Source organism: Sciurus vulgaris, assembly GCF_902686455.1.
Source record: "Sciurus vulgaris genome assembly, chromosome: 6".
Lineage (NCBI taxonomy): Eukaryota > Metazoa > Chordata > Mammalia > Rodentia > Sciuridae > Sciurus > Sciurus vulgaris.
In genome coordinates this window covers 112157854-112446211 of record NC_136466.1, presented here as the reverse complement: position 1 = coordinate 112446211, position 288358 = coordinate 112157854, and the positions used below count along the sequence as shown (strand labels likewise).

The window sequence follows — 288358 nt, the reverse complement described above, 5'->3', positions numbered from 1 at the left end:
ACATAATATCCTAAGCCAAGCACGGTGGTGCATGCCTGTAATCCCAGAGGCTCAGGAGGCTGAGGCCGGAGGATGGCGAGTTCAAAACCAGCCTCAGCAACATAGCAAGGTCCTGTTTCTAAATAAAATATTTTTTAAAAGGTTTGGGGATGTGCCCAGTATTTAAGCACCCGTGAGTTCAATTCCTGGTACTAAAAAAATAAAAAATTAAAATTAAAAATAAATTTTTAAAAAAAACATGCTACTCTAATTCATAAGACTTTTTTTAGGGAAGAATTCTGTGCCAGGTTGTCTCTGGGCTTGCAATTTCTTTCTAGAAATTCTATGGTTCAGGGGCAACCTTTGAAGAGGTGCTAAAGGACCTATTTTGAAGATGCATTTGCATGGCAAGAAGCAGTATTGATACAGATTGAATGTTTTTTTCCAGGCAGCTGGGGAGTGGAGGGGATGATGAAGGAGGCTGTGTGAGCAGAATCCTCCAGTCCCACCTCTTTTCCCCTCCCCTGCCCTGGTACCAGGGCTTCTTTCTAAGTGTGACACAGTAAACACATGTATCTTGGGTCCATGCCAGAGTCCCAAATTGGGCGGGCTGCCAATGGGACTAGTGTCAGGGAGCCTGAGGAAGTGGTGGCAGATGCCCACAAGACACTGGCTCCTGACCACATGGCACGTCAGCCTGGGCTGATATCTTATTTCCACCTCTGTTTCCTATAAACTCCAGCAACTTCCACCCCATAAAGCCCTTGGTAATGTGTCTTCTCAGAAAAGGCAATGGAAAAGCAAAATCAATAAATTAGATTATTACTGTGTGTCCTAGAGCTCATCTCCCATCAGAAGCAAGATTGCACACTTGTGTGTGAAGGAAAGGAGAGTTCAAGGGTAAGCCCAGATAGAATGTTCTCAGTGGGAATAGATGCTATGCACTCAAGCCAATCAATGAACTGGGAGGAAGGCAGACAGGAAGACACGCTCAAATGATTCACTTCCCCTGCACCCTGGGAGGCTCTCATCTGCCTGGCAAATCAGAAATCAAAGCATATAAGGGCCCACAGTAGTGAGAGTCTTGTTCTTTGAAACAGCCACATCAGCCCTCCTGCCAAATATGCTAACCAGAGGCTGGCATCACACTTGAATCCAAGGCTCTCTCCACCTCATGCACCAATCTATGCTATGTTATAGGCATGCCTAATGAAAATTAGTGGCAAATGAATTTGTCCTTAGTGTTCCCTATCCAGTCCCCATCAGCAGGTCTTCCCTCCCCTCTCTGCTTCCTCACTCAGGACAACCCTCTTTGATTAGGATGCCATCTTGATAACTCCTTTTAGTTTGCCTTGGTTTCAATCCCTTAGCTTATTCTTTGCCATATGATAGATCTGAAAACCATTCCAACAAGTGGATAACAATTATCAACAATTATCAGGTCTTCTGCCTTATCAGCTAATTAATTATTTTTATTCCTTTTTTTTTTTTTTTTTTTTTTTTCAGTGCTGGGGATTGAACCCAGGGCAAGCACTCTACCAACTGAGCTATATCCCCAGCCCTAATTTTATTCTTTATAAATTACCCAGTCTGTGGAGGTTTTTGGTTTTTGTCTTTTGCTGTGCTGGGGATCCAGCCCAGACCATTGAGCATGCTAGGCAAGCGCTCTACCCCTGAGCTACAGGCCCAGCCCTGTGGGGTTCTTTCACAGCAACAGAAAATGGACTAAGACACATTCTCTATGACAGTGCCACTTTAGTCTCTTTAAAAAGAAGCAGAAACTTAAAGAACTTAAACACTCTAAAGACAATCTTATAGATTGTTGCAATTCTCTAAATCTATAGTTGTCATTTTCCACACCTAACTCCATAGCATCTCTTGAAAGATTTGGGCGATTCTTTTTCTTTTTTAAACATTTAACTTAGCTTTCATGGAAGCAACTCCCTTTTGTGCTCACATTTTCCCCTTTTAAGTGATATTTCTAAGGTGGCTGTCTAAATTGGGATGCTTCCATTTTCTCAGTTTGGCCCCCAAACTAAGAACAAATGGTATTGTTCTAAACCTTCTGAAGAGTGGATCCAGATTACCCTTGCAGGAGTTGCTAAGTGGTACAGCTGAGGATGTCTACCATTACTTTGCTCATCACCAACTTCTATGCCATATAAGAAAAAGGGAGAAAGACTGGAGAAGGTTGATAGAAGGATCTTTCTTGATGCTGGGGTCAGGAAGATTTTCAAGAGAACTATCAGTAAAGCATAATGTGAGTCTCTTGAGTTGAAGGTCACCAGGATTGGAAGCTGGACTCTGCCTAAAAAAGCTTGGAAACAAGAACCTAACCCTGGTTGCAGCAAGGGGAGAGAGCTATCCATAGCAAGAGCAACTACACTTGAAACATTATCATGCTCCCACAAGGTCAGGCAAGGATGTGCGTTTCCCATGGGCTACAGCACGTCTTACCATGTTTCTGTCCTGCTCAAAAAATTGCTTGGGATCCATCTCCCAAATGAAGTCAGCAGGCCCAGAGCAATACCTCTCCAAGCCAAGCCAAAGCAGCTAATGAGTGGATCATTGGAATCCTGGAAGCCCAGGAATCTGGTTCTAAATGTAATGCCCCTAAAGAGTAGACCTTAGATAAGTGACATCAGAACTAACTGGGTAGTTTTATGAAAATGCAGATTCCTGGGATGACTCAATCAGACTCTCCAGAAAATCTGAATTTTGAATAAGCAATAGGCAATTCTAAGAATCAGTTATGTTTGTTAACTTGTTCTCCGTACTAATATGTGCAGAATAGGATAACCAATAAATTGAGAAGAATCAATGGGTTCCTTGCTAAATTCGGTTACGGTGAGTTCTTATCAATGTTTTGGTTATCTGGTTCTGCATGTATTAGTAGGCTGCTTTAGACAGCAGTCATTTTGATTTGCTAGTATACATCATTTCCCAAAATAAACTGTCTGCATTGTGGCTGCAAATCCTGAGGACCACAGTGGGACACCAGTGGCTGAAGTTTCTTTATTTGAAAGGATGGTGACATGGACTGCGGCTGCTTGGTAATACTTACTGTTAATCCGTTTACACACAACAAGATGATAAAGCTATGGTTAATGTTTCTTCACCAGCTCTGTAGAAATGCTGAATCCACACCTGAATCACGAACGTGGTCACTTATGACCATTCTCCATGAATCAGAGCAAATATCCCAGAGCTTCTTCCCGCCGAGCTCCTCATGTGGCACTCATCTTGCCCTTTCTCCAATGACCAGATCCTAAAAGCAGGACAGGTTTGCAGCACACATGCCCATCCCACCCAGACATCCACAGACCATGGATTTCAGAGCCACACAACCTTCAAGCTGCAGAGGAAGCTCAAGGACTTAGGAAGGCTAAAAGAAGTAACATTTGCTCAAACTAAAGAGAGTGGGTGTAAGTGAAAAGAGACAGCCATACACTACCCCAGAGCTCTCAGACTGAGACAGATGTCCCCAGAGGTACGTGGCACACTGTGGGCTCTCAGTTCAGACTGGTAGATCCCAGATCCCAGATGACCAGCTTCTTCAGATGAACTCTATAGCTCTCCTGGGCATGGTGAAGGTTCCAGCAACTTCCTGTCTCTATCAGACCTGGAGTCCTCAACTCCTGTAAGACTAGGTTCTCCATGAAAGAAGAGTGGGGGTCCGAAAGAGGCCAGCCTGCCAACAGACAGATCAGTTAGAGCCAATTCAACAACTGACTACAGAGGGCATTTGGGACATTTGCGGTGATGGACATGTCCTGAATTTTGATGTGGTTACCCAACCATATCCATTTGTCAAAATGCAATAAACTTTCAATTGAAAAGAGAAAATTTTGTGAATATAAATTATGCTTCAATAAAACTGACTCAACACATGAACTAAAAACAATTTGAATGTTTATAAGATTTTAAAATAGAATGGATATAAAAACATATTCTTGGCTCTGACACAGGAGATGTAGTTCTTAATGAAGTTGCTCAGATTCTGTGATTGCTGCATATAGAAGAACTCAGAGAGCTACAGACAAAAATGAATGAAATCATAGTAGCTGTTCAGGCAATTATTGCTGATCCAAAGACAGACCACAGACTAGGGAAAGTTGGAAGATGAACACTTTAGGATTTTAGCTTCTTACCTACTTAGTACAATTGGGAACCATGTACACTTCCAGCATGTGTTTGGAAATCAAATGTCACATTTTTAAGGGAGGAATCCCAGAAAATTCACCATGTTCTAGAGATTTACCACCATTGCTTTTTTCTTTAATAAAGTTTGGGAAAGTGGGGGAAAAAAAAAAGATTGGATATAAAAATAAGGTGTATTGCAAGTACTAAAAACATTGCATTTTCTTTTAAACTATTGCAACTTCAAAATATTTTAGTGATTTATATATATCAGAAAAACATACTAGTGTAGAAAAGTGTAATTATTATTCTCATTTATTGCCTTGCTTTTTTGTTGTTGTCTGTCTCGCTCACTAACTTTTTAGCTCTTCTGGGACAGGGGCCATGTATATTTCATCACTGAAATATCTTCCATCGGTTTCTATACTCACACCATCTGGAGGAGGCAGAGTTCAATAGATATTAGGTGGGATCATATGAAACTACAGCTTTTGTAGATAAAAATCAGTTAAATATCAGCAATTTCCTGTGGTTCCATCTAATATTTGCCAAATCAATGAAATTTCTCAGATAAAACTTAGAGGGACGCAAGTAACAATAGTTTGGATGTAGCCCCACACTCCTCTCAATACACTTGGGTCGTGGTCCACCACCAGTACCACGAAAACTGTTTTTTACTATTTCAGACTTGTTTCACCCAGAGCTTTCACAGACTGGAAGAGATTGCCAAGAATCTTTTTTCCTATTTATCATTCTACGGCATCTCATATTACTGGAGTTTTAGAAGTTTAGCCCAATATGAATTTCACTGTTCTACTAGCAATACAAGTACATTTATTTCTCATTCTATTGCCTAAAAATTGGAAAGTCGGCCCTTCTTTCTATACTTTCTACTGAATTTAGCAAGAAAGTATTTAGCAACTACCATATGCCAGGTCTGTGGAAGAGGCTGTCAGGTACATAAAGATAAGTATGCACAGTATCTGCTCTCCAGGAGCTCACTGTCCAGCGGGAAAGGTAATATTAGGCACAAATTTATCATCCAGACAGAAAGAGGAAGAAGGTGATAAATTCCATAAATGAGGCATAAAGTATTGTTGGATATCTTTTTTTTTTTTTTTTTTGGGGGGGGGGGTACCAGAGATTGAACTCAGGGGTGCATCCCCAGCTCTATTTTGTACTTTATTTAGATAGGGGTCTCACCGAGTTGCTTAGTGCCTCACATTTTCTGAGGCTGGCTTTGAACTCACAATCCTCCTACCTTAACTTCTCAAGCCCTGGGATTACAGGTGTGCGCCACTGCACCCTGTAATTGGATATCTTTTTTGGGGGGTGGGTGGGGGGTAACCAGGGATTGAACTCAGGGGTACTCAAACATGATCTTTTTTTTTTCCGTAGACTTTTATTTATTTATTTATTTTTTTATTGTAAACAAATGGGATACATGTTGTTTCTCTGTTTGTACATGGAGTCAAGGCATACCATTTGTGTAATCATAAATTTACATAGGGTAATGTTGTTTGATTCATTCTGTTATTTTTTCCCTTCCCCCACCCCTCCCACCCCTCTTTTCCCTCTATACAGTCCTTCCTTCCTCCATTCTTGCCCCCCTCCCTAACCCTAACTCTAACCCTAACACTAACCCTTCCCTCCCCCCTTTATGTGTCCTCATCCACTTATTAGCGATATATCATTCCACCTTTGGTTTTTTGAGATTGGCTTATCTCACTTAGCATGATATTCTCCAATTTCATCCATTTGCCTGCAAATGCCATAATTTTATCATTCTTTATGGCTGAGTAATATTCCATTGTGTATATATATATATATATATATATATATATATACCACAGTTTCTTTATCCATTCATCAATTGAAGGACATCTAGGTTGGTTCCACAATCTGGCTATTGTGAATTGAGCAGCTATGAACATTGATGTGGCTGTATCTCTGTAGTATGCTGATTTTAAGTCCTTTGGGTATAGGCCGAGGAGTGGGATAGCTGGGTCAAATGGTGGTTCCATTCCAAGTTTTCTAAGGAATCTCCACACTGCTTTCCAGAGTGGCTGCACTAATTTGCAGCCCCACCAGCAATGTATGAGTGTACCTTTTTCCCCACATCCTCGCCGACACCTGTTGTTGCTTGTATTCTTGATAATCGCCATTCTAATTGGGGTGAGATGGAATCTTAGGGTGGTTTTGATTTGCATTTCTCTTATTACTAGAGATGTTGAACATTTTTCCATATGTTTGTTGATTGCTTGTAGATCTTCTTCTGTGAAGTGTCTGTTCATTTCCTTAGCCCATTTGTCGACTGGATTATTTGCATTCTTGGTGTAGAGTTTTTTGAGTTCTTTATAGATTCTGGAAATTAGTGCTCTATCTGAAGTATGATTGGCAAAGATTTTCTCCCACTCTGTAGGCTCTTTCTTCGCATTGCTGATAGTTTCCTTTGCTGAGAGAAAGCTTTTTAATTTGAATCCATCCCAGTTATTGATTCTTGCTTTTATTTCTTGTGCTATGGGAGTCCTGTTGAGGAAGTCTGGTCCTAAGCTGACATGTTGAAGATCTGGACCTACTTTTTCTTCTATAATTTGCAGGGTCTCTGGTCTCAACCATGATCTTTATGGAGAAAATAATTGGATTCTTACATCACAGGCAATATGAAATCCCTCTGTATTAAAGGTGTGTGTGTGTGTGCATGCTTTGAAAGAAAATAGTGAAGAATGGCCATATAATTCAGGGTCCAAGCATATCATCCCAAGGAAGCCACTACAAAATTGAAAAGCATTAAATAGGAAAAAGTTAACATGAAAATGTAAACCTTCTTTATATTGAAAGACATCATAATGAAGTTAAAAACATAAGCAACAATTTTTTGACTCAGCAATTCAACTTCTAAGAAATCAATCCTACAAATATGCTTCCCAGATACAAAATGATAATATGTAATAATTTATTCATTCCACTTTTGGTTATAATTATACAATAAATTGGGAACAACCCAAATGCCAAGCATAAACTATAGTACGTCCTCACAATACAGAGTCCTGCAGATGAAAACAGAATTAGGTAGATTCATATACAGTTATGGAGTGATCACTAGGATATCAATAGTGTACATTCTTTATGCTACATTTCACTTTAAAAAAGGAAGAAAAGCTTAGGTATATTTGCTTTTATATATATATATATACAGAATGAAGCACAGACACAATGGTGTCATATAAATAATATGGAGAAACAAGGTGGAAGGACAAAGGGAGAAATAAAACATCTCTGTACTTAACTTTTAGTACAGTTTTAACTTTTGAATCTTATAAAATGTATTATAAATTTAAACTGCATTTTTAATTTTTAACTAAAAAGATAACACTCAGTCTAGGGCTGTAACTCAGTGGCAGAGTGCTTGCCTAGCACTTGTGAGGCACTGGGTTTGATCCTTAGCACTGCATAAAAAATAAACAAATAAAATAAAGGAATTCTGTCCATCTACAACTACAAACAATTTTTTAAAAAAGAGAATACCCTAAATAAACTACATAAACTATTAATAGCCATAATAAATAAATAGTAGCCATAATAAATAAAAAGTCCACACAAATCAATAAGAAAATTCAGTCTAATAGAAAAATGAGCAAAGAACACAAATCAGCAATTTAGAGGAAAAAATTAATGTGCAATAAACATAAATAAGTATCCAATTTTCATTGGGAACCAAATAAATTCAAACAATGAGAAGATATTTTTCATGTACCTGATTATCTTGGATTTTAGAAATTAAAAATATTAGTAATATATTAGATAAGGAAATAGGAACTTTTTATACAACTATTGGTATATGCATAAATTGATAGAGCCTTATGGGAATATCTTCAAAATTTTCAGTCTATGAATTTATACCATATACATACTTATGACAAGAAGAAACATACAGTGATGACATTTATGGCAGTAGTGGTTGTAATTGCAAAAAAAAAAAAAAAATAGAAACAAATGTCTATTATATTATTATATAGCCATACAATGAAGCACTAAGCAGTTATAAGAATGAGGTGGCTCTACACATACTGATACAGAAAGATCTGAGTGTATTAACAAGATGTATTATCAAATATTCAAAGCAATACATGCCTGTAATCCCAGCAGCTCAGGAGGCTGCGGCAGGAGACTTGCAGTTTCGAAGCCAGCCTCAGCAACTTAGTGAAGCTGTAAGCAATCTAGTGAGACCCTGTCTCAAAATTTAAAAAAATAATAAAAAGGGCTGGGGATGTGGCTCAGTGGTTAAGTACCCTAGGGTTCAATCCTGATATATATATATATATATATATATATATATACACACACACACACACACACATATGTATATATCATATATACATGTATACATATATATTTAAAGCAAATAACAGTAAGTTATTATTATATTTTAATACACCAAAGGATTATCAATTTTACCATGTATATTAATGGAGGTATGAATATATATGTATTTGCTAAAATCTGAAATAATATACATCAAACATTAATAATGGTTATTTCTAGGAGTGTACAGCCTGTATTTCTATACCATTTAATTTTTTTTTACAAGTTTGCATTCCTTTTAAAACTATAAAAAGGAGTTTTTAAAACTTCATGTGGAAGGATAGAATTGATTTTGAAAGAGCTGCATTTCATACTATTGAAAACCCTCTTAGTCGAAGGAAACTTCAAAAGTCATCCAGTTTGGTAGTTTCCAAATGTTTTCCCGTACTCTAATTTCCTCAGGAGCACCAGGGAAACTGTTTTTTTAAGTACAGATTCCTGGCCCCCATTTTCCCAGAGATTTGAGATTCTGGTTCAGAATTTCTGGGGTAAAACCTAGAAACATATACTTTTTTGAACAATCTCCAAGGGATTCAGATACCAAGTCAGGCATAAAAACCATGCAGTTCTACCCCGCCCAAGGAACCTTAATGCAAATCCCTTCTAGAGAAAAGATGCCGTTTTTGTTGTTGTTGTTTGTTTGTTTGTTTGGGAGGGAAGGATGCTGGGGATGGAACTCAGAGCCTCAAGCATGTGACGAAATGCAATCTACTGCTGAGCTACATCCCCAGCCCGGAACCATGTTTGATTGGTCAGCTATTTGTAGGTGGGGCCCTTTGCCCCCACAAAAGAAAAAGAATTTCTACAAAAAGAAAGAATTTCTTTCTTTCTTTCTTTCTTTCTTTCTTTCTTTCTTTCTTTCTTTCTTTCTTTCTTTCTTTCTTTCTTTCTTTCTTTCTTTCTGTGTGTGCACGCAAGGAATTGAACCCTGGGCCACTTGACCACTGAGCTACATCCCCAGCCCATTTTATTTTTTATTTTTGAGATAGGTCTTCACTAAATCACTGAGGCTGACCTCAAACTTATAATAATCCTGCCTCAGCCTCCTGAGTTGCTGAGATTATAGGCATGTGCCACCACGCCCAGTTCAAATCCTAACCATTTTGAAAGCATGTTCAAGTCTTACTCCAGTCACATAGACATCATGTTCTTTTCTCCAAAATGTTTTCCCCATAGATACGTCCAAGTCCCAATTGTCACCTCACTCAGTTTCCTGGTCAAATGTCATTGTCTCAGAAAGACCTTCTCTCACCAATCTATCACTCAATTGCTTTCCTCAGCTGTTTTTCCACATGAAGGTTCCTGTGAGATACATATTGTATACATGCTTGTGTGTTAATCTTTTGCCTATCTCTCCACTGCAATGTGTGCCCCAAGAGGACAGACACACTTCATCTACATCACCCAATGGCTATCACAGCACCTAGCACTGAGGTCTGAGCACTCAAACATACATATTGGTGAATGAATGCATGACTAGGTTCTCCCAAACCCTGTTCTGTTCTCCCAAACCCTGTTTATTCAGGATCTGCCATGACCTTTCTCTTAACTTCCCACTTCTTATTGATTTCCCTCCCACCCCTCCCTTTTCTGTTCACTCTTCCCATTCACGAACACAATGTATTGCTCTCCTTGCCTCTTAGTAGGTGTTTCCTTCACCATCTCTAACCCTAAAATGCCTGGGAATTTTCCTGTTTCAGGGCTCTCTCCAACAATAGCCTATCAGGGCATTTCCCCATCATAAACAATGTTCTCCATGAGAGAAATCCCCTGACACAATTTTTTTTTTAAAGCAATGTTTATATTCATCCAAAATCCTTCTCTCCATAATTTCCACGTGTTGTCCTTAGCCTGGCCCTCAGGAGCAGGAGGGAATGTATCTGTAGTATGTTCCACATGGCCGGAAGACCCTTGCAGCTAAATTTCAGGGTTTCTAGTTCCTGATTCTCTGTATTTGGGTCTCCTGAACATTTGTTCATTCTTCCCGTGCTGTTTGCTTGGAGTCCCTTCAGCTTTCAATGTCCTTCTTAGAATGTAGTACACACACCTGAACACACTCCACAGAACCATGGGATTCATATTTTCAAAGATGTGGCCGTGATATTTGTATGAATTCACTGTTGACTTAGAGACAAATATGATTTTCCTGACCTGAGTTCCAGGTGGTTGGGATTTTATTACCACACATTTTTTTTTTTTTTTTGGGGGGGGGGCAGAGATTATCTGAGATGGGTCAAAAAAGGTGTGGATTCTTTTCCACACCTTTTGGGAAAATTTGGGCTTTATTTTCCAGATTTTGCAGCTATCTATTTCTCTAGAGATAATATTTTTAAAAGAAACTAAAACTCCCAAAGGATCCTCTATATGATTAAGGTTTCCAAATGAAACCTCTACCAATCACACACAAATGTGCTAGTAGTTGCCTTCAGTGGTTTAATCTGGTAAATATACTGTTCTCCCCTAAAAATAACCCCTTTCTGAGGCAGGCTCCTTTTCCATTTCTTCCATGAGGCAAGTTTGAGATGGCTGACATTACATTAACTTTTTGTAGGATCCATTGTAGTCAAGGTCTGTGGTTCAATTGAATGGACATCAGTGTAGGCTGTGTGGAGCAACAAAATCTGGACTCCACTGTCTTTCTAGAACATGGTCTTTTAAAAAATTTTTTAAATTTTATTTGTTCTTATTCGTTGTACTTGATAGCAGAATGCATTTATACATTTTGCTAGATCATACATAAATAGAGAGTAATCTCTCATTTTTCTGATTGTACATATTGCAGATCACATCTGTCATGCAGTCATCCATGTACATGAGGTAATAGTGTCTGTTTCACTCCACTATCATTCCTTCCCCCATACCCCTTCCCCTCCCTTCACTCCCTTCTACCTAATCTAAACTACTCTATTCTTCCCTACCTAACCCTCCTCTTATTGTGAATTAGCTTCCACATGTTGGAGAAAACATTCGGCCTTTGGTTTTTTGGGTTTGGCTTATTTCACTTAGCATGATCTTCTCTAACTCCATTCATTTACCAGCAAATGCCAGAATTTCATCCTTCTGGAACATGATCTTTATAGTGAACCTAGACCCAGGTGGTTCCTGACTAGCATATTCCCAGCTACCCATTCAAGCCTGGTGAGGGGCCAATTGATCTATAGTGACACCGACTGGATCAATCAGAAGGCGTTTGAATGGTGTTTAAGGAGAATGCAGGTGGAGCTGAGGCCTTTAATGCCAATGCCATGGAGGGACCAGGAGCTTTGTTTTGGGTCCTGCCCTCCCCCTAGTTCCATCCTTTTCACTATTCAATGTCTTTTTAAAAATATATTTTTAATTGTAGATGGACACAATACCTTTATTTTATTGATTTATTTTTCTGCGGTGCTGAGGATCAAACCCAGTGCCTCACACGTGCTAGGCAAGTGCTCTACCACTGAGCCACAACCCCAGTCCTCAATATCCTTTTTAACTGTTTTTTTTTTTTTTTTTTAAATTATTGTTATTATCTTGGCCAGAGCTGCATGTTAATCAGTGTTGAATTGCAGAGGAGTGTCCAGAATACTGTCATAGAAATCTATCTCTAGCCCCGGGCTCCTTGTCACTTTGTCACCTTTGGTCAGAGTCTTAAACTAAACAATGATGTGCCTGTGCTTTACCTGAGCCTGAGTTCTGTACCCAGATGTCATCTCTGCTGCCAGTCTACAGACTATGCTGTGAGTAGGGAGACCTTAGGATGCACAGATTTTATGGTCATCAAATCTGCAGCTGCTCCCAAGTTTAAAGGGAAAGTTAATATGAAATAACTGAATCTGGATGTTTCTACTCCAAATTGAGGGTTGTATAGAATAGGCAGAACTACCAAAACGTGCTCACCTTTACCATAATACTACACAGCTCGGTGCTAGACTATGCACTTCAGCATTCTCAAGGAATCATCCTAACAACCCACGGAATTAGTGTTATTATTGCCCCCATTTAAAAAATTAGTCCAGTAAGGATGTGCCCACTGTCACAGAGTTGGTAGGAAATGGGGGCGAGGTGAAACCCAAGCCACCAGATCCAAGAGCCCTGTTCTTACCCACTGCACAGCAAAAGCATTCTTCAGGTGTGGAGGCTGAAGCCGGAGGACTGTGTACTCGAGTACCTCCTCACCACGTAGGCAACCCCCTACCCGAGGAGGTCGGTTAGATGGCCTCCAGGCTCCTGCCTAATCCAGAGCTTGGCCTTTCTTAGCCAATCCTCTTTACTTGTCTCCTACTCCATCTTCTGATGCTGAAGTGGAGAAAATAATGAGTCCTCACAAAGAAGTTTGTGGAATGCCAGCAGGGAGCTCTGTACCAGAAAACTATGCATAATCACGTTGTTCAGGCAAAGAATTTACAGTGAGATAAGGCAGGGCTGGGACTGTAGCTCAGTGGTAGAGCGCTTGCCTAGCATGTGTGAGGCACTGGGTTCGATCCTTAGCACCACATAAGAATAAATAAATAAAATAAAGGTATGTATCCAACTACAACTAGAAAAAGTATATACATATTTTTTGTTTGTTTTTGTTTTTGCCCCTGAGGTGCGGGGGATTCGAACTGCGGCCCTTGCACATGCTAGGCAAGCACTCTACAAAAGGAGCTATTTCTTCAGCACCTAGAAAAAATATTTTTAAAAAATGAAGCCATCAGGCAGAAAAGGAAGAGATACAATATTTCAATCTGGGTGCACCAGACGTACTCCTTATTATGGACTGACTGATTTGCAAAGAAGTATGGGTGATCTTTGCCCTTAACAAAGCCTGTAATTATCATTACCACATTGTGATCCTTGATTTTCCTGGAATTGTCATGACCAAGAGGTCAAAGGATGGGAGCAGGAAGCTGCCAGGGCCTGTTTCTCTCTCTTCCCATGTTGGCCACCGCCACAGCTAGAGTTCCAGGGATGCTGATGTCATGAAGACCCGCCTCCTTGAGCCTCCGTGAGCACAGACACAGGTGTTGCTCGTAGAGGCACTTTTAGCCTTCAGAGGCCTTGCTGCCTCACCAAGTCTGACCAAGTCTCCAGTCCCCGGACATGACACACTCCCTCCCTGTCACAGGGCCTCTTCCCATGCTGTTCTGGTGCCCCAGTACACTTTCCCTTCTCCTCTTTCTTTAGAATCTCCTCCTTGGTCATTAATTCACCAAAGCTTTCCCTCATCTCCCGAACCAGGCAATTTTCCCCTTACGTGTTCTCACAGAATCTTATTCCTCTGTTTTACAGCTCTTGTCAAAGCTGAAATTTTACATGTGTGTAAATTACTCCATTTGTGTTGATGTCCCATTTAAACTATAGGCTCCATAAGAGCAGGGACTTACCCCTGGGTTGGAGCATGACTGTGTCCCAGGACCTTGTCAGGGTGTGGCACATTGTAGGTGCTCCATTATAAATATTTGTCGAATTAATGATTAAACAAATGAATGGCAGGTGAGAGAAAATTAGTGACTAAGTCTTTTTTCAGTACTGAGGTAGGACACAATTGTCCTGAGTTCCAAACCCTTGTAGTTTTATCCCTGGCTCAGTCCCATGCATAGATGCTGATGATGAGATTGGTGGAAAGGCAGGAATGGTATAACCACTGGTTAAAGCTCAACACCAGACCAGTCACTATGGCTCAAAATGTAGTTTTGTCACTTGCTAGCCATATGACCTGGGCAATTTACTTTAACTCAGCTTCCTCAGCTTTCTTACACCTAAAATGAGGTTGATAATGGTACCTAATTCCACTTCCTGTGAGGTTACATGAAGGAAAGTGGAAACATGTTTAGCACATAGTAAGTGTTCAATAAATGTCAGCTTATCTTATTATTAAAGGAAAGACCCCCCCCCAAACCTCACAATCTTCCTCCTCCTTAATCACTATAAATTGTGTAGCTATGTGGAACTGAAGATGGAAGCAAGAATCCAAATTAGTCTATTTTAGAATAGTCTGAAAGCTTACATAGGTTTTTTTGGTGTTGGGATTTTTTTATTGGTATTGGCAGTTCTATGTGAGTTGGTGAAGAGTGAGATATAAGAAAGAATATTTGTAACAAATAGGTGTGTAAAAAGAACCTTCGAACTTGGTTCAAAAAGCAAAGAGGATATGTTTATAGCATTTCCAAGATAAACCTTCAGAAGAAAAATATAGCAGGTCTCTAGGATGTTGGAGTCATTGGGAGATGAACCCGATTTTGTTCCTTCCCTGGGCATTTCTCAGAGGTGCTTAGCCTGTGCAGAACCTGGATCCAGGCCACCTCATGCATCCTTTGCTAAGTGGGTCTTGCTTCCTATGAAGTGCCCTCCCAGAGTGATGGTCAGTTCAATGGAAGTCTAGAGCTGTGTTGATGGAGCAGTCCCTGAAACTTGATTTAATCTCTCTCTGAACCAGTTGTTAGTCTGAAGCCCTCTAGCTGTGAAGTCAGAGCTTCTGGGGGATTTCTACCCACTCCTGGCTGGTGTGTGAGCTACTGAAGAACTCCACTCGCCCTGAGTTCCCACGATTTCTTCCTTCATTGGATCTGAATGGTTTGGTTTCTACCTTCTGAGTTGGTGAGAGGAACTATCCTGAATATGGTCAAAGATAGAAACAGAAGCCTATTCTGGCAAATAGGCAAGATTTCAACCACCTTATTCGTGTAAGTATAAACAGGACTGGCATGATATCAAAGACTCTAAATGAAAAAAAATAACTAAGAGAACTGATTACTGAAATAGTTCCAAAATACCGACTTGCCTCAAAATAGGCCCCTTATTTAGTTTGTCATAAAATGCAAATTCCAATGAAGCAAAAAGTTTGATACTATCAAATCACATTATTGAGTGGTTTCCATGTGCCAGATGATAAACTCATTTATTATCACAAAAGACCCACGACTATCATCATTTTGCACATAAGGAAATAAAGGCACAAAGCAGTTAAGTCATGGGCTGAAGATCACACAGTGGTCCATGGGGGAGCAGGTGGGAGCCCAAGCAGCCTGGCTTTAAAATTATCCTTTACTACTACCCTGAACCTTCTCCCAGTTGCCCCCACAAGAAATATTCATCTTCCAAAGTTTTATGCCAAGTGAGGCAGAGAAAATTACAAATTACGGCTTTGCAGAGCCAACCATCAAGGAGAGCTGTTAGGACCCATGCGGAAATATTAATATCAAGAATTTAAATAGAACATACTATATTCTAAGCACGAGCCTCAGCACTTTATTTATGTATATTGACTCATTTAATCCTCACAACAAGCATTGTGGTGGATACTGTTGTTAGAAAGTAAACTGAGGTACAATAAAATCTTAAAGAGTTTATTTAAGCTAATAGTGATTTGTCAGGCAGGCAGCTACAAACAGGAAGTGCTTCAGGAACTCCACCATGGGATCAGAGAGAGACTTTTACAGGATAAACACTAAAAATAAATACTTGCTGGATTGCAGTTATACAATTGTCTTATTTGTTCTATCCCTCTGGAAAGTCCCTAGTTAAACAATTATAAGTTTGTTGGCTGCTTCTGATTGGTTGAACTTAAGTTCTGCTTTTCTTTAATAGAAGCATTTACAAGAACTAGCCCAAGTTAGGGTTCCCTTGTGTTTGCAAATCAAGCAAGGTTCAGGTCAGTAATGGACCTAACCGACTTTGTCTGCTCCAGGATTCTTCAGGCCTGGACTCCATTTTCATTTATCTTATCACCCCCACTTTACAAGGGATGAAACAGATAAGTGCTTGAAAAGGGCAAAGTTTACATTTGAACTTAAGCTCTTAAAGGGATAAAAATATGTCCTGCAGAGCAGAAAAAAAGGACACAAACCAGGGTGCTTGGATACAGGTGGCTCACTCAGCACCTTAACACTGAGCAGTCTTTTGAGTGGTTCAGACAATGGAAAATTCATCCAGCTCCTTTTCCATCCCTCCTAGAGTGCTTCGGTTTTGAATCAATTCATTCAACAAATGTCTACTGAGTGCCTGCAATGTGCCAGGCCCGAGAATGTTCACTGGGATAGAACAAGTTCAGGTACTCACGAAAACTTTTGAGGGAACAGAGAAGGACATTCACACGGGACTAGGGAAATCAAAACTGGCGTGATACAGGGGTGTGGAAAACTCTTCTTTCATGCAGATGAAAAGAAAGGCTTTTTAGGCACGTAGGAACACCGAGGGTTGTGAAGGAGGATAGAACAGAGAGAACTGTAGGGAGTTGAGTGTGGATGAAGCATTGGATGCAAAGCTCAATGCCTATAAATCACCGATTTATAAAAACAATTAATAGATGGGAGAAGGGCAGGGGAGTACCTCAAGGAGGGGAAACTGGTGGGAGGGAGGAGGTACGAGGGACTGAAATGAAACAAATTAATTCCATGCATGAGTGAAAATGAACCCCATTCTTCTGCGTGGCTGTAATGCACTTTAAAAAAAGAAAAAGCTGGATGTACAAAAAGGGAGGAGAAAATGAGGGAGAAGGTGAGGAAGGTGAGCGTGAGCTAGATTCTTAAGTGACCAACTAAAGAGTTTTAAGTTTTCCCAGCAGACTACAGCAAGCCATTGAAAAGTCTCAAATGGTCTGAATTGAACTCAGAACCCTGGAGGCAAGGCAACGGTGTGAACTGAGTTGGAGATAAGGGACCAGGCAGGGGGCCATTCAGAGGCTGTTGTGGGGAACAAGGATAGGAAAGAAGCAATCAGAGAGGCTGAAGGAGTGAGGAGAGATCTTGTCTAACGTTTTTGCTGAAATCAGTTTATTATGTATCTGGCGCTTCAGTTGTTTTGTTTTCTCCCACTTAATTTAAATGTCTTGCACCTCTAAATCCACAGATCTATCTTATCATCACTAATGTGCAAACCAGCCATTACTGTATCAGGGTATCAGGGTGTATCAGGGTGTGGTCCTGCCACCACCCATGAAGGACCCCTGCCTGAATCACTAGATCTAACCAGCAGCTGTCAGGAAGGGTGAGGACAGAAGAACAAGCAACCACAAGGAAGCAATTAGTCAAATCTAAGCTATAGGACATTCTACAGGACAAATGATCAGCTTCTTCAACAAATTACTGGCATTGATAGAATAAAGAATACTTAAAAGAATAACAACTCAATGTCATGTTTGAACCCTGATTCAAAGAAAGCAAACAAAAGATACTTTCCCAATTGGGGAAATTTAAATATGTGTACAGGGCTGGGGCCTTCCAAAAAACTGAGGCAGGGTGAAGATTCCCACCTCTTCAAACTCCTCTTCTTGCCACAAAGTCAGAAGAATTTCAGGCTTGTTGCTCAGAGTAATAGCCTTGAGTTTATTGAAGGGAAAAGGGAAAAGAACATTCTCAAGGGAAAGAATGGGTCCTCACAGAGAGGAAAAGGACATCATGTCTCTTCTGCACTCCAGTGTTATTGAGGATCCTGAGAAGTTTCCAGAAAGTCCCAGCCAGGACCACCTCTTGACTTTTGACTAACAGAAGGATCACATCAGACTTTCAAGTCCTCACTACCATGAGAACTCTAGGTCTGTTTGTCTCATGTTGACCAGTTCTAAGTGAATTCTTCTTCTTTTTTTTTTTTAATAATTATTTTACCCTACTTATTTATTTTTATGCCGTACTAAAGATTGAACCCAGGGCTTCACACATGCTAGGCAAGTGCTCTGCCACTGAACTACAGCTCAAGCCCCTAATTGGATTCTTAACCATAAATTCTTACAGATTTTATGGTTAGGAGAAGTTATCCTCCTCTCCCTGAGTTTCAGGATCTGGTCTGTGAAAAGGGTCACAAAAGTCCCCCTGCTCAGGGTAACTTGTGTTCCTCTTATCAACATTATATCAGGCCTGCACTTCTCCTGCAGTTCACAGGTAGTTTGCTGAGGAATGTGACATAGCTTGTCCACTTTGGCCAGGCAGGTCTGCGGGTAAATCGCTTCTTGGAAAGAAGGTACGTATGGGTCGGCACAGTTGACCCATTTTATAGAATGCTTCCCTTAACCTTGTGTTCTTGCCATTCTCATCTGTCTTTCGCCTCTCATATGGACTGGGTACCAGGTTAAATTGAGGAATTACTGATTTTGTGGTTGTTGTTGTTATTGTTGCTAGCTGTGAAAATGATGTGATAGTTACATGTATTTAAAATGCCCTAAGGGGCTGGGGTTGTGGCTATGTGGTAGAACACTTGCCTAGCATGTGTGAGGCATTGGATTCGATTCTCAGAACCACATAAAAAAATGAAGATATTGTGTCCATCTACAGCAAAAATATTTTTAAATGCTCCATGTATTGGAATATTTCACGTAAAATGACATGATCTCTGGGATAAATAAAAGAAATTTCATATAATTAAAATCAAAGATTGGGAAAATGTTGATGATTACTGGAGCTAGTTAATGAGTACAGAGTAAATTACACTGTTGTGCTGTATGTTTAAAATTTTCCATCATGTAAAGTTGTGTGTGTTTACCTAACTCTGTTCACTTTCCACTATAAGATAACATAAACATTTTAAGGCAAACACACACACACACACACACACACACACACATATGAAAGAATAGCTACATTCAGTATTTGGTGAATTTCCTTGCATTCTTTCTCTAGGTACAGTTTATTTTTACACAATTGGTGATCATTTTTGTTTTTAAAATTTTATTTAAATTTTTTTCACAAAATACAGTGAGCACTCGCCTAGCGTGTGTGAGGCACTGGGTTCCATCCTCAGCCCCACATATAAATAAATGAATAAAATAAAGGTCTATCAACATCTAAAAAAAATATTTTTAATTTAAAAAAAAGACAGTATCTTTTAAGTTGTCACTCAGGCTTCATAACCAGTGATGTGCCAGCTCTTGAGAGCCAACTGTGAGTACTTCATCCCTTCCGCATTCAGTGACTTCATGTTGGTAGTGTGAAATCAACCAGGAGGGAATATTTAAACTGTGAAGATCAGCAAACACTACAAACCAGAGCTTTTTTTCTCTGAGAGCTGGCTGTTAACCATTGACCAGCCCATCACTGTTTATAACTGTCATTTTTAAAGGTCACTGAACAATCCTTTGAGTAGATACATGATAGCAAATAGTTATATGATGTTTATTTGGAGCCAGGTGTTAAGAACCTCACTCACATGAGCTCATGCAGTCCTAACGACCGGCCCTAGGGAGTAGGTGTTATTACCATCTGCACTTTACAGGTGAAGAAGTGGAGGCAGAGGGAAATGAAGTAGATGGCCCAATGTCCCACGACTATAAATGGGTTGGGCTCACCGGAGCTGAATTAGAGTCTGGGTAGTCTTCCTGCAGCATCTTAGTTGCCACTGTCCTCCACTGCTTGGAATCTCACTCCAGTCAACAACCGGGCAGCCCCTCAGAGGCCAATGACACTGCTCCATGAACTATCCATGCCATGGGGACAGCTGCAAGGCCAGCACCCCACCTCCCCTTCCTGCAGGCTAAGCACCTGCCTTGAGGCGGTTTGCATTTTCCTTGCAGAACCCTGCTCTTCCATGGAACCAAAGCACCAGCCTACTTTGCCTGATACTTAGTATTTGCAGCCTTTCTTGGGTCACTTTCAGAGCTGAGGTGGGTTTGGGGTGCCTGGTGGCACACCTTAGCTTGCAGGAACAATTGTGATCTCAGAGGTCAGCTGAGCTTTTCTATTTTATCAGGAGAAAGGACTCTGTGGGGGTGACATCCCCCTCCTGTTCTTGGGAATTGTAGTGTTTGAAGCTCCTGCCTGGTTTCAGAAAGACTGGGCAGGATGCTATTTCTGGTGGAGCTGCTGACTTGCTGAGTGATGATGGGGCCAGTCATTTGACCTCAGCAATAATCCTTTTACAAGGTGGAGGTATCATAAGACCCGAGTATTTCCAAAGCTCTCAGGTGCTTGTGCAGGCAGGATGCTGTGTGAGCAATTCAGCTGCTGCTCTCCTGGTCTGGCTGTCACCTTGGTGAAGGCTGGGAGTACCCCAGATGGCTGGTTCTACACTCTCACATCGGAGTGATAAGTGATAGATGCAGTAATGGGGTGACTACTGAGATGTCCCTGCAGTTAGCTAGCCCACCTTTGGGTAACTGACTCATGTTAATCCAAGAATAGACTACTTCATCAAGAAGCAGGAGAGAAGAAAGATGGTCTCAGAGGGAGTGGGAATTTCATTACCACATGACTAAAATCCTCACTACACAGAGTTTATATTCCCTACATGCAAAGCTCTGCAATGCCTTAGGGACTCAATATTTATTGAATAAATGTCATTTTTACTCCAAGACCAAAGGAAAAGATCTTGTAAGTATCTAGGTTTATCCAGTTCAGGATTTCCTCTGGTCTTTCAAATTCTTTAACCCATTAGTATGCTAAATAGGGATGTTGGAATCCTGTCAACAGCAAATCTCTGGACCTTTCCTGAGGGTGTTTCTGAGCAAGGAGTACAGAATGTGACAGATGATCTCTAAAAAACTTTGAAAGGAATGACTGACAGAAGTCTCCTCTATCTATGATTTCAATTTCTGTGGTTTCCATTACCTGTAGCCAACCACAGTCTGAAAATATTAAATGGAAAATTTCAGAAATAACCCTAAGTTTGAGGCATCCTCAGAGGCCAACACTACTCTAATGCTACATCACAATCCCTTTATCGGTCACCTCACTTCATCTCATCACACAAGCACTGCTGCATCTCACATGATCACAGTAAGGATGCAGACTGCACAATAAGACATTTAGGAGGGGAGAGCAAGACCCAGGGGCACTTTACCATGGAGCCACATCCCTAACCCTTTTTATATTTTATTTTGAGACAGGGTCTTGTTAAATTGCTTAGTGCCTTGCTTAGTTGCTGAGGCTGGCATTGAACTTGCAATCCTCCTGCCTCAGCCTCCCAAGCCACTTGGATTACAGGTATGTGCCACCACACTAGGCTAGTTTTGCTAATTTTTTTTACTCTGCCTATTTAATCAATTAAACTTATTTGTATGTATATACGTACATATAGGAAAAAACATAGGTTTAGTAGTATTTGGTACAGGTTTGGTAATATCCGTGGTTTCTGGTCTTAGAATGTATCCCCTATGAATAAAGTGGGACCACTGTACATTTAGGAAACCCCCCCTAGGCTTAGATTTGCTTTTGAGTACTTATAATCCAAGAGAAAGAAAGAACTAGATGATTCTGCAATTCTAGATTACTCCCTAGAATTGAGGTGCAGTGGAGAACTGAGGGCCTGTGTCCCTCTGCAGGGATGCTAAGGAGAAACAGAAGATTTGGAGCTGGAGAGGCAGCAGCCCCAGGCTCCCCTGCAGTAAGCCATTAACCAATAGGAAGAATATAGGAAAGGACACCAGCCTTGCAAATGAGGTCTCTGTTGCACAACTTGTTTTTAGATGTGTAAATCATGTACGAGCTCTCCCAGGAGATGCATTTTCTGTTCTTTTGTATCCTTGGCAGGGCTAATAACATTCCGGCACATGCTAAGGCTCATTTTCCCTTCCTGTGCTCTTACATAAAGATGAAACACTTGCTTTTACTTTTTCAGTGAATGACTTAAAGACCAAAGCTGAGCTCACCTACAGTGCAAGACTTCCACACTACGTATGTAAACTTTACCATCTTGTTCTCTCGTGGGCCCAGGTACTCATCTTCTCAATAAATCCACAAAATGATGCTCTCGGGCAGAACCATGGGTGATACATGAACAGGGTTCAGAAGAGGACTCAAAATGGAGTCGTGGGTCATTGATTAGCAGTAAGCTGCAGAGCTGACCTTTGACCACAGCTAATGGCCTGAGGTCTCCAGGACTCAATGACTCATATTCACCCTGACCTTTGCCCTCTAGCAAGTCATTTTTCATGAGTTTAATGGCAGTATTTCTATGATTCTGAAACAGACCATTGTCCTCTTGCTCTGCGCAACAGCACACTGGATTATATTCCAAACCACTGACTGTCTTCTCCCTCCAGGGTGTTGTAGTTCTTGCTACAATTTAATAACACAGCAAGATTTAATCTTAGTTGAATTAACTGAAAACACTGACTCGAGGTCGACCTCGGAGAAGGGCCTGTCCAACTCCTTAAGCCGACAGTAGTTTCTAGACAAGGTTGCAAGGCATAGGAAACCCAGACTCAACCTGCCCACTTTTGCTGGAGGAGTGGAGTGTCAGAAGCCTCCTGAAATTGCAGTTCTCGTGGGAGGACGTGTGTTGAAGCGGTCAAGTGTTAATGATGTAGCTAGCGGGGCAGTTGGTCAAACCACTCCATTAACCAGGCAATATGAGAGGCTCTGATTCAATGCAATCATTTTTTTCTTTGTATTCCTGGGAATTAAACCCAGGGGCACTCTACTATTGAGCGACATCTCCAGCCCTTTTTCTTTTATTTTGAGATATGATCTTGCTAAGATGACCAGGCTAGGCTGGAAGTTTGGATCCTCCTGCCTCAAACTCCAAAGTTGATGGGATCACAGATGTGCACACTATCACCAGCTGCATTGATTTTTTTTTTTTTCTTATTCCCCTTAAACTGGTATTATCATCCGGAGGTGAACTCCTTTCTCCACTTGCTCTTTGATCTACTCTCTGAAGACTCAATTTATTAGGTTTCAGTCTACTCTCATGATATTCATACATTTTTTTTTTTTTTACCTTAACTCAGAATATGAAGTCCTTAGATGCATGTTATGGTTTGGGTATGAGGTGTCCCCCCTCGAACTCCTGTGTTTATGTAGGAGTAGTAAGAGGTGAAATGATTAGATTATGATCAGTTCAACCTAGTTTGAATGGACTAACTGGGTGGTAACTATAGGCAGAGAGTGTGTGGTTGAAGAAGGTGGGTCACTGGGAGGAAGGGTGTCCTGGAAGGGTGCATCTTCCCTGTAGTCCCTTCCCCTCTCTCTGCTTCCCAGTTTCCAGGAACTGAGTGGCATTCCTCTGTAGCTCCCTTCTGCTGTGATGTTCTGCCTTACCGCAAACTCAGGGCAAGGGGCTTGACTGACCATGAACTGAACCTCTGAAATTATGAGACACAGATAAACTTTTCCTCCACCAAGTATTTTGGCCACAGCAATGAAAAGCTGACTGACACAATGCACGTCAACTCAGTCCCTGCCCCTGACACACTTGAAACAAGTTTCAAAACTGTACTCAGTTCATTCTATTTCTTCCCCTTTTACTTTTAAATACTGGTCAAGACAACTAAATTAATTTTGTGACTTACAAACAGATTAGAACTCATACCTTGAAGTATATTATTCTCTGTTGATATTTTCATTGTCCTCTAGATTTTACTTTCTTTTCTTAAAATATATTTTAGTTGTCAGTGAATCTTTCATTTTATTTTTTTATTTACATGCTGTGCAAAGGATTGAACCCAGGGCCTCACAAATGCCAGGCAAATGCTTTACCACTGAGCCACAACTTCAGCCCAGATTTTACTTTCTTTTACAAAATTTTTAAATTTGTCAATTTGAAAATAATTTATAATTATCAATAATTTATAGTTACATAAAAAATTCCTTGAAAGAGTTCTCAAAACATCTCCATATTTTATTTCATCTCTGTCACTTCATTTTTTTTCCCTGCTCAAAAGCAATTACCATATAGAAAACACTCTGAAAAGATATACAGCAAAATGTTAACCGACTCTCTCTCTCTGGAAAATGAAATTACAAGTAATTTTTAAAGCCTATATTTGCTGATATCTTGGATCATTTCTTATAGAAAGGGAAACAGTAAAATACCATGTCCCTGAGTGCCCCTTTTCTATTCCCCAAAACCCAGCCAAGTTAAATAAACAATAAGAGCAAGCCTGAGCTGGAAAGTTCAGATACATATTGTCTTGAAGGACACTGGGTTTCTCTTATGCACGCTGGGAACTAGGGCAGGTTAGTGTTATCTGTAGAAAGCTACTTTCTTGCATGTATTCTAGGGCAGTTGCTCCTTGGAATTCCGGTCAGACAAGCAAATGAAGCCAGCTAATGCTGATGATGTCACTGCTTAACATATAACCCCCCCGACCCCAGGGGGACAGTCTAGAACTGAGGGCACTGTGGGAAGGATATGTGTCACTCTTCCAGCTGGCTGTAACTGGACAAAGAGTCATGAGGAGGACGAGGCACTACTTGACAGAGGTGCCATCTGTTCAACCCACTGCCATCGAGCTCTTCTTGGAGCAGTCACTGGTCTCTTGTAAAGTTTCCCCAATAAATCATATATCTCCCTGCGGACTCTGGTCACTTTCTTTGGCTTTCCTGAAACCTATCCCATTGCCATGGCACACATGGGCTGTGAATATGATGAACCTACATATTATTTGCATAAACATAATGCAAGTTTTTAAAAATGGTCTTTGCTATATTAAATTAAGAGATGTTGGGGTCAGAACATGATATCCCAAAGTATGATGGTTTGGCATGCTGAGCAATATAAATTGAAGGAGACTAGAAGGAAGGGCCTCAGAAGTGAAAGGATTAAAATATACATGTTGGCTTTTTTTTTTTTTTTTTGTACTGGGGATTGAACCCAGGAGCACTTTACCACTGAGTCACATCCTCAGGCCATTTTATTTTGAGACAGGATCTCCCTAAGTTGCTTAGGGCCTCACTAAGTTACTGAGGCTGGCCTTGAACGTGATTCCCTGCCTCGGTCTCTGAAATCACTGGGATTACAGGCGTGTGACATCACTGCACCCTCTTCTCAACTTCTCACATTTCCTTTTGGAAGCAGGTCATAAAACCTAGAATTCCTCTCCTCCAAGGTGGGTCATGGGAACCTGAAAGGTTACTCTCTGACCTCCCTTCTCTGAAGATCCTCCTGTGACTGTGTCCTGTCTCTATCCAGAGGAAGAAATGTGAATGAAGAGGAGGAAGAGAATCTGAATAAATGGACCTTGCTGTGTTCTCGGCTCCGTCGATTCCTGTAGAGCATGCCCTTTTGTCCAATGTCTGTCCATTCTTCATCAGAACTAAGCATAAAAAAGTTTTCCATGGATCGTTGTGTCTTCATTTCTATTAAGGCTCCCAGGTCACATAAAATTTTCTTAAATAAATTCAATATGCTTTTCTGTTGCTAACCCGTCTTTTGGTACAGAAGTGTTCCCATGACTTGCGAAGCGTGAGGAAAAGGCAGCCCCTGCAGGGGGTAGCCGCTAGTGCTTGTGTAAATTCTGATAGATGCTTTCTCATGGGCTATTAATTTTTCACTTTCTTTTCCTAAGTCATTCTCATTCTTTGGGAAAGATACTTTAGTCAACTTTTTCTGTAACTTGTTATTATGAGTTTATAATTAAATTTATCCTACCCTTTCTTTAAAAACTTGGGTGTGATTTAATTAATAAAGTTTTCCTTATTATAAATTGTCAAATGGAGTGAACTAGATATAGATTCACGTTTACAAATGAATTCACAAGTAAAGATGTTTGCAAATACCGTCCAATTATCAGCCATAGAAAGATATTTTTTCCCTTTACCATTTTTTTTCTTCTCTTACTGCTGTTTTTCAATTCCACTGAAGTATGTGTATATGTGTAGTGTAGTCTCTTTCTGTTAAGGCCATGATGAATAAAAACAAGATTAAATCAAACTCCGGGGAAAATTATGCAATCAAGAGACACAGTTGGGCGAGGGGTCTACAGGTCAGTGGTACAGCATGTGCACAGCAAGTGCAAAGCCCATATAATCTCCAGCATAAGAGAGAGAGGGCTGGAGAGATAGCTCAGTTGGTAGAGTGCTTGCCTTGTAAGCACAAGGTCCTAGGTTCAGTCCCCAGCACTGCAAAGGAAAAAAAAAAGATTTTATAATAACTTTCTTTCTATATGTAGAAAAATTATACTCTGAATGAATGAATGAGAAGGCCTGGGGATGTAGCTCAGTGGTGGAGCTCCTGCCTAATATACTTGAGACCCTAGGTTCTATCCCAGCACTCCAAATAATAATGATAATGATGATAAAAAGAATAGTATATTAAAAGTATGATATAGGCAGAGTGAGCTGGTGGGTGAGTCAGGCCTCCTGCATAGCAGAGCTAGCCTGCAGGCGCCCAACCTGCCTGCATTGTAGAGCTAGCCAGAGGGTGAGCCAGCCTGCCTGACCCCCACACCGAGGTCGGACACCATCGCTGAGGCTGCCTGCCTGCCCCCCTAATGCTGAGGGACACTGCAATTGCCTCTGTGCTGATTCAGCGCACCCTCCCTGGGGTTCCCCAGCTTCTTTATAGGCTGGTGCAGGCATTTTGGATTATTCCCGAGAGTGTGACCATTATCATCGGAAGGGCGGCTCCCTTCCTGAGACACCTACAGGAGACTGGAAGCCCTTTGACAAGCAGGAGCCAAGAAGAGGAGGTACTGAGAGACTCGGGACCAACTCAGAGCCACCAGGTGAGTCTCTCCCACTGGGGGTGCTCCTTGGATGGGGCAGTAGTGCTGGAACGCATGAAACTTCGTGGAGTAGAGTGGCCCAGTGAGATTCCCCTGTTGGAGCCGAGTACCCAGTCATCCAGGAGCATTGCAGAGGAGGGCCGCACAGCGAGAGGCTCTGACGCAGAGTGAGAGTCCGAGGCCCAGTAGCAGAGGAGGGCCACTCAGTCAGGGAATCCCTCGCAGGGCCAGGCTCCCCAGCCCAGGAGGTAGGTCGGGACCCCTGGAAATGTGGCAGAGGAGGGCCGCTCAGTCCAGGTGGTAGTTCTGGACCAAAGGGAACTTCTTGGAGGAGAGCTGCCAAGCGAAACTTCCTCACTGGATGAGTCTTCCCCGCTAGACAAGGCTTTCTCACCAGGACAGTAGAACCAGAGACATAGGCCAAGATCAGACATGCCCCAGTCTGCAGTCTAGTCCCCCTTTGGCTGACCATCAGTCAACAAGTGGAGGCGACTCTGCCCACTGACAGGGAATATACCCCACCTGAAGGCCACCACCCCTAGAGGGGCAGCTTCCTTGTGGAGCGCCGCATTATCAAGTTCCTCCAAGACTTCAGGCTACTGAAGGCTAAGAGGTGAGTTATTGGAAATCTACAGAGACAATATTAGTCCATAGAGGAAATCTGCAATATCTCAGGGTTTCTTGATTTCTGCAATATGAGAAATCAAGGGAAGAAAATGTCCCAAACAAACCTAGATGCTATAGCAATAAAGTCCAATGACAGCATGGCAGAAGAAACGTCAGAAAGGGAGTTCAGAATGTACATAATTAAAATGATCAGAGAAGTAAACGATGAGATGAAAGAGCAAATGCAGGCTTTGAATTATCACACCACTCAACAGTTAAAAGAGCAAATGTGGGAAGCAAAAGAGCATTTCAATAAAGAGTTAGAGACACTGAAAAAAAACAACAGACAGAAATCCTTGAAATGAAGGGAACAATAAACCAAATTAAGAACTCCATGGAAAGCATAACCAATAGGATAGAACACCTGGAAGACAGAACCTCAGACATTGAAGAAAAAATATTTAATCATAAAAACAAAGTTGACCAAACAGAGAAGATGGTAAGAAATCATGAACAGAATCTCCAAGAATTATGGGATATATTGAAAAGGCAAAATCTAAGAATTATTGGGATAGAGGAAGGCACAGAGATACAAACCAAAGGAATGAATAATCTATTCAATGAAGCAATATCAGAAAATTTTCCAAATCTGAAGAATGAAATGGGAAATCAAATACAAGAGGCTTATAGGACTCCAAATATACAAAATTACAATAGACCCACACCAAGGCACATTATAATGAAAATACCTAACATACAAAATAAAGATAGAATTCTAAAGGCTGAAAGAGAAAAAAATCAAATTACATTCAGGGGGAAACCAATATGGATATCAGCAGATTTTTCACCCCAGACCCTAAAAGCTAGAAAGGCCTGGAACAGCATTTTTCAAGCTCTGAAAGAAAATGGATGCCAACCAAGAATCTTATACCCAGCAAAACTTACCTTCAGATTTGATGACAAAATAAAATCCTTCCATGATAAACAAAAGCTAAAATAATTCACAAAAAGAAAACCGGCGCTACATTCTCAGCAAAATATTCCATGAGGAAAAGATGAAAAACAATGATGTAAATCAGCAAAGGGAGGAACTACCCTAAAAAAAAAAAAAAAAAAAAAAAAAGAGTCAAATGACTGGGAATACAAATCAATCACAATAATAACCCTGAATGTTAATGACCTGAACTCATCAATCACAAGACATAGACTGGCAGATTGGATTATAAATAAAAATCCAACAATATGCTGCCTGCAAGAGACTCATCTCATAGAAAGAGATACCCATAGACTAAAGGTGAAAGGATGGGAAAAAAACATACCATGCACATGGACAAAGCAAAAAAGCCAGAGTATCCATCCTCATTTCAGATAATGTGGACTTCAAGCCAAAACTAGTCAGAAGGGATGAAGAAGGACATTACATACTGCTTAAGGGAAGCATAAATCAGCAAGACATAACAATCATAAATATCTATGACCCGAACATTGGCTCATCCATGTACACCAAACAAATCCTTCTGAATTCCAGAAATCAAATGGACCACAATACAATAATACTAGGTGATTTTAACACACCTCTCTCACAACTAGATAGATCCTCCAAACAAAAATTGAATAAAGAAACCATAGATCTCAATAACACAATCAACAATTTAGACTTAACCAACTTATATAGAATATACCATCCAACAAAGAATGAATACACTTTCTTCTCAGCAGCACATTGATCCTTCTCTAAAATAGACCATATTTTATGCCACAAAGCTAATGTTAGCAAATACAAGAAGATAGAGATACTACCTTGTATTCTATCAGATCATAATGGATTGAAATTAGAAATAAATGAGAGAATAAAAAACAGAAACTTCTCCAATACCTGGAAATTAAATAATACGCTATTATATGAAGAATGGATAACAGAAGACATCAGGAGGGAAATAAAAAAATTCTTAGAAGTAAACGAGAACAAAGACACATCATATCAAAATCTCTGGGACACTATGAAAGCAGTACTTAGAAGAAGATTTATTTCATGGGATGCATTCAACAAAAGAAGTAGAAATCAACAAATAAACGACTTAACACTACAGCTCAAAGCCCTAGAAAAAGAAGAGCAGAGCAACACCAAAAGTAGTAGAAGATAGGAATAGTTAAAATCAGAGCCGAAATCAACAAAATTGAAACAAAAGAAACAATCGGAAAAATTAACAAAATAAATAGTTGGTTCTTTGAAAAAAATAAACAAAATTGATAAACCCTTAGCCACACTAACAAAGAGAAAGAGGGAGAAAACTCAAATTACTAAAATTCGGAATGAACGAGGAAATATCACAACAGACACGAGTGAAATACAAAACATAATTAGAAGCTATTTTGAAAATCCGTACTCCAACAAAATGGAAAACCTCGAAGACATCAACAAGTTTCTAGAGACATATAAATTACCTAATCTGAACCAGGAGGACATACACAATTTAAATGAATCAATTTCAAACAATGAAATAGAAGAGGTCATCAAAAGCCTACCAACAAAGAAAAGTCCGGGACCAGATGGGTTCTAAGCCGAGTTCTACAAAACCTTTAAAGAAGAGCTCATTCCAATACTCCTCAAAGTATTCCATGAAATAGAAGAGGAGGGAACCCTCCCAAACTCATTCTATGAAGCCAAAATCACCCTGATACCTAAACCAGACAGAAACACATCAAGGAAAGAAAATTTCAGACCAATATTCTTAATGAACATCGATGCAAAAATTCTCCACAAAATTTTAGCAAATCGCATACAAAAATGTATTAAAAAGATAGTGCACCACGATCAAGTGGGTTTTATCCCAGAGATGCAAGGTTGGCTCAACATCCGGAAATCAATAAATGTCATTTACCATATCAACAGAATAAAGTTAAGAATCACATGATTATTTCAATAGATGCAGAAAAAGCATTCGATAAAATACAGCATCCCTTCATGCTCAAAACACTAGAGAAAATTGGGGTAGTGGGAGCATTCCTTAACATGGTAAAGGCCATCTATGCTAAGCCCATGGCTAATATCATTCTAAATGGGGAAAAACTGAAAGCATTCCCCCAAAAAACTGGAACAAAGCAGGGATGCCCTCTTTCACCACTTCTATTCAACATCGTCCTTGAAACTCTAGCCAGAGCAATTAGACAAACCAAAGAAATTAAAGAGATACGAATTGGAAAAGAAGAACCCAAACTATCCCTGTTCACTGATCACATGATTATATATTTAGAGGAACCGGGAAATTTCACCAGAAAACTTTTAGAACTCATAAGCGAATTCACTAAAGTAGCAGGTTACAAGATCAATGCTCATAAATCCAATGCATTTTTTATACATAAGTGATGAATCTTCAGAAAGAGAAGTTAGGAAAACTACCCCATTCACAATAGCATCGAAAAAAATAAAATACTTGGGAATCAATCTCACAAAAGAGGTGAAAGACCTCTACAATGAGATCTACAGAACACTACAGAAAGAAATTAAAGAAAACCTTAGAAGATGGAAAGATCTCCTATGTTCTTGGATAGGCAGAATTAATATTGTCAAAATGGCCTAAAGTGCTATACAGATTCAATGCAATTCCAATTAAAATCCCAATGATGTACCTTACAGAAATAGAGCAAGCAATTATGAAATTCATCTGGAAGAATAAGAAACCCAGAATAGCTAAAGCAATCCTCAGTAGAAAGAGCGAAGCAGGGGGTATCGCAATACCAGATCTTCAACTCTATTACAAAGCAATAGTAACAAAAACGGCATGGTATTGGCATCAAAATAGACAGGTAGAGCAATGGTACAGAATAGAGGACACGGACACAAACCCAAATAAATACAATTTTCTCATACTAGACAAAGGTGCCAAAAATATGCAATAGAGAAAAGATAGCCTCTTCAACAAATGGTGCTGGGAAAACTGGAAAACCATATGCAACAGAATGAAATTAAACCCCTATCTCTCACTCTGCACAAAACTCAACTCAAAATGGATCAAGGATCTCAGAATCAGACCAGAGACCTTGCATCTTATAGAGGAAAAAGTAGGTCCAAATCTTCAACTTGTTGGTTTAGGATCAGACTTCCTTAACAGGACTCCCATAGCACAAGAAATAAAAGCAAGAATCAATAACTGGGATAGATTCAAACTAAAAGTCTTTCTCTCAGCAAAGGAAACTATCAGTAATGTGAAGAGAGAGCCTACAGAGTGGGAGAAAATCTTTGCCACTCATACTTCAGATAGAGCGCTAATTTCCAGAATATAAAAGAACTCAAAAAACTCTACACCAAGAATACAAATAATACAATCAACAAATGGGCTAAGGAAATGAACAGACACTTCACAGAAGAAGATCTACAAGCAATCAACAGATATATGAAAAAATGTTCAACATCTCAAGTAATAAGAGAAATGCAAATCAAAACTACCCTGATTCCATCTCACCCCAATTAGAATGGTGATTATCAAGAATACAAGCAACAATAGGTGTTGGAGAGGATGTGAGGAAAAAGGTACACTCATACATTGCTGGTGGGACTGCAAATTAGTGCAGCCACTCTGGAAAGCAGTATGGAGATTCCTCAGAAAGCTTGGAATGGAACCACCATTTGACCCAGCTATCCCACTCCTTGGCCTATACCCAAAGGACTTAAAATCAGCATACTACAGAGATATAGCCACATGAATGTTCATTGGTGCTCAATTCACCATAGCCAGATTGTGGAACCAACCTAGATGTCCTTCAATTAATGAATGGATAAAGAAACTGTGACATATATACAATGGAATATTACTCCACCATAAAGAATGATAAAATTATGGCATTTGCAGGCAAATGGATGAAATTGGAGGATGTCATGCTAAGTGAGATAAGTCAATCTCAAAAAACTAAAGGACGAATGATCTCGCTGATAAGCGGATGAGGACATATAATGGGGGGTAAGAGGGGTTAGCGTTAGGGTTAGGGTTAGGTTTTGGGTTAGGGTTAAGGAGGGTGGTAAGAATGGAGGAAGGAAGCACTGTATAGAGGGAAAAGATGGGTTGGAGGGGTCGGGGGGAAGGGAAAAAATAACAGAATGAATCAAACAACATTACCCTATGTAAATTTATGATTACACACACACACACACACACACACACACACACACACACACAAATATATATATATATATTAAAAAAAAAAGGAAGAGAATGATGGTCTAAATTTTGATTATTCTATAATACTTTTCTTTTTTCTGCTGTGTTGAGGATTGAACCTAGAGTCTCACATGCGCCAGTCAAGGCACCCTACCTCTTAGTCACATCCCCAGCCCAAATTTCAAGTACCTTAATGGCCAGTGGAAAACTTTTAAAATAAGGACTTGCTTAAAAAATACAGCATTGGTACTTTTGTGCTTCCATTATTGTAGTAATTAAAATAGTAATGTACAGCCAGGTGTGGTGTTGCAGACCAATAATCCCAGGTCTTGGGGGGCTGTCAGGAGGATCACAAGTTCAAGGCCAACAATCTCAGAAACTTAGTGAAATTCTGCCTCCAAATTTTTTTAAAAAGGGAACTGGGTATATAGCTGAGTGGTAGAGTATCCTTGGGTTCAATCCCTAGAACCACATTGTTTGAGTCTTTTTTTTTTTTGCTGCTATGACTAAATGATCTAACCAGCACAATTATAGAGGAGGAAAGGTTTATTTGTGGGCTCACAGTTTCAAAGGTCTTAGTTCATAGAAGGACAGCTCCATTCCTTGGGACTCCAGGTGAGGCAGAATATCATGGTGGAGGTGTGGCAGAGGGAAGCAGCTCACATCATCAGGAAGCAGAGAAAGACTTCACTTGCCAGATACAAATATATATATCCCAAAGCCACAGCCCAATTCCCAACTCCTCCAGCCACACCCTACCACTTCAGTTAATCCCATCAGAGATTAATTCACTGATTGAGTTAAGACTCTTAGAACCCAATCATTTCTCCTCTGAACCTTCTTACATTGTCTCACACATGAGCTTTTGGGGGACAGCTCACATCCAAACCATAACATATGCACACACAAATAAAAGGTAAAAAGCACTTTGCTGTTTAGTTGATGTAATTTGTAATTTAGCACATTCTTATTTTATTTATTTATATGTAGTGCTGAGGTTTGAACCCAGGGCCTCACACATGCCAGGCAAGCGCTTTACCACTCAGCCAGAACTCTAGCCCCCATGATTTAGCACATTTTTAAAAGACTCTCTTGTGTGCCTGGTACTATTTCTTACCTGTTTTGTCTCCCCTGTAGCAGTCCTAGGCAGCAAGTCTCCAATGGTCTGTTAGAGAGTTAGCAAGATGTTACGGGGGGAAAAAAAAAAATAGCTTACTAAATATATAGTTTAGCCAAACACTTAAAGTCCTTTGTTATTTTTCTACAAAAGGGGCATGATAGCCAGGCCTCCATGGTAGAGCTGTGGCTCTTTGGAGGTGCTCAGATCTCCCTTCAAGAAAGGGATGGTGGGCTGGGGAGATAGCTCAGTCGGTAGAGTGCTTACCTTGCAAGCACAAGGCCCTGGGTTCAAACCCAAGGATGGCTCTGCAGCTATGAGAAGTGCAGAAAGCTTTCAACCGTCAGTTCCGGTGTCTTTGGGACCTACCACGTTGTTGGAGAAAAGGCCAGGCTCTTCCTACAGAGCTCAGCCATGACCAAACACAGCAGGGGCCTTAGGGCCTGGTCATTTCTGCCCAACACAGGACTGTCCTGAGCCCGTCCTGGCCTCATCCTCAGCCAGCCCTGTTGGGGTGGCCTAGAAGGGGTCAGCTCTGCACGGTGGCCTGAGCCTCTCCCTCCAGTTGGTTCTTTATCTTCCACTGGAGCTATTCCCCCATAACCCTATCTGGGCATTTGCTTATTGGAAAGGTCAAAATGACACCAAGTTAGGCTGTAGATTAAATGAGATAGCTGGCAGAGTGCCTCCTTCAGAGTTAAATCTTCATTAAAATTCATCTTGCAGTCTTCCTACTTGACAAAATAATAAAAACAGTCCCGATAGTGAATACTCTAGGACACTACCTAGATTTAGGCCTAGGGTCCTGATTATGCCCATTGCCAATGGGTTGAATATCTTTCTCTAAGTGTGCCAGCACATTCAAGGAGTTCAGTATATGTTAAAAGGGCCCGCAGGCTTCTAGCCCTGGCAAAAATGGAAATGCCAAAATCTCACTGTATCTCCTGGCAATTTGTTGAATAATTTGATGTTAAATTGTGCTATCTTGGCAAATATTGGCAAATCGGTTGGACCAATTCCAGTGTTTGAGGCTGGACTGCCTTGTTTGTGATTCAGAGTCCTTGCATAAATAGTAAAGGGATGCAGCATTTGGTCAATGAAGGGGCGACCTCCTGGATTGTGCATCAAGGAGGCAGCCAGAGCACAAAAGAATCCAAGAATTTAGAAATGGCCTGGCATCCTACAGTGAAGCTACACAGAATTTCCTGTTTCCCAGCAGCTTCTGGCCCCTAGAATGTTGGTACACTGAAGCCATCCTAGAGGGATCTTTGGTTTAATCAGTTGGAACTATTTTACTCGTTCAGCTTTCCAGAGGATAAAAGGAGGGGGCAGAAATCAGTTGAACTTGTTGTGTGGTAAAAGTTTCACCTGGGAAATGGCCACCTTGGGTTCCCACCAGCTTCGGTGGGGGTTAATTAGATCCTTCGCCTGCTGGCTGGCATGTAGGTGGACATCGTTAATCAGCAAGGCAGTTCCACAAGTGTTTAGCTGAAAACAGTTACTGCTCTTTGCTCCACTCTCTAATGATGCCCACGCCAGGGTCCTTACCAGCAAAGAGCAGATGGGCTCAGCTTGGATGAGCTCGCCCTTGCTGCACACTTTGCTGCAGAGCCGGACTAGGAGTTGTTGCCTGTCTTCACTGGTTTCCTGTAGCTGAAACCCTCTGGTTGGTAATAGGCGACTCAGGAAACAGGGCAGCTTCCTGGTGGTGGCAGTCACACCGTGTTTTCCAGAAACATGGCAACAAATGAACATATGACATCCATAAATTATAATATTGCTGGTTTGCATTTATTATACTTCAGAAAAATGAACCAGCCATCCAGGGGTCTCATGGTTGTCTCCACTAACGTGACACTGGACTGTCAGTTTCTTTTCTTCTCTTAATAAGTAGCAGTATGGAGACAGACATCATTACCCTGTGTACATGAATGATTACGCGAAGGGTGTGAATCTACATTGTGCACAACCACAGAAACAAAAAGTTGTACCCCATTTGTGTACAATGAATCAAAATGCAGTCTGTAAAAATAAAAAAATTAAAAATTAAAAAATTTTAAAAATAAAAGTTTAAAGTTAAAAAAATAAGTAGTAGTATCATATAATCTCCAAAGTATTATGAGAGGAGACATTAAGAAAATGATATTTTGTGATGCTCAGGCATTATAAGAGAAATTTATTACTTTTTTTTTGGGGGGGGGTACTGGGGATTGAACCAGGAGTACTTTACCACTGAGCCATATCCCCAGTCTTTTTTATTTTTTATTTTGAGACAGGGTCTCATTGAATTGCTGAGGCTCGTCTCAAACCTGTGATCCTCCTGCCGCAGCGTCTGGAGTCACTGGGATTACAGGTATCTGCCACCACAGCTGGCACAAAAGTTTAAATATAAAGGTCATTAGTGGCCACAGAGTTTCTGACCAGGATGTGGAATGGTCAATTGTAGAAATGATAAAGCGAACAAGGGTGGAGGATATCTTCTTGTATTGTTTTCCTATTGTCACTTAACAAATCACCACAGATGTAGTGGCTTAAAGCAACACAAATTTATCATCTTACAGTTCTGAAAGTCAGAAGTCTGAAATGGGTCTCACTGGGCTAAAATTAGTATCCTCAGGGCTGTGCTGCTTCGGGCGCCTCAGGGAGCATCTCTCCCCTCAACTATTCCAGCTTCTAGAGGTTCCCCACCTTCCTTGGTTCATGGCCCTTGTTCAGTAATCCTGTCGCCCTCACCTCTGCTTCTGTCCTCACATGGACTCTCCTGCCTTCTTCTTTCCCTGTGATGACAATAGGCCCACCAAATAATCCAAATTCCTTAACTTATCCCATCTGCAAAATTCTTTTTTTTCCATATAAGGTCATCTCTTCACAGGCTCCAGGAAAAAAGAACATAGACATCTTTGGGGAATCGTGATTCTGCCTTCCACACCTCTCAAGGGAATTGCCGCTTTTCTCTCTCAATGTTAGCGTTGTTTCAAATTCCTTTTGCTATGGCAAGACAAAATAGCAAGGCAGATATGTTCCCTCGGAGACGCAGAGTCCCATCTTCCATTGTCAAACACAATTTCTATTACTCAGGCAATGGCCGTGAAAGGACCATAAAGATGACAGCGCCTCCTGCTTGAACAGATGGTCTCTTGGCACAAGACTGTGTTAGAGGCAGGAATGGTTTCACAGCTGGGAAGGGGCTGGGAAGGAGGTGGGGGTGTTGGAAGGGCAAGATGGTCTCAGAATGGAATTCTCTTCCTTAATGACTCCCAAGTTTCCAAGTTATTTGGAAACCTTATTAGGAAGAAGTCAGCTTCAAAAAATAAGAGCACCCTTTTACTCAACTGCCTTCCCCTGCCTAAGAAGCTGAGGGGGCCAGGCAGGATGGGGTTCCGGCTCCACTCTGCGTGGCTTGGACAATGTTTCTTCATCTTTCTGTGCCTTCTTATTTTCATCTATAAAATTAAAACACAAGTTGAGGATCCCTTATCTGAAATGCTTGAATCAGAAATGTTTCAGATTTCAAATATTTTCAGACTTTGAAATATTGACGTGGGCATACTGAGATATCCTGGGAATGGGACTCAAAACATGAAATTCACCTATGCTTCATACACAACTTAAATACGTGGCCTGAAGGCAATTTTATACAATATTTTTAGTGTATCTATGTTTGGACTGTGACCTGTCACATGAGACTAGATGTGGAATTTTCCATTTTATGATGTCATGTTATTGTCCAAAAAAGTTTCAGAATTTGGAACATTTTGGATTTTGGAAATTTTAATTAGGATGCTCAACTTATAGTATGTACATCTTAGGGCTGATGTAAAGATCAGAAACAAGATCATGGAAAGTGCTCAAAAATAGTAGTGCTATTATTATAGTTGAAGTTGTTATTATTATAAAAACAGGAAGTGGAAATTGGAATGAACAAGTCTGCCAGGACAATTTTAAGTGGTTGGTATTTCTCACAATGTTATCACCACTAGATATTTGACCAGGACAAGTGAGGACAAAAATGATAAAGAAAATGATTCTTCCAGGCACAGAGGTGCATGCACATTTACAATCCTAGAGACCTAGGAGGCTGAGGCAAGAGAATCACAAGTTCAAGTCCAGCCCCAGCAACTTAGCAAGGCCCTAAGCAACTTAGGGAGACCCTGTCTCAAAATAAAAAATAAAAAGAACTGAAGATGTGACTCAGTGGTTAAGAGACCCTGAGTTCAATTCCAGGTACCAAAAAAAAAAGAACTCTCTATCTCGCTCCCATTCCCTTGCCCTCCCTACCTAGATACCCCTCGGGAGGAAGTCTTAAAAGTACCTTCTTAGACTCTAAGGATATTAAAATTAGGCCTTAAAGATGTTAAAATTTAGCCAGTATGAAATAATTTAGTTCTTCAGATTGCTAGCTGAATTGCTCTAGTTTTATTCCCTTCCTGCAAATTTTGAATATTGAAGAGGCTTCATCTCCCTGTCCAGTGTTCAGAATGACTGGCTTTAGAACCATATAGCTACAGGCCAGATGCAGTGGGGCACGCCTGTAATCCCAGTGCTTGGGAGGCTGAAGCAGAAGGATCGCAAGTTCAAAGCCAGCCTCAGCAACTTAGCAAGGCCCCAAGTAACTTAGTGAGACCCTGTCTCTAGATAAAATATTAAAAAGGGCTGGATATGTGGCTCAGTGATCAAGCTTCCTTGGGTTCAATCCCCAGTACCAAAAAACAAAACAGAACAAAGAAATAGAGCCATATAGCTAGAGCTCAAAATATTGCTGGTAATGCTGATGGGAGAATGTGACTTTAGATCTACAATCACATGGGCTTCCAACAACTCACCCCAATGAAGTGAATTTACCCACCCAGTTACTGGCAGAGCTGGACCAGTCAAGGACTCCTCAAAAGAGTAGGCCCTTTATTCCGGTCTGGATAAAACCAAATTAGAACACATGCATTCTAGGGATGCACTTGCTCCAAAATGAGAACTGACCATGTTTAGCTTCTTCCACCAAAATTCACCGGCCAGAAACTTCTCCTCCCATGGACAAGAAAGGATGGAAGATGACAAAACAGGCCAGGGGAATTACTATAGCAAGAGCTCCAGTACTTGTGTCAGAACCTCATAACCAGACCACTCACTCTGGAGGACACCAGTTGTCCTGAGACTCTCAAGCGCCCTATGGAGAGGCCCTAGCAGCGAGGAACTACAGCCTCCTAATGCCAGCAAGAACCTGTCAGGCACAGTCCAGGGTCAAAAACAAAAGAGGGGCTGAGGTTGTGGCTCAGTGGTAGAGAGCTTGCTTGGCATGCGTGAGGCCCTGGCTTTGATCCTCAGCACCACATATAAATTAATTAATTAATTAATTAATAATTAAAATAAAATAAAGGTCCATTGATAACTAAAAAAAATTTAAAAATAAAAAAAAAGGAAGAAGATGCCATTTGTGTGTTGGGCTGCAAAAAATGAGGTTTCTTCTAAAAATAAAAAGAGTAGCTGCTATTCGACCCCAGAACTCTTTTCTACAGATAGTTCATTCTCAATTAGAAAACTACAGTTTGGTTCCACCATAACCCAATGACTAATTTTCTCTCTCCATTCATTTATGTGTGTTTATAAAATTAGTGTATTTGGTTTTGGTTGTTTGATTGTTTTTGCTAAATGGCCAATGAATAGTATGTTTTGATTAGCATTAAATGGAGGTGGGGTTGGCAAACTGTCTTTGTTAAAATGCCTCCTTTTCTTGATTAATGGCACACCAACGCAACTTTTATCTTTGTTTTCCTCCTCCTCCTCCTTTTCCTTCTTCTTCTGTGACCTTTTGACTCAGACTCCAAATTTGTGGGATTACAGGTGTGTACTGCCACACCCAGCTAAATTCTTTATATTTTTCAATGCACCTCACTAAATTAGTCCTTCCTCTCTTCCCTCCTTTCTTTCCCTCACCCACCCCAACACTCCCTAACCCACTCCCTCCACTGGGACCTTTACCACTAAGCTACATCTCCAGCCTTTTTATATTTTGCTTTGAGACAGGATCTCACTAAATCACCAAGGCTGGTCTTAAACTTGCAATCCTCCTGCTTCAGTTTCCCAAATTGCTGGGATTACAGGTGTGTACTGCCACAGCCAGCTAAATTCTTTATATTTTTAATGAAGAAAATGTGGAATTTAGAATACACTCTGATTCCTACAGTAATGTCAGTTTCTTGGGCAACAACCCCAACATCCCCAGGAAAACTGAAAGCCAAGGTCCACATCATGTTTTTTTTTTTTTTTTTTTCTAAGAAGTAAAAGTTTTATTTTAGTTTGAAAACTGAGTAAACATAAATCCCCTAAATAAAACTGAATCACCTAAAAGAATATATTTTCAAATCTCTATCAAAGAATTGTGTTTCTTTTTTTTTATTTTAATTAAAAATCATAAATTTACATAGGGCAATATTGTTTGATTCATTCTGTTATTTGTTGAATGCGCTCCATGAAATAAATCTTCCTCTAAGTACTGCTTTCATAGTGTCCCAGAGATTTTGATATGATGTGTCTTTGTTCTCGTTTACTTCTAAAAATTTTTTTATTTCCCTCCTGATGTCTTCTGTTATCCATTCTTCATATAATAGTGTGTTAAATAATCTCCAGGTATTGGAGAAGTTTCTGTTTTTTATTATGTCATTTATTTCTAATTTCAATCCATTATGATCTGATAGAGTACAAGGTAGTATCTCTATCTTCTTATATTTGCTAACAGTAGCCTTGTGGCATAAGACATGGTCTATTTTAGAGAAGGATCCATGTGCTGCTGAGAAGAAAGTGTATTCATTCTTTGTTGGATGGTATATTCTATATAAGTTGGTTAAGTCTAAATTGTTGATTGTGTTATTGAGATCTATGGTTTCCTTATTCAATTTTTGTTTGGATGATCTATCCAGTTGTGAGAGAGGTGTGTTAAAATTGCCTAGTATTGTTGTGTTGTGGTCTATTTGATTTCTGGAATTGAGAAGGATTTGTTTGACGTACATGGATGAGCCAATGTTCGGGTCATAGATATTTATGATTGTTATGTCTTGCTGATTTATGCTTCCCTTAAGCAGTATGTAATGTCCTTCTTTATCCCTTCTGACTAGTTTTGGCATGAAGTCCACATTATCTGAAATGAGGATGGCTACTCCAGCTTTTTTGCTGTGTCCATGTGCATGGTATGTTTTTTCCCATCCTTTCACCTTTAGTCTATGGGTATCTCTTTCTATGAGATGAGTCTCTTGCAGGTAGCAAATTGTTGGATTTTTCTTTTTAATCCATTCTGCCAGTCTATGTCTTTTGATTGATGAGTTCAGGCCATTAACATTCAGGGTTATTATTATGATATGATTTGTATTCCCAGTCATTTGACTCATTTTTGTTTTTTGACATGATTTGGTTTCCTCTTTATTTGGCTATTCCTTTAGGCTAGTTCCTCCCGTTGCTGATTTGCATCGTTGTTTTTCATCTCTTCCTCATGGAATATTTTGCTGAGAATGTTCTACAATGCCGGCTTTCTTTTTGTAAATTCCTTTAGCTTTTGTTTATCATGGAAGGATCTTATTTCATCGTCAAATCTGAAAGTAAGTTTTGCTGGGTATAAGATTCTTGGTTGGCATCCATTTTCTTTCAGGGCTTGGTAAATGTTGTTCCAGGCCCTTCTAGCTTTTAGGGTCTGGATTGAAAAATCTGCTGATATTCTTATTGGTTTCCCCCCTGAATGTAATTTGATTCTTTTCTCTTGCGGCCTTGAAAATTCTGTCTTTATTTTGTATGTTAGGTATTTTCATAATAATGTGCCTTGGTGTGGGTCTGTTGTAATTTTGTATATTTGGAGTCCTATAAGCCTCTTGTACTTGGTTTTCCATTTCATTCTTCAGATTTGGGAAATTTTCTGGTATTATTTCATTGAATAGATTGTTCATTCCTTTGGTTTGTTTCACTAAGCCTTCCTCAATCCCAATAATTCTTAAATTTGGCCTCTTCATGATATCCCATAATTCTTGTAGATTCTGTTCATGATTTCTTACCCTCTTTTCTGTTTGGTCAACTTTGTTTTCAAGATTAAATATTTTTTCTTCAGTGTCTGAGGTTCTGTCTTCCAGGTGTTCTATCCTATTGGTTATGCTTTCTATGGCGTTTTTAACTTGGTTTATTGTTTCCTTCATTTCAAGGATTTCTGTTTGGGTTTTTTTCAATATCTCTAACTTTTTATTGACATGATCGCTTGCTTCCCGTATTTGCTCCTTTAACTGTTGATTGGTGCGATCATTTAATGCCCGCATTTGCTCTTTCATCTCCTCCTTCAATGCCTGCATTTGCTCTTTCATCTCCTCGTTTGCTTCCCTGATTGTTTAATTATGTACATTCTGAACTCCCTTTCTGACATTTCTTCTGTTGTGCTGTCACTGGGTTTTATTGATATAGTATCTAGGTTTGTTTGGGACATTTTCTTCCCTTGTTTTCTCATATTGGTCAGATGTCAGTGGGACTCTGAGATATTGCAGAATTCTTCTATTGGCTTATAGTGTCCCTGTAGATTTCCAGTATATCACCTCCCAGCCTTCAGTAGCCTGAAGTCTTGATAATGCAGTGCTTCCAAGGAAAACTGCCCCTAGCCTGCTACTGGTTCCAGGACTTGGTGCTGGCTCTGTGTGGAAAGGCTCTCACTGGGGGGCCTGCTCCGAGAAGCTAGCATGGAAAGGCGCTTCCCACCAGAGCGGGCCGGGCTGCGGGCTGCTTGGGGAAGTCCCTGGCTGCCCTGTCCTGGTCCCTAAGCAAACTGCGGGCAGGAACTCGCCGCCCTGGTTCAGGGACTTGAAGCTTGGTTCTGTGCAGGAAGGCTCTCACTTGGGGGCCTGCTCCAAGATGCTGGAGAATCTGGCCCTGTGGGAGCCACATCATGTTGAACGTCTGACTGTGAAACAACGAACAACAACCACCTGGCATCAAGATGAGGCCACAGCTCCAGAGGCTTCCTCCCACCATACCTGGCCCTTTGTGAACTGGAGAAACAATCAAAGGTGAAGCAGGACAAACAGAGAGAAGAAAGTGAAAAAGGAAATAGATCCCAAGTGACTAGATGCCACATTCCAGACAATATTTCCAGCACCAACTGGGAAAAACCACTGACTGGACCAGCCACGAGGCACCAATGCCATTTAATAAGGTGTCATCCGTCAGTGCAGCAGGGAGGATGAGGAACCAAACCTCAGGTGGTGACAGATGGCGTTTACCCATCACCAACATGCCAACGATGCTGTCGAGTAAAAAAACGTATTTAAAGACAGAAAATATCAACTAATGGCATAAGATACATTTTCTTATTTTCCCATACTCACTCCAAGGAAAGAAGACAATTACTGTAAAACCAATCTTGGATGTCATAAGTCTACTTTTTTGAAACCCACAAAAGTTTTGTTACTTGAAATAGAAGCACACATTAGCAGAGCCAACACCATTTTGTCGCATTCCCCCTGGGTCTGTACACACAGTAAGGCGACACAGTTATTGTGGTTCAGGAAGATGCTATTTCCTTTGGTTTATAAAGCCTCAGGCCTCACTGTTAGGAACTGGCAATTCCCATGAGTTAGTTTCCAGTGTGCAAATCCATGTTAGCAAATGGGAATTCAGTGTTAGCCTTTCCTCCTGAAGTCATACAAATGTAAATGTGATGGTTCCCTGTGTTTCCTCTGCCTGGAATCACAACTGGTGCATATCCACTGCTTGATGAGTTCCTCCCTTCACAAAAGAAAATACACGACCCTTGTTCATTTTCCTAATGATCCTTAGATCAGGAGAGAAGATATTTCTATACTAAGGCCTGGAGTTTGGAGCTACAGCTCTGATCTCATAAGACGTGACCATTCTCACCTCTGCTTGAGCCCAGCGGTCTGAGAAGATATGGGGCCTTGCAGAACAGTCTGTTAACTAAGAGGGTGGGCTCCCTCTCCTGTCATTGCCAGAGGAAGAAAGAATGTTGGAGGAGGAGGAATGCCTTCCAGGACACAACCCCTCCTGGACACACACTCAGCCCCCTGGAGAGGGGACAGGTGGGGACTCCTGAGTCCTTTGGTATTGCAGGCCTCTTGCCTCCTGAAGGGTCCCACTTGTTACAGGACCCCATCCCACCTCTTCCTATGGAGTTTGAGAAAGGGACAACTTTCTTCCCTTCATTTTCTCCACTTCTTTTTCTTCCTTTCTCTTCTTCTCCACCTACTTCCTCCCCCTCCCTCTCTGGTAAAATGGTAGCAGCAAGCTCACCACAGTTTGGGATTCTTTTCTCGTCTTGTTTTTGCCATTGCTCTGCTAATACAGATGGCTCTATTAGCACATTGAGCAGCCCTACCTCTGCCTCCTGTCTCCTGCATCTCTTTCTGCTTCCTTGAGGTTACTGTTCTTCCAGTGGGAACTCAGTCAATGTTGACTGACCTTGAACTTTCTCTCCCAGCACATGGATGTCGCCAGTTGATCTTTTACATAGTACAAAACTTCATCTCTATCTATCCCTCTCTGGCTTTTCTCTCTCTCACCCACGAAGTAACACCAGGTTAGAAATAAATAGAGTTTGGAGACATTGGAGGGTTCAGTGACCTTCTCCGGGCTATGTGCACTTTCAGGCTCCGAAAAACCTAATAGAAATTCATCTAGATGTGGGGGTGCAGGAAGGAACTGACCTGCAAGTGATGAGCTTCAATTCATACCGCTGAACACAGGGCAATGAAGGCCCCTGCACTGTCCACATAATCTTCTTGACCATGTTGGGTCCTTATTTATGTTCATATTTGTCACCACCAATTTTGTACCAAGCTCATACTACCTTTTATCTTAAAATATACTATCAAAATCAGCCTCTTCACAATTTGTCACCTAGCATGTTCTCTTTCTTCATTTCCAAGAAAAAGTACACATTTTCCCAAATGCAACTGAATTTCAACTTCTGCCTATTTCTTTTAGAGCTTTGGGGGGTCAGAGTTAATCAAATACTAATGAGGACCAAAAGAGCTATAATTTGTTATATAAATTTTCACTTACAGAAATGTGAATAATATTTAAAATAAGGATAATTTCAGAACTAGTACCTTGTTTGTTGAAAGGATCAGTTCAAACCTCGTAGTCTGAATTATATTCAAATAAATGCAAATCTATTGGCATACATCATTATCTAATATAAACTTTTAGAAATTTTGGAAACTCAGATGCCATTTTTTTAAAGAAGTCCAGCTGGGCACAGTGGTGCACGCCTGTAATCTCAGTGACTCAGAAGGCTGAGGCAGGAGGATCTCAAGTTTGGTTCCAGCCTCAGAAACTTAGCAAGGCCCTAAGCAACTTAGTGAGACCTTGCTTCAAAATTTTAAAAAATAACATAAAATAAAAGGGTTGGGGCTGTAGCACAGTAGTAAAGGCCCCTGAGTTCAAGCCCCAGTACCACGAAAACAATTAAAAAAAAAAAAAGAAAAAAAGCAATCCAGAAAGATTTAACATTCTTGGAATTGTCTTCTGTTAGGTCTTGCAGTGCACATATATTTAATCAGTAGGAGGAGCATACACAATATTGTCTAGATTGGCCTAAGAAATGTGATCCAAATGTATTTTAAGGTCTTTAGGACCTGTTCCCAGAGTACTATTTAGACGACCTTATTTCAATTGGTTAATAATTAAAGAACAGAATTCATGTAACAGATTTTTTATCAAAATCACATCAATTTTTTCTTAATTTTTGTCTTACAGACCCAAAGGTACTATATAAATATAACTTTCCTGAGGAAATGCTTATACTGAGCATGTTTTGGTTAAGATTTCAAACTCTGCTATTTCGTCATTTTACAACATGCTCAAAATGGAAAATATGATCATTGCTTCATAGGTAGAAATGAAGTTTTATACTATGTAAAAGATCAACTGGCAACATCCGCATGCTGGGAGAAAAAGTTCAAGGTCAGTCAGCATTGACTGAGTTCCCACTGGAAGAACAGTAACCTCAAGGAAGCAGAAAGAGATGCAGGAGACAGGAGGCAGAGGTATCGCTGCTCAATATGCTAATAGAGCCATCTGTATTAGCAGAGCAATGGCAAAAACAAGATGAGAAAAGAACCCCGAACTGTGGTGAGCTTGCTGCTACCATTTTAAAAAATACCTATTCAAATATCAGCAGAAGTGGTAAAAACTTGAGTGCTACAGACAACCTACAGAGCCGCTGATATCACACCTCTATTATATGAAGAAATAGAACTTTATCACTGAGGAAGTGTTGCTTTAAACAGATGAGTATGGGAGATTACGCTCATGCATTCAGATACCCTTCACGTCAGAGAGTCAGCATTTAGACATTCATATTAGTTGTTTCTTAAAGCATTCCCCTTTTTCGCATTCCTTGGTGTCCTTTTTTTATTATGTTATTTAAGTTGACTGTCAACTTTATATATTAATAACTGCTTCAAACTCTATATCCCTAATAAGGATCATAAAAAAACAAAGCTAGGGATCCTTGCCCATTTTGTTCAGTGATGTAGTCTGAGCACCTCTGTGAGTACTTGAGATATAACAGGGTCTCAGTAATCTGATACTTTGCCAGTAAATCAGTGCATTTAAGAAAATCGTTAAACTGGGTGAGGTGGTGCATACTTATAATCCCAGCAATTCAGGAGGCTGAGGAAGGAGGATGGCAAGTTTGAGGCTAGGCTCAGCAACTTAGCAAAACCCTATCTCAAAATAAATAAATAAATAAATAAATAAATAAATAAAAAGATCTGGGGATGTAGCCCAATGGTTAAGATCCCCTCCGTGGTTAAGGTTCAATTTCTGGTACCAAAAAATAAAGAAAAAAAAAATAGTCAAGTATTTACGTTCTATTAGTCCATTTCTACTTTCAAATTATTATTTATTTAAACTGGCTTTATAGGACCACTATGTTTTCTTTTCACTCTCTAAATCCTTTTCAAGAATTACTTTGCTATTGGTGTAGCCACTCTGGAAAGCAGTATGGAGATTCCTCAGAAAACTTGGAAGGAAACCACCATTTGACCGAGTTATCCCACTCCTCAGTTTATACCCAAAGGATTTAAAATCAGCATACTACAGTAATGCAGCCACATCAGTGTTTATAGCAGCTCAATTCACAATAGCTAAACTATGGAACCAATACAGGTGCCTTTCAACAGATGAATGGATAAAGAAAATGTGGCATATATACACAATGAATTATTACTCAGTCTTAAAGAAGAGTGAAATTACGGCATTTGCTGGTAAATGGATGGAACTGGAGAATATTATGCTAAGTGAAATAAGCCAATCCCAAGAAACCAAAGGCTGAATGTTTTCTCTGATATACGAATGCTAATCACCGTGAGGGAGGGAGTCTAGGGAAGAATAGAGGTGTTTTGGATTAGACAGAGGGGAGTGATGGGAGGGAAGGGGGCCTGGGGGTAGAGAATGATAGTAGACTGAAATGGACATCATATGTGCCCTATGTGCACATATGATTACACAACCTGTGTAACTCCACATCATGTACAACCAAAAGAATGAGAAGTTATACTCTATTCATGTATGATGTGTCAAAATGCATTCTACTGTCATGTATAACGAATTAGAGCAAATAAAAATAAATAAGTAAATAAAATCATGCACAGGAAAAAAGAATTGCTTTGCTGTTTGTATTAATTTGAAGTTTGTTTTTGAAAATTTTTAAATTTGAAGACTAATTCTTAGTACAGTTTTCACACTTGATTTTATCATGTAGGATTGGCTTCAGTTCTCCACTTCTTTTTTCACACTCTGATTTTCTCCATCTGGAGTTCTTGATTTTGAGGCATCGTTTGGATAGCTGGAATATGTATTTGAGTAATATTTTCACTAAGACTTCGTGAATGGTAGTTTTTTAAAAAATTCACATATATTTGAGATTTCTTTTGCAGTGATTTCCAAATAACTTTGTATAATCTCTAAAAGAATTTTACAAGGCAACACCCCTCACAGATCTTTTTAATGGACAGATAAAAGTTTACATCATAAGTTTAAACAGTCAGTGTAATTCCGCATCATGTACAACCAAGAATGGGATCCTAATTAGAATAAGTTATACTCCATGCATGTATAATATGTCAAATACACGCTACTGTCATGAACCCCTAAAAAGAAAAAAAAAAATTTTAAAAGATGTTTTTTTCCGGTATCTGGTATGTATTGAGTTGTTGGTTTCTTGTTTTTTGGGGTTTTTTCTGTTTTTGTTTTTGTTTGTTTGGTTTTTGATTTTTTGGTTTTTTTGTTTGTTTGTTTTGTTTTGTTTTGTTTTGTACCAGGGATTGACACCAGAGGCACTTAACCCACTGAGCCACATTCCCACTTTTAATTTTTTTATTTTTTATCTTGAGACAGGGTCTCACTAAGTTGCTGAGGCTGTTTTGAACTTGCAATCCTCCTGCCTCAACCTCCAGAGCCATAGGGATTATAGATGTGTGCCACCCGCCTGGTTCATCTTACTTTTAATCAAATTTTGTCAAAATTTGTAATATTTGTTTTTGATAGTTGTAAATGAATAATTATAATAAAATCCAAAACTACTTAGAGCTTTATCATCATAGAAATTTGTATAAAATTTTTAGCTTATATACATAATTTTATTACATTGAAATATGACAAGATGACCAATAAAAAACTTTGAGAGTTTGTCTCAAAATAAAAATTAATGGGGGGAAGGGAAAAAATAACAGAATGAATCAAACATTACCCTATGTAAATTTATGATTACACAAATGGTATGCCTTTACGCCATGTACAAACAGAGAAACAACATGTATCCCATTTGTTTACAATAAAAAAAAAATTAAAAAGGAATGGGGATATGGCTCAGTGGTTAACCTCCCCCCCAAGTTAAATCCCCAGTACAAAAAAAAAAAAAAGGTAAAATGATACAGAAGGGCAACTCTTGAAGAAATAATGAAACAGCTTTTTCATTTCCCCCTAATTCATGTCTTGGAGGAATATTGCTTTTTTTTTATAATTTATTTATTTTGATTTATTGTAAACAAATGGGGTACAACTTGTTTCTCTGGTTGTACATGAAGTAGAGTCATACCATTTGATGTTTGTCTCATTCTGTTATTTTTCCTTCCCCCCACCTCTCTCGCCCTCTTTTCCTCTATACAATCCATCCTTCCTCCATTCTTGCCTCCTTCCCAGCCCCCATTATGTGTCATCATCCAATTATCAGAGAGATCATTCAGTCTTTGGTTTTTTGGACTTGGCCTATTTTACTTAGCATGGTATTCTCCAACTCCAAACATTTGCCTGCAAATGTCATAATTTTATTCTTCTTTATGGCTGAGTAATAGTCCATTGTGTATATATATATATATATATATATATATATATATACACCACAGTTTCTTTATCCATTCATCAATTGAAGGACATCTAGGTTGGTTCCACAATCTGGCTATGGTGAATTGAGCAGCTATGAACATTGATGTGGCTGTATCTCTGTAGTATGCTGATTTTAAGTCCTTTGGGTATAGGCCGAGGAGTGGGATAACTGGGTCAAATGGTGGGTCCATTCCAAGTTTTCTAAGGAATCTCCACACTGCTTTCCAGAGTGGCTGCACTAATTTGCAACCCCACCAGCAATGTATGAGTGTACCTTTTCCCCCACATCCTCGCCAACACCTATTGTTGCTTGTATTCTTGATAATCGCCATTCTAATTGGGGTGATATGGAATCTTAGGGTAGTTTTGATTTGTGTTTCTCTTATTACTAGATATGTTGAACATTTTTTCATATGTTTGTTGATTGCTTGTAGATCTTCTTCTGTGAAGTGTCTGTTCATTTCCTTAGCCCATTTGTTGATTGGGTTATTTGTATCCTTGGTGTAAAGTTTTTCGAGTTCTTTATAGATTGTGGAGATTAGTGCTCTATCTGAAGTATGTGTGCCAAAGATTTTCTCCCACTCTGTAGCTCTCTCTTCACATTGCTGATAGTTCCCTTTGCTGAGAAAAAGCTTTTTAGTTTGAATCTATACCAATAATTGATTCCTGCTTTTATTTCTTGTGCTTTGGGAGTCTGTTAAGGAAGTCTGGTCCTAAGCCGACATGTTGAAAATTTGGACCTACTTTTTCTTCTATAAGGTGCAGGGCCTCTGGTTTGATTCCAAGGTCCTTGATCCATTTTGAGTTGATTTTTGTGCAGGGTGAGAGATAGGGATTTAGTTTTATTCTGCTGCATATGGATTTCCAGTTTTCCCAGCACCATTTGTTGAAGAGGCTATCTTTTCTCAATTGTATGTTTTTGGCACCTTTGTCTATTTATTTGAGTTTGTCACTGTGTCCTCTATTCTGTACCATTGATCTACTTGTCATTGTGTTGCCAATACCATGCTGTTTTTGTTACTATTGCTTTGTAGTATAGTCGAAGTTCTGGTATTGTGATTCAGCTTCAATCTTCCTGCTAAGGATTGCTTTAGCTATTCTGGGTTTCTTATTCTTCCAGATGAATTTAATAATTGCTTGCTCTATTTCTATGAGATACATCATTGGGATTTTAATTTGAATTGCATTGAATTTGTATAGCACTTTTGGGAGTATGGCCATTTTGACAATATTAATTCTTCCTATCCAAGAACATGGGAGATCTTTCCATCTTCTAAGGTTTTCTTTAATTTCTTTCTTTAGCGTTCTGTAGTTCTCATTGTAGAGGTCTTTCACCTCTTTTGTTAGATAGATTCCCAAGTTTTTTTTTTTTTTTTTTTTTTTTGAGGCTATTGTGAAAGGGGTAGTTTTCCTAAATTCTCTTTCTGAGGATTTATCACTTATGAATAAAAATGCATTAGATTTATGAGCATTGATCTTATATCCTGCTACTTTACTGAATTCATTTATGAGTTCTAGAAGTTTTCTGGTGGAATTTTTCAGCTCCTCTAAATATAGAACCATGTCATCACAAATAGGGATACTTTGAGTTCTTTTCCTATTTGTATCCCTTTAATATCTTAGGTGTGTCTAATTGCTCTGGTAAGTGTTTCAAGGACGATGTTGAATAGAAGTGGTGAAAGAGGGCATCCCTGCCTTGTTCCAGTTTTTAGGGGGAATGCTTTTAGTATTTTTCCATTTAGAATGATGTTGGCTGTGAGCTTAGTATTGATAGCCTTTACAAAGTTGAGGAATGTTCCTACTATCCCTATTCTTTCTAGTATTTTGAGTATGAAGGAGTGCTGTATTTGATCAAATGCTTTTTCTGCATCTATTGAAATAATCATGTGATTCTTAACTTTAAGTCTGCTGATATGGTGAATTGCATTTATTGATTTCCGGATGTTGAACCAACCTTGCATCCCTGGGATACAACCCACTTGATCATGGCATACTAACTTTTTTAACATTTTTTTGTAGGCGATTTGCTAAACTTTTGTTAGGAATTTTTGCATATATGTTAATTAGGCATATTGGGCTGAAATTTTCTTTCCTTGATGTGACTCTGGTTTTGGTATCAGGGTGATATTGGCTTCATAGGATGAGTTTGGGAGGGTTCCCTCCTCTTCTATTTCATGAAATACTTTGAGGAGTATTGGAATGAGCTCTTCTTTGAAGGTCTTGTAGAACTCAGTTGAGAATCCATCTGGTCCTGGACTTTTCTTTGTTGGTAGGCTTTTGATGACTTCTTCTATTTCATTGCTTGAAATTGATCTATTTAAATTGTGTATGTCCTCCTAATTCAGTTTGGGTGGATCATATGTCTTTAGAAACCTGTTGATGTCTTTGAGATTTTCTATTTTGTTGGAGTACAGATTTTCAAAATAGCTTCTAATTATGTTTTGTATTTCAATAGTGTGTGTCATGATATTTCTTTTTTTTTTTTTTTTTTTTTTTTTTTTTTGCGGTACTGGGGATCGAACTCAGGGCCTTGTGCTTGCAAGGCAAGCACTCTACCAGCTGAGCTATCTCCCCAGCCCATGATATTTCTTTTTCTAGCCCAAATTTTAGTAATTTGATTTTTCTCTCTCCTTCTCTTTGTTAGTGTGGCTAAGCGTTTATCAATTTTGTTTATTTTTTCAAAGAACCGACTTTTTATTTTGTCAATTTTTTTGATTGTTTCTTTTGTTTCACTTTCATTGATTTCAGCTCTGATTTTAACTATTTCCTGTCTTCTACTATTTTTGGTGTTGATCTGTTCTTCTTTTTCTAGGGTTTTGGGCTGTAATGTTAGGTCATTTATTTGTTGACTTTTTCTTCTTTTATTGAATGCGCTCCATGCAATGAATTTTCCTCTTAGTACTGCTTTCATAGTGTTCCGAAGATTTTGATATGTTGTATTTTTGTTCTCATTTACCTATAAGAATTTTTTATTTCCCCCCCATGTCTTCTGTTATCCATGTATCATTCAATAGAATATAATTTAATCTCCAGGTGTTGGAGTAGTTTTTGTTTTTATTTAGTCATTGATTTCTAATTTTATTCCATTATGAGCTGATAGAATACAAGGTAGTATCTACATCTTTTTTGTAATGCTAAGAGTAGCTTTGTGGCATAACATATGGTCTTTTTTAGAGAAGGATCCATGTGCTGCTGAGAAGAAAGTGCATTCTCTCATTGATGGATGGAACATTCTATATATGTCTGTTAAGTCTCAATTATCGATTGTGTTATTGAGATCTATGGTTTCTTTGTTTGATTTTTGTTTGGAAGATCTGTCCAGTGGTGAGAGAGGTGTGTTAAAGTCACCTAGTATTATTATGTTGTGGCATATTTGGTTCCTGGAATAGAGAAGGATTTGACATACATGGATGAGTCATTGTTTGGGGCATAAATATTTGATTGTTATGTCTTGCTGATTTATGCTTCCCTTAAGCAGTGTGAAATGTCCTTCTTTATCCCATCTGACTAACTTTGGCTTGAAGTCCACTTTATCTGCTATGAGGATGGAAATCCCCACTCTTTTACTGAGTCCATGTGCATGGTATGTTCTTTCCTATCCTTTCACCTTTAGTCTGTGGGTATCTTTTTCTATGAGATGAGTCTCTTGCAGGCAGCATATTGTTGAGTCTTTCTTTTTAATCCAATCTTCCAGTCTATGTCTTTTGATTGATGAGTTCAGGTCATTAACATTCAGGGTTATTATCGAGATATGATTTATATTCCCTGTCATTTTAACTTATTTTTGGTTTTTATCTTGACTTGGTTTCTCCTTTATTTGGCTGTTGCTTTAGGGTAGTTCCTCCCTTTGCTGATTTACGTTATTGTTTTTCATCTCTTCCTCATGGAATATTTTGCTGAGAATGTTCTGTAGTGCCAGCTTTTTATTTGTAAATTATTTTAGCTTTTATTTATCATGGAAGGATTTTATTTCATCATCAAATCTGAAGATAATTTTTGCTTGGTATAAGATTCTTGGTTGGCATCCATTTTCTTTCAGAGCTTGAAAAATGCTGTTCCAGGCCCTTCTAGTTTTTAGGATCTGGGTTGAAAAATCTGCTGATATCTGTATTGGTTTCCCCCTAAGTGTAATTTGATTTTTTTCTCTCTCAGCCTTTAAAATTCTATCTTTATTATGTATGTTAGGTATTTTCGTTATAATGTGCCTTTTGTGGGTCTGTTGTAATTTTGTATATTTGGAGTCCTATAAGCCTCTTGTACTTGGTTTTCCATTTCATTCTTCAGATTTGGAAAATTTTCTGAAATTATTTCATTAAATAAATTGTTCTTTCTTTTGGTTTGTTTCTCTGTGCCTTCCTCAATTCCAATAATTCTTAAATTTGGCCTTTTCAATATATCCCATAATTCTTGTAGATTCCGTTCATAATTTCTTATCATCTTCTCTGTTTGGTCAACTTCGTTTTTAAGATTAAATATTTTGTCTTCAATGTCTGAGGTTCTGTCTTCCAGGTGTTCTATCCTATTGGTTATGCTTTCTATGGAGTTTTTCTTGGTTTATTGTTTCCTTCATTTCAAGAATTTCTGTTTGGTTTTTTTCAGAATCTCTATCTCTTTATTGAAATGATCCTTTGCTTCCTGCATTTGATCTTTTAACTATTGACTGGTGCGATCATTTAATGCCTGCATTTGCTCTCTTATCTCATCATTTGCTTCTCTGATCATTTTAATTATGTACATTCTGAACTCCCTTTCTGACATTTCTTCTGCCATGCTGTCATTGGATTTTATTGATGTAGCATCTAGGTTTGTTTGGGACACTTTCTTCTGTTGTTTTCTCATATTGCTCATGTATCTTCCCCTCTAGGAGTGCAAATCTGAGGTATTGCAGTTTCCCCCCATTGACTTATAGTGTCCCTGCAGGTTTCCAATAACTCACCTCCTAGTCTTCAGTAACCTGAAGTCTTGGAGGAATTTCATAATGCAGTGACCCAAAAAGGATGCTGCCCCTCTAGGGATGGCAGCCTCCAGGTGGGGTATATTCCCTGCTAGTGGGCAAGATGCCTCCATGTGTTGACAGATGGTCAACCACAGAGGCACTAGGCTGTGAGCTGGGCCAGCTGGTCTGGGTCTTGCTCTCTGGGTCTTGGAATATTGCTTATTAAATAATAAGATAGTGTCCAATGCCATTCCTAATTCGGTTTTCATAGACATGAGGAAACTTATTCATAAAAATATGTAAAATAACAATAGAAAAAGGCTTTCAAATAGAAATGTCATTCAATTCTATGTGACATCAAAACTTATTTTAAGTCGTATCCATCTGTTTTGTTAAAAGGAAAGCATTAGAAGCCAGCTGGCTGACAAAAGAATGTCTTTTAAACCTGGTCATTAGATTCCTTCATTTTTCAAAATTGACATAAATATTTTTAAACAGTTCTTTTTGTTTTCTGCCCCAGATGTTACCTCTGTGCCCCAGGGGATGCACCATGGAATAATCCCTTTCTTTTATAAAGTGAGAGGAGGAGAATTGTGATAGTTAGCTTTCTGCCACTGTAACAAATACCTAAGATAATCAACTTATGAAGAGAAAAGATTTGTTCTGGCTCACAGTTTTGGAAGTTACAGTCCGTGATTGGTTGGCCCTGTTGCTTTGGGTCTGTGTCAGGAATATGTGGCAAATCAAGAAAATTTACCTTAGGTCTAGGAAGGAAAGGAGAGAGCAAAGAAGGGCCAAAGGTCCCACAATCACCTTTTAACTTACACCCCCAATAACTTGAACACCTCACAGGTGCCCTGCAGGCCTCACATTTTAGAGGTTCCACCAGTTCCCAACAGTGCCACCTTTGGAAACAAATCTTGAACACATGGACCTTTGGGGGACACCACATCCAATTTCTAGCAGAGGTTTTCTTCTTCTTTTTCCTTTTTTTCAATTTTTTATTTGTTTTTTTTTAGATATACATGACAGTAGAGTGTATTTTGACATATACATACATGGAGTATAACTTCCAATTCTTGTGGTTGTACAGGATATAGAGTTACAATGGTTGTGTATTCATATATGAACACAGGAAAGTTATGTCTGATTCATTCTACTGTCTTTCCTAGTCCCATCCCCCCTTCCTTCCCTTCATTCCACTTTGTCTAATCCAGTGAACTTTTATTCTTCCCTCCACTCATCCCCATTGTATGTTAGCATCCAAATATCAGAGAGAACATTCAGCCTTTGGGTTTTTTGGATTGGCTTTTTTCACTTAACGTGATATTCTCCAATTCCAAGCATTTACCAGCAAATGCCATAATTTCACTCTTCTTTAAGACTGAGTAATGTTCCATCATGTATATATACCACAATTTCTTTATCCATTCATCTGTTGAAGGGCACCTAGGTTGGTTCCAGAGCTTAGGTATTGTGAATTGAACTGCTATAAACATTGATGTGGCCACATCACTGTAGTACGCTGATTTTAAGTCCTTTGGGTATAAACTGAGGAGTGGGATAACTGGGTCAAATGGTTCCCTTCCACATTTTCTGAGGAATCTCTATACTGCTTTCCAGAGTGGTTTCACCAGTTTGCAGTCCCACCAGCAACATATGAATGTACCCTTTCCCCATATGCTTGCCAACAATTATTGCTACTTGTATTCTTGAATAAAACTGGTAAATCCAAGATGGCAGATTAGAGGCAAGCTGCATTCCTTGTCACTCCATAACTTGAGTTTCCAGCTTGGGGTACCTGTTTCCCGGTGAGGCAGTTTTTGCTGCTTATCGATCCCCTGCTGTTTTACCCCATTTGTCTACTGTGATCACCTGCAGTCTGCCAGCATATCGACTACTTTTTGAGTGCAGATCGATCACTGACTGGCGCCTATTATGTGCCATTTTCCTGCCTCTTGCCTGTCCTTTGCCTGCCTTTCACCTACCCATCACCTACCGCCTGAGGTTCACCTGCCGATCATCCGACAGCAGCCAGCAAACCAACTGCAGACCGTCAGTGGAGTGCCAGCTGCCTGCTGTTGCCTAGAAGTCCACTGTCACAGTACCTGCAGGATTGGTTATATGTGACTGCTGCCATTTTTAGACAACAGCCAGGACCTGTAGGACCCCTGGCCGGACTGACTGAGCCCCATCTCCAGAACCAATTGACTACTCCCCACCTCCAGGACCCCTGCCTAACCACACCCACACCCTGAGCTGCAGCTCCCCATTTGCCAACACATTTGGAAGCCAGAGCAGCCATCTTGGATTATCCTGGAAGTGGTAGCTCCCATCTTTAGTGGGGCAAATCTCATCCTGAGATGCCTGCTGGAGACTGGAAGCTCATTGTCAGAGAAAATGTTTTGGAAACCTATAGAGTCACTATAAGCTATTGGGGGGAAACTGCAATATCCCAGATCTGCACTGCTAGAGGAGAAGATACATGAACAATGTGAAAAAACAAGGGAAGAAAATGATCCAAACAAACCTAGATTCTATATTAATAGAATCCAGTGATAGCATGGTAGAAGAAATGTCAGAAAAGGAGTTCAGAATATACATAATTAAAATGATTCATGAAGCAAAGGATGAGGTAAGAGAGCAAATGCAGGCAATGAATGATCACTCCAATAAGCAGTTGAAAGAGCAACTGCAGGAAGCAAAAGATCATTTCAACAAAGAGATAGAGATTCTCAAAAAAAAAAAAAGCAAATAGAAATCCTTGAAATGAAAGAAACAATAAACCAAATAAAAAAAACTCAATGGAAAGCATCACCAACAGACTAGACCACTTGGAACACAGAACTTCAGACAACGAAGACAAAATATTTAATCTTGAAAATAAAGTTACCCAAACTGAGAAGATGGTAAGAAATCATAAATGGAAACTCCAAGAACTATGGGACATCATGAAAAGACCAAATTTAAGAATTATCAAGATTGAGGAAGGCACAGAGATACAAACCAAAGGAATGAACAACCTATTCAATGAAATAATATCAGAAAATTTCCCAAATCTGAAGAATAAAATGGAAAATCAAATACAAGAGGCTTATAGAATACCGAATGCACAAAATCACAACAGATCCACACCAGGGCACATTATAATGAAAATACCTAATATACAAAATAAAGATAGGGTTTTGAAGACTTGTATTCTTGATAATTATAGCAGGGATTTTGAACAAGAGGCAAGCAAGGAGGACTTGACTCTCTCATAGGCACATTGTGAGGCAGATGCATGTTAGGAAAGAGTTGAGCATCTGAAAACTCATTTCCATCAAATTACCTATGCCTAAGTTACCCTTAGAAGTCTTCTCAAGCCAGGTTTAGAAGCTGGTGAACCCTCACAGCAGTTCTCAAATATATTAGTTGCATATTTAACGAAAATCTTGGTGGTATATGTAAAAATATCTAAATTTTATAGTCTCAGGCTTATTTGTATGGGTATCTTCTATCTATGGTCAGCACCTGGATTTTTTGTTTCCTATCAAATGTTTTCTTTCTTAAATTTCAATGTTTCTTTTAAAATAATTTAAGTAACAAAAACAATGAATCAATTAAAACTTTAGATATGGGGTATCATTCAGTTGGTGAGTGCTTAGCATGCATGAAGTCCTGGGTTCAGTCCCTAGGACCTCCTCTCAAAAAAGTTATGTATATATATGTGTGTGTGTGTATATAGTTATACATATTTGATAAAATTATATAATATATAATATTTTATATAATGACAAAAATATATTACATTAAAATATATATATATATAATGACAAAAATTGCTAAGGTGGAACCCAAATTACTGAAGCCTGAGAAATATTAACCTATAAGATCCCATTCAGCCCAAATTCTGTGATCCTATGATCTAGCAGAAACTATCTATAGACTGGTGTCCTGAAGATTCATCTACCTTGCCCCTAGGAGGGAATGAACCCTACTTCTTGGTCAGTGTGTTATTTGTATTGTAAATAAGGCGATGGAGTGTCCATCATTCAGCTCAGATATGATAAGTAAGCAGGCTGGCTGACTGTTGTTGGTCTGCCCAGTACTCACTCCCGCTTCTAAGAGCTGTATGTCCTTCCTTTTGAGTAACTGTTCTCTCCTCCTTCACCAGGGTATTTCTAGTTGGGACTATCGTTTTGTTGGATTTCTCCATAAGAAATCCTGAAACAAAGATTTCAGGACGAGTAGCATATTTGGGAGGTAATCTCAGCTAACACAGTGAAGGAGCTGAGACATGAAACAGGAAGGAGGAAAGGCCAATAAAGAGTGCATTATCAAGCTGGTCACCATGGCGTGCACCTGCACTTCCAGCGACTCAGGAGGTTGACCTGGAGGATCACAATTTCAAAGCCAGCCTTAGCAACTTAGCAAGACCCTCAGCAACTTAGTGAGACCCTATTTCAAAATAAAAAATAAAAAGGGCCAACGATGCAACTCAGTGGTTAAGCACCCCTGGGTTCAATCCCCTGTACCAATAGAAAGAAAAGAAAGCACGGAAAGAAGGAGGGAAGGAAGCAAGCAAGCAAGCATTATTGAGTGGGTTATTGCTATGGGTATCTGGGGCTCAAACCCACTAGACATCCTCCAAAGAACTCTGTAAAATGTTTCACAATTGTCCCACCAGAAGTGAGGAGCTGGGGTGTCTTTTAGCACCTGGCTGTCATTTGTTGAAAGATGCTGCAGGCGTGTCAACTCTCCACGCTTCTAATCTATACCACTGCAAGCTGAGCATGCTTCTGAACCAGAGAATGCTCTCAGGCAGAGATGGAGGAAGCCGAGAGCACAGCAATGGTCTGTCCCCAACTTGCAGGTAAGTTTGGAGGATTATTTATACTAACGGCAGTTGCTGTAAGCTGCCAATCATAATCATAGCACCCTCTCTCCCTACCAGTGAAAGTTGGTCCAGACTGAGAATGTGCTAAAATCTGGGTCAATCGTTCTTAAATCTTTTTGAATTTGTAGTAAGAGAAGCATGACAGACCTTCTCTGGTGTCAACAGGGGAGAAGTAAGCTGCAGGCAGCTGGATTTCCAGTCCTATGGAAAAAGCTGGCTTAACAGAATGAGTCTGATGCAAAGAGAGAAGCTGAGATGAGAAACAGAGAGAAAGGCTCAGCTGCCTCCAAGTCTGTTTCCAAGGGCCATGATGCTTATTTTGCCAGGTCTTCAGTTTGCATATATGAGTAAATGAATTTATTTTAGTATTAAGCAAGTTAAAATTAGTTTTCTGTCAGTTGAAGCCAGAAAAAATCTCAACCACTTTTGAATCACCCTCTTTCCAAAAATATCTATTCCTCCAGTTCGCCACACTTCCAAGTCTTCCAATAGAGAATCCACTCATGCAGCCAGGAGCAGTGGTACATACCTGTAATCCCAGTGGCTAGGGAGGCTGAGGCAGGAAGAATGGAAGTTCAAAGCCAGCCTCAGCAACTTACCAAGGCCCTACACAATTTAGCAAAAACCTGTCTCAAAATAAAAAATAAAATAAAATGAGAAAAACAGGCTGGGGATGTGGCTCAGTGGTTAAGTGCCCTTGAGAGTGAGAGAGAGAGAGAGAGAGAGAGAGAGAGAGAGAAGCCACTCACATGAATGAAAACATTGTCCCTCTGGGAATCTACAATGTACAAATTCTCTGAATGAGTTTAATTAAAAAATCAAGAAAGAAAATTCAGATAACCTAATAACTTTAGAATAGGAAAACTAAGTTCTGTTGGATAGTGTATAAATTGGCAGATGGCTCTAAGATGGTCAATTAACTCTCTAACTCAAGGCATTTTTTTTTAAACTGTTGTAAAACCTACAGACTTCTAAAGTGATAAAGGACACTCTTTTCATTTAAAAAACAAGCCCTGCCAGGTGCAGTGGTGCATGCCTGTATCCCAGCAACTTGACTCTGGAGGCTGAGGCAAGAGGATTACAGGTTTGAAGCCAGCCTCAGCAACTTAGTGAGGCCCTAACTAAGCAACTTAGTGAGACCCTGCCTCATAATAAAAAAAAATTTAAAAGGCTGGGTATGAAAATGAAAATGAAAAGCTGGACAATGTAAAACCACCGTAACATAGAAAGAAGCAGATCTGCATGTAGTGAAAAGAAAAGATCTCTAGGATACAGCATGATCATTTTTGTGTAAGAAAGAGGAATAAGGATATATATTTATTGCATGTTATGTTTGCACATAAATGAACACTGGAAGGACACAGAAGAACCAATGAAACTGTTTACCTCAGGCTAGGGTGGTGAGGGAGTAAGGCTCCTCAAGGTACCTCAATCTTTACATCTTCTTTGATTTTCATGTTCACTTCTCACCTCTGCAAACCAGTGAGTCCCAAATTTTCAATCTGCAAATATCTCAATGAAAGTGACACAGGGGGCTGGGGAGATAGCTCAGTTGGTAGAGTGCTTGCCTTGCAAGCACAAGGCCCTGGGTTTGATCCCCAGCAACACACACACACACACACACACACACACACACACACACACAAAAGTGACAGGTACATTAGAGTAGGTTGGAAATTATAATCTAGAGTTCATGTGTCTTTTAACCATATTTTCATATTCATATGGAAGGGTATATGTGTATATTCAAATGCTATTGCCATTTATCTATTACTTGTCTCAAAAGACTAGACCTCTAAAATGTAATTATTTCAAAATTACCATTAGTTTTGTTGCACATTTAAGTATTTATAGGTGTTTCACATCTGGGACAACAGGATTAAATGGGTTAAACTGAGTTTTACAATATAATAAAAGTTGACCCACTTTTCCCAAGAACTTCAGTGAGCAGCACAGAATTCCACTGGTCAACATTGACAAGCTAATGACAGGGACCCAGAAAAAATGAGCACCTCACAAAGGCTCAATAATACTGTACTCACATCAAAACCAAGGAGTTAAAAATCAAAGCTTTCTTTAAAAATGTATGTCATTCCAAAAGTGAAGAAGAAAACAACTGATGTCAGGCACACTGGAACCCTAGCCTGGCATAAACCGACAAAAGTGCAGGGAAAAGGCAGTAGAGGTGACCTTGTATTTCCCTCTCTGAATTGCGGGAGGAAAGAAATAGAAAAAGAGGAAAATGCAGGAGTTAGGTAAGGTGAAAAGGGATGAAATCTACTCAATGGAGGGCCCGTGTCTTTCTCATGAAGACATTGATCTGGATTTCTCAGAATGATTCTTCATAAATACAAAGCAAATTCTGTGAATGGGATCACAATATACTCTGAATAGTTTCCAATTATTCAGATTTATCACTTAAAAAATTCCCATTCCCCAGAAAACCAGGGGTATTAAAGTAAACTGATGTATACGAAATCCTTTTTGAAAAAGTATGGACTAGTATGAAAATATTAGTTCTTACTACTAATAGCAGTAGTCTTTTTTAAAAAATATTTTTTTAAAAAAATTGGAATGTATCTATAATTAATTAAGAACAAATTTTAAAAACTGGAATGTTTCTGGTTGGTATATGAGGCATAGTAAAATTTATTTCATTCTTATGGTACATATGGAGAAAGTTGATCAAAATGAAGATTTTGATTAATAAGAGCTCTTGCTTTTATGTTTGTAGCAAAATGTCATAAAAAATTGAGAATTGCCATCGTGTTATTATTAAGGGGTTTGGTGCAATTAAATGAAAATGAGAGTTAAAAAAAAGAAAAATATGGAACAAAGTATGAGAAGATGAATGGATATTCATTGAAAGGACTTGAAGGAACAGCGGCAGAGATCAGAATTGATGTAGGATTTTCTGGAAGGTCTAAATTCAATTCCAACGCCCAAAGTTGCTGGGGAGGTGAGAAGCAAGTCTATGGGGACAGCACCTCCCCTTTTGAGAAAGGGGACAGAATGTTCAGCCTCAGATCATTATTTGGGTTCAATAATTCCAAGCCTTATTTTTTGTTTTTTCAAGAAAAGATAGAAATCTGGGCTTTGGTGAAAACTCAACTATTTTTCATATCATGATCAAACCCAAATACACCTATATCCTGTAATAAATCCAGTCACCCAGATTTGAGACTGGATTTGTTTTTGTTTTTAATAGTTTGTTTTGAAGTCAGGTGTGGTGGTGCATGCCTGTAATTCCAGGCTGAGGCGAGAGATCACAAGTTCAAAACCAGCCTCAGCAACTCAGCAAGTCCCTTAGCAACTATCTCAAAATAAAAAGCAAAAAGGGCTGGGGACGTAGTTCAGAGGTAAAGCACCCTTAGGTTAAATCTCCAGGATAAAAAAGAAGTTTATTTTTACTGAAAATCATTAAAATAGTGACTCATAATAACAGAAGCATTTAAATCTAAACATATGCTTAGATGGTGACTGACCACATTAAATCCTGTTATTGTAAATAACAGGAATCAACAAAGTACAGCTGTAAGGGATCCAGGCCTGCAACTCTTCTGTAAATAAGACTTTACAGGAACACAGCTACATTGATTTGTGTGCATATCATCTATGCTCGCTTTTGTTCTAGAATGGAGCCTAAACCATTACCTGGCCTTTTACAAAAAAAAAAAAAAAAAAAAAAAAAAAAAAAAAGTTTAATGATAATATTTTAACTTTCAGCAAGTCTGAATCTTTTCTGATGAATTATGTCCTAAGTCGATTCTACTAAATTTTTAATGTCAAATTAAGAAAAAAATTTCCAGAATATATATTAGATCAAGAATATAATTACTTTGCATAAAAAGTTTAAATCAAGGAGCTAAGGTGTAGTTCAGCGGCAAAGTGTGTACTTAGCATGCGTGAAGCCTTGGGTTCCACCACCAGCAGTGTGCACACACACACAGACATAGACACACAAATTTCAATCTGATAAGAAATGATAGTTAAGAGCTTTCAGTAAATTTTTTCTGGCATATTTAAGACTCTTATAATCACAAATAAATGTATTGAAAAACAAAGTCACCAGGCACAGGGGGCACATGCCTATAATCCCAGTTTACTCCAGAGGCTGAGGTACGAGGATCAAAAGTTTGAAGCCAGCCTGGGCAACTCAGTGGGATGAAGCTCAGTGGTAGATCACTCCTGGGTTCAATCCCCAAGACTGCAAAACAAAAAAGGAAAAGACCCTAAGCAAATTGTGATCAATAAGGTCAGGAATGCCTTTTACATGGTTATGTAGAAAAAGTTAGCTGAATAGTATTAGAAATCATACAGCTAAACCCTGAAAAACAGAAATTCCCGTTTTGCTTGCTCCATCTACAGGTGAAAAAAATAATTTCCAAATTTTTCACTTTTTTTTTTTTTAATGCATGAGGTTGCTAACTGTCTTAGACATATCTGATTCTCTTCAAATTCTTGGGAGGTTAAAAAGGCAGTACTGTGAACCATTTTGGTCATTTGATCTCTACTTTGTAGACACCAAGCAGTGAGGCAGGGTTGTGCTCAGTGGCAACAGAGCAGTACCATCAAAACGAACACCTGGATTGCTAAACTGGTGGTTGTTATGGTCTGGATGTGAGGTGTCTCCCAAAAGCTCTCAGGTGATACAATGCAGGAAGGTTCAGAGGAGAAATGATTGGGTTGTAAGAGTCTTAACCCAATCAGTGAAATGGTGGGGTATGGCTGAAGGAGGTGGAAATTGGGGCGTGGCCGTGGAGTATATATTCTGTCTCTGGAGAGTGGAGTCTCTCTTTCTGCTTCTTGATGATGCAGCTGCTTCCCTCTGCCACGCTCTTCCACCATGATGTTCAGCCTCACCTGGAGCCCCGAGGAATGGTGCCGGCCTTCTATGGACTAAGACCTCTGAAACCATGAGCCCTCAAATAAACTCTTCCTCCTCTACAGTTATGCTGGTCAAGTCATTTAGTCAAAGCAGTGAAAAAGCTGACTAAAACAGTGGTACATATTTCTTTACAATTTTTAAATGTAAGGCCATTTATAAAAATGGACAAACCACAAGATGAACACAAAAGCAACAGAAAAACACAACTTTTCACAACCCAAAATATCAGCACAATCTTAAAAATAATTTAGAAGAGCGTTGAAAAGATATGTGGCATATCTGAATTCCATTAACTGAGATGATGTCAATTCATGATTCTAAATAAATCTTTTTAAAGTATGAGATTAAAAAGTCACTTCCAAAAAAAAAAAGTCACTTCCGGGATATATATAAATATTTCATCACACATTCATTCAATACTTAACTTTTGAAAATGGGTCATTTAAAAAGACAAAGCAATTCTTTCTCTGTAAGTTTCATTTAACTTTACTTAGGGTTGAAAACACATGAAATGTACTTTTAACGCATAAAAATTACAGTGAACAGCCGCAAAAGACTGGGGGTGGGGGCATTAAGAATCTGATAATTCACATTGTGATTATTCTGCACAACAATGAAAGATAATCACACTCTAGAACTTCAAGATGTCCACTTTTAAAGAACTAAAATAAACCCAAGACACCTTGCAGACACTTCCCCACCCCTAAATAAACTGATGACTCTTACATATAAAACTAACATAGTTATGGCAGCAAAAGATTCTGACAGCATGAAAGTTGTAAACTGTATTTCAATCCCTTTTTCTTCTGTCATTAAGCCCTGGTACAAATTGGCATAGTGTAAAGACCTACGGACTGGAACGACCACTACATAAATGAGATCAGTTCCCAGAAGAGCGTTGTTTTCTTGTCGCCTGCATTGTTCCTTTGGTTAAATGTTTTATCTGTGATTTCTTTAGTCAACATTTTCTTGGGTGAACTTGATTATACAACTAATTCTCATAGATGAACTGGATTCTTTTACAATATTAAAGTTTATATAAAAGTTTTCAATCAATTTGAATATAGAAAGAAAAGATTGTTTTAAAAAAATGAACACCCTGAAATGAACTTGTGGATGTAATAGTCCCGGCTTTTCCTCAGGAGACACATTCCAAGACTCCCAGTAGACGCCTAAAACACAGAGGGTCCCAAGCCCTCCATCTGCTGTGAATAAATGTTCACCGTTTCACTTAAAGAAAGTTCTTTGTGGCTTCTCCTTGGCATATCTGAATTGTCAGCATCACATGCTTTGGGGCCATTAAATTTAAAAAGGGTTTGAACACAAGTACTATGATAACAGGACAGTTGATCTGATAACCCAGATGCCACTAAGCGACCAACAGGCAGATGGTGTATACGGTGGGAAGTGCTGCACAAGTTCATTTCCTAGGTGGAAGGGACGGGCACACGAGACCACCGTGCTCTCAGAACAGCTGCACAATTCAAAACATGAATCGTTTATTTCTGGAAGTTTTCATTTACTATTTTTGGACTGCAATTGATCGTAGGTAACTGAAACCTCAGAAAGTGAAATTGAGGATAAGGGGGACTCCTGCAGAAGGCTGTTGATAGCAGGTCCTCGTGGTGCTGAGATTCTAATGCTTCCATTATTATTTTATTTACTACTTTTCTGGTATTGTTTGGTCTTAGAGTCTGTTTTGTCCGATAGAAGCGTGGTCACCCTGATCTCCTTGGGTTTTACGTTTGTGTGGGATGTCTTTCCACGCTTTCGCTTTTAGCCTATGTGTGTCCTTAAATGTAAAGTGAGTCTCTTGTAGACAGCATATAGATGATCTTTTAAAAATCCACTCAGCTAATCTATGTCTTTTAATTGGGGCTTGATCTGTTTACATTTAGTAATTAACTAAGTGTCCCTCAACAGATGAATGGATAAGCAACATGCAGCATGTGCACACAATGGAATACTATTGAGCCACAACAAGATTGATGGTTCTGAGAAACTACACATGGATAGACATTGAAAACATTAAGGGAACCAAGCCAACCCCAAAGGGCAAAAATTGCAAGATTCCACTTAGATGAGGTATGTCCAAGGCAAATTCAGAGGCGGAAAGTTAAATAGCAGATAATTGGCTGCGGGAGGAAGTGGGGAGTTACTGCTTAAAGGCCACAGAGTTTCTGTTTCAGGCGATAAGGTTTTGAAAATAGTGATAGTGACATAACATGACAAATGTGCTTAATGCCACTTGAAAATGGGTGAGCTGAACCTGGCGGTCCCAGCTACTTGGGAGGCTGAGGCGGGAGGATCACATGAGCCCAGGAGTTTGAGGCCAGCCTGTGCAACGCAGTGAGATCCCATCTCAAAAAGAAAAAAGAAAAAGGTTAACATTACATGCTTCCTATTATGTATAATTTGCCATGATGTTAAAAACAAACAAAAGCAGAAATTTGGGGGCACACGGGAGAAGACCACGCCCTCAGGACACCCACCAACTTCAGGCTCACTCCAGGCCCCTCTGGGCTCCTGCCCTTCTTGTATTTCCTTCACTTTTAACCTGCTCAGTCATACATTAAAAAAAAAAAAAAAAAAAAAAAAAAACAACTTTGTATTTTATTTAGCACTTTTGTTTTTATAGGAAAAATACATTTCAGGATATCTATTTATCATATTGCCAGGAATTCAAATTTTTCCAACTTAGTTTTTAAATTCTCCTAAAGTCTCATTATGTTAAAAATGAAATTAAGCCAGGCACAGTGGCACAAGCCTGTAATTCCAGTAGGTCAGGAGGCTGAGGCAGGAGGATTGCGAGTTCAAAACTGGCCTCAACAATTCAGAAAGGACTGGGGATGTGGCTCATTGGTTAAGCACCCCTGGATTCAATTCCCGGTACAAGAAAAAAAGAAAAAAAAGAAAAAATCTACTAGAAATCCTGTTAGATTTTGTTAAAATCACATGGCAGCAAAGAGTATGTATATAGTATGTTCTCACTTGGGCCTCAATTAAGGGGGACAGATGTGTCCTTGTATTCATTACTTTAATATCAGTAAACTACCAACGGAATACACCCATGCCTGCCAGTGTAGTTTCCTCTGGAGCTAGAATAGAGGACTAGAGGGTTGAGGCAGGAGGACGAGGCTCTTTCACATTGCTTGGATATTTTACAGTGTATGTATGTCTGTGGTCTTAATTTAAAAAGCTCAAGTTTTTGAAAGTGTCTCCAACTTCTAGTCTTCTACTGAAAATTCATTAAGATATATATTTTGTTATAAGTTGCAACCACACTGCTTTAGGTCAATGCAGCCTTCTCCCTTAAGGAACTCACAGAACTGCTTCCAGCCGCAGGCTTCTCAAAGGGGAGCCGAACAAGGAGCCTGAGGGTTTACCAGTCCTGATCAGAGGTGGGTGAGTATGCGCATTCTGCTCTCTGGCTCTCTCCAGTTCTTATAGCTTTTTATAAGATGAAAAATTGTCATTAAAGAGGAAATGACATACGCAAAGAGAAGGGGAAAAAAAGAGGAAATGACTCACCTCACTACACTTAATCTTCTTTGGTAGAAAAAGATATTTTCCTGAAGGGATGTATCTGAATGAACTGATAGGTAACAAGAACATTTTCTGTTTAAAATAGTAATCTCTTTCTCTAAAATTAATATGCTCATACATTGTTGGTGGAGTTGCAAATTGGTGCAGCCACTCTGGAAAACAATATGGAGATTCCTCAGAAAACTTGGAATGGACCCACCATTTGACCCTGATATCCCTCTCCTCAGTTTATACCCAAAGGACTTAAAATCAGCATACTACAGTGATGCAACCACATCAATGTTCATAGCAGCTCAATTCACAATAGCTAGATTATGGAACCAACGGAGATGCCCTTCAATTGATGAATGGATAAAGAAACTGTGGTATATATACACAATGGAATATTACTCAGCCATAAAGAAGAGTAAAAGTATGGCATTTGCTGATAAATGGATGGAGTTGGAGAATATTATGCTAAGTGAAATAGGCCAAGTCCAAAAAAACCAAAGGCTGAATGTTTTCTTCTGATAAGTGGAATATGATATATAATGGGGGTGGGGGGAGAGGGGAAGAGAAGAATAGAGAAACTTTGGGTGGAGTAGAGGAAAATGGGGCAGGAGGGGATAGGGGAAGGAAAGATAGTAGACTGGAACAGAGAGTATTACCCCATGTACTTGTATGATTACATGAATGGTGTGAATCTACATCATGCACAACCACAGAAATGAAAAGTTGTACCCCATTTGTATACAATGAATCAAAATGCAGTCTGTAAAAATAAAAATTAAGAAAAAAATTAATATACAAAAAGCCAGGTGTGGTAGTATATTTCTGTAATCCCAGCAACTTGGGAGGCTAAGGCAGGAGGATTTCAAGTTCAAATCAGCCTCAAGCAGCTTAGTGAGGCCCTAAGCAACTTAGCAAAACCCTGTCTCAAAATAAAAAATAAGAAGGACTGGGAATGTGACTTAGTGGTTGAATGTCCCTGGTTTCAATTTCCAGTACCAAAACCCAAATAATATAAAATAAAATTAATATTCATTTAAATTAGTTTGAACTATAAATGTTAGCATCAAAATATATTCAAAAGATACAATGAGAAAAGATACTTTTAGAATAATATACATAGGATGTCCTTATGTGTCTAAGTTTAAGAATGTTAGGGACTGGGACTGTAGCTCAGTGGTAGAGCACTTGCCTAGCATGTGTGAAGCACTGGGTTTGATCCTCAGCATCACTTAAAAAAATAAATAGATAAAATAAAAATATTGTTGTCTATCTACAACTAAAAAAATATTTTTTTAAAAAGAATATATCCTTATTTACTTGTTCATATTTTGGTAGAGGCTTATATTTTGGTAAATACAGAAAAGTTTAAGGAGAAAAATTGAAAATTATTCCTAACACTTTCACACAAAAATAATACCAGTTAGAATTCTGGTAGATCTCCTTCCCTACCTTTTTGTATTTCTTAAATCTTTTGCTTTCCTTCCACTGTGCAGTGTGTGTGTGTGTGTGTGTGTGTGTGTGTGTGTGTGTGTGTGTGTGTGTAGTTGCTCAGAGAGAACAAAGTCGCCACCAGAGGGCCCTAGCACACAAATTATATCCAAATCTGAAGACAGAGCTTGGGTCTCAACAAGTTAGGATCTCTATAAGTGGACAGGTTTATAATTCTGATTTTAGGGGCTTCAAACACTTGTTTTGTCTGCATAAGAACAGGGATGTTGCTGGGTGTGGTGGTGCAGCCCTGTAATCCCAGCAACTCAGGAGGCTGAGGCAGGAGGATCTGAAGTTCAAAGCCAGCCTCAGCACCTCAGCCAGGCCCTAAGTAACTTAGTGAGACCCTGCCTCAAAATAAAATATTAAAAAGGACTAAGGATGTGACTCAGTGGTTAAGCACCCCTGGGTTCAATCTCTGGTAGGAAAAAAAATAAATAAATAAGAACAGGGATGTTCATTTTAACCCTTCCAGTGAGTACCTGATATATTCTACATAATTTTGCTTTACATTTCCATTAAGATAAGTGAGGTCAGATTTGGGCTATTTGAATGTATTATTTTCTGAAATGTCTGTTCAGGTCATTTCCCATTTTCACATTAATTTGCCTTTTTCTGTTCTTTTTTTAAATTTATTCATTTATTTCGGTAACATGTAATTATATCTATTAATGAAGTACAGTGCAACATTTCCACACATTCATGCAGGATGCACGATCAAATCAGAGTAATTAGCAATTCCTCTCTGTTATTTCTTTAGTTTTGGAGGCTTCAAGTTCCTCTCTTCTGTATCTTCCTGAAATAATATTATAGGTTATCCTAACCACAGCCTCCCCACTGTGCTGCAGAACACCAGAACATATGCCTCTGGGCTGTGTTTTGGTTACCCATCATCCAACCCCGCCCCTCCTCCTCTCCCTCCATTCTTCCCAGACTCTAGTAATCCCCTTCCTATGTTCCGATTGCCCTCTGCTAGCTTCCGCCTCTGAGAGGCAACCTGCCGTCTTTGTGTTTGTCTTACTTCACTTAGCATAGTGTCCTCCAGTTCCATACCTTTTGCTGCTGGCGACAGGATTACATTCTTCTTTATGGCTGAAAATATTCAAAACAAAAGGTCAGGTCTAATATAGAAAAAAAGTCACAGAAGAGAACAAAGGACGGTAGTTCTGTCTCCAGAGAGCAGTTAGTTGCTGCCTCTGTGCTCCACCTGTGCCCGCCTTTGCTGGCCCCACTGAAAGCTCCTGTAACTTGATTCTTCCTGCTAGATATATTCACTCTCGAATAAATGAAATATATCACTTCATTCATTTGATCATTCAGTGAATGTTTATTATTCCCTTTATATTTAGCCATACAATGATATTTTTGGTTTTTTTGTTTGTTTAGTTGTTCTTTTGTTGTTGTTGTTTGTTTTTTGGTTCTAGGGATTGAACCCAGGGACACTTAACCACTGAGCCATATATCCAGCCCTATTTTGTATTTTATTTAGAGACAGGGTCTCTCTGAGTTGCTTAGATCCTTGCTTTCACCGAGCCTGGCTTTGAACTCTCAATCCTACTGCCTCAGCCTCCCAAGTGGCTGGGATTACAGGCATGTGCCACCACACCCAGGTTTATTTTCCTTTAAATGAACACATAAATATTAGTGACTATGTGCCACTGTCCCAGATACTAAGACCATACTGATGAGTAAAACCAGATGTTTTCTGTAGCCTTACAGAGCTCACACTGGTGACCCCCCATTCTAGTGCAGACTTTCAGGAAATTCACCCAACAGAGGGCTTTGCCCTGATAGGACACATCGTGTACAGCAGACCCATGGAATGTGACTGCTGCTCTGTGTCCAGAACATTATCTCTGGCCATGGCTGTATCATTCTATGTCCTGAATATCAAGCCACCTAGTTATGTATGACATATGATATTTAAATGGAATTAAAAAATAAACTTAGGTAGGCATGGTGGCACACACCTGTAATCCCAGTGGTTTAGAAGACTGAGGCAGAAGGATCGCAAGTTCAAAGCCAGCCTCAGCAACAGCAAGGCGCTAAGCAACTCAGTGAGACCCTGTCTCTAAGTAAATTACAAAGTAGGGCTGAGAATGTGGCTTCGTGGTTAAGTACCCCTGAATTCAATCCCCTGTACCCCAAAATAAATAAATAAACCTTACAGTGTAATATACATATGTTGCAAAGAGTTCAAGTCATAAGGAAATGTAACAAAAATAAAAATCATTTATAATCTCAATCTTCAGAGACAGCTATTCTTAACACATCTTAATGAACCTATAATTATAGATGATAGATATATTTGACAAATATTTCGCTGTGTAGAAAGTATATTCCAAAGTCTGTGTCTTGTTCTGCTTGGACTGCCAATAACAAAATATTATAGACGATGGATTAAACAATAAATATACGTTTTCTCACAATTCTAGAGGATAGACATCCAAAATCAAGAATCAAGGTTCTGGTTGATTTGGTTTCTGGCGTGGAGTCTTTTCCTAGTTTACACAGAGCCACCTTTTGGTGGCTTCATGCAACTGTCTATCTTTGTCAGCAGGGAAAGAGAGAGAGAGAGAGAGAGAGAGAGAGAGAGAGAGAGAGAGAGAGAGAGAGAGAGAGAGAGAGAATAGGAAGACCAAGAGGTGCAGCTCAGTCCTGAAGGTTTGTGCAGGTTTTCTCACAAGCCTGTCCCTTATTCATTCTCCTTATTTCTGTCCTTATAAAGAAAACGAACGGAAACCAACAAAGCCCTCAGCTAAGTGCCTGTCTTTCTTGCAGTTAGGGGAAGTTGTGACACTTAGGGCAAAAGTAGAAACGTCCTGGGACTTTCTGAAACAGTCTCCTTTCCTGGTCAAGGTGCGCCCGCCCTTTTCAGCCCTTCTTCCTACCCCAGTGCAGTAGTGGACCCTCGGAAACCCTTGAGCTGCCGCCCCAGCCTGTACTGCTCATTTTTAATTTTTTTTTTTAGTTGTCAATGGATCTTTTATTTTATTTATTTCCATGTGGTGCTGAGGTTCGAACCCAGGGCCTCGCACATGCCAGCAAGTGCTCCACCAGTGAGCCTCAGCCCCCGTCCTGTGCTGCTCATTTTTAGGGTATTCCCCAGGTATTGGCAATTTCATGTTCCAAGTTCAGCTATGGTCAGAAAATAACAAATGGAAAAATCCCAGAAATAAACAATTTATCAGTTTAAATTGTGCACTGTTCTGAGAAAAGTGATAAAATCCCACTGCCCTGACCCCGTCCAGCCAGGAAGTGAGTCATTCCTTTGTCCAGGTATCCAAGCTGCGTATGCCCCACACCCATTGCTCACTCCTTAGGTGTATGTGTTATCAGATCAATGAATTGATTCAGTATCGCAGGGTCTCTGTTTAAATAAAACTTTTATTTTACTCAATAATGGCTCTAAAGTGCAAGTTCTCTTATTGAAGCTGGCAATTAAATTAGAATCTTGTGATTTTTCTATTTTGTTAGTTATTTCCAATCTCTTACTGTGACTAATTTATAAATTAAACTTTATCATAGGTAGGTATGTATAGGGGGAAAAAAAGATCTATGTAGGGTTTGCAAGGATTTGCACCTATTTGTGGTTTCAGGCATCCACTGAGGGTTTTGCAACATACTTGCTGTTGTGAAGAGGTTAAGCTGCTGTATTTGGGTTTCTGTTACACAATCCTGATATGACTGTTGTAGTTCAGGTAAAGAAGTAACAAGAACATGACCACCCAGTCTGAATGGAGGCAGTGGAATGAAGCTAGAGGTGACAGGTTTGATTCACAAGCTATTAAGGAGCAGAATCAATAAGACTTGGTGATTAACTGGATGTGAAGAATTGGGAATGATCAATTATCCTCTGAGTTTCAGGACCATATATTCCACTGCCTTTCCTACCCAGGATCTTGGTTTTTTCTCCTGGCATTTTCCCCTTCCTCATATCAAGAAGCTGGCCAGAGCCAGGCTCAGTAGTGCACACCTGTAATCCCAGTGGCTCTGAAGGCTGAGGTAGGAGGATGGCATGTTCTGCATCAGCCTCAGCAAAAGAGAGGTGCTAAGCAACTCAGTGACACCCTGTCTCTAAATCAAATACAAAATAGGGCTGGGATGTGGCTCAGGGGTCCAGTGCCCCTGAGTTCAATCCCTGGTATCTGCCAACCCTCCCCCCTGCAAAAAAAGAAGAAGCAGCTGGTCCCTTTTCAGGGCTTTGAGGAGTTGGACCTGAGATTCAGTACCTCTCCTGGTTTGCATTTTGAAAAATCTGTATTCACTTTGGGATTGCTGATCGTTTTCTAGGGAAGGTAAACGGGTCACTGACGGCCTTCAAGCCAGGAACCACCCCCCATGAGAGCAGCTAGAGGGACACCTGAGACCAGAACAGGGTAGGGGATGTGTCCTCTTCTGGAGTCCCTGACCCGGTGAGGGGCCACCCAGGAGGGCGAGCCCCCACTCAGGGCTTGTCCTTGACTTGTTTCTCCACTGTGATGCCCCCCACATTTAGCCCACCCCCCAGTCCTTTTTATTCAACTCCCCAAACATCTCCCTTGTCCTTCCATTCCTTTCCAACTCTGTTGCCACAGTTCTAGTCCAAACCAACATCTTCTCACCCCTGGACCGCAGCAGTATCCAGCGTGTCACCCAACCGTATTCCATGAAAGGTCTTTTCAATCTGAAATGTCTTAGTAAGGAGAGAAATATTTTCCTAGTTTCCCTTTGCACTTGACATGCGCTCCAAAGCCTGGACTCTGTCTAGATCACCAGCTTTTTCTCTCCACTTTCCATTCTCTGCCCATACTCCAACTGTGGTGACTTTGCAGTGACTAGAATGTTCTTCTCTTCCCAAAGACCCTCCCCTAGCCGCCTTTTCCCTGCCTGGTCACGTCTACTGGACTGCCAGTCACCCTGCATGCACACGCAGACCCTGGCTAACCTCATTCACGCCTAAGATTTCAATCCAAATGACATTCCTTCAGCGAAGCCACAGTCAACGCCTTCCTGCTCCCCAGCTGGACAAGAGCCCTGGTGTTAAGTTGTGGGTATCTCTCACAGCACTTTTTCTCGCTATATCTTTTCGTATGATTATACAATTGTTGTGTCCTCTACTGTCTATCATAAATCCACATGAGAAGAGTATACTCCTCATTGTCTCTTCAGGATCTTGGAGTGTACCTGCCCTCAGTAGGCATTTGATGTAAATTTGCTGAATTAAAAAATGAAGGGAATGAAGAGGAGGAGTCTAGAAAGACTCAGGCGTATGGCACAAGTTTAATTCATTTTAATTCTTTTTTTAAAATTTATTTTTATTGTAAACAAATGTGATACATGTTGTTTCTGTTTGTACATGGATTAACGGCATACCATTTGTGTAATCATACATTTACATAGGGTAACGGTGTTTGATTCATTCTGTTATTTTTTCCTACTTCCCACCCCTCCCACCCCTCTTTTCCCTCTATACAGTCCCTCCTGCCTCCATTCTTGCCCCCCTTCCATCCCCCATTTTGTGTCATCATCCTGCTTACCAGCGAGATCATTTGTCCTTTAGTTTTTTGAGATTGGCTTATCTCACTCAGCATGATATTCTCCAATTTCATCCATTTGCCTGCAAATGCCATAATTTTATTATTTTTTATGGCTGAGTAATAGTCCATTGTATATATATACCACAGCTTCTTTATCCACTCATCAATTGAGGGGCATCTAGGTTGGTTCCACAATCTGGCTATTGTGAATTGAGCAGCTATGAACATTGATGTGGCTATATCTCTGTAGTATGCTGATTTTAAGTCCTTTGAGTATAGGCCGAGGAGTGGGATAGCTGGGTCAAATGGTGGTTCCATTCCAAGTTTTCTAAGGAATCTCCACACTGCTTTCCAGAGTGGCTGCACTAATTTGCAGCCCCACCAGCAATGTATGAGTGTACCTTTTTCCCCACATCGTCGTCAACACCTATTGTTGCTTGTGTTCTTGATAATCGCCATTCTAATTGGGGTGAGATGAAATCTTAGGGTAGTTTTGATTTGCATTTCTCTTATTACTAAAGATGTTGAACATTTTTTCATATATCTGTTTATTGCTTGTACATCTTCTTCTGTGAAGTGTCTGTTCATTTCCTTAGCCCATTTGTTGATTGGGTTATTTGTATTCTTCGTGTAGTTTTTTGAGTTCTTTATAGATTGTGGAAATTAGTGCTCTATCTGAAGTATGAGTGGCAAAGATTTTCTCCCACTCTGTAGGCTCTCTCTTCACATTGCTGAGAGAAAGCTTTTTAGTTTGAATCTACCCCAGTTATTGTTAATTCTTTTTTTTTTTTTTTTTTTTTGGTACCAGGGATTGAACTCAGGGATACTTGACCACTGAGCCACATCCCCAGCCCTATTTTGTATTTTATTTAGAGACAGGGTCTCACTGAGTTGCCCAGCACCTCACTTTTGCCGAGACTGGCTTTGAACTCCCGATCCTCCTGCCTCAGCCTCCGGAGCAGCTGTGATTACAGAATGTGCCACTGCACCCAGCTCATTTTAATTCTTTATGATATGTGTGTGTATGATGAAGAGACTTAGAAATACTTCATTCTCCTCTGATTCTCTAAGGATTCCCAATAGCTTCTCTGTGAATGGAATTTGCCATTCTGTGATAACATGTATACCATAGTTTGTATTTTAATTATCCTCCCCAAACCCATAGATTAAAGCGTTGGTCCTCAGCTTGGTTCTGTTGGAAGAACCAAGCTCACCTCACCTTTAAGAGATGAGGCCTAGTGCGAAGTCTTAGTTCATTGGAGGCATGCCCTTGAAGAGGATTGTAGGACACCAATCTCTTCCTCTTCCTCTTTGCTTTCTGTTCTGTGGTGAATAGTTTCTTCCGCCCCACATTGCCTGTGATGTGCTGCCTTGCCACAGGCCCAAAAGCAACAGAACCAACTGATCATGGACTAAAACCTCAAAAATGTGAGCTAAAATAAACCTTTTTACTTTTTAAGTTTCTGTATCTCAGGTGTTTGTTACAGTAATGGAAAGCTATCTTACAGTGTTAAACACTGTTAAGGCAAAATTCTGAAATGGTAGGTTGCATTGGTTCATTTACTAGGAGGGTTTATCTAAACTGTATCTAATAGGACAATATCTACAAATCAAGGTATTGAGACTCAATGAAGATGACAAGTTATTGATAATCAAAAATCATACATTACATGGATTTTGGATAATAATGATGTGTTAGTGTAGGTGCATTTATTTTAACAAATGTACTACTGGATATTGATCATGGACGGTTACTGTGGAAGAGAGCAGAAAGGGTATATAGGAACTTTGTACATTCTGCTCAGTTTTTCTGAGCAGAAAATCTAAAACTGTTCTAAAATAAACAAAAAACATAGTAAGATAATTTACTTAAAAAGGATGAAGTTGGAGCAGCTTGGGAGGCTGAGGCAGGAGGATCACAAGTTCAAATTCAGCCTCAACAACCTGGTAAGGCCTTTTTTCAAAATAAAAAATAAAGCGCCTAACAGAAGAACAAGTACGCCCAAATCTTCACCATGTTGGTTTAGGAACTGACCTCCTTAACAAGAATCCTACAGTACAAGAAGTAAAATCAAGAATCAATGAATGGGATGGATTCAAACTAAAAAGCTTCTTCTCAGCAAAGGAAACAATCAATAATGTGAAGAGAGAGCCTACAGAGTGGGAGAAAATCTTTACCACATGCACCTCAGATAGAGCACTAATCTCCAGGATATAAAAAGAATTCAAAACACTCAACACCAAAAAAACAAATAACCCAATTAACAAATAAGGAACTGAACAAACACTTCACAGAAGAAGAAATACAATCAATCAACAAATATATGAAAAAATGTTTAACATTTCTAGCAATTCTAGAAATGCAATCCTCCAATTTGACAAATTTTCTTAAACATCACAAATACTTTATTAATTAATTGATTTTTGTGTTACTTGTAAGGAAAGAACCAAGCAAGGGAAATAGAGGAGGTAAACTTGTGGAGGGTGGTCCCAGCAGAGGCTGGAACCCGTCTTCTGCTTATAACCTAGAGAAGTTCGGGGGAGTGAGGGAGTAGGGAGATTTTTGCAGTCAGGCTATTGTTTGGTGGTGGTCAGGGAAGGGCCCTTGTGTTTATCACCTTCATTCTTTTTGGTGGTTACTGTTCCATGTCGAATAAGGCGTATTTCAGGACTTCAGTTCCAGACAATCCCCTTTCTCTGCCTGACGATGGGGTGTTGTCTGGGGTGTGGGTCAGGCTGAGTCAGCGTCACTGTGCAGTGACTGTTCTAAGGTGCAGGGTGTGTTTTGAAATGGCCTCGCCTAGGTCAAGCTCTCCCTAAGAGCGCTAGCAATTGAAGCCAGGGACATCCTACCACCGAGCTATATCCCCAGTCCGTCTTATCTTTTATTTTGAGACACGTGTTAGCACAGAAAGACCGGGCAGGAGGCAAGCCTCGTCATCTCAGCTGTTTAGTCAGGAACAGTTTCACACCGGAACAGGGGATGCAGGGATGAAATGGCGCCTGTGGACCCAGCTTCCTGGTGGAAAATGAGCCACTGAACAAAGAAAGGGTCTGGGTTTATACAGGTCATTTTGAGGGGTGGTCTAGTGAACATATCTGCTTCCTTGGGCACTCAGGAATTTGGACTTTTGGGGTTGAGGGTCTGTGGGCAGTGTCTGGAGAGGATCTACTTTGAAGGAGATTAGCGCCCCCTAGAGACAGTTGCTTTAGAGGTGATGGAACACCTCCTCCCTGTCGGCAGCACCTGGAAAACATTTGTCCTGGGAGATGAAGGCTGTCAGTGCCTGGCCTTCTTCTTCCCTCCATTTTCCCAGGCCACATTATCTTGGGGGTTTTCTTCATTCTCCATATCTATTAATAAGGTCTCACTAAGTTGCTGAGACTTCCCTCAAATTTGCATTCCTCCAGCCTCAACCTAAAGTCATTGGGATTTCAGGTGTGTGCCCCTGCACCCAGTTTAGAACTACTGTAGCTGGGCATGGTGGCATACGCCTGTAATCCCAGCAACCCGGGAGGCAGAGACAGGAGGATTGCAAATTCAAGGCCAGCTGAAGCATCTTAGCAAGAATCTCTCTCAAAATAAAAAATAAAAAGTTGAGTGATTAAGCACCTTGGATTCAATCCCCAATGCCAAAAACAAAACAAAACAAAACAAGTAGAAATACTTTAAACACCAAATGCATACAGATTGTTTCCTGTGGCCAACAGGTCCTAAGGTGAGTCTCAGTGATCTCCCATTTCCTGGGTCCATCCTTTTGTGGACTCCCCTCCCGTTAAATGCAGACAGGACCTGTGACCTGCTTCTAACCAATGAAATATGGCAAAGGTGATTTGATGTCAACCTCTTGATTAGGTCATGTGATATGGAAAAGATGATGGAATGCCACTCCTGTGATCATACTCTATGAGACTGTTTTATTAGATTGAAGTAGCAAATATTCCTTCTGGACCTGATGAAGTAAGCACCACGTTGGAGAAGTCACGTGGCAAGGTACTGTGGCCTTCACTAGGAACTGTGGATGCTTCTAGAACTTGAGGGGACCCACCAGCTGGAGAACCAGCAAAAAACCAGGGTCCTCAGTCGCACAGCAACGAAGGAATGACTTCTGTCAACAACCTCAATGAGCTTAGAGGCAGAGCTTCCTCTGTTGAGCCTCTACGTGACAATGCAGACAGCACCTTGTTGCATCTTTATAAGAGCCTGAGAAGACCCAGCCTAGACTGATCCTTAGAAACTACAAAATAATGAATGTTTGCTGTTTCAAGCCACTATGTTTATGCTAACTCGTTATATAACAGTAGAGAACTAATAAAAAATTCTTGACACTAGAGTATTAATTTTATAGATATAAGGGATTTTATTTTATTTTTTATACTGAATTCTAACTTTCCTGTGGTCAAAAGATTGCTATAAAACAGTTATTCCATCTTAGTAAACTGGTGATCTTATCTCAGTCTAGTGAGGTTGTATATTCGTCAGAGAGATTTGTTAGCTGAGACTTCGAACTTTATTTTTAAATAAATACTAGAATATTGTCTTTAAATATGGCTCTGTGTCTTAAAACGGTGCTCTTGGGTCAACATATTCCCTAGATCCAAGTCACACATTACCTCTTCTCTTGTCTAATTTGAATCTGCTACCCCATCTCACCCTCCACATAGGTTTTACTTTGCTGTTTGTTCTTTTGTTTGTTTGTGGCACTGGAGATTTAACCCAGGGCTGCTTTAGCACTGAGCCACATCCCCAGGGTTTTGTTTTGTTTTTCATACCAGGGATTGAACTCAGGGGCACTCAACAACTGAGCCACATCTCCTGCCCTATTTTGTATTTTATTTAGAAACAGGGTCTCATTGAGTTGCTTGGTGCCTTGCTTTTGCTGAGGCTGACTTTGAACTTATGATCCTCCTGCCTCAGCCTCCGGACCGCTGGGATTACAGGCATGGGTCAGCGCACCTGTCCCATCAGCCATTTTTATTTTGTATTTTGCATTTTGCATTTTGATACAAGATCTTGTTAATTTGCTTAGGGCCTCAAACCTGTGATCCTCCTGTCTCAGCCTTCTGAGTGTCTGGGGGTGGGCCACCACACCCCAGCTGTTGTTTATTTCTTATTTAGATGTTGCATTTCTTTGGCTTTCGTAAGATATTTTAGTTATCTTTCTTCATGGCTTAAAGTTTATTTTAATAATACTGCATAGGATTTTCCCCACTGTTGGGGATCAGAAAATGGTACCCAAAATATGGCACATTGGTACGCTGAGCACTTTGAGCTGAAGGGTGCTGGAAGGGCTTCAGAAGCAGTCTCTTTCTGACCTTTTCTTGCTCTTCTTTCTTCTGCTCCTCTTCTTCCTCCAAGGCAAGTCATAGAAACTAAGAATTTCTCTTTCCCAAGTTATGCTGTAGAAACTGGAATCCCTTTCTTCTGAAGATGGCCATAAAATCTAGAAATATTACTACAACTTACCCCCACTTTTCTCTGTAAGAGCTGGACACAGAAAAATTCTCTTACCTACTTCATCTGGTAGTAGGTCATCATACTTTCATTCCAGAAGGGGTCCTATCCTGAACTGAAGGGAAAGAATGCCACACAGGGAGGCCAAGAAAAATCTGAACAGGCAGGCCCTGCTGGGCTTCCCTGCCAGGCTGCTGATTCCTGTCAGGCCCCTTTTGTTCAATCACAGCTCCACATGGCTGTTTATTCTTCATCAAAACTAACCATCACGTTTTCTCTGAGTCTCTTTTTTTTTTTTTTTTTTTGGTACTGGGAATCAAATCCAGGATTGCCCTACCACTGAGCTCCATCCCCAGCCCTTTTTACTTTTTATTTTGAGACAGTCTCACTAAGTTGCACAGTCTGTCTTCAAACTTGAAATCCTCCTGCCTCATCCTCCTAGCTGGGATTGCAGGGGGTGCCACCAGCTTTCCTGAGTCTTTGAGTCTTAGTTTCTGAAGGCTTCCTGTCAAACTTCAATGGAACCCGTTTTTTATGCTGTCCTCTTACTCAACTGTCTTTTGTTACAGGCTTGTCAGCCCTCACCCTTCTGATGAGAGAGGAAAGGGACCACATCTTTCCCACCCTATACCACACATACATTTTTCCCATTCATTGAACTTGATCATTTGGTATCTTCTCATTTTCCCCCCATTTTTCAGGTCACAATTCATGTACATATTTTAAAAGCATCTTTCTAGATTCTGTATATTGCATACTAGAAACAAAAAATAAATATTCAATAAAAAATTTCCAACATGAGGGGCTGGGTTTGTGACTCAGTGGTAGAGCACTTGCCTCGCATGTGTGAGGAACTGGGTTCAATTCTCAGCACCACATATAAATAAATGAATAAAATAAAGGTCCATCAACATCTAAAAATATATTTTTAAAAAATTTCCAACATGAAGGATAGAACAAAACAGAAGAGAGGCACTTGATGGAAGCAAACAAGAATAGAAGAAAACCAGTAAATACATTCTTGGGAAGATAATAAAAAATTTCATCCATAAAATGAAGAAAAAGTACTACGAAAAATAAAAACCGGGAAAGAGCACTTGGAAATTAAAAATATGAAAGCCAAAGTAAAACATTTCAAGAGTTGAAAAGTCAAGTTAAGGTTATCTTTCAGTCAACAGGACTAAAAGACACAGATAAATGCAAGCGAACCAACAAATAACAGAAAAGGACATGTTACATGGACACAGAATCAAGCCATGAGATCAAGAATCATAGAGAAGAGAAAGAAAATGGACTGAACAGGCACTTCACAAAAAAAATACGATCAGTCAACAAATATATGAAAATATGTTCAATATCACTAGCAATTAGAGAAATGCAAATTAAAACTACCCTGAAATTTCATCTCAATCTAGTCAGAATGGCAATTATCAAGAATACAAGCAACAATAAATGTTGGCAAAAAAAAATGTGGGAAAAAATGTACACTCATACATTGCTGGTGGGAATGCAAATTGGTGCAACCACTGTGTAAAGTACTATGGAGATTCCTCTGAAAAAATGGAAGGGAACCACCATTTGACCCACTTTCTCACTCCTCGGCATATACCCAAAGAACTTAAAATTAGCATACTACAGTGATGCAGCCACATCAATATTTACAGCAGTTCAATTCACAATAGCTAAGCTCTGGAACCAACCTAAGGGCCCTTCAACAGATGAATGGAAAAATAAATTGTGGTATATATACACAATGGAATATTATTCAGCCATAAAGAAGAATGAAATTATGGCATTTGCCAGTAAATAGATGGAACTGGAGACTATCATGCTAAGTGAAATAAACCAATCCCCAAAAACCAAAGGCTAAATGTTCTCTCTGATATGCGGGTGCTGACTCACAATAGGTGGGCTGTAGGGGTGGAGGTTCACTGGACTGGACAAGGGGAAGTAGGGGGAAGGAAGGGATGGGAATGGGAAAGACAGTAGAATGAACTTTCCTATGTTCCTATATGAATACAGGACCAGTGTAATCCCACATCATGTACAATCACAAAAATGGGAAGTCAGACTCCATGTATGTATGATGCATCAAAATACACTCTACTGTCATGTATAACTAAAAAGAACACTAAAAATAAAAATTAAAAACACAGAAAATGGAAGATGAAAATCTTCCAAGAAAAAATACTTTTCTACTTCAGGAGGTGAAAAAGCAATATGCATCCAGTAGAAATTGTTCTCGAAACTTTGATCTTTCCCCAGGCTGGTAATAATGCAGTACAACCTCTGTCTCATGGCGGTGGTGGCCATGTGCGGCAGCAGTGGGGCAAGCTCTCCATCAGCGGGGTGATCGTGTTACCACATAGGAAACAGGTTTCTGCTAGACGATTTTGCCCAGCTGTAGGTTAATGTTGGTGTTCTGAGCACGTTTGAGGTAGGCAGGGCTAAGATAGGATGTGCAGTTGGCTGGGTGCCCTTTTAGCTAGAGGTATTTTCAGCTTAGAATTTACTAGGATGCCTTCAGCTGTGGAACATCTGTATCAGATGAAAGTATGGGGAGGAATCCCAGGGCTCTGGGGAATCAGATTAGTGGGCAGGGAAGACGAAGGTGGAAGAGGTGGGACTGCGGGCGTGGCCATCGGGGATCTGCTTAAGGCTGGGTGCTGCTCTTGCCAGTCCTTACTGTGGGAGCTGAACAGGGGAACACATGTGAGTTCCAAGATTTCTGGTTCAGAGGCCCCTCCTGAAGGCCAGCTGGAGGCGTGAGGACCGACGGGGGAGGTTGAAGGAGCCGTGGCCAGCTCTGCCAGAATTCAGGCAGGCAGGACAATGCTGCCATGGCCTGGCGTCACCCTCATGGTGTGAGCGACGGAGATGCTGCTTAGGCACTATTGTCCCAGAGCGAGTTCAAACAAGGAAAGCTGGTTCTGCCTTTGAATTGCAAACCTTCCTCCTCCTTAAATGTGTCTGATCCCACTGATCCTCGGGGATCCCTCCTGAGTGAGGACAGCTCTGATGCTCCGTGCTGCCTCTTTTCAATGTCAGAATCTCACGTGTGTTCTCCAACCTTCACTTCTACTCCTCTTGACTCCTTTCAGTTATGGAGGCTCCAAGTCCAGGGTTGCTCTGGCCAGGTCCCCTCCACCATGTCACATCCGAGCAGACGGGAGGAGAGCCTGCTACAGGAAGCCATTGCCCCAGAGCATCCAGGCCTCAGGGTTTTCCAGGGATGCATTTTTGTGCCCAAACTGGAGGAATTTCAGACAAGTGAGATAAGATAACCACCCTACCAAGAAGAGACGAGGGAATTCATCTTCTAGGTGTGCCACCCAGTCTCCACACTCCGCATCCTGACTCTGGGACAGATAGTTTCATTAAGGACACTCAATATTTTGAACACCTACTCTATGCCAGGAATACACCTCCCTCCCACCAGGACCCCCATCATCAGAGCCAGCTCTCTCCCAAAGAGACGTATGGGGATCCCTTGCACGACACCTCCAGAACACTGCTCCATCCATTACTGCTTCTTTCATTTCCGTCACGTCAATCTCTCGCTCTCCACTGGCTTCTTGCCCTTGGCTTATAAGCATATCCAAGAACTTCCCACTTGGCAAACTGACCAGCCAACTCTGGCTTCGTTCCTGGATTCTGATCTCACTCCTGGCACACAGTGTGCTTGGAATGCTGCCCACTACTAATGAGCCCTCCTTGGGCATGGCTCCAGGACCTCCCACATACGGTGACTTGTCGGTACTCCATCTACCACAGCTTGGGACACATGAAGCCACCTGCATGGATGGGCACCTAGGAGTCAGAAGTACGACTGTGGAAATAAGATGAATACAGAGAGGGAGGAGAAGGAAGAGTAGTGGCTGACAGCCAAGGGTGGCAGGGCCATATGACACTGGAAACTCAGGAGTAGGGACATTTGGTAAGGAAGGTAAGGAAGATGATAAATTTGGCTTTAAACAAATTGAATTTGAAGCTTAATGGAATTAGCTAGTAAGACGAAGCAGGCAGATTAATCTCGATCTGGAAACATTGAAATATAATGGGAAAGGCTTTTATAATGTATATGAATATTTAATATATATTAGATTTGTAATCTGACTCTGCCAGTGACTAACTGAATGACTTAGCAGGTTCCATGACTTTGTTTTCCAGATCTTCAGTTTTCCCCCATCTGTAAAATGGGGGCCATATCTTGAATAAAAAGCAGGCATGACAAATTTGAGGTATCGCAGGGGAAAGGCCACCTGGATAAAAAAAAAGGACAACCTGGCTAGAGTGTGAAGACTAGATGAGAGACGTCAAGAATACAGGTCAGCCCAGGTGCGCTGGTGCCTGCCTGTCATCCCTGCAACCTGGGAGGCCAACACAGGAGGGTCACAATCCTCAGTCAGTGATTTAGTGAGGCCCTCAGCAACTTAGTGAGACTCTGTCTCAAAATAAAAAATAAAAAAGGCAGGGGACATAGCTCAGTGATAAAATACCCCTGGGTTAAGTCCCTAGTATCACAGAAAGAAAGGAAGAAAGAAAAGAAAAAAGGAAGGAAGGAAGGAAGGAAGGAAAAGTAGATGTCAGTATCCTGGTTGCAATAGTCCAGAGGATCAAGGATGATGAAGGGAGGCAGCTGGAAGATAGAGAGAAATGGAACAATTTAGGAAACGTTTGGGACATAGAGCCAGTGGGCAATGTGATTTCTTGGATTGAAGGGTTTGTGTAGAAGATGATATGGATGTTCCGCCTTTGGGCTTCCAGATCCCTTTCATGTTTTCATGCTATGTCTTCACTTCCAACAGCCAACATCTACAAGAAGAGCCAGAAATATTTGGGCTTTGTATCTCCCTGAAGAGAGCCCTAACAAATGACTCCAGCTTCCTTCTCCTTGAGTCACATTGCTCCAAGGTATGAATGTCTCCAGAATTCCTCTGTGGAACTGAGCCTACACTACCTTCTATGGGACTTTGATACTGACTACTTGCTTGGCTTCTTCCTCTTTCCTATCTCTCTTTCTCACTCGCTTATAGTTTATATAGTTTATAGTTTCCTGGCACCATTTCCTAATAAATCATTTCACATGAATCCTGGGGATTCCATCCTTCTGGGAAGTCCATCCTAAGACAGAGTGAGAGTCATTAATGCTGCTTATTCATTTTTCTTCTGGCAGAAGTACATGGTAGCATTGTGATTCCTGTCTCCCTATGCTTGTGAGGAGGGCAAAGTTAACAGCACTAGCGGAAGCTGTAACTGTCATTTCTGGGATGTACATCAAATTGCCAAGATAAAACTCTTGAGAGCTCTTTTTCTTCTCTTGTGGTGACATATAATGCTGCAAACTATGGCCATTCTCTCATCCTAGATCCTAGAATTGATTTGGCAAAGTCAAAGTAGAGCAGAGCCTCTAGCTCTAACTTAACAGAGTAAGAAATAAGCTTCTACTGTGTTAAGTCACTGAGAGTTAGGGATTGTTGGTTACCCCAGCATAACCTAGCACTCCCTGACAGATACAGATGGTAAGAAAAAGAGAAGAATCAAGGATAACTTATTTCCGATTTGGGCTGTTAGATAGATGGTATTAACATTTTGGGAGATTGGGAAAAGAGAGCTGGGTTTTGTTCATTTGTTTGCTTTTTTTAGGTGGGAAATTAAATGCAGTTTTAGGTATTCTCAGTGTGAAAATGAATATCCCAATTGAAATTTTGAGAAGGCAGTTGGTAAGTGATTCTGAATCTTTGAGGAATCTTTAAGGAATGGAGATGGACATTTGAGACATAAGTACTTAGGAAAACAAAGATCAGAAAATCAGGACCAGACAGGACCCGGATTGAGGCAACATGGCGGTCTCCTGATGGAGCTTTATCTGCTGTTTGTCAAAAATCTACATTTTCTTCTCTTCCAGATGACTATAATTGCAAAGTAGAGCTCGCTTTGACTTCTGATGGCAGAACAATAGTGTGCTACTGATACCGCTCTTTACGGGTGACGAGTCCTGCTTCCTCAGGTGTCGAAGTATAACGCCGGAGAAGCACGCGAGGCAAATGTAGAGTGGAAAATGCAGCTTTATTAAAGAAAAGTAAAAGCAGACTTCTCCCGGGTGAAGAAGGGGACCCAAAGGCGGAATCCGTGGGACGAGCAAATCCTATCCTTTTTATGGGTTTTGTTCTCCCATTCTCTCCCCTTATCTCTTTCGTTCCTGCCTACAGGTTAGGCCTGGTTTTGCAGGTGAGAAGCGGATGGGGCAGGGGAGGGCCAAAGTGACTCAGGCAGGTAAGGGCCCAGGGGGCATTAATCAGCATCTTCCTGCCTGCAGTCTCTGACAAGCGCAGGTAAATTTGGTTATCAATGGGTTCTGCAGGTCCTTGACATTCCATTCTCCCACAGCAGTCTCCAACTTCCAGAGGCAGATGGTTTTATGGCCTCCATTTCCTCGATCTGACCCGATTCCCTATTTCTACACTAACTGCCTGTCCCCAATTCTGGCTTCACTACCACCCTTCTGTGGATATCCCATATGAACACACAAAACCTATCCCTCAACCAGATCCTGTGCACAATAATGAAGAAACACATGATCAAGTGCTAAAAACCAGATTAGAAGAAAAAGAGGAACACCTTGAACAAGGACCCATGATAGAAAAACTTAGCAAAATGTTCTTTACTACTAAGCATCGTTGGTATCCTTATGGACAGTATCACAGACGTCGTAAGAAAATGAATCCTCCAAAAGACAGATGATATTGAGATTCTTGGAAGAATCAAAGAAAAATGTTATCCAGTGTCTCATTTGCAATTTGAGAAAATGCAATCTGGTGTATTTACTAATATGTGATATGTAAAATAATAATAATAAAATGTCTTTTCATAAAAAAAAAAAAAAAAAAAAAGAAAATCAGGACCAGCCAGGCGCGGTGGCACATGCCTGTAATCCCAGCCGCTCGGGAGGCTGAGGCAAGAGAAGCCTGAGTTCAAAGCCAGCCTCAGCAATGGCGAGGTGCTAAGTAACTCAGTGAAACCCTGTCTCTAAATAAAATACCAAATAGGAGTGGGGACGTGGATCAGTGGTTGAGTGCCCTGAGTTCAATCCCTGGTATACTCAGACACACAACACACACACACACACACACACACACACACACACACACAATAGAACCTATGAGTGAAATTTAAGTTGGGAGTGAGAAATAAGGTCTATATATTCTATTATATGACTTCCACTTTTGGAAAGAAATAAGAATATGCATTCCTTTATTCCATAGTGTTCCCAGTGTCCCCTTCCCTTTCTACTAGAGTAACTTTTGAATAATACCACCATAGAATAAGGATTTCATGACCAAACAATTTTTGGAAAACTACAGGTAATCTTCCCTGTAATCTTATCACTTCTTTAACCTAGATTTCTAATATAAATTGGAGGGGAAAAAAATGCTGCATATATTCTCTGAGGAGGATTATGGGTACAAACATTCTGTAAATCCCAAGAAATTTATCAGGTCTGATCATGAGAGCTGAAATGCTTAATCAGCTTTCCTGGCTGAGCAGAAAACCCCTGGAACTCCACACAGAAGGGAGTCCCAGGGCTACTAGGCCAAGCAGAATTCTTCTCCTGGAAGCAGCTTTGGAACTTGCCCAGCATTTGCTTTAGCTATCTAAGTTGTCCTGTGAAGTTCTGTGGCTTATGGCCCATCTTGATCTCCACGAGTTTGGACAGGGCTGCTCTGTCTCTGCCAGCACTTTCATTGTATAGTGACTATTTCTCCTTTTGTAACCATGAAACTTTCCCAACAAATATAACAATGTCCTCAATAGAGCAGAAGGGGCCTGGAAGTGATTTTAATCACTGAGAGTGACATTGCAAGATGACTACAGTACTTAGCTAATGTGATGTGTAAGGTTTTATTTCACAGAACAGCAAATCAGTTCAGTTCGCTGAACAGACATGGTCTTTGGTAAAACAATCATTCATGTGTTGAGGCCATTAGCTTTGTGAAAGTGAAAGAAAAATAGTTCTGGGATATATGTAAAATATTAGCATTTGTAAAAAAGAAGCTAGGGTAGGAGGTGGGGAGGAAGGGAAAAGTGCTAGGGAGTGATATTGGTCAAAGTGTATTGTTAGATTGTGAGCATGTACTAATATCGAGCAATAAATCCCATCTATAATATATCCCATTTATAATATATCATAAAAATGTGGGGGGGATAAAATATTGTAAGAATACAAGAAGAAAAGGAACAAGAAGAAGGAGGTGGAAGAGGAAGAGGAAAAAGAGGAGGAGGAGGAAATAAACATAAGAAAGAAAATGTAGGAAAAATAACAAAAATTGAAATATCATTTAAGTTTTGTGGTGCTCTCTACATGTTAGGCACTGTTGTTTTGTTTTGCTGCAGTACTGGGGATTGAACCCAGGGCCTTGTTCATGCTAGGTAAGTACTCCACTACTGAGCCACATCCCCAGTCCTTTTTTATATTTTATTTAGAGACAGGGTCTCAATGAGTTGCTAAGTGCCTTGCTGAGTTGCTATGTGCCTCGATAAGTTGCTGAGGCTGGCTTTAAATGCCAGATCCTCCTGCCTCAGCCTCCCGAGCTGCTGGAATGATAGGCGTGCACCACCGCGTGTACTACCACACCCAGCTTTATTTTGAGACAGGGTCTTGCTAAGTGGCAGAGGTTGACTTTGAACTTGGAATCCTCCTGCCTCAGTCTCCCTGGTAGCTGGAATCACAGGTATATGCCACTGTGCCTGGCTTTGCTTTTTTTTTTAAATGTGTGTGTGTGTGTGGCAATAATGGAGGTCAAACCCAGGGACTCAAGCATGCTAGGCAAGGACTCTACTACTGAGCTACACCCCCAGCACTAAGCACTATTTTGAGTTATGCGTGTGTGTGTGCACACAGGCACATACCTGTTTGATAATATATCTTCATTCTACTCATAGGGAAACTGAGAAAGTAAAAATAAGTGAGCCATGGACCAGGAAAACATTTCCTACCCCCCAAAACACAGATTTCCTGCAAAACAATACATAGTATACTGAGAACTCAATAGAAAACTGCGCAAAGTACATGACAAGAAGAGGAAACTCAAGTGGCCAATAAACATTAAAAAAGCTGTGAAATCTTACTAATCATAGCAATAAAAAGTAAAATGATAATGTGATAGCATTTCCATTGCATCGAACTCTCAAACATTTAAGTCTGACAATATCAAGTGTTGGTAAGACTCGAGATATTGGTAAGTTGGTAAGTTCCAGAACAACTGGAACTCTATTACACTGATGGTAGCTGCATTAATTGCCACAACCACTTTGAGGAGCAATTTGCCCTTATTTAGTAATGTTGAATGGACTCACACCTTATCATTCCATAATACCACTCCTAAACATATACCTAGAAAATATGAGCTTATGAGTCCAAGGACAAGAATGCCTATGGAGCCTTGCTCATGATGGCTAGCTAACGGAAACCCTCTTAATTTGTACTAATAGGAGACAAAGTATAATTGATTCATATGCTAGGATAATTCATAATAATGTATAATTTTCCAACCTGCCAACCTTTGCTACTATGTTCCCACCCCATCCTCCACCCCACTCTCTGTGGTCCTTGGGTTTCCTGGACATATTGTACATGGTCTTACTGTAAAGAAGGCCTATGTAATTAATTGTGTGTCCCTGTACTAAATTACAGTTATTTTCACCCCTGTTCCTAAGATTACCTAGCATCACTTTTTCTCTTTCTTTGTGAGAACTACTATATGCTTCAGTAACATATTTATGCATAATTGCTTGGTTTTCTTCTCCAGAGGGCTAATTCCACTAAACCATGGCCCATGGTTTGCCTGTTTTATTTTGTGGCAGTGCTACTTCTAAATCATTGGGTGACATTTCACTGAGACCTCCATATAGAAAAAAATTTTGGAACCTTGATGTGGTGGCACATGCCTATAATCCCAGTGGCTTGGTAGGCTGAGGCAGGAGGATCTTGAGTTCAAAGCCAGCCTCAGCAACTTAGCAAGACCCTAAGCAACTCAGCAAGACCATGTCTCTAAATAAAATATAAGAAAGCGCTGGTGAGGCAGGGGCTGGAGTTGTGGCTCAGTGGTGAGTACTTGACTAGCACGTGTGAAGCACTGGGTTTGCTAAACAAAATAAAGGTGTAAAGAAAAAAAAAAGGAAGGGCTGGGGATATAGCTTAGTGGTTAAGCACCCTTAGGTGAAATCCCTGGTACAGTATGGAATGGAAAGGAAAGGAGAAAACAAATTTGTATTATCTCAGTTTTGAAAGATGATTAGAGTTTGCCTAACACACCCTCGCAGGTAACCCCTTACCAGCCTGAGCAAAGAAAATATCTAAAAGCACAGCGGTATGAATCCACTGGGCTTGTACAAGGATCACTGAGCAGTTTATAAAGCTCTCAGTGATTGCAGCAGTGTCAAAGCAACAGGAGGGAGTCAGCCTGGGAGGGGTGGGCTCAGTCTCTGGGTAGTAGGGGAGGGAGCACGCCCTTTGTCTCCCTCTCTGCAGGGTCACACACTCTTTGCTTCTGCTTTGCTTCCCATATTGTCTTTTTGCTATTAATATAAGAAGAGTCAAGTTGACATATTAATCTTAAAAAATAATAATAATAATGCTAAAAGGACTCCAGTGTGCAGGAAAGTACTCCGGAGGAGCATGCTTTCTCTGGCTTCCCCCACCGCAGACCCCTTGGAAAAGTGGTCAGAGGGGCTGAAAAGGCTACTAGAGATGGAGGTAAGTAGAGGCCTGAGCACAGGGCTTTGCAGAGCAGGTGAAACACTTGCACCTAACCTGGTATGTGATGCAGAGGAAGCAAAAGGTGCTACTCAAGGGGGCACATCACTTTATGAATAAAAACAACACTTTGAGAGCAAACACACAGCCCCCCCAATAGACATATATGTGCATGTAGAGCTAAATAGACACACTGTATTTAAGAGACATGAGATAGAAAGATTTTCAAATATATGCATAAACAATTGCCTAGATCACTCCTATGAACTGAGTGTATATATACACACACACAAGTGATACCGTCATTTACCGGTGACGAGTTCTGCTTCTTCTAATGTTGAAGATTGAACACTACAGAAGCATGCCAAGGCAAGCATATTAAGCAGGTTTTATTTAAAGGTTATAATACAGACTTCTCCCAGCAGGAAGAAGGGGGCCATGGCTGATGTTCTTAAAGTCCCCAAAAGTGAGCGCACCCTACATCTTTTATAGGTTAAGGTCTTATTGTTCTTCAGTTCTCTCCCCCCTGATCTCTCCTTCCTGCCTACATGACTAGGCCTGGTTTTGCATAAAGTGAGAAGCTATGGGCAGGGGGAGGGCCAAGGTGATTCAGGCAGATAAGGGCCCAGGGGGCATTAATTAGCAGCTCCTTGCTTGCAGTCCTTGATAAAGGCAGGTAAATTTGGTAATCTAGGGCTCTGGAGATCCTTGACATTCCATTCTTCCAGGGGCAGTCTCCAACTTCCAGAGGCAGATGGCTTCATGGCTTCAGTTCCTGGATTTGATCCAATCCCCTATTTCTACACTAACTACCTGTCCTTAATTCTGGCTTCAAAAGCATATATACAATGTAATGTGTGTATATATGAACACACATGCATATATGAATATATATATGTACAGTCTGGTGTGTACGTAAATACAAAAATGTGATATACATTCATGTGTATTACATATGTATGTTTGCCTATAATATAGGCAACAGTTACAGAGAAAAATCACTGCAGAGAAACAGAGATGGATGCTTCCCCAAACTTAAATTTGATACAAGAGTATCATTAATTTTATAATATAAAAAACTCAGCCAGATGTGGTGGCCTGGGAGGCTGAGGCAGGAGAATCACAAGTTCAAAGCCAGCCTCAGCAATTTAGCAAGGCCCTAAGCAAGTCAGCAAGACCCTGTCTCAAAATAAAAATAAAAAGGAGTGGGGATGTGACTCAGTGGCAAAGTGCTCTGGCTTCAATCCCTGGTACCAACCACACCAAACCAAACCAAACAGAAACCTAAAACACATAAAAATGTAGAGACTATTACGCATATTCAGGCTAACAAATTTTGCAATCTTAATGAAATGCCCAATGTTTTATGGAAATCTGGGAGCCATAGCGGCAGTGTAGGGCTGAGGATGGCAGCGAGCAGCTGACCTGCAGGAAGGTAGAGGTGGGTACTGTAATGTATAAAGCTGCTCCCCCCGCCCATTTCGTTGCAGCCATTTTCCCCGCCTCCCAACCACTTGTCAATCTGTGGACATCCTAGCTAGCTATTGGTTCATCAGTCAGCTTGCAAGTATCCTTTTCCGATATTGGTCCCGTTAGCCCAGCGGAATTCAACCGTCATCTTTCCCTTCTTGCTTCTCTCTCCTACCCACTTGCTTTTCCTCCTCCTGGCTTTCCACTCTCTCTAGCGTGTGCCCTTTCTCTTTCCTCTCTTTTCCTCTCATTTTCTCTCTTACCCTGCAGGGAGACACTCTGTTTGCTTAATAAATTCCCTTATGTGATTTCCCATGTCCGGAGTGGTTTTGTGGGAATTCTTTACAATAGTGCCGTGGCTTGGGATGGGATCTTCCACTGTCTCTTAAGCAAGTGGAATCCCATCCGATGCCCCAGTGTCCCTGGACATGGCCCCACCTTCCATTCTGCCCAGACGCTCTGCTCTGCATTCATCACCGGACTTCAGGTTGGTGAGTCCTCTAGGCTGGTTCCCCTAGGCTGATATATCCGGGACCCTCAAGGCGGTTGACGGGTAGGGGTACCCCCAGTCACAACTTTTATAGTTACGGCAGGCCCTTATAGTCGGTCTTATCTGCCGGGTAGATTCCTGATTTTATGGTGGAGATTCTCTCAGGGTTGAGGCTCATCTCACCCTCGCACACTCATACTCGAAAACCCTGATATCAGGTCCTCAACTCTTCTCGGCTTTTGCCTGGCACACACATTGGTGCTTGTATGACAACACAATCAATGTGCTGCCCCTCATCTCCAGCCCAGTACTCTGGCCTTGGGATGCCCTGGCCACAGACTCGGCTGTATCAGTCCCCACTATGGGATCTGGGTCCTCCAATGTGGCAGATTCCACCCTGGGAACGCTTTGCCCAACCCCCAGTACTTAAAGCCATCAAAATCCATTTGTGTAATGGCACACAGCTTCCGTGAGGGAGCGGGCAGATGAAAGGGATTCCTTATCTTCAAGTCTCTTCTTTCTTGCTTCTTGGCTATTCCTGAAGGCTCAAGCGCCTCCAGACCCAGCTTCTCCATCTTCCCCTGCTTCCCCACATAGTATAAGCAGCCCCATTCCCCACAAGTAGTGGGAGATAATTGTTTGACAATTTTCTGCGTCCAAACCTAAATTAATTACTAACCAGGAACATTTTAGCCCCTTGCAGATTCAGATCTCAGTCAAGGCTTATATTGAAATGTAAATGGAGGAAGGCGCAGTGGGAGACCAGTCTCAACCCCAAAGAAAATAAAAGTGTCGGTAAAGGAGGCCGCTTGGCACAGCGCTGGGACTCGGAGCAACCACTGGGGCTCCGGCGGCTGCCCAGGGGAGGAGTGGCGAGGAGAGCTGTGTGGACTCAGGACACCGGGGCCTGCCCTGAGGAGGAGGAGGAGGAGCGTGGCCGCTTGGACTCGGAGTGACTGCACCAGAGCTACAGGCGGTTGCCAGAGGAGAAGCTGCGCGGCGAGCTGTTTGGACTCAGAACAACTGCTTCTGAACACCGGGGCCTGCCCTGAGGATGAGGAGGAGGAAGAGGAGCGCGGTCGCTTGGATTCAGAGTGACTACACCAGAGCTACAGGTGGTTGCAGAGGAGAAGCTGCGCGGCGAGCTGTTTGGACTCAGAACAACTGCTTCTGAACACCGGGGCCTGCCCTGAGGACGAGGAGGAGGAAGAGGAGCGCGGCTGCTTGGATTCAGAGTGACTACACCAGAGCTACAGGCGGTTGCAGAGGAGGGGCTGCATGGCGAGCTGTTTGGACTCAGACCACTTCTGAACACCGGGGCCTGCCCGGAGGAGCAGGAGGAGGAGGAGGAGGAGCGCGGCGGGTCGTTTGGACTTGCAGTGACTGCATGAGCGCTCCAGGCGGCTGCTCAGAGGAGAAGGCGAGTGCAAAGGAAACTATCAGCAATGTGAAGAAAGAGCCTACAGAGTGGGAGAAAATCTTTGCCAATCATACTTCAGATAGAGCACTAATCTCCAGAATCTATAAAGAACTCAAAAAACTCTACACCAAGAATACAAATAATCCAGTCGACAAATGGGCTAAGGAAATGAATAGACACTTCACAGAAGAAGATCTACAAGCAATCAACAAACATATGGAAAAATGTTCAACATCTCTAGTAATAAGAGAAATGCAAATCAAAACCACCCTAAGATTCCATCTCACCCCAATTAGAATGGCGATTATCAAGAACACGAGCAACAACAGGTGTTGGCGAGGATGTGGGGAGAAAGGTACACTCATACATTGCTGGTGGGGTTGCAAATTAGTGCAGTCACTCTGGAAAGCAGTGTGGAGATTCCTTAGAAAACTTGGAATGGACCCTCCATTTGACCCAGCTATCCCACTCCTTGGCCTATACCCAAAGGACTTAAAATCAGCATACTACAGAGATACAGCCACATCAATGTTCATAGCTGCTCAATTCACAATAGCCAGATTGTGGAACCAACCTAGATGCCCTTCAATTGATGAGTTGATGAAGAAACTGTGGTATATATATACAATGGAATATTACTCAGCCACAAAGAATGATAAAATTATGGCATTTGCAGGCAAATGGATGAAATTGGAGAATATCATGCTAAGTGAGATAAGCCAATCTCAAAAAGCCAAAGGACGAATGATATCGCTAATAAGTGGAGGATGACACATAATGGGGGGGAGGGAAGGGTTAGTGTTAGGGTTAGAGTTAGGGTTAGGGAGGGGGGCAAGTATGGAGGAAGGAAGTACTGTATAGAGGGTAAAGAGGGGTGGGAGGGGTGGGGGGGAAGGGAAAAAATAACAGAATGAATCAAACACCATTACTCTATGTAAATTTATGATTACACAAATGGTATGCCTTTACGCCATGTACAAACAGAGAAACAACATGTATCCCATTTGTTTACAATAAAAAAAAAAATGCTTCAATTTGGAAAAAAAAAAAAAAAAAAGAAAAGAAAAGTGTCCATTTTAAATTTCTCCTGGGCTACAACTCAGAATACTTTTCTCCCTTTCACCTTTTCTCTCCTTCTCATTTTCTCATGCTATAATTAATGACCATTATCATTTTTCTTCTAGGACTTTTGTTTTTCTTAAATGCTATATTTTTGAGCTCACAATTTTGATCCTACATACCCAGGTTAATAATTTTTGATCAGTTCTTTTTTATCCAACTCTAGAGTTATTTTTGAACATCTGTTACATTGCAATGGAGATAAGCACTACAAGGCCTTTGCTTTTGTGCTAAATATAAGCGCACATAAAAATTAAAATTTTAAAAATGGATCCAAATGTTTTAATTCACGTGATTTAAAAAGATTCAACTTAAATTGGGTAAACTAATAGAAGTAAAATGTCTTTAAAATTAACTCACAAGTCTCTAGGTGGTCAAATTAATAAAATGTTGATGTTTATAAAATGTCTAACTTCAATTTTTCTAGGACTTTTCTTCAATAGGAAAGAGACGGCAAATAGTGTTTACACTTGTCTGACATCTTTTTTTTACTTGTCCGATATCTTGGTTTTTTTACAATAAGATGAGTGAATTAGAGTTGACATGTATGGGATTACTCAAAAGTGTTTGTTAGAGACACTGTTGGTGATTCCATTTTGTATTTTCCTTGTAAACTCTAATTGTTGTCTGATCAGTATTTTGCAGAAGTACTGCTTCAAGAGCGAACACCGTAAATTAACTTGGAATAGTAAGCCATCCGCTATACAACAGATAATGTAAACCCCAATTAGATAAAAGGGGGTAAATAACTGTAAAGTCATAGACATTGAAGTTAAAGCCCAGTACTCTTGCTTTATGACTGGTGAGACTGACTTGCTTGATGGTTAAGATCAAACTTAGAAATTGATATTAAATACAGAGGTCAAGAAAAGTCCATATTTGTGTCTTGCCCTCAAAGTCAGCCTGAACCCAGAGAACAAGAGGACTTCTCTAAAGGAGGTTTGCAACTCTGGGTCACACAACCTCCTGATCAAGGAGATTGATGAGGCCACTAGAGGAAAAGCCACTCAGTGCACCTGCTGCAGAGGAGGGTTAAGGAAAAAGCATCCCTGGTGCTTTCAAGAGAAGCCACCTCATCGAGGAGACACTGCCTAACCAATGGCACTAATAGAGCTAAGAAGCTGCTCTTAAGTTCTCTATGAGTGACCCCTGTGGGAACTCAGCTGACTCTTTAACAGACAGGAACAGGTCACTTTGACCAGCTTGATCTTAAACACCTAGCAAAACAGTTAAAACCAAAATATAGCCATTCTTGGGCATTTAAAAGAAATAATACTTATATGTAACTTAAGATGTACACTTGTGTTAGCCCACTAGAATAAAGAGTAAAACCTACAAAAGAGAGACTCTTAGGCAAATGTGCCTGAGAACTATCAAGAGAGACTGCCAGAGTCAGAAGTTTTAGTCAGTTTAAGGCCTACAGACACAAATAGGCTTAATCTATGTTTGCTAGTAACAGAAGTATAGAGATCTCTACTAAATGTTGTGTTTACTTTCCTGATAACCTGGACAATGTTAAAGTTCCCAAACAAAGGCCTTGTCCTCTCCAGCCTTTGCTAGGCTTTGTTATGGGAACAACTTCTCAGTTCATCCGCCCCCTGGTGAGGAATTATTGACTTCTGTCATCTTTATGATATTCATTGGCATGTTCCAGATTCTGCAACATTTATATTGTATCAATCTCATTTCAGTACTTACATCTTTTTGTTCTTCTCTCATAGAAGCACCCATCCTCAGATGCCTTTACTACCTACTCTTCCCCAACCGGACTTCTACCATGGACCCCTCAATTGACCCAATTTCTAAAAAGAGAACTCGAAACTGCTTGCCCCACGCTGCCCCCTTTCAGCTTGAAGAAGCCAGAGCGGTCATCGACCCCCTTTCCCTACAGCAAAGGAGTTCCTAAAATTAGAGGGGTGAATGAAGCCAAAATTGGGGACAGGCAGTTAGGGTAGAGATGGGGGATCAGTCAAATTGAGAAAATGAAGTCCATGAAAACCATCTGCCTCTGGAAGTCTGGAAGACTGCCCCTGGGAGAATGGACTTTTTACATCTCACCTGCAAAACCAGCCCCAGTCACTTAGGCAGGAAGGAGAGAGAAGGCTTCGGAAAGAACTGCAGAGCAAAAGATTTTCTTATAAAAACAGAAACGGGGGAATGTAATGTATAAAGCTGCTCCCCCGCCCATTCCATTGCAGCCATTTTCCTCGCCTCCCAACCACTTGTCAATCTGTGGACATCCTAGCTAGCTATTGGTTCATCAGTCAGCTTGCAAGTATCCTTCTCCGATATTGGTCCCGTTAGCCCGGCGGAATTCAACCGCCATCTTTCCCTTCTTGCTTCTCTCTCCTACACACTTGCTTTTCCTCCTCCTGGCTTTCCGCTCTCTCTAGCGTGTGCCCTTTCTCTTTCCTCTCTCTTTTCCTCTCATTTTCTCTCTTACCCTGCAAGGAGACACTCTGTTTGCTTAATAAATTCCCTTATGTGATTTCCTGTGTCCGGCATGGTTTTGTGGGAATTCCTTACAGGTACAAGCTGGGGATCAGGCTGGAGTTCCTTTGCAGTAGATCCGGGGAAAATAAGGTATGGATTGTATGCACTCTTTTATTGTCGAGGCTTTGCACAAACCTGGAATCTGCTCACCGCCTCAACTTTTTTACCTACTGAAATACTGCTCATCCTTCAAGGCGAGGTCAAATCCTGGTTTCTTCATAAAGCCTCCCCATTCCTGGCCTCTGCTAAAGTTAGCTTCACAGTGTTCCCAAACCACTTTGTTTCAGAGATGGCATTTCTTTTTGCCCTGTTTTTGTCAATTATATCTCTTAACAGGACTTAATAACTTTGAGGGTACAAGTCATTTTTTAAAAATCTCACAATTCTAAGGGGTTGGGGAGGTAGCTCAGTTGGTAGAGTGCTTGCCTTGCATGTACAAGGCTCTGGTTTCAATCCCCGGCACCGCAAAAAACAAACAAACAAACAAACAAAAACAGGGCTTGGGGGATAGCTCAGTTGGTAGAGTGCTTGCCTTGCAAGCAGAAGGCCCTGGGTTGGATCCCCAGCACCGAAAAAAAAAAAAAAAAAAACCTCACAATTCTAGCACAAGACTTTTGCATGTCATGTACAGATTCCTAATAAGTGAACACTGAATGAAAATCATTCAGAAGAATCTTATTGTGGGGGCTGGAGTTATGGCTCAGTGGTAGAGCGCTTGTCTGGCATGTGTGAGGCCCTGGGTTTGATACTCAGCACCACATGTAAATGAGTAAAATAAAAGATCCATTGAAAACTAAAATAATATTTTAAAAAAAGGATCTTATTGTATAATAGCTTTTTAGAACTATAATTGCTGGGCATGGTGGGGTATGCTTGTAGTCCCAGCTACTACTCAGAAGGCTGGGGTGGAAGGATTGATTGAACCCAGTAGTTTGAGGCCAGTCTGAGCAACATAGGTAGAGTCTGTCTCAAAACAAACAAACAACAAACAAGACAAAACCCAAACAGAAATCTGTAATTCATTTTTCTCCTCTGTTGATATCACTTGTCATAAATCTACAACTTTTCCCTAATTTCATTATACTTATTATTTTTTTTTAAATACTGGTAATAATGACTGCATGACCTCCCGCAAAAAAAAAGAACCCAAAACAAAAATCCCAAACTTATTTTCCTAAATAGTCTTATTTGATGTTTTGTACATCAGCATCTACTTTGGGGGATTTTGACCTAATCTGCCTGCAAGAATTACCTAGAGAATTAAAAAACGAAACAAAACAGAAGAAAAAACAATTCCCAGAGCCACTTCCAGGGAAGTACACTCAATTGGTTTGAAGTAGAACCCAGGTCTACTTATTTTTATTTGTAAAGTTCCTCAGGTGATGTTAGCAGGCAGCTGGAGTTGAAGATTTACTCATGGTGTTCATTGACTTACACCCCAGGGGCATTTTCTTTGAACTTTCTTATGACAGGAAGATCAAAGATTTCCTAGGGATTCACTTGAGATCAATCTCTTTTGGCCATCTGGCTGCCTCTCTGGGTCCAAAATTATATCAATATATAAATGTCTCCACCCCTGACATTGAGAATTTCATGCTTCACTTTTTTTTTTAAACTTCTATTTGTAGTTGTAGATGGACAGCATGACAATTTTATTTTTATGTGGTGCTAAGGATCGAACCCAGTGCCTCAAACATGCTAGGCAAGGACTCAGCCCAGTCCTTATGCTTCAGTTTTATCACTTTTTAAAAAACTATTCTCAAAAGTTGGACAAATAATGATTTTTTACGGTTTACTATAAACATCAACATCTTTTAAACAATCCTTCAAAATTTACTGTTTAACATTAAATATATATCTATATTAGGCATATAAACACACATATTGAATATATATAGGTAACCAGGGATTGAACTCAGGGGCACTTAAGCACTGAGCCACATCCCCAACCCTTTTTGGTATTTTATTTAGAAACAGGGTCTCACTGAGTTGCTTAGGGCCTCACAGTTGTTGAGGTTGGCTGTGAATTTGAGCCTCCAGAGCCACTGGCCCACCGTGCCCAGCATCCAAACATATTCTTAATCTCATGACAATTAAGACAATACATGCTCAAACCAAAGAAAACATGCATTTTGCATTTATCAGCACGTCAGAAGTTTCAAAGTCTAACAAAAGAGCATGTAAGCAATGAGAATGTTAAAACACTGCTGATTTAAGGTTAAATAAGTACAGCCACTCTGGAGAACAAGTCGCAGCACAGAGTGTATAGTCAGCCACTGCCATATAATGCTGTGTAAAAAACACAGCAAGTGAGCAAAGATTCTTAAGTAGGACACAAGAGGGGAAAAAAGGAATGAAAGAAAGCTCTAATAAATTTGAACATCAAGTATTCATTAAACCTATTAAAGAAGTGAAAGATGCTTCAGACTAGTGAAAACACGCACAATACTACATCATACAAAGGACTTATATCCAGAACATGTAAAGATGTCTACAAATTAAGAAAAAGATAAAAAAAAAAAAAAAAAAAAAAAGAAATTTAAAAATGTGCCTTTTGTGAACAGGCACTTCACAAAAGAGGTTATTCAAATGTCCAATAAGCATATAAAAAGATATGCTATTAAAGACAAAAATAAGTTGAAAGTAAAAGGGTGGAAAAGATGCTATGCAAACAAAAGAGAACAAAAATGGCTAAAGTGTAAAAGTAGACTTTCTTATAAAAATGTTACTATCGGTAACAACCATTGGTCCGCTCCTTCAGCCCATGAACATTCTTGTCAGTCATTGGTCGGTTGTTACTAGCTGCAAAATTCCACTTAAGAATAGCTGTGGGCTGGGGATACAGCTCAGTTGGTAGAGTGTTTGCCTCACAAGCACAAGGTCCTGGGTTCAATCCACAGTACCGCAAAAAACAACAACAACCAAAAAAACCATTCTCTCTCTCTCTCTCTCACTTGCTGTTTCTTACTCACTCTCTTTCTTTCTCTTTCCTCCTCCTCCTTCTTTCTTCTCTCTCTCTCTTACTCTGCAGGCACTTTGCCTGTCCACTTAATAAAATCTCTTGCTGAGTTCCCGCGTCCAGGGTGGTTTCTGGGTGCTTTCAGTTGGGGTTGTGGCTCAGTAGTTAAGTGCCCCTGAGTTCAATCCCTGGTACAAAAAAGCACTAAGAAAAGAGTGATCAATATTCAAAAATCAGTTGTATTTTTATACGCCAGCAGCAATAAACAATCTGAAAATTAGACTGAGAAAATAATGTCACATACAATAGCCTTAAAAGGATCAAAAGACTGAAATAAATTTAAGGAATTTGCACACTGAAAACTATAAAACTTAAAAAAAAAAACACATAAAATGCAGATTCTTCATTTATATTCTAGATCTCCTGGTTTGAAATTTTTAGAGGGAGAAGACATAAGATTCTGCATTTTTATTATAATTAGTAATACATACTAATTGTACAAATTAATGGGTTTTATTGTGACATTTCTATATGTGCATGTATCATACTTTCATCACATAGGACTCTATTTTTTTTCCTGCAGTACTGGGGAATGAAACTGAAGCCAGAATTAAGGACAGGTAGTTAGTGTAGAAATAGGGGATCGGGTCAAATCCAGGAAGGCATGAAGCCATCTGCCTCTGGAAGTTGGAGACTGCCCCTGGAAGAATGGGATGTCAAGGATCTCCGGAGCCCATTGATTACCAAATTTACCTGCCTTTACCAAGGACTGGAAGCATGGAGCTGCTAATTAATGCCCCCTGGGCCCTTATCTGCCTGAATCACCTTGGCTCTCCCCCTGCCCGTGGCTTCTCACTTAATGCAAGCCAGGCCTAGTCACTGTAGGCAGGAAGGAGAGATAAGTGGGGAGAGAACTGGAGAACAAAAGAGACTTTGACCTATAAAAGATGCAGGGTGCGCTCACTTCTTGGGACTTTAGAACATCAGCCATGGCCCCCTTCTTCCTGCCGGGAGAAGTCTGTATTATTACCTTTAAATAAAACCTGCTTAATATGCTTGCCTTGGCGTGCTTCTCTAGTGTTCAAACTTCAACATTAGAGGGAGCAGAACTTGTCACCGTTAAATGGCGGTATCATACCAGAGCTATGCACATGCTAGGTAAGTGCTCTACCACTGAGCTACAGCCACAGCACTTTTTGCAATTTTGTTTTGAGACAGAGTCTCCCTAAATTGCAATGATTGGCTCCTGATTTATGATCTTCCTGCCTCAACCTCCTAAGTGGCTGGGATTTACAGAAGTGCGGCAGATTTTAATACCGAAGCTTGAGAAGCAGTGCAGTGTGTCTGGAGAGGCCCAGAAGGCAGGCCCCTCTATGAAGGCCTCTTTCCACTCCATCCCCCACCCCAGCGCTAATCGGTTCCCTGGGAGCATTTTCAGACCAAGGCCAGGCTGAAAAATTGAAAGGCATTGTGCATTGTTTCAGCCTTGGTGTGGGGGAAGCAGAAGACTGTCCTTCTCGAAGCCTTGACAGGACATGCCTTTCCCAGTGGGGTGTGTTGTTTGCCCTGAAAGTTCATTTCTGTTCTTGTCTCTTCTTTTTGCTCCTTTTCAGTATAAAAGGATTCAAGTGTGTTGCTTGATCTTTTTTTCTCCCCCCTAGTCATCCTAGTGGAGCTGGAGAATTCAGTTTCACAGGTTTTTGTATGTCTGATTTTGTGTTTGAAGTTGAAGTAAAGGAGTTTTGCTTTGTTTTTATTGATTGCAGCATCTATTGCTTCTGTAAGCAGATTTTTACTTTGAAAGCATGTTGAGTTCCAGCATTAGCTACATGACAGATCCAAATCCCTTGTTTGGGTAACTAAGTGACTTGAAGGAAGTCAACCAGTAATGTTGCTGCCTTCCGCATTGCAATATTTTTTAAATTAATAAATGAAGCTGGTGCAGGGAATGTTACCAAAAGCTCGGTCCATGTCTACGATGCCAATCCTGTTTCGAGGACACAGTTTTGAGAAAAAGGAAGACGAAGGTTTATTGCTTTGCTAGCAAAGGAGAAGCACAGGGGATTCCTGTCCCAGAGGTTAAGATTCTGCCCATCACGGGGAAAAAGGGGTTTTTTAAGAAGTGATTCAAAGGCTACATTCCACATGTTCTCTGTCCTGAGTTGTAATTCACTTGTTAAATTTGGGAGATAGTCATTTCTGAGATCTTCCTGCGCCATCCCCAAGTTTGAATTACTTCATTCCAGTGGTGGGAATGTGCTCTAGGACAGATACCTCTGCCTAGGGTGAGGAACAAAGGTAATCTTGTTTCCCCTGAGATTAGGGAGGAGGAGAGATTAGAGAGGAGGAGAGAGTAAGAGAAAGCAACATGCCCTTTTTAACAGAAGTTGCAGTGTAAAGTGGACCACGGTTACAGGGGCATTGGAGGGGTAGGGAGAAGGATGAATGAGGGAGGTGTGGTATTATGCTGTCTTTATAACAAAGTAAACACCTTACTATATATGCTTTCATTAATGGGGTGTTGGTATAAAACTTTCTATAACAATGTTATAGCACATTTTTTTTCATGTTGGTAGTTTCCATTAAGTATAATAAGTAATCATTGCATATTATGCGTTACATACCACAAGTCTCTTAAACAAACAAACAAAAAAATTACAATTTTTCTTACTATAAAAATGTAACAGTGGCCCACTTTACCTTTTGAATATTTTGCAGCTTATTTTAAAAAATAAAAGGAGCATGTTTTTCCTTTCCTCTTCTCCCTCTCCCTCTCTCTCCCTAACCTGGGGTCAGGGAACAAGATTACCTTGAGTTATCCGTTCTCCACAGGAAGGAGATGTCAGCAAAAGCACTAGGGAGTGACTATCTCCCAAATTAACAAGTGAATTTCAACACACCATCAGGGTGTACCTGGGACCCCCTGCTAGCTCAGACCTGAAATGCAACCTTTGAGGAGCTTCTTTAGAAGCCCTCTGTTTTCCTTGACGGGCAGAATCACAGCCTCTGGAACAGGAGTCCCTGTGTTTCTCCTTTGCTAGCAAAGCATAAACCTTCTTTTTCCTTTTTCTCAAAACCGTGTCCTCATTATTTAATTGGTATTGTGGACAAGGACTGAGCTTTCGGTAACAAAAGAACAATACAGAAAATGAGAAAAATCTAACAAACAAAATATCAAGCACCCACCCAGCAATCTGCTACCCTGTCTTGCTTCTTTCTAATCCATCTCCAACTTCTGGTGTTAAGATTTTTATATACATCCTTACCATCTAAATATTCTGTGAATAATATATCTGTATAATTTTTTGGGGTGCTGTATATCTGCATAATTAAGCATAACTTTTTAAAGCAAAAGTGGGATCATAATTTTTAAATGGATGCTTTTCCTATTTAACGTTTTCCCACATCATTCTTCAGAAATATGATTTAAAGACTATATAACATTCTATTATACAGATTTTCCAACATTTATTTAACAACTGTCCTATCATTTGGTTTTCCCTTCCTGTCCCTTCCACTAATGTTTTCTCATTACAGACCATACTGAAATAGTCTTGTAAGCAAATCTTTGTGTTTATCCTGAATCAGCTCCTTGGATAGATTTTAAAGGGAGCATTTACTCCCCTGAGGACTTGCTCCCTCTTCATGCAGGTCTTCATTGGGCCCTACTAGATTTTGCATGGGTCTGTTTTCTTCTCCTTTCTAAGCAAGGTCCCTCATTCCATGGCTTCAGTTACCATCCCTGTACTGATGACTCCCTTTCTATATGTAGGCTCGGGGCATGGCTAGTGGCCAAATAATATCAGACAGAAAGCAGAAGCAAGATTTATTGGAATTTGGCTCCGGGGCAAAATTCCCAGCCCCCTGGGGTACAGGTCAGGGTAGGGAGCAAGAGAAAATAGGACAGAATGGATGGGAGTTGTGCTGAGTGATAGGTGGAGGTAAGGGTCAGTGGAGTTTTCCTGCCCCTTTGATTGGTTGTGGTGTGGTGCACTATCCTCTGCCTTAGTTGCTCCGCTCTCCCTCATATAGTCACCCAAATTCTGACCTAACACTATATACTTTAGAACAGGGATCACCCCAGAGCTAGGTCCTAAAGACTTCACTATTTTGGATGTCCCACCCAGAAGTCCCATAAGTACATAAACCACAACATAAACAAAGGGGAATTCATGAATTTATGACTCCATCCTCATTCTGCAGGGATTCCTATTTCAATAAATAACACCACTATTTATCCCGTGGCTCAAGCTGGAAATGTAGCTGTCTTGTTTTTCTGGTGCACTGCACATTCTACCAAGTCCTTGATTTGACCTTTGAGTCCTAAAATCCATTGACTTCTGTCCATCCTCACTGTCACTTCTAGACCACACTGCCATCTCTTTGCCAACATACAAATGTGGTCCTGTCACTCTGACACTTGAATTCCTTAAATGGTTCCCCATTTTCTTGGACTTGGGTCCATGCTCCTTACCATGGCTGACCAGGGCTTTTTAAAAAAACATAACTGGTCTTGCCTGTTTCTCCAGCTTCCTTTCTTGACATCCCACATTCTGCTATAAGCCATCATTCCACAGGCCAAATTCTTATTGGCTCTCCCTGCCTGTTCATCACATTATCATAGCACAGGGTTCATCTAGCATAGCACCTAGCATAACAGACATTTCAAAAAAGACGTGTTAACAAATGCAGAAATATTGGGTGGCAATATTTTAATAAAAATATTTTCTAGAAGCTGGATAGTCACTGATTTAGAAACTGTATAGTTAAGTCTAGAGTAATTCAGAACAAGGGTCAAATTCTTTTCCACAGCCTTGGGTCAATTTCTTTACCTCTCCAAATCTGTTTCCTCACCTGTGAAATAAGAATAATATATTCTACCTTAAAAAGACATTTTGAAAATCAAATAAGATCCGTAAGTCCAATATTTAGACCCTTTGGTATAAAAGTGTTTGATAAATGTGACAATGACAATGTGATCATGATACCTTACCTCCACACAGGAGTTCTGCTTTACCTACTAAACTGTTACAGGTGTGTAGCTTTTTCAACAAGCCTTGCAGCTTACTGTTAGCAATTTTTAAAATGCCTCTGGTTGCATACAATAATATAGTGAAAAGTTTTATTTCTTTGATTCATAGTAGTACACCTATAATAATATATTCAAGGTATTCGCACATTTTGCCCCTTTTTAAAAAAAGTTCCAGTGACATCTTTGAGTACGTAACTTTTTTTCTTCTGACAAGATTCCTTTGGATACATTTATCAGAGTGATAATATGGGTAATATATTTCCATTTTCATCACTTTTCGTATGTATTGCCAGGTTGCTGTCTATAATGCAGACTATGTAATTTTAGGATTCCTGTCTACGTTCTGATTCTTTGTTTTGCTTTAAATTAAAAATGAAAGGTGCAGCTGGGTCCAGTGGCACACGCCTGTAATCCCAGTGGTTCAGGACACTGAGGCTGGGAGATGGCAAGTTTAAAGCCAGTCTCAGCAACTTGGCAAGACCCTAAGCAACTCAGCAAGACCCTGGCTCTAAATAAAATATGAGCTGGGGATGTGGCTCAGTGGTTAAGTGCCACTGAGTTTAATCCCCAGTACCAAAACAATAAAAAAAGGTACAATTACACTTTTCCGTCTATTCTTTATCTACTTGATATGGTGATGACTTATAGTATCTTGTTCCAGACTACTGCAGTCAACTGAAATCCTTTCCCCCGGTAGTATTGGAGACTAACTGAAGCAATGTCTGAGATGAATAATGTCAAATGTACTATGTGAATAACTATAAGATATTCTTTTCATAGTCAGGGATCCGTATGTCTTCATCAAACCCTAGGTAGGCGAGGCAGGGTGAGCACTAATTTCTGCAGAGGGCACTTATCTAATCCAAGAGCAAAATCAAAGGACACTGTGCGTGTAGGACATAGATACTATAGAAGGGTGCTTCTTTTCTAGCTATATAAAGATACAGTTTTAAACTTTGAATATTAGCTAGGATTGCAATTGTTGGCAAGCAACAGATAGAACTAGAGATAGACAGTTAATATAGCAGTTAGTATAGCAGCTCCATGACATTGTTATTGCCCCAGGTTCTCATCTCTGGACTCCAGCAAGCTTGGTAGATAAATTTCATTCTCAGGATCACAAAATGGTTGCTCTGCTCCCAGACTTATGTCCTCCTTCCAGGTAGGAAGGAGTAGAAAGCACAAAAGGCAGTTATATGCCAGTCAAATCTGTTCGTTTGTTCGTTCTTTGTTTCCAGAAAAACAAAAACTTTCTTGGAAGTCATATCTAATCACCCTCTGCTTACATCTCATTGGCTAAAATGACCATATTGCTATCACAGCTGCAAGAGTCACCTGGGAAGGAAAACAGTCTTAGTGGGGCACATTCCACCCTGAACAAAATTGGTTTTGTCTGAAAAAAGAGGAGAATGGATGGCTAGACAATTTGCAGTATTTACTGTGGTGTAAATCTGAATGTAATTTTTCATTAGTAACATGGAATGTACCATGTTCTTTCTCTTAAACACCAACTAAACTTAACAAGGACTCTGTCCCAACTGTCTTTAAGGCAAAGAAATAAATGAAATAAATGTAACTGGGCTTCTCAAAGACCTGTTATTTTTCTTGTTCTTCAGGTTCTTCTCCTCTGTGTATATATCACTCAGGAATTTGAAATCTGAAGATTATTAGTAGTGTTTTGACAGAGAAAACCCAGTCAAAAAACTGCTTTGAATTCTGAAAGTATTCCTATTTCCTCATACAGTGGGGAAGAAAAAAAAATCATTTAGGATAGGGAGTCTCTTTTCTTCTTTTAGTGCCAGGAGGAAAGCTTGTTTTCTCATTTTCTCATCAAAACCTTCTCAATGTGATTTTATGAATTTAAATATATATAAAGGATCCTACTTGTACCCTAGTAAGTATTAGTGGTGGGTCAAAGATTGTGATGAATCATTTCTGAGGAAATGTTTTCTCCACTTAATAAATATAAATGAAACTTATAACTGTGTCTAGGAACCTGAAAGAACACTTAGCAATAATCCCAAAAAGATGTGAAAAGAAAAAAAAATGTGCTTTTTGAAAGCTAACAGATTATAAAATTTTGCTTAATATATATCAGAGCAAGTCTTACTAGTTTTTTTTTTTTTTTTTTTTTTTTAATAATACTTTAATTCTCCATGCTTCTAGATAAGAAATCATTTAAACATGAAGGTACAGGGTATTTGATATGTTTTAGGGCTTCAAAAGCAAAATTCAATCCAATCCATTGGTAAAGGATTTTATGTACAAAAAGGTAGTATGGAATTCTGGCTAAGGCAGTGTATCTAGCCTAAGTGACAGGGTTACTAGCTGTATGGCCATGGGGAAATTACTTAGCTTCTCTGAATGCCTCAGTCTTCTCAGGTAAACTGGGAGTAACATTAGCAAGTACCTGGAAGACCAGGTAGGAGGATTAAATGGATTAACTTCTACAAAAAAGTTAGTAGTGAGCCTGGCAATTATTAGCAGTCAAAAACATTAGCCAGAGGACGGTGGGGTGGTGCATGCCTATAATTCCTAGTGGTTTGGGAGGCTGAGGCAGGAGGATCCTAAGTTCAAAACCAGCCTCAGCAACTTAGTGAGGCCCTAATTAATTTAGTGAGACTCTGTTTCAAAATAAAAATAAATAAATAAAAGGGCTGAGGATTTGGCTCAGTGTTTAAGTGCCCCACTTAAGTGGTTAAGTGATTAAGTGAATCTGGGTTCAATCCCCAGATTCCCCCCACCCCCAATTAACCATGATTCTAGTTATTAGGAATTCCTCATTCCCAGTGAAACTGAAGGGCTCTTTTTTGATTATCTATATTAGCACCAAAAGCCAGTGTTGGGGCAAGCTTCTCTTACTAAGATAGTTCCATTCACATTTAAACATATAATAAAAATGCAATGAAAACTCTTAACATGTTTCCTTCTGCTTACACCATAACAAGACAATTAAAGCAAGTATATGCAAAAACAAAAAACAAAGCAATAATCTTTTCACCCTTTACAAACTTTTCAAATGAAAAACCTCAAAGCATATTCCAAAATATTTAGATAGTGACTTAAGCATGTATTAATCTGGTAAAGACCCTTTTTTTTTTTTTTTTTTTTTTTAGGTTTTTGCCACTAAGATTTAAAATATCTCAAAGAGGGAAGTAAATGGTGATTTTTTTTTTTTTTTTTAAATCTCTTAAAGCAGAGTCACGTTACCAGTAGAGAAGAGGATTCAGACAGTGCCCTAATGAAAGCTGAGTCTTTGATCCACATAGGCAAGAGATAGAACTTCTTGAATAGGTCTCAACAGGATAGTTGCTCCAGGAAGCGAGTTGGGTTTAGCTACATGGAGGGTGGCTGTTGGAACCAGTCTTTTATCCAGCTGGGTGAATATAGTTCACCTTCTGGAGTCCTACTAGAGGGTCCAGACATTCGGGAGCAAGGGCTTTCGGGGAAAAATTCCCAAAGATTTCTCAAAGAATAGCTAAAGGCCAGTCACACTTAGGCATTTCAAACATTATAAACAAGGCACACTGTCTAGCTTTACACTAAGACCTGAGGCTTCAACATTCAAGGGGGACAGTCTACCTGCCAAAAGACCAGTATCTTTCCAAAATGGCAATTGTTTGGGATTACCCTGTGAATTCCTCACATACAGCTTTAGAAATATCGTCAGAAATTATATAACTTCATTCTTCCCTGATTGGCTGTGGATAGAACCCAACTATTCAAAATTCCTGCTCAATTAAGTTTAGCTCATTGTTACCTTGCACTAAAAATGGTGAATGTTTGTTGTGTAACATTCAAGACCTCTAATTAAATATTACAAATTAAACACAATAGCTATAATGTTGCTTCTTTGTGCAACTGGAGACAGAAAAGCCTGTTTGTAAAAACAACAACAAAAAAAACTTGACAAAATAAAAATATAGCTGTCAAAAAGTATTCTGAGTTATTTATTTTTAAAAACTTTATTTTGTTTATTTAGTTTTATTTATGTGGTGCTGGGGAACGAACTCATTGCCTCAAGTGTGCTAGGCAAGAGCTCTACCACTGAGCCACAACCCCGGCCCAGTCTTTATTAATCTATCGATCATTAGTAAATTTGTGAAACATTGATGTTGTGATTGTTGAATATTTCCTGGAAATGATATTTTTTTCAAACTTATATGGATGAGCTTAAAATAACTTCATGGCTCTTGGATGATTCCAGAGTTTATGTATAAGAGGTCTTAAGATTATTTAAATACTTTTTCTCAGCAAATTTATTAAATATAGTTAAACCATTCATGCATTACTTAAAGAAAATTTACCAGGTTTCATTGCTTGCCAGCGTATTTTTTAGCGTATTTTTCTTAAGTGGGAGTTGATTAGCAAAAGCCCTGGGCCTTCTGGTGAAGTGAGGTGGGAAGCCTAGGGGAGTAACGGAGGGTGGAGCCCTTTTTCCAGGGTTAGGTTAGTTTGTATTCATTAGATTCTGAAATAGGAAAGGTCAGCGTCGAATTTGATGGCTCCTTATCTCAAGATGAAGTCGGGGGTGTGGGACTTATCCAGATTGCGAATGGAACCCACGATTTCGTCTCTCCCTTGCGAGCTGCTAGGTGGCAGTGGGAGTTTTAGGAGGGAGGTGGTGGGGCGAAGGCCCGCGGTCCTCGCCGGCGCCCTCCGCATCCGTGTCCCCAGGCCGGGATCTGGCCCGGATGGCTGCTCCCACCATGGGGACATTTTCCGAGGGCCTGCTCCGGGCTGGAGGAGAACTCTGCAGGGCTGTGCAAATGGGATTCTCCGAAGGTTGACATTAAAGGAATACGCAAATTCAGCACCGTATCCCCCGCGGCTTACGCGCGTCTATTTTTATATCTAAGCCAAGGTCACTCTTTAATGCCCGGCCGTAGCCCTGAAGGCGTAGCGCTGCCCGGTGACGGCGCGCGGGGCTGGGAGGGGGTCGCCCGGAGTCCCCCCGGCCGGTCTAGCGCGCACCTGCCCGGCAGGCGCCTGACAGCGGGCCCGGAGGGAGGCAGGGCGGCGTCCCCGGCGCCGAGGAGGGGCCTCGTCGCGCGGGCTGACGGGGGGGATTCGCGGTGGGCGCGGCTGCGAGGGCTGGAGGCGCTGCGGCGCGAGTGCGTCACGCCGGCGGAGGGCACGGTGGGCTGCGGCCGACCCGCGACGAGGAACCGGGCGTCGCGGGCGAGGGGCAGGCGGCCGTACCCGCCCTGGCAGCACGGCCAGGGACCGGCCGGGGGTCGCCAGCGCGCAGCCGGCGGCTCCATTCATTCGCGCGGCTCCGCCTCCTTGCCCGGGCTCGGGCGGCTCGCGGGACGCGTCCGAGGTGAGTGCGCTGCTCGTCCCAGCCGGGGGCCGCGAGCGAGGCCAAGGCTCCCGCGTCGACCCCGCGCCCCCGCCCGCCTCGGTCCGGGCCTCGCGCCCCCCGGGCGGCGACTTAGGCCGTGAGCTGCAGGCGGTTCGCGGACTCGGCCAGGCGCAGGCCCATGCGGCCGCCGGGGCCCGGGGCGCGCGTCCAGCTGGCGGCGGCCGCCGGGGGCCCGCAGGGGCGCGTGGCGCCCCCAGGTGCGCCGGCGTCCGCGTCGGCGCCACCATTTTGTGTGAGGGAATGCCTCCCTCGCCTGCCTTCGCTCGCCGGCGATCGCATTCCGTGTCGCAGCTGCTGCTGGCGGAGCCCCCTCCCCTCCCTTCCCACGCTCCCCACCTGGAGCTCGTCGTTTTCGCCGACTGCCTCGGCCGGGTGAAATGCGGAGCTGGTGAGGTGTAGAACTTGGGCGTGTGGGCTCGGGGCCCGCCGCGCAGGTGGCCTCGCAGGATGCACTGACCACCCCGTTACCTTTAGCTACTCTGGGATCGGTACCGTATAGATTGAACCCCCTCTGGAATTCGGGTCATTGCAATCTCGTTCTAATTTTGTTGTGAGCCGCCCATTATGCAGTTTTTGCAGAGGCCCGTGCCTCTGGAAATGGAAGGATGAAACCTTGAGCCCTGGATGGTTTATGGCTCAGGGGTCTGGATTACGTTGGATTTGCCCTTGGGGAGAAATGATGAGACATTTCATCACTCCAGCTTCAGAAAATTGGTGTGGGTATCTTCCCAGGAGTAGATTCTAAGGTAACCACCTGATGCAGGTCCCCTCCCCCCTCTGGGAGATCTTTCGACGCCCAAATTTAATCGCTTGGTGAAGATTTTCGAGGGGGTTGGGAAGTCCTAAATGAGCCCCTAAAGGAAAAGTTTTGTGATGCTCTCAACTGTTACACGATTTGTCACAGTCAGATTGCTGAGAATTTGGTAATTCTTGTTTTAATTCTTTGTTTCTTTCTAAACGTATTACTTTAAGTACCTTGTGGATTATGTCTTCACCATTGGTATTTTATCACTGCATCACAGACAGGGATTAACATCTGGAATGGAGGCTGTTGCATAATACGGAGATTTGAGCCCCGGAGGGAATTCTCCAAAATGGATTTGGAGAATTGGAGTGCCATGTTTTTATTAAAAAAATTTTTTTTGCGTATCACAGGATGTACAGGTAATCTTGGTGAACTCTTATTTGTTTTTCTACTATGAAGTATTTACAAGAGGAAAGACTTCTGTTGACTAATGTAGGATGGACCAGACTCTTTTTCTTTTTCTTTCTTTTTTTTTTTTTTTTAACCTTTTCTTGTTTGGGGTTGGAGAGGGAATGAGAAGCACCTGGGAAAAGTCCATTTGTAATGAGATTTTCAGTACAAACAGAAGAGGTAACAGTCTTTCACTGGAAGCTTGTAACTGTTATAGTGTATTGTTTTTAAAATCTATGATGCCCATCAGTTTGGGAATTAGAAATCTTTATTTAAGTAGCAATATGGATTTTCCATGTGAGTGATCATAAATTAAGGTGTTTTACCTGTGAATTTTAGATTTTCAAAGGTTTCCAATTAGTCTGACCTTCGAAATAGTATTAAAATGATTACAACTGGTATTATTTCTTTAATAAATATGTATTAGAAAAGGACTTAGCTATGAATTTGGGAAAACAATATTTAATAATTGAATGCTTTTGAGTAAATTTCCACAAACTCTCCTTATTAAATTATCTTTTTTTTTTTTTTTCTGTTTAATCAGAGACTCATTAATTCTGTCTACAAACAAGTGATTGCATTTCCTGTATCATCTCTGGTATAAATATCATGCTTCCCATTAATGACGTTTGCTTTATAGGGAGGATTATGGAGTATGGAAGGGCCCTGACATTTAGAGACGTCTTGATTTAGGGAGTTTAAATAAGCAAAGACTAAGCCAGGCAGGGCCATACACACCATGTAATCCCAGTGGCTCCAAGAGGCTGTGGCAGGAGGATGGAGAGTTCAAAGCCAGTCTCAGTCAGAGAGAGGTGCTAAGCAACTCAGTGAAACCTTGTCTCTAAATAAAATACAAAATAGGGCTGGGGATGTGACTCAGTGCTCCTGAGTTCAATCCCTGGTACCCCATTCTTAAAAAAAAAAAAAAAAAAAAAAAAGGCAAAGACTACCTGCTCTAGATTGCCAGTGTCAAACACAACTCATACCTTCACCGTGGTTTTGTTAATATGGAAGTCAGAGGTTCATTGGCTTGGAACAATTGTATTTAATTGACTTGAATTTGGAAGTGATGTTAGTGTGCTTGTTATCTTTAAAATAAGTTGAGATTTAAGTTGAGATTTTGAGCATTATTTTACTACTGATTGAGAAATTGGAAGGAAAAAATCTAATATTTTTCTCCATAAGCTTCTACCTAGATAACTGTTAAGAGGTCTTATGCTTGTTATGTTTAGTCATCTGCCTAAAAATGCAAAAAGATTTACTTTTTAAAAGTAATTTGAATATTAAATAAATAAGTATTCAGGTAGAAGTTGAGAAATATCTGTCAAGAATTCTGTAGAAAGAATTGTTGGTTGGGTAGGAAGTTAAATGAATATTCATATTCCCTCCCATTTCCTTTATGATTCTAAATGGAAAAAAGGAATGGAGTGATTATCGTATTTAAAATGGTGTTCTCTTCACACGCCATTAGGCTTCAGCTTTGTGTAGCTCTGAAATTTAAGTTCTAAATTTGGTATGCCTCATTGGTAGAGGGGTATTTCACAGTTCCTTCAAAGACAACAACTTAATGTAGATTCTGTGAAGGGAAAGATGTGCTTTAAAGATAATCAGGGAAAAACTGAAAATTTACTTAAGACATCATAAAATAATTATTAGATGGAATTTTAGAACTGTTATATGATATCTTTAGGTTAATGTACTCTGTATTAATCTTTTATTCATCTAGCCTAAGGTATTTTTTGGATTAGAAAATTTGTAACTAATCTGGGTTTCAGCCCCTGTATTTTTTTTTTTTTTTTAAGACCTATTTTGGTTGGTTTTAGACTGAGCCAAAGGTTGTGTTCATTTATTCAATAAACATTTGAGTGTCATATGTTGTAGTATGCAAAAGAAACAGTCCTTTCTGTCATGTCTATTGTTTAGTGAAGTAGTGTGGATTAAAATTGAAATGTACAAAGAATTTTGGAAAACGTTGGAACAAATCAATTTAGTAAATTTCATTTTTTAAGAGTGCCAAGTTGCATGTTGTCACACTTTATTTGTAACTTCTAAAGTATGTAAATAATTTAATTTCGAAAATTCATTCAAGTAAGATTTTAATATGAACTAGGCATTCTTAGTCTGGAGACCAAACCCTGAATGTGCTAGGTAATCTAGAAATTTGATCTTATGTGGGACATGCATTCAATACTCTCTCCTGTGAATAAACTTATCAAAGTGATATGGGCCTGCAGAAACCGCGTGCATTACTTCTGTCTGAATGAGTTCAGACAGACTTTACAAAACAGTTGAACTTGGTCTTGAACAATAGATGAATGAGAATTTTCCAGAAGTTTTTGGAGGTGTGGGACGTGATGAGAAATGATCCTAGCAAACACTAAAGCACAGAGTTACAGCTGGTATCCTTCCACAACATTAAGGTCAGTTGAACTGACCCAGGTCCCATGGTGGGTTGGAGCCTGCTTGTGAATAGATGTGTGACCTTATGAGTTTTGCTCGGTGATGGTGGGAAACCACTAATGGATTTTAGAAGAAAAGAGTTGACAGGACCCCCCCCACCCCACCCCAATCATTCCAGTAGCGGTTTAAAGGCTAGATTGTAACGAAGAAACCAATTAGCAACTCTTGTGATGATCTCAGCAGGGCTCTGAAACAAGACAGTGGCAGTGATAACAGGAGGGGCACGTTCTGAGGGACTTTTGCTGGAGTAGGAAGGTAGCATATTTGATGAAAGGGGCTGTGCTTTGATTTCTGACAGATTGGGTTCAAATCAGGGCATCAGGGTCCTGCTACTTATGGTTGTGTAAATGTGGGACAGTTACTTATGCTTTTCTGAGACTTGACTTTAGCTGTAAAATGAGTGTGTGACATCCCTTGTAAGCATTTCTTTTTAAAATTGGTGCATTATGCTTGTATATAATGGTGGGATTTGTTTTAAATAGTCATATGTGCACACAATAAAAAAATATATAATTTGGCCAATATTTCTCAGTATTTCCCTTTTCTCTCCTCTCCTGCCTCCTCCTGATGTCTTTCCTCTGCTCTACTGATCTACCTTAGATTTTCATGTGCCAACCCTCCCCATCTTTCTTTTCCTTTTTCCTCTCTTTCACATGAGAGAAAATATGTGACTCTTGACTGAGTTTGGCTTATTTTGCTTAACATAATGTTCTCAAATTCCATTCATTTTCCTGCAGATGACATAATTACATTTTTCTTTATGACTGAATAAAACTCCATTGTGTATACCACATTTTCTTTATTTTGTTGATGGACACCTAGGCTGATTCCATAGTTTGGTTATTGTGAATTGTGCTGTTGTAAACACGGGTATGTATGTATCACTGTAGTATGAAGACCAGTACTTCAGGATAAATACTGAGGAGTGGTATAGCTGGGTCATATGGTGGTTCCATGTCTTTTGAGGAACCTCCATACTGATTTCCATAATGGTTGTACTAATTTACAGTCCCACCAGCAGTGAAGTGTCTGTTTTTGTCTCCACATCTTTTCCATCATTTATTATTGTTTGTATTCTTGATGGCTCCCATTCTGACTAGAGTGCATTTCCCTAATTGCTAATGACGTTGGACTTTTTTTTCATATATTCGCTGTCATTTGTATTTCTTCTTTTGAGAAGTGCCTGTTTAGTTCAGTTGCCCATTTATTTATTGTTTTTTTTTTTTAGAGTTTTTAAGTTCTTTATAAATCCTGGATATCAATCCTCTTTTAGAAAGCAAGTAAATTGAAATGATTAGAAATAACAACATCATAACTCACTGCCTGACATCTGTGATCTGTGCCTAATAACAATGTTACCAAATTTTATTTATGGTCATGACGAGTAGTTGTGGCAATAAAGAACAGGAATGATGGAGTTTAGGATGATTCCAACAGGTCTTAGTATATAGTTGGGTCAATACATGCTGTATTAACATAGATTATGAAAAAAGGAAGGAGAAGTAGGTTTAGAGAGACTCAACTTTGACCTGTATTGTTCAGCATTTCCTGAGGAAAAATCTAGGTAGAGGTATAGAGTGAATTGTTGCAAATAGAATAACCTTCTGCCTGACTTTTATCTTTCTGGGCCTCAGTTTTCTCATGTGTAAAAGAATAGTTAGAATCTATCTGAAAATGTTATTGACAGAATTAAATATGATGACATATCTAAAGGAGAGCTAATTTTATCTGTGAAATTAGGCTAGTTCTTAGTATCTAGTTCAGTGGTCCTCATCTCTTTCTCACTTTTATTATTTCCTCACTACCACCCCTTGTATAACATTTTGTTGAGGTACATTTCAAAGTAGTAATTTATTTTCTCATTTTAAAAATTAGTTGTGGTTTTAGCTACCACTTACCAGTCCAAGCTTTTGATGCACGTGAGAATAAAGTATAATCACAACTTGATAGAATTTTGGTTAAAAATTAAGAAAACCTTCAGTCATTGTTAGTGTATATGTTAATGTAGAGGAAATGTACTTTTTTTTTTTTTTTGGTGGTGCTGGGGATCGAACCCAGGGCCTTATGCTTGCAAGACAAGCACTCTACTGACTGAGCTATCTCCCCAGCCTGGAAATGTACTTTTTTTGAAAGATTGAAATAATTCATGTTAGTCTCTTAATATATATATTTCAGATTAACAGCCTATCTTCTAATTTTAGATTTGGTCTTGTTTTGTATTCACTGTTTATACTCATGGATAGAAAATAGGTGAAGTTAGCAAAAAGCGCTGAAATTTTAGGTGTCTTTATTTGACTTTGGAATATATAAAAATACTTGACATTAATTTCATGAGAGAAGAAATTAAAGTGATTCTGGAAAAATTTTGTTGGAAAATACTAACTTGTATCAGAGTAGCTTTTAAAAGTGGGGGAAAACACATTTTATTTTATAATATGGTTCATATGGTTTCACAATTTCATGTACAAGGGACTTCAGTTGAAGTCTAGGGACTCTTGGTCCTTCTTTCTGGAACTCTCTGATATTGTCTTGGATGGAGCCAATAGAAGTTCTTGCGCCTTTGAGAATACTTAACACGGGGCATGGAGAGGTTTCTCTTACCCTAGCTGGAAACAAACCAGCTATAATATAACCAACAGTATTCTTTGACCAGCTGTTGACTGGTCCATGTTTTCATGTAGTATGATTCATTTGTGGGCGATATTGGTTGTTGGAAAGTGCTAGTTCTTTTAGAGATAGGTAGAATACACTTGAAGTTTTCATTTGCATATTCATTCTTCAAATATTTGAAGGGTAGCTTTTTTGCTACCCTTTAGCAAGAATTGTTTTCCCCAATTTCTGTTCTTCATCTATGGTACCATGGTTTGGAGCTTCTTGGACCATCATAACCCTGATAATGAAGCCCTATTCTGTAATTATTTTGCCTTAACTTAAAAAAAATTGGTTATGTTTCATATTGAATCTAGTATCACTAGATATCAAGGTCTTCTTATTTGTCTGTATCCTTTAGCAGTGGATAATTAAAAAACTAAATCGCGTGCTGTGACCCTTGCCTGTAATGCCAGTGACTCAGAAGGTTGAGTCAAGGATTCCAAGTTCAAGATAAACTTCAGCAGCATGGTGAGGCCCTAAGGAGTTAGTGAGACCGACTCAAAATAAAACTTTAAAAGGGCTGGGAGTTGTAAGGAATCCCACAAAAACCACGCCGGACATGGGAAATCGCATGAGGGTTTATTAAGCAAACAGTGTCTCCCTGCAGGGTAAAAGAGAAAGGGCCTGCGGCAAGAAAGAGTGGAAAACTAGGAGGAGAGAGAAAGCAAGTCACAGGGAGAGAAAAGCAAGAGAAAAGATGGTGGTGAGGCTATCTTTAAGAATTCCGCTGGGATAACGGGACCAATAACGGAGAAGGATACTTGCAAGCTGACTGATGAACCAATAGCTAGCTAGGATGTCCACAGACTGACAGTAGTTGGGAGGCAGGAAAATGGCTGCAATGGAAAGGGTGGGGAGAGCAGCTTTGTACATTACTGGAGGCAGGTGTGGGGCAGTAACTTGGGAGTTTGAGGCAGGAGGATTGCAAGTTCAAAGCCAGCTTCAGCAGTTAAGGCCCTAAGCAACTTAATGAGACTCTTTTTAAAAATAAAAAAGAAAAATAAAGAGGGCTGGAGATGTGGCTCAGTGGTTAAGTGTCCCTGGTTTCAATTCCTGGTACCAAAAAACAAAACAAAACAAAAAACCAACTCAGATGGATCATAGTGATTAGACTATCAGTAGTAGAAACTCTGAAGACATTATTGCAAGGTTTTAAAAATCTTAACTCCTCAGGAGTTAGATTGGTTATCTTTTATAATAATTGTATTTCACTTAGATACATTATGGTTCATATTGGCTTTTTGCCTTTACTGGGAACCTGGCTACCAGGTTAAAACCTGCTAGAGATAGATCTAGCTTCAGAGCCTGACTCTGACCCTTGGTCAGTGTGCTTAAGTACTCATCATCTGAAAAATGTGCATAGGAATGCTTGCCTCATAGGATTGTAGGATGTTCAGTCTGGTGCAAGGTACACAATTAGTAAATGGTTCTCTCATCATCAGAACATGCCTTCTGGGGCTGGGGTTGTGGTGCAGTGGTAGAACACTTGCCTTGCATGTGTGAGGCACTGGGTTGGATTCTCAGCACCACGTATAAATAAATGAATAAAGGTCCATCAGCAACTTTAAAAAAAAAAAAAAAAGAACATGCCTTCTGAGTTTAAAATCTTGACCCCTTTGTAAATTAAAAGACCTTTCTTCCTAGCTTCTGTCTTTAAATAAGCTGTTAAGTGCTTTGAAAGAACATAATCAAGTGTAGAACTCTGTTATTAATTAGAAAGGAAATAAAAAATCCTTTGGCCCATTCCCACTTTTTACATGTGTGGAAAAAAATGGGTTTTGCTTTCCCGGAGTTTGAACTATGTAGGATAGACAAAAATGAATCCCAGTATTATGTGTTAAGTATTTGTTCAGGTAATTATATTAAAAGAAGTGTAGTCTGCCCTCTTTATGGGTTCTGCATCTGCCCATTCAACCAAAAGCTAGTCAGCAATATTTGGGGGAAAATTGTGTCTATTGAACATGTACAGACTTTTTTCTTGTCATTTCCTAAACAATACAGTGAAGCAACTATTTATATAACTTTTAGATTGTATTCAGTATCTTATAATTTTTTTGTGTAAGTGTTGGGAATTGAACCCAAAGCCTCACAAATGCTAGGCAAGCGCTCTGCCACTGAGCTACACTCTAGTCCTTTATTTGATATTACAAGTAATCTAGAAATGACTTGAAGTCTATCAGAGGGTGTACATAGTTTATATGCAAATACTATGCCATTTTATGTAAGGGACTTAAACATCTGAGGATATTTGGTATGGGATCGGTTCCACAAACCAATTGCCTGTGGACACTGAGAAACAAGTGTGTGCAGAAGGTACTTACCATAACTGCCATTTGACATGTGTCTCTAGTTCTTCCTGTCAATCCATGCTATACATAACTGCTGCATAAGTTGTCTTAAATCATAACCTTGAAATGTCTTATCCCTTCTCAAGTTCCCTTAATGACCTTCTGTTTGTATAGCAAATAAAGCCCAGATTTTTTTTTTTTTTTTTCTTTTTCTTTTTGGTACTGGGGATTGAACTCAGGGGCATTCAATCACTGGGTCACATCCCCATCCCTTTTTAAAAAGTATTTTATTTTTAGACAGGGGCTTGCTAACCTGCTTAGGACCTTGCTAAGTTGCTGAGGCTGACTTTGAACTCCAGGTCCTCCTGCCTCAGCCTCTTGATCTGCTGGGGTTGCAGGTGTGCTCCATTACGCCCAACAAACCTAGAGTATTTAGTCTGGTATTCTTGATCTGCTGTCTTCTGTCTTCATTTTATTTTCTTTGCATTTCTGCTACTATTTGTCTTATTGGATTTACCAAGAGAGTTAAACACATAGACTAGCCATTCTCAGTGTGCTTTCTGGGTTTTATTTAGCATTTTCCCTCCTTCCCTCATTTTAAGGGGCTTCCCCTCTGTCTCTGCCTGTTGAAAAGCCATCTGTTGCTGTTTATCTAATGGCACATCGTTGTTCATCTATGGCAGTTCTTCCTCCTAGTACCAGTGTATGGTTTATTTGTACAAATTTTTATTTGTTCATTTGTTCATTCATTCATTTTTCTTAGTAAAATGTTTGGAACTTAGGAAATCTGATGCTTTTTCCCCCTCATACCAAGGGTTGAACCTAGGGGCACTTTTCTGCTGCGCTTCAACCCCATCCTCAGCCCTTTTTATTTTTTATTTTGTGACCAGTTCTTGCTAAGTCGTTTAGGGCTTCACTAAGTTGCTGAGTCTGGTCTCAAATTTATAATTCTCCTGCCTCAGCCTACGAGTTCCTGGGATTACAGGTGTGTGCCACCACGCCCTGCTCCTACTACTCTTACCCTTTTTCCCATGGACATGTTGCCAATGAGAGATTAAAATTTTTTCTTAATCTGAGTAAGAAAGTAGCAAGAGCAGGTGTGTAGATAGGACCATGGCTCCAGGTGCAGAGTTGGAGGGGCCTGGAAAGGAAAGAGAAATGGCAAGTCTGTGCTTCAGAGATTGCTGTTTTGCCAAGTTGGTGTGGTGCTCTGCAGGTAGTGGCAGTCCTGGTTGCATTTTTTAGTTAATGTGTTAAATAGCTTTATCATTGTGACAAAATGCCTGAGATAATTGATTTAAAAAGAAGAAAGTTTTTTTTTGTTTGCAGTGTTGGAGTTTGAAACCAGGGCCTTGTGCTTGCGAGGCAAGTGTTCTACCAACTGAGCTATGTCCTCAGCCCAGAAAGATTTATTTTGACAGAGTTGCAGTAGTTTCATTCCATGGTTGCTTGGCTCCCTTGTCTTTCATGAGGTGGTATATCATGGTGAGAGCATGTGGCAGAACAAAGCTGCTCACCTCAGGGGAGGTCAGGAAGCAAAGAGAGGAAGGACCTGGTCTCTAATATCACCTTCAAGAACTGCTTCAAGTGACTTAACTTCCTCCCACTAGACCATCCTTTTCAATTCCAGCACTTCCCCATATCACCATAGTCTAATACATGTGCCTTTGGGGGATAATCATCCAAACCATAACAGTTATCCAGTGGAAACAGGGAGTGCAGTCCAATGGTGATGATTGTTTGGATTCCCTCCCCTCCCCTCTCCTCCTCTCCCCTCCCCTCCCCTCCCCTCCCCTTCCCTCCCCTCTCCTCTCCTCTCCTCTTTTTTTTTTTTTTTTTTAAGAGAAGACCTCACTACATTGCCTGGACTAGTTTTAAACTCCTGGGCTCAAGGGAGCCTCTGTCTCAGCACCCTGAATAGCTCGTAGTATAGGTAATGAATGCCACCATGCTCAGCAAAGATGCAAACATTTTAAATATATATTTAACAGTTAATTGCAGTTTACTTCTTCCTTAATCTGAAATCTTTGCTTCTATTTAAACTTTTTTTTTTGTTCTTTTTAGTTATATGTGACAATATATTTTGACATATGATACATACATGGAGTATAACTTCCTGTTTTTGTGGTTGTACATAATATGCAGTTACACTGGTCTGTATTCATGTATGAACATAGGAATGTTATGTCTGATTCATTTTACTATCTTTCCCATTCTCATCCATCTTCCCTTCCCCCCCCCCCCCCATTGTGAGTCAGCATCTGCATATCAGAGAGAACTTTGGCCTTTGGTGTTTTGGGATTGGCTTGTTTCACTTAGCATGATAGTCTCCAGTTCTCTCCATTTACTGGCAAATACCATAATTTCATTCTTTCTGACTGAGGAATATTCCATTGTATATATGTACCACATTTTCTTTATCCATTCATATGTTGAAGGCCACCTCGGTTGGTTCCGTAGCTTAGCTATTGCCTCCACTTGTTCTTGTATCGTCCAGTAATTTGCCCACAATCACACAACTAGTAATCCTGTCAGTTTGGCTCAAGAGCACACACCCTTTTATTTTTTTATTTTTTTGACCTTGAAAATAACATAATTTATAAGTTATTTTGAAAATTGCATTTGGTTACATATTTCAGAATGTTAATTATGACAAGTTGCAAAGACTTTAAAAAATCGGAATTAAAACTGAATAAGCATTTTCTTAACAATTGCTATATGGGGGCACTAATTATTTTAGAAGGCTCTTTTTGAGGGCTTATAGTTCATCATGAAGAGCACACATACCCTTAATGAGCATTTTATAGTACCTTCACACCTGCAAAATCCTGTCATGTTTCTGGATTTTACTTTTGAAGTTCTATAACATATCAGATGCCCAGTATATATATATATTTAAATGATTTCTTATCTAGAGGTGTTTATCTGGACTTGCAAAGAGATGTAAAATTTTAGTTAGAAAAAACACCTGCAAAATGCCCTTTGAGAAATATTAAGCAATCGTTAGCCATCTTAGGGCTCCTAAAAAGCTATGCTTTTAAATGTACCGTTGTATTGACAGAGTAGGTATTGGAGTCATATATTAGCTCCACTGCTTACTAGTTGTATATAGTTATTCAACCACTTTGTGTCTTAGTTTCCTTGTCTGACAAGTGAAAATAATTGAATTACCCACCTCATGGAATTGCATTAAAAATTATATCAGGGAATTCAGGACAAATGTTTAGAATAGAGTCTGACACATAGTCCACTATTGGATTGTGATTATTATTTCAAAAGATGGTTTTGCTTCCTACTTGAAATAAAAAGAGGCAATAGATATGAACCTTGTGTAACTTCCCATCTGTTACCTACAAACTTATAGACAGTACTCAGCCCACATGTAATTCAATATTTTTCCTTTCACAGAGAGCAGAAAGGGACTACTGAACACGTTGAGACCCTTCCGAGATCTGGATAGTTGTAGCAGTCTATTCAATTACTTCATTTTGGTCATACTCAAAATCAGCTCTCAGAGTGAAGGTGAGTGGTTGGATGAATCTAGGATTTAGGGCTTTTGTTGGGCAAGAGAGCTAGGAGAATAAGTAAGATGAAGACTTAAGTTGAATTGATATAGTGCAGGACCTACATTAGGGAAGAAAATGTTAGGGAGGAAAGAGAAAGGAAGAAATTTCTAGTAAGGCTCAGAAACAGGCTTTCTGTGTACCGCTTGAGAGCATTGCTGATTGTATTGCCTGGATACCTAACTTGTATGCTGGAGAAACAGTCCTGAGAGATAGGATCATGACTTGAATCGGTCAAGCTCATTATGTTTCTCCGATAATTCTTTCAGCGGTACAATATTCATACATTTGTTGTTCTGTTCCTCCCCTCAAACATTTCTAAACAGTAACCTAGGGAATCGTGTAGTAATTTAAGAACTGAACATACAAATAGGTTCCTCTCATTTTATTTTATTTTATTTTTTGGTACTGGGAATTGTACCCAGGGCTTTGTGCACGCAAGGTAAGCACTCTACCAACTGACCTATCCTCTCATTTTAAATAAGGGAAAAAAAGAAAAATAGCAATTTATTTTCCACCTCATTTTCATGTTTTTCTTAGAGCAGTCATTCTTTCAAATAGTTATAATTCTTTGGGGGAAAAGGGTGAAATTATAAAAGATGTATACAATCAGCTGGTGCTAGTGGGCATTGTCTAGCTCTTATGTAAGAGGTCTGCTTATGTTTTTCACAGGTTAGCTAGGATTAATGAGCATACCATTTGCTTAATTTATAAATTAATTTGGACACTTTTTCACACTTCGCTGTCCATTCTGTGTCAAGTTTTTGACGAGTTAGTTGGCCTAAGGCTATATTAAGCTTTCTCAGTGATGTAGAATATAGTTAGGCCTTTTGGTTTATCTCATGGGCAGAGCATAAAGTCTTTGACAAAATTTGATCTGACAGCTTTATAGTTACGTAACAGAGAACAGAAGCTTAAAAACAACAAAAAGAGGAAGAATTGGGCATTTATCTTGGCCCTTTTCTCTCTAGACTTTACACCCTTCCCTTGCCTCTCTAAACAGGGGCAGAACCATCATAAGTCTAATAATTTACATAGTCTTAAATTCACCAAGATTTAAAAAACCAATTATCCTAAAGAGGTGAAAAGGTCTTTAGGATAATCCTGTCTAGTTGCATCAACTTACCAATGAGGATACAGAAAGCTAACGAGTAAAGAGGGTAAGTAATTTGACTACAGTAATAAAGCTGGTTAGTGGCAGAGCTGACCCAGGAAACAGGGTCACAGGATTCCAGTTCCAGTGCTTTTTCTGATATAATGTGATAATTATTATAATATTTTATAAAAATAAATTTTATGTAACCATAACAAAATTCAATAATGTTTTATTTTGCATATTGAATAAAAATACTTACTGGAAGGTGTATCTGACTGGGTTCATATTCTTGCTTCACTAGTGGTATGATATTGGTCAAGTTTCTTAAACTCTAAAGCTGTTTCTTCATCAATATAATGGAGCTAATCAAAATACTTTGTTATATGTTAAATGTAAAAATCTCCTTAAAGCTTGGCATATGGACACTTCTCAGTAAATGTTTCCTGCTGTTGCTACTGATACATAATCATTTCTAGTTCTTTCATCATTCTTGACATTTAATACTATTTATCATTGAGAATGACTGGTAAGGAAAATAATGGATTTAAGGACAGAATTATAAACAAAAAATATTTTAGAAGGTGTGCGTGTACGTGTATGTGGGGGTGTAGCTAGACCTTTGAAGTTAGGGAAATGTTTTCTTTATTAAAAACTTAGGAAGGATCCTTTTTTTTTTAAACTGGGGATTGAACCCAGGGCACTTGGCCACTGAGCTACATACCTAGCCTTTTTTTTTTTTTTTTTTTTTTGGTTAAATATTTTTGAATCAGAGTCTCACTGAGTTGCTTAGGATCTTGCTAAACTACTGAGGCTGGCTTTGAGCTTGTGATCCTGTCTCAGCCTCCCAGGTAGCTTGATTACTGGTGTGAACCACTGTGGCCGGTGACATGGTTGTTTTTAAGCTGTATTCAGAAATCGTAACTTCTGTTTTTTTTTCCCCCAGTGCTCTTCTCTTTGTGAGTCTGAGGGTATCTAAATTCCAGAGTCAAGAAATAGGATTGTTTTGTATTTAAATAAAATTTTGTATATAAATAATCATTTTTGACTAAAAATGATATTTTTCTATCTAAAAACAAGTTATATTTTTCTACTTTAAAACCATAATGTTGAGACCCTGTCTCTATAAATACAAAATAGGGCTGGGGATGTGGTTCAGTGTTGAGTGCCCCTAACTTCAAACCTGATACCAGACAAATAAACAAGCAAAACCCATCAATCTAGGACTGGGGTTGTAACTCAGTGGTAGCGTGCCTGCCTCGCATGTGTGTGACCCTGGGTTTGATCCTCAGGGTCAAACTCCTTAATCTAAAAAGATTTAAGAATGAAGGATAACGAGTTGTGTTTTCACACTTTAGTTATGTTCCACTTACTTTCAATCCATGGAAGAGTCATTTTGTGGTGAGCAGCCCCATAGGGACAGGGCAGTGGTTTCTAATGTGTTGCTGATGCTCATGTGGTAGAGTGGTTTAGGAGGTGTTTGTAAATGGTATTCAGGTGACCATTTAAATTATTCTATGAAATTCTATAGGAATTCTAATGTCAGTTAGGAAAATTTACAATATATCAAATTGGTCATGGTAGGTCTTAATAGTTGAAGGTGCATAAAAGGTTAAAAAGAAAGCAAGTTGAAATTCTTATATACAGTATTACATGGATGGACCTTGAAACTTTCATCCCAAGTGAAATAAGCAGACACAAAAGGATACTTTTTGTATAGTTCCACTTGAAAGGTTCTTAGAATAGTCAAAATTCATAGAAACAGGTTATCAGAGGCAAGGAGAGGGAGGAATGGAAAGTTACTATTTAGTGGGCACAAATTTTCTGTTTGAGGTAATAAAAAATTCTGGAAATGGATTGTGTTGATGGTTGCACAACATCGTGAATGCACTTCCTGCTTCTGAATTGAACACTTAAAAAATGGTTAAAATCATACATTTTGTGAGGTATATTTTACCACAAGGGAGACATCATTGGGATGAGATGTATATGTGTGTGGATTATTAAAAAATGGTTGAAAAAAATATTAAATAGTGACATAGACACTTGGTACACAGAAAAAGGTTGAGGAAGCATGCAAATTATTGAAGTTTGGGCAGTACTGGGATAGAGAAAGGATGGATCAGTGGATTAGGGAGACCTGGCTTATGTCTCCAGTCTTCCCCCTGCCGTGAACTAGGAGGGTGGGCCTGTACATGACTTTTCTATAGCATTTTAGTGGGAAACCAACACTTCTGAGGCTGCTTGGTATCCCCAAGTTCTCTGATTTTTGTGTTATGTCATTGGGTTCTTTATTAGAATTCCTGTTACTTATTTAATAGAATTTTTTCCATTTTAATAAAATTTTTAAAAAAACACACATTTAGAACTTTTTTTTTTTTTTTTTGCGGTGCTGGGAATCGTATCCAGGGCCTTGTGCTTGCAAGGCAAATGCTCTACTGACTGAGCTATATCCCCAGCTCCACATTTAGAACTTTAAATGCCATGTTAGCATTTAGCCTTTTAAGAATCATAGTATTAAAGTAACAGATGAAAAAGAAAAAAATCTTATGTAAACTTGTTTTGATGCATTCTTGTTATAGTGTGTTCTTCTTGTATTCTTTGCCTGGTCTGCCATATTTTCACGTGGTGAAAATCAGCCTTGCTTATAGAATATTTTACAGACCATTAACATTTGAAGACCAACTGCAGTCTTCAAATATTAATTTACAGTTCACCCTTTAGATTACAATTACTCTTTGGCAAATGAAAATTTTAAATGTGTTTACAATTAAAGATTTTTTTTTTCAATTTTAAATTTCTAAGTAAAATTTTTAATTTTAAATACGTACCTTCTTTTGGCAGGTGTTAGGTGAATCTTGTGAATTGTTTTAAGGGGAACACTGATATTAATCCTCTTGTGCTTTATCTGGTCAATGATATGGCATATTAAATTCCTCAGTATTTTACTAGGATATTTGGATCTTTGTTACAAATATTTAGGTGCTTGGATATTTGATATTTAGAATCCTATCTATAAGAGGGAAGAAACACTAATACATTCTCTTAACTAGTGTCCTAAGTAGTGCTTTTTTTTCTTTTTTCTTTTTTTGGTCTACTATTGGCCATTTGTTCTATATTTATGGTTTCATATAAAGTTTTAGTCATCAGATTGCTGGATCTGACTGTGGAACATAATGTGTTTCCTTAGTTTGCTTTCACATTTTGATTTTTAACCTTTTAAGTTGTAGATGAACACAATACTTTTATTTTATTTATTTTTATGTGGTGTTGAGGATCGAACCCAGTGCCTAGGGAAGTCCTCTACCACTGAGCTACAACCCCAGACCCGCATGTTGAGTTAAGATATCAAAGATTTGCCCAGGCTAACAAATAGGTTTCTTTTACCACTGACCTACCATTTTATTTTGGGTCCTTTTCGAACTATTAACATTTTACCTTACCCAAGTTCCTGGTTACTCTCTTGTGAAATTTATCGGTGTTTTCCTTTTCTTAAAATTTGGTCAGAAATCCTGTTTCACAAGGATTTTCACAATAGTTCCACAGATTTTCTCCTAAAAGGGAAAATGTAGACATTTATACTTAATAACAGCTGAACTGAATTTGGGTATTTTGTTTCTAGGTTTTTTTTTATCAAGGTAATTCAGCAAGTGGTTTCCAATTTGGTGTATTTGCAAATAGTAATGATAATTCCTTCTGCCCTACAACCCCACCCTATCCCATTCCATCCATTAGTACTAATTGCTTTCCCTTGTTTGGTTGCATTGGCCTATACCTACATAATGTTACATAGTTGTGGAGTCCATGTTTTTCTTGATGGTAATACAAAAGCTGGTAGTGTTTCCCCACACAACAATAAAACTATAAAATATTCTAGAAAGAAATGAAGTGAATAGCAGGTTGGTTTTTTGTGTATGTTTTCAAATATATTTATGAGATACTATTTACATATAATATTCATCCATTGCACTGTACAATGTAATGTTTTTTAGTACATTTATAGGGTTATTTTTTTTTTTTTTTAAAGTACATTTATACGTTGTAACTGTCACCACAGTCTAGTTGTGGAGCATTTGCATCATTCCAAAAAGTTGCCATGTGTCCTTTTACATTGACTTATGTTGAGGGGTATATAAGGGTATATTTACATGGATATTTTTGTGTGTATGTGCATATGTATGTTCTATACCTGTATAAGTCATTTGTTTTTATCATTTAAGGTAGTAGTCATTAATTTCTCTTTCATTGCCCACTTTTAGTAAAAATGAATAATATTAGAAAGTTTTCTTTTTGGCATACATGGTTAAATGATCAGGTTCAAGTTGTCTTTTGTTGTAGTGAAATAGAAAAGTTTTGTTACAATAAAATGTGACAGTATTACAGTAGAATTTGTAAAGGAAAGTGGCATTTTATGTTCTGAAATCTCTTGTTCTTTGTTGTTTGTTAAAGAAGATGGCATTCCCTGTGGACTTGCTGAATAATTGCAGTCATGAGGAATTGGAAAATGCTGCTGAAGATTATATGTCAGATTTAAGGTGTGGGGACCCTGAAAATCCAGAGTATTTTTCTTTTCTCAATATTACGGTAAGGCATTCTGCAGTAATTTTTTTTCATTAATCTTTTCAGTCCAGTTTTTCCATGAACTCAATATCCATTTTCAAAAAGATCATTTAAGAGTGTTAACCTTCAGTTTTGAACAGATGCCTGTCCAGTAAAATATATTAATATTGGTTGATTAATAGGTCATCATGATCAATTTTGGCTTTTATTTTTGAAACCTTACTAAGTTCCTGAGGCTTGCCTTGAACTTTCTCCTGCCTCAGTCTCCTGAGTCATGGGATTATAGGTGTGTACCACCATGTCCAGCTATGATCAATTTTTTTTGGGGGGGGGCGGGTACTGGGGATTGAATCCAGGGATGCTTAACCACTGAGCCTCATTGCCAGCTCATTTTTTATGTTTTATGTAGAGGCAGGGTCTCACTGAATTGCTAAGTGCCTCACTATATGCTCAGACTGTCTTTGAACTCATGATCCTCCTGCCTCTGCTTCCGGAACCACTGGGATTACAGGTGTGTGCCACCATGCCAGGCTATGATCAATTAAAAAAAAAAAAAATTATTCTAGTTGTAGTGACAGCATGCCTTTATTTTATTTTTTATTTTTGTGTGGTGCTAAGGATTGAACCCAGTGCCTCACATATGCTAGGCAAGAGCTCTGTCACTGAACTACAAGCCCCAGCCCCTATGATCAACATTTAAAAGAAAAAATTTACAGATTATCATAGGTTATTTCTTAATGTTTGGCTTTTGACCTTTAAAATCACATGTAAGAAGTTTACCAGTTTTGCTAAGACTGGTTATATTGGAGCTGATTTAATTAAGTTTACTTCAGATTTGGGATTTGTGAGTTTAGAAGTTTGTTTTTAATTAAAAGAATCAGCAAAGTCAGCAGTGGTGATACATACCTGTAATCCTTGTGACTAGAGAGACTGAGGCAAGAGATGACAAGTCCAAAGCCAGCCTTAGAATAGTGAGAGACACTGTCTCAAAGTTGTGGGTAAAATCCCCAGTACAAAAAAAAACAAAAGAAGGCTTTAAAAAAATTAGTAAAACACTACATTACATTATATTGTAATGAATGTTTTCTTCCTCTTTTGAAAATAGTAAAATCAGATTTTCTAGTCAGTAAGCTGTGATACATTGTGACAGAAAGATTATTAGACTTGGAATGATTTGAATTCCACTGTGAACTGAGGTGAGCAAATTCCTTTAACCTCTAGGCTCTAGATTTTCCTTCTGAAAATAATTTTGATTTAAAGGATTTGTAAATCTTCCCTAGCACCATTATTTTATAATCCTCAACATTGAGATACTGACTTTAAGTGGAGATTAATGGAGATTTAAGTGTTAGATTAACGTAGACAGAAAAATGTAAAAGCATTGTATGTATCTTGTTGAAAAAGAAATTCACTGAACTGGTTTCTTTTACTAGAAAATGAAATCTCCCACATGTAGTCTAAATGAAGATAATTATAGTTAATTTTCAGTGACTTTTGGGGGCCTCTTGTATATGGCTTTTGCTTTTATTCAGTGGTATGACTAGAGCCTAGTAATATTTATTGGAATAAATTTTTGTTTTTAATCCCCCAAGATAATACAGTTCCTTCAAAAGGGAAATCTGTCTGATCTTTACTCTTTTTTAGTAAGAGACTAGGAATGTTGTCTTCTGTCAAATGAAGTTATATAATTAAAATTAATATAAGAAAAGTTTGATACTTTGATAAACATTTTGATGTTTTTGTCATTTTTTTAACAGACTCTTTTTATTCTTTTTAGATATACATGACAGTAAAATATATTTTGACAAATTATGCATACATGTGATACAACTTTACATGACATGGAATTACATTGGTTAACAGACTAGTCACTAATCTTTTCTCAATTGTCATTTCAGATTCCTATTAGCCTGTCAAATGTAGGCTTTGTACCTCTCTATGGTGGAGATCAGACCCAGAAAGTTCTTGCACTTTTTGCACCTGAGGATTCACTCACAGGTCTCTCTTTTGCTTCATTTTTATAAATCAAGGAGTTTTTCTCCAAACTATTAGAAATTTATAAACAAGATAGTGACTTGAAGGAATTTGTTTTGAAAACTGGTTTCAAATTTTAATTTTAGAAAAGTGTAACTCTTAATTGCTTACAATTAAATAAGTGTTTAATGGATGAAATAAAATAAATGGCATAAATTGGGCCATATTATGTTATAAAGTAGAACGTAGGGGTGTATTTCAGAGTATGTGTATAAACCTTGCCAGATAGTAATATTGTATACTTTAACACTTAAAACTTAAATGTTAATGATTGTTTGTTGTGTTTTAGCTGTGGCACTTTACCTTGCTGATCAGTGGTGGGCTATTGATGATATTGTGAAAACATCTGTCCCTTCTAGAGAGGGGCTTAAGCAGGTAATGTTCCTGTAGTTCAATATTTTTTGTAAACAGTGATTGTTTTTGAAGTTATAGAACTTTTCCCCATTTTAATATAATCAGGTTATATTAAGCCCTTGAGTTTTATTTTATGATCAAACCAGCACTCAGGTTGGGTTTCTTCTATTTTATGTGATTCCGAAAGTTTCTGTGAATTGGGTTAGGAAGATTGAATACCTACCTGTGGGTTAGTTGAGCTGTGGCATCTTTTATCCACTTCTGATTTTCTCATTTGGTAGAGGAAAGCCTAGTGTGGTTGCTGAGCTTCTCTGCCTCTAGGAGACACTGATCAGGAAACTTGCTTCTTAGTTGACCTTCTTCTGGTGACCTTTTTCGTGTTCTGAACAGTGGACTATCCAGGTTCTGGGGAGAACAAGCTTCAAAAACAAGCATCTCTGTGGGATGCACAAGCCAGCCACTGCAGTGTTGTTACAGGAGGAACACTGGCTTGCATGCTGGGGATGAAAAGGTTTAGAAGACATTTCAGGTACTCTGGTTTTTAGAGGATAACTAAGACAGGAGGGGAAAGTCCACAGACACCAGATGAAAAATATTTGAGGAGTCTGGGCAAAGTAAAAGATGGCAGACATGTTTGGTGGCTGGAAGAGTGTGATTTACAATGAAAGTGAGGGAATAGGTCCCTTGACTGTTTGAGGTACATTCGACCTTTCTTACTTAAGGAGAATATTGACTTTATAGACAAACACTACTATTCATTAATAGGTACAGAGATTCTTGTTAATTATTCCTAAGAGGAAGAGACTCTTGCTGAGAGGAATGAAATTAACAGATATAAATATGTATCCTGATAATTCTTCTTTTATAAGGTTTCTAGGATAGGCCAAGTCTCTAAAAACTCGTCAAATCTGGAAGGTGTTAACTGCCTCTGTTCACTTTTGTGGGGCCATTGGACTATTCAGAAGAAACAAGGAAAGCATGTGAAGAAACTTCAAAATCTGGGAAAAGCGAGTGAGAGTCTTGCAGGTTACTGAGGTGTTCTCCTTTCTTCCTTTTGAGTTTAGAACCTTCTCCCCCGACCCCCCAGTACTGGAGATTGAAACTAGGGGCACTGTAACCACTTAGCTACATTCCCATCCCTTTTTATTTTTTTTATTTTAAATTTTTGAGATGAGGTCTTACAAAGTTGCCTTGAACTTGTGACCCTCCTGCCTTGGTTCCTGCATGCACCCCTGCATCTGTATTGAGTTCAGAGCTTTGAAAGCCATCAAATTCTTAGGGAAGAAATTGTAGGAGGAGCATAATACACTCAGCACTCCTCCTTTTGGATATGTTAATTCTTGACTTTGCCTTGAAATTTCAGAGCAATGGGCACATCTCACAAAGGCTGGGAGAATGTGTATACATGGGTATCTGCCAGTCTGAGAAAGAGTTTTGAACCCAAAATGAAGGGAAGGAGAGAATTAAAAACCTGCATAAAGCCATCAAATGAAGGAATAGATAGTAATAGAGAATAACTTGTTTTCAGGAGTGACTCCAAGAGATAGAGGAAATGTACATGTCAAGAAAGCAAATATCCTCAGGTGTATAAAAACTTGACTGAGGCTTGGCACATTATACAAGAAGGTTAAAGGCTGGAGAAGGGGAAATCTTACTTAACACAAGTGGAGAAATTATGAAACCTCTAGGTATGGATTGGGAAAGCAGAAGGAGTCAAGACCAAAAGTATTACTGTTTGGATTCCTACAGTAGGTCTCCTCTAATCTAAGTACTTTTGACATCGTCTGTTGAGAAAGTAGGAAAATGAGTGAAGTATCCCTGCTACTCTAGTCCAGTCCTGATCACTATGGAAAAAATGGGTTGATAAAGTCACAGGAGGGTGTAATCATTGTTCTTAATGAACACATGACCTCAAGCAAGTGACTTTATTGTTAGAAACCTCATTTCCCTCCATCTCCTATATTGTGGTAAAATTAAAAGGGATAATAAAGAGCATAAATCAGTTCCTGAAACCTAGTGCTCCTTTTTATGGAAAGGAAGTCCTTAATTGCATACTGCAAAAATTTGTCCCTTTTTCTGTCCTAGTCACCATTTTATCAGTTACTGGGAGGAAGACATAGATGGCATGCTTATCAGTTCTGCCTGTCATAGCACCGAATAGGGGATCTAACCTGTGAAAGGTAGACTTAAGAAACACAGGGAAGGAGCCAACATGATGAAATTAATGTAAAGATGATATATGTAAAGAAATACCTTAGATTAAAAAAAAAGAAGTTTTTTATATATATATATATACGCCACAAGACTGAAACAGCAGCACATATGAAAAAGACTTGGCTTTAGTTAGTAAAATGAAGCTAGCAAAAACTTAAGTTCAAATAGAAATGTCCTGTTGCCTCATTAGTATCTTCGGTGTTTGTTTCTACAGGTCCTGTGTACCAAACATAAAGGGAGATGTTAGGGATATGGAGCACTTCCAAGGGAGAGGACTGGAATGGCACATTGTGTTAGATTAGCTTTTTCCTTTAGTTGTTCCATTGTTTATAGCTTTGGTGTGAAACTTAGGGGAACATCGTGGCCATCTTTAAATACTGGTAGTTTGTATGGCTGCAGAATATCAAAAGTGTAGTCTTTGGGAACTAGATTTCAGCTCAGTGTGGTAAAGAATTTTATGTTGGTCAGAGCTGTGCAAGGAAGAAACAGGTTGCTCTCTATATTAGTGTTAGTCTGTCATTTCTTGTGTTGTTTGTATGGAAGATCCCCTGCCAGGGATATTTTTGAGAGTAGTGTGTGCATATGGTTAATCCTTTCTCTGTTCTCTTCACTGACTAATCAGAGGATGAACTTGTTCTTATTTAAGGGGATTTACGGGAAAATAGAAAGTTCTCTTTGGGGGGGAATATTATTTTATGTTAGAAAGTTCTTGGTATTAGTGATGTCCCTGTGACCATGTGGCCCTGTGTGTATGAGGTGAGGCTGTTTCCATTCTGTCTTTGCTCCAGGAATGTTTCACTAGATTTTTCTGGTATTACAGTCCTTACTCATCTGGTCTCTGAGAGGGAGGTAGAGAGTGGTATGGAATATTCCTATAGTTAGAATAAGAAGAGCTGTTACATGAACATTTCACCTGGAAACAGTGGGACAGATGCCTTTCCCAAGGGCTTAATTATGGTTTCCTTCATCAAATGAGGTAACTGTTCTTAGAATCTTTAGGGGATAACGCTTTTTTTTTTTTTCACTCCTTTATTATGTGGAGGATGGAAAGGAGTGAAAGGGTTGAAGCAGGATATATTGCGGGGGCCGCAGATAGGGCTGGGGAGACCTTGGATCTGCGTGGCTGGAAGCATAAAGACAACACTGAGCCCTGAAGGAGATGCTGGGTGTTTGGTGCGTTGGGAACCTGTTTTGCCTGTTTTAGAATTTGCTGAGGCTGTATTCCATGCATAAAATGTGTCTACGAAAATGGATTGTAATTGGTATGAATAATTAGTTTCATCTCTGTGATATAAAATGTTTTACGAATTATTTTGAATGTATTTGAGGTGCTCTGGATACCTTTGTGCAGTGTGGGAGCAGGAACAAGGTGACTAGCCTTCCTCATGGCTGCATAATGTAACTGCTGTGCCTGCTGTTTGACTCTCTTTGTAGGTGAGCACTCTTGGGGAGAGAGTGGTTCTGTATGTTCTGAATCGAATTATTTATAGAAAACAGGAAATGGAGAGAAATGAGATCCCATTCCTGTGTCATAGCAGTACTGATTATGCTAAGATTCTGTGGAAGAAAGGAGAGGCCATTGGGTTTTATTCAGTTAAGCCTACAGGTGAGTCTTTATAAGTTATTTAAACTGTATGTTATGGAAATCTCCATCTTAGATCCCCAACTGTGTCAGTACTGTTAAAGTAGTCTCTACAGTGCAAATTGAGGTGATTTTACTTGGTATTTCTTGGGAGTACTTTGGATTCTACTAGCCTATGAAAGTGTTGGAAAAATAAATAAATAAAGATAAACATTTGGTAATAGAGGGGCAGTTTTTCCACATACACAGAGAGAGGGGTGTAGTTAGTCCTCAAATTTTTCTTTCTTACCTTTGCACTTCTTTTTTTTTTTTTTAAAGGTTGTTTTTTACTTTGATTTCTGCTGCTGTGACTATTACTGGCTCCTTCTAAAACCCCTGGGGCCTAACTAAATGCATTCATTGTCCATTGCTGCTTAGAATGGTTGATTCAGTCTGACATATTAATGACTACCCTAATTACCAAGAAAAACATAGGGTTTTAATATATTTAGAAGATAGAAACAGCTTCAGAGTTTTCAGTCTCCAAAAACCCAGCTCTTCTCTATTGGTGGAAGCCTAGTGTGGCTTCACACTTTTTCATTCAGCTCCCTCCAGCCCCTGAGCAGGAAGGTTGAGCCCACTTCCTTCGTGTGCATGTACATCCCACACCTTGTTACCTCCAAATCATCCAGGCTGCCTTGTTCTGCACCTTGGCCAAAAGACTGTTTACAGAGATCACATGTTAGTATTTTTTTTTTTTCCAATATTCCCAACTGAGCTCTTCTGTCAGATCCAGTCTAAAGATCATACTGAATTAACTGCCAAGTGGAAGTTGTGACTGATACCTTAATCTCATAGTCTGTACACATGTGTGATGAGAGTTAACATTTAAAGTTAATAAAAGGCCATTTTTTCCCAATAATAAACCATTGTGATTATAATTTCAGATGTTTTTTGCTTTATAATAAATCTTTTGGGTCTCCTTTAATATGTTATATTATTCTTGTGTACCTTTGAAATAAAGCCAATGATTTGTGGAACTTCAGAATGACATTGAGTATATATGAGGAAAAAGAATGTTGAATGGAAGTATTATACTACTCCATTGTATAAAAGGCATCAGTTTAAATGTTGTAATGGTTAGAGGCGAGGTGTGATTTCATTGCTTTATGCTTTGTTTTATATGAGGTAATTCCTATAGGAATTGGAGGTTTTTTTGTTTTAATTTAAAAATTTTTATATCTCCTTTTCCCCTCACAGTGGCTCTAGGGGTTTCCCACCTGAAACCAGCTCGTAGACATTTGGAGCATATTAGTTTACACCCTTTTATTGAGAACTTGCTTTATAGCTATGCAAGACACACAATTAATTAGTATTTCTGATCAGTGTTTGACGCCAGACGTGTGTTCCTGTTTCATGTGCGTACTGGGGCTCCTTCTCTTTTGGGACCTTACCTCTGTTCCATGTTATGATAGTTAACTCTATTTTATATTCTGGAGCTTCTAAGTGCCACTGTGTACTACTTTTAGCATTTTCCATACTTTCTTCTAATTGCCTTATATTCTCACTGTTTACTTTAGTTCTTTTATCATTTGTCTCTCTCTACCAGGTAACAATAGAATTAGGTATGCTTATACTAGCCTTTGACTCATTGGTCATTTAGTGCAGGGAAAAATTTTTTCTATAAGGGAAACCCAGATATAATTAAAATATTTTGGAGCAATGACCAAAACAAATAGTAAAACACTTGTGATTTCTCTTTTCTCTTCCTTCTCCCATATGTATATCAGAGGGAGAAAACTGTACCTGTATCAAAAAGAAATAAAATCCTTATTAAGCTATTTTGTAGTTTAATGAAAGTCTCATGAAGCAATATATTATTTATGATTATTTATGAAATAAATTATGGGAACATTGAGGTGAAATTCAAGAAACTATATAATTTTTTTCTTTTAGCCTGAAATTAAAGCGATCACTGTGAGGGATTTATAGTTTGCATTGATGTTTTTTGGATTTGGTGGATAATTTTATTATAAAGATATTTGTGGGTTTTTTTTTTTTTTCTTTTTACTTTACCAGTTTTTTGTTATTTCTACTTTATTATTTTAATGGAATGAGTGCCTTCATTTAAGGTATATTTAATTTTTTCCCCTTGTTCTGTATGTGATTTTTTTTCCCTCCTTGGTGCTGGGAATCAAATCCAGGGCCTTAGGCATGATAGGCAAGCATTAACCATTGAGCTATATTTCCAGTCCTATGTGATCTTCGGTGCTTTCAAAAATTTCTCCAAAGGCTAAGTGCTTCAAACTAGCCTTTGAAATAATGTTTATTTTACAGTTGAAAGAGGGCTTTGGGAAGTAGTGCTTGAGGTTCCTTAATTTGTCTTTATTGGTGAATTAAGTTCTTAATTCATTGATCAAAAGTTGTTTACTTAATGTAACTGTTTTATCGAGCATTTTTGAGAAAGAACATATGAGATTGAGGGTATTTTTACTGCTTTTGAATTATGGGTAATTTTTGAGATCTGTTCTCATCTTGCAGTGCCTTCAGTTTTAAGGAATAGTTCAAATCTGAGCTTAAACTTCAGGGAGCGGTGGGGAGCACAGGGAAGCAAAATGCTTTATAACCCAAACAACTCCCACACCATCACCAGTCCAAGAAAATGTAAAGATTCATAAGAAATTTGAAAATATACCTGATTTATTCTCTGCTCTAGAAACTTGTATACCCTAAGACTGACAATGATTTTGAGATTGAAGAAATTATTAGTGAAATAATTAAAACAACTTAATTCCATTTGCTTGAAAAAGCTTCACTGTTCTTCATCTACTCTGTGACTAAATTTATCTTTTGGAAAAAATGAAGATGTAACATGTAGAGGACTTTAATAGTTTCAAAGAGATTTTTGGTTTAGTTGTATTGTTGCTAATTTGTAAGTTGTTACAGTCTCATTGCTTTTTAGTTTTATCCTTTAAGATGAGGCTATGACCAGGCTCTGAAGTCTTTTGAATCTGCAGTTAGAAGCTGGGGTATCCATGGCCCCAGGGCTGCCTTTAAGTGAGAAAGCTGAAGTTAAGAGAAACGAAGTTCAAACCTTAAAGTTGAAAGAATGATGGTAAAGAGTGAGTTATGGCCTGTAGTCTTGTGAAGAGAAGGCTCATCAAGAGTAAATGCAGTGTTTCATCATCCAAGCTCCGGGGCTTGACTGTGAGGCCATACTGAGGTGAAGATTACTTCTCAGTGGGCAGTTAGGAGAGCAGCCTTAAAGCTTTTCAGCTACTCGCAGGTTAATATTTAGGATCAAGAGCTTTTTATAACTCATTTCCTTTTTAAAATATTTTATTCTCAGTAGATAAAACTCATCTTCAGAAGTTACATGTAATTTCAAGTTTGGGCATTCTCTTGGTTTTACTTCCCATATGCAGACTGATAAAAATCTAGATTCCTAGACATTTAAAAAAAAAGAAATAAAATAGGTCTGTAGTGTTTAGTCATGGTAAAATGATCTCAGTCTATGTCAAACTGGGATATATATGCAGTGTTTTTTGAGTAATTTTCATGGCTAGGTTAATTATTAAACCTAATAATAAACAGTAGTTTTTCATGTACTTTACATAATCTTCTATGTCTGTTGGCAAGTCCCTTATAGACCACTTGGATAGTATTTCTTTTTGTATCTGCCATTATTACTTATTGGGATAGACGACATCTTCACAGCATCTGTAGTTATCAGTCCCCTCTGGTGATTAGGTTTGGTTTTCGACATGCTTGTCTTATTTTTTGAGCCTCGAACAACAGATCATGAATAGTAATAAAAGGTATTCATTGAGCTCTTTGGACTAGGCACCAGGGAATTAATTTCTCTCATTTACTATATTATAGTTAGTTTTACAGTGATATAATCTTTTTTTTTTTTTTTTTTTTTTTTTTTTGAGGTGGTGGGGCGGTTACCAGGGATTGAACCCAGGGGCACAAACACTGAGCTACATCCCCAGTTGCAGTATACCATACATCCTCATTACAAAGGACTTCCTTTTCTCTTCACATGCTATTCTGTGGGAGGGGTTCTTGCCTTGGTAAGTGGAATTATTTAATTTTTATAATACTATGCTTTCACCTTTTCCTAAGGGCCCAGTAGATTACCAGGTCGTTGCAGCATTTACCGTGGAGGTAGAATACTCACAGTGCTTTTCCCCCAGGGATTAACCACTAAGCCATCTTCATTTTCAGTCTTTCTTAATGGCTGACAGTATGTCTTTGAGAATTTTAAAAGGATCAATTCTTCTTTCTTATTGGTCACCAATAATAGATTTCAACATGTAGTTTTCTTGGTGTTAGAAGAAGTCTATTACTGTGTGGCCCTTTAGAGTGATCTGAATAAAGTTACTATTTTGTAAAAGGTACAGTGCCACAGGCTCCATCATCATCTTAGTGGTTGTGAACTTTTTCTTGAAAGCACATGTTCTGTTTCCTCAACTTCCAGTTTCTGGAGCCAGTTCAAAACAGGTAGGCATTTATTTCAGTGTTAAACCCAACACTACTGATTTCTTTTGTCTTAGAATAGGTGATGATAGAGGTTTCTTCATGAGGTTTAATAATCTTATTTTAAACCATGTGCTATCAGTGTAAGCATATTTGTAATTTATCATATTAAAACTTAAATTATACTTCAAAATCCTAAATTCTTAGCAACCTTATTTTCCTGCTAGCATCAGTCTAGCTATGTGCTTGGGCCTTCTATTTATTAGGTAAATAATATTAACAATAATGATATTTTGGGGCACATATGTTGCCATTAATGGTGAATGGTCTAATTTCTTGAATTTCTAGATGTTTTACATCTAGAAAACATATTTGTATAACATAGTGTAACATATTTGACATTTTTGTTCATAAATCAATATTTTTATCAATTCCTTATTTTAGTCTCAATTATGATTCCATTGTATATCTGTAAGTACTGTATTTTGTAAGTTACAATTTCAAATTTTTACAAGTCATCTATTTATTAAAATGTCCCTAAGGAACAACCAGCATTTAATTCAGAATTAACTAGAAAGAGTAAGAATTGCTTGAGAAAATATTAAGAGAAGTTAAATTAGTTTTCTTTTTTTGGTACCAGGGATTGAACCAGGGATGCTTAACCACTGCGCCACATCCCCAGCCCCTGTTTTTATTTTTTATTTTGAGACAGAATCTTGCTAAGTTATTTAGGGCCTTGCTATTGCTGAGGCTGACTTTGAACTTGTGATTCTCTTGCTTCAGCCTCTCCAGTTCACTGGGATTATAGGTATGTGCCACCACACCTGGTACAGAGGCTTTTTCTTTTCTCTTTTTTTTTGTTTTTGGCCTGGTGCTGGGGATCAAACCCAGGGCCTTGTGCTTGCAAGGCAAGCACTCTATCGACTGAGCTATCTCCCCAGCCCCAGAGGCTTTTTCTTAAGTTAGAAAATTTTATATTGCTATTGACTTCATTTTCCTTCTTTTGAGGAGTCAGAAGGAAAACTGTATCTCTACTTTAACTATTGGTATCAACATTTGAGTGAAAACTTAGAAAAATAAATACGGAAAAATGGAAAATAGACTAAGAAATAAAGATGATTACTTGTAGTGGATCTTTGACTGTTTGGCTTTCTTTTCTCAAATATAAATATATTTGGAAACTTTACCTGACATACAGTTTGCTTGCTTAATTCCATCATTAAAAGAATTATTATTCCACATTTAAAAAAATTATGGTTTGGTGGACAAGAACTACTTGATTTCATGTCTATATTATTATGTAATTAACCAACCAGCTCTTTGTTATTGTGAGGATTATAACCTTCAATTTTTAATTAGTTGACTGTAATTGTATCACTGAAGTATGGTTGTTTTGTTTTTAGTCAATTGTAGGGCTCACAGATTAAAATTGTATTTCTTTTAGTTTTAAAACAAAACAAGCAGATTGGTCAAAAGTAGTAATTTACCACAAAAAGATGTCTGAGAATACCTTCTTTTATTTTTAGAGATGGATATATTAGGTAACATCTTCTAAGTTTAAAAATTTTACCTGTTGTAATAGAGGATCCTTTTAAAAGGACAGACATCTCCCAAACTTTAAGAAAAAAATTGCTTCCAAATGAAGAGCGACAAAACATATTCTCTACATTCAAATCAAATTCTGTGATTGTTAAAACTTCAGACTAAAGTTTTTAACCTATTTTTAAGATGAAAAATTTTACAAGGATCCGTGCATGATTAAAACATTGCACTGCAAAATATTAGCAAAGTCTACAGGAAGCTAGACCAAACATTTATTCTCTGACTTCACATCTTCCTCAGATGCCTACAAGATTTTATTTAAACAGTTTAGGGAACAGTAAGTTTTCCTTTTTCTGTTTAGGTATATTCCAAGTTTGTATTTAGGTTATCTTTTAGAAAGTCATTTTAGTTATCTATTTAAGGAGGGCATTTTCTTTATTACTTTCCTTTGTACAGGAGTATGTAACTTAATAAAATGTGAGTTTGGCAATTAATAGAGAACAAATCTATGTCTTAGAAAAATCAGATTACTACTTTTCCTGAACCAGTATGCTCCCTGTTATTCACAATAACCATAGATGCTAAAACCACAGGTAACATTTGTCTTGGGGGTCTTTGGCGCAGCACTAAAGAGTTAGGCATTTAATGAAAGATAATTGAAAATGCTCATGGTTTCAAAATCAGATATTTTGTAATCTTTCCATTTGGGCATTTGGTATGTAATAAAAACTTGTTGGCAAAAATAGATTACAAAAGGGTAAAAATTGCAGAAAAGTTTTCTTATGCCAAAGAGAGAGTAAAAGAATTCTAGGTCAATGGTAATATATTTAGTTCATGCATGATAGTGTACCAGAATTCATTCACCTGCAGGCACAGAACTTTGTAGTCGAGGTTTCCATCCAAGTTTCATTCATAACTGGGAGTTGAGACATATCTGTCATTTTTCTGTTGATAATAACACCAAACCTCAGAATGGGTAAGTTATAAAGAAACAATGTTTATTTTGGCTCACAGTTTTATTCCAAAGTCCAGGGGCTACATCTGATAATGGAAGAGTCCCAAGGTGGCACAGGCATCACATGGTGAGAGAGACAGGGAGCATGAAGAGACCTATCCTAACTGGCCTTTTTTTTTTAAAAAGCATAGCAGACCCCACTCTCAACCCATTAAGCCATTCATGAGGATAGAGCCTGATTACCTCTTAAAGAGTCCATCTGGCTTCACCTCTTAGTATCTCATGGATATTGTTTCAACATGAGTTTTAGATAAGACAAATCATATTCAAACGATTGCAACCTCCTTTTACAAACTTCACAGAGTTTTACAGTTAAAATTGATGACCAATTTAAGTAGAGTGCATGCCTAGCGTGTATGAGGCCCTGAGTTCAATCCCCAATACCACAAAATCAGAATCAGAATTGGGTGGCATGTTGAAGAACTTTGATTGGCAGGGCATGGGTCAAGATATAGCTATAGTGTTGATGCTTTGATGAAAGATGGTAGATTGGTTCTTCACAGAAATAGAAAAAAAAGTTCTAAAATTCACTTGGACTATTAAAAGACAGAATAGTGAAAGCAGTACTGAAGAAGAGGAGTGATGGAGGCAGCATAATTCCTGATTTAAAAATATAGTAACAGGGCTGGGGATGTAGCTCAGTTGGTAAAGTGCTTGCCTTGCAAGCACAGGGCCCTGGGTTCAATCCCCAACACCGCAAAAAAAAAAAAAAAAAAAAAAAAAATAGTAACAATTTTTTAAAATGCAAAAAAAATTGTGTATATATATGTATATAAGCATGTGTGTGGGTATCCCATGAAAATAGGTGAGAGATCCGTAGAGTAGAGGAAGGGTATTGGGGCCGGGGTGAGAGAGGAGGGACAGGAAAAGGAAGGAATTGTGAAATGAAATTGACCAAATTATTCTATGTACGTATATGAATATTCCATAGTGAATTCCACCTTTGTATATCTATAAAGCATCACTTAAAAAAATAAAAAAAATTGAAGGAAAACCAGTAGAGGAGAGAAAGTGAACCGGGAAGCTGGAGGGGAGGGAAAGAGGAAGTACTAGGAACTGAAATGGAGCAAATTATATTCCATGCAGCTATGATTGTGTCAAAATGAGCCCCACATTATATATAACTAATGCACTAATAAAGTAAGCAAAAAGGAAAAATAAGATGGTGTTTTGAACACAGGCAACATCCTCTGTTCCCATTTTCAGTACCACTAAAATGACAAAACAAAAACATACAGAATAACTGTTCATTGTGCTGTGTTCTTACATTGACTTGAAGGAATTATCAAACCGAACTTTGTAATGCAGTGTGTTTTCATGGTTCTTTAATTGCCCTTTGTTATCAATGTCTTTAAATTTCTATTATAAGGAGTTTACACAGACATCTTGAAACATGATTCTGAGACTCTTTAAAAAGAACATAAACATTATAAGTCCAAAATGGCATGAATAAGAGGAGAGGTGTAACAGCAACAAAATATTATAGTCTGGGAAAAGGGTAGACTTGTGGAAAACTGAATCCTGAAATCCCAATCTGGAAGGCAGGAAGCAACCCAATTTCAAAAGGTTTCTACAACAGAAAAGGACATTAGTGGAAAATGGTGAAATTTGAATAAAGTCTAGTCTAGCAAATGGTATAGAATCAGCTTTCTGATTTTGCTAATAGTATTTGGCAATGCAAGATATTAATATTAGGGGAAGTTTGGGAAGAGATATATGAGAGGTCTTTGTAATAATTTTGCAATTTTTTTGTGAGTCTCAAATTATTTTAAAAATATTTTCCAGGGACTGGGGCTGTAGCTCAGTGTCAGCACTTGTTTAGCATGTGTGAAGTACTGGGTTTGATTCTCAGCACTGCATATAAATAAATAAAGGCATTCTGTCCATGTACAACTACAAAAATAAAAATAAAATATTTTCCAAAAGTTCATATTGACAGTATGTCAAAATTTACATCCTTTATAATCATTGAAACTTAAGATGAAAATTTTATATGTGTGAATGTGATATTTCAAAATTAGTTTAATGGATACATGAGCAAAAAAATTTTTTTTTTTTTTTTTTTTTGAGGAATTTGACAAGATCAAGAGGAAAACAAAAGTCCAAAAGTAATAATATAAGTGCTTTTGTAGGAAAAGGTTCCAGGGCCAGATGAGCCTGCTATGGTGCTCATGGTCAGTATGCCCCAGCATGCAGGAAAAGCTTCTTGTTGGCTTTTTAATGTCTCATTCTTAACTTGGAGAGCCATAGTTAAGGAAAGTTGCTGATTTGAAAGGTGGAGATCAAAACAAAAAAGAATGAAAGCAGTTGTGAGGAGATAGACAATGTAAAAAAAAAGTTTTTAATATTTTTGGAAAGAAGAGTTACTTGTGTTCATGAAAATGAGAACAAGATATATTAAAAGGATTTTCATAGAGCTCTTGGATATTAAAAATTTAATACAAGGGAGATAAAATCCAGCAATTGAGTAGAATGGAGAGCAAAACAACAGTAAAACCCTAAATTATGAAGCATAGAAGAAAAAATTAGAGGATAAATGTGAATAATAGATGTTTCAAAAAGAGAATAGAGGGCTGGGGATCTAGCTCAGTTGGTAGAGTGCTTGTCTTCATGCACAAGTTCCTGGGTTCAGTCCCCAGCACTGCAGCAAAGAAACTGAAAGGGAAGAAGTCACCAGTGAAATAATTCAAGAAAATTTCTCAGAGCTATGTAACATTTCCATATTGAGCATCCATCATGATGAATAATGGTGGACCTATACTAAGACAGATTATTATAAAATTTCCAAAGATTTGGGATAGAGACAAGACAGTGGGTTTCCAGAGAGTGTGAGAAAGATTTATATGAAAGATCTAGAATCAGAATAATAATGAATTTCTCAACAGCAGCACTTTAAAATACTGAGAAAAAATATTTCTAGTGTAATTCTGTGCTCCAATTTTCAATGAAGGATGAAAATAAAAAAATTCTAGTTGGTCAGTCTCAAAATAATTTACCCTTCATGCATCTTTCTTTAGGGAATGAGTAGAGTTAGTGCTAGAAATAAGAAAATAAGAAAGTAATCAAGAAAGTAACCAGATTAGGAAATGAAGGAGAAAAAGGGGATCCCCAGATCCAGGGCTGTGTCATAATTCTGGAGTTCTTATTTCCAGTTCAGTGGAATGCACCTTTATATGTCAAATGCAGAAAAGAAGAAATCATTACAGTATGTACATGGCTCAGTTCTCAAAAGTATTTACATAGTTGTGATGGGTGGCGCACACCTTGTAATCCCAGTGGCTTGAGATGCTGAGGCAGGAGGATCTTGAGTTTCAAAGCCAACCTCAGCAACTTCTCGAGGCACAAAGCAACTCAGTGAGACCCTGTCTCTAAATAAAATACAAGCTAGGGCTGGGGATGTGACTCAGTGCCCCTGAGTTCAATTCCCAATACCAAAAAAAAAAAGTATTTACATAGTAATAATGTAAATATGAAAATGATCTAACTAAAATTAGAAATTATTATTTTGGAGTGACTGTAGCGGGACATGTATAGAAATTATGTTTATGGTGGAGTTGAGATCAGGGTCTGTGAATCTAAGAGTTAAGTTCTCTGCTGTAATGGGAAGTCAGTTGATCATGCCTAGAATGAAAAAAGCAAGAAGTAGCAAGTCACTTAGAGAGGTTGCTGTAAATAAGAGAAAGACCAGATAAGTGATTTCAGAGTGTATTCTTCTGGAAGATACAAAGTGTGCTTGTAAATGTGGGTCAGAGAGGGGGTTGGGTCACAGGACTGCTTTTTTCCTAAAAAGTTTTCTAGGACTTTTGTACTGTGAACAATGTACTTGTATAAATTTGATTAAAACAAAACCTAAATTTTTAAAAAAATTTGTTCTTTTTACTTATACATGACCATAGACTCTGTTTTGATATATTTATGGTAGTACGGAAAACCTGAATATTTTAAAAGATAGAACTATGCCCAGAGTCTAATCAGTGTTGAGAACTAGCTGAACTTTAATAATCTTCAGAGGGCCCATAATTATGAGGGCTGTCTGTTAAAAGGGCTATGCTGACTAGAAAACAACGAGTGTCTTTCATTGTTATTAAAAATAAAATGACTTTCACTCTTGAGATGACCTGCACACTCTCTTTGAGTGCATAATTCTTGCTTTACTAAATAAAACCCTCTTTGTGCCTCTGCCAATTATTCAGTGGAATTTTTTTGACGTTTTGCCTTGTCAAGAAATGTATAAATACATACATTTTCATAAGCAGACACCACACTTTAATGTGGACAAGCTGAGAGAAACCCAAAACCAAAATTATTATTAACTGCTGTTTTGCAAATTCCCTTTATTATTTGGTTTCAACTGTGAACCATTTGGATCCATTCTGAAGACTCATACTTTGGAGAAGCACAATCTAAACAACTGTAAGTCAGGTTAATTCACTAAAGGGATTTATAACAGAACTATGGCGTGTACTTCTTTGTTTTTTTGTAGTCTCCATTTTAAATAACTAATATAATGGAAGTGCTTTGCCTTTCATATGAGTCAGCTTTCCTCATGACTTTTGGCCCTTTTCTTGGGAGATACGTCTGTGGTCTTCCCTGTATTTTTGGACACGTTACTCACTTTGTTTACTAAAATTCAGATTTCTGGTCTATTAAGATTATTTTAAGGAGTAACACTGATATTGAATGATAAGGCTGATGGTACAGCTAAAGGCAAAATGTAGCCGACATTTATTGGAGGTTGTGTGTTAAGGACTTAGCATCTTCCCAGGTGTAGTCATTTTCCTAAAGAAGTGAGCAAGCCATGTGGGAGTCTGGGGCTCCTGAAATGTGTCGTTGGAAATGAGATGGGTTTTTGTTGTTGTTGTTCAGGTGAAGGTCTAACTATCTAAAAGAACATACTCTGCCTATAAAGGCTCTGTTTACTAAGGAGATGGTTGACTTAGGGGAGACACAAAGATGACTAACTTGTCATGGGTTCGGCCCTCAAAATACCAAAAGTCTAGTGGTTGAAGTTGGAATCTTTAGTCAGTAAACATCCAATCATAGTTCAGTTTGTTGAGTAGTCTATTTGAGGTGTCAACAATAGCAGTCATTGAAGAGTTAATTCTGCTTGGAGAAATGTGTCACTGAGAAAGGATATTTAGAAGTGCCTTTGGAGGGTTAAGTAGGTTGTCAATAGTTAGAGGAGATAGGAAGGGAAAGAACAATCTTATTTAACACAGGCTGTTTCTTTTTTTTATTTTTATGGTGCTGGGGATTGAACCCAGGGCCTTATGTTTGCAAGGCAAGCACGCTACCAACTGAGTTATATCCCCAGCCTTAAACCCAGGCTATTTCTGATTGAAGTCATGAAAGTTCAGGGTGTATTTGGGCTGTACTCTGAATAAACTGGTGAGACTTAAATAGTAGGAGAGGTATAGATGAAGATTTCATTGTGAAGGGTCTTAAATGCTCTAAGATGTTTAGTATTTTATTGATCAGCAACCTTTCGTGGAATTTTATATATGGAGAAACTTGATTGAATATTTTATGGACATAATTTTTGTAGGACTTGAATGATGAGTAGAAAAATTGTCTTTGGAAGTCAGGGCAGTCATTAAAAGAGCTAGTTTAGTAGTCCAGGTGAGAGAAGGACCAAATTGGGAAAGTAGCAGTAGAAATAGAGAAGGAAACAGATTTAAGGGAGATTTTTCAGTGTACAGTGCAGTGACTCCAGTGCTTATGTGTAGGGAGGGAGTGGAGGAATGAGATGTATCTGGTTGATTTGACTTGGATACCTAGGTATTGGTGGGAAGCCATTGATTAAGACTGGGAATACAGGAGGAGCAGCAGCTTTGGTAAAATTTGCATTCATCTCCAACATGGAAAGGTCAGTATTCCTGTGGGACATGTAAGTAGACATACCTACTTAGAAATGTAAACTGGTGGATGTGGGAGAGGCATTCATATGTATGTGGACCCCAAAAGTCAATATAATTTTTCAGTGTGGATGAGCTCAGTCGAAACTATTGTTTAAAGATAAAGGGAGTGTGTAAGTGTGAATATTGATAACAATGTCAGTACTGAAAACAGCCTGAGGTAAACAAAAATAACTGGAGGAAGTGGGTTGGCAAAAGGTACTATCCTCAGATGTGATCATTAATTTCCAGAAAGTTAAAAAGGAAATGCTGGTAGATAAGAGAAAGAGGAATGTCAGCTGACGCTGACAGGAAGTTAGGAGAGAGAGCAAGAGGGAGAAATTGAGAGAGAGTAGAAAAATTTTATAAGCTCTGTCCTCAGGAAAGTTTAGATTTTAGAGGAGATAGCAATGAATGGACAAGCCAATTATATTCTGATATTCTGTCAGGTGCTGTGAAGAAAAGTCAAGTGGATTAAGAGAATGGAGCATGTATGGGTGGATATTATTTAAAAAATATGGTTAGGGAAAACCCTTCTGAAGGAGGGAAGTGACAGAATAATGAAATGTGTGAAATTTTAGAAGAGTCCTTTCAGGCAAGAATTTATGCAGAAGCCCTGAGACTGAAATAAGTTTGGGGTGCTTCAGTAATAGTGAGAAGGCTGGTGTGGCTAGAGTACAGGGAATGAATGATTGGGAGTTGGAGAGGCAGGAGCTGTATCCTGAACGGTCTCTAGGCCAAAGAAGGAGTTTGAAATCTGTCCTGTGGGTGATGGGAAAGCATGAAGAATTCGAAGGATGGGGGTGGCATCAGCTTATTTGTCTTTTAAAAAGGTCCCTAGCTGCTGTGTTGGAAACCAGGTGCAGGCAAACAGAGAGATGGCAGGGTTGAGAATTCCGTTGGCTGTTGTGCAAACCTTTAGTGAGTGGCGATGGTGGGCTTGGGCAAGGGGAGGTAGGACAGGGTGGTGTCATTGTTACTGCTGTAGGCTTTCTAATGCATGTACATGTACTGGAAAAGGATGGGTTCTAGACTTTGCTCTGGATAACTAGGCAAATGGTGGTAAGGTTTTCTGAGAAATTGGTAACTGGGGGAGGAGCAGGTTTTAGAGCTGTCTGTGCAAAATCTGACTAAATGGTTTATTGGAGTCACTTTTACAAATTGCTGTTTTGTTTTATTAACATGACTTTTGAGTTAGTCATATATGGTACCATTTATCCATTTATGGTGTATGATTCAATTTTTTTTAGTACATTTACACAATTGTACAGCTGCTATCACAACCAATTCTAGGTAATTTTTATCATCCCACATCTAGAACATTTCAAATAAATGAGATTATACAACATGAGCCTAGTTGGGTCTGACTTCTTTTGCTTAGCATAATGTTTTCAAGTTTCATTTGCTTTGCAGCATGTATCAGCACTGCATTCCTTTTCATGATTAAGTAATATTATTCTATATGATACAACAGTTTTGTCTTTCATTAGTTGATTAACTTTGGGATTTTTAAAAATTATTTTGAATAATACTGCTGTGAACATTTGTATGTAGATGTGTACATGTCCTTTTCTCTCTGATTCTGTTTTCAATCACTAATTCCAGAGCATTTCATTATTTCAAAAAAGAGTTCCTGTGCACAGCAACAGTTATTGCCTTTTCCCTTACCCACAATCACTGGAAACTACTAATATAGTTTCAGTCTGGGTTGTCTTTTTGAGTTACTAGAGTTCTTTATGTATTTGGAATACAATTCCCTTATCTAATATATAATTTGGAAATATTTTTCTCATTCTTCTTTATGTATTTGGAATACAATTCCCTTATCTGATATATACTTTGGAAATATTTTTTCCCATTCTGTGGGTTGTATTTTCATTTTCTGGATGGTGTTCTTTGAACCCTGGTAGTTTTTCATTATGATAAAGTCCATCATATCTACTTTTTCTTTTGTCATTTGTGCTTTTGGTGTTCTGAGAAGACTTTGTCTAACTCAAGGTGATGAAGACTCACACCTTTGCTTTCTTAGAATTTTATAGTTTTAGTTCTTAAATTTAAGTTTATAGTCAGTTTGCAGTTATGATTTGTATATGGTGCAAGGAAGGGGCCTAACATTCTTTTGAGTATGTGAATATTCAGTTGTTCTGGCACTATTCATTGGAAAGACTACCCCTGCCCGACCCATAAAATTGTCTTGTTCCTCTAACAAAACATCACTTAACCATTAAAAAAAGTGTGTGTGTTTCTGTACCCTCAGTTCTCTTCTGTTGAACCCTTTATATATCCTCCTGCCATCAGTGCACTGTCTTGATGACCACAGATTTGTAGTAAGTTTTAAAATTGGGAAGTTTTTGCCACAATTGTTTTGGCTACTTAGGATTTTTTTCATGTCTATGTGAATTTTAGGATTAGCAAGTCAATTTTGCAATGAAATTCAGGTGGGAGTTTATAGGTTAGTTGGGAAATACTGACATTTTAATAATAAATCTTCAGATTCATTTATATAGAATCACTTTTATTTAGATATTCTTCATTTTGTTTTAACAATGTTTTTAGTTTTTTTAGTTTTAATAGTTTTTTAGTGGATTCCTTAAAATTTTTGTTCGTACAAAATTGTATCATCTGCATATGTACGACTGCTTTTGTCTTCCTTATTTGAATGCTTTTTTTTTTTTAACCTAATTTCTGTGGATAGAACCTCCAGTAAGATGTTGAATAAAAGTGGAAAGAGTGACCAGCCTTGTCTCATTCCTGATATTAGGCAGAAATATCTAGTATTTCACTATTAACTATGATGTTAGCAGTGTATTTTTTGTAGGTTATTGTTTTAGTTATCTTTTCGCTGCTGTGTCCAAAATATCTGACCAGGACAATTTGAAGGAGGAAAAGTTTATTTGAGGACTCACAGTTTCAGAAGTCTTAAGTTCATAGAAGGCCAGCTCCATTCCCTGGGGCTCGAGGTGAGGCAGAACATCATGGCGAAAGAGTGTGGCAGAGGGAAGCAGCTCACTCACATTGGTGATCAGTAACCAGAGAGATCTCCACTTGCCAGATACAAATGTGTACCCCAGTGCCATGCCCCCAATGAGCTACTTCCTCCAGTCACACCCCACCTGGCTCCAGTTACCACTCAATTAATCCCATCAGGGAGCAATTCATTGATTAGGTCAAGGTTATAATCCAGTCATTCCTCCTGTAAACGTTACATTGTCTCATACATAATCTTTTGGGCGACACCTCACATCCAAACCGTAACAGTTATTGTGTTTTTATCAGGCTTGTTGGGCTTTGTCATATGCTTTTTCTTTGGTTATAGAAATGATCATGTGACTTTTGCTTTCTTTACATTTATTTTGCATTATAGAAGTTAAAGATAGAAATTAGAGTTGCATAAATGGCAGAAGCCTTGGAAATAAGATTACCTATAGAGAATTTGTAGAGAGGAGGTCAAAGATGGAATTTTGAGGAACATAAATATTCAGCCTGTCATGTGGTGTGAAATTTAATTTAATTCAAGTTAATAATTTTAATGAAAACTTCACCTGGTGCAGCAGGTTGTGGTTTTTATTTTACTAGGTAATTATGCTTTCTGCAACTGTTGATATGTCTTAAGAATCTCTGGTAATATATATAAATGTGGAACCCTGGAGAATTTTAAGTATTTAAGGTGTAGTCAAGGGAAGAAAACCAGAATGATATTTTAAAAATGAACATGTATATGATGAGTTGAAAGTAGAACTTTAAACTTCATGAACACTGTTGCATAAATGAGCATTTAAATATACTCTTAGATGGTAAAATTAACCTTTTCTCACCTAGAAGTAATAGTACTGTGAAATAAGATAAATTCAACTTATGGGAAAGTTCCTTCATATAATTAGTATTCTCTTGTAAAAAACTTGAGGCATATATAATAGTTACATAGCTAATCAGGTTTTATATTGAAAACTAGAGGTAGATAGTGCTTTTTCTCATTTATCCTTCTTGTGTGTTTTGAATCACTATTATTAATAATGTATCTTAATTTCATTATCACTACTGTAGTTACTATGAGAAAACCCTGATTTCAAGGCATTAAAAACTGGTAATGGTCACTTAAGCTTGTTGATGGAACTACTGTTAGATTCATGTAAGAAATTTAGACCCATAGAAATATCTTAAGTGCATATTGGTAATTAAGATCTAAATATATAACAATGTCCATTATGTATTCTAAATTTAAACTAATTGATTGTCTTAGAGACTGTTGTAAGAAGTTACTGAATTCTCTAATTAAATCATAAATCAAATAATTTAACATTATTTGGTTGAACTGAAAAGTCTTATCTAACAACTCATTAAATGATATGATTGGTAGAAGTAAGTTAATGAGATGTTTGTTATTAAAGGAGTTCAGATATCCATTTGGGAAGGTCAGAACCCATGTATATAGCAGAGGTCTTAAAAGAAATAAGCAAAGCTCTGCAACAAAGAGAAACATACTTAGACACCACAGATTATTTCCTGATGTATAAAGTGTATTTAGAAATATATTCACAGAAAAAGTGCCATTTCTAATGTTTCTAATTAGTCTAATCCATAGTTCTTAAAAGTTTGAGTACTGAATACTTTTTTATCATCAACAAATAGATCGAATGAGATGATACTCGGGAAAAAAAGAAGGGCAACGTTAAATGTTCAGGTTCTGAGGTTGAAATTAAATACTTCATGTTATAAAATCATCACTTTTTGAATTTGAAATTTTGATAGTTGATGAATTTTGTATGTCCGTAGACAATTACGGTATATATAGTACATGTAGTGAAGTATACATGTCAGTAAAAGGTATTTGTCCTGTTAGATAATACTGGTGGCAAACAAAATACGTGGCTCTCATCACATGTATACATTATGAAATTTAGTAAAAGCTGGGAAACATGTTATAGAATTAATTCATTGCTTTTACCTTATTGATGTAGAGAAAAATGTTTTTGGGAAGATTGTTAACTCAGATTCACTAACTGTATGTATTTTTAATGTGAAAAATTGCTGGGTCTCTGTTCTTACTACAACAGGAAGCATATGTACCTCATTTCTTACCCAAAGTTACCAACTGCCAGTTCTTGATACGATGTTCGTAAGAAAGAAATTCAGAGGCAAAGATTTTGGGCTTCATATGCTGGAGGACTTTGTTGATTGCTTCACAGAAGATGCACTTGGTTTGCGGTATCCACTGTCTTCTCTTATGTATACAGGTCAGTGGACTAAGTTAAAAAGGGTGAGCTGATCTCAGCATCATTTCCAGCTTGTTTCTCCTGAATGTTGTAAATGTATATAGCAATATTAAACAAATTTGGAATTTTTTATTCTCTAGGACTTAATTTTATAAATGTGCTCTGATCTCAGATATATGTCTTTTGGGGATTGTGGTAGCTCATACTATAAAATTCATCCTGTTAAAAGTGTATAATTCAGTGATTATTTACAGCTGTGCAGCTCTAAGTACTAACTTCAGAACATTCTTATCATCCCAAAAGAAACCTTGTACCAATTAGAAGTCATGTTCTATTCCCCTCTTTTTTATATCCCCTGGCGGGCAACCTATTATTTATTTTCTGTCTCTGGATTTACCCATTCTAGAGATTTCATATAAATGAAATGTAGTATATGACCTTTTGTGTCTTGCTTTTTCTTACCATAATGCTTTCAAAGTTCATCCATGTTGTAGCCTGAATTAATGCTTCACTTTTTTTTATGACTGAATAATATTCCATTGTACAGATATACACATTTTAATCCAAAGTAATTGCAGTAATTATATTTCCATAAACAGTATGTGTTTTAGTCAGCTTTTTCTTCACTGTGACTAAAAGACCTGACAATAACAATTTTAAGAAGGAAAAGTTTATTTTGGGGCTCACATTTTAAGAGGTCTCAATCCACAGATGGCTGACTCCATTCCTCAGGGCCCAAGGTGAGGCAGAACATCATGGTTGGAGGGTGTGGTGAAGGGAAGCAGCTGGGAACATGGCGCCAGGAAGGAGATATATATATATTTATATGGGGGGGGGGATTGCTCTGCTCAACTAGGACAAAATATACCCCAAAGGCATACCCCTAGAGATCTACCTTCTCCAGCCACACCCTACCTGAGTTACTACTCAGTTAATGCCTATATGGGAATTAATTCACTGATTAGATTAATGCTCTCGTAACCCAATCATTTCACCTCTAAATCTTCTTACATTGCCCCACACATGAGCTTTTTGGGGAACATCTCATATGTTCCCCAAACATAACAATAACATAACATATAGGATCCATAAAAATAGGATTGCATACATTCTCTACCCTCTTGCCAACATTTGTTATCTGTTTTTAATAATTGTCAGCCTAGTGAGTATAAAGTGGCATCTTACTGTTTTGAATTTGATGTTGAACATCTTTTCATGTTAGCGTTGATCGTTTGTATGTCAGTTTAGGAGAAATGTCTGTTGAGATCTTTTGATCATTTTTTTCTTTGGGTTATTTCACTAGCAAAAACAACAAAATTGCAGACATAAAAAAGTTTTAAGAATGAGGTAACAAGTACTCATGTATCTTACAGCATGTACCCTTAGTGAGAAATGTATCGTTGCTCATACACTTGAAGCCTGCTGTGCACTCCTACTCAGTTGAACACACTCCCTTTCCTCAGATAGGTGCTTTTCTCAGTTTGACATTTACTTCTCCCATAATTTGTTAGACCTTTAATACATATGTGTGTGTCATTGGACAGTATACTATATTGTTTTACATATAATGTAAAGAATATATACATATATATGTTATACAAATAAATATTCTATGAATTCTTCTAAAATTTACTTTCTTTACTCATCTTTTAAGTTTGTGAGAGTCATTCACGGGGGTTCTTTGTAACTGTAATCATTTTCAATACTGTTTAGTTTCTATTAAATGAATATACAATTTGGTGATGTTTTTAAAACCAATAGGGGATTTAAGCCATGTAGCTCTTTTTTTTTTTTTTTTTTGCAGTGCTGGGGAGCTGGGGATCAAACCCAGGGTCTTATGCTTGCGAGGCAAGCACTCTACCAACTGAGCTATCTCCCCAGCCCCCATGTAACTCTTTATTTATTTATTTTTAATAAGATTTAATCCTTGAAAATAATTAGTTTAGAAACAAAATATAATTTATTACTGAATTTTCAGTCCAACATTAGATGTTTATTTCCACTGAAAATCTGTTTTTATTTCAAGTTCTCCCTCTCCCTCTAATATCAAAAGTGATCTCCCAAACTGGATATTACCTGCCCGTTTTGAATAACATTTTCTCTCTAGCTCCATTCATGGGAGTAATATGGGCATTGTATGCTTTAGGATAATTCTGAAATGGATTATCCTAATTATTGCTTTACTGAGTTTTGGGGAGGAATGCAAAGACATCCATCCACTGCAGGTATAGTATCTTAGTACTTAGTCTTTTCTGTGATTTTGTAATGATAAGTAGATTGAATGCCAAATGAATTACAGATGAGTATTTGCTGATTTCTGTCTTTGTCTAAAGTCTTGGTTGGCTTGCGCTCTTGATTTTTCCTTCAATTTAGATGAGAGAGTCCCTGATAGTGTTTTATTGATATCATCTATATAATGTAATAATCTGAAGTAAAATAATTAGAAGTATAAATTTTATTGGCCCATTATAATTATACATAAGAGTAGTACTCATTGTGACCTATTTGTATACATAACATAATTTGGTCATTTTCATTCCCCACTGTCTCCCCTTTCCCTTCCCTTTTCCTTCCTTGTCTTCTCTCTCTGTTTTTCTGGTCTTCCTTCTGACTTTTTTCAGTCTCTGTGGCTTCTGCATCACTATGTTTCTATTTGTGATTCTGTTTGAAGAACACAGTGCTTATTACTACATTTGAAAAATGGATTTCATTCAGTTTTTTCTTCCAACTTTATTAGTAGTAGTTCCTTGATGTTGCAGTATGTCCAGTAGTTCTTTGGTGATTTCCACTTGCTTCCAGTAATATTTTTGTATGTTTTAGGAAACATTGCAGTTCTTTACATTGCAGGTTTTTTTTTTTTTTTTTTTTTGGTACCAGAGATTATACCCAGGGGTGCTTAACTACTGAGCCACATCCCCAGCCCTGTTTTTCATTTTGTTTAGAGACAGGGTCTTGATAAGTGCCTCGCTAAGTTGCCTAGCTTTTGAATGCACCATCCTCCTGCCTCAGCCTCCCGAGTTGCTGGGATTATAGATGTGTGCCACTGTGCCTGGCTACATTGCAAGTTTTTAAGGAAAGAGATGAATTTATTCATTTTCCAAATAGATAATGAGTGCCAAGTGTGGGAGGGTTGGGCTAGCGTAGATGATTAGCTACATAATGGGAAATTGGTTTGCACAGTACTGTAGATACATGGAATAAATAGGCCAAGGGTTTCTACAGCTCAGTTATTGTATGATTCTTAAAAAAATTTAACCATTTCTGCTGCCAAATAGAGCCCCTGACCTTTCACCAATTAAAAAGCTTTTGTAAATGCTTGTTGAGATTATTACTATTGAGCATTCCTAATCTGAAATCTAGAACCTGAACTACTCTAAAATTCGAAACCTTTTGAGAACTGACACAATGCCACAACAAGTGGAAAATTCTACACCATGGCATTGTTTCATGCACAAATTATCTAAAATATTATATAAAATTACCTTCAGGTTGTGTGCATAAGGAGCACATAAAAGAAATTAATTTCATGTTTCAACTTGGGTCCTATCTCTAAGATATCTCATTATGTATATGCAAATGTTCATATCCTTCTGTCCCCCAATATCTGAAGTTGGAACCACTTCTGGTCCTAAGCATTTTGGAAAAAGGATACTGAATTTGTAACTTAAATTTTCCCGTAACTTAAATTTTCCCTTGAGTGATGTAGCACAAATTGAAAAAACAGAGTACTTGAATAAATTTAAGGGTTATTAAGACTAGAATGTCACATATCCAAAATCTACCTTAGTTCCTCTTATTGATCCTCTTTTATTTTGTTTTTGTCCTCTCAGTTTTCTTAAATATATTTATAAAATTTGTTCTAATTAGTCACACATGATAATGCATTTTGACATATTATACTTATATGAAGTGTAACTTCTCACTCATCTGGTTGTACATGATGTAGAGTTACACAGGTTGTGTAATCATGTATGCACACAGGGTAGTAATGTCTGATTCATTCTACTATCATTCTTACCCCCATGCCCCCTCCCCTCTTTTCACTCTCCTCTGTCTAGTCTTAAATGCCTCTATTCTCTCCCCACCCCTTATTGTGAATTAGCATTTACATATCAGAGAAAACATTTAGCCTTTAGTTCTTTGGAATTGGCTTATCGTATTTATAATTTAGCAATAATTTTTATATTTATTTAAACTATTTTTGTCTTTAATATTTATTTTGGTGCCATTTTGTTACTTAATATTAAAACTGAATTATTTCCACAGAATGGGTAGTACAATCAGAAAATTTAAGATATAAAAGGATTTCAGTAAAAACTTCCATTTTGTCCTCTCACACATCTTCTGCTTCTGAGGCAAATAATGTTACCAGTTCCTTATGTATCTTTGCAGACATACTTCTGTGTATACAAACAAACTATATATATGATTTTTTTCATTTCTACACAAATGTTAGATTCATACATCAAACCTTTTATTAATATTTTTTATTAATATATTTTATTTCACATGAATATATAAAGGGCTTCCTAACTAACACTTATTATTGCTTGTGTTCTTGATAATAGCCATTCTGATTGGAGCTAGATGAAATCTTAGGGTGGTTTTAATTTGCATTTCTCTAATTACAAGGTGACCATTTTTTTTTTTTTTTTAATTTGTTGATCACCTGTATATCTTCTTCTGTGAAGTGTCTGCCCAGTTCCTTAGCCATTTATTGATTATGTTCTTTGTATTTTTGGTGTAAAGTTTTTTAAGTTATTTATAAATTTTGGAGATTAGTGGTTGGTCTGAAGTGCATGTGGAAAAGATTTTTCTCCCACTCTGTAGGCTCTCTTTTCACATTATTCATTGTTTCCTTTGCTGAGAAAAATCTTTTTAGTTTGAGTCCGTCCCATTTATTGATTCTTGCATTTATTTCTTGCACTATGGGAGTCTTGTTAAGGAAGTCTGGTCCTAAGCCGAAGTGATGGAAATTCGGGCCTACTTTTTCTTCTATTTGGTGAAGGTCTCAGGCCTAATTCCTAGATCCCTGATCCATTTTGAGTTGAGTTTTGTACAGGGTGAGAGGGCTTTAATTTCATTTTACTGCATATGGATTTTCAGTTTTGCCAGCACCATGTATTGAAGAGGCTATTTTTCTGCATTGTAAGTTTTTGGCACCTTTGTCTAGTATGAGAAAACTGTACTTATGTGGGTATGTCTCTGTGTCTTCTATCCTGTACCATTGATCTACCTGTCTGTTTTGGTGCCAATACCGTGCTGTTGTTGTTACTATTGCTTTGTAGTAGAGTTTAAGGTCTGGTAGTGTGATGCCTCTTGCATTTTGATATGTCGTATCATCATTCTCATTTTCCTCTAAGAATTTTTTTATCTCCTCCCTGATGTTTTCTGTTATCCATGCTTCATTCAGTAGCATTTTATTTAGTCTCCAGGTGTTGGAGTAATTTGTTTTTGTTTTGTCCTTGATTTCTGATTTCATTCCATTATGTTCTGATAGAACACAAGATAGTATCTTTTTTTGCATTTCCTAAGGGCTGCTTTGTGGCATAACATATGGTCTATTTTTGAGAAGGTTCCATGTGCTGCTGAGAAGAAAGTGAATCTGCTCGTTGATGGATGGAATATTCTATATATGTCTATTAAGTCTAGGTTACTGACTGTGTTATTGAGTTCTATGGTTTCTTTGGTTGGATTTTGTTTTGAAGATCTACCTAGTGGTGACAGTGGTGCGTTAAAGTCACCCAGAATTATTGTGTTGTGGTCTATGTGATTCTTGAAATTGAGGAGGATTTGTTTGATGTACAGGGATGCACCATTGTTTGGGGCATAAATATTTACTATCGTTATGTCTTCCTGATTTATGGTTCCCTTAAGCAGTATGAAATGTCCTTCTTTATCCCTTCTGACTAACTTTGGCTTGAAGTCCACTTTATCTGATATAAGGATGGACACACCCGCTTTTTTACTGAGTCCATGTGAGTGGTAGGTTTTTTCCCATCCTTTCACCTTTAGTCTGTGGATGTCTTTTTCTATGAGATGAGTCTCTTGCAGGCAGCATATTGTTGGATCTTTCTTTTTAATCCAATCTGCCAGTCTATGTCTTTTGATTATGAGTTTAGGCCATTAATGTTCAGGGTTATTATTGAGATATGATTTGTATTCCCAGTCATTTAGACTTATTTTTGGTTTTTATCTTGAGTTGGTTTCTCCTTTGATTGGTTTTTCCTTTAAGGTAGTTCCTCCCTTTGCTGACCTACATGTTGTTTTTCATTTCCCCCTCATGGAATATTTTGCTGAGAATGTTCTGTAATGCCGGCTTTCTATTTGTAAATTCTTTTAACTTTTGTTTGTCATGGAAGGATTTTATTTTGTCTTCAAATCTGAAGGTTATTTTTGCTGGTTATAGGATTCTTGGTTGGCATCCATGTTCTTTTAGAGCCAGGCCCTTCTAGGTTTTAGGATCTGGGCTGAGAAATTTGCTGATATCCGTATTGGTTTCTCCCCTATATGTAATCTGATGCTTTTCTCTCGCAGCCTTCAAAATCCTATCTTTATTTTGTATGTTAGGCATTTTCATTATAATGTGCCCTGGTGTGGATCTGTTGTGATTTTGTGCATTTGGTGTTCTGAAAGCCTCTGGTATTTGACTTTCCATTTCATTCTTCAGGTTTGGGAAATTTTCTGATATTATTTCATTGAATACGTTATTCATTCCTTTGGTTTGTATCTCTGTGCCTTCCTCAATTCTGATAATTTTAAAATTTGGTCTTTTCACAATGTCCCATAGTTCTTGGAGGTTCTGTTTATGATTTCTTACCATCTTCTCTGTTTGGGCAACTTTATTTTCAAGATTAAATATTTTGTCTTCATTGTCTGAGGTTCTGTGTTCCAAGTGGTCTAGTCTTTTGGTGATGTTTTCCATTAAGTTTTTTATTTGGTTTATTGTTTTCTTCGTTTCAGGGATTTCCTTTTTTTTTTGAGAATCTCTTTGTGTTGAAATGATCTTTTGCTTCCTGCAGTTGCTCTTCAACTACTTATTGGAGTGATCATTCATTGCCTGCTATCTTAACTCATCCTTTGCTTCATGAATCATTTTAAATATGTGTATTCTGAACTCCTTTTCTGACATTTCTTTTACCATGCTGTCACCAGATTCTTTTAATATAGAATCTAGGTTTGTTTGAATCATCTTCTTCCCTTGTTTTTTCATGTTGTTCACGTATCTTCCTCTCTAGCAGTGCAGATCTGGGGTATTGCAGTTTCTTCCCTATAAGCTTACAGTGACCCTATAGATTTCCAAAACCTTTTCTTTAAGGGGGAGATCTGTATTAGTAGTGTGAGGTATAGACAATATGCAGCCCTAATAGCTCCTATGAAGACGTTAACAATATTGTTATAATGAACAATGAGTTTAATTATTATCTACAGTATAACAAGTAGTTTTGCAATAAGGTCTGCAGTTTCTAATGGAGGACAAAAAGGATGGGGAGGGGTGTAGGATGTAGCTGTTAATGGGATAAGAAAAGAGTATATAGAAGTTCTAGATCGTAGAAAGAGTGAAAGTGTAATCAAAAGATGTTGGTTAGTAGAATGAGAAATGGGAGAGAGAGACTGAGGAAACAGGTAAACAAAAGGAAAATAGAGCATGAAAAAGAAATAAAAGCTTAAAAGTGGTCAGTCTGCTGGCTACCTGCAGACGATCGGCAGGTGAATCTTCAGTGGTGGGTGATGGGTAGATTAAAGGCAGGTGATGGGCAGGCAAGAGGCATGCAAATGGCAGGCAAATGGCAGGCAAATGGCAGGCAAATAGGTGCCAGACAGCAATCTGTACTCAGGGTCTGGCAGACTGCAGGTGATTGCAGTAGACAAATGGGGTAAACAGCAGGGGATCGATAAGCAGCAAAAACTGCCTCACCAGGAAACAGATATCCTCTGCTTGAAACCTGAGTTATGGAGCCACAAGGAGTGCAGCCTCCTTCTAGTCCACCATCTTGGATTTCTCCTCTAATGTGACATTTCTTATGTTGCTTGTTTCTATACTATGCTGTGGTTAACAAAAACAGAACAAAAAACCAAAAAAACATGGGCTAATAGTCACGGGTTGGTTTCTTCCTCATGGTACATGTCCATTAGTAGCCATCTTTGTCTTCCTTACCCTAGGTGACTGAGCAGCTACAGGTTGATCATCCTTAATCAGAAAATTTGAAATTTTAAATGCTCTAAAATTTGAAATTTGCTGAGCATTGACATGAATGCCACAAGTGGAAAATTCCACACCTGACTTCATGTGATCAATCATACTCAAGATGTAGGCACACCAAGAATATTGTATAAAATTACCTTCAGGCCATGTGTATATAGGATGGATATGAAACATAAGTAAGTGTTGTGTTTATACTTGGTTCACATTCCCAAGATATCTCATTATTTATGTGGAAGTGTTCCGAAATATGAAACAAAGCTTTGAATTCAAAATACTTCTGTCTGAAGCATTCCAGATAAAGGGGTATTAGACCTGTAATACCCAGAACGTTGCCAGTGAGGTGTATGTGTGAGCTTCCCTCAACCAGAAGCCCTCTTGCCCCACAGAAACCTCTCTTGTAACAACTGTGGGCATACTTTTGTGACTTGAAAAGAGGAACAGGAAAACTCCCAGTTACATGTCAAGCTGAACTTGGGGAGGCCTACAAATATGCATTTCTATTAGATGTTTATAATTTATTCATAAGATGGAGTAGTATTGTAGGGTCCATACATACAAGTATACAGATTCTATATTAAGATTTTGTCATAGTTGTTTTAGTTTATTTTTAGAGAACTAAATACAGATTGAGCATCCTTAATCTGAAATAATTCTTTGACATCTATAACTTTTTTGAGTAGCTTTGGGCTCCAAAAGTTTTGAATTTTAAATTTTTAGGTTAGGAATTCTTAACCAGCTCAAATATTTTATATTGCACATAGTTCTGAAATCTGAAACATTTCAGATTAGGGATATTTAGTCTGTATACTATCTGTTATAGATGGCTTTGATGTTCTCTTTGAAGCCTTCCCCTCCCTAGTCTCATCCCTCTTTCTCCTTTTCTTCCCAGACATAATTGCACTCCTGAAGTCGATGTGCATCCTTTCTGTTCATGGTTTCATATTTATGTTCAAATATTATTTATTGTACTTCTGATTTTTTTCCCCCAAGTTTTTGTTACATTAAGTATATGTGTAATGTAACATTTATAATTTTTTTCTTACTTTTTTCTTTTGGTACTGGGGATTAAACCAGGGGTGCTTAAGCACTGAGGTACATTCCCAGCTTTTTTGATTTTTTATTTTGAGATAGGGTTTTGCTGAGTTGTTTAGGGCCTTGCCAACTTGCTGAGGCTGGTCTTGAACTACCTTACCCTTCCAAGTCAATGGCATTACAGGTTTGTGCATCCGTGGGCAGCTAACATCTACCATTTTTGGTGAATAATTCAGTGGCTTTGCACACAGTGTTGTGTATCCATCATTGTTGTTTATAATTAAAGCATATTTTGATCATCCCCAGCGTGAACTTTCTACTCATTAAATAATAATTCCCCTTTTGCCTTTGCCTTTGGTAATCTGTTTTCTGTTTGTTTTTTTTTTTTTCTTCTTTTTTTCCCCCTTTGAATTTTTCAATTCTAGGTATATTACCCAAGAGGAATCATACAGTATTTGTCCTCCTGCCCCTGGCTTATTTCACTAAATATGTTCTTAAGGTCCATCATGTTGTAGCATTTATCAAAATTCATTCTTATGACTGAATAGTATTCCACTGTATGAATATACCACATTTTATCTGTTCATTTATTATTGGTTATTTGGTTGTTTCTACATTGTGGTTATTGTATATATTGTTTCCATAAACATTAGTTTACAAATATCCGACTTTCTGTTTTTAGTTCTTTGGGATATGTACCCAGGAGTGAAATCCACAGGGTCCTGTGTATTAACTTTTTGAGGAACTGCTGAACTGTTTTCCATAGTGACTTTACCATTTTATTTGTTTAGGCTTTTTTTTTTTTTTGGTGGTGGTGGTGGTGCTGGGGATTGAACCCAGGTCTTTTTGCATGCAAGGCAAGCACTCTGCCATTGAACTTTTCCCCCAGCCCCTATTTAGTATGTTTTTAAACTTTATATAAATGATACCATTTTGTACATGTGTTGACTTGTATTTTTAGATTCATTAGTGTGTTAAAACTTTAGGGATTTTTTTTTTTTTTTTTTTTTTTTTTGGGGTGCTGGGGATCAAACCCAGGGCCTTGTGCTTACAAAGTAAGCACTCTACCAACTGAGCTCTCTCCCCAGCCCCTCTTTAGGGATTTTATAGGATTTTTTCCTCATAAATGATACTGCTTCCTACTTTTCTTGAGTTGCTTTGGTCATGTTTTGGTATCAGGGTTATTCTAGCACTATTTAGGAAGCTTATCTTTCATCTTCTGTTTGTCAAAACAATTGATATTTGAGATTTCTAGAAAATAAATGTCTTTTTCAGCTTGCAAACAATACTTTGAAAAGTATCCAGGAGACCATGAACTCCTTTGGGAAGTAGAGGGTGTTGGACACTGGTACCAGCGAATACCAGTCACCAGAGCATTACAGAGAGAAACACTTAAAATCACAGGTAAGAATGTTTTCACCTTGAACACAGTTCAATTTAAAAAGAAGTGTCTTATAGTAGTGGTGTCTTACAGTCCATAGCAGTGGTGCGTTATGTCATCTTTCTAGGAACAAACCCTCTTGTCTGAAGTTTGAATTTGTATTATGTATTGACTTTCAAGTCACTAGTAATGAAGGGACCTAGAAGAGCCTGGCTGAATGTAGCAGCCCAGTAGAAATTGGTGGATACAAAAATGAACATAGATACTGAAATAGCATAGAGTAGCCTTTTGGGGTCCAAAGGTGGTCATCACAAGCTTCTCTTCCCAGCATCATTAATACTTAAGATAACAGACTCTCATAACAGTAAGGATTCATTGTAAGTTATTGTAGAGGAAACATTCACACCTAGATTTTTAGTACCTTTCTGTTCAGATTGCTCTTCAGAGTGTTTATGAAAATCAGTACAAATGGTGTTATACTTAAAACCAAATATTGATTATATTATAATTCAGAAATGTTTTCTGCACACAGCAATTTCTCAGAATGAAGCCAAAAGACCTGTGTCTGGAGAATATGGTCTTGCAGCTGTTCCAGAGTATGAAGTGGGAACTGAGGACAATCAATCCAGTGAGATGCAACTAACTGTAGGTACATTATATGTTCATTAAAAGAAGTACTCTAATGTTTCGATTTCTTTAAAGCAGATTCAGTTTTAATTTAAGTTTTAAATGTTCTAGTTCATTTCCAGAAACTTAGATAATTTCATCTCCATTAGTTTTCTTGGTACCTTCTGTGTGTTTACTAAGGATTTACTAAGGATTGAATTTGCTATGAAAAATACTTCTAATCATGTTAATACGAATTTTACAAGCTAATTAGAGGAAATTTAGAATAATATAGAAGACAATAATAATCTGCAATCCTGCTACTCAGATATAGCCACTGCTATAATTTTTGTATATATACTAAATAGTATATGTTATAAGCATGCATTTGTATATATTTTATATTTGTCTTTATTCTTTTACACTAATTCTTGTTGCTTTTCTTTGTTGATATAATATCGTAAAGCATTTTCCGTGGCTTTACTGTTTTAAAACATGAATTAGCACTTATATTCTTTTATGTAATAGAATACCATTTTTAATTCCTTAACATAGAACACAAGTTTTTAACTTTTTAATTGATCCAGAAGCAAACACTTTTATACATAAATCTTTGTGCACATGTAATTATTTCTCTGCACATAGAAACTTCTAGAGGTGGAAATAATAGTAAGTTAAAGCTTTTGTATCCCCCCGCCCACAGCAAGTTTGAGTTTATATGTGCTACGTCTTTGTAGAAGGAATATACTTGGCAAATGTTAGGTATCCTGCAAATTGAAGAACATGTTTCATTACTGAATTCACAGAACTTACCAGATCTTTGTCTAGTACTGATGTTTTTGGTATGGCAGAATAAGTCCCTGTTTTCTGTTACAGTCTAAACTCCTCAGATGTACACAGGTTCATTTGGTATTTGCCAAGTATAATAAAATCAAAGTAGGACGTCTTCCCTTCCCATAATCATATTGAGGGAAACTATTTTAATATTAAGCTAAGTAATTTTAAATGTCTCATTTTAATGAGAATACATCATAGCAACACTTTGTCATAAGGTTGACAGCACAAATTTTCTTTCACTTTAGAAATTCATATTCTTCATGTTAGTTTAATGTTTTACTTAATTCAAGGAAAATATTCACTTATCATTAGCTATATATTTTATATCTCTTTTTATCAGTAACCACATGGGAATGTAGTTTTTTCAACTACATGATTTGTTCTTTAGGCAATTATGATGTTTTTATATGCTTTTCCTTACTTATAAAATATTAAACATTTTGCTTTCATATCTTTATCTTTTATTTATTTATCTTTCTTTTCTAGTTGAACTTCTTGAAGACAAGATTTTTATCATACCACTTGTCACAGTTACTCCCTTGTTTGTGTTCTATAAATAGACTAAAATATTTTTGACAAATAATTTATCATATTTATGGGGCACAGTGTGATACACATGTGTTCATTGTGTCATGATCAAATCAGGCAGTTGGCATGTTCATCACCTTAGTCATTTGTTTTTTCTGTGTGTTGGGAACATTTAGATTCTTCTCTACTGGCTATTTTGAAACTTATTAAATATGTCAACCATAGTTTAAATAGAGCTTCTGAAGTCTGTGTATCTACTTTATGGTAGGATTTCAATAAGTGTGAGATGGATGAATGAATGGATGCTCTTTATAATGGAATAGGTATACCATGGGAAGCATGGGGCACACAAAGTTATGGTTCTCGTACCCATGGGAAATAGTCTATTGTTAGAAACAGAATTAAACAAATATACTACAGGATAATTGCCTTAATTATTTCAGCAAATGATTGGAGGTATATATCAGGGGAAGATTTTAAAAGGCATATGGGAGTCTGGTCACAAAGATTATTAGGACATTTTGAAAGATAGCATGTAAAAAAAGAAACCACATAGGTGTGAAAGAAAATGGCATGTTTAATATAAAAGATTTTTTTTTACTGAAGAGTTTGAAAGTTTGTATTCTATGCAGTGATAAACCATTAAAGCTTTTAAATTACTATTTTAGGCAAAGTTGTGACATAGTTTTTGATTTGGAACCATCATTCTGTCATGGTGGTGGAAAGGATCAGACAGAATAGTATTAGAATGAGGGATACCAGTGAGAAGGCTGTTGGAATAGTTCACGCTAAAGATAATTAGGGCCCATACTAATGTAGTGGTAATGCAAAGGACAAGGCAGTTCTGAGAGATTCAGCTAAAATTGACAAGACTACGATTGATTGATTGATTGAGGGATAGGAAGAAAATGGTCCTGCTCCATAGGTTTCTGGCTACAATGACAGAATTGCCATTAGCCTACATAGGGAGTAATATTAGGAAAAGATAAGGTTCATTTTGGGGTAGGCTGTATGTGAAATTGAATGGGCTGTCCACATGGGAGATAATTCCTTTGGAAGTAGAGTTTTGGAAATCAGGATAGAAGATGGGGAGCTTAAGTTGTGTATTTAGATTCATTAGCAAATAAATGTTGAGATAAAGATAAGTAAAAAAGTGAGGAGAGCAGGTTGCTGAGGACAGAATACGGGGAAACTCCAGGGTAAATCTATAACTTACTAGATACTTAGGTTCTTAGGTTTATAGTAAATTGAGGCTATCACAACATTTTCACTTTCAAAGTAAAATTTAACAAAAAGAGCTAGTTGAAAAAGTCAAAATTTTTTTCTTTGAAACTGAATGAAGTAGATCCATATAGAGGAAAAATAGTTTAAAATGTTAGATTTTAATCTATATCTCTATTTTAGATTGATTCTCTAAAGGAGACCTTTGCAAGCACATCTGAAGGTAAGAAATTCAGCTGATCCATCAGTAAGTGTTTGAAATACTGAGGATTGGGCATGTATTTATGCATGTGTGACACTGGAAGTGAAGACTTACCCAGTTCTAAGATCCAGATCTAGGTCCTGAGGCCATCACTGCCCCTGGTTTTGCTGTGTGTGAGCACTGAGGATGCTGTAGTACCTCTCTCTTTTTCTTGCTTCCTTACCTGTGAAATAGGGATGGAAATGTCTACACTATTTCCCAAAATCATTGGAGAGAATATAAGAGACAATGCAAAAACTCCTTTCAAAACTGAGAGGTGATGTGAATTAATATTGAATGAATATTGACCTAGTTATTTCATAATTTAGATATTTGAATGAATATTGACCTAGTTATTTTATAATTTAGATAAAGACATCTTGTTTTCTTTACTCCTTGTTAGGGAAGGGCTAACCTGTGTGGCAGTGGGGGTATATGTAAACTAACACAGTTCTTACATTTTTGTATATTTTATTAGATAGTCCTTACTGCACACCACCAATTGAGTACAGTTTTGCTGTTTTTTCCTCAGGTCATGAAAAAACACCTGTTTCTACTCGTACTCGAAGCAGTCATCTAAAGCGGCCAAAGATTGGGAAGCGGTTTCAGGATTCTGAATTTTGTGGTTCCCAAGGAGAAGAGGAGAAAACTGCCCAGACCTCACTGACAGCTTCAGTAAACAAGTAGAGGATTGTTTATTTTACTCCCCCTTTTTTTTCTTATTCTTTCTTTCATGCTATCGGGTACTTAGTACTTTAGGCGGGGGCTATTTCATTGTCTAGCATATGCCTTTGGTGTGGGAGTTTATCTTTGAATTCTTCAAGATTTTTTTTTTTTTTTTTTTTTTTTTTCAGTGCTGGGGATTGAACCCAGGGCCTTGTGCTTGGGAGGCAAGCACTCTACCAACTGAGCTATATTATTGATTATGCTTCCCAAAGGTGTTTCCTTGACAGTATAAGGAACAATTGCTAGTAAAAGAGATTAAACTCTCTATTGAATCTTTCATGTATGAAAATCAAGAATATTCTAGTCATTTTATTATCCCAGCTGTGTCATTATCACCATTTTGAATCCAATGGTATAGTTTTTAGTACTGACTGAAGCTTAGTCAACTTTTGAAAATCCTCAATTTTACTTATAATTGATCCATTTTGTTGGACTATTTGGATATAATTTGTAAATTGATGACAACCATAAATAATATAATCAGTTCTTAAGAAAACTTAGTAGTCAACTAAATCAACAGAAACTAGGTTGAAAATGCTATCCTCTGCTTTCCTCTGATTTTTAAGAATTTAAACTTTATAATCAAATTAGACTTCAGCCCAACAGGTTCTATCAACCATTCCCAAGTCAACTATTTATTTAATTCATAGCTTTGTCCTTTTTTCCCTTTACTTTTATTATTTTTTCATTATCTTTTTTTTTACAGTGGTAAATATTCAAACCAATTTTTTTTCATACATGTATATAGGGTAATAATGTCTGTCTCAATGTACCGTACTCCTCATCCCCACCTGAGCTTTTGCCCTTTTTGCTGTCATATTTTTTTCTAGGTAGAAGATTCTATATCTATGCTAATTTCATTACGTAAAGAATTGGAAATTTGCATAATTAAGTGTGTACATGCTTTATTTTATTAAAGAATACACGATGTTAAAAACAATATTTAAATCTAGTAATTTGTGAAAAGAGTAAGACTTTAGATAACCCCATGGTTTTTTCTCACTGAGCTGGTAGTACCCTTTTAGAAGGAATGTAATAATGCATTTTAAATTGAACATCTCAGAATTATTGTGGAATTTGGTTGCTTTTCATAAACAGAACAGTAACTAAGAATAAACACTCAAATGCTTCCTCAAGTACAGTGAAGAGCAAAATGTCATCTTTGCCCTTTAAGAATTGAATGCCTCTTGGTAAAGACAGACATGTACATAGCTAGGAGCACTGCGGGGCAGAGTGTGATAGAGCAGGAATAAAGATGAACAATGCTGAGGGTGCAGAGGAGAAAGGGCGTGTGTTCAGTTGGAATGAAGAGATTTGGCATTTGGTGCTAGGGTTTCCAAAGATAAAAAGACAATCAGCAAAGTTGGGAAAGGAGATTTTCTAGTCTAAAAAGTTAACTAAGTATGATCTGCAAGCTAAATTGCCACTCAATTTTTAATTTATTTTTTAACTGCAGTTATTTTCTTTCATTGCTGGGAATCGAACCCAGGACTTTGCACATGCTAGGCAAGTGCTTTGCTGCTGAGTTATACCCACATCTCTGCCACCTATTTTTGTCCCATTTTTTTTTTTTTTGTAATTTTTTTATTGTAAGATACCCATGGTCATTAGGTTTATGTATCTTTTATTATGATTGATTTTTGCATTAAAATATTGAAGAGTTGAGAAGTCAGAACAGACCATATGGTCTACAAAGATTGAAGAAAAAGTTACTGACCCCTGATACACACTAGTGCTGTCCAGTAGAACTTCCCACAGTGGGCAGAGATATTATTTATATGCACCTGCCTGGTCTGATACCGTTAAGGACTTGAAGTGTGGCTAGTGCAACTGAAGAATTCGATTTTTAAATTTCATTTAATTTTAATTAATTTAAATGTAAAATAGTGACTTGTCTTATGGCTACTGTATTAGTGCAGATATAGAATAAAGGAGCAGTATGAGCAAAGGCACAAAACTAGGAGGAATGTTGAGCAAGTTAACTGATACATAAGGTAAACAATAGCCTCTATCTAGTAGGAAATAAAAAATAGTGCTCTGGTTACCTTAGGCGCTGAGAGGAGGTATACTTTATTCAAAGAGCTTATAGAAAGCCCTGCACAAATTTTCTTTTTTTTTTTTTTTGCACTGGGCATTGGTTCACTTAACCACTGAACCACATCCCCAGCCTTTAAAATATTTTATTTAGAGACAAGGTCTTGCTGAGTTGCTGAGGCTGTCTTTGAACTCAAGATCTTCCTGCCTCAGCCTCCCAAGCCTCTGAGATTACAGGCCTGCGCCACCACGTGCGGCTGTCTTCCAAGTTTTCTGAGCTGGTCTGTCACAAGTACAAAGCGGTGTAGTAGGAAGACAACCCTTAGAGCTTGAGGAAGAATGCTGCAGGTCCAAAGATGAGTTGAGAAGAAGTTACAGTGCTCTACAGAGAAATTGGGGCCAGAAGCGAGCTGTGAAAGTGGGAATAGAAAGTGATATTTTTGAAAGGCATTTTGGAGTTACTACTAAACCATTATAATTTATTGTCCATGCTGATATGTTTGCGGAATGACAGGAACATTATTAGTAATTGGGCTTGGGTTGTTGCTTAGTGGAGCATGTGGTTGGTATGCAGGAGGCTCTTGGTTAGATCCCCAGCATCACAAAAAATATAATAATAATGCCAATATCCATAATTTTGGATAAAAGTGGTAAACTCAGAGACTGTTCAGGTAAACTTGGGATATATGTTCATTCCAGTAGATTAAGAGCTGATAATATATAGGTAGAATAATGAATCTAGTTCACATGATCGAGAAGGAAGAACAGTGTGGGAAAGAACAAATTTATGAAAGAAGAACAGATTGGTTTTCCACCTGCAGTTTTTCCAGTTGTTGATTGGCGGATACTATTTGATTCTCTGAAATGTTACTTTGTTAAGAAAGGATTCCTGAAATTTTATATTGATCCTTAATAGAACAGGGAAGAACGGTTTTCTTTTGTTTTCTAGATTAGAGTCTACTACGCGCATATCAGAGAGCTCAGAAGAATTCCTGGAAGAAGAACCTGAGCAGAGAGTGATTGAATTTGAGGATGAAAGTCGTGATAAAGATGTCCGGCCTGTACCTGAAACCCAGCCACGCCTGGAAAAGCAAGATGAAAAAGTATGAGGTCACTTGTTAAATAAGATGAATGAGTAAACTAAGCTTTAGCTTTCTTAATCATGTATTGGTAGAATAATATAATGCTATATTTAAAAGGATTAGTGTTAAAAAGCAGATAATAAGGGCACCTAGGTACTAAAGTTGGGGGAGAGAATAAAGTTATAAGATTAATTTACTTCAAGCGGAGTTTATAGAAGTTGGAGTTGTATCACATATAAGTAGGAATGTTCAAGTACTAAGATCCTGCAGTATACTTTAAATGAAGGAAAGAAGGAAGGAAGGAAGAACTGGGGATGGGATGTAGCTTAGTGGTAGAATGCCTGTGGGTTCAGTCTTCAGTACTGCAATTAAAAAAAACAAAAACAAAAACATGTAAATTGATTTGTGGAATTACATATACTGAAGAAGTACACAACTGATGTGACCTTACAGAACTAATTAGAATGCTTTTAGGTCCAACATGCCTTCAGTTGCTTCCTATTTTGATTAGAAGAGTAGAATCTGTTATTCAGAATAAAAAATATTTAACCATGCTTCATCTTATAAATTCCTGTAGAAATAACTATTTATTTTTAAACATGGAGAAAATAGGCAAAGCCTTTGTAACTAAGTTTACTATTTATCTGCTAGACTTCTGTTGTGTTTCAAATATTTTTTTCCTCTTCTTTCCTCTTATTTTTGTCCTTATTTTTCTTTAATAGCTTCAGTCCTTTCTACAGATTCCTTTTTTCACATGTATTTGAGTTTCTTGAAAAAATTTTTAATTTTTCCCAAATGTATACAGCAGATGAATAACTACATAACTGTTATTTTCCTAAGTCACTCCAATTTAACTTATCCTTCTTCTACTTCATAAAACTGCATTTATTTATTTTCAAAACCGTATTTTAAAATAGCATTTTATTGTAGGAAATTGAGAAAATAAAAATACATACAGAAAAATAAAGTTTAAAAAATTTAAGATTTATATGCACCTATGATGATATTTTTTTTCTCCTTTAGAATAAACTAGTATACTAAATCTACTATGCTTCATATAACCTGCTTCAATCACTCTTGAGCACATACATGCTCTTGTAGATCAGAAGTGACAACTTCCATTTTAATGCAGATGGCTTTCCTTACCTGGGTTAACTACTTTCCCCTCCTAGAACTTCTCTGGTCCCCTGGCTTTATAACACTCAATATATTTGTTTGTGTGTGTGTGTGTGTGTGTGTGTGTGTGTGTGTGTTTTATCTCTGAAGTTTTGTTTGTAGTAATGTGTGTATGTATGACTCTGCTTTTGTCCACTTATTGTGGACATTCTAGAAAATATTATCTTTGGTTCATGGTCTCTTTTGAAAACACATTGTCTAATGACTTTAACTGTTATCTCTATGGGGATGGTCAGTAATTCTAGATTTTTGATATTTATTAAGATTCTGGTCCCATAATGTCACTTGCCTACTCAGTATTTTTATTTAAATAGTTATCTTCTGTCATCTGAAATTCAACAAAAATCTCTGTTCTTTTGTTTTTTTTTTTTGGTAGGAGGGGGTATTAGGAATTGAACCTAGGGGTGCTTTACTACTGAACTGTACTCCAGCTCTTTTTATTTTGAGACAGGGAGTCTTTAAGTTGTTTAGGGCCTCACTCAGTTGTTGAGACTGGCTTCAAATTTGCTATCCTACTTCTCTGCCCCCTGTGTAGCTGGGATTACAGGTGTGTGCCATCTCTATTCTTTGTGTGTGTGTGTGTGTGTGTATGTACTGAACCTGTTTTCCTGTTTCTTATCTCTGATTCTGTTCTCAAACCTAAAACTTGAACGACTGACCTTTTCTTTTTTATTCTCACTTTGTTACCACAGTTAATTTTTTAAGCTTTTGATTTATCTAATTTTCTTTAACATTTCTCCCACTCCAGTTGGTCCTTTTATTAGTTTATTGTAATTACCTTATGTAATTACTTTATGTGTGCATCTGATTCTGCATACCACCTGGTATAATAATAAAATGTATATTAATTATAGAAAAAATTCTAAACTGGACATGGTAGCACCCACCTATAATCCCAGCTGCTCGAGAGGCTGAGGCAGGAGAATCATGAGTTCACAGCCAGCTCAGTAATTTTGCAAGACCCTAAGCAACTTAGCAAGACTCTCTGTCTAAATAAAATACTTGAAAAAAAGGACTGGGCATGTGGCTCAGTGGTTAAGTGCCCCTGGGTTCAATCCCCAATACTAAAAAGAAAGAAAAGAAGAACTTTGTAGAAAAAAAAAAAATTATAGAAAAAGATAAATCTCTGACTTCAACATCTTTTTGGAGAACCTTTCTTTATTTGCTTTCAGGGATCCTGTATTCTATTTCTGAACACTCAAATGTATTTGTTTTCTAATTTTAAGATGGTAATAAAATTCCTTCTAATTATTAGAATGTCAACAAGATTAACTTGAAATATTTAACATTAAATAGAAGTAAATTGATAAACACTGGAAGAAGAATTTCAGAAATTGGAGGATTTATGTTATCAGATCACCTTCCATATTTTAATGTGATGCAGGGAGCCAGATTGTTCAGAAATGACCCTGGGTTGATTGACAGTGAGCTAGCTGGGAACCGGGGTTCTCTTTTTCCCAATACGAAGCAGCACCCAAACTCTGCTTCCCAGGAGACTTCTTTTGGCAAGGTAAACTAATTCCCCACAGGCCCCAAATATTCCCGGTGCTGAACCTTAAAGTGCTGGCTTAAAGTCTAGACTCCCTCTGGTGTCTTTTTACTGAAAAACTTCCTCTTAGAATTGTCCTTCAAGAAATACAGGGGGTTGGGGCTGGAGTTGTGGCTCAGTGGTAGAGCACTTGCCTCACATGTGTGAGGCCCTGCATTTGATACTCAGCACCACATATAAATAAATAAAATGAGAGATCCATTGACAAAAGAAAAAAAAAAAAGAAAGTACAGGGTCTTTTCACTAAATCTTAGACCCATACTCCTGCCCCATCTCCATAATAACATTGGGAGTATGAGCCTTTTATGGAATCTTTGTTGACCTTTCCTTCTAAGTTTTCCTTTTCCTCCAGTATTACTATTACTGCAAGAGAGTTAAATAATAGTTCTAACTATAGTTCTGACTTACAGTGTTTTAACTCCATCACGATTTTTGATGGATAATAGATAGGAGCTGAGAAGGGCCGAATCTTGTGTTCCAAAAAATTTGTAATAAGGATCCTGCTTTTCTCTTCTGCTGTAGGACTCTGAGTTAGAGCCTGTGAATGGTGAGGTAATGGATGATACTCTTAAGACTTCGCTTACAACAGAAGAGGAGGACTCCGTTAGTGAGGGTTTAGAAGAAGAATTAAAAGTGCAGTCTTTTAATTCTAGTGAAGACACTATAAATCTCGTTCCACTGGTGGTAGAATCCTCAAAACCTCCTGAGGTTGTTGCACCAGATAAGGTAAGGCAGAATTACCTCTCCCCCTTTTTAAAATCCTTGAAATGTATTGTTATTAGTGCCAATGAAGATAGAGGGGGTTGTATATTATATTATCCTCAACCTTCATTTGTATAGCATCTGCCTTCTGAATTCAGTCCCTAGCAACTAACTGTCCCTGGCCCAAAAGGCATATCTACTTTATGATAACAAAATGAATTTTTACTTTGTAGACTGAGGGAAATGCTTAGAAAATTGAATAGAACATGATTTACCAAATATTTGGGTACTTACTGCTTTCATAGTCTATGACCAGTACAGTAATTTTGTTTTAATTAAGGAGACAGAATTGATTAATGGACAAAGAATCTTGGTGAAGTATTTGATAAAAAACTTAATTCTTTTATAAATATTCCAACTTAAGACTAAAATATTATATTACATTGCTTTATTAGTGTCTCATCTAAATTGCTAAATAAAACTTACATTGCCCTTAGCTATTATCTAATGAAACCATAGTCAGATTTAGTGGAGTAGGATATTGTCCATATGCCATAAGGAATTCTCACTTCTGGCTCCAGTAATACCAGGAAACTAAAATCTTAGAGGTGATTCATAGTTTTGAAGAATCTCAATATAAAATTTAAAATGTCCTAAGTACTTTCTGAGGTAAAATAATTATTCATTATATCTAGTAGTGTATTAAGATTACTATGAAATAACTTTTGAATAAATTGGTTTGTATTCAGAATATGCACACATGATTAACAAAAAATATATACTGAATTCTTTAAGTTGTAGTTCATTACATATTAATGTGAGAATAATTTGTTCTAGAATTATATTGAAAAAGATTATTATTGACCAATTTTTGTTTTCAGCCCCCACATATAACTGATACAGAAATGTTGATAGACCAAGGCCCATCTGATGACAAAGGGCACACTGAAGAGAAACTGTCTCCAGTTTCAAGAAAGAAAGCACATTTTGGGAGTTCAGACAAAGTCGACAGTATCTCAAATGAAGACCGATCTGACAGTGGTTTTCCAAACTCGGTGATAGCTGAATTTTCTGAAGAACCGGTGTCTGATAATTTATCACCTAACACGACTTCCTCACTTGAGGACCAGGGTGAGGAGGGGGTGCCTGAGCCCCAGGAAACATCTACTGCTCTTTCTCAGAGTTCTTTGATAGAGGTTGAACTTGAAGATGTGCCATTTTCACAGAATGCAGGACAAAAGAATCAGTCAGAGGAGCAGTCTGAAGCATCTTCTGAGCAACTGGATCAATTTACACAATCAACAGAAAAAGCTGTGGATAGCAGCTCAGAGGAGATAGAAGTGGAAGTGCCTGTAGTAGACAGGCGGAATTTAAGAAGAAAGGCCAAAGGGCATAAAGGACCTGCTAAGAAGAAAGCCAAGCTGACCTGAATGAAGAAGAAATGGGTATAAATCCTCTTTGTAACATAATTGTTTTTAAAACATAGTGATTAATAAACGGCATGGGGCACAGGACAAAAGTTTCCAAAATTTCAATTTGAACTGGAATTTATGATGCAGTTTTTCTCTCCCTTTAGGACCTGTGGTTCACCATTCTTTTTAATTTTTCAGACTATTTTGTGTAAATAGAATTTTTTATTTTTATTAACCATGTTTCAATTTTGGGAAACCAGATCATATTATATTTTTCTTTAACAGGTGGGATACTTGACCATTAATATTTCAAAAAAATACAAATTAAAAAAGTGAAAGTAGTAGGTTTTCCATTACTTGTAAGGATCACAGAAATCTTTTATACTAAGGGTTTTAATAGTAAAACTTGGTGAAGGTTCTAGAAGTTTTATCTTAGATATCAAAACTAATCTCCATTTTTTAAATGTTGGCATGCCTAAACAAAAATGTTAGTAAATTACAGTAAGTAAAACCTCAAGTAATTTGCAGCACAAAAATACAAACTTATTTTCACAGGCTTAGCAAGATAATTTGGTTTTGCCCTTTTAATCTTAGTTGGGATGCAGTTTCTTCCTTTGACTTCAAAGAAAAGTACATACAAAATCTACTTTTGACTATTGTCTGATAGTAACAGAACTGCTAGGAATTTAACTACCATGTGGGGAAATTATTTAAAATTCCATTTGAAGTAGTTGTAATTTTTGTAGTTGATTACAAGCTTGAGTATACTTACTTTCATCTTTAATCAGGAAAACATCTCAACTAATGGAATTGAGAGATACAGTTTAATTTGGATTATCTAGTCTTGATCACAGATAAATTAAAACACAGAAACCATACTTTTGTTTCTTCCCAGTTAATATCTATATTTCAGAGGTGTGAGATTCTTTCCTAAACCTTGTCCTTAATTCAGTAGCCCTTTTTTCCTATCAGCTTTCATCTGGCCCTCTCTCACGGAGTGATTCTTCAATCAAAAGATCTGCCTGCCTATCAGTTTTTGCCCTTGGTATCCATTTTTGTGTAGATTGGAACTGTGCCCACAATCTCAGGCCTAGATGGCAGGAGAAAAGCTGCCATGGGAGCTGTAGGTACAAGAGCTTAAATCAAATGGAAGGGTTCGGTCATCCCTTTGGTCTTGCTCACTCTAGATTTGTTCTGAGTACTGGTTGCAAGCTAGCCTCTATATGTACTTTGTGGTGCCATAGCAAAATCATTTATTTGGAAGGAAAAAATTCCTAAAATCTTAGTTTTTATATGGCAGTTTGTTTTATCCAAAGAGAATCTCAAAACAGATCCTACTCTTTGAAAGTATTACATGTACTTGAATTTGCACTTAATGTTGAGAATGTTTTGAGACTATTTTGATTTGTTCTTGAAACAGCTTGTTCTTGATCCCTGTGTGAAATTGACTTTCTGTCATTATTTGAGGTGCTATGGATTTATGTTGAAAGTTTATTCAGTCTTCAGTCAGTTGGTCTGATGATGTCATTAAATTTTATTTTTGGGATATATTTTAGAAAGATCCAATCAGTTAAAATATTAGGCAGGCAAAATAGTAAGCCCTTCCTGTTCACATAAGATCTTGAACACGCACATTCTCCATCTCCTTTCATTATTGGTCAGAGAATGTTAGATGATTTCATTCTAAGTGTAAATGAAAGTACTTTGGTAATTTGTTTTCTCAACAAATGATAATTAAGTGAACAAATAAGTGTGACTAATGCTAGTGAACCCATCAAATGTTCATGCTATTTTATAGTTCAAGAAACTTGTTAATATCACAACTAGGGAAGTAACTTAGATCCTGTTAAGATTCAGAAAATTCATGTTTCCACCTTTCATTTCTTAAATTAGATTTAAACTTTTAGATATTTTACTCATTTACTAATTTTTTTGCTCATTGGTCTCCTTACTCTTTTTAAATAGGTATAGTTTTTAAAAGAAGATTGCACTCACAGCTCTTGGTGCGTGAAGTGTCTTGAGGTTACGAAAGTTATTCATGTATGATCACTGGGAACTAACAATGTAAACTTATATTTGTTAAATGTGTTCGGTTAAAACAGTAAAGGAATTTTAAACAATTTAAAAACTTTCTTTGGCACACAAGAAAATTTGTTATACTATTTATGATAGTTAGAAAATGTTATTTTGGGGTTTATAGATCATAGAGCAAAAAGTTAGATCACATGGAAAAACCTAACTTTCATGTTTAGTAATTTATGTTGAGTATATGAAATTTATAACAAAATTTATTGTGAATAGGGAATCTAAATAAACTTAAATCAGATACTTGTAGTTTTTGAAACACATTAGAGAAACTTTCAGAATTACAGTGGACTGTGATTCAACCAGCTAGCATAGTTGTTGAGTGTTCAGTCACATTCTACATAGTCCTTTGTGAACTATTTTCTGTTTAGATGTTGTCTGCTGAGAAGGGAATTGACTTTGTGTATATACGTATATATTTCTTTGTGTAATATAAAGCAGATGGATATTAGCAGAATTTTAGTTCTACTTTCAAGTTTAAATTATTCAATTGCTAGACCTCACAAATTAGTATATTTAAAAATTAACAGAGCTTCTCTACAACTTTTAAAAGTGAGAGGTTCTATTATGATTTTTTATAAAATCAAACAGCATGACTTAGAATGTCAATCTTCTACTTAAAATGTGTCTACATTCATGGTGTTTCCATACAGTGCAGAGGTGGTAAAGACATCTAGTCATTAATGGTTTACTTTTAGAGATTACTGTAACACTATTTAAAATGGTATTAGTGACTTTATAAAAGTAACTTGAAGGTTTATGATTGCATCAAATTGAGCCTTTACCTATTATCTAAATATCTGCTCTTATGTTCCACTTTATCCTTTGGGATTATCTTCTAAGGTTTGGTCACACCAGCAAACTGCAGCAGATTTTAATGTAAATAAGGAATTTATACTAACATTACTCATCTGTGTAACAATATTTTAGAAACAGATTTCTGCCCTGTACGTCCACTAGTAGCAATATGATGTTTCAGCTGTGATCTAGTCTTTTATGGTGATTTATTACAAATGTTATGCTTGTTTTCATACTCATTATCAAACCTCCTTTTTACAAGATAATTTGCTTCTTTTAATTTTGGGTCTAAAAATTTAAGCAAACGTCATTTCTGTATTATCTAGTGATTACCTGAAGTCAGTTCTTTCACCTTCTAGAACTTGAGTAATTCACACATTACCCATTTTTGTTAGTGGTAAGATCATTTGTTAAAATCTTAAGGTTCAGCTTCTGTCAAAGATTCCATTGTACTGGATCATCATTTCCTTTTTCTGTATGTTCTAGAACTTCAGTTGTTTATAGAACTTAGGAAAAATGTCACATTATTCAGAGTAGCAAGTCTTACAGAATACTTGTTTGTTTTCTCGGTATTTTTAGTTTGAAAGTAGTTATTAAATATATATTTTGTGATTGTTTTCTGGTTGGTTTTGAAATTCTTTTACTTTCTCTCCACTTTCATTCATAAAGATATGTTTAGATAATTTGTTTAGATATTCAATTATTTTGTTAAAGAAATAATCATATTGTACTTTGCAGACTTAAAAAAAATAAACCAGAATTTAAAATGATGTGGTGATTAATGTATACAGACACCCTAAAGCTTAAAATCATGTAATCCAGATCACAGAACTGCTTTGACCAAGTTTATAACCTTAAAACATGACCTTTTTATTAACCAATAATTAACCAACTGCAAATAATTTTCTCTTCAGGGCATCAATGAAAACTAAGCTGGAATTATAGAAAACTTTTAGTATCATTCTGAAAGCATAATTATACTACTCTATATTTAGAATATAGCAAATGCTAAAAAAAAATTTACTGAACAAGGATTGGTTACAGATGAAAAGATGTATCTAAGAGTATGAACTTTTTCTACATTGTATACCCTGCTTTCTCTTACATATTTTTTTCAGCTATACTGGTGGTTTTTCCAAAAACAACAGATCTGCATTGCCGAGTATACACTCTTTAATGCAGATACTGGTATTTATAGGTTTACTTTTTCAATTGTTCAATCTTAAAAATATGTAAGCCCTTAACATAAACCCCCAAATAAAGAACAATATGCCAAACTTGGTCATTTTAATGTTTTTCTTTTTTCAAACAGTTTAATAAATAGTTCTCTTAATGACTACAGATATTTAAGGCTGTTTGGTAGTACTCAGAAATATCATAGTAATGGTGGTTTTACTGATTGATTTGTAGTCTTTAATTATAAAAAATGTAAAACAGATGTCAAACCAGTAAGACTGCATTTATGCATCCATCATTTTCAGGATTGTTGGTAACCTGCGCATATTTCCCTGAAGGGGGGAAAGAAAATGAGAAATGTTAGTTAATAAAAATTAAATTTAATTTCACTTTGTGATGCTGGGGATCAAACCCAGGGCCTTGTATATGCTGGGCAAGTGCTCTATCACTGAATTACATTCCAGCCCCAAAATTAAAAGAATATAATATTTACTCTTAAAACTACTCTTAGTTATAATTCTAAAATATTTCTAATTACCATTTATTAAGTAAGAAATGAATAAGAGTGAATGAAATTTTACAAATTTAAGTCATTCAAGACCAAGTTGTGTTCTGAATACAATTTTTATGTAATTTTTTTACAAATGGTATTCAGCTCTAGTCTATTAGTGCATTGTATTAACAAGCCTCTACTTTTCTATACTGATTTACTAAAAAATGCATCAGGTTGAGATCAGCTGCCAGCATGAATTATGAACCAATAACAAGAGTTTCAGATACCAAAGTTTAGAGGTAATTTAAGCACCTCTAATAAAGAAAGCCAAGCAAATGAAGAAAAAAAAAAAGAATTTAAAATTGCTGCATCACAAATTACCCCTTATGTAAATAAAACCAGTAAGCTCAATTTAAAAAAGAATTGCATTGTAACATTTTTACGAGTATCATTCTTAAAGATTAACATTTGATTTACATCAAGTTTTGGTGCACTTAATCTCTTCATTAAAAATGTTTGTGTACTTTCTATCAACTTGAAACATATTTCTCTTAGGACTGTGGAATAGCAGTAGTTCCATATTCAAAAATTGACTTACCCCAAATAACTTTGCCTCCTTGTGTTACAAGGCCCAATTCACTCACATTCACCTCAATGACTGTACCTTTGGTAATAACACCCAAAGTTGTATATAGTGGGGATGAGGGATTCTTTTTCACACCAAGTATTGGTAGGCAAAAGGTGGCTTTAAGTTCAGGATGTGTTACATGGGCCTTCTTGAAACGTAAGCCCTAGGAAGCAACATAAAGTATGAATCCAAGATGTTAATAATGAGTAGTACCTCCAAATAAAATGCTATTATTTCTAGTGACTAAAAAACTGACAGGATAAATATGAAGAAAAATCCCACATATATAATCCTGAAGTTTTTACCATGTGTTATAGTTTGGATGTGAGGTGTCCCCCAAAAGCTCAGTGTGAGACAGTGCAAGAAAGTTTGGAAGAGAAATGATTGGGCTGTGAGAGTCTTAACTCAATCAGTGAGTTAATCCTCTCACAGGGATTAACTGAGTGGTAAATGTAGTGGTACGGTGTGGCTGGAGGAGGTGGGAATTAGCATAGCTTTGGGGTATATATTTGTATCAGGCTTGTGGAGTCTCTCTGCTTTCTGATCATCATGTGAGCGCTTCCCTCTACCACGCTCTTCTGCCACGATGTTCAGCCTTGCCTTGAGCCCTGAGGAATGCAGCCTGCTGTCTGTGGATTAAGAGTCCTGAAACCGTGAGTCCTCAAATGAACTTTTCCTCCCCTATAGTTGTTCTGGTTGGGTTCTTTAGTCATAGCAGCGAAAAAGCTGTCTAAAACACCATGTAACAGTTACCTAGAAAAAGATTCCTATTTTTACTTTGTCTAGTCATTTGCACTTATTGAAGACTTGGTACATGGTAAGCACAATGCTAAAGCTCACAATACATGATAACCTTGTCACATACCCACCCTTCCTTTCTGTTAAATGATGAAACAAGGGTTGGCAGGCTTAATGATTTATTTCCTGATAAAATGTTGGGGGGGGGGTCGGTAAATGGAATCGAATATAAAATATCCCAATTCCAAGTCTCTATATACTTTAGGTACCATCCATGATGCAAAAAGGGGTGACTGTCAGCTTTCTTCAATGATAACAGTCCCAAGAGTGGAGAGTACCCAGAGAGGTCTTTGTTACAGAGACCAGTTATGGAACCACCTAGTCAGAATCTAGATAAGATCTTTTGGGGTACAGTACTTCTAAATGTCACACACTTTGTAGTCTTTATTTTTACCTGTATGGTGGGAGGGGATGGCACTAAATCAGGTTCTTAGTAATGATTTCTTCAAAAGTGCTAATAAGAAAAGCCTGACTGGTATAGTGTCTCTCTATTGAACTGATGTTACCAAAACATTCAGAAAATTTTGAATATGAAATCAAAACAAGGGGAGTTCATGATACAATCCAAAAGTAGATGAATATTTTCTGTAAAGGACCAGACAGTAAACATTTTAGGCTTTACAGGTCATATGATCTCTTGCAACTATTGAACTCTTGGGGGTAGCGTGGGTATGCAATATATAAATGAACAGGTGTGACTGTGCTCCACTAAGACTCAGTTTGGAAAAAAAAAAAAAAACTGCCAGCATTTTAAGCCATTAAAAAATTACCCTGAGCACTAGGATTAATACTAGCTTTTGATTCTTCGTTTTTAAAAGCAAGCTGCTATCCAGTAGTTTAATGTAGCCTCTTTGAATGGATTTTACAAAAATATATTCAATTATATTTTTTCCTGAAGCAGAGGTGGGCAGATGGTGATTAACATCACTGACATCGATAATAAAGCTACTTTTATTTTTTTATATATATATTTTGTCTTTTTTTTTTTTTTGATCATGCTAGCAAGCGCTCTACACTGAGCCTTACCCCGAGCCCTCTTATCTTTTTCTAATGATTATGTACTGAATGCTTTCAAAAGCATTAATATATATTCCCTTATTAAATCAGAAGTGACTTTTAAGACCGTCCTACTCAAAATTTCTAACTGGTCTTAAATATGTTTTGAGGCCAAGCGGCGTCAGACACAGTAATCACTTGATGAGTAGAATATGACTGTGTGGATAAAGAAGGTTCTAATACTTCATGTTTCAAGGAATTCAATGATAAAGATGTCTATTATGAAAATTCTTTGTCATTTCATATCTCTTATGAAGCTAAAGACGAGATTCTTGATTATAGTGGAAAAAGTGCCAAGTAATTATTCTCAAAGTAATAAAAATAGCATAAAAACATCTTTTAACCTGTTTTTTAATACCAATTTTAGGAATTTCAGAAAACTGTAATATACTTTATTCAGTTTAACAAGAACTAATATTTAGATCACCACACCCTTGCAAAGGACTTACCATTGGCCTAATGAATCTTTCATATTTAGGTGGTTTTCTTGTAAAGCCATCTCCAACAAAGCAGACTTTAGTAACCATCCTCTTCCAGGCCTTCTTTTTTCTCTTCCCTGTTCGAATCACTTTTAATACTTCTGTTTCTCCCTGGGCACGAACCTTGGGAAGGGGAACTTCCCATTTTCCCTAACAATACACCATAGTTAAAATTTGTAAGTAAAAGACAATGAGAATAACTTAAATAGTTTTTAGTTGTTCACAACTGTAGATTCACTTTATTCCTTAACCATTCAGTTTGTTCAGTTGTTTTGTAAAAGTCCATGTTGTCTCTTCACAAGCCACAATTAGGCGATACTAGTTAAGTTTATATTTGTAGGCTCGTTAAATAAATGGTTTGCTTAAGCTCTGTTATGGGTGAAAAATACCACCTTCAGTAAAGTAGTAACTTCTGTAAGGAGTGTATGTCTTACTACTAGTTAATAATATAAAATTGGAAGATTGTTTCCACTTAATGTATCTTTGCATTTCTCTGCAAATGGATTTTTAGATTGTACAATACTAGTGAGATAAAAGTTCTTCACCAGGTGTTTATCTCCTTAGAATACAAATTTATGTGATGTACATACATGCATATACATAAACATGTATACACACTACATATATGTGTATATATTATATAACACTATAAAATATATAACACACACAGCAGCAGTATAAGGCAGTATAAAGAATTGTAGACGTATTTCTGAGGCATGGATAGGTTCCAGGAGCAGCTCTAATCATCTTATAATTAGGTGACCACAAAGAATGACTTATCATCCTTTGGAATCCAGTTTCTTTATCTATAAAATGAAAGGGTTTAAGTAGATAACCACTAAAGTTTCTTTCACTGTTAAAGTTATGCCAGTCTATAGTTTGGATATTTATAAATCCAAAAAATAAAAAATAAGGCAGTAAGATTTTAAAAATCATCCAATACAGATACTGCATATTCTTGTGTTTCTGTCAACATATTTCACATTTAAAAATATCTATGCCCCTTTTTGCAGAATTTTATGTTTTGATGGCAAAAGCAATCTAGAGGTACTTAAAAACACTGCTTAATTTTTATTGAAGTCAAATTATTTAGAGAGTCTCTAACTTTTCCATTTGAACTAGTTTGGCACTGCAGAGCAATAAAACAAAAAGTAGTTGTGTTTTTCTCCATAACAGCATAGCATTAGGAGCTTTCAAGCACAGGAAGTCATTAAATATTGAATTTTAGATTCCCTGGTTATTCACTTTTTGTTCTTAATTTTTTAAACATGAAAGATAATGTGAAATTCTAATACATTTTTAAAAACCTAATATCTAAAACCTGGTGATAAAGCCAATTTTTAAATATAAAATTAAGTTTACAAAATTTTCAGACTTTAAATAACTAAGAGTTTCAAATTTAATTCTGAACAAAAAAGAAATAAAGACTTCAAATTTTTCTTGCTTACCGCCTTCTCTTTTCGTTTTTGTTTAATCATGTTGGAAAGTACTTTTGCCCGAGTCTGTCCTTCTCTGTCTAGAAGATAGGCAGGAACTGCTCCCTGTGGAGTCTTTTCATCGTTCTTTTGTTTGGTGTTTCTCTTTTCATGCATCTTGATACTATCAAGAAGGAAATATATTCAAGATTATCTGTTTAATAACTATTACCCAAAGGATATTAACTTGTTATGAGCAATAAATGGGTTCACTTACGTCTTTTTCATTTGAATTTTCTCAGCATGGCGCTGTTTATGGTAGAGCTTAGCTTTCAGGCCAATCATTTTTTTTGCCTTCTTTGAACGTTCATGAGCCTCTCGACTCTCCTTTTTTCTCTTTTTCTCATGGTAATCCAAACGATATCCATAGCGTTTACGGTGTAATTCAATATATTCATTTTGTGGCTGTAAGTATGCAAGAAAAGTTAAATTTTTTTTTTGGTATCAGGGATTGAAGTCAGGCACTTAACCACTGAGCCACATCCCCAGTCCTATTTTGTATTTTATGTTTAGTCAGAGTCTCACTGAGTTGCTTAGAGCCTCACATTTGCTAAGACTGGCTTTGAACTCTCAATCCTCCTACCTCAGCCTCCTGAGCCCCTGGGATTACAAGTGTGTGCCACCTCCCCCAGCAAAAGTTTATTTTTTAAAGTAATGACAAGATTACTCCATAATTGTTTTACACAGCACATAAAGTATACATGACTCCATACCATCCAAATATTCTTGTTTAAACTACTCTGGCATTATTAAGTCTATCCACATGATGTAAGTTAATTAGTGATCTTAGATGATATGAAGTAGAATTTACATCTGTAAAAATCTCAGTGACAATTACTGTTCACTGAAGGGAATTATCCAAAATCCACTGGTCCACTAAAAGGATGAGCTGACTACAGCATTTTTCATTGGTTTTTCTCTGACGTACATAATCTGAGAATCCAATAACATTATCACTATTTTGTACTTTTTATTTTAAAAAGTCTTTCATTAAAGTATAATTTACACTCCATAAGCATGCCCTTTTTAGGTGTAGGTGTATAATTCAAGGTTTGGACCACCTATACAGTTCTGTAATCACTATAATCAAGATAAAGAATACTTTCACCACCCCAAAAAGCTCCCTTTGAATTACTTTGAAATCGATTCCATTTCCTAACCCCCAATCTGATTTATTTCTACAGTTTTGCCTTTCCCAGAATATAATGTGATGGATACATGGACTCTTTCCCAGAACAAAATGTGGATGGATACAAGGAATCTGATTTCAATCCCATTCACCTTCTTTTCCTCCCTCTCCTTTTTCTCTTTACTGATCTTCCTTTCATTCCTTTATTTATTTTCGATTGGTACTTTATACATATACATAAAGGAGAAATTCCTTCATCTGGCCTCTTTCAATCAGAATAAAACTTTTAGGATTCATTTACCTTGTTTCAGTTCTTCAAACCCTTTTATTGCTAAATAGTATTCCACTGTACGGATATAACACCATTTGTTTATTCAGTGACCAGACGGTAGATGTTTGAATTGTTCAGTTTTTGATAATCAGGAATAAAGTTTCAATAAACAGTTATACCCAGGCAGATTTTTGTGTGGACATCTGTTTACTGATACTGTTTTCCAGAATGGCTGTATTATTTTGATTTAGGCAGTAATGTATGGGCTCTATTTTGCATTTTAAACAGCAGTTGTTTTAAACTCGTAGCCAGCGTCTATCTGGATTTTAAGACTGAAAAATAATGATGTAAAGCCATTCCAGCTCAGAAAACAAATCTACGTTAACAAAGTATTGTCTGTTTTCAACTGTTGTCACATAAACTTTCCACTAATCACAAGAGAGGTGTGAAGAATTTCATTTTGTACAGAAACAGATGTAGTAGAAAGATAAATGATCTGGCAGTCAGATCTAGGCCATTAAACCCAGCTCCGTAGTTCATTCACCATCCAGCCTTTCACAAGGACCCATCGGCTTCCTCAGCAGCAAAATGAGATGGCGCGATTCATACCTACTGTATGTAGAGTTTTATCACAAGGCTTTCAACCATATTACCACCGGGCTCCGGCACTGGTGACCACACGTGTCTAAATCAGGAATCTAACAGAATGAAATCTACTTCCCTCCAAGACTCGTATTCTGGATAATACCTCACTCTCTTTCTCAAAGGTAAAGTTTCTTTTCCCCAGAGCTCATTCTACGGAGTCTACCCTTCCTCCCTTAAGTAGCATCACATTTCTGCCTGCCACTTCTTCCTCCCCACCCCATAACCCGTGGGTTCCGAGGCTCCATTAACTCATACTCTGTGTTGCGAGCGCCGGAGGCAATGTCTTTACCATGGTGACAGCCGCAGATCTGCGGGGTGCAGTCTCCGGGGTGAGTAGAAGCTCTTAATTTTCGGGTACCAAAGACCCACGGCCGAATCCGCGCAACGCGGAACAGGAAAGAGCTACCCTTCAAAAATACCGAGTGAAGAGCACGCGCGACGCATCCGTTCCGAGCCTCTTTTCTCCGCCTTAAACTAGAAGGGCGGAAGTTACTGGTGGGCGCTATTTGGTTGGTGCACTACCGGATGTGCCGACGTGAAGTTGCAGGAGTAGGCTGAGGATTTGGGACTAGAGTTCTTTCAGTTGGGTCGCGGAGATGGTTGAAACGTGAGGCCATTGCAGACTTCGGAGTAGTCGGTGTCTCTTGCTCCTTACAGCCTTTCAGAAAGCAGCTAGCTTCTGGTGCACGACTGAGTGCAAGGTGGGTACCGCGCCGAGAGACTCCGCAAACCTATGATCCTGCCCTGTGCTGAGCACTGCTGACCTTCCAGGCTACTTCTGACGAAGCTAGCCACGGAGGGGGTTGGCACGGCTTCGTGACTCCCGCTCCTGGGTTTCCGCTCACTTATGGATGTTTTTTTTTTTTTCTCTATTCTGCAGTGAGGATGACCGATGTTTCCAACTGTCATTGTAATGTGTGCACAATTAAGAATACAGAGGAATGAAAGTTTATTGTATTGGAGAGTAAAGCTACTTGGAGTTTATCACCTGCCAGAAAAGAAAAAGACCGTTGTTTTTCTGGAGTTTCAGAACTAATTCCAGAATTTTATAAGGCCTTTTGGTGTACTGGATGAAGTCCTGAGTGGACTTGCATTGCAGTGCCCTTTCAGTACCCCCAGGAAAATAATTCACAACAAGGTACCATTAGAGCACTGTTTTACCTTTTATGCACAGAGGTCCTCTTAATGATCCCATAGTTTGGAACCTGATTCATTTATAGGAGCAAAAATAACTGTACCAAAAGAAAATATTCATGTCATTAAAACAGTGCTTTGGGTTTGAGACTCCTTCTTCTAATGGAATCTTACTTTAAAACAGAACTAATACTAAGGAGCATTTGTGTATTTTCACAAGAAGTAAATTATATAATCCCTCTGGTTGGAATATACTCCCCCTCTCATTGCCTTCCTCACCTACTTGAGGTCTTTGCTTAAATATCATCATTTTAGTGAGAACTTTCTTGACCTTACAGTTGTGCTCCTGTTCCCTTATCCTGTGCTTAATTCCACTTGTCACTATAGGAAATGCTGTGTATTTTATTTATTCTCTTGTTTATGTGCCTCCCTTGAGTAGAATATTGGCAGTATGAAGACACAGTTTATTGGCTTTTGTTCAGTGCTTTAACCCCAACACCTAGAAGGCAATGGTAGACACAGTTCTTATTGAATAAGAATTCTTAGGCCAAATTCTGTGATGTGATATGGAAGGACTGAAATGCAGAGATTTTAAGTGATTTATCTAAGATTACAGAAGACTTGGGACTCCAGCAATATCTCTGATTCTAAACCTAGTTTCATCTTTTTTTTTTTTTTTTAGAGACTTTTGAGGTGTAACATACATAAAAAAAAATGCATATACTGTAGATGTACCTTTTAGTGGGTTTTTAAAATCTGAATGTATCAGTGTAATTGGCACCCATTTCAAGAAATGACTTTAATTTGTGTCCCAGAAGCCCACCTCTGCTTCTTTCCAGTCACCTCTGCTTCTTTCCAGTCATTAGCACTCCCAAGAGTAAACACTATCCTGACTTCTGACATAATGGATTAGTTTTACCTATTTATCCTTGGCATAATTGAAACCAGATGGGATAAGTTCTTTTGGGTTGTTTTCTTTTGCCTAATATTTGAGATTTATCCTTATTGTTTCCTGTTGTTATAGTTCTTTTAGATTATGGAAAATTTTAATTGGTTGGTGTAAGTTAATGTATGTTTTTCATTTGTAATTTACTAAACCATTAATTTCCTTTTTCCTTCTGAATCAGGAAGATAAAGTAAGTGAAGTTTTAAAGGTTGAGCAATTAGCACTCCTTGATTTGTGTAAAATAGGTAAGGCAGAGATATGGCTATGTTGTTTATCATTTATTCTTACTTTCATCCGTTATTATGGAATAAAAATGGGCCAAACAGATCAATGCCAGCAAAGCTTCTCTTAAAAAAGCATTTCCTGGGGCTGGGGTCATAGCTTGCTTAGCACGTGTGAGGCACTGGGTTTGATCCTCAACACCACATAAAAACAAATAAATAAAAAAGGTATTGTGTCCACCTACAATTACAAAATTAAAAACAAGTATTTCCTGTATACATGGGTTTCATCATTACTTTGTTAGATTTACCAAAAGCATATAGTAAGTACCCAGTCTTTGAATTTTGGTAGTCAGAAAGAAGCATAAAATGATAACTGATGTGTGGTCAGAAAAGATGAGTATTTTAATAGCCTTTGCCGAAAATTGTGGATCATCTTAGATGCTATTCTAAAGATTAATGGGCAATATGGAATCAAATTATATTAGTGAGGCTTTTGTGCTCTTTTCTACATTAAAAGTCGGTTGTTTTAGAATGGATATTTTATTCAAGCATGGTTTTGTAAACATCATGCATTGGTTGGAAAATATTCGTTGACTGAATTATGCAGATCTTCCAAATATTGACACATATCATTATATCATATCAAAAAAATCACATTTATTTATATCACCACTGATTTCTTTTTTTGGTAATGGGGATTGAACTCCGGCACTCAACCACTGAGCCACATCCCCAGCCCTATTTTCTATTTTTAGAAACAGGTTCTCACTAAGTTGCTCAGGGCCTTGCTCAAGACCCTCCTGCTCCAGCATCCCAAGCCACTGGGATTATAGGCATGTGTCACTGTTTCTTGCACCTCTGATTTCTTCATGAATGTCTTTTAAGTATCAGTAATCTGTCAAGCCTATAGGTCAGGTTCCAGTTTTTCAAGATTTTGATATCATTTGAAAACTTAAACTTGATCACTGGCAACAAACACTATCAATTACTTTCTTTGGAGTGAATTATTATTATTATTTTTAATGTCTTAACAAATTTATTATCTTACAGTTCGGTAGTTTAGAAATCTGACACAGATCTATTGGGCTAAAATCTTGATGTCAGTAGGAATGTGTTACGTTCTGAAGGCTCTAGGGAGAGAAGCCTTTACCTTGCCATTCCTAGGTTTTAGGGCCTGCCCACATTCCTTGGTGCTTATCCTTCTTTCTACATTTTCTTTCTTTCTTTTTTTTAAATTCATTTTTATTGTAAACAAATGGGAGGAGTGAATTATTAATATTAATTTGTTAATTTTAAAGAAAAAGTCTGCAAAATATCCAAATCTGAATAACCTAGTTTGTCTGGTAGAGTTTCTTTTGAATAAATGGTGTTAAATGAAAAAAAATGGCAAATTCAGCTCTCAACATTAACATTTTATGCATCCTATTGGATTTCACTATCAAAAGGTACCCTTAAATGTGTACTCAAGGGTTGAGATTTGATAAAATTAAGAATGTTTACTGCCTCATCAAGTATATTCTTAATTGAAACTTTTTTTTTAACAAAGCTGATTACTTTATGGTAAAGAATATGATGACTACTAGTATATTTTGCTGCTAATGCCTAGATGCATGCCAAGATGTCCCTGTTTTACCCTTTTCACAATCAGTGCAAATGTCAGCACTGTGAAGAGAACAGACAATCTCTTAGCATTATAATGAAAATAGTTTTCACTTTTGAATGGTCTTCAGAATCTTAAGGGGGCCTTAAATTGCAGTATTTTGTTTGTTTTTGTGATACTGGGGTTTAGACCTGGGCCTTACGCATGCTAGACAAGCACTCTACCCACTAAATGTCAGTAGTGCCTCCTAGTCTGTGGCAATCAAAATAATTGCCAGGTTCTCCTGGGCAGGGGTGGGTATAAAATCTTTTTATACTCAATTCTGCATATTTACATAAAAATGTATTTTGGTTGGTTTGGTGTTTTTGTAATTTCAATAAATGAATTTCAATAATATCTTTAAGTGTGCAAAAATAGATATTTTAAGCTTAAGAATCTTATTTCTCATATTTAGTCAGAATTTTCATTTTGTGAATGATACATTGAGTTTTGGTACCTATAAATATGCCTACTTTCTAAAAGTAATACATTTTTACCCTAGGTAAGTCTTATATGTTTTACTGACTTGTAATACAAAAATTTAGTTTTATAATTTTATATATTTTTTTCAGAGAATATCAGTTTAGAGGATCAAGATGTTGACCTACTTGAGGATATTTGCAGTAAATCATCAGAAAATATCCAGTTTGCACATTAATGTAAGCTTTTCTTGTAAAATTAAACATAACAGTCACACTTATTTTACTCCCAAAAGCCTGGTGTATCTCATCAAGAGTTTTTATTACACACTCTTTAGTCATAACCTTTGGCTATCCTCAAGGTTATCCTTGACACAGCTTTTATTATTACTAAAGCAATAAATGAAAATATTTCTGAGCCAGTCATGATCCATATTCTGAGAACCTTGTACTAGTTGAAGTTCATTAATATACCTGTATATAAACCAGATATGATATATAAATGCAGTGTTGGAGAAGAACTGTATTTTCAGTGAAATCTTGCCTAATATAGAGATATTTAACAATTAGCAAGTCAGAGAAACTAGTCCGATTTATCTCTTCTATTAAGATAAGGGATTCAAGATATTTTTAAGATTTCTATTTATGTGTTGGTAAACTTGACACAATATCTTTAACATCTTGGAGCCTAATCTCCTTGTGTGTAAAATGATCCACTTAATAATGCCATTTATAGATTACATCTATCCATAGGAAGCTTCATATTCCCTGACCCAAAAAATAATGAAATGTTCTCTGCTTGTGATACTGTTCAACTGTACATTAATTCAGCCGATGAAAATATTTCTATTTGTAAATGATAATTGTGAATAAACTAATATGTCTAAATCTTAGTTTCTTGATAAAAAATGATAATAAGTATCAGTAGCATAATTCATGGAAAATGCAGCATAATTGTTGGATCATGTATAATTCATAGTATCATTACTATAAGACAAAATAATTTAAAAGGGCTTACTTTAGTAAGAAACATAATAAGAAATTAATAGTAATAATGAAAGAGCAACAGATAAAACTAAACGCTATTCTCATGGAGTACTAGAATGCCAGTTGTTGGAGATGGGCAGTGCTACATATCTTCTAAGTACAGCAGCATTTCATGTTCATCTTTATAAACACCTAAGAATGTGCTTTGTACTCTTAAGTATTCATAGGTTGAGATTGCTATAAAATAACATTCCTTTTAAGTTAATGTTAAGGTATAACATATTGTACAATGACTGATACAATAAAATTTTTTTCTGCAGAGCTATTTGGAAATCAGTTTTTCAGGCAGTTTGACATTTGTCTCATATTTCACAAATGTCTTTGTCTTTAAGCTGTGGTCTAACTCCCAAATTCCCTTCAAAATGCTATAAATTATTTTGTAAACTGGCATATCTTTAATATATTTTAAAAATGTTAATCCTCAAATGAAACCATACTCTTTATTACTTACAACTCAGTAAGAGACTGAAACTTGTCTGGCTTACTTCTCTTTAGCAGGGACTGAACAGGAAGCAGAGTAGGACCTCTAACCCAGAAGAAGCATGCCTTATCATTAGGCTATAAATTAATTTTTTTGCTACTTTAAAATTATCTGTGTAATATTTTGAAAATATATTTGTATATTTTTGATGTCATTAAGTGATTCAAGGAGTTGCATAATTTTTCTTCAGTGTTTTTATTGCCTACACTTTCAGAGTATGTACCTATGACACGTAGTTGCCGAATCTTCTTATCCTGGTTATTATGCAATGGAAATTTAAATAGCATTAAGTTTGTGCTCTGAAATATTTTCTTGGGATAATAGTGTATTATTGCCAGAAAATCAGTAAATAATACAGAAGGCACAGATATTCATTCCACAGTAGCATAAAAAGCAGATTGTGGTAGCCCAAAATCATTATACACACTAACAGTTCCAAATATATTGGCAGCTATTAAATGTGTGTCTAGTAGTCTAGGGATGCATTAGGGTGGAGAATATCCACATTGACTTGGGAACATTCAAAAAAGGTAAGGGAAATGAATGCTTTCCTGGTCTTATGCAGACCTGTGTTAACTTAGGGATTCTGAAGTGCAGTGCTGTATCTGGGGAACTTGAAAACATGCTAATGCCCAGTTACCCCAACTCTTCTTTCTTCCTCTACCCCGCGTTTTAAAGATGCTTTCCAGGTGATTCTCATGTGTAATTGCTATTTTAAATCCTAAAAACAGCTAATGGTTTTAAAGTTCATGACCACTCACGAACTTCTAGCAGCTACAGAGGAGAACCAAGGTATATCCACGGAAAGATAGATAACCTTTTAAAATCTTTTTGACTATTTTATGTAAACTTAAGGGTCCTGGTTTTCAAACTGTAGCTATTAGAATTACCTAGAGTACCTGTTAAAACCAGATTGCTCTGTCCCATCCACAAGAGTTGATTCTCTTGTGGGGCCTAAGAATTTGCATTCCAAATAAGTTCTGACCTCATGCCAATGATGAAGGTCTAGGAGAACTATTGTTTTAAGGTTAGCTCAAAAGAGCAAGTCAGTTTTAATTTAATCCTTATTCTTTTTTGTAGTATAAATTTGGCTCGTTCCTTTTTAAAAGAATTGGAGTTAATAAATTGGGCACTACTTTAAGGTGATGTAAAATATTTTCTGACAAAGCATAGTTACAGTATTAAACCACTGTAATAATTATTTGTAATGCTAAAATAAAATTAATGTCAAGTTTCTTTTTCTCCTTACTAGAATATGTGCTGCTGTAAAAGAAGAGCAAGTTTAAAAAGATCAAAACTATTTGTACCTTTTGGAAGAAATTACAGTTCCTTACCAGGTACAAATGTTAAGTCCTCATTTTACCTGAGCTGCTTGCTTTCTCTCTTCTCTTTCTCTGTCTCTGTTTCTCTTTCACTTTCTTTTGTTTGTCAAAATCTCCCTTTTTAGGGGTCTCCAATCTTTTTTACTTCTTGGCTGTTTTCTGAGATTATGAGGAACAGGAGTATTCTGATAGAGGAAAGGAAGGGTCACCAGCAAAGTTGTGCTTCTCCTCTGCTGGATGTGATGATGAGCTGAGCACAGGGAAGGGTGGTGGTGTCAGTAGCTAGCTTGTAAGTTTGGCATGTGAGCCTACTGTCCAGTGCTTCTGCTATAAAGTATTTATTTTTCAGTTCATTGCTGGTTTTTATGCAAAGATATTTTCTGACAAAAGAGGATTGTAGATTCTTAGAAGTAAGTTTGGTTAAATATTTATCTATAGATTAGCTATATGGCTACTAGAAGCTGGAAGGCTAGGAGGTAACCAATTCCTAATGTCCTTCCTGTGTTTGACTTCATGACACTAGTTTAATACTGTTGTTGTTCTCATTACCATCTTTGTCATGTGAGAATAGAGTAAAAATACTGTTGGGTTGTTGACTTACAAGGACATGTAAGTGTAATGGTTACGTTATTGGTGTGTATGTATTTTATATTCTGCCCATGTAAATTTAACTATAACAGTATAGATTATCTTTTGATTCATCAGACTGCCATGAGACTTTAAAAATAATATAAATTCTTATTAATAGAAACTTGGAAGAACTGGTTTAAATAGCAGGAAGGTACAGATTAAATTTATACATTTAACTGTGCTGTTGCTTTTATACTTATTAATAAAAGCTGTGGTAAGTATAAAATTGATCATTATAGACTGTTTTTTATGTAAAATGCTACTTGACCTTTTAGAAGTATTAGATTATTATAGCTTCTGTTCAGTGATATCTCCCAAGCCATCTTTAAAGGTATTGTGTCCTGGGATTATTGAGGTAAGGAAAGTTCCACATTGTACAAAAATTCATTATCACCTGATGTGAGAATTACTCTGGGCTCTTCAAGCCTTAGGAAATGCACCTTTTACAGGACTGGGAATTTAAAATTTTTCTTTGATTCAGGATCTACTAGTCCCTTACTGTTACTATTATGAACACTTAATTCAAATTTGACAATTCTATAAAAAAAGGTTTAGTAGGTGACAGATTGAGTAAATCTCTATTTTTTTAAGAATATGATCTAGAAATTGATGTTTCAAAACTTTTAGCTTGCTTTACTCTCAACCATAGCTTTTTCTTTACCAGAAAGTAAATTGTAGGAAAGTAAGTTTTAGTTAATTGACTTTTATTTTGCTTGAATTTTAATTTATTTAGTTAATAGTAATTACTTTAAATTATTTTAAATTTTTTATTTGTAAATTAAAGGAAAATTTAATTGATTTTTAACAATTCAATTTTAACCCCCTTTCCATTAGGCTTAATAGGAAATGACATCAAATCCCTTCATTCAGTCATTAATCCTCCTATAGCTAAGTAAGTACTATCATTGATTTTTTTTTTTTTTTTTTTCCTATAAGCTCCTGAGAAAAGTTACAAGTTTTCTTTGATGGGCATTATTCGTGCATACTGTAATTTCTGTGACTTTCTATGCTAGTTAACTATTAATAGTTGATATGTATCCTAAAAGTGATGTTCTTATCTCAGTGGCTTGGGAGGCTAAGACAGGGTATCATGAGTTCAAAGCCAGCCTCAGCAACTTTTTGAGGCACAACGCAACTCAGTGACACCCTGTCTCTAAATAAAATACAGAACAGGGCTGGGGATGTGGCTTAGTGGTTGAGTGCCCCTGAATTTAATCCCTGGCACCCGACCCCCGCAAAAAAAAAAAAAGTGATGTTCTTTCATGGTGGTGCACTCCTGTAATCCCAGCAACTCAGGAAACCAAGGTAGGAGGATTACAAGTTCAGAGCCAGCCTCAGCTACTTAGCAACTTAGTGAGACCCTGTCTTAAAATAAAAAGTAAAAAAGAATGGGGCTATGCTCAGTGGTTAATTACCTCTGGGTTAAATCTCCAGTACCACCCCCCCTCCCAATAAAGTGATTTTCTTTTCTCAATTTAATACTCAAAACTTTATATGTATGTAACAACAGTACACTTTTCATAGAAATGAGCATGAGATAGTCTCAAGATTATAGTTGACCCTTTTGTTATTTAACTGTTTTACCAGAGTAATGTGGTATGATATATTCTAAATATGTTTTCCATTTTTCTAGTTTTTAGATGATTATATGTAATTATATAAATACTAACCAGCTTTGCTAGGCATGATGGTACATACCTGTAATCTCAGCGACTCAGGAGGCTGAGGCAGGGAGGATCACAAGTATGAGGCCAGCCTCTACAACTTAGACCCTTTCTCAAACTGAAAAAATTAGAAAGGGCTGGGGGTATAACTTTGTTGTAGAACTCCTCTGGGTTCAATCCCAGTACCAAGAAAAGAAAAGAAATTCCAACTTTGAATTTTGTATAGCGTAGATCTTTTGATTTTACAGTTTTATTAATGTATACGTCATAATGCCTTTTTTTCTTTTTAAACAGAATCCGTAATATTGGAATTATGGCTCATATTGATGCAGGCAAAACTACCACGACAGAAAGAATATTATACTATTCTGGATATACAAGATCACTGGGAGGTTAGAATGGATTCTTCTCTCCATCCCTGGAAAATATTTTGATTAAAAAATCAGCTAGAGAAAGAACTTGAGTATGGTATCACTGATGTCTAAACCACAACATGAGGATAAGATAGTTGCAACACCCACTAAAGGGTCTTTTTAGGTTCAGTTAAACATTCAGACTCACAAGGCTGTTTTGAGTCTCATTTGGCACTGATCTACTCAGAAGGATATAAGATAGGAACCATAGCTCACCAACATTATAAATATTTCTTCTATGAGAGCCACCCTAAATTAGAAGACTCGTGCTCTATAAGAATGAATATCTTGTTATAACTCCATAGGCAGTTTCGAGGTTGCACATAAGGTGCATGCCATACTCCCTTGGGGAAGTCCAGTTTATGTATCTCCAAGTTACAGTTCTCTTTAATTCACATTTAGTTTACCAGTCAGAAGTTATTTTTGCCATGTTGCCTAGCAATGTAGTTGACCTACTTCTATTACCTGGTTCCCAGAAGGAAACAACTGGAAAGTTAACCAAATATCCAGTTCTCATGTAGAAAAAGAAAGATTTTGTTCATTGTTAACCCATAATAGTAGTGTTCACCTAAAAGTAGAATTTATTTTGTAATTGTAACGTGGAAATTGTGGTTCTTGGCTAGGCATGGATCCTCATGTAGATTTTTGTTTTTGTGTTTTTGGTTTTTAAATAATGATTCCCTAATCCCATTCTGGAACATTCAGAAGGTCCAGTTTATGATATGCACCATATTGGGAACCATTTCTCTAGACCCTTGGAAGTGACTGAGACTTAATTTTTATGGAGGATTTAACAACACCAGGATTTGAATCTTCATGATGATAGTTTGCTAAACGTGTAACCACCTGGGCTTCTCATAGAATTTACTCTTATGTAAATGGGAATATTACAGAAAAAGTGGAACATTGCAAGGTTTCCTCCATTGTGTCATAAGACTGAGTAATCCCTCTATCCCTAGACTGTATCTGAAGTAAGGGTCTGATTTCCAAGACATCATTTTTTTTTAATTGTAAAAAAAGTTTTATCAGTTTTTGAGGGTGCAGTTCATAAAATTTTAACCACTTTAAAGTGTACAGTTTAGTGTAGATTATGTAGATTAAGTATTCCTTCTTCAAAATGCTTGAAATACCAGAAGCATTTCAGATTTCACAGTTTTTTTTACTTTGGAATATTTGCGTGAACTTTACAATTCATTATCCCTAGTCCAGAAATTAGAGATGCTCCAAATTCCAAAACTCCAAAATCTAACTTGGAATTTTTGTGGACCTAGAAATTTAGCTAAATTGTGTCAGAACTTGATGGTGCCAGGTTGATTTTATTAGTTATATGAATAATCATAAAGAGATAATATGAAATGAAGATCTTTATCATTGTGAAAAATCTAATGTATTTGAAAAACTTACTGCCTAGTTTATGACATTTGGCTAGTTTTTTGGTCTTTGTATCCTGAGTGATGTTTGTTTTCTTTTGTAGTTAGGCTGTGAATAACTGGCAACACTATTATGAATCATAGACGTTCATTAATGTAGATACTTGGAGTTGCTGACAATTGCATTTTTTTGTTTCCCCTGCTATTGGAGTTTCCATTACATGTCATTACACATATTTGTATACACACACACACTAACATAGGAGAAAACTGTCTGCTATTTTAGGGGTTTAATGCTGAGTAGTAGTATAAGGATATCTTACGTTCCTAAATTGAATGGTGAGGACTGTTTTGCATTTATTTTACTGTCTATAAACTTAATCAGAATATAAGACAAAATTCAAGAATTTCAGTGCATAGTAATTTGAGTGAGTTTACAGGGCAAAGTTTATCCATGACTATATGCTGAAAAAATTTTTTCCTAAACTATTTGCATTTGGAAAATTTAGTGACAGGTTTATAAAGGATCGTTTAACATTGGGAGAATTTTATCTTTCTCATCCCATTTTTCATCTATTGGACTAGATACTTAATATTGTCTCATTTCATTCTTACAACAACCCAGCAAGGATGGATTTATTAGCTTTATTGTACAAACCAGCGTGGTAAGTATAAAGTTAGATTTAAATTCAGGACTGTGTTGGTTCAGTGAACTGCTCTGCCTCCTATCAAGAGGTGAGCTAAGAAAAAAAAAAGAAAGAAGTATGTGGTTCATTAAAGTTAAAGAAAAAGTCTTATTTATGACAAATTATTATTCAAAAAAAACCTTTTTCTAGAATGGGGATTTTACTTAGAGAAAGATGAAGAACTTTAAATATTAATTAAGCCAAATATTTTGGAAAAGATTTTTCTTAAAGCAAATTGTAAACTGTGTTAGGTAGGTTCCAAGTATCAATAAAAAAATACTTATTATTAAAACTAAACCGTGTCATCTGTTTTCTTTTTAGATGTTGATGATGGAGACACAGTGACAGATTTTATGGCTCAAGAGCGAGAAAGAGGCATTACTATTCAGTCAGCTGCTGTTACATTTGATTGGAAGGGGTATAGAATCAATCTTATTGATACACCAGGTATGGTACTGTTTCACCAATAAAGGGATGTTACATCATTTTGGTTTTTTTGGTGTGATTTTTTTTTTTTTATTATGGTAAGAAACACATATCATAAAATTTACCATCTGAACTATTTTTAAATATATAGTTTAGTAGTGTTATGTATATTTACACAGCTGTGAAAAAATGTCCAGAAATATTTTATCTTATGGAACCAAAACTTGGCACCCATTAAACAATTCCTCTCTTTATCTGTGACTTGACTACTTTAGTTACCTCAAATAAATGGAATTATACAATATTTGTCCTTTTGTGACTGCTTTATTTTACTTATCATAAAGTTCTCAAGGATCATCCATGTTGTAGCATGAAACAGGATTTCCTTCCTTTTTAAGGTGGTGTAGTATTTCATGGTATGTATAGTTGTCCATCAGTATTCATGAGTAATTGGTTGTAGGCCCTCTGCAGGTGCCCAAATCTGCAGATGATTTTTTTTTAAATCCTTTGTATAAAAGGCATAAAATTTACATATATCTTAAATATATCCCCTTATGTACTTACAGGTAATATTATTGTAAATGCTTTATATGTAATTATTATACTATATTGCTTAGGAAATAATGACAAGGAAAAAAGTCTGTACATGTTCAGTACAACAGTTTTTTTCTTTCAGAATATTTTCAGTCTGTGATTCATTGAATCTGTAGCATTTTACATATATATATACACACACACACACACACACACACATATATATATATATATATATATTTTTTTTTTTTTTTTGGTACCAAGGATTGAACCCAGTGGTACTTAACCACTGAACTATATCCCCAGCCCTATTTATTCATTTCCCTTTTTATTTTTATTTTGAGACAGGGACTTGCTAGGTTGCTTAGGGTCTCATTAAGTTGGGATTACAGATGGGTACCACCATGCCCAGCTGTTTGTTTTTTTCAAAAAGAGTTTTAAATAATACTCATCTTTTTCTTAGGTCATGTGGACTTCACATTGGAGGTTGAGCGCTGCTTAAGAGTGTTGGATGGTGCAGTGGCTGTATTTGATGCCTCTGCTGGTGTAGAGGTAAAATATATTGCCAAAGTGAAGATAGACTACCATGATGTAAAAAAAGATAGAATGTATTGGAATTAGTTAACTATAACCTTTTACTTGATGTGTTCATACAAATCAAGGAAAGTTGGAATGTGATCTGTATGTGCTCTTAGATCGTTCATAGTAAAAGGAAAATTTACTTTACTGTAGGAAATATAATTGTCAAGAACTGTGAAGGGCAAGTGGGGCATGGCACATGCCTGTAATCCCAGCTATTTGGGAGACTGAGGCAGGAGGATTGCAGGTTTTAGGGTAGCCTGGGCAATTTAGTGAGACCCTACCTCAAGAGGAAATTTTAAAAAGGAGCTGGGGACACATGTAACAAAATGAAATTAAACCTTTATCTCTTACCCTGCATAAAACTCAACTCAAAGTGAATCCAAGACTTAGGCATTAGAACAGAGCCCTGCGTCTACTAGAAGAAAAAGTTGGTCCAAGTCTTCACCATGTTGGCTTAGGATCTGACTTCCTTAACAAGACCCCTAAAGTGCAAGAAGTTAAATCAAGAATCAATAAATGGGATGAATTCAGCTAAAAAGCTGCTTCTCAGCAAAAGATATAATCAATAATGTGAAGAGAGAGCCTACAGGTTGGGAGAAAATCTTTACCACATGCACCTGAGATAAAGCATTAATGTCCAGGCTATATAAAGAACTCAAAAAACTTAACACCAAAAAAAAAAAAAAACAAAAACAAAAAACACCAATCAGTTAATGGGCTAAGGACCTGAACAGACACATCACAAAAGATATACAATCAGTCAACAAATATATGAAAAAATGGTCAACATCTCTAACCATTAGAGAAATGCAAATCAAAACTAAGATTTCATCTCACTCCAGTCAGAATGGCAGTTATCAAGAATATAAGCAAAAATAAATGTTGGCGAGGATGTGGGGGAAAAGGTGCACTCATACATTGCTGGTGGGGATGCAGATTGGTGCAAACATTATGGAAAGCACTAAGGAGATAACTCAGAAAACTTGGAATGGAACCCCCATTTGACCCAGCTATCCTACTTCTCTGTTTATACCCAGAGCTTAAAATCAGTATACTACATGTAGTGACACAGCTACATCAATGTTTATAGCAGCTCAACTGACAATAACTAAACTATGGAACCAACCTAGGCATCCTTCAACAGATGAATGGATAAAGAAAATGTGACATATATATGAATGCTGGAATATTACTCAGCATTAAAGAAGAATGAAATTAGGGCATTTGCTGGTAAATGGATGGTGTTGGAGAATATCATGCTAAGTGAAATAAGTCAATCCCAAAAAACCAAAGACCAAATGTTTTCTCTGATATGTGGATGCTAATTCACAATAAGGTGGGGGGTGGGGTGCTAGGGAAGAATAGAGTTACTTTAGATTAGGTAGAGGGGAATGAAGGGAGGGGAAGAATATGGGGGTAGGAAGGATAGCGAAACATTAACTCGTGCATATATGACTGCACGACCAATGTGATCTTACATTATGTACAATCAGAAAGATGAGAAATTATACTCCATTTAGGTATAATTTATCAAAATGCATACATGCATTCTATTGTCATATATAACTAATTAGAACAAATTTTTAAAAAAAGGCGGGGCTGGGGATGTAACTCAGTGGTAGAGTGCTTGTGTGAGGCCTTGGGTTCAAATCCAGTACTGGGGGGAAAAAAACTGTTACTTTCAAGCTAACAAGTTAACTTGCCCTATTTCATGACTGGCAGAAGACAAAAGATTCCTGGGTTGGAGAGAAAGGATTTTATTAGTCACAGCAATAGAAACAGCCAGAGTATCATCATTTTCTTGTACTGATTTCTCAAGTCCCAGTTTCTGGGGAGTGACATGAAGGAGTCAGGTGGCAGCTGCACATGTACCGAGTTAAGAGGAATCCTGTGCTTAGATACAGAAATATTTTATAATGTGCTGCAGGTAGTCCCACCCTTTGCTTTTCAGGGAGACATTATCTTCCAAGGTTATAAGCAAACCTGCCTTTTGCTCTAGAGGGAGACACTATCTTTCAAGACTGTTTTCTATACAAACATGCTTCAAAATATTATCCAGAATCAGGGGAATCAATACATTTTCTAAGATAACATGAGAGACCCATTGATAATTATCTCCCAACAATTAACATAAAGGTTCTTGGGCTGAGGATGTAGCTCAGTGGTAGAGAGTCCTTGCCTGGCATGCATGAAGCCTTGATTTCAGTTACCAATACTGTACAAATAAGTTCTTGAATTAAAAAAAATTTTTTTTGAGGTGCTGGGGATTGAACCCAGGGCCTTGTGCTTGACAGGCAAGCACTCTACGAATTGAGCTATATCCCTAACCCTTGAATTAATTTTGAAAATGGATTTATAATAAATAATATATTGCTAGTGGGATGAGTTTCGTCCTCTTTATCTGGTACCTCTTCATCCTATAATGTCATGATCAGTTCCATGTTAAATGTAGAATGAGGATTAGTTCTTTTAACCTTAAAATTATTTATTTTATTATCTTAAGTGGTCATAATTAACATGATTTAAAAACGGACACTATAATGCACTGAGAAACATATAGCATTACCTGTGTAGTATTCTTGCAAAAAAAATGTTTGACCTGTGTCTAATCAGGAGAAAATAATCCGTGGAATCTAAATGAAAAGAAATTGTGGGGGCCAGAGGGAACAATTGTGCAGAACATTTTGGAAACTGAAAAAAAAAAAAAAAAAAGACTAGTGTAAGCATCGCAGATGATTGGGTGGGGGGAGGGAAGCTGGAGTACTAGATGAAAGATTCTAAAAAAGTTAAGAAAATGCAATGGATGATGCTTGGTTGGATCCTGGATCCAAAAAAAAAAAGCTCTAAATAGCATCATTATCATTAGGAAAAATCAGGGAAATTTGAACATGGACTAAAGGTATTAGATAAAAATGTCTCAAACTTAAAATTTTCTAAATGTAATCCATAATTGAATAAAAATTAAGAATAAGAAGGTCCTTATTCTTTGGAAATGTATGCTTGAAGTATTTAGTGTCGAGGTGTCACACAGTATCTGCAACTTATTCTCATGATCTAGGCCTCATCTACTTACATACTTGATATTAATTTGGGTTCTTGGGAAAGTAGATGCCATATGAGATCAGATATATGGGAGTTATAGTGGGGGAGATGCCTATAAAGATCAAGGGAGAAGAGAATAAAGGGATAGCACTGAGACCACAGTACAGCTTTGATACCTATAAAGGAGGTGAGGAAAGATTGGGCAGGAAGAATCTCAGACTGCCCATGATTTCATAAAAGATTGGTTAGGCCAATGGGAGGATCTTGAGCCAAAGTTACTTGTTGGAGGATTCCTGTGTCTTGCGGGAATAGGCCTATATTAATACCTCTGTTGTGCTCAGTGCTTATCTGGGAATAGCTCGTAGGAAACTGGACCTTAGCAGGAACATGGCATTAGATCCAGAAGGGCAACAGTTTGGGCCACCAATCAATTGTGTTCCTTATATTGTAGGAGATCGGAAGTGCATTTGCATAGTCACCACACAAACACATGTGCATATGTTGGTAAAGACAAAAAGTAGATATGGCAAAATTTTAATATCTGGGGAAATTAGGAGTACATGAATATTTACTATTCTTTCAGCTTCTCTTTAGGTTTGAAATTTTTCAAAATGAAAAGCTAGGGGGAAATAATATAATTACTAAAGTCCCATCTGAGAGCCCTGACAGTGGCGTTTACTTGCTGTAAAGACTGACATTGATGTCTGAGGTTGATTGTACGTTGTATTTCTATTTTGGGGAGTTCACTTTGTTTTCTAATGGTTGCATCTTTTCTATTATTGCAACTTTTTTTTTATTGTAAACAAATGGGATACATGTTGTTTCTCTGTTTGTACATGGCATAAAGGCATACCATTTGTGTAATCCTAGATTTACATAGAGTAATGTTGTTTGATTCATTCTGTTATTTTTCCCTTCCCCCCACCCCTCCCACCCCTCCCACCCCTCTTTTCCCTCTATACAGTCCTTCCTTCCTCCATTCTTGCCCCCCTCCCTAACCCTAACTCTAACCTAACACTAACCCTTCCCTCCCCCCATTATGTGTCATCATCCACTTATTAGCGATATCATTCGTCCTTTGGCTTTTTGAGATTGGCTTATCTCACTTAGCATGATATTCTTCAATTTCATCCATTTGCCTGCAAATGCCATAATTTTATCATTCTTTATGGCTGAGTAATATTCCATTGTATGTATATATATATATATATATATATATATATATATATATACACCACAGTTTCTTTATCCATTCATCAATTGAAGGACATCTAGGTTGGTTCCACAGTCAAGGAGTGGGATAGCTGGGTCAAATGGAGGGTCCATTCCAAGTTTTCTAAGGAATCTCCACACTGCTTTCCAGAGTGGCTGCACTAATTTGCAGCCCCACCAGCAATGTATGAGTGTACCTTTCTCCCCACATCCTCGCCAACACCTGTTGTTGCTTGTATTCTTGATAATCGCCATTCTAATTAGGGTGAGATGGAATCTTAGGGTGGTTTTGATTTGCATTTCTCTTATTACTAGAGATGTTGAACATTTTTCCATATGTTTGTTGATTGCTTGTACATCTTCTTCTGTGAAGTGTCTATTCATTTCCTTAGCCCATTTGTCGATTGGATTGTTTGTATTCTTGGTGTAGACTTTTTTGAGTTCTTTATAGATTCTGGAGATTAGTGCTCTATCTGAAGTATGATTGGCAAAGATTTTCTCCCACTCTGTAGGCTCTTTCTTCGCATTGTTCATAGTTTCCTTTGCTGAGAGAAAGCTTTTTAGTTTGAATCTATCCCAGTTATTGATTCTTGCTTTTATTTCTTGTGCTATGGGAGTCCTGTTAAGGAAGTCTGGTCCTAAGCCAACATGTTGAAGATCTGGACCTACTTTTTCTTCTATAATCTGCAGGGTCTCTGGTCTGATTCCAAGGTCCTTAATCCATTTTGAGTTTAGTTTCGTGCATGGTGAGAGATATGGGTTTAGTTTCATTCTGTTCTATTATTGCAACTTTATTACGAAAATTTGGCAATCTGAGCTAGGCGCAGTGGCGCATGCCTGTAATACCAGCAGCTCAGAAGGCTGAGGCAGAATGATTGTGAATTCAAAGCCAGCCTCAACAAAAGCAAGGTGCTAAGCAACTCAGTGAGACCCTGTCTCTAAATAAAATATATATAAATTTAAAATAAATAAATAAATAAATATATATAAATATATACAAAATAGGGCTGGGAATGTGGCTCAGTGATTGAATGCCCCTGAGATCAATTCCCAGTAACCCCCACCAAAAAAATTGACAATCTTGCAGGCAGGCTACAGTACTTACAGAATTGAAATAGGAAATTTCTGAATTCATGAAGCAGGCGGCTCTTATTCTAAAACAATACATAGGCTTTTAGCTAGCAGGTAGGATGAACGGAATGTTTTGTTTTTGTTTGAATTTTAATGTTTTTGTTCTTGGAAAATTTATATTTCTCCCACACACCCCTCACCATACATAGAAATTAATTTGGAGTGGATCATAATGTTAAGCCAAATCTTCATAGCTTTTAGAAGAAAAATAAAATGTCTCCACAATCTTGGTATAGGTACCAGTTTCTTAGATGATATAAGAAGCATAAATCATAAAAGGAAAAACTTGATTCATTTAACCTTATCAAAGTTACATCTGCACATTAAAACTAAAAGCAAAAATAAAAAAAGGAACAAGGGCTGGGGTTGTGGCTCAGTGGTAGAGCACTTGCCTAGCATGTGTGAGGCACCGGGTTCGATTCTCAGCACCTCATATAAACACATGAATGAAATAAAGGTTCATCAATAACTCAGTGTCCATCTACAACTAAAAGTATTTAAAAAAAATAAGGAACAAACCTTGACTATGAGAAAATATATGTAATGTTAAAGTATTATATGAATGTTAAATTTCCTGAATGCAAAAATAGTATTGGTTATATAGGAGAATATTACTCTTTTGGGGAAATCACGTGCTAAAGATTTTATAATACATATATATAAACAAGGAAGTGTATACAGAATTTATGAAAAACTACAATGCACTAAAACTTATATCCCAGTTTATTAAAAAAATAGGGCAAAAGACTTGAATGAACATTTTACAAAAAACTTTTGAATGACCAGAAAGGCAATGTCATTATTCATCAGGAAAACATATATTAAAATCACAAAGAAGTAACTATTTTGCAATCCATAAAAATGACTGAAATTTTAAAAAGTGATAGTGCACATCTGTAATCCCAACTACTTGGTAGGCTTTGGCGGGAGGCTAGTTTAAGGCCAGCCTGGGAAAAATGGAGAGATCATAGCTCAAAAAATAAATATGTAAAAATATAAAGAGTGATAGCAAATGTGACAAGAGTGGGAGGCCCTTAGAGCTCTGCATATTGTTGGCAGGACTGCAGTGGAGTGCAAACACTTTGGGAAACTATTCGGCAGTTTCTTCAAAAGTTAAATATGTACCTACCCTAAAGCCCAGCAGTTCTCCTGTATCTTTATCCAAGGGAATGAAAACATTTGTGCACCAAAGGCTTATTCAGAATGTGTATAGTAGCTAAGTTCATAAAAGCCTCAGACTAGAAACAAGCCTGACTAAAACAACCCAAGTGCATATCCACAGGTGGATTGAAAAACAAACCAGTACTTTTATGTAAAAGAATGAGCCAGTATATCTAAAAAGGTGAATGAATTTCACACACATTGTGTTCAAGTTCAAGAACAGGCAGAATGAATCTAGTGACAGGAATCAGAACACCTTGCTTATGGAGGGGAAGAGGGGCGAGAAAAAATTCGGATGATAGCATATTCTCTCTCTTGATTGGGGAACTAGTTCCATAAATGTCTGTTCAAAACTCATTGACCTATACACATAAAAGTTTATATATTTTATTGTATATAAATTTTTTCTGAACAAACAACAAGCTGGCTTCAATTATAACTAGTATGAACACATTCAGCTTTTTATACTTTGCTTAAAAGCTATTGGATTCTACTAGGCACAGATGTTTTAATAGACTATATTTATATAGTCAATATATTTAAAAATTAAAATCAATAAAAGAAAAGCATACAGAAATTACAACTTATAAATACAGGTATATGTTTCTTTATTCCCCCTCTTAAATCCTCAGTTTACATGAACATTCAAATATGAATGAAATATGTGATTTTTATACTAGTGCTTGTATTGTACACTTTGTTTGCTCTTTTTACCTCACATCAGTTTTCAGAATTAAGGATAAATTTCCTATATCACACTCAGAAAACCAGCATTCAAATAGTTCATTATTGTGACATGCACTAGGAAAGATGAAGCCAAACAAAATGTAGATCTTCTGATCTACCTTTGCCCTCTTTCCATGACCTGATACCTCCCAGGTGTTAATTCTCTTTGTATGGAGCCTATTTCACCCAAAATATTATTCTCAAACCATGTGAAACACATACTTTATCTCACTTTATCACATTCCCAGCTATGCTTATTTAATGGCAAAGTAGTATCATAGCACTGTAAGTACAATTGTACTAATTCTGTGCTAAAGTTAGGTGCAATTCCATGTTACCATAGATTTTTGTATCTACTCATTTCATGTCCACCAACAGTTATTTTTGTCCTTTGTGTGTGTGTGTGTTTATGTATTTGTTTTCCTACTTCTTTGCTTTAGGCCCAAACTCTCACAGTGTGGAGGCAAGCTGATAAGCACAAAGTACCGCGAATTTGTTTTTTAAACAAGATGGACAAAACTGGAGCAAGGTATATAAAGTGTGTTTCTTTGACTTACCAATGTGAGACTATAATTGGAATTATTCTTGGACTACAAACTTAAGTTTAGCAATGGCAGTTCTTCCCTATAGGGTATAAATAGTCTATGTAATACTAATTTATTCTCATAAAAATAACTTCAAAGCAGCATAAGTTTGAATAATAGTTTGGAGTTAATAGAGAGCCTATAGGAGGTGAATTATCCTGTATCTAATGTAGAGAGGCTGAATGGTATTTTCTAGGATCTTGACAAAGTGGTATCTTTCTGAATCTGTTGGTTGGTTTTTAGAACTGTACAGGGTAGTCCCTATATTGCTAGTTACCAGTTACCATGCTCCCCATTGTTGCTGGAGGTAGAGAATTATTTCCTGCAGTTGCTTATCAGAGTGGTGTTCTTCCTTGTCTCTTGATATTTAGCTAGTGGTTAGTAGGCTCTGAATAAAAGGAATTGGGAGGGGAGAATGTACTTTCTGTAAGACCTGCACATATGGTAGAAGAGAGTGCTGAGATTTGCTGGTCATGCTCATTGATTTATAGAGTGGTGACTTATCATTCAGAATGGATACATTGTTCTGAGAATACAATTTAGAGAATCAAGAATATATGAAGGATTTGGAGAAAACATGAAAGAGAGAAAATCAAGAGATTTCGTCTGTTGTTTTTTGTAGTGTAGGGGTTGAATGCTGGGCCTTGCACATGCTAGGCAAGTGCTATACCACTGAGCTACATTCCAAGCTCTGACAATCAAGAGTACTAAGGATTCTGGGGAAAATGTGATAGGGAACAATCTGGTCTATGGTGGGAGAGTGAAAAATAAAAATGTAAACTATCATATGCTTTGTGTTTATGTAACTCTCCACAGTAATTCTCAGGCTGTTTGTTTAAAGGACTCTTGTCTTGATAGTAATAGCACAGCAGCTTTTAAAATGTGTTAGGCCTAAGTTTTGATCCTTCCTGTTTGGTATTCCTTGTTGAAGATGGAAGTACTTGTTTACTGACTGACGGTACCTGTGGTGATGGGGAGGGAGATACCTGATTAGCAGACTGGTTCTCAAAAGACATTGGCACTGAAGTGGTCTGCATGTATGTATAAATCAACCCATGTTTCAAAGAAGGCATGTGTGCCATAGGTAGGCAACCCCAGTGTTAGCACAGAAATGAGTAGTGGAGCATATGCTATGAAAGTGCCTAAGATAGGACTGGGAAAATACCTCAGTAGCACTTGCCTAGCATACATGAGGGCCTAAATTCAATCCCCAGTACTGCAAAAGCAAAGAAAGAATGTCTAAGGTCAAAGTAAAGAAAAATTAGTTTGATTCTTGGAAGAAAGCTGGTAGCTTGATGTGGTAGCAAATCTAGTTGTAGAAGAAATAATTATTGATTCAAGTGAAATCTTGCATTCAATCTTAAGATTATTACCTGTGTGACTTTAATTCATTTAACCTTAATCTCAGTTTAATTATGTGATGTTCACAGTTATTTGAGAGAACATTGTTAAACCTGTTTTAAGAATTCTTGACTACATTTATAACCAAGATTATTTTGCTTTCTACAGTTTTAACTATGCAGTTGAAAGCATCAGAGAGAAGTTAAAGGCAAAGCCTTTGCTTTTACAGGTAAATTGGTTAGTAACATCAACTCCTTCTTAGTTTCCTTACCAATTTATATATATAAATATACCATATATATATAAATATATATACATACATATATATGTATACATATATATTTTTTAAATCCTTTTTAGAAGAAGTTGGGATATAATAAAAATATAGATTATGGTAAAAATATAGATTATGGTAAAAATAATAATAAGCAGTTTGGTCACAGTGGTGTAATTAGATAAGTTAGATAAGTTCTATCACTAGTGCAGTTAAGTGAGTGACCATTAATAATGCTTATCTTCTTCTGACTCACAGTTACCAATTGGTGAAGCCAAAACCTTTAAAGGAGTGGTGGATGTAGTAAGTAAAGAAAAACTTCTTTGGAATACTAATTCAGATGATGGAAAAGACTTCAAGAGAAAACCCCTTTTGGAAACGAGTGATACTGAATTGTTGAAGAAGACAGTTGAAGCAAGGAATGCCTTAATTGAACAAGTAAAATAAATATTGCAAGTTTAAAATTATATAAGTATTTAGAAACTTTTGAATATTTTATTTATTGTGAAATTTTATGTAAAATTATATATGAAATATGTAAAGTATAATGAATAATAAAATGAACACCAGTGTGTTTACCACCCATACACGAGTATTAGCAATACCTTCTAATCTGTGTGCTACTTCCTGTTCATATCTTTTTCCTACTAATCTATCTGCTCCTTAGCTAACATACATACATACATGTGTACACACACACACACACATACTCACACATATAACATTTATATGTTCTGTCTTGACTCTAGGAGTGGAACCCAGAGCCTTAGGCATACTAAGCATACACTCGATAGTGAGCTATATTCCCAGCCCACCAGTGTATTATTTTAGTATTTATCTTTCATTTATTTTCTTTATAGTTTACTGTAAACATATATATCCCTATAGAACTTAGTTTTTCATGTTGCAAAGAGGAATGATACTATTTGTGCTTTATTGTATTGTTTCATATTATGGAAATTCATCCATGTTCTTTTTTTAAATTTTTTTTTTTTTTTTTAGCTGTGGATGGATCTTTATTTTATTTATTTATTTGTGGTGCTGAGATTCAAACCCAGGGCCTCACACATCCTAGGCAAGTGCTCTATCACTGAGCTACAACCCCTGCCTCTCACCCATGTTCTTATGTGTAATTTATTCACCTTAATCTTGTATAGTGTTCCAGTATATAATTATACCAGAGTTTATTGTCTTTTGTCCTGTGAATGGACTTTGAGGTTGTTTTTGCTCTTATAAACAGCTTTGCTATGATCTTCTTTGTATTACTTGTGCTTGTGTGTAAGAGTTTATTAAGGGTTAAACTTTAGAAGTAGAATTGTTGGATCAAAGTATTTGTCTATCTTCTATTTTACCAGATGTCAATTATTTAGAAAAATTTGAAACCATCAATTTTATACCTACTTTATAGCTCTGAACCTCATCTATCTTCAAAATTTTGATAGAAAATATCGAGATTGTTAATACTTGCAATATTTTATTATTTTGTTAGTGTATAGGGCAATAAGTAAAACATACTTGAGACTCACTGAATATTTTCTTTTTTTTTTTTGGGTACTGGGAATTGAACCCAGGGGTGCTTAACCACTCAACCGTATCCCCAGCCCTTTTTATTTTTTAGATCAAGACAGAATTTTGCTAAATTGCTTAGGGCCCCTACTAAGTTGCTGAGGCTGGCCTTGAACTTGTAATCCTCCTGCCTCAGTCTCCTTAATTGCTGGGATTATAGGCATGTGCTCATGCCCAGCAGACTCACTAAGTCTTACAGTAGAGAAAAATATATGAATTTGAGCCCTTTGATTTTTCACTTCTAAATTGAATTGATCCAAATTCTATCAGCATATTTTTTTTTTCATTTCATCCATCTTTTAAAAAATTTTTTTTAGTTGTAGGTGGACACAGTACCTCTTTTATTTATTTATTTATTTATTTATTTATTTTTATGTGGTGCTGAGGATTAAAGCCAGCGCCTTACACATGCTAGGCAAGCACTCTACCACTGAGCTACAATCACAGTCCTCATCTGTCTTTTGTAGGTAGATATTTTTGAAGTATTTACTTGCCATTATAATACATAGTTATCATCAACTTAATTGATATTTTTATCATAGGATAACAGTTATTGAAGGCCTGATGTGTGCTCGATTAAGTGTTTACTATACTATTTTTTTTTTTTTAATCCTCAGGACAACCTTTTATTGCCCAGTTTTACATGGGGAGGAAGCAGAACCTTAGAATGCTTAAATAAGTTGTTACACAGCTAATAAAGTGGCAGAACTGGAATTCAAATTCAGGTCTGTCTCAATTCAGAGCTAGAACTCTTACCTACTTGTTATACTACTCCTCTAGATTAGCAGGGCATAGAAAGAACACAAGTGGAATTAACATTAATTAACTAGATACATGATTGGTTCCTCATTAACATTTTTGTTGTTGTTTTATCTTAAAAGTGCTATAAGAATAAAGATCTTGTAATCTAGTGGAGGAACCAGTTCACACTTGTACATACTATCTCATCTTCTAGGATATGATACTATATGATAGAATAAAAGACTATCAGTAGCTGATAATAGGTGCTAATTACAAGAAATACATAATTACTTAAAAATTAGAGGGTAAAACCCTCTTACATTTATTAAGATACCTGTAATTAAAAAAAAAAAAAAAAAAAAACAGAAAATTTGTGTTGGCAAGGATGTAGAGAACTTATGACCCTTGTGTATTAGTGGGAACATAATGGTGCAGTTGCTAATGCTTAACCACACGGAGGTTCCTCACAAAATTGGATATAGAATTACTATGTGATCTACAAGTTTCATTTTGGGTATATACCCCAAAGAACTGGAAGCATAATATTGAGGAGATATTTGCAAACCCTTGTTCTTAGCAGCATTGTTCATAGTAGCCAAAAGTATCCATCAGCAGATGAATTGATGGAAAAACTGTGGTATATGTACACACAGTGGAGTTACTGAATCTTAAAAAGGAAGGAAATTCTGGTACAACATGAATAAATCTTGAGGACACTGTGCTAAGTGAAATAAGACAGTAATGAAAAGGCAAATACTGTATGATTCCACTTTTGTGAGGTAGCTAGAGTCAATTCAGAAACAGAAAATAGAATGGTCATTACCAAGGTCTCAGGGAGTGGAGAATAGGAAGTTGAATAATGCCTATAGAGTTTCAGTTTTGCAAGTTAAAAGTTTAAGAGATTGTACAACAATGTAAATGCTTTGATCCCTTATACTATTACCAGTTTTCAAAACTGTTATCAACTAAATTACCTTATTGGGTACATAGTTATGAAAAGAACATGAACTAGATAATTGTATTTTTATTATTGAAGTAATGCCAACATTTCTCAACTCAAATGTTTCCTTCAGTGCAAGATTGCAGTAGGAGCAGTTCTTTTAGTTGAACTGTCTCAGCAAATCTGGTGATCATTCAGAACGTTAGAGGGATACCACCAAATTAAACTTTCTGTAAACTTAAACTCCCAAATTTATCTAAAAGACAGTAATGCATTATATATTGTCATTGGATTTAAATTGTGCCTTTCATTTCTTTTGCATATCTTAGTAGGCAGTGCTTTATTGAGGTTCTTTATCAGACTCTGACTTTCTTTGAATTTAGGAAACACATCTTCAATTTCACATTTACTTTTCTTTGAAAGAAAAACCATCTCTTTAAAAGATATAAAGAGTTATTTGGCCTGGGTAGGTAGATGATGTAGCTGTCTCAAAATATTTTAATAATGAATATTTGTGATATTTAGATAAGTTTATTATGTGAAAGTTAATGCAAGTTATAAAACTTTAAACCTTTCTTTATAGGTTGCAGATTTGGATGATGAATTTGCTGACTTGGTTTTAGGAGAATTTAGTGAAAATTTTGATTTGGTACCAGCTGAAAAGGTATTTATATTATTCACTTACTTTGGTTTTTTTTTTTTTTTTTTTTCCCCCTGCCTTAGTTTGTTCTCAGAGCAACAAGCTTGGCATGGCATGGGGTTGTGGGGGCTTCCGTCTTGGAGATGAGGTCTGGGTTCCAGGTCTGTCTTCTTGGCCTGGGAATATTTGGGATCCCCCAGCTGGGCCATCCAGATTACCCTTCTGGAATCGCCAGCTCTCTCCTCAGTGGACAGGAGAGTGGTGGGAGGGCAGCTTCATCCATCAGGACCACCATCTCCTCTCTGTGGGACACCCAGCCCCTCTCCTGGGCAGGACCCGGGGCCACACATCTCCATGTACTTTCACAAAATTTTTCTAATTGGATATACTTGGATTTCTTTGTCTTGGGTGTGTGTGTGTGTTTTAACTTTGCATACAATGTAGAAAATGCTGACTTAAAAGCAAAGATAAATCACTATGAATACAGGTACTTAAACAATGCCAACAATATACTGTTTCCAGACATACTTTACAAAATTAGATTAAATCTTATTTACTTATATAGTTAGATCAGTTAATTGCTCATATGCATAGCCTTTCCTCTTCATTTTAGTCATTTTTCTAAGGATGTTTAGGGAAATCAGAGGTAGAAAGTTTGTACTTACTGGTTTTTCAAGCTACTATAATGATCATTTGCTCAGAACTTTATTTTTCTGAGTCTGTTTTTCATTTTTCAATGGAAACTCATTGTTCTTTGATATAAATTAAACCAGAGAAGAAGCAAACAAAATACTATTAGTTGAATTATACTCAACTATATTTCTTCAAGGAATCTGCCAGGGACGTTCCTCTATGATTTGACAAATTATTTACTTTCCTTTATGAAACATAAGAGTTTTCAAACACATGTTGCTTCTAAGTGGTAATCTGTAAAATGAGACCAAAGATGAGCCCAACAAATCTACTTAATTATCATTTGTGAAAAGAATTAAAAGCAGAACTGAGGCATACTTTTGAGCCATATGAAGTTAGAGATAGAAAAAAATGATTTTTTGCTTTTGAATGAAATGCCACTATTGTTAAAATATTTTAATTTTGTGTTTGAATGTTTAAACTTGATATTTATTATGTCCCTTGTTATATAACATGAAATCTGTGAGAGCTCACAGTCTAAAGTGGAACATTGCCCTACCAGTTCTCTTATTACCAACACACTTTTCTTGATTTTTGAGATCTTTTAATATTTTTTCTACTTTCTCATTTTCCTTTGGATTTTGTTTAATATGGATCTAATTAATTAGAAAAATTGTAACTCACATTTATATATTTTTATTTCTGACCAATTCCTTTTAGACTATCAAGGTTGAATTCCAAAAATATTTATTTATTCAAGAAATATTTTTTAGTAACTTCTATATTTTAAGCTTTTGTTGTTTCTGGGGATTTACATTATTTCATGGAACTTACTGCAATGCTCATAGGGATTTTATATTTTAATGAACAAGAGGCAGGTTATATCTGACATGCCAGATCTTTACAATTATAAGGATTATAATGCTAATCATTTACAATGATTATAATGTTGTAACCCAGAGCGCACACATGTGAGGCACTGGGTTTGATCCTTAGCACCACATAAAAATAAAAATAAGTAAATAAAGATATTATGTCAATCTACAACTAAAAAATATTAAAGAAAAAGCCATAAATAATGGTGGAAGTATGGTGAAGAGTGCTGCTGTATTACATGGGCAGTTTGGGGAGGCCTCTTATTTAGAGAGATTCTGGAAATCAGTACATGCTACCCAAAGTCAATGCTCACTTGTATTTCTGCTTTGTAGCTGCAGACCGCAATACATAGAGTAACAGTGGCTCAGATGGCAGTGCCTGTTCTTTGTGGAAGTGCCCTGAAAAACAAAGGTGTACAACCCTTATTAGATGCTATTACTATGTACTTGCCTTCACCCGAAGAGCGCAACTATGAATTTCTGTGAGTAACAGTCACATAGAATTAAATTCCAAGTCTTGAAAATACAGATAGGCCTCATCAGTGAAGAATATTTTTGTAAATAATATAATATAGAGCCATAGTAACTTTTACTTGGAAGGGACATTTTTCATTGTCCCTTGTAACCTGCCATGTTTATAGATGGAGCTAAGGTGTGACTTTTCACTGTGTATGTGCTTAAGTGATGACCTTGTCATTTAAGTTTAAAAAAAAAAAAAGTTTGTTAAATACTCAGTAGATACATTTATATTTATTTAGACTTAAGGATTTTTCATAAGCTCAAAGTATTTTGTGACTATAAAGAAGTCATTGTTTTACTCCTATTATAGTTATCTGCATTATACTTAGGTAATAAATTCTCTAAAACCTGATGAGCATTATGCAAATTAGAAAAGAAGTAGGCTTTAATTTGTTAACTAAGATATTAATTAATAACTTTTCTTGTCTGTAAATTTGAAGGGCTGCATGGCAAAGTGATTTAGCATGGGATTTGTATTGTTGGATTTAAATCCTGGGTCTTCCAAATTGCTTAACATCTCCATCTATAAAATTTGGAGAATAGGATCTGTCTCCTAGGGTTGTTACATAAATTCAATGAGTTAGTATTAAACACAAGAACAGACTGGTATATAGTAAGCCCTCTAGATTAGTATTTGTTAAATTGTAAGGAATAGGAGTAAGATTGGAGAAGTCCTATAATAGAAATGTTTAATCTACTTTGAGTCATATAGACTAATAAAAATGGTCTCGCCTCATAAAGATGTACCTATGCGCAAGATTTGGCAATTTCAGGAAAATCTGAACTTTCTAAAAACCTATAAAAGAATAATTTAAGAACAATTTTGTAAGAATGTTGGCTATATAAACAAGTTCAAGTTTGTACTGTAGATTTTTGTGGTTATGCAGCTGGACAAAAAGGGAGAGTGAAAGCAATAATGGGAAAGTACCCATTTGTTTACCCTGTGCAGGCTTCTTGAGAAGTGATATGATGTTCCTAGATATGCTTTTTTGAGAAGAGAGCTCTTAGCAAAGAAATTATTTGCAAATAGAGGTAATATTTGGAAGAGAATCCATTATTTTTAGTTTTGAAGAATGGTGGTAAGCTCTCCGTTAAATAATTTAGTCAAAGGAATAGAGGTTCATCATGTCATTACTTAATGGCATAGACAGCGTTACTCTAAGGTATGAGGGATCTTTGGAAGACATTAGGGTTAATTTTCTGCAGTGATTCTGATTTGCTCTGTGTAGATATATGGGAAGTATATTTTATAGTTCTTTCTGTAATATCCCTTTATTTTATAGGCAGTGGTATAAGGGTGATTTATGTGCACTGGCATTTAAAGTTCTTCATGACAAGCAGAGAGGCCCCGTGGTTTTTATGCGCATTTATTCAGGCGTGTTAAAGCCCCAGTTGGCTGTCCATAATATTAATGGAAACTGCACGTAAGTAGAAGCTTAGGTTATTTTTTAAAACTGCACTATTTCTTTAAAAGTACTTGACTAATATAAATCATGATTTTAAAGGGAGAGAATAAGTCGTCTGCTTTTGCCATTTGCTGATCAACATATAGAAATCCCTTCACTGACTGCTGGTAACATCGCTTTGACTGTTGGGCTTAAACAGGTAAATGACCAAATGGTTTCTCTAAAAAATAATAGTTTAAATATTTAGTTACAAGTAGGTATTTTTTAATAGCAAAAAAAAAAAAAAAATCCATAAACAGTCTAAATGTCCATCAGTAGAATAATAAATATTGTGGCATATTCATTAACATGGTTGACTGTATGTGTTTGATAGAAAAGTAAATTGTAGAAGGTAACAGGATGGATTATATTCATATAAAGCTTACATACAAGTAAAATATTTTATTTAAGACATATATGTTTTAAGGTTATTTAAAATATTGGGTTTTTACCTATCTTGTTTATTGCAGAAAATTTAATCTAACTTACCACCAATCAGATAATAACTGAAAGACAATTTGCTAATAAAGGCTCCATGAGAGCAAGGATTTTTGTTTCTTTTGTTTATAGTTCTACCACAGTCTGTAGATCATTTGGTTGTATGTAGTAAGGCAGTATGTAGACATTGGTAGGATGAATAGATAAAAATACTTGATGCTGTATGTATTTTTGGTGGATTAAAACTGAGGAAATTTCCTTTATGTGAATTAAGTCAGGTAGAGTTTTATCATTAAACTTTGTCATTTGGATAAATATTACTTTTAACATTTGAAACTCTTCATGACTGATTGCAAGTTTCAGTGTCCTTTAGCAGAAGATTCTCATAGTGTCGTTGTATTTCTGGTATTTAAGTGTCCTGTGCTCCTTGTTTGTATTTAAAGGAGCTCTAAAGGTATTTTTGGTGTATTGTATCAGTAGGACTGTCTTTACCAAGAAGGAAACTGGCTTAGAACTTCATGATATAAAAGATTAAAAGTGAAATTTTAGTTTTAAAGAATAACTATACTCTATATACACATGATCAATTCTGGCTGGTCAAGGGTATTCTGGTTAATTTTGTGTTTAATAAAGAATTTTCCGAAAAAAAAATTCTTACGGGTGTTAAAACACGATAAGGGACTGACCTGTTTTGTTGTGGTTGAAAACGTAGGCAGATACATTTGTTTTGTGAAATGGATTTTAGATATGAGGTGTCTGTGAGTGTTGGGTTTATTGTTTGTTAGAATTTATTACTGCAATATTTTGGATAGAATTCTTGTGCCAGTTGAGTTTTACTTATGCAAAGTTATAATGAGCTTTCTGAATTTATTTCTCTTTAAGTTCTGATGAGAAAAGTCAGAATTTTTCTTATTCATGGGTCTTAGTAAGAGATGAATGCTTGCCAAGAACCTGTTTTGTTCCAAGTTGTTTTGTTTGCTTGCAGACTGCCACTGGAGACACCATTGTCTCATCCAAATCTAGTGCATTAGCTGCAGCTCATCAAGCCAAGTGGGAGGGAGAAAAGAAGCATAAACAAAACAGAGATGCAGAGAGACTTCTGTTGGCTGGAGTAGAGATTCCAGAACCTGTTTTCTTCTGTACAATAGAACCCCCATCAGTGGCTAAGCAACCAGGTACAGATAGTCTTGGTATATCAATTAACTAGTGTTCTAATGACTTACGTAAAATAGTTACAGTATACCCTAAGGAAATTTCTTATGTGATTCAGTTAAATTTTATTTGTCCTTCATTGGTAAGCATTTCTTGTGGTTGGTCTAGTTTTTACTTTTAAGATGTTTTGATTTTTATAAACTCCTGTATTTTTTTTTTCTTGGCCATTTTTTTCTTTTCATATTCTTCCTTACTCTTGCTCTTGTGCTATCTACGGTATTTCAAATAACTGACCTTATACTTGCCCTTCTAGATTAGATAGTAACTGATTCATGATGAATTTCTTGTGTATAAAAATGCTGTTTTATCTTAGTTTCTAGTCAATCTTTAGAACTCAGGGAAGATATTAATATATATATGTGTGTGTGTGTGTGTATATATACACTATGGATAATATTATTTGGACTTTTGAGAGTTATGCCCTTTTTTAGCAAATTAGCTCAAAATTCTTCAGTGGTTTCTTATTATTTATCACACAAACTCTTTAGTGTGAAATATAAAGCTCACAACTCTACCTCTATCATTTCCAATTACATTTGGTTACACATAACAAGAAAAACCCCATTAACAGTTGTTTTAATAAGACCAAAGTTTATTTTTCTCTCTTGTGAAAGATGTGGTAGTCCCGGGATTAGAGGATGGCTCCACAAAATCCCTAGGCGCCCAGACTGCAATTGTTCTGTTCTGCTCTCTGCATCCTATGCAGAGATGGTGGTTGCTGGAGCCACGGGTATCATCATGGAGCTTCTGACAGCAGAAAAGAGTAAGAGAGGAACAGGCCAAACCCATTTTCCTCTTAAGATTTCTTGTATGTCATCGGTCAACACTGATTGCAAAGGAGATTGGTAAAAGCAGTCTGAAGTAGGGAGTCACAGCATGGAGTGGAAGGCTACTAGCAGTCTCTGCCACAAGCCTTCTTACCTGATCTCACTTCCTGAAACTTCTCCTTTTGTACCTTTTTTTCCTCACTCAAGCAAAAAAATAAAAATAGAGTGAATGCTCATGTTTTATGCTTCTCTGGAAAAGTAGATTTGATTTCCTGAAGATGCTATGTTCTTTTTGCATTTCGGTGTCTTTTCACTTTTTTTTTCTTTTTGGTGGTACTGGGGATTGAACCCAGGGATGCTCTACCACTGAGCCACATCCCCAGCTCTTTTTATTTTCATTTTTTCCTTTCGAAATTTTCTTTAAAATAATTTTGAGTAAAAATAATCGCAAGTCAGTTTGTAGGAAAAAAAATAGAAATATTAGGAAGCCGGGTGTGGTGATACTTGCCCTTAATCCCAGAGACTCAGAAGGCTGAGGCAAGAGGGTCTTGAGTTCAAAGCCAGCCTCAGCAACTTAGTGAGGTACTAAGCAACTCACTAAGACCCTGTCTCTAAATAAAATTCAAAAAAGGATTAGGGATGTGACTCAGTGCTTAAGTGCCCCTGAGTTCATTACCTGGTACAAAAAAAAAATACATATGTGTGTGTGTGTGCGTGTGTGTGTGTGTGTATAGTGTGTATTGTTGAAGTTCGTAAACACTGCATGATCCCATTTCTTAATCTTTATAGGTTCATTTAAAATCGACTGAGATCATCATGGATGCGGAGAGCAGAATGGTGTTTACTGGAGGCTGGGCGAGGGTGGAGCAGGGGGAGTTGTTTGTTGATCAAGGGTATAGAATTTCAGTTAGAATAATAAATTCAAGAGATCCATGGCATAGCATAGTGACTGATTAATTACAATATATTGTTACTAATATACAGTTAGAATAGTAAATTCAAGAGATCCATGGCATAGCATAGAGACTGATTAATAACAATATATTGTTACTAATATACAGTTAGAATAGTAAATTCAAGAGATCATAGCATAGCATAGTGACTGATTAATAACAATATATTATTACTAATATACAGTGAGAATAATAAATTCAAGAGATCCACGGTATAACATAGTGACTGATTAATAACAATATATTGTATACATGAAAATTCCAGCCCTTTTTATTTTTGTTTATTTTTATTTATTTTTGGGGGGTGTACCAGGGATTAAACTCAGGGTATGCGACCACTGAGCCACATCCCCAGCCCTATTTTGTTTAGAAACAGGGTCTCACTGAGTTGCTTAGTGCCTCGCTTTTTGCTGAGGCAGGCTTTGAACTCGCAATCCTCTTGCTTCAGCCTCCAAGTCACTGGGATTACAGGCGTGTGCCACTGTGCCCAGCAGCCCTTTATATTCTGAGACAGGGTCCTCCTGCATCAGCCTTCTGAGTTGCTGCAATTACAGGCACATGCCATTCTCACATTAGGATGATAACCTTTGAATGTATCTACCTATAAAATGTTTACTCTTTCTCTAGGTCTTAAATCAAGTTTCGCTTCTTTATCAGGCTCTTAGTGAATTGCTGTTTTAGACTGAGGATAGACCTTCTAGTTTTTTTTTCCCCTTGGATTTGTAGAATATAGAAAAATAAATACTTTTTCCCCTTATCTTCTGGAGAATTCAGTGGGAAAAGAAAGAGAAAACCCTGAGCCATGAAGGGGGTCCAATTCCTCACCACTCAGGTGTAATTCACATGAAAGAAATCTAAGTGCAGATGTGAGAAAGCCCCAAGTACCGAAGGAAACTGGGTCTTTCGTTGTGCAGGTGGTGAACAAGACAGGTACAGCAGCAGCAGCAGCAGCTTTCCTGGCACCTTAAAATGCCCTCAGGTCAGGTAGGTGTAGTTTTGACTCTGGTGGAGAAGGATTACGTGCTGAAGGTTTCTGCAACTTTTTCATAGAAGTGGGCCAAACTGGTTATTTCAGGAGTTACTAGTTATTTAAGGACTGGGTTGTCTGAAGAAGGTAACTTATGAATTCTTTTAAATACATATGAAAGTAATTTCAAATTTCAGATGTAGTGTGAGGACCAGATTGCAGTTTCAGTTGCTCCAGCCTGTTTTACATCTAAGAACTCAAACCTTTAATTGCTTTAGGAGAAATAGTTTGATGTCCAAAGAAGGTCTTATCAATGGGCATTAGCTGGGAAGTCCTACTCCTTGCGTGGAGGGGACTTCCTGGGACTCCCTAACTTAGACTTTGTTTTAAGCAGATCTACATGTTCCTTTTTCTGTGCTTCTTTTGCGTTTTCTCCGTAGTCCTATTGTAGTGCTCAGCACCCTTTGTAATAATGCCGTGTTTTTACCACAGTAAGTCCTCTGGAGGATAAGTCTTTATAACTATTTTTGAATGAGTTTATTTTATAATGAAGTTTAAAACTATCTTTTCATTCCTCAAGCCAGAGTTATACATAGTTACTGAGTATCTTTAGGTACTTAAAATATTATCTAGAATAATGCTTCTTAATCTTGAATGTGCATACACATCTCTTGGGGCTCTTATTAAAATGTAGATTCTGACTCAATAGGTCTAGAAGTTCAGTCTACATTTTCCTCACACTCTAAGTGATGCCAGTGTTGCTAGTCCTTGGGTTCTACTTTGCAGTGTCGTGGGTCTAGAACAGCATTTTCTAGTAGAAATTAACATGATGGGGCTGGGGTTGTAGCTCAGCAGTAGAGCGCTTGCCTAGCATGTGTGAGGCACTGGGTTTGATCCTCGGCACCACAAAAAAAATAAATATATAAATTAGAGGTATTGTGTCCATCTACAACTAAAAATTAAAAATATAAATTAACATGGTCCACATATGTAATTCAAAATTTCTTACAGCTACACAAAAAAATGATTTTAATAATATGTTTCACTTAATACAGTACATCAAAATACAGATTGAGCATCCCTAATCTGAGAATCCAAAATACTGTGAAATCTAACTATTTCTGATTCCAAGTACTTTAGATAAGGGATACTCAACCTGTATTTTTATCATTTTAAATGTTGGCGAGGATGTCGGGGAAAAGGTACACTCATACGTTGCTGCTAGGAATGCAAATTGGTGCAAACATTATGGAAAGCAGTATGGAGGTAACTCAGAAAACTTGGAATGGAACCCCCATTTGACCCAGCTATCCTACTTCTCTGTTTATACCCAAAGAGCTTAAAATCAGTATATTACATGTAGTGACACAACTACATCAAAGTTTATAGCAGGTCAACTCAATAGCTAAACTATGGAATCAACCTAGGTGTCCTTCAACACATGAATGGATAAAGAAAATGTGAGATATATATATCTATATAAGATGGAATATTACTCAGCATTAAAGAAAAATGAAATTCTGGCATTTACTGGTAAATGGATGGCATTGGAGAATATCATGCTAAGTGAAATAAGTCAATCCCCAAAAACCAAAGACCAGATGTTTTCTCTGATATGTGGATGCTAATTCACAATAAGGTGTGTGGGAGGATGCTAGGGAAGAATAGAGTTACTTTAGAGTAGGTAGAGGGGAGTGAAGGGAGGGGAAGGAATATGGGGGTAGGAAGGATAGCAAAACACATTATTACCTCATGTACATGTATGACTGCATGACCAATGTGTCCTATAATATGTACAATCAGAAAAATGAGAAATTATACTCCATTTATGTTATGATTTATCAAAATGCATAAATGCATTCTACTGTCATGTATAACTAATTAGAACAAACAAAAAATTAATAAAAAATTGATATTTTACATTCTTTTTTCATATTAAGATTTTGTAAACTGGTGTGCATTTTACATTTATTATAGCATCCATCAATTCACACTAATAATACCTACAAATGGCTAATGATTATCGTTCCTACAATACAGGTCTAGAAGGACTGCTTTATATACCTAAGAACACTTTGAATGTTACTGATAGATGAACTCATGAATTTGTAGCTCAGTTTTTTTTGTCTCTGCTACCCTTTATATCTTCAGAAATAAAGAAAATAAAGTTCTTTTATAAAGAGGAAGTATAAGTTGTATTATTGGTTGTATTAAAATATCACTTTATATTAGATGGCATTTTTAATACCATTTTTGGTACATTCTCATTTCTCCTATGGTTATGATAAGTCATCATGGAATGATCATATCAGTATCTGCTTATTCATGATATAATTTTGTCTTTTTTTTGTTAGCTTCTTATTATTGCCACTCTTCTAAAGTCATTTTGCTTTTTTTGTCAGCTCCTAGATTGATCTTTGTAAAATATAATCAGATAATGTCAATTGTCCCCTTTAAGCTTCACAGTGTAAAGCCAAACTTCTTACCATGGCCTTTAAGACCTTTTGTGATATGATCCCTGCCACACATTTTCCTTTCACTGATGGTACTCTTCATTTTACTCACTTATCTTTGGCTACCAGCCTTCTTGCTGCTTTTTGCAACAGCAAATCATTCTTTGCACCACCATTCCCTCTATCCTGTAATTTTTTTTTTTTTTTTAAGTAAAGATTTTGCTTTTGTGTATCTTTACCTAAATTATCCTGGAAATGCCTTCCCAGATTACCCAGTGTCAAATAGCTTTCCATCACTATTATATCTCCTTGCTTTATTTTCTACAAAACATTTGTGGCAATTTGAAATATTCCTTGTTCAACTATTTTCCCCCTCTAGAACATATAGTAAGGGTCAAAAAAAATGCAATGCGAAAATAACAGTTGTTTATCCCCTAGATTTGGATCACGCATTGAAGTGTCTGCAGCGTGAAGATCCCAGTTTGAAAGTGAGGCTAGATCCTGACTCTGGACAAGTATGTATATTATCGTTTAACCCCACAAGTGCTTCCGTGAGTGTGCGTGTGCACATGTGCATGTGTGCATGTGACTGTGATGTTGATTGGTCTGTGCTCCTGAAAGAAAAAGCTTTTTTAAATTTGTAGTATAAATTTCTGATTATTTATGTTGACTCTCAAGCTGAATAAACAAATTCTCTTAATTCTCTCTATATAAACTATATTTTTTGACCTTCTGTAAAACAGCATTTTATGAATTTTGAGTAAAGTTCAACTTTTAAGGCAAAACCTTGAACCTCTTACACTAAGGCTTTTTTACTAGGAGGCCTGGAAGGTGCTTTAATGACACTAGCACATGTGAACTGAGTGAGAGTGTCAGATTCAGTCTAATAACTAGGGAGGACAGAGGCTTTCAAAGTAGGTGCTGATATGGCACCAAAAAGCAGGTGTTCCGAATTCATTAAGGAAAAGATTAAATAACTTTCTGCATCTCTCTTTAGGAGGGCAGGGCAAAGTTTATGTAAGATTTTAGAAAGAATTCCTTTAAAATATGATAAATTTGTCTTTGAAAAGAATATATTGATTTAGGCTAGAAAATATGGAACACTCATTTTCCCTCATGCCAGCTAAAAGAAGTGGCAATTTAAATTGGTCCTAAAGGCCATAATAACAGTAACTAAAAGAGAAAATTTTATTCAAAAAACATTTTATGTAAAAGATGGTAAATAAATTTTTAAGAATAGCAGATAATGTACAGTATATCAAGTCAAGAATTAAAGCCCCTCTTTCTGTCCCTTCATCCATTCTACACAGGTAATCACTGTGGAAACTTGGTGACTGTCCTTCCACACTCTCTTCCCAAGTATCTCTTCTATAACAGGGCTACATTATACAGCATGATATAATTTTTTCCAAATATATATGTATAAATTTATATTATTCACTCTGTATTCATACACAACTTGCTTTTTTCTAAGTAATTTACTTTTTAACTTTATGATAAAAAATAGCAATTATACACCAAGTAATTCTTTAAAAAAATCTTTTTTATTACAGTGTTATTATAATAAAAGAATACAAATTAGAACCAGCCAAAGGAAGAAGACACATAGGGCAAGTCTGGGAGGGTTCTAAATGCAAAGCATTCTTCATCCTTCATCCTCAGAGACATGTTGTCCTGCAGGCTGAGTATCACCAAAGAAGGACACTCATCCAAGCATTTTGTGTTCAGAATTTTTAATGGGACTTGATACATACTGCCTTTGTGGTTGACCTTTAGTCTTCAGGCCTCCCATAGTTTTGGGCTAATAATTTAGTCTCCCATTTTCTCTAAAGGTCAGAGTTGATAAGATGTGTTCATTCCAAAGTCCACATCATAAATCATTATTAGATTGTCTGGTGGGCAGAGCCATGAGATACTTCTGTAAGGTAGGACTTTCCACAGGCCACTTCCAGTAGCCAAGAGCAAAGGCCCAGATCCATCTCTGGGTATAGTACACAGACGGTGTATGAATAAGAGCAAATACATGCACCTTGCACTGTGCTCCTTCTTATACACAAAGACCTTCTTTTAAAATTTTTTTAATTTTTAATTTTTTTTATTTGTCCTAATTAGCTCTACATTGACATTGTGACACAGTGTACACAAATGGAGCACAACTTGTGTTCCTCTGGCTGTACATGGTGCAGTTATACTGGTAGTGTAGTCTATACATGTATATAGGGTAATAATGTCCATCTCATTCCACAGTCCTTCCCACCCCATGCCCCTCCCCGCTGCCCAATCCAAAGTTCCTTCATTCTTATCTACCCCCCCCCCCATTATGAATCAGCATGTGCTTATCAGAGAAAATATTTGGCCTTTGTTTTTTTGGGTTTGGCTTCTTTTGCTTAGCATGTTGTTCTCCAGCTTCATCTATTTACCTCCAAATGCTATAATTTCATTCTTCTTTAAGGCTGAGTAATATTCCATTGTGTATATATACCACATTTTCTTTACCCATTCATGTGTTGAAGGGCATCTAGGTTGGTTCCATAGTTTAGCTGTTGTGAGTTGAGCTGCTGTAGACATTGATATGGCTGCATCACTGTAGTATGCTGATTTTTAAGTCCTTTGGGTATAAACTGAGGAGTGGGATAGCTAGGTCAACTGGTTCCATTCCAAGTTCACAAAGATCTTTTTTTATGTATAACCTTCATTGTTGAAAAGAAATGATCACTTCATTGATTTTGATGCAAATTTGGCTGTTCTAACAAGGACCCAAAATAACATTGATTCAGAAAAGGTGAAAGTCAGTTTCTCTTTCACATGAAGGTTCAAATTATTTTAGAAGTTTTGACTGTTTACAAAACTGTAAGGTGCCTAGGATGGTTGGGAAATGTTTGGGGAGGAGGCTGTCTTCCCTGTTCACGTGGTATTGCCCTGAGCCACAGTTTCAACACAGATGCCTACTTCATTAATTGGAAGGAAGATTTTACCCTCCTCCTAAAGGCACAGTCCAGAAGTTATAAATATTATTTGCATTCATGATCCATTTGCTAGAGCTTAGCTTTGTCGTTGGGAAGGGCAGTTCTAGCTAGATGCAATTAACTCAGATTATAACTGAACTGTCACGGAAGGAGAGACTGGCCAGGTGATTTGATTTATTATTCTAGTCAGAAAAGTAAAAAACTGTTTTGATGTAGGAACCTGCCCCCCCAAAAGAAATTGCGAAGGAAACTAAGTGTATAATTAATGAAAAATTACTTAAATACATATTAATATCATATTTTATATAATATTTTAAATGTCCTTTTCCCCTTGTCATCCCAGACTATCCTGTGTGGTATGGGGGAATTACATATTGAGATTATTCATGACCGGATCAAGAGGGAATATGGCCTAGAGACCTATCTAGGGCCTCTCCAGGTGGCTTACCGAGAGACCATTCTAAATTCAGTTCGTGCCACAGGTAAAAAATAAAACATTTAGGACTTGATGTTTTTATTCTCTCCTCTGTCTTTCTGTTTAGTTGCTTAAAATAGGATTCATAGTCACTGTCTTCCAGTTTTAATATGTGTAGATCTTTTCATTTGTTTTAAGCAGAATGCCCCGTGTCACTGCCACAGATAACATCTACTGGATGAGCCGCTCGTCAAACAGATGTGCTGGTCAATGGTCATAGTGCCTTCTGATAAGGCAGTGAAATGGATAGCTTATCCCAGTTTTTACCACCAAACAAGTATAAGAATTTAAAGTCATTGTGTTGTTTTCCTCTATAAAGTGAAGGGAAAATGAATTCTACTTTAATAAATATGGAAATCCTATGCTGATAGCATTCTTGAGAAAGTATGGTTTTTATATTTTTATTCTGAAATGAGAGAGCTCATGGACATTCTACTTATAATTTCGATTTTGTTCCTTTAAGCAAAATAACAAAATAATGATTGCTACTCAACCCCACAACCCCAAGGGAAAACATAGGTTTGTGAAATAATTTAGAAAAAAGAGCTTCAGTATAACTAGGTACTTTTAAGTACCTCAATAGTTTATGAAGGCCAGGCATGGTGGTGCGCTCTTATAATCCCAGCTACTCAGGAGGTTGAGGGAAAGATCAGAAGTTCAAGGACAGCATCAACAATTTTGTGAGACTCTGTCTCACCATAAAAAATAAAAAGGGCTAAGGATATAGCTCAGTGCTAAAGCACCCTGAGTTCAATCCCTAGTTAAAAAAAAAAAAAAAAAATTCTTTTTTTTTGAAGTGTTTAGGTGATTACATTTCACTGAAGTTCAAGAAATTTAACAAGTAAAATACAGGAGCAAATGATACAAAAGTTCTGTTTTGGGACTATATATCTGGAACAAACAAAACTCTTTAGAATGTCTGACCTAGTGAGAATGTAACAAATTTCCAGTGATCAAAAAGGAAGAGGAAACAGATCTAGGAAAATAAGTGAGCATCCACAACCAGTAACTGTTCCGGAAGAATCTGTCATCATCTCTAACCCAGCACTGAAAGACCACATCCTCATGGAAAGAGTTAATTATGAAAAAATCTTCGCAACAAAAGTAGAGGGCAAGGAAACATGTCCAACTCCAAGGGTAGCTGCAAAATTTCTGAGAATTTGTAACTATAGGCTTCTGATACAGGTTTTTAGCCTAATTCATAGAACTAGTATGACCTGAAGAACTCTAAGAAGAATTTAGTGTTACGTGCTCATTGTTTGGTAGCATCCCAGGGAGCCTGGGAAAACAAACAAACAAAACAAAACTCTCCAGAGAAAAGTGTCTTCAGCCCAGGCCTCAAATTCCCACAGATAAAGGAATATAGACTCAGATTTTTTTTTTTTTTTTTTTTTTCCTAATCATGAAACTGAGAAAAGGCTCAATGAGCAAAAAAAGGCAGCAGAGATAACAAAACATCAGTCAGACCTGCCAAGACTTTAGACATTGGAATTTACAGTGGGAAATATAGAATTATTTTTTAGGACATAAAATAAGGGGTAGGAAGTATTAATAAGGAAGAGGGACTATCAAAAATAAGCAGGCAATGGAACATCATGACCTGGGAAAAAGAAATGTTCAAAAAACTAGTGGGAGCATATCACAAAGACATAGGACCATCTTCAAGAGGCTCCACTGCCAAATCTGGATTCATCAAATACCAAGGTAATTAAGTACAGTAATCATAGACCATTGAAAAAAATATGAATTCACAAATCCATACTGCTAACACACAGACGTACAGATAGGGAAAGAAGGGGGAGAGTTCTTCCTCATAGTGGAATGCCAAGCGCCTACCTTTTGGAGGCAGACACTTCCCAGGGAGGGCTGGGGTCAGAAAATAACCCTGATGTTCTACAAACATGTGACGCAAAAACAGCAAGCTGCAGAATACATGCAGTATAATAACAGATTCAGAACAGAGCAGACATAAATGATATTATTTAAGGACATGTGCATATGTGATAGAACTGCAGAAAACCATGGGAGTTATTGCATATGATGTGATAGTACTTGCTTCAGAAGGCTTCTAGGTACTGGTAATCTGTTTCTCCAGTAGTTTGAAGTTTGTGAATATTTATTTTTAGCCTGTGTGTACATTATTAAATATGAAATGTTTCCTAAGATAAAAGTATAAAAAGGAGTTATGAAAAACTTTTAAATTAATTTTTAATTGAAATCACTGTGTTACATGACCTTTCACATAAATACAGGATAGTTTTGTTTAATATTTGAGTTTGGTATCAGTTGTTGGTTGTTAAAAAATGAGAGCTGCTGTTTTTAGTTTTATAAAAAAAATTTTTACTCATTTTTTGGGGAAATCATAAATAATAAGTGCATAAAATATTGCTGAAAGAATATATGAAATTGAAGAGTTTGTGGGTGGGCAGTGTTAAAACCTTTTAGTTTTCATTGGCTAGCCTTTTGCATTCTTTAAATATTTTATCATTTGAGTGTTACTTTTTAAAAAAAAAATTTTTTTTTAGTTGTTAATGGACCTTTATTTCATTCATCTATTTATATGTGGTGCTGAGAATGGAGCCCAGTGCCTCACACATGCTAGGTAGGCACTCTACCACTGAGCCACAACCCCAGCCCGAGTGTTACTTTTTAATAAAAAGCTTATAATTTAAAGTATTTCCATCACAAAAGATATTTGAAAAGTTTTAAAGTATAATATTATGTGCCTCAACACATCTTCACACCAAAGCAGTACATCAGCAGGTGGTTCAGAGCAGGTTTTTAGCATTGGTAAACATGGAAGGAGAGGCTTTGTATTTACCCTGATTTTTTAAATAGTATTTATGGTATTTAGTACCATTATTAAGCTACTCCCATTTTCTCCCTTCCTTGGGACCTTGAGCTTGCTGATTGTTTTTCTGCCAATTATAAATAACATCTTAACACCTTTCCAGAACAAATCTCTTGAGGTACCGTGTTCAATTTGTTCTTAGATACCTTAGACAGAACTTTTGGAGACAAACGGCATCTTGTGACTGTAGAACTAGAGGCAAGGCCGACTGAAAAGCCATCTGTTATGCCAGTGATTGAGTATGGCGAAGCTGTCAGTGGAGACCTTTTGAAGGCCTTCCAAGAGGCCATCGAAAATGGAATTCACAGTGCATGTCTTCAAGGTAAGGTGCTTCAGTTTGGGTAAGCATATAGTATCCCACTTGACCATTTAGACATTCCTTTTTCTTTTTCTTTTTCTGTTTTCACTTTTTCTGGTGCTGGGGATGGACCCAGGGTCTTATACATGCTAAACACATAATATACCACTCAGCTATACCCCCAGCCTCCTTATCATTGTTTCTCTTAGATTATTTTATCTTTTTCTAACTTTACTAGTGTTTCTCTTTGCTCTTCTGCTCCTCCTCACTACATATTGAGCACTAATATAGTTTCCCCCCTGGCGTAGGACCGTTGCTTGGATCCCCCATTCAAGACGTGGCGATTACTTTGCATTCTATGGTGATTCATCCTGGTACCTCCACAACTATGGTTTCTGCCTGTGTCTCCAGATGTGTACAGAAGGTATAGACTATCCTAATGCTTTTGCTTTAAGGTGACTACTGATGTCGCAGGCAGCTGTGCTTGTGGAACCTGACCTGTTCTTCTTGCCTCCTGAGTCTTATAGTCAACAGGAGTTGCTATGGAGAATCTTTGGTTTCTTAATCACAAGTTTTTATTTGAAAGAGGATCTTAGAAATTACTAGTAACACAGATTGGAATTAAAATATCATCTTGATTTTTGGGAAAGAGACAAGTTTCCTTAAGTGGCATTCTGTGCTTTTCCATCCCAGATACAAGCCTTTAGAGGCAAATTTGTAGGTAAGTATGCATAGGGGACAGATCTGGGGTTAGTTTAGCCCTGAACCATAATCTAAAGGACACTGAAGATCTGATGTTGGTTCCTCAAATTTTGGAGTTCATGTTTATTCAAGTAAGATTGCTTTATTAAGAAATCAGAGAAGTCCTGCTTAATAACACATTTAGGGTGTCTTCTCAAAGCATCAAGCATGTGGTCTTGGTATGGTTATCTGGAATGTTGTCCTTGAGTGTCACAGACCCTCTGCGTCTTGCCTCAGTGACCCACCAGAGCTGGATCAACTCCTAGAACTGTGATGCACTGACTGCTGATCTCTGTGTTCTTTCTAAAAGTTGAGTGTTTTTCAGACCTCATTTTCTGTGGTTTTTTTTTTTTTTGTTTTGTTTTGTTTTTTGGTACCAGGGGTGCCACTGGGCCATATCCCCAGCCCTTTTTGTTTTTTATTTTGAGACAGGGTCTCGCTAAGTTGCTTAGGGCCTCTCCACGTTGCTGAGACTGGCTTTGAACTTGTGATCTTCTTGCCTCAGTTCCCAAGCTGCTGGGATTACAGATATACACCACTGTACCAGGTGCTCTGTAGTCTTATTTGAGTTCATAATTATAAACACCCCAAGTCCCTGATTTAAGAAGGCTGAACTTAAGTATTTTTTTCATGAGTTCAAGTGTGGGGTTTTTTTTAAATTTTTATTTTTTTTTGTTCTGGGCTCGAACTCAGGGCCTCATGCATGCTAATAAGCATGTGCTCTACCATTGAGAAATACCCCCAGACCCTAAATTCAAACTTCTTAAAAAGCTTTTGGATTTTAAAAAGAAAAAGCTATACTTAAAAAAGAAAGACTAAATTTTTTTTTTTTTTTTTAAGTAGGGATTGAACCTGTAGGTGCTTAACCACTGAGCTATATCCCCAGCCCTTTTTTAATATTTTATTTAGAGACAGGGTCTTACTAAGTTGTTCAGGGCCTTGCCAAATTGTGAAGGCTGACTCAGCCTCCCCAGCCACTGGGCTTACAGGTGTGCTACCTCGCCTGGCAAGACTAAATATTGTTCACTTAAGAGTGTAGTCAGAAATATCACTTGTGGTCATGATTATATTGTTGAGAGCATTTACCTTCAAGTAAATTTTAAAGTTCTTCTTAAATTGATACTGAAATAATGGTAATTCAAAAGATGGCATGTTTCTACATTAACCCAAACCCCATTATATTGACATTCAGAATATAATGTGCCTTTAAAAAAAAGTCCAAGTATTTCTGATTGACTAGCCTTTTTATAAGATTATACTAGAAAAATGAGAATTAACTTACGGGGCTTACATTTAGATGTTAATTTAATTCATTACTTTAGATGAAATATTCCTATGAAAATTTTCCTGCCTTGTTAATCTAGTAAAGCACGTCTCTGCTTATGAGAAGTTAATGGTGCTTCTTAGTTATTGAGCCATCGGTAGTGTGCTTATAGTTCATTGGGCATGAGGACACAAATAGGATGATTTCAATTTTTTCTCCACCTTAAGAGCTTGTAATTAAGTAAGGCAATTGAGTATAGCCAGATAGCCAGAGTATTAGAACAGGTTTAGTACCATAAAAGCTGAGGAGGAGAGTATTAGGGAGAATTCTTAGACCTTAGTGTCTAAGCTGTGATGATTTGGAAGGATTTGGACATGGAAGGGGACATTCCAGAGAGAGAGAAAAACATTCCTTTAGGTAATAGTAACAGATGAAGGCAGGGCTAGTGAAAAAAGTGTTGGAAAGTAAAATGGGGTCACTGTAGAGAAACCTTTAAATGCCTTATTAAGGACTTTTAACTCTGTTTTGAGAACAGTTTGAGATAATATGTTTGAAGATAGAATTATAATCAGTACAGAAGGGATCAGAATAGGGAAGAAATTATCTAGGACAGGAAGCAGATGAGGTGTGAATTAGAATAGCAGCAATAGGAATGGAAATGTTAACAGCTTACTGGGAAAAGGAAGTAAAAGATGCATGTCCAGTAGGAATGGAAACTGGTAATGTCATCAGCTGAAACAGGGACAAACTGGGCGTGGTGGCACATTCCTGTAATCCCAGTGGCTCAAGAGTCTGAGGAAGGAGGGTCACAAGTTCAAAGCCAGCCTCAGCAACTTAGTGAGCCCCTAAATAACTAAGACCCTGTCTCTAAGTAAAATACAAGAAAGGACTGGGGATGTGGCTATTTGGCTAAGTGCCCTTGGGTCTAATACCCTATATAAAAAAAAAAAAAAAAAAAAAAGAAAGAAAGAAAGAAGGGGAGGAAGAAAAGGAAAGGAAAGGAAAGGAAACGAGGAAGGAGGGAAGGGAGGGAGGAAGGAAGGAAGGAAGGGAGGGAGGAAGGAAAGCAGAGAAGTGTTTAGAAAATAAAATGAGATGCACTTGGGGCGTATGAGGAAGCTTCAGACACTATTGCAAAACTGGCCAATGGAGCAGACTGTGGTCTGGCTCAGGACTGGACCAGAGATTGTGCGCTAATATTTTATGGAAACTTTGCAGAAGGTGCTTTTTAAGTTCTGTGGTTAGGTAATACTGTTAAGGAAAAGACTCTGAAGAAGAAAGAGAACCGAGGAGAGTTCCATGGGCACAGAATGTCCCCTTTAGCTATAGAGTTCTGCTTTAGTTCTAATGTATTTCCTCTTTTTATCTTTTCCTGCTATATCGTTTTATCCTGAAGGACATTTTAATTTTCCATGTTTTTTTTTTCTTTATGTGCATGTTCTTGGCTTTTAAAGTCTTAATATTCTGAACAAAGTGTTATGCAAGAAAGGAATCGTTTTAAGTAGTTATATTTCTATTATCTTACTGTGTTAAACTTCTTCTCTTCTTTTAAAGAGCTCTCCTTTATTTGCCTCCTTGGTTGCCCTCTCTGGCATGTGGCTACTAGTATGTATATGTAAACATTGAAGCTCTTGATTTATAAAAGATGACCTCTATGGAGAGATTTAAAGCAGGCAGGTTTGCTAGAGCTGTATGAGTAGTATTTCCGTTTTTATGAATCTTCCTTTTTTCTTTAGCAGAAATTTGATTTCCAGTTTATGAAAGAGGGGTTAACAATCCTTAATTTCTTTAGGCTCTGAAGAAAGCTGACAAGCAAGTTTTAGAGCCCCTGATGAATCTTGAAGTTACAGTGGCTGGAGATTACCTCAGCCCTGTCTTGGCAGATCTGGCACAAAGGAGAGGGAACATTCAGGAAATCCAGACTCGCCAGGACAACAAAGTTGTTATTGGATTTGTTCCCTTAGCAGAACTTATGGTAAGTACTTTTAAAAATATATATAAATATATATATATGTATGTGTTTATACCAAGTAAAAAACAGGACTTTGATTTAGAGAATGCATGTTAAGTTTCAACCATAAGAAATGGATAGGACTTTAGAAAGAACCCCCTGAAGAGCTACAATCCTTGACGCCACCCCCGCCCCAACAGTTATCTAACTCTAGGGCCACAAAGGTTGAGATGTGCTCTACCAAAACGTGGCTCCTTGTTTTACTTTCCATGCATTTATTTCCTTCTGCCATTGGTTTAAAGCCAATATCATTCTTTCCTCTCTTCTGCTCTTAGGCACCTGAGTCCCAATAGAGCAGTAGAAATGGGAGTCACCTTTTTTTTTTTTTTAAGGTTTTATGGTTTTTTTTTTTTTTTATTGTTTCTTCTATTTAATTATACATGACAGCAGAATGCATTTTCATACGTTATACACAAGTGGAGTACAACTTTTCATTTCTCTAGTTGTACACCATGTAGAGACACCATTCTTGTAATCATACATGTATACAGGGTAATGTCTGTCTCATTCCACCATCTTTCCTACCCCCTTCTTTCCCCTCTACACAATCCAAAAGTTCCTCCATTCTTTCCTTATCCCTTGCCCCCAGCCCACCCTCACCCCTGTTATATAACAGTGTTCACTTATCAGAGAAACATTTGGCCTTTGGTTTTAGGGGGTTGGCTTATCTCACTTAGCATGGTATTCTCCAGCTCCATCCATTTACCTGCAAATGCCATTTTATCCTTCTTTATGACTGAATAATAGTCCATTGTATACGTATACCACAGTTTCTTTATCTATTCATCTATTGAAGGGCATCTAGGTTGGTTCCACAATCTAGCTATTATGAATTAAGCTGCTGCAAACATTGATGTGGCTGAGTCACTGTAGTATGCTGATTTTAAGTCCTTTGGGTATAGGCCAAGGAGTTGGATAGCTGGGTCAAATGGTGGTTCCATTAATGGAAGTCATCTTACCAAATACCAGATACAAAGAATGTATCTGCCACCTACCTACATGAGGCTAGATTTTTCTGTTCTCCACAGTATTTTTATATTCAATATTTTTCTGGAAAAATATGTCTGAAGAAAGTGCTATAGATAAACCTTATCAGCAACATGGTCAACTTTCACTTGTGTCAGAGATAATACAATAATAAATTATTTTGATTAGGGTTATTCAACTGTGCTTCGAACGCTTACGTCAGGCTCAGCTACTTTTGCCCTGGAATTATCTACTTATGAAGCCATGAGTCCTCAAGATCAACGTATACTGCTCACCCGGAGAAGTGGTTCATCCTAACTGTTTTAGGTCCTTGGAAAGAAGTTCAGTAAGACCAATTTTTATTTTATTTATTGGACAAATCACTGTTTCAGTACATTCAAAGAACTGGGACTGGAGTTGTCCATTCTAACTTGTATGAGAAATATACTTTGTTTATGGTAAATGTACCTGAAACATGTTTTTTCTCTATGAAGTTATATGAAGCTTGTTATTACAAGTTTATTCCTTTTGTTTAACTTCTCTGACAAGAAAGATGTCAATTTTCTGTATGTAATATAAAATAAGAGATTCAATCATAAAAATAATTTATTTCAAAAACAGTCCCCTTGGTCTTAATTTACATGATTTCAAAATCCAGTTGATTATAGCACAATTGTTGTGGTCTTTTTCCCTTAGCTCATGTTTACAGCTTGTTCTCATGGTTAACAATATCCAACATAAAGAGGTTCTGCATCTATTCCACGTCTGTAGACAAAAAAAAATGAATTAAAGATGTTTATTTTTTGTTTATTTTTCAGTTATTAGTGCTGTGATTTAGTGATTCTCAATTATTTAAGCTACTTTAAAAATGGCAGATAAGTTACACACTAAATTTTAAATACCTATAAAGCATTTGTAAAGGTCCAAATATATCTTCTTATAGATGTGCTCACTTAAAAATGTTTCTTCACATTAAGTCACAACTTCTGAGGTGACATTTTTGTTTATAGCAAAAGCAAAACAACACAACCCCAGAAGCTAGTTAACACTAGCTTCAAGGTACCCTAGCTGGAACAATATTCATCTTACCTGACCATTCTGCAGCGGTGCCTTGTTAGTCTTTTATAAGCATCACCAATGTCCCTGACATCTCCGTGACTCCAGAGTCTCTCACCAACAGCACTTGCTCGAGGCCTGAAATGTAAACCACATGTTTTCCAAAGCAGTTTGAATTCATGTTTTCTTAAGTCACAGATTGGGGCAAATTCTTAGCTATTTCGTACTTGGATAGGTTAGGAAAGCTAAAGCATCTTAATTCTTAAATCTTTTCAGTTGAATTCCTTACCATAACCTTGGAGTAAGGTTAGTTGAATCCACATATTCTCCCCAAAGACAAGCTTCTCCACCAATGATAAGTCTTTTCTGTTTGTCAGAACCTACATTAAAATCATTGAATTGATTTAAGTTGAGCAGTTGCAATTCAAGGTTAAGTACAGCGGCAACACTCCTCTCCTGTAGGCAGCAAACTTTATTCCCACTCCTGGCCTGTGACTCACAGGGCTTGTTGCATACATAGACTAATGTGGTGGGTCAGTATTAAAGATACTTTTTCAAAATGGTTTTATACAAACATTTGGATACCAGAATCCATCTTTCCCCCTGTCCTATTAATAGTCTGCCCAGAAATACACTTTATTCTTTTGTAATGGGCTATGACCACTCCACCTACCTTCAATATTTACCACACAGTATTATAGAGAAGGGAGGGAAAAAAAGCGCTGAGTACCTAATGTTTTTATAGTAATTTTAACCCTTTGATTCTCATTAAATGCATTCTAGAGAAAATCACATCAATTCTCAGATCTACAGTTTTAAAATTTAACAATAAAACCCTTTTTCAAAGGAAATTTTATACAAAGACTGATCTACAAAACCAGACAGAGGAGAATTTTTCATGAAGTGGGTTTGAGAGCCTGAAACTACTGCCCAGACATCCCTTTTTACGACCCTCCCCATCCAAGATACCTGTTTCCAGGACCCTAGGACTACACAGCCTGAAATCCATGGAACAAGTGTCTTAAAAGGTTAACAAACATCTATCTTCAAATGTAGGAAGCAAATGACAGGACTGATCAGTGAAAATGGAGGTAAAATCTAAGGATATACTTTTGGAAGTTTTTATTTAAATAAGCACATGATTTCTTTCACAAAGTTTAAAATGATGCTGAATTTTTAAAAAATTAAACAAAATCAAGAATCAAACATAAAAGGAAGAAAAGTTAGGTTAGATTTCCTGGGTGAGAGGTTAAGGAAGAAAACTAACAAACCAAGGTAATGATGCGTGTTTCACTTACCTGAGAAATGAAGAGGTTCCACTGAATAGTATGTTCTCCAGTCTTGCCCGTAACTAATCACATCCAAGTACCAAGGAGCAGAAAGGATTACAGGGAAGCCAGCTGCTGTGATTTTACTTAATTCCTTAGAATACTGTGCATCTTTCCACACTTGAATTACTGTACCTAGATAAAGCTATTAAAGTCACAATTGCAATATACATTATTAGGTCTAGTAAATACAACTAATGAAAGTCTTAAGGCATTATGGCCAGGAATGTAACTTTATAAGGTCCTTGAAAAATATTTTCTCTCCCCTTTTCCCTCAGAGTTAGTGCCAGTACTATTTACTGTGCGTTTTCATCACTATGCACATTTCAATTTTTGCCTATAGAGCACAACTGTGGGTTCAGTGAACTAAGGTTAAGATGTGCACTGTAGCCCATTTTTACCACACAGTGTTTTACTCTGAAACCATGAGGATATTACCAGCCCTTCTGGAAAGCTGGACTTGCAAATTCCTAGTTGCACCAAGGAAAATAAAGAATTCTGGCACTCAAAATACTATTGTTTTAAAAGAGCACATCAACAATATTGCTTACTACAAAGCTACCTTAATAGCAATAAAGACTCGTTTGTTTTGATCTGTTTTGTCTTTTTGAATAAAAAGGCACTTAAAGTATTCATCTTGTGATTAATGAGACAGGGGAAGAGATGAGAAGGAATCACACGTTATCATCAGGATCAGACAGTCTTCACAATTCTTACCTCCGCATTATCATCAAAAACTTCTTGCCAGACGATGGATTTTTTGTTTTGGGATGCAGTAATATTCAAGACTCTAGCATTGCAAAAAATTTACAAAGTTATTTCAGATCACAAATTTAACAGTCTATTTAAAATGTGCACATTCTCTACCAAGGATTACTTGCAACATTGAAAGATAACTTTCGGTATAACACAGCTACATAAAACCAGCTAAAGTTGGGCAGTGACTCAAGGAGTTCCTTCTTTGTAGCTTATGGTGCAGAACCTAACATAGTAGAGGGAATTAATAGCCCTTTGTTATGTATGAGTTAAATATGCCCCTAAAATACAAAGAAGTGGCCTCAAATTCAGTTGGTAGGCAACTTTCAGGAAACTGTACAAACAGTACTTTCTGGTAATTTCATAGGTATCTTAGAATAAAGGATACCATCATCTAGCCTGTCATATCGCCTAAATTATATTCCACTGTTGGCGGACAATCAGTCCACAAATACTGTTTAGATAATATGCAGGATAAATGGGAATGCATCACACAGAAGGCTGGATAGGAAAGGGCTGGAACGTAGCCTTGCCAAATAAATGACACAGAGCAAACTACTGCCTGCAACCTGTTCTTGTATGGCTCATGAGCACAGCATGATTTTTACATTTGTAAAGTATTGTTTTTAAAAGTGGATGTGCAACTGAATGTGGCCAAGAAGCCTAAAACAATAACTCTGGCCTCTACAGAAAAAGTTTGCTGCTCCGTAGTCCAGACCAGCACTGTCCAGTAGGACCTTCCTGCTGTGGTGAAAACGTTCTGTATTTGCATTTTCTCCTATGGTGGCCACAGCCTGATGTGGCTGTGGAACACTTGAAATGGGGCTCATGTAACTAAAGAACTGAATTTTTAATTTTAGTAACAGCCGCACGTGGCTGTAGCTACCATATTGTATAGCACAGGTGGAAAGCAAAAGAGATGTTCTAGGAATTAATAAGAGGGAATGAATTCCAGGGCCTGGATGGTGGTGAATACTTTACAGGGCTTTGAGTTGAGCTCTTAACAACAGATAATTTCATTTCTGTATTTCAACGGTTATTGCAAAATGCTTAAGTCACAATGTTAGTAACTTAAAGAAAGCAGTTTATATCACACTTCCTTCTTCAGTGGCTTTTCATAACATTCAGACTCCGGTAAAGGTGGAGACAAAATGAAAAAATAACACATCGTACTAAATAATATTTAAACTTTTACAAAAGCATTAATAGACTTTCAAATAACTTACTTTTGAATATAGAAAGATTGTAGTTTTTTATAATCTTCACCAAAGCCTTTTGTCATCATGAAATTTCGGATTTGGGGATTTGATGCCCTTAAACAAAAATGGTGATTTAAATTTCACTAATAGTTTTAATATACCCAATCTATTTATTTATTCAGTTATTAATCTTCAGTACTGAGGATTGACTCCCCAGCCTTTGTAATCCTCCTGCCTCAGTCTCCCAAATAGCTGGGCTTACAGATGTGCCCAGCTACCAATCTATTATTTAAGTAGCACATATCCCTAATACCAATGTGCAGGTTTAAGTATTAAAGTTGGTAGGGTACAAAAGAAGCCTAAAATATTAGTTATAAGTTACCTTAATTTTCCATTACAATTCTTTTTCTAGAAGCTGACTTCCCATAAAAAACAAAACAGAAAACACCCCAAACGTTTTCCCTACTCATCTACTTCCTGTATCTAGAGTTATTTGTAAAATCTAAGAATATTTGAAAAATATCCCCCATTTAATCATTGCCCTCTTGCACTAAAGGTATTCTTGTTCACTAGTCTCCTATTATTTAATCTCCATGTTTTTTAGCATTTTGATTTTCTTTCCTAAGCTTTTACTTTATAACAACACCAAAATGTACATTCTTCAAAAATCTACCACGTCAGTTGTATTGCCCAGGATATTCCAACAAGCAGAGATGCTATGTTACAAATCTTCCCTTTCCTTGTGGTGCCCTGTACATCTACTTCAAATACAACAGTTAAAAAAAAAAAAAATAAGGGTTTAGAATCACCATACCAACAATCAAAATTCACTTCATCTCCTCCCAAATGAATGAATTGATCTGGAAACACTTTACTAATTTCTTTGAAAAATGAAGTCAAGAATGCATAAGTTGTATTTGGAATGGGGTTTATAGGCCCAAAACTTTGTATATACTGCTGTGAGCTGTAACATGGAGTCAGGAGGTCTTTCTGACCTAGAAGAAAAGACAGATTCACTCTTAGAAAAGGGTATTAATCACAAAGACCTGGTTTTGTGCATCATGCTACAGATGCTTCTCCATTTATGGTGGTGTTACATCCTGATAAACCCCATTGTAAGTTGAAAATATTAAGTAAAAATAGCATTTAACACAACTAACCTACCAAGTATCACAACTCAACTGCACAGTACACTGTGAGCATGGGTTGTTTACTCTTGTGATTGTATAACTAGCCAGAAGATGGGCTCCTTAAGTGCTCTTTCTATTGAGTGCATGTCACTGAAGAAAATCAGTGGTCCAGAAAAACATCAAAATTCAAAGAATGGTTTCTAATGCATGCACATCACTTGACACCATGGTAAAGCAAAAAATCTTAAGCAGAACCATTATTAAGTCAGGATCATCTGAACTTTATTTTGTTAAAGCTATAAAAAATTTTATACGGAAAAGATAAGCATGTTTACCAAGAGTTACTATGGAAATTTCTTTCAAGTTAAACAAGGGTGAATTGTTTCTTGATCTTGTCTTTCTGTTTCCCTTTCCACCCAGCATCTGAGATTTTATTCACTTCGGATATCAATGATTCCCACTGAAGTCTAAGTTCTTAATCGCCACCCTCAGGCAGCCCCCACCGTTTGTCACACTCTACTCCCATGCAGTTCTCTTCTGACATCTCTTTCTTTGCATGCCTTTCCTCATGCTATTCCACCAGAAAAATGAATATACCCTTTGATTTCTCAAAAGCATTTTAAGTGTTCCTTCATCTATGAAACTGTTTACCTACTTGCTGTAATCATTTTTTGTTTTCTTTTTCCCTTGTTTTTATGCTTTATATTGTGTATGTAGACACAGTGATTTGCTCATAGTAGTAACTATTACTAGTTACTGAGTCGCAGCTACCATTGTGCAAACCACAAATAAGAAAATGATCAAACACCAAGCTGTAAAATGACAAATGTGGGACCTGAAATGTCTACTTTTCATAACTTACAAAACACAAACTCCTTACCTTTTCCCCAAGACTGTGTATGTCCAGGGCTATCAAATTCTGGTATGATTCGAATCCCTCGTAATCGGGCATATTCAATCACCATACGGACATCATTTGGTGTATAAACATGAGACAAAGAATAGCTTCCCTATAATATTCAAGTTAAAATGTTCAAAGTGGATTTGGTCTTGGGAATTATTAACAATTCTGTTTGCACTTTAATATTAAGTAGTCCATGAAATGCTGGATGATTCATATAAAATTAATATAGTGTTATTGTTTCAGGAGTAGGAAATCTATAGAAAATAGCAACTTTCTGCTAAACCACACACATTCCAAGGATAATAGCCATGTTGGGGCTTTTGTTAAACCATTTTACCAATATGTTCTTGGAACACTTTGGATTAATCCCAGATTTACTGATAGATCTCTATCTACCAGTATTCCAACTTCATGGAACCATACAATGAAATAAACAAAAAGTGTCTCCAAAATGAAACCTCTGAAACCACTGCCCTTATCGATTTTAGAAACTGAAATTTACCCATTATAACAAAGCCTAGCTTTTGCCTTTCAAAGTTATTTTAATCCATCTTATCTCATCATCCCAGGTGCAGAACAGCTATAAAAAATATAGTACATAATTTTATACTATAATTATACAATATTAATATATAAACTGTGACTTCCAGCCTATTTTAATGTGTCCATGTCAATTTCATTGAAATATTCACAGAATTGGAAACTTGGGACTTAATGGGTTAATAACCATGAGCTTAAAAAAGTCCCCCACAGACTCTAAATGACCCATTGTTTTTAAAGAATACCTCAGTCCATTTGTGTCACTTGAAAAATTAGACCTCAGTGTTGGTTGTTACTAAAATAAGGTCCATTAAAAGGGATTGCTTAGCATCTTCCTCAAAGTAGAGGCCATAAATGCTCAACTTGTGAAAAAGTCTTGAACCTCCACCCCCTATATCAAATTTGTATCTAGTCAAGAGTAGACAAGAGTAGATCTAATTGTCGGTTTATAGCAAGTACAAGAGCCAAGTGGGGATGCAGTTAGCAAAGCCTAGACTATGGGAAGCTATAGGGCAAGCAAGCATCTTGGTTTCTTCAGCAATTTATAACGAAAAAAAAAAAAAAAAGGTTGGGGGAGCACTTATCAATCAAAAGAGAATTGACAGGCATATTAATTGGCCACAATGTCTGGACTTCACCAATATCCCAATGCAAATAAATAAAACTTTTTTTTTTTTAAGGAAAAGGAGCTGGGCTTGGTAGCACACACCTGTGGTCTCAGCAATGCAGGAGGATCGCAAGTTCAATGCCAGCTGTAGATTCTCTTGTGCCAGGCGAGCTCATATGTGGGGTAAGGGCGCGGAGTCAGGACTCAGACTCTGGGACTTGGATGAAAGCAAGCTTGTGGCGAGCAGCCTGCAAACTCGTTTATTGCAGGAACAGCTATACATTTTATAGGTTTCTTGCCCAATCACAGTGTGCCCAGGGGATCAGACCACCAGGTTCCTATACGGGTTTCCCTTGGTAGCACTGAGTCAATTTGGGGCAGTTGTGTACTTTCCTAGGTGGCTGAAGCGGAACAGTCCTCCCCGCAAGTTTTCCTTATATACTTGAGATGTTCATTGCTGTCAGCCAAGAACTAGGATTTCTCCCAACAGCCAGCCTCAGCAATTTAGTGAGGCCTAAGCAACTTAACAAGACCCTGTCTCGAAAAAGTAAAAAAGGGTTGGAGATATGGCTCAGTGGGTTAAGAGCCCCTGAGTTCAATCCCCAGTACCCACATCCCCCCACCACCAAAAGAAGAAAGATAGTTGGGTAAATGTGAACAGTGACTATCTAGATTATTAAATTTTTAGCTGCAGTAGCATATTGTGGTTTTTTTTTTTTCCATAGTACTAGGGGCTGAACTAGAGCAATGAGGGGTGCTCTACCAATGAGCTACTCCACCAGCCCCTTTTATTCTGAGACAGGGTCTTGTTAAGTGCTGAGACTGGCCCTGAACTTACGATCCTCCTGCCTCAGTCTTCCAAATTGCTGGGATTACAAACATGCACCACTGTGCCTGGCTGTGGTCATGTGTCTTTAAAACATATGAGCGATGCTGTCCAGAAGTGGGGAGACCGAGTCTGCAGAATACAAGTGACACAGATTGCCATGTACGTGATTGAGGCTGGGTGATGAAAACATGGGAATTCATTCAGTGATTCTGTTTCTGTTTGTGCTTGGAAATAGTCTCTCATAAAAGGTAAAACAAAATGAAAAATACAAGTGTTGCTAGCATTTCGGCCTAGACTGCATCATAACATTGCAGAAAATTTTGAATTGTGGCTGGAGGACAGAATTTAGAGTGCTGGCCCTGCCCCTTTGTAATTGCAACTTTATTCAAGGCAGAGAACTTCTGTGTTGGCTCCTTACTTTGTATGACAGGAGGATTAAACAAGGTGACACTGAGGATTTCCCCAACTCCACTAGAATAGTCCAGTGGAACACTTCCAACAGAGACTACCCAATGTTTTCTATGAAAAAGCATTCATCTCTACAATTCTCTACTTCATGTGGATTTTCAGAGAGAAAAAGAAAATCGGGGCTGGGGAGATAGCTCAGTCGGTAGAGTGCTTGCCTTGCAAACACAAAGCCCTGGGTTCGATCCCCAGCACCCCCCCCCCCAAAAAAAAAAAGAAAATCATTTACACAGTTCCAAACAATTCCATTTAAAACAAATACACTGTTGGACTACTTGATAAATCTTATGATATGATATGATACTATATGATATTCATGAATTATTCTTGTCTTCTACATTTTTTTTAGAATTTTATTTATACTGCCCTAGAGATTACTTAGATTTACAATAACAATTATAGTAACACTTATAATACAGTCACAAAAACATAACAGCTTGTGAATCCAAGTTGCTAAGCCACAGACTAAAGAAATTTTAAACCACAAATATCTTTTACACTAAAATTATAATAAGAAAAAAAACCTAAGTTATAAACTTCTAAAGAAGCTATAGCAAAGATTTTTGTAAGACTTACTACAGTAATATGAATTACTTACTTTATTGCTTAACTGAGGAAAAGTGATGCTCTGATAAGGGAAAGACTGGTCATCAACTATGTGCCAGTGGAGAACATTAAACTTATTAAAAGCCATGGCATCCTGCAAGCAAAACATGTTACAAATTATACACCAGATTCAAGACACAATTCAATATACAAGACAATTACATATATACACCTGGGATTGCTTCTAATAAGTCAGCCTCCTTTTAAGATTTCTTTTTCAGTAAGGAAAATGTGGAAGAATCATAAAATCATCATATACAGTTTACACAACATGTCAATATGCAAAAAGCCTACACAGTCTATTTATCCTGGAGAGAAGGCCTATGAAATTCCCAGTACTTAGGGGTCTGACAGAAACAGAAAATAGCTCTAGGCTGCTATTATGTTTGGAAATAGAGCAGAAGGAAATGGGGCATTCATAGAAGTATGAAGGCTGATAATTCCTACAATTCTGAAATCTAAGTGATAACCCTTAGAAATGAAAGAAATTCACTACAAACTCAATAGTATTCCCATAAAAATACCCAGAGAAATTCTGGGACAAACTGACATTGATTTTATGAAAATTCTGGAGGAATAAGCAGTATAATATTTATAAAATAAAAAGACTACTTGAAAAAGATTTAAAAAAAAAAAATAAGAGTAGATTTGTCCTTATGAGATATAACTTAAAGCTCCCTTCCCCTTCGTCAGGCTTAAGAGAAGTGGCCAATGCAGCTGGGAAACAGCTTACATTCAAGAGGACTGTGCCAACAATTAAATATGTTGAAAATATGGTTTTCATTGTCAGAGAAGGGAGTTACAGATTCAAGGTAGTCATTGGAATTAATTGTTTCAGAACAAACTTGTGGATTTTAATATAGACCAGGCATTGACAAACTTTACATAAAGGGTCAGATGGTAAATATTTCAGCTTTTAAGCCACACAGCTTCTGTTGCCACTTCTCCGCTCCAGCTGTGGAGTAAGACAGCATGTAATCAAACATGTGTGGTTGCTTTTCTGTAGAACTTCATTTGCAAAGACAGATGGGGCGATACTCTCATATATATTTTTTTTGGTCTGGTTCATGGTTTTTGGGTCATTAAGGAATTAAAATTTCTCTTCCCCATAGGGGATCATAGAAACTCTAATCTTCCTTGGCCTTTGTGTCTTAGAGCTGACCATAACAAAATTTTGTGACTTACTCTTGTTGGTAGTAGGTTTTAAGAGCTTCCTCATTCCAAAGGGGTCCTACCCCATACCCTGGAGGGAGGAACTCTCAGAGAGGCCAAGAAGGATGCTAAAGCCCACAGGCCTTGCTGGGTTTACACACCCAATCTCTCAGCAATAGATCATATCCTTTCTGTCCACTCACATTTCAACAGAGTTGTTCATGCTTCCATCATGCCTGAGCAGTGAAATCTCCAAAACACCCAAAAGGACAGGGTTTGGAGAGCTTCCAGAGGGCTGAACACAAGGAGGTTCCTGGAGAGTGGTGCAGCACGAGTGGGCCTGGAAGTACCACATCTCTTTTCCCACACTTCTCCCTGTGCATCTCTTCCTCCATGTCCTTTGCAGTATCCTTTATAATAAAGTAAATGGGCTTCCCCGAGTTCTGTGAGTCTCTTAAGCAAATTAATTGAACCCAAGGAGGAGGAGGGGTATCTGGTCAGTCAGAAGCACAGGTAAAACAACCTGGAGCTTAGGACTAGAATCTATTACCAGTCCCTGTTTAATAGCCAGATTGTCCCAGGTTTAGCCAGTGGGAGTCCCTTAGGCTGCCTCAACCTATGAGATCTGACACTATCTCCAGGCGGACAGTGTCTGAATTGGATGTGATCAGGGACTAGCTATTGTCTGTTACAGAACTGATCACTTGCCATCCAGTGGGAAGAAATCCCCGTACCTCTTAAGGTCACGGAAGTTTTCTGTGTTGATTGTTGTGTGACAAAAGAGAAATAAAACACATTTTGTTCTTCCAGAAAAACAACTGGACTTAGTTCTTGGACTGTCGTTTGCCAGCCTCCGATACAGACAAAGAAATAGGGAAGATGTTTATGTGTGTGCGTACATACAGACACACACTTTCTAGCTCTGTCTGCTGAGAGGGCCTAGAAGCAATGGTGCCCTAGTAGCAATAGGCCCAGATTTTGTTTTCAAAATATCACTCACCACTGAAAGGGTTCCATGAAGAAAAACATGAATCCAGACTGGGGTAGAGAAAGAGCCTGGAACATTGTGTGCCAAAAGCAAAGCAAGCATTCAAAGACAGAGGGTACTATGCCAAAAGGACACCAGAGGCAGCCTAAGGGACTCCCACTGGCTAAACCTGGGACAATCTGGCTATTAAACAGGGACTGGTAATAGATTACCAACTATTGCATGAAATAGTAATCCATACTGATGAAAATATTGAGTACGTAGGTAAAAAAAGAAGGAAATGCTCTACTTTACCATAAAATGCCAACTAATAAATGACAGAAAAGACAATGGAAATAGGGGTAAAAGTCCCAACTTGGCAGCCATCTTGGTAATAACTGATTTAGGTAAGAATCAGCTGTGGATGCAGTGGGTGAACACTGGATGAATGGGAATTTTACACAGTCTCAAAAGTTCTCTGCATATGCTAATTACTTATTAATGAGCATAAAATATTTTTAATTAACTTCGCAGTGAAGAAACCTGGCAGAGAGCATCTTATAGCCAAGTCATAATAATGTACATTACCAGAAACAAAATAATCAAGACACTTGACTCCTACTATGCACTGAATTTCATCCTGTAGAAAATGGACAATTAAGGTATGTCCTACAAAGTAACTGGCCTGTATTCCTCAGAAATGTCATGGTCTTGTAAGACAAGGAAAGACAAATAATTCCAGACTGAGGAGGCCAAGAAGAGTAACAAATAAATGCAACACCTGACCCTGTATGCTAACCTTATAGAGGACGTTATTGGAACAACTAATAAAGTCTGAACAGGGCTGTGGATTAGAAGATAGTACTGTGTCAATTTCCCGATTCTGATGCTTGTACTGAACTATTTTGAGATGTGTCATTTATTAAGAAATTCGCACTGAAATATTAAGGAATATTGAATCGTCATCTGTGTCTGCATAGTTTAGAAAGAACACATTTAAGTAGAGAGGGAGAATAAAGTCTTAATAATATTTAATAGATAATACTTAAACATTTTAAACTGGGGTGTCTTGGTAAAAAGGTTCTTTGTACTTTTACAAATTTAAAATTACTTTTTAAAGAGAAAAGCAAAAGACAAAATTTCTACAGTTTTAGAAACTAAAGCCATCTGGACTGGTGCAAGAAGATAAACTGGTAAAGACAAAGTTAAACTGACTTGTACATTTATGGCAATTATTTAATATTCCTTATATTGAAAACAGTGGAGAAATTATAGATTGCTCAAAAATGATGTTGGGATTACTGGCTAACCATTTGGAAAAGCTAAAATTAAAATATCTATCATTACAATAAACTGAAATAAGTTCTAACCAAAACAAGAATTTAACAGGAAGTATAATACTAAAAGAAAATTTCAAGTTATTTTTATATGTATACCCTTGTCATGGAGAAGGCCTTTCTTAGTATAAAAGGCCAAAACAACAAAAGACTGAATGATATTCCTTCATAAAAAAATTAAAACCTCTGCAGGCAAAAAATATAAACAGTTTAAAAAACAAATTTAGAAAAATTTTGCAGTCGTGTATGAAAAGTATATAAAAGTATTGATGACACAGTCTACTCACATGATTGAAAAGAAAGGAATTCTAGGTGACAAAATGGATAAAGAAGTACAAATTAAAACAAGGAGATAAACTTTATCATCAGCTCAGCAGAGTACAGCGCAGATGTGCCCTGCTATTGGTCAAGAATACCCACCTAAGACCTGTCCAAAAGGCAAAACAAACATCTTTAAGCCTAAAAATTCCCTTCTAAAACTTAATCCTCAAGAAAAAAATAATCTTGGCAAGCATACAAATAAATCCACGTCACATATGAAAGAATGCTTACTCTGCAGTTCTTTTTATTATTATAATAAATTCACCTTGATGTCCATCAGCATTAGAGAGGTTAAATATACCTCTTAAGTATACAAAAGGGAATATTCAATTCTTAAAAAGGCTGCTAAAGTACAAGCTCATTTCAGTTTCTTAAAAAGTCACATTGTAGGGCTGGAGACATTGCTCAGCATTGGAGCCCTTGCCTAAAATGTGTGAGACCCTGGGTTTGATCCCCATCACCAGAAAAGTCACATTGTGTTACCATTCATTTTTAAAGTCTAGAATAAGATGTGAGACATAAAAATTAGTGTCATTCCTTGGTAAATGAAATTTGGGGATGATTATTTATTTTGCCTATTTTACGCTTTTCATAAAAGTGATAGTAATGTCTCTGGAGGAAGAATGCCAAGTAATAATGTAAAGGAAGAAATCATTTTTAGCAGCATGATATATTCATAAATCAAGTGAAATTGCACAAAAACACAAGAAGAAAATTCCTACCCCTGCAAGTTGGCAGGTAATGGTGGTGATGAACCAATAAAAAGTCCGTGTGAGAATCATTTTCAGCCTTCTTCCTAACTCCCATTATGAGGTTCCATGTTCCTCTGCACTACTTCCTTAGGAAGAAGCACCCATTCCCCTTTCTATGCCACTTTTTAAAAAGTGAAGGTCACAAGATCAAAGAACATTAACTAGAAGTATGGTGGCCTGTATTTCAAACCAAAAATCTAGCATGATTTGACAAGTGGGGTACACGTACAGGGCCAATGTATGTGTACATTCAAATTATCTTTTTCTTAACGGACTTGGCTAAATACATGTTGTCTGTGAGTCTCCCAAAGAAAACAGGTGGTGATCCCTGAAGAGGGCCTTTACTTCACAGCTGAGGAAATACACTACCTAAGGAGGGAGGAGAAAGCCCAGTGCTGGGGACTTCCTAGAGGAAAACAAATCCTGCTCTCTGACCTGCATGGCAGCATAATTAACCAGCATAAAGTAACAACACCAAGGGGACATATCTCAGAATAGACAGTGAAGTAGAATAAAGTGATTACTTACCAAAGTTTTAAGAATAGTCTTAACAGGCAGGTAGTGTCGGGATGTATCAATTAAAATTCCTCTATGAGGAAATCTTGGAGAATCAATAACTTTGGATTCATTGATGGTGAACTATGAGACAATAAAAAATAAAATTTTGATTTAGTTTTAGGATTTGAATTTAAGAATTATGTCCATCTTTACAAGTACTGGATACAAGATTCATTTACAACAACACAAAAGTGAAATTTACATTCACTAAGAAATATTTGGGGAAAAGAAACTTCAGGAAGTTATTGAAGCTAAAAGCTAAATAGGTTACAGTTTTCTAATAGTAACATGTCTCTCCAATAATTTTTAGTAATATATAATAATTATACTTACAGACCCAAAAGAATCTTCATAAACTAACTGGCTAAAGGTCTCTAAACCTAAGGAAAGTAAAATTTATTGCATTAATTTACAAAAATAATACACTGAGACAAATGTTATATTATCCAAACAGACACTCATAAGCAGGTAAGGCAAATAAAATTAAATATAAGTTATACCTGTACCCTCTAAAAGATAGTGTTGCATCTAGTCTCTAATATATTCTCTAAATCAAGGCCTCCTTATGGTGTTTTATTTACAGCTGCAAAACCTTCCTCCTGAATTGTTTACTGAAGTGGATTACTCTTCATACATTAGAGTTCAGGCTGATTCTCTGGCTGGACTTCACTTTACCAAGATTCATTCTAGCCAAACACTACACAGCTATGGAAAATTTTTAAACTCAGAATAGTTCAGTCAGTTTTGCTATGCCTTCCTCTCAACTGATCCTCCTCAAGTACATTTTTGGAAAGTATAACTATGAAATCTCCCCTTTAATGTCAATCCATTCGATTTCGGTTTAGAGTACATTACTTTGAAAGTTTGATAGTAATAAGAAAATAAGGACTTTTTGAACTGGGATCTAATTATTGCATATTCTCTAAAGCTCTTCATGTTGCTATGGATCAGGACAAACAATAAAGATCTGTACTCCCAAATGGACCCCAGATAAGCAGATCCAACTAATAAAAGCTTAAAACCACATAGCATTATATATAGACACTCCAAATGATAATGGCTACAGTTATTTTCGTAGTGATATCTATAAATATTTTCATATTTTATTTTGAAGTAGGATTGTAATCATATGGTTATAAAAACAAATTGACAATGATTATTTTAGATAACCTGAGTCAAATCCAAAGCATTTTCTAATTTAAATTGCTGCAACTTTCGTTGGTTAGCTTATATGAAAAATTTGCTTTTGAAAAACCCTATCATTAATTGGGTATGGTGGCACACGCCTATAATTGCAGCTACTGGGAGGCTGAGACAGGAGGATCTCAAGTTTGGGCCAGACTGGGCAACTGAGTGAAACTGTCTAAAGAGAGAAGAAAAAGGGCAGGAAATATAGCTCAGTGGTAGTACATTCTAGGTTCAATCCCTAGAACTGCTTAAACAAACAAACAAAGAAACCTGTTACTTCGAAGACAATATACTATCTTATCTACATAGAAGAGGAGGTAAAAGAACTTTGAACAGCAGAAATAAATGTCCCTAAGGACATTTCCTTATGCTTAAATAAATACATTTAAGCCAAACTTTCAGATTTGGATCCTGAAATTCATAGGAAAATCTTTCAAGGTTTCGCCCTGCCCACTGCCTCTACCTAACTCTAGAGCATGTTTCCCTTTTCATATTGTTCCTATAAACTTGGTTATATTTCTAAATCCACAGGAATTTAAGACTGGGGAAGGGTTGCTTGTTACTGAAGACAGCAAGAGGTGATAACTGAAACAAAATAATCAGAACAGATTGGAGTTGGAGTCATTTATAGCCCTGTACACTTTACAGTTCCAAGAGCATCAATGAATGACAGCTCCACAGGAGTGTAAAAACACTCACATTTTTTAAAACTTATTTTTATTTGTTTGCAGTTCTAGGGATTGAATCCAGGGCCTTGTGTGTGCCGGGCAAGCATTTTACCCTTGAGCTACATCCCTAGCCCAACCCTCATACATTTTCAAAAAGGCCAAATGAGGTTTCTTTGTGCTTTAAGTAGTGCATCTTTCACAGAATTCATCTTGGAGCTATTCAATAAAGCATTCTGTAACAGGTCCAAGGCGCAGTTTCGCTGTGCTTGATTTCACAAAGCATAACTGGATATATTATTTTACTAGAAACTAACAATGAAACAGCACAGAACTCACCTCGCAATGCTCCCCAAACTCTGTTGGCCTTGAGGACAGCCACAGGTTCTTCCACAAGCAAAGTATCTGTGTGGGGGACACTTCTGTTAATCCCTCGATAACATGGAGTATATTTGTTAGACGTACCATTGGGATTTCTGCACGGTTCTTCTCTCTGAGCACCAACTTGTTTCTCTAACTTCCTCCCGTACATCTCCACTTAGGTGTCTTAAACTTAAGTTCTCATACTCCACCTGCCTAAAAGTGAGCTCTTCACTTCACTGTGCTTGGCTCCTGCATTCCTATTTTCCTTAGTCCCAGCACCAACATCCAGTCAGTTGAGTTGCTCAAGTTAGGGACTTGGGCAACATCACCATGATACCTCATTTTTTTCCCTTCAGGAGAGTATGCTCTCCAATGGTGCCTCCACAGTGTAGGGTCCTAATTAAGGTTTGGGGTCAAAAATACAAACATTCCTCAATGCCCACAATTCCTTGGTCACTCATAATTTCTATTCCCCTTAAGGTCTGAAAGTTATCTCCACTCTTTTCCCTTCAGTTTTTTTCCATTTGCCCTGTACCCTGCTTCCCCTCAATATCATCTGAAATCTGCCTTAAGGTTTGTTAATTCCCTTTAGCTTAATATAGCTTTGTCCCACTCAATAAAAACTCCATACCCTTCTATAATGGGGCTCTGGTTGGCTGCCTCTGTGCAGAGGGGCTCATCTTTCAGTTTTTGAAATCCTACTCTGCCTAAGGTTGGTCCAATATTTGTTTCAGTCTTTCAGAGAGATCTGGGGAGCCAGGTCAACCAGACAGGGTAAAGCATAGGAGGGTACAGAGCTTGAACACTCAAGGGCATGACAGATGCAGACTTTGCCACAGGGAAGACACCCAGGGCTGGAGGTTAATGATTTGACACTGTATCCTCTGGTCAGGATCATCACCTCCATCACCCAGACTACTGACACAGGACAGTTGGCTGCAGGTAGGGAAAAGAGCTCATCAGTCAGGTGACTCTCAGCTGACAGTCTTCTGACAACGCAGCCTTTTCCATCAGTGATGAGTTAGCAAATCGCCAGGTGATATTGCTACTGTATTGCTACTATAAGTACTGTCATCCTGTCTTCTCTAGATAGCAAATTCTTAATCAGCTTTTTTTTTTTTAAACACACTGTAACTTTAAAGTCTCCTAGAATTAGTTCTAAGAATCACTTAAAAACATGAACACTTTGGAGTACCTGATGCCAATCATTTTCCAGAAGTTGAAGGTAAGATGATGTGAAAAAGGATTCATATCATCTGGAAAAATATCACTTATGGAAATTAGAAGGTTTGGTTTTCTAAACACATGGATATGCAGCTATAGAATTTCAATTTTTATTCTAAAACCAAATTATTAACAACTGTCACCTCCCCGATGAATAGGAATAATATCTGACTCTTCAGTTCCTTCTGTACCTGTCTGTATCATAAATACTTTTGTTTTTGGAAGGTGTATATACAAATAGTATCAAAATAGTCTCTAAAAAATAAAATATTACAGATAAGGCTAAAATCCCCCTTGAGATGTCTACCTAACTCCCTCTACCTTCCTCAGAGGAAACACTTACTAGTTCTTTTCCTAGACATGTACATACATGGAAAACAAGAAAATGTATTGCTTTATGTGCAAGTTCCTGTGTGTGTTGGTATATAAGTAGTATCTTCATGTATATATTTATACAACTTCTTTGTTAACTCAGAAGTTTATCTTGGCAGCTCTGCTTATATGTTTTTTTTGTTTGTTTTGCGGTACTAGGGATCGAACTCAGGGCCTCCTGCTCGTGAGGCAAGCACTCTACAACTGAGCGATCTCCCCAGCCCTGATTATATGTTCCTTATAACCCTTTTTTAAAAATTCTTAACTTTTGAACAATACTCTTAAGTGTGTTCCTCTAGATAGTCATTCCTCTCTTGATATTTTTTTTTTGGCCTGTAAACTTTTTTATTAGAACTTTAATGGCTAGACATTTAATTTTGCTTATAATTCTTCATTTTCACAGATAAACTGCATTGAACATCCTTCATGTATGTAACTATATCTCTATTGCAGAAACTAGTTCTCAGGGAATGCCTACTTTTATTTTTAATAGATAGTGCTTGTTTGGTTTTATTTTTACTTTTGGCTTTTTTGCAGTGGAGATGGAATTCAAAGCCTTGCACATGCTAGGCACACACAGTCTACCAGTGAGCTACATCCCTAGTATCTATAGATGATGCTTTGACATCTGTCACTCCTTTCAATGTTTCCTCACATTCTGCACATTTAATAGCTTATTATTTCAATTCATATGTGTTACTTTTATCATCAACAACAACTGGTATAAAGACTTAAAACTAGTTTATCCTTCAAACTGGAAAATTTCAAAATCACCTATCTCAAGAAGTTTCCCTTTCAGAAGAGAGGGTCTGAAGAGCTGACTGGAAGACAGATAAGCTATGAAGCTCCGTTCTGGATACATTCCATTTTCTAGAACTGAGAGTATGTCATCTGTATTGCTGATGCTAATAGACAGCAAAGATTCCTTACAACATAACTGCCACTTCTATCTCCATTCAGATTGTGAAACCTACTTTAGTATGCTCTGAGGGCTGAGAAATCACATGGCTGATGTTGGTAAATTATCCTATAATTCTCCAGAGAATAGCTATAGAACGAAAAAAGAAATGAAGCTATTTTTTCAAAGGGATGCATGAAGAAACCTCGTCTCTACCAAGAAGATGAAGACCTGCACTTAACTGTCTGTGGAAAGAAGTCTGAGAACAAAAAAGTCACTCTTTTTTCTAAATATGTGGCATTCCTTCTATCTTCACACCCAATTCCCCACTCTGTACTCTCTTGCACTAATCTTATATTACATATATCCTCACATTGCCCCTTTTTGATTCCTTAGTGCAATTCCGCACTATTTCTAGGCAGCACATCCCTTAGAAAAGTCATGTCCCATTGTTTACACCTTCAAACAATTTAAGAAGAGCCCAGAGAATAATATTCTAGTAACAACAAAAAACCAATAAAGTTGATTATATTGTCAAACGATACAGCTCCAACCCTCTAGTTCTGCATTATATGTGTAAAATTAGATTATAAACAGAGATCATGGCTATAAGCACAAATTGCCTTCAAAGACCAAAGCTATTAGGAAATTATGTCCAAAAATAAGAGATCAGCCAAGAAAGTTCATCAATACAATGACAGAACATTATTGAGCAATTAAAATTGAGGTCACAAAAGAATACTTAATGACATTCTAAATGTTTATAATGTATTATTATGCAAAAGAATACAACTGCAAATATCCTAAAAGCAGAATCTACATGTACAGAATTACACCTGTTTTCAAGGCAATATTTATGTGCTTATATTTATATCTATGTAAAACATTTAAGTTTTGCACTGCCAGATTTTATATATATATGTATATATATACACACACATATATATATGTATACATACATATATATATTATTTATTTATTTATTTGAAAAAACTCTGGTTGATTCTCAGTGCTGGGGTTATGAGTGATTTATTTTTTCCTCTTCTGCATTTATTGTACATAGAATTTTCTATAATGAGTATGTATATTACTGTTACAATACGTACTTACAGGACTCATCTGAAGACACACTGGGGAAAGCATTACACTCTGACTCAAGGACAATTGAGACAAGAAGTTGCTGTAACTGTCCTGCAGCTTGAAATTTAGTAGGCCCATGACGCTGCTTGTAGGAACTAATAAATATATAGCCATAATATCTGTGGAAGGAAAAAAAATTTTTTAAAATATAAAAGCATTTTAGCCAAATTTTAAGTGCCTATGTGCTACTGGATACTGTTGTCAATTCTCAAATCCATGCTGCCCACACAGTCCAACTAGAGATTTTTACCCCAAACTGCACAGAATTGCCTGGGACACTTAAAAAAAAAAAAAAAAAATCCTGCTGTCCAGACCTTCAGAATCAGAATTTCTGAGAATGGAATTGTTACAATTTAGATATGAGGTATCCCCTAAAAGCTCCTTTGATAATGCAGGAGGTGAAATGATTATAGATTATGAGAGCTGTAACCAAACCAGTCCATCCTTATTTGAATGGACAAACTTGGTCGTAGCCATAGGCAAGGTGGGGCATGGCTGGAGGCAATGGGTCACTGGGGGTGTGCCCTTAAAGGGCTCATCTTTCCTGTACTTTCATCTCCTGCTTCCTGGCTGCCAAGAGGTAAGCACAGTTCCTCCATCAGGTCTTTCAGCCATGATATTCTGCCTCACCTTGGGCCCAGAGCAATGGAGTCATCTGATCATGGACTGAACCCCTGAAACTGTGGACCCCAAATAGACTTTTCTCCCTCTAAATTATTCTTGTCAGGTCGCAGCAAGGGGAACCCAACTAACATAATTTTTTCTTTTGAGACATGGTCTCATTAAGTTGCTTACAGCCTCACTAAATTGCTGAGGCTAGTCTTGAACTTGTGATCCTCCTGCCTCAGCCTCCTGAGTTGCTGGGATTACAGGCATGAGCCCCCACACCCAGCTAAAAACCAATTTTTTTTTTGGGGGGGGTACAAGTGATTGAACTCAGGGGCACTTAACCACTGAGTCATATCCCGAGTCCTTTATGTATTTTATTTAGAGACAGGATCTCACTGAGTTGCTTAGGGCCTTGCTAAATTGCTGAGGCTGGCTTTGAACTCAAGATCTTCCTGCCTCAGCATCCCAAGCTGCTGGGATTACAAGCATGTGCCATTGTGCCTGGCTAAAAACCCGTTCTTAATAGTGATGGGGCACATGTGTGTTCCTTTCCTGAGAAAACCACAAGAAAACTTGTGACACCTGAATCAGTTGCAGTTATCCTAGAGATGGCAGAGCAGAAATGGAAAGAATATGACTCTCTGGAGACTCTGTTGGGCCACTTAGTCAACTATCTGTAAATTCTTTCCTACCTGTGGACTTCCTAATGTGTAAGATAAGTTTTCTTGTTGCTTAAGCTAGATTGAGTCAGGATTGCTACTACCTACAAGAGTAACGTAGCTGAGTAAGGTAGCTGATATGTATCATGATACTCCATAAATGTCACCCACCAGCCCACAGACTTCTCACCAAAGTCTTTAAAATGTGTCTTCTTGTTGGCACATATCAGAGAAAAGAGAATATTAAATAAAAATTTTAAGTGCTGAAGGATAAAGATCAGACAGGCTTCAGAGCAATGGTTTAAATATTTTACAGATTTGGATAAGTCAGAGGTTGTATATGCTATGCATATGTAAGAGCATCTTGTAGCCAGGTTCAGTGGTATATGCCTATAATCCCAGAGACTCAGGAGGCTGAGGCAGAAGGACTGCAAGTTCAAGTCCAGCCTCAGCAATTTAGGGAGATCCTGTCTCCCTCTTAAAAAAGGGGCTAGGGATATAACTCATTGGTAAAGCACCTCTGGGTTAAATCCCCAGTAACCCCCTCCCCCTCCGCCCAAAAATCTTGTGCTTTTCAAGAAAAGGAAAGGTAGGAAAATTTCATGAACTTAAAAGTATATGAAAGTGAACCAGTAAGAAAATAGAATGGCTGAAGGCACTGGGGCCCTTTCTCATAGGAAAACCTTGATATATTTAAAAGAAATTAAAACCATGAAATGTATATTTAAAAATAATTAAATGATAAAATTTTATATGTATTTTGCCACAATTAAAATAAAAACAAATTTAAAAGGAACTTAAAGAAGTTGAGGAAGAAGCTTAGTGGTAAAGCACTTGCCTAGCATGTGCAAGGCCCTGGGTTCGACCCCTAGCACCACAGAAATGGAGGAAGGTTAAAGTTGCTGGCCATCTGAGAACTGAGATAGGTGCTAGTTAACCTTTCAGGAACTGAAGGAGCAAAGCTACTTATTCATTTTAAAAATGAGTACCTAGCATGTGGGAAATCCCTGCACCTAACAGCCAAACTCCCTGCCTGTACAGCATCCTGTTTCAAAGCAAGGTGTGTGCTATAGCTCAGGTTCTTCAGAGATAGGAGCCATGCGATTCGGAAAACTCTGGAATCTAGGTTGTGTGTGTGTTCCTGAGCAGCCAGAGCTTCCTGAACACCCCCAAATCTTCAAATCTCTCCAACCCCATCATGCTTTTACTCTGAGACAATTATTGCTCCTGAGTTCCTAGAATGCTCAGCTGCATGTTTTCAAGTCTTAGCCATGCTTTATAACTTGCTTCCTGACAATGGCAGGTATAATTATTAGCTGCTTCCCACACAGGTCGTGAATTAGTCAGGTGAACTTTGGGTAATCATTTGCACCTGTCTTGCAATGCCAACCCTTATTTTCAAACCACCTCACAGCTGATTCAAGTCCTCGTTATCCACCATTAACTTATGTCATCCATGCTTTCTTGCCATACTCCTCTATCACCATGCAAAAGGAAAATTGTTTTACAACCTAAACCCCAAAGCAAACTTGGTAAGTGTGTTTTTAAGAGATTTCCAATTCTGGTCATGATCTTCAAGTACATTTCCATATAATCCTGAATATCACCCAAGACAAGCAACTGATTTGGTTTTGTATCTTCATCTCACTGTGGCCACAGCATTCCAACCTCTTAGCAGATTCAATACCAAAGACTCATTAGAGCACGCCTTCTTCCGCAGCTTGCCAACATTCATTTAGTTGTACAAAACAGAAGGAAAACATAAACTTTCCGGTGACAGAGAATGTGCCATCTCTTCCATCAACACCTTGGGCCTTTCTGAGCTCCCTTAAGCTGGTTTTGTGTTTTTCCACCAGCTGTTTGGTGTCCTACAGGAGAAATTAAGCTATACTTGTATCCACCAGGCATAGGGACAGAATCTGAGGGTGGAAGAAGGCAGACTCCTTCAGGGCAGTTCCAGCTACACAGGTCTCACAATGAAGGGACAGTAGATTGCACATTCAAACATCTCCCCAAATGCAACCTGTACTTCAAATCCTGAGGTTAGCAAAGCTAGCTCTGTGTGCTTTGCCTTCCCTGGACTGGAGAAAACGGGGAATGGGGGAGTTAAAAAAAAAATCAAAAAAAGGAAGCAGGAAAAACAAGCACATGACTGGTGTTACGAAACAAAAAGTAAAGCAGACATCGCTGCTGAAGCACTGGCCACAACAATTAGATTAGAACATATAACATTGTACATGGGAACGGCTGAAGGGGAGTTTTCTGCAGTGTTCCAACTTAAGGGCTTCTGCCAAGTGAATTGTTGTCCCATCTGGTGAGCAAGCAGGGGGAGAGATGCCTGTACGGGAAGTCGACTGTGGGGAGTCTCTGGTTCTTCAAAAGGAGCAGGTCTAAGCTCGGACAGATGCACTCATTCTGCTTTGGAACTTCCTTCAAATAAATTGTCACTTCCCGATTAAAAGCGATGTCCCCATCCATCTCATTTGCCCTTCTAAGACCAACAGGGCGACGGATTCTGGACACCTTATACCTTCCATTTAGTATCCTGCACTCAAAACAGGGTTCGTGAGCACCCCGGGTGTCACTTAGGTAAGGCAGGAAGGGGAGGAAAGGACATTTTACGTCCCTGCCCTGTCATTTTCCACCAATGTTACTTAGGTCAGGTCAACTAGATTGCTAGAGGACCGGGTCCCTTCCCCGCGGGGTCGGGGCGCTCACCGCCGAAAGGCCTCCTGCAGCAGGGAGCAGGAGGGGCCTGCCGTGGAATTGGAGCCGTGACTGATGAAGAAGTCCTCGGGGGCTAGGTGCAGCTGGCGCGAGGACATCTGCACCGAGAGCGGCAGGGGCCACAGCACCGGTCCGGTCTCGACCGAGGCGCGCGGGGTCTGCGCCGCCAGCGCCAGCAGCAGAAGCGGCAGAAGCCCGGGAAGTCCTGGCCCCCGAAAGCCGCGCGGCGGTAGCGGGCGCTGCTCCATGGCCGCTGGGCTGCAAGCTGCAGGGTCTGCCGAGCCTGAGCCCCGGGATCTGACTTCCCGCCCGGGCCTTGCGGGAGGAAGCGCATCTGGGCGTGAGTCACCGAGTCAGATGACCACGCGCCGCTCCCGGGACTCCGCCCCCACGCCGAGTCAAACCTCTCCCGGGCGCTCCCCGCTGCTCACCAAGGCTACACCCGAGGTTGTATTCCGAGAATGCTTCCCTGGTAGCAGCAGAACCTCAGATGCAAAATGGCCAAAGTCAGAGATGGGCCTGATTCGATCTGCTGCCAGATTCTGCTGGCTTTCAGACTTGGCGCTCCTTCGGGCCAAACTCTGGCTTCTGTAAAACGCGAGACGCTCATACCTCTGGATCACCTATTTCTTTCCCCACTCCAAACGCCAGATGATTGAGAGGGTGGTTTATTTGCTCCTAAGTCTACACTTTCGTGTCTGGCAAACCAAAACCACAAATCTACAGCAAGTGTTCAGAAAATGTTGAAGAGCTGCAAGGAAAGACTTAAAGAAACATTTATGGTGCATGCTCAAAGTCAAGCTCTTCCATAAGAGCAGGCCTCAGTGTCATGCACGTTCCTCCTCTTATTCTTAACATAAATTTAATCTGCAGTATCCACTTTCACTGCTCCTTCTATTGTCCATTTGCTGTCCATTAACAGCAAAATGTTTCCAGGATTCTGATACTGGTGATTTTAACAGTGGTTCACTTCACCTTTCGAATGTAGCCTTCAGTTGCTCTAAGGCTTATTTTTAAATTAACTTGGGTTTTTTTGTGTGCTTGTTTTGTTTTGGATTTCTCTCTCTCCTCCTCCTCCTCCTCCTCCTCTCCCTAACAAGATTAGGGAGGCAGTGTTATCTTTTCTTCCCCTAGTTAATTGTCAGTGAACACACCCACCACAGAAAGGGGATGTCTGCCAGAGGATCTAGGATCTAGGAAGTGAATATCTCCCAAATTAAGAAGTGAATCCTAACACACCATCAGGGCCCCCTGGGACCCTCTGTCAGGGCACACCTGGAATGTAACCTTGGAAAAGCGCCTTTAAAATCCCCCCTCCCCCTTCCTCCTGATGGGCAGAACCACAGCCTCTGGGACAGGAGTCCCTTGTGTTTCTCCTTTGCTAGTAAAGCAATAAACCCTCTTTTTCCTTTTTCTCAAAGCCATGTCCTCATTATTAAATTGGCATGAACTGGCGTAGGGGACAAGGACTGAGCTTTTGGTAACATGATGATAAGAATCAATCAGGGCCTAGTTCCATTTCCCCTGATGTGAAGATTGAACCTGAGAAATGCCGAGGCAAATGTAGACAGCAAGTGAATTTAAAGGATAGAACAGAGACAGATTTCTCCATAGAGAAGGGGACCCAGAGCTGTATCCAAAGAAGTGGAGGTGTCCTGCCCCTTTTATACTTTTTAGATTTCCTTTGTTCTCAAGGCCTCTCTTCCCCCATCCTGCATACTGGCAACCAGGGCCAAAAAGGTGGGCCAGATGGTGAAGAGGAAGTGATCCAAGGACCCAGGAAGCATTAATTAACAACTCCTATACTCCCGGCAGGGAGGAACAATTCCCTGGAGGCAGGTCACCTTGTAACAGGTTGGAGGGGGAGGGGGAAGAGCTTGGAGTTATTAGCATTTGATTGCCTTTCCTTTGGTACCCGCCCCCATCTCCTTGATTAGACCCAATTACTTGTTATTTACACTGACTGCTTTTTGTCCCCTCCCACTTCAGTGCCCTCTCTGAGACTGCAACTTAACTGCTGTTAGAGGAAAATGGAGGATGGCAATTCTGGCTGCTTCAAACTGAGAGGGGGCAATGTGGGGCAAGAAATTTGGGTTTCCCTTTTAGGAATGTTTTGGGTCAGTCAAGGGGTCCATGCAAAAGTCTGGTTCAAAAAGAACAGATTGTAAAGTCATCTGGGAGGTAGGTGCTTCTATGAGAGAATCAAAAAGACATAAACACTGGAATGGGATTAATACAAAATAAATGTTGCAGCATGTGGAACATGCCAATGAATATCCTGAAGATGATAGAACCATTAGTCTCTTACCAAGAGGTGCAAGAGCTAAGAAGTTGTTCCCATAACAAGGCTGGTGAGGACAAGGCCTTTATTTGGAATGTAAATCTTTAACATTGCCAGAATTATCACAACACTTAGTTTCTATAATGTCACAGATGCCCCCATAAGATACAGGTAAGCTATCTAATGTCATCTGATTTTTACAAAAAAAACCTTTTTATTGCATAACCTCTGTGCTTAATAGAGATTACGTTATTTCTGCTATGCAGGGCTAAATAATCATACTAGCAGATAGTGGTAAAGCCTACCTGTGTAGAAGATTAGGAAGATTTGTAGGCCTTAAATTGACTAAAAATCTTTTGACCTTGATAGTCTCTTTTGATAGTTATCAGGCACTGCTGTCTTAGAATCCCTTTTACTTACTCTTGGTGGGGCTGACACAAGTCTACATCTTAAGTTACATTAAAAGAACTATTGTCTTTTGTTCCATCCAGCGGAACCGTTGCGGAGAAAGGAGACACCACCAATCTTTAGTTGACGAGATTTATTGCGTCCTCCCTGTTTTCTTGCCTCCCTTGTTCTGCCACTATCTCCCTTCTTCTACCTTCTTTCTCTCTCCTCCCCCAGGCTCCTAGCTTATCAGCCAATTATAGCAAAGCTTTCTCTCACGCAGGAGAGCATGCAGAGGAATGTCAGCATAGCACTATATGGATCACGAGCTGTCCACACGCGGCATGATATTAGATAGCCAATCCTAGAGCCTGACGTTGACACATCATAAGTCTCCAAGGAACTAGTAGGCAAGCAACCTTTTTGGGTACTTCCTTATTTTGGTATCCAGTGCCCTTTGGCTCACTGCCAGGTGCTATCTTGTTCAAGACGGCCCTCAACAGGCTCCCCCTTTTTGTTATAAAAAGAAAAGGAAGTGACTGTGCCTGTCTTAGGTGCCAGAGTCAGACTTTATCCTTACCCGTCATTGGGAGTCAAAGAGCTGTTGGCATGCTTTGATCCCTGTCTTAGGTTGGTATGAAGTCCACCCTGTGCTTACCCATCATTGACTACCAGTCCTGTAATTGGGAGAGCCAAATCTGAGGATCAGAGCCTTGGTCCATGGCCATAAGGGCTTGCCGTACAACTAAGGCTTGCCGTCTTTGATGACTCCTTAGAGACAACAGATATCTGAGCAGCAATAATAACAGCAAGAACAACAATCCCATCATAGCAAAACTTCCCATCCTTTGTTTACCAAATTGTAACGCTGACTGTAAGAAACTAATGGCTTCTGGCATACCTGGGACCTTGACCTGAGTACTATTTACCACAAATATAGAATTTCTTAATAGGGTAGTCAATTTAGTAAACGCTTTAGTCCATGTCCCATTAAGCATGCTACCAAGCCGTTTGGACAGATTGGCAGCAGCAGTAATATTAGAATAGGGTATCAGGGTAACGCATAGTGCTTGGGCATGCACTAGACAGCCCGTCTGTGCGGTAACAGTCAACATGTCCACTTGTTCTTGTAGTAAGTCCACTCTTTGGTTTAGGATCAGGATTCCCGTGGTGAGATGTGCATTGATGTTTTCCTGGGCTGTCAAAGCTTCGGCAGTGGCTCATGACAGATTGTTGAGCATGTGAGCAGTAGGAATAGCAGTTCCTAGGGCAAGTCCAGCAGCAGTGGCGGCAGCCACAGCAGCCGCCGCAGCAACAGCGATGGCTATAATGGCTGAGATACCAAAATCTCTTTTTTGCTCTCACGGGTTGAAAATTCCACTCACTATGATTTAAGGTCACTGGGACTGGAATGAATTTTGGAATCCTGGCAATCACAGCCAGAGGAAATAATGAAGCATCCCAACAACTAGACACATAACACTCTTGGTTAGCACAGTTAAGGACCTCCGTATCATTATTATTGTTATTAGTAATGTTAATATAAAACTTAGAACTGTTAGAATGAACACAAATGGAGACGTGACACATATGGGAATAGGGGGGAAAGACTGATAAAAGGAGGAGTAATTGGTTGGCCACGCACCTTGTATAACTATAAGCAGGGGTATCAACTCCCTCTACATAGGCTTGCATAATTCTGCACCTCTGTGAAGAGATAGAAAGACTGCCTCCCTGTATCATACTAATCGGATTAATGTCCATACAAGCAGACGCACTACAAAGAGACCACACAGAAAGAGAATAGTCATTGGTAGCAAAATTAGCATCTACAGCGGCATATCTATATGATGCATTTGAATTTCTTAAAATTTTATTAACAGATTCCCAATCTATGGCAAATGGCCCAAAGGAAAAGTAAGGAGTCACCTTATAAGCCGTAACATCACCTTGACATCTATCCCATTTAATAGATCCAACATTGTCATAAGAAATTGGTGTACAAGTGGGACCCCACCTAGGCTGTTGTGTATAATTTACACTATCAATGGCCTTGGTTATATTTAAAGCAAGGCCATAGTATTCCTTTCCTTGATAATACCCATAAGAAAGATTCCAATTGGAGGCAAGCTGCACACAGGGCAAGGCACCATTGGCAGTTTTTAAGGTGGCTAGCCAGAGGAAGCAAAGACTACCCCTTAACTTGAAGTTTAGACTAGTTTTAAGTGGCTTTACAGTGGAATCAGCTGGTAGGTAAGGGATACCTAGAAGTTCTGTACTAGGAAATAATTGAGGGAAAACTTGTGCGTCATGAGTGATAGGCAAAGGAATAGCCCATGTGGATAGCAGTCCCCAGAATGTATCCCCAAAAGTTTTAGGAAGGGTCAACAGCAGTAGGCTTAACACCATCACCATCATTTTGTGTTTTGGTGCCATTTTCTTTCTTATGGATAGTCCTTACCAAGCACTCCAGGACCCAGATAAGTTGTTGTTGGTTTTGAGGAAAAACACAAACAGATCCTCGCCCCCAAATTAATACTGGGTCAGGTCCTTTCCAGGACCCAGTCAAGCTGTCTTTCCACATTGCTTGTGGATGGCCACCAGACTTTCCACTAAAATGTCTATCAGCTGCAGTACGGCCCATAGCATCCAAATTTTAAAAATTGAGGGTGAATAAAGCAAGGTTAAGTCTGTTCTTGGGAGGGGCTACTGCCCTTATTCCCCCTTTTTGTTTAGTTAAGCAGACTTAATGTTTGATTAGTCCTTTCCATGATAGCTTGTCCTTGTGGATTGTAGGGTAATCCTGTAGAATGATAGATATTAAACTTTGAGCAAAACTGTTGAAATGAAGAAGAAGTATACGCAGGCCCATTATCTGTTTTAAATGATTTTGGCCTTCCCATAGTAGCAAAGGCTTGAAGGCAATGACTGATTACATCTTTCGTCTTTTCCCCTGTATGGGCGGTGGCAAATATATATATCCTGAGTAGGTATCTACAGTTACATGTACAAATCTTAGAGTACCAAAATTGGGGAGATGGGTGACATCCATTTGCCATAGATGATTTGGAAGGAATCCTCTAGGATTGACTCCAAAATGAGGAACAGATAAATGAGGCACACAGGCAGGACACTGTTTTACTATATTTCTGGCTTGTTCTTTTGTAATGTTATATTTTATTTTGAGAGTAGTAGCATTGACATGAAAATCTTTATGGAAATTAATTGCTTCTTGTACAATATTAAACACATGAGGATCACTAGTAGCTGAGTCTGCAGTAGAATTTCCTTGAGATAAAGGCCCAGGTAAGCCTGAATGTGCTCTGATATGGCCTATATATAAAGGTTCTTTGTGAGCCCACAGAAGAGTTTGTACTTGATAAAAGCATTGCTGTAAGGCAGATTGAGAACTAATGGGTCCAGCTGTCTCAAGCCGTGGCACAAGCTGGGCAATATAGAGACTGTCAGTATAAATATTTAAAGGTTTCTCAGGAAATGTTTGTAAGGCAGTTATAATTGCTTCTAGTTCAGTTTTTTGAGCAGACTTATGAGAAGTAATAATAGTCTGTACTTTATCAGAAACTACTGTAGCTGTGCCGGAGGAGGAGCCATCTGTAAAGATTGTATTTGCTGCTGGGATAGGTTGAGCCTTAACAACCTGAGGGAAAATAACAGGATGTCTTTTAAGAAGCTGACAATAGGTGAACTTGGCAAGTGATTATCAAATGTGGCCATGGTGGAACAATAGACAATTGCCCAATCTTCATTATTGTTAACTAGTATTTCAATCTGTTTTGCCGTGTACGGGACAATAACTGTTTGAGGATGAACTCCAAAAACTCGACGGGCTGTCTTAAGTCCTAATGTAACTAGATTTGCTACCATCACAGGATACAGGGAAACAACATTTTTGGGGGACACTGGCAAATGGATCCATATTAGGGGTCCAGTTTGCCACAATAGACCTGTAGGAGTATATTCAGAATCTAACACTATGAGGCTAAAAGGCAAGGATAGATCAACTCTATCACTATGAGCATTTTCTAAAGCTTGTTCTACTAACCTCAAGGCTTTCCTACCTTCAGGAGTTAAATTTCTGGGGGATGTAGGGTCTGAATCTCCTTGGAGAATATCAAACAGAGGCTTAAGTTGACCAGTGGTGATTCCCAAATTTGGCCTTACCCAATTTATATCACCTAATAATTTTTGGAAATCATTTAGAGTCTTAAGCTTTCCTGTGGCTAATTGAATTTTTTGTGGCCTAACACAGGTATCTAATATTTGATGTCCTAGAAAGGTAATAGGGCTGCGGGTTTGCACCTTTTCTGGGGCCACATGTAACCCCCATTTTTCTACGGTTTTGATAATATCATCAAATACCCCTAATAAGGTCTCCTGTTCCCTATGAGCCAAAAGAATATCATCCATATAATGGAGACAATAAAGTCCTTTACAATTTTGTCTAATCTGTGATATAGCCCGGCCAACATATATTTGACACATAGTGGGACTATTTGCCATTCCCTGGGGAAGGATCACCCATTGGTATCTAGTATTAGGCCCTTCATTACTCAAAGAGGGAATGGAAAAGGCAAATTGAGGGCTATCCTTGGGATGCACAGGAATGGAAAAGAAACAATCTTTTATGTCTATAGAGATGATATGATAATGTTTTGGAATAGCAGCTAATGAGGGGAGACCCAGTTGCACTGGACCCATAATCTACATACTGGAATTTATGGCTCTCAGATCTTGAAAGATTTGCCATTTCCCAGACTTCTTTTTTATGACAAAAATGGGTGTATTCCAAGGGGAAGTGGAAGGAATGATATGATTTTCCTTCAATTGTTGATTAACTATTTCCTGGACCACCTCTATTTTTTCTTTAGAAAGGGGCCACTGGGGGACCCAGATAGGATTATTGGATTTCCATGTTATCTTTAATGGTTCAGTGGCCTCTCCAGAAAACCCAGCCCCTTAGTCCCTGTTTGTCCTTCGGCTTGAATGGGGCAGGTAATACCTTGTAGATTCTTGCCTAGTCCTTTTCCAGGGATATAACCTTGTCCCACCATGACTGGTAAAATGGTTGGGTTTAGACAGGAAATATTTTGTTCAACTGAGGAAGAAATGACAACATCCATCTGTGTTCAAATGTCTCTTCCCCAAAGAGTGACAGGCAGGTGAGCTAATACATAAGGTTGGAATCTCCCCCTTTTCCCATCAGGGTCCTCCCAAGATAATACAGCTGAACTTTGTAATGGGGTTTGGGCAAATCCAAGTCCCCGTAAAGTAGTACTGGATGCTGTAACAGGCCATAATTTGTTCCAGTCCTTCTGTCTTATAATAGAGATGTCAGCACCCATGTCTATTAGACCCTCTATGGGAGTACCATTAACTTTCAATTTAAGGATAGGTCTATTTTTTGTTGATTGTGCCCAAAAGACACCCGATCCTGCGGAACCAAACCCATTGTTTCCTCCAGTCCTTTGTGAACTGGGAAAAGTCCCATGATGGCTAGGCAATATCAATATTTGTGCTATTTTATCTCCTGGAGAAACAACAGATACCCCTCGAGGGGAGTGTTGGGGGCTGTGCCATGTTGACGGCGCCAGGGTGGCACCTGATCACATCGGCAGCGAGGAGGTTAATTGACATAAGCACACTCAGGTGATTTATCGTCCACGCACACAGTGTATGCGCATGTGTTCTCAAGCACTTCTAATTGTGCCTGCTCGGACATCTAGCGTCTTGCTAATCTTTGCGTAAGAGGCGTGGCCCTGCTCTCCGCCTCCTGGAGGTGATATAAGCGTAAGCAGAACGAGACAGCACGGAAGCAAAAAAAGCACACAGCAGCAGCTAGCAGTAAGCGGCGGAAGGCAGATCGCAGAACGGAGAACTGAGATGCATCACTAAAGCACCTTAGGTAGATGTACCCTTAGTTCACAGGATGCAGGACGCAGGACGCATCAGTAAAAAGCAGCAGAACTTAAGTGAGGCGTAGCAAGTCTCTCTTCCTCTAAGCTCTAAGCAAAGCCTGTCCTTCTCTCAAAGTCTCTCTTAAGCAAAGTCTCTTTCTCTCTGATAAGCAAAGTCTCTCTCTCTCTCTCCTCTCAAAGCAAGTAAACCTCATTTCCTTTATCCTCTATAAACAAACAAGCAAGAAAGCAGTGCACTAAAGAGAAAGATAGAAGTGCCTCAGTTTCCACTCCACCACCCATAAGACCCGTGCAAGTTGTTGCCACAAGTGGTGACAAATATCCACGGATTTTGTACCGCAAAGAGCCAGCGACAGGGAGGATAACATAATCCTTATTTCCCCAGTATAATCAGAATCAATGACTCCTGGAAATACTTGTAATCCTGACAGAGTTGTGGAACTCTGCCCCAACAATAATCCTACTGTGCCCTCAGGGAGTGGTCCATGTATGCCCGTGGGGACCATTTGTACTCCCATCTCTGGGGTTAGAACGAGTCGGGCGGAGGCACAAAGGTCTAATCTCCCGCTTCCTGATGTTTCTCGGGACAACGAGGAGATAGTCGGAAAGGATTGTGAGTGGGGATCTGGACTATGGGATTCTGAAAGGCCCCGTATATTTGAGGGTCCTGGGTTGGGCCCCCCCTGGCCATTTTTTGACTGGGTAGGAGTAGGATTTCTCTCTATGTCAAATCTTGATGTACAAAATCTCGCCCAGTGCCTTCCTTTTCGGCACCAGGGACATAGACCTGGGGCAGGTTGATTTGTCCCTTGCTGTTCTCTAGTCTTAGGTGTTCCCCTGGGCTTTAATTCTATGGGCCCTTCAGGGCAGTCTCTTCTGAAGTGCCCTTCTTGCCCACACTTAAAGCATATTATTCCTTTAGCTCTTGATTGCCCCTGATTTGGCCCATGAAGAGCAGCAGCTATTACTTGTCCTGTAATGACTGCATCATTGATAGCCCTGTAGACCTTTATATAAGTACTTAAATCTTTATTTTTCCATGGTCTTATAGCTTCTTTACACCATCTATTCGCTTGCTCATAAGCTAATTGTTTTATTAAGGGCATAGCTTGTTCTGAATCCCCAAATACTCTAGCAGCCGTTTGGATTAATCTATCAACAAAATCTGCAAATGGTTCATTACTCCCCTGAATCACCTTGGACAACTGCCCCTGTAAATCTGTCCCTTGAATTAACCTCCAGGCTTTAGTGGCAGCAGCAGCAATTCGTGCGTACACCCCAGGATCATAAATAATCTGCTGTTGAATACCTTCCTAGTTTCCTTCTCCTGTCAGCATTTCTACATTTCTTTGGGAAAAGCCTGCGGCAGCATTACAGCATGCCATTTCTAATGAGGCTTCCTGCCATGCATTCTTCCACACTAAGTACTGCCCCCCTGATAGCACAGCTTTACATAGCCTTTTCCAATCTTCCAGCACTAGATTTAGCCCCGATACTGATTCCAACATACTAATTGTAAATGGGGACTGTGGACCGTATGTAGCCACTGCTTGCTTAAAATTTTTTACTGTTTTGAAATCCAGAGGTTGGTGGAATCTTTGTCTATTTTGGTCCTCTAGCACAGGAAAGAATTGTGGGACTGCTGAGGTTTCCTTAAGGGGGGGTTCTTCTCCCCATGGTGAAAAACCCATCTGATTTATAGCATGAGCTAACTCCTCCCAAGGGTACTTTGGGGGATATAGGGGGCAGCTATGTTTTGTTAAGTGTTTAAGACCAAGCAGGTCAAATTGACCTTGTTCCTGTTAGTTGTTGAGAGTCAGCTGAGTTCCCTCAGGGTGTCATTCTTTGGAACTTGAGAGCAACCTCTTAGCTCCTCTAGTACCATCTGCCAGGATAGGTCAGAGTCTTGCTGACCATGTGGCTTCCTTTGGAAGCATCAAGGAAGTCTGCTTTCTCCAATGACCCTCCTCTTTTGCAGCATGTGCACTGGTTGGCTTTCTGTTCTCCAGGTTCTCATGGATCCCCATGGCCCAGAGTTGCAAAGCCCTTAGAGAAATCCCTTTATTCCATGGGTTCAAGCTGATTCAGAGGGCAAGAGCTAAATATTGGCTATTTTCTTCCTTGGCCCTTTTATTTTTTACCTTTAATCTCTAAACTTTGATCTTAAACATCCATCAAGTCAGTTTTGCCAGTCTTAAAGTAGAAGTACTGGGTTTTAACTTTAATGTCTATAACTTTACAGTTATTTACCCCTTCTCTTTAATTGAGGTCAGTATTAGTACTGGAAGTTAGCCTTATATCCTGTCTGTCTATAAATGGTGCCTATTATTGCAAATTAACTCAGGTTGTTAATATAACAACTTCTAATATAGAAGTTACACTTCTTCAAGGCACTAACAGATAATAGTTAAATATACAAGGAAAATACAAAATGAAATTAACAATATTAAAAACATATTGAGTTTGCATAATAGCTATGAACCAAGAAATACAATTTCCATAATCCCAAATCTTTACTTTAAACCTTAGTTTGAAGAACAGTAATTTGGTAAAATGTTCTTCTAAATCTTATACATTAAAGACTCATATACTTGGAAGATATGACAAAGAAGCCACTAACAGTTCCATGATTACACTGATTTTTTATATTAACCAAGTTTAGCTTTTAAAGAAAATTTTAGACTCTGCAATGTAGTATGATACTCTAAAATAAGAGTTGTTTTTTAACCAGAGTTATACAAACCTTAATTTCTTTAAAACTAGTTTTTCTAAATAATAAAACTTAGCAGACACAAGAAACTATCTTGATAGATAAGAACAGATTAATATTTTAAGAAATCTTTGTTACTTTAACCCATAGAGAATCAAACCTTGGTTTATATCAGTACATTAATATTTGACCTTAGGAAAAACCCTTAAATAACTTTGACTGATTATGCTAATTATATATGTAACCAATTTAGTTACACACAAACTTTTTGAAATTTAGCTTCCTCAAATAGTTTGCAATTTGTGTAGATATCCTGTAACTTTACCACAGAAGACTTTCTCATCCAGAAACATTTCTTTTTTCCTTCTATTTTCGATACTAAAATAGATTTCCACACCTAGAACCTTCTTATCTCTTTCCTAGCTGTTGAGACCTTTTTTAAAATTCACATTCTGAAAAAAACCCTTATAAAATGTTTGAATTTCGATTAATTACTCCACTTTAATAAGATGAAATACTTTTATGTTTTTATGGTACTTTAATTGAAACACAGCTGAAACTTTTTGTACTCTTTGCATAGAAATTACACTGTATAGAATCTTGACTCTTAGTAACCTTGTTTTAGTGAAGCCACACACACAAAGAAATCTTAAACTTTTCTCCATTTACCCATTTATGAAACACACATAATGTTTAAATATACTACCTGATGGAATTTAAGAAGTTAAGATTACTTGATTTTATATTTAGCAGTTGATGTTTTGGCATCTTAACTTTGCAAATTAATCAGATGTCTCTTTAATACATTTATGATTAACCCCATTGGTGTTAAATCTAATTTATGCATCTTTAACTGTAAAAATCAGGATATCAGACAAATTTAGTTAACAGTACCAGCCATCTCTTCCTTGTTAAAGGAAAATCCTAGAAGCAATGGATATTACATTCTAGACATTTTATAGAAACCAACACTATATTAGTTGTCTGATCATCTAGAAAAACTTGTGAGTTAGTACTTTTAAAGACATCTTTACTCTCATCTGTTTACATAATTGAACCCCTTTGTTAAATCATGTGAACTAAAGGTGTTTGGATCTATTTCTCATTTAAATTTTAATTTATGAGCCCTCATTTATCTATATGCCAATTTTGATATCATGTACATAATACATGGACACAAGCACATGTAGACACAACAACACAATACACAAGTGTGTGCACAAAACAAAAAAGAAACAAAGAACTTGTAACTATTTATAGGTAGATTTCCACTACAATGTTACAGATGTATATTAAAGCCTTTATTAGATTTATTTCCTGCATCACCATGTCTATGGCCTACTTAGGATTTGTAAAAGGAAATTTTCCCAATGTATTTGAGAGCTAACTCTTGAAAATTGACCTGTGAACAAAAATAGAGTGTAAAAACCACTATGGTTAGATGAAATAAGACTTATCAGAAAAATATTTTAATTTAGGCACACAGGATCAAATGTGAATTCACCATGAAACCATGAGCTCAAAAATATAGAATTTAAAAAACAGAACTTCTAGAAAAAAAATAACATGGCCATTATGAGATCAGAGTTCACTTTTTAGATCAGATTAGAGTGAGTTCAGATATTGAAAGAATGAGAGAATAGATTGCCCTGCTCCAGGTACCCTGATCTTCAGTTCCTGAATCCTTTAAGCTTTCTCCTCCCTTGCAGCCTGACCTAAGGTATTAGCAAAAGGGGAAGGGAAAAGAAAGTAGTAGAAGCTACTGTTGGTCTATGCTGAGCACTTTGACATGTAGAAACTGACAAAAACTCTCTTAATCAAACCTCACTCAGATGCCTCTGAGCTCTCTTTGTAAGTAGGGTTCAACTTTGGCCTCCATCCTTGCTGGGCCTGCATAGACCCTTTGTAGAAAGAATCCTGATGAATCAGTTTAGCAGGAATCCTCCATCCTTTATATCTGATCAAATTCCTTATCTCTTATCCCTGGCATCTGGGCACTTTGGTCTGTCTTCACCAAGAATTCCCCTACTCTCCATATTTAATCAGTCTCAGTATCAGATAAAAAAAAAATCTAACTCTTTTCTGGTCACCTTAGCTTGCCTTTGACCAGAATCCTATTAACTTGGCTTATTCCCCCTACCCTTGTCTCCTGTTAGTAATTTTCTACCTGTTTACTCTACTGATTTTCTATAAATTTCTAGCTATCTTTGTGGAATTCACAGTAGCTCCTAATGTAATAGTCTTGACAACTACTGAAATAGTCCTAAATAGTCTTCAGTATTATTTTAATGAATGTCAGAATAATTTTTTCTTTAATGTAATTTATTTAGATAATATTTGTGTATTAATTGGCTATGGAGGGTGAGGGAAAGAGGAATTTAGGAAACTTATCAAATGTCTAGTTCAAACTTACAGATAATTTATCAGGATTCAAGGCTTAGTTACAGAGAAGAATATATTCCTGCTAGTTTGAGCAGAAATGAATTAACAACAAGTATCAAGAAGTTCATGGATGGAATCTTTGTGAGAGCTGAAGAACTTGACTCTTGGCTAAAATTCTTTGAGCAACTGCTTCAGTCATGTCCAGGAAGACACATGCTAGATGGAGAAACCACTGCTAAAGCTGCTAACTCTAGATTATACCACTTTGGCTCCAATCCACACCATAAAAATGAATACCTCATATCCTGTATCTATCTCCACTTCCAAATTCAAGCCTCAGGTAATTACATCCAAAGAACAGAAACTGAAGAACATAGAACCCTAGCAGCAAAGAAGCCTGAGAAATATAGTTTCCAGCTTTATTACTAGAAAGCAGTGAGATGGATAGAGTCTGAGTGAGCCAATTCAGGTCTTCATAGAAGGTGACATAATTAACTAAGATGGGTGGACAGTCTAGGAGCTGGGCAGACAAGTGTTCAAAGCAGTAGAACTTTGAGCATGTGTGAATAGTCTGTGTCAGGAGGAATCTCTTGATATTGAATGAGAATCTTCTCTCTGTTTCTCTGGTCTCAAGTCATAAGCAATCCTAAAATATTTGTGAATTCTGTTGCTGAAATTGAAAACCTAAGGTTGAGCTCCATTTGGGAAGGGGGAACTAAACTGGGCTTTCCCATCATAGCAAGAAGAGGGTTTGGAATTAAATCTGCTCTGGCAACTGACAAGTGTTTCTCCCTCCTTTGCTAAAATTAACCATAGAAATAAGTCCAACTTCCTATTCTGCTATATAGTACCACCTGGTGGGAATCCATGCTCTTGTTCTCCAATTCCATCCTCCTCTGTTGAATAATATTAAATACACCTAGAAAAATTTTCATGACTGTAGGCTGCTGTGATGCCTCAAAATGCAAAGATCCAGAAACAGCTAAAGTTTTAGGGCTTCTAAAACCAAAATCTCAAGACTGGGGGCAAAGGTCACATTGGGGACTGTATGACTCCTGCCCCTCCTGAAAAGTTTCCTTCTTTACCCTACTCCCACCCTCCACCATATGAATATGAGATGAAGGCAGGAACTGAATTGGGTAATATAACTGAAAAGGGACCTGAATTTGAGGTGTCTGTGAGCAAGGGAGAATGAGAGGACACTCAGGTGAGCAGAAATGGCATTAGCCATTGCTGTTGCAACTGTGTGTCCTCCTGCCCTGCCCTCCCATGGTGAAGAGGTCCAGAAAGAGATGGAAGTTTGTCTTTGGGAGCAGAACAACATTCTCAAGTTAGAGGTTGGCGTTAGTCTGTTCCCTGCCAGGGGACTTCAGTGTGGTCTGTTCCTTCAGAGGTAGGGGGTCCTGCAAAAAAATGCACAAAATGTGAGTTTGACTCTAGGTCATGGACGGAGGGTTCGCATCTCACTGGCATGTGTAGGTAGCAGGCATTAGTTTAAGTGCCCTGGGCAATATTGGCATGAAGCTGTGTGGTGTGTGTCACAGACCAGAAAACTCAACTGGAAACCTTCAGAAGAGTGTGGAAAAGGAATGTCTTCCTTTTTTTTTGATAATGCGCTGGTTAACCAAAGACCAATGGATTGCCCTGCAGAACTGCCCCATTTGAGCAAAGGAGTAGCTATTCCTGTTCACACCAAAGTTCCAAAGATGCCAGACTTTACATGGGCAAGAAAATACCTTCCTAGCATGCACCAAGGAACCCTCTTTTGAAAGGAGATAGACTCTGAAAACTAGGAAGCCTCTCAGCTACGTAAGTAGGAATTGGCAGTTGTAAGGCAATTTCTTTTTTGCACAGCAATTAAAAAAAATCTTTATTGGGTACAATTGACATATAATAGACTGCATATATTTAAAGTGCACAATCTAGTTTTATGGGTGTATCAGTGGAGCCATCACCACAATCAAAAGAATGACGTATGTCCACCCCTCCCAATGTTTCTGGGTGCTTTGCACCCTCCTTCTCGCCCATCTTTCCCCTCCCTGCCCCCACTACTCCCAGCTCACCTCCCATCCAGACAACTATAGTTCTTTCTGTTATCGTAGGTTATTTTGCATTTCCTAGAATTTTTTAGCAATGGAATCATATAGTGTGTTCTCTTTTGGGGTCTGGTTTCTTTTACTGGCATAATTACTTTGGGACTCATCTGTGTTGTATTCGTTCTTATTGCTGAGTAGTATTCCATTGCGTGAAATTTGTTCATGCATTTACCAATCGATGGGCATTTGGGTTGTTTTCCAAACTCCAGTGGCTCAGTAAAGGTGCTGTTGCATCTGGGTAAGATGAATGAGATTATTCCTGCTGGCCCTCAAGCACTTTGTTGGTGGTACTATTTTGGTAGTGATATTCTTTATTATAGTATTTTGTCATCAGTGTTTATGTGTACCCCCTTTATCCCAGGGGAATATATTCCAAGACCTCCCAACAGATGCCAGAAACTGCAGATAGAACTGAACCCTATAAATGCTGTTTTTTTCTATACATACTTACCTGTGATAAAGTTGTAAATTAGACATGGTTAGAGATTGGCAATTGCAACACATATTAAACTAGAACAATTATAACAATATATTATAATGAAAGTTATATAGAACTCAAGAATTCTGGAATATTCCATTTAATATTTGGGGACTGTAGTTGACCACAGGTAATGAAACCACGGAAAGTAAGACTATGGTTAAGTGGGGAATACTGTGCCTTCTGAGCCCTTGAAGACAGCAGTGGTGTGTCCTACATTCCTTCACATCCTTTATGGCATTGTACGTGGTAAATTCTTGTTCCCTAGAGCTTCTGGCCCATCACATTCTACAGCCCCTGCTACCTTCTCATTCTTCTTTTCTACAGTATCTTTACTTCCCAGATGGAGACGTCTCCTTTCACCACCCTATAAGGCCTTACACTTCCCCTTTTCTGTTTCTGCTCAGGCTATGTCACTTGCTCCCTCTTCTCTCTCTGTCTCTGTGACAACACCCTTCTGCAGCTCTGCTACAGTCAGCGTGGCATAGTTTAAGAAGAAGCAAACAGATCAATAACTTAGAATTGATAGCCTCTAGATGGACCCAATTAGATGTAAGAATTTAATCTATACTGGAGGAGCCATCACAGATCAGGGAGGAAGAGAAGGATGGGGACAGAGAGATGGGAGTGGTGGGCACATGAGGTTAAGGGAATACTTCTATACATGGGCCCACTGTGCTACCCGCCATGGTTCCACTTTTACCTACCTCCCTGCCTGGCTTAAGTCCACAGGACATATTACATTCCTCAGCCAACTCCCTGTTATCTCAAGAGAAATGCAGGCCCCCAAATGCCAAAATGCTGATAAGAAGAACAAAAGTTATCCGTGGGGGTGGTGTGTGGACTTCTGTGACCCTGATACAAACCCGATCCCAGGACCCAGGAAGATAAGGATAATTCCCCCTAATCATAAAATCTGTAAGAAGAGGTTCCAATTAGAACCTGTCAGCATGGGTAGAAGTCGCCTAGAGTTGTCATGGCAGTGTGGACTTGAAAGTCTGATGTCATCCTGCTGCTGGTCGAAAGTCAAGAGGTAGACCTGGGCAGGACTCTCTGGAAACAACCTAAGGAACCCCAGTAAAACGGGAGAACAGGAGAGGCATATGTCCTTTTCTCTGAGAGGACCCACTCTCTCCCTTGTGAGAGCCCCTATTCCTCTTTCTCATTCTTTCTAATAAACTCATGCCTGCAACTTTGAGCAATGTGTCTGAAATCTTTTAGACCTTATTGCAAGGACTGAGGTTTGAAGTGGGGGTGTGGGGAGTGTCTTCCTGATGCCTCAGTTTTGTGTGAAGCCTGTGCCCTGTAACAAGAATTGTCAATAAATGGCATAGGAACACTTGATGAGCTCCTTGCGGGGAAAAATCAATTTAGATAATTATTTCAGGCTTCCCAAAATTAATTCTAGACTTACCAATGAGCTTAGTTTAAAAAAAAAAAAAAGCCTAGAGAAAATTATACAAGTGAATATTCATTCAATCACTGGTAGTGGGGAGGACTGCCTCCCTCTTAGATTTGGATGATGCTCATAAAGGAAAAAAAATCAACAGTTTTAAAAAATCTATTAAATTTTGCATGTCAAAAAAAACCCCGAAATTAAATGATACTATTGGAACTTTTGGACACATTGTGGTAAATATGGTCAGCAAGGGCATAATGTATTTGTTATGTAAAGTGCTCACACAGACCAATAAATATTCTATAGAAAATTTGTCTGAGGACATGTGTCCCAATAAGGAAATGTAATTGGTTGAGGAACGTAGGGACACAGGTTCAGTCTTCTGTGCTGCACTGAAATATGTGGGCAATTTAAAAAACGATGCTATAATCCTTTATAGATTAAATTACTCAAGATGAAAGACAATTAGACACTTAATGAATTACACTACAGCTACTTATGTGCCCAAATGGCTCCTGTAAATGTGTATCTCATTGAGTACTCTGCTCACAGCAAGGGGTCCCAAGAGACTAATAAAAGCTAAACTTTTAACAGGCTAGTTACATACCAGGTGCTTCTCGAAGAGCACCTCAAACCCTTTTCATAACCTGCAAGGTGCCTTGAGCTGGTTTTGTTTTACAGATGGGCAAAGTGAAGCTCCCTGAGACAGTGCTAGGAAGTTTGAGGGTCAGGATTTGAACTCCACTTGACCTAACTGTCCTCTTCCCAGTGATCAGGCTGCCTCTCCTAAGTGATTACATGGCAAAGAAAGCAGGTGCTTTGACGGTTGCATCCTGAATCCAGAAGGACTGCTCTCCCTGAGGACTGTCCCTCTATCCTGAGGAAATATGAACAAGTTGTAAGAAAACAGAATCAGGACTGGAAGCAGAAAGCAGACCAAAATCAAAGGACAAAGTGTTAAGCAAAACAAAACAAACAAAACCCCACAAAAATCTAGCTACTGGAAGAAATATGTGGTTGTATCTCTCCTTGGGAGCATTCCCTGCCTTCCCCCACCTCCAGGTGAATGTTCCCTGTGCCCATCAGGCAATCTAGCCTCCAAATGGATCACAAGGCTGGAGATTGAAAGCCAGGCTCCATCACCTCATGGAGCAATAGGGTAGGTGGTCTGTCCCCTGGAGTCCTTTGTCCTTTTCCACTCTCACCCCTTGTGCAAGGAGGATGCTATATAACCTGTATGGTAATTTATGTTAATATAAACCATTATAAACAGTGTGATGGGGTGGGGGTAGTAAGCATTTGAGGGGCCATAATCAGGAATCCACACTTTGGGGATGATTAGTGAGCCTTTGAAGCGCCTAATCAAGAAGATTCACTCCATTTGAATATTGTTTTTGAAATTTGCAACAGAGGGTTGGTTAACTAGCACAATGATTTTGAAGATGTTGATGAAGTTCAAGTGGAAATCTGCGGCTGACTAGATAGGCTGTGCAGCCATGCTGCCCTCAAGCAAGCAATCATGAGAAACCAGATGGCCCAGCCCGATATTTTGGAGCAGCACTTGACCTCTAGACATTCGCTTGGCCTCTGTGTCCTGATCCAGTGAGAAAGTGGCTAATCCTACCATCAGAATATTGTTCCTCTTTGGAAGGAACCTCCCAGAGGAAGGACTGTTGGCGTGCCTGAAGAGAGATAGGACCTTTCCCAAAAACAGAAGAATGAACCATATAATTTGTATACCTGTTTGTTAATAAACCTTGGCACATTTGGAAAGAATTTGATCTCAGACATCCCCCACCACTTTTTTTTTTTTTTTTTTTTTTTTTTTTTGCCGTGTTGGGGATCGAACCCAGTACCCTATGCTTGTAAGGCAAGCACTTAACCAACTGAGCAATCTCCCCAGCACCCCCCCCCCACCACTTTTTAAAAACATTTTTAGTTGTAGATGGACATGATGTCTTTATTTTTCTGTGCTGAGAATCGAACCCAATGCCTCACATGTGCTGGGCAAGGGCTCTACCACTGAGCCACAGACTCCCTTCTGTTGTAATATATATATAGCCTGGAAGTAAGGTTGTAGGGGAGAGGATGTACAGACCTACTCTCTTTTATGTCAGAGACTACCAGCATTTATAACAAAAGCAGCAGCAAAATAAATAAATTACTTAATACTTGCTGATACACATATTGGTTTAGATGGGTTTGCAATGTGGCCCTTTTTTGCCTAAGAACATATTTCCATCACATCTTGACAGTTTTTTCCTACACATATGTATGAAGCAAAGACAGATCTGCTAACTTCAGAGAAGTGAAGCTAAAAGAGATTCTAGTCCCCCCGGAATCCCTACTTCTGCTCAGCTGGCTGATTGACAGGTGAAAAGAATTGGCCTCAGTGAGGTGCCTTCTAATTAGCAGCAGTGACTGTGGTTGCCAGGGCCAGCTCTGCTAATGCCCCCAAAGCTGCTATTCTGCAGAACAGGCAGGGCCCATTAGGGCTTTGAGTGCAGAGGGTGAATGGAGGGAGGGGACACCCTTGTTGGGGTAGGGGTGGGGGAAGAGGCACCTGCTCTTGTTGAACCTGATCCTGATGTCTTTATGAGGACAAGACTTCTCCAAGTGAGAATTTTGCCAACCTGGAGACAATAAGAATCAGGCCTCCAATCACAGCCAAAGGCCATTTTCAATGTCACTGCCAACTTGACCTACAATTATGAAAATTGCTCCAATTAAGTGCATACACATTTGCATGTGAAATGACAACTAAGAGCTTGCCAAAGAGGCAATTTTTGCAAATGAAGCTGGGAGTTACAAAAATAGGATGTTTTGTCCTTTGTGGGGATTATTTGTGACCCAATGAGATGACAGCCCTCCTCAAGCATTGCCTTGTGGCCTGTCATAAATTATTTGTCCCTTGAATGCTTCCTATGGCTTGCAGACGAGCCCCTTGAAATAAATGGGCTTCAATCACCAGTTTCAACAATTCTCCTGTCTCCAAGTAATAAAACATCTGGAAAATTGGACTAAATGGATAAAACAGTTCTCTGTAATAAGTATCTGGCATCCGTACAACTCTGTATAATGCATTTTTTTAATGACCAGATGTGGTACTTCTGTGTTATGAAGAACAGAGGCATGTTTAGTCATGCTTTTTATTGCACTTAAAATGCAAGGTATATTTTCACAGCTCCCCAGAGAAAGGCTATCCCATTGATTGAGAATTGTTGATGTGTTGGTTTACAAACTTGAAAAGTAAGCGAACCACTCAGAAAATTGCAGATATAATTTAAACCGTCATTAAACTGGACACAAGAAGGGAATTGGCTTCAGAAAAAGAATGTGGTCTATAAATTTTTCCTTCTCTCCTAGTGAATTTGTTCCACAGAGTCTTTGATCTTTCAGTCGTTTATGTTCTTATCTGTCTTCTATGATATTTATGGCTTTATGCAGAAATGATTTCATCAAACTTGCTATTCACTTCTTCCCAATTTCTCATTAAGAAAGCTTAGCTGGTAACCCACCTGTGCAGTCTCCATTTTTATAGTCCTTTGTGGGGTTCCAACAAGATGCTTTTAACATGTGTGTGTTGGGGGAAGGGGAGGGGGAGATGCCTAGAACGTTGTCTACTGGGCTACGATTTCACAAATCTCCCCTGCACACACATAGTGTGCTTGTGTGTATATATGCATATACATACACACGTGTCAATTTTTAAATTTTCTTTTTTGTATATATGTGCATAAATATATATTGAAAGTTCAAAAAACAACAAACTGCAAAAAAATTTAAAATCATCTGTAAATCTATCCAGTTATAAGTGCTGTTTACATATGTACTTTTCATTTTCTAAAGCTACAGTCACGTTTTCATAAGTAATAACCATACCACTTGCTCTTATAACCTTGAATATTGTGAACATTTTTCCTTTAATGAAACAGTCTGTTAAGATCTGAGTTTGGATGGATTCATTTTTATGGAACCACTTCCTTAATTTTGGACATTTTAAATTTTCACGATTCTAGTCTATGATAAATAAGCATTTTGATGTGAGCATCTTTTTGTAGATCTCTGATTCTTTCCTAGGAGTTGAATTACTGGATCAGAGGGTCTGAGTCCTTTCTCTAAAGACTTTATTTTCATGCACTCTGTCCAGGGTGTTCTTCACAAGTGTGTAATGATGTATGTCGTACCTCCCACAGCAGCAGTGTGAGTGTTCTGTTTTCTTGCACGCATGCTGGGTCCCCTCATTAGTTACAGTTCCACAGAATATGTATTAATCCTTTGCCTGCTTTATGAGTTCCACTGTTTTCCTAGTTTGAGATTTGCCTTTAACATGGATGATGAGCTGGAAAGTTCTGTTTTGCCACATTTTCTTTTCTCCCCTTCTTCCTCCCTCTGTCCTTTTTGGAAATTTCCAACATTTTTTTCTATCTTTTCCTTTAAGGAGTCCTCTTTTGCTTTTAAACTCTCCCAACTTGAAATCAGATTACTGATTTTAGTTTTTCTTGACTTTGTTTTTTCTGCTTCATTTTTATACTTAACACAAATCCATATGGCAAGAAGTGGGGGAATTTAATTTATTCTCTTCCAAATAGTTAACAGATTGTTCCAGCACCATTTATTCAATATTCCATTTTCAAAAATAATCTATCTTTCAAAAATTAAAGGCAGAGGTGCTGCCATTCTTGTTCTAGGTCTTTCTTAAATGTGCTTGTTGTCACAGATAGTTCACTGACATTCTTTTGGTTTTTCCTTGGTGAACTTCAGTTGTCTGAAAATTGGATTTATCTGTTTCACTATTGTGACCCACAATTCTGCCTGACTTTGAAGTTCTCGATTCCCAACACTTCTGTGTAGAAACTAATTCTTCAATTTTTCTCCCTTATTCCTTATATTTCACAAAGCAAATCTCTATTGTGTGAGCATCTAAAGTCTTCGCCTAAGACAAATTGGGTAGCCCACAATTGGAAATGGGTCATCTTCTAATTATATAGTAGACTCTGGGTCTATGATAGATACTCATGTGAGCCCCTGGGCTTCAGTTTACTGAAGTACGTATGTTAAAAAGTATTTATCTTGGTCTGGTGTGGTGGTATGTGCTTGTAATACCAGCTACTCAGGAGGCTGAGGCAGGAGGATTGTTGAGCCTAGGAGGTTAAGGCTAGCCTAGATAACATAGTCTCAAAAAAAAAAAAAAAAAAAAGAATTATGTCCTTAAATATTACAGATCAACTTAAGGAGTTAAAAAAAATCTGAAAAATGTGGTGGTGGGGAAGGAAAATTACTTAGGCAGCTTTCAGAAAACCTGAGCTGGACTTCTTGTCTCACCATTTTAATAATTGTGTAGCCTCAGGGAAATGCTTTAAATTCTGCCAGCTTTTACTTCTTCTGCAGGAAAATGAGGTTTACTTTTGTTCTAGGACCAAATCCTTCCCCAAATTGAAACATATCTGGTTAATAAATTTCTGAAAATTGTTTAACTTCAGTGAATATCAAAGATACATCAATTAATATATAAAAATAAGATTTTTACCTATAATCAGCAAATGTTTTAAAAATGCTTCCTCCATGCTCGTGAGGGTGTGGTCAATTGGACACTTAAAAAATGTAGATTGGTACCATTCATTCTTTTGAGAAGCAACTTTGCAACTAAGCACCTTAAAACACATACTCCTTTTGCACTCGTAATTCCATCTCCAGTAATTGATTCTAAAAAAAAAATTCACCTTAGATATACATAAAGACACATCAAAATATTCATCAGAGAGACTGGTAGGAGGAAAATCTCAGCAATGGAGAGAATGATTAGGTTGGTTGACTTTATAGTGGCAAAAATAATTTACATTTTTAAATGACACAGACAAGGAAACCTAAACAAAATGGTCAAAGATATATTTCAATGATTAGAAATAAGTGAAGCATTCTGTGCAATCATAAAAATGGCATTTAGTCAGAATAGCTCAATATCCCGAGAAAATATTCATGTCATAATGTGAAGTGACAAAAAGCAGAAAAATTGTCTAATTGGTATTATCATGCCTATATGAAAATAACATGCACAGCACCAAGACTAAAAGAAAGACTAAAAGAAAAGCATAAAATCATGATTTTCTTGGGGGTAGGAGGATCTCTTTTCTTCCATTTTCCAACTTCTGCAATGGACACATATTTTATAGATAAATGTAAATCTATTTAAAAAAATGAATAATTTGTTCTTTGAACAAAAACATGATTTTATACTTCCATAAGATATTATTTATGGAAGTAATATCTGTTCCTCTCATAATCACAGGATTGTAATCAGGATCAAATAGGGTTGTCAAGAGGATAAACAAGCCTTTTTCAACTAGGAAGCCTTTACATGTACGTGTAAGGTGTGGTTCTGTAAGGTGTCCATGAAAGAACATGAATGTGCTGCTAAAAGATTCTGATTAAATCAGAGTAAATGTACCAGGAAAGCTCTTCTAATGAAAAATTCCTGCAATATGTAAAATGAACTATCCATTCATAATGTAAAAGATTTTTCAATTTGTTTTGTTGGTTTGAATTTTTATGTGTTGAATTTTTTGGGGGGGAGCACTCAGCCACGGAGCCACATCCTCAGCCCTGTTTTGTATTTTATTTAGAGACAGGGTCTCACTGAGTTACTTAGCGCGTCGCTGTTGCTGATGCTGACTTTGAACTTGGAATCCTCCTGCCTCTGGGATTATAGGCGTGCACTACCATGCCTGGCCTGAATTTCTTTTAAGTAGAACTCAGCTTCAAAATATATCATGCTGCTCAGAACAAAGAGATAACAGACTTCTTTAAAAATATATATGTTTAATTGACAACTATTTATAGGGAGTAATGTAATATTTCAATACATGTAACATATTGAATAATCTTTGATGGTTAGTTCAGGGTAATTGGCATATCCATCTCCTCAGACATTTACAAGTCTTTGTTTTGGAAGCATTCAAAATCCTCTCTGCTGGCTGTTTTGAAGTAATCAGAAGACTTCCTTTGAGAGAGGGGGCCATGAGACCTCAGTTTGTCTAGCATCTGCTCCTTTTCCGGATTTTCTTTTCCACCCTAAGTACACCTCCTGATTTCTCCCATTCTCATTTTCAGAGGATAACTCTTGGGGTCAAGGTTGTGGGTTTCAATTTATGCTCAGCATCTGGAATGGTATGGAAATCTTTATTTTTTTTCCTCCAGTATTAGAGATTGAACCCAGGGGTGCTTTGCTACTGAGCTACATCCCCAGCCCTACACCCTACCCTGTGCCTTCTTAATTTTGAGCTAAATTGCTGAGACTGGACTTAAACTTACCATTCTCCTACCTTAACCTCCCAAGTATCCTGGATTACAGGAACCACCACCATCTAGCTGGAATGGTATGGAAATCTAATCAATCTTATTATAAGGGCAACTGGCTTTTGCTATAGCTCTGCGTTTATCATCCTGGGAGGCAGGGAGGGGACTTCTCTGTGGACCCAATCACACCAACACTGAGCAGAGGCTGAGTCTGCTGCTGTTGTGTATGAAGTGTGGAGGCCATGCTGATGTGATTTCTTGCTTCTGTTTTCCCTCTATCAGAGCAATGCTGGCTGTGCCTGGCTGCCTTTCCATTTACCATGCTCTTTCTTTCTTGAGTTGACCTTTTTCTTCTATTCTGTGTCTTATCTTTCTTAGTCTGGCCATAATTGCTTCTCTGGCTTACTTTGGTTCTTCTCAAACTGCACAAGAGTTTTCTTTGATGGGATCTAGGAGTTCTAAAACAATTTCAATAATTTTTGTGAAGTTTCTTTAGTGATTTTGCCAATTAGAAAGGTAAATGCCTTTTGGTGCAACAATTCAAAATGGAAAGACATTTTCTTGGAATGTGAGCTTTGTCTTAGGGTTGAACTCAGTTACTGGTAGGAAGAATATACATAGCCAGGGTAGCTTAAGCAAGCAAGTTCTCCTCTTCCCCACCTACCAGGATTTCTGGAGGTGGGTGGTTGCTGACTTGATTTAGTGATTTAATGATGTCATTGCTTGTGTTTCTGTGATATTCTTACCTTGTCCTTTATGGTTGCAGGCTGGAAGCTGCAGTTTCAAGTTGCTTGGTCTGCATTTGAAGCAGGAAGAAGCAAAGAAATGGTATCAACCACATGGGTTCCTTTTAGCAGAAAAGCAAATAATTTCCCAAACAGCTCCTAACAGATTTCCTTTCACATTTCCATGACACAAATGAACTTATACAGCTACTCTTAGCTAACTGGAGGCTGGGAAATCACTTACAGGGTAAAGAGAACAGGATTGCTATGGTTGGTTTAGACCAATCACAATGCATTACTTAGGTCTGAACAGATTGTTTGGAATAAAATCAGGGTTTGGATATCAAGGAGGAAGGCTGTTGGGCATGAGATCCATGGGCCTCTGTATCGTACCCTCTTCCTCTTGCTTCCTTTCCTTTTTTCCAATGATCAGGATCTCTCTTCTCCATTCGCTTCTTGCTGAGTCAATGTGATCTCCTCTTTGCCTTTGGGCTCCTCATATCCTTTTTGATTCTATTTGTTATAGATGGAGTTTGGTCCCTCAATCTCTTCCTTTCCTCCTTGACCCTCAGGGTGGAAAAGAGCATTATTTCTAAGCAAAGAGTTATCTTTGACTTTCAAGATATGTAATATTTATTAAATTTTAAGATGTAAATCTCATTCAGTTTCATAAAAATTCTGTATCCTAGGTTAAGGAAGAGCATTCATGCTCAGATCGAAAGCACCCAGAAACCACTTCAGACTCGAAAACTCACACAAGAGATTTTATTAAGCAAACAGGCAGAGTGTCTCCCTGCAGGGAGAGAGAGAAAAAAAAGAGAGGAAAATGAGAGGAAAAGAGAGAGAGAGAGAGAGAGAGAGAGAGAGAGAGAGAGAGAGAGAGAGAGAGAGAGAGAGAGAGAGAATGAGCACGCAAGAGAGAGAGAGTGAAAGCCAGGAGGAGAGAGCATGAAAGCGAGGAAGAGAGAGAGAGAAAATGGCAAGGGAGCCATTCTTAAGTAGTTTGAAGGCTAATAACAGACCAATGACTGATGAGAATGTTCACAGGCTGACAACCTGGACCAATGACTGCCAAGAATGCTCACAGGCTGACAAGTGGACTAGTTGGCTGGGATGTTCACAGACTGACAATCTGGGTTGTAAAATGGTGTGGGGGAGGGAGAATAATAGCAGATCTGATGCCAACACAGATGATAATAAAGCAATAACAGATTTTGTTGAAGGACTTTAGTGTTAAGTGTTGGCCACTTAAAAAGATCAGGGAGAAAGAAGTTAGCAAAACCTTTGGTTCATCTCTGAGCAGGATGAGCTGTGCTTATTCCCTACTCTTTGCCCTTTCACCTCTTCTATGGGACACCCCACCTGCCTTGCTCTCCATATTCACATCTGCTAGATAACATCCTGTCCTGCTTTATGCCTCCTTTTTTTTCCCTTTCTACTTTCAAGTCTCCTGTTGATCTGAACTTAATTGTTTACCTTGTAATTTCTTTGAGTTTAGAATTGCCTGTAGCAGTTCATCATTTCTATAATTTTCCCGAGGCATACAAATTCCAGGGTCAGTCTTCCGTCTGCCTGCTCTGGGGATTGTGTGCTTTCTAGCATGTCTCCAACATTAATGTGATCATGGTCTGCTCGACTGACTAAGAAATCAGGCATTGCATGTTCTGTTCTCAGGTTTGCTATGAATGTTATGAGGCCTTAGGTGACTTAATTTTTCTGAAAAATTAATACTGCACTGGGAAATCACTTTGAAATTCAATATTTTTAAAGTACATTGTGTTCTACTGATGCAAATATTGTGTAAGTACCAAAGATATGTTTTTCTCCTGTTTTAAAAGTCCCTTTCCCCACAAAAGCTTTAAAATGTGATATAGAGAAATACTAAAATAAAAGTTAACGTCAAGCAGGAGAAAGAAGCTGCATTTTGCATGTGGTGAAAAGAGTTTGGAGCAAAAGCTCCCATCTTTCCCTGGTGCAGATGTACCCAGGGTTGACCAGACTCTGAGCTTGTAGGGCACAGTATCCAAGGCTGCCCTTACTTATGATACTAACCGCAAGCTTGGGGAGAGTTCCCCCAAACCATCCTCAGGTTCAATAATTGACTAGAAGGACTTATAGAACCCAACGAAAGCTATTATAGTCATGCTATGGTTTACAGATGAAAATCGCACAGGGCAGTCTGGGAGGTTCTGAAATGAAGCCTCCATCATCCCCCAACCACATTATGCCCTGCTATGGGATAATGTATGATATCACATAAGAAGTATTACCGATCAGAGAGGCTCACCTCAGCCTTCATGTTTATTGGGCCCCCATTACACAAGCATGACTGATTGATGGCCTACCTGGTTGGTCTCAACCTGGAGGTAGACTGATTATCATGTGACCCAAAGTCCCTACCCCAAATCACTTGGTTTGTCTCCCTAAAATTAAAATATGGTGGGTCCAGGCCCTGCTCTAAACAAAGACAGAAGCTGAGGGCAGAGACTAGCTTTGTTTCTGGGCAAGGTCACATATTTTTACTTCACAGGTTATGTTGCTTTTTGTTCCTTATTGACATCAGTGGTGGCTCCACCAGAAGAGTGCTGTCTGTGAGGGGACATCCTGGAGAAGGCAATTTGTTAGTGGGTACCAGCATTAAAACGCAGTTGCTTTAGGGTCATTTCCTTTTTTTGCCAGAAACCTCCTCACAGTGCTGGGAGGCACAAGTGCTAAAGCCCCCAGTGCTGTGGCTCCCGCAGCTCACAGACACCAAAATGCTGGCTAGGTCAGAGCTCTGGAGCCCTTAGTATTTCCCAAAGCCAGTGACCTGGAGCTCCCAGACAGTTGATTTCTGGAAGCTGATGACCTGCCAT

At 38.0% G+C, this 288358-nt stretch overlaps 4 protein-coding genes and 1 long non-coding RNA gene across 16 annotated transcripts; 3 read left to right on the top strand and 2 right to left on the bottom strand.

Annotated features, from left to right (window-relative positions):
* The first annotated feature begins 83522 nt into the window (after nt 1-83522).
* Nucleotides 83523-97538, top strand: LOC306664043. Its single transcript, XR_013764617.1, has 3 exons — nt 83523-83708; nt 84571-84676; nt 96739-97538. It is a non-coding gene; the product is annotated as an uncharacterized lncRNA (long non-coding RNA).
* Nucleotides 97539-110693: 13155 nt separating this feature from the next.
* Nucleotides 110694-176955, top strand: FAM169A (family with sequence similarity 169 member A). 9 transcript variants are annotated; one of them, XM_079144085.1, is made up of 14 exons: nt 110804-110824; nt 122870-122983; nt 128567-128701; nt 130576-130675; nt 131001-131086; nt 134714-134885; nt 152828-153007; nt 163500-163628; nt 164138-164250; nt 166981-167020; nt 167571-167721; nt 170748-170901; nt 174128-174331; nt 175189-176955. In XM_079144085.1, the coding sequence occupies exons 3-14, from the start codon at nt 128570-128572 to the stop codon at nt 175735-175737; spliced, it is 2010 nt and encodes a 669-aa protein (XP_079000211.1). In that variant the 5' UTR covers nt 110804-110824; nt 122870-122983; nt 128567-128569; the 3' UTR covers nt 175738-176955. The 9 variants fall into 9 exon arrangements, with proteins under 9 accessions (XP_079000214.1, XP_079000215.1, XP_079000211.1 ...); XM_079144084.1 differs by lacking the exon at nt 110804-110824 and adding an exon at nt 110854-111254; XM_079144086.1 differs by lacking the exon at nt 110804-110824 and adding an exon at nt 111271-111612.
* A 2201-nt stretch (nt 176956-179156) lies between these two features.
* NSA2 (NSA2 ribosome biogenesis factor) lies at nt 179157-187179 on the bottom strand. Its single transcript, XM_079144093.1, has 6 exons — nt 187042-187179; nt 184925-185112; nt 184681-184831; nt 183203-183382; nt 180870-181062; nt 179157-180110 (listed from the first exon to the last, which is right to left on the bottom strand). Exons 1-6 carry the CDS (start codon nt 187042-187044, stop codon nt 180043-180045), a joined length of 783 nt encoding a protein of 260 aa, XP_079000219.1. The 5' UTR covers nt 187045-187179; the 3' UTR covers nt 179157-180042.
* A 108-nt stretch (nt 187180-187287) lies between these two features.
* On the top strand, nt 187288-235978 carry GFM2 (GTP dependent ribosome recycling factor mitochondrial 2). Of its 4 annotated transcripts, none has more exons than XM_079144080.1 (21): nt 187288-187453; nt 191268-191354; nt 193895-193979; nt 195429-195486; nt 196553-196650; nt 199049-199174; nt 200151-200239; nt 207982-208070; nt 209635-209695; nt 209999-210043; nt 213571-213651; nt 215469-215617; nt 216938-217078; nt 217160-217259; nt 218523-218712; nt 224328-224404; nt 227199-227337; nt 230324-230503; nt 230788-230903; nt 234277-234459; nt 235651-235978. In XM_079144080.1, the coding sequence occupies exons 2-21, from the start codon at nt 191292-191294 to the stop codon at nt 235777-235779; spliced, it is 2199 nt and encodes a 732-aa protein (XP_079000206.1). In that variant the 5' UTR covers nt 187288-187453; nt 191268-191291; the 3' UTR covers nt 235780-235978. The 4 variants fall into 4 exon arrangements, with proteins under 4 accessions (XP_079000206.1, XP_079000208.1, XP_079000205.1 ...); XM_079144079.1 differs by having other exon boundaries at nt 187289-187453; nt 209999-210178; XM_079144081.1 differs by lacking the exons at nt 187288-187453; nt 191268-191354; nt 196553-196650 and having other exon boundaries at nt 193908-193979; nt 209999-210178.
* A 71-nt stretch (nt 235979-236049) lies between these two features.
* On the bottom strand, nt 236050-260149 carry HEXB (hexosaminidase subunit beta). The gene is given in 15 exon segments (XM_079144092.1): nt 236050-236185; nt 236187-236226; nt 236551-236655; nt 236807-236897; nt 237816-237990; nt 238563-238635; nt 239828-239914; nt 240615-240795; nt 241811-241940; nt 244874-244975; nt 249939-250049; nt 250302-250348; nt 252161-252226; nt 255789-255937; nt 259805-260149. Coding segments are annotated over 15 exon segments (1635 nt in total). The 5' UTR covers nt 260062-260149; the 3' UTR covers nt 236050-236164.
* Between the last annotated feature and the right edge of the window lie 28209 nt (nt 260150-288358).

Coding starts and splice junctions, on each gene's coding strand:
- GFM2 (XM_079144079.1), top strand. CDS start 191,292: ATGTTGACCTACTTGAGGATATTTGCAGTAAATCATCAGAAAATATCC. Junction 193,980..195,428: donor AAATTACAGTTCCTTACCAG/GTACAAATGTTA, acceptor CCTTTCCATTAG/GCTTAATAGGAAATGACATC. Junction 200,240..207,981: donor ATGCCTCTGCTGGTGTAGAG/GTAAAATATATT, acceptor TCTTTGCTTTAG/GCCCAAACTCTCACAGTGTG.
- FAM169A (XM_079144088.1), top strand. CDS start 128,570: ATGGCATTCCCTGTGGACTTGCTGAATAATTGCAGTCATGAGGAATTG. Junction 134,886..152,827: donor TTATTCAGTTAAGCCTACAG/GTGAGTCTTTAT, acceptor TTACTACAACAG/GAAGCATATGTACCTCATTT. Junction 164,251..166,980: donor CCAGTGAGATGCAACTAACT/GTAGGTACATTA, acceptor TCTCTATTTTAG/ATTGATTCTCTAAAGGAGAC.
- NSA2 (XM_079144093.1), bottom strand. Junction 184,832..184,924: donor AAAATTCAAATGAAAAAGAC/GTAAGTGAACCC, acceptor CCTTCTTGATAG/TATCAAGATGCATGAAAAGA. Junction 181,063..183,202: donor AAAGATTCATTAGGCCAATG/GTAAGTCCTTTG, acceptor GTTGCTTCCTAG/GGCTTACGTTTCAAGAAGGC.